The sequence below is a fragment of the Diachasmimorpha longicaudata genome, chromosome 2, assembly GCF_034640455.1.
Source record: "Diachasmimorpha longicaudata isolate KC_UGA_2023 chromosome 2, iyDiaLong2, whole genome shotgun sequence".
Lineage (NCBI taxonomy): Eukaryota > Metazoa > Arthropoda > Insecta > Hymenoptera > Braconidae > Diachasmimorpha > Diachasmimorpha longicaudata.
Window position 1 is genome coordinate 3089160 of NC_087226.1, and position 288358 is coordinate 3377517.

Genomic DNA, 288358 nt, shown 5'->3' on the forward strand with positions numbered 1-288358 from the left:
GCGCGCTATCCCCTCCCTTTTCCTGTCGCTTTTTCATTACATACGATATTCGATTTACACCCGAACGAGCGCAAAGAAGTTTCACTTAAAAAATATATATCTAAAATTTAATCTACACGACAACACCTTAACTGTGAAATTTCTATAGTTACGTACGGCGAATATACTCGTGATTAGAATGGTAATATATTGCTTAGATATATTGATATAAGTACAATACGAGTGCCCTGTAAGGGGCGAAAGATCAACATTTGCAATCAATTGAAAATTTCAACGTCACCAGACGAGGGGTGAGATCGAGATACGCGGTAGCGTATCGGCCAAGTATACAGGGTGTCCGAGATAAAATTGTACACCCAAATAACTATTGAATGTGGGTAGTAATCGAAAAATCTTTCAAATAGAAGTTGTAGGGCTCCAAGTGAGAAAAATAATGAGATATGTTTTGAGCATTTAAGTCTTCATGTTTTTATGCTACAAGCATAAGTTCATTCTTTTCATATGGGATCAAAAATTTTCTTCTAACCAAAGTTGTTGTACTCGATGAGATGAATCTAATGATGTCACACATAATGTGTTTTTTATGCTTTCTGCGCTCAAAAATACTAAAAATGGAACTTGTCAACGATATTCCAAATTCAGACACGATAAACAGAAAGTGGCCTTTAATAAGAACCAGTAAACACCAAAGTGTAAATACCAGAGCTATCTCATGTACCTTAGTGTTTATTGTTTCTTAGTTAGTACGAATCGGGTCAATATTGAGTTCAGATTATTTTTGAGTGATTTCGCGTATCATGGTTTATTCCGCAAATGAAGTTGTGGATATTCTACTGGTTTTGGGAGATTGCCGAGGTGCATATCGCGCGGCCGCTCGATTGTATCGACAACGGTACCGAAACCGATTACGTCATCCCTCAGCTTCATGCATTCGGATTATCGAGAGAAATTGTCGAAGAGGAAGAGTTCTGCAACGACGACAACGACAACAACGGATGAATCCTGACAATCCTCGTACGCTTACCGTTTTGGGCATGGTTCACATGAACCCTCACATCTCTTTAAGAGAAATTGAGAGAGATTCAGGTATTCCACGAAGCACAGCTCACGATATTTTGAAATCGAACCGTTACCATCCATATCATATCAGATTGATACAAGCGCTGTCTGCACAAGATAGACAGAATCGTGTTGCTTTTTGACACTGGGCCATAGGGATCTTGAACGAAAGTCCCGAGGTTTTCCAAAATGTCCTTTTCAGTGATGAAGCGACGTTTAAAAGTACTGACGCATTAAACCGTCATAATCTCCATTATTGGTCTATGGAAAATCCTCACTGGACTCAGCACATTGACCACCAGCATCAGTGGAGTGTAAATGTGTTGTAATGTCCAGATTATTTTTAACAATTCCGCGACATAATTAATTTAAATATCAAATGATCAAAATTAAGTCAATGAACCACCGCCACAGCAAGTTCACAGAAACCCACCACTGAACTCGGGAGAATGTGCAACGCTGCATTTCGCAAAGGCCATCGCCACCCAAAACTCGCCAACTGGCAATTTTTTTAGCAAACCGAGCCAAGTCAATGAACTTAAATCAAAGTAGTGGCAATCACGCCACCTCTCCCACTCCAATCAAAATTCCCAACTTCCAAGGAAGAAATAGCAGAGCCATCCCAAAAAATAACCAGTCTGGAAAAACCCGCTCACGGAAGAGCTACTATTTCCTGGCGGAAATACTATTGAAATCGGTCCGATTTTAGCTAAAGTTTCGGAGTTAATCTTTAATTAAACATTCGGAGTGTTCCTGAATAAAAGTAGGGAACATTAGTTAGCAATTATTCGGGGATATTGCATCCTTAAGCCGAGAATAAATATTTTCCTGCATATTAACGGGACTGGTGGTAACCTTTGGTGAATGGTGGGTGGACTCAACCATAATTATACTTGTTAATTAAAAACTATAGAGCCTGGACTCAAGTCAATAAATAAAAAATCTACCAACAACTAAGTGAAAGACAGGTATTCCACCTAAGTATCTGTGATAGTGTACTCTTGGTCATCTGGCAGAGAAGAAAGGTGGAATCACCCCAAGAATTCGCAACCCAGAATTAGCAATCGGTCGCAGTGAGTAACTGTAAAATTGTAAAATTCATAAAGATCCAACAATGATTGTAAGGGTCCTTTAACTGTAACGGTTTCCATCTCAAACAATGTATAATCATTCAAATGTCAATAAATACGTAAAGTTGGACAATACTACATTTCTTTTAATTAAAGCAATTGGAAAATTACAAATTATAAAATCCTCCGCAGGTAAGAACAAAAAGAAAAACCAGCGTCGTCCAATAATTTAATCAACAAATTCTAGCTTGGGAGCAAGGGCAAATGTCCTTCGACGCAAAATATCTCCGGACATAACAGTGTGGTGTGGCATTGTTGATGGGCAAGTGATTGGGCCGTATTTTTTGAACGGAACAGTCACCGGTCAACGCTATTTACAGTTTTTACAAGATGACCGCCCAGTTTTATTGGAACATGTACACCTTGACGCAAGACTAAGAATGTGGTTCCAACAAGACGGTGCGCCACCGCATTTTGCACTTTGTGTACGGAATTATCTCAATGTTCTGTTCCCTCGTCGTTGGATCGGCAGAGGTGGTCCTGTTCTTTGGCCTCCGCGATCACCTGATCTAACTCCACTTGATTTTTATTTATGGGGCTACATTAAAGATGTAGTCTACAAAAATCGACCAACGACTGCTGAAGACATGAAAACACGTATCAGAGGCGCTATTGCCAACATTCCTCAACAAACGCTTCAAAATGTTGTGCAGAGTTTCCGACGTCGACTTGAGTTGTATATTGAAGTGAATGGTGGGAACATTGAGCACTTGTTATAACGTCTTTTTGCAGAACAATCCATTGGCGCCTTTTTGTTTCTCCTTTATTTTTCTGTTTATCGTGTCTGAATTTGGAATATCGTTGACAAGTTCCATTTTTAGTATTTTTGAGCTCAGAAACATAAAAAACACATTATGTGTGACATCATTAGATACATCTCATCGAGTACAACAACTTTTGTTACAAGAAAATTTTTGATCCCTTATGAAAAAAATGAACTTATGCTTGTAGCATAAAAACATGAAGACTTAAATGCTCAAAACATATCTCATTATTTCTCCCACTTGGAGCCCTACAACTTCTATTCGAAAGATTTTTCGATTACTACCCACATTCAATAGTTATTTGGGTGTACAATTTGATCTCGGACACCATGTATATTTCGAAACCTCCAACAAAACAGGCCGAGTGCTCCCAAGTATCTATACACGACCCAGCTACCCCTTCCACTACCTCCAAAACTAATTTCCGTCACTGAGTGAAAACGCGGCAATTTACAGCAAAAATACACTTGGTTACAATATCTAAACCGCGTATGCTATATTCATTTACGTTAATTTTCTCCCAATTAAATGCGCAATTAAAAAGATCCGCGCATTGCAACGGATTTTTTTACATATTTTCCGCGGTGCGATTATCTCAGAAACTGAAGCTGTCAGATTTTTGTTTAAAAGCTGACAGCATTTGTTTCCTACGGACGCTTTGCGGTCGGTTCGCAATCAGCGTCGCGCGCGAGAAATGAGAGGTTGGCAAAAGTGCGCTGAGAAGAGATAACCTTCCCCTAGCAATTTAAATGCGGTTCGCGCTTTTTTCGATCAGTTCCGGAATAGAAAAGGGGTTTATTTTCAGTGATAAATGAAAAAATAGAAATGCATAATTTGGCATCTCATGGCGGTAGACACCTAACCCTTTTTCTATTTGTTTCTCTTTGTTTATTTATCCTTGGAAATAAACAGTTTTTCTGAAAAAACGCTCTTTACTGCACCTTAAAGTATAAAATGTATTTTAACAATATACTTTTCCAAAACCAGAGATGTTTGACAAATAATTAAGGAAAATGCCTTGGAGAACTATGAAATAACGATTAATTGTTGATTATCCATACATGTGTTTTGAGAAAAAATAATGGATTATTTCACGTAGCCATTATTTTTGGGGGTAAAATGCAAGTGGCAAGTGCCCCAAAAAGAGACAAGAAGATATATAACTCCTAATATCCCGAAAAAATTCAAATCAAATCGATTTTATAAAATCATCGGCCTTTATTGTGCATTGCATTCAATTCGTGACCTCAAACAGGCTTAATTTGAAATTTTGAAAATTTTATTCTAGGTCTAATTTTTATTTCCAAAAAAAAGCATAACTCAGCAAATTAAAGGATCAATTTCTCTTAAATTTTGATATATTAATCGACAACCTGGAAAATAAATAAATACACTTGACTTTGACTTTATTGCCGTTAGACGGTCCTCATAAGTCTAGAGGTGTAATCAGCCTTTCGGCCCTTTTACACCCTGCCTTTAGGCAGCCGTCCAGTCGCTGGTCTCGAGTATCTGTGCCCTACGCGCTAACTCGTAGAGCCCCTTGATAGCGTCCCTGTCGACATGTATATTTGTGCATGCAGACTCAAAAACGGCCCATCTGACTTCATCGAGCCCACTGCATCTTGTGCATAGGTGAAGCGGATCCTCCTCCGTCCACCCGCATCTTTTGCATAGGAGGTCAGTCCCTTTGCCTATCCTCGATACGTACAGAGCCAGGGGCCAGTGTCCAGTGATAAGCCCCACTATAGCTTGGAGCTTAGCCCTATTTAGGCCCAAGAGAGCTTCTGCAATCTTCCTAGTGGGTCCTTCCAAGAGGGATTTTGCGTGTCTGGCGCCCGTTTCCGAGCCCCACCTAACCACAATCATCCTGTCCCCACGTTACTTGATTAGGTCCTTCACACAGTCAGTTTGCACGCCTACGCGCTCCACTTCCCCCTGAGAGGCCTTTCGGCATCCGTTCTTAGCTAGCTCATCGGCTTTCTCATTGCCTCTGATGCCAGCGTGGCCCGGAATCCGAGCCACCCCTAGCCGATTGTGTACGGCGATTGGCTTCATCAGCTCTACGCATTCACCCACTAGTTTTGAGCAACACTCGTATTTGAGTATTGCCCTCAGCGCGCGTCTGCTGTCTGAGTAGATGAAGATCTTTTTGTCCTTGTACCCTCTCTCCAGGATCATCCTCGCGCAGGTCCTCAGGGCAGCCAGCTCTGGAGCACGACTGCGTGCGTGCGAGTCCAGCCCGATGGCCTTCGCTATTGGCCCCTCAGACCAGGCCCCGCCCCTGCTCGTCCGCTCACCCGGGAACCATCCGTATACTAGACTTGCGCCTGGGGCGGCCTCCAATCCACGTCCTTTCCTGACGGGGTTTCCCCCCAATTTAAGGTTGACAGAGAAATTCCTGTCAAAGTGCCATCTGGGTCTGCAGGCGTCAGCACCGCGCGATAGTAGCCCTTCCAGCTCTCTGTCTGCGCGGAGGATATTAGCATGCCCAATCCTGGCTCCCTTCCACGGTCCCTGTAGCCGCAGTCTTGCAGCCGATTTTGTCGCCTCGTCGCTTATGATTAGGTGTGGCGGTTGCATGAAAAGCCTCCAGTGCTGAGCTCGGGGTCGTCCGAAGGGCCCCAGTTATGCCCAGCATCTCAAGCCTGCCTACTCTGTCCACCGCTTTCTGAAAACCGCGGGCATCCCCCTTGGCATTCCGGGGATAATTGTTTAGATGTTAATTATCTCATGATGCAGGAGGCCTGCAGTATTTTGTTAAGAGATCTTGTTTGAGGAGTGACTATGTTTTTTGCCGGTATTTAGGAGAAGTGGAACAATTGGTGGTAGAAAATAATGTTTTAACACAAATGGTCCACTGAACCTATTGCTGATGTACTTTTATTAGGCGTGAGCCTTGTGTCCTGATTATACAAACTATTCCTCGTGGAAATTTATAACGTTGCGTATCTCAACAATAATCCGTTGAATTATTAACACTCCGATGAATTTACAAAATAAGGTTTTAATAGATGATGTACTCAAAAAAACCCGATGAACTTATACGTTCCTTATAACAGGTCTAAACGCCCGACTCTAGATTCTCGATAGGGACGTTAGATACAATTGATAGATAACAACTGCTCTGATTGAGTTTCCGTAACGAACTGAATGCTTTGAGGTTATTCTGCGTGAACTGGCCCCGAATCTCAATGCCCTCAAGGTCGCCAGAATTTTCTCGAATGTTCTGATGGTAAACCTGGCGATTTTCTGTTTACGTTTCAAACAGATATCTTTTATTGTAAATTTAATTTACAACAAGAAAGGTCTCGTGACAAAATGTTGTAAAGACCCTCTTACCAAGATAATTGACAATAAAGAATTCATGTCAACATTCGCAGGGGATGGCTCGCGATTTTCGCGGAATCCAGAGCAATAAACGCGTTTTCTTGATTATTAACTGAACAAATGGATTTACGGCCTTTTGTCACAAGACATTTGTTGCAGAGAATCAAATTTTCTACAACAAATGTCTCATGGTGGGATCCCGTAAATCCATTTGTTTATTTAATAATTGGAGTTCAAAGTTAAATAAAAATCCGCGATTAATTAAGACACGAAGACATTTTCGCGATTTTTACACAGGATAATTAATAATGAAAATTGGATTCCCGGGAATGGAACGTCCGCCCGAGGAGAAGGGGAAGCACGCACACTGCTTACCCGCGGCACACGGACGGAGAGCCGCGCAATGCTCGCGCCCCATTGGCCGTTCTTTTCACCGCCATATCTCTGCAGGGGTGCGTCCGAGCGAAAAGTGGAAAAGGACTTTTCTGCTCAGAATCACCCGCAAAACATGCCTGGTCAGAATCGACCCACTTAATATGAGCACCCTGTATACATTGTATTGAATTAATCAACGACGTGTTATGTATCTGTAAACGAACGTTTATAATATATGTAGTGTAGAAACCAACTCCGCTACACCCCTGCGGGCAGCACCTCCCCACCACAGCCCTTACCGCACTGTCCCCAACGGTAGAGTGGACAACTCTGGTTCTGAGCATGGCGGCTATCCATTTGGTGACCGACACCTCGATCCCAAATGCTGCCGCCGCTTTCTCCATCATATCAAAATAAGTATTGTCGAATGCTCCATCTATGTCCATAAAGACACCGAGGGTGTCCTCCTTCCTTTCCTTTGCGTTTTCTATTATGCCTACCAAGTGGTGCAATGCAGTCTCAGTTGATCTGTCAGCTTAGTATGCATGTTGTGAGGGGCATATCTGGTTAGCTCTCAGTGCCCCCTCCTTAATGTGCCTGTCGACCAGTCTTTCCAGCGTCTTCAGCGGGAAGGCGCTTAGACTGATCGGTCTGTAGGCTTTTGCATTGTCATAGCTGCATTTACCCGGCTTAAGGATAAAATAACTCTGACTTCCCGCCACCTGCTGGGTACATAGCCCAATGCTAGGCAGGCCCTCAGTGCCGGTAGCAGTCTGCGCAGGAGCAACGGACCCCCTCTTCGCAAGAGGGCCGGATATATTCCATCCGGATCGGGGCTATTGTACGTTTCGAAGGAGTCCACCGCCCACCGCAGCCTATCCAGCGTTACTATTCCTGCGGCTAGCTCCCAGTCGGGATCGCCGCTTCCTGTTCGCGTCCAATCTGCCTCAGAGCACGCCCCTGGGTGCTCTATAATAGAGTCCGGAAAGTGCGCGCAAACCAGATGCTCAGGACTTTTCGCGGTTCTGTAATGGTGTCCCCGCTTGTCAGCGTGATTCCACCCAGCCTTTGTGCAGGGCCCCCCAAAAAACCCTGCGAAGGCTGGAGACCCTTGAGGGTACCTCCAGTTCCTCATAGTGTGTTTTCCAGGTGAGCCCCTGTGATTGCTTAATGAGCCTCTTACACTCCCTCTGCGCATTTCTGTACAGAGTCCAGTCATCAGCTCTCTTGAATCTGTACGCTCAGTTCCAGAGTCTCCTGGACTGGCTTCTCAGCCTGTCCAGTTCTCGACTCCACCAAGGCACTTTGTTCCCTTGCCTGCATGGTTTAGCCGGGCATGCCATCTCGAAGGACTCGGTCAGGGCGACGTGGATTCTCTCCACCTCGTCCTTCAACCTGTCCTCGCTGCAGGGCCTTACGCGTCCTACCCTGAGCCTTTTTTCCAGGTTTCTCTCAAAGGAGTCCCAGTCGGTGGCCCTTGGGTTTCTGCGCAAGGAATCCTGCTGTAGACTGGCACAGCCCTCAATGCGAAATCTAATGCGTCGATGGTCGGGGAGTGTGTCCTCCCGGTGCACTCTCCAGTCCATACAACGTCCCGCCAGTCGGCGGGTGCACATGGTTATGTCAACGATGCATTGACAGCGCGAGGTGACAAATGTAGATCTAGAGCCCCTGTTAAGGATCTCCAGGTCCACATCTGCCATAAATTCCAAAAGAGCAGTGCCCCTGTCACTGCACCACTCACTGCCCCACACCACGTTCTGCGCATTTGCGTCGCATCCTATGATGAGTGGCAGCCTTTTAGTTCTGCAGTGGCTCACCAGATCACGCAGTTCCTTAGTAGGTGGTGGTGTCGGTGAGTCATGCGCAAAGTGGGCCGAACAGAACACAATGTCCTCCGTCCCTGCCTCCCTCTGAAGCCTCATGACAGCCGCCACCAGGTCTCTATGGCAGAAAGTAGCCATTTCCCTGGCTCCGCACGCTCTTTTGACAGAAATGGAGGCCCTGGGGCCCCGGTCGCCTCGGGCATAGAATAGCTCCTCCTCGCCTCCCGATAAGCCTTTAACAGAGACTCCGTGATGCCAGGGCTCCTGTATAAGGCATATGTCTGTGTGCTCAGCGTGTACTCAGCAGGGCAGTCGCAGCCTTGCAGTTCTGCTAGTTAATCTGGGAGCAGTGGAGTATCAGTGAGACTAAGCCGTCTCCCCGCAACGCGTCCTCTGCTCCTCCCCGCCTCGCCAGCCCGGCCATTGGTATGCCCTTAGGCAGGGTCGCCTGTAGGCCCTCTTGCCTACCCCTGGCAACATGAGCCCGGCCGTGCCCAGTTGAGGGTCCCTTGAGACCCCCTCCCGGTTCCCGCCGAGCCCCCCCCCCTCACCAGAGGCGGCCTTCCTCTGCGGCCCCTTGCGCGTCCACTCGGCGGAGGCCGTGCGACAGCAAGGGGGGGGTCCCTTTGTACGAGGTAGCCCTCCACGCCCTCTCACGCCTCACCCTCGCGGCCGCCTTCCCCGACAGCTTCGGGGGCCTCCTCCGGACCGTCTAGTCCAATTGGCACTCTCTTCCGCCCGCCCTTGTCGCCTGCGGCTCCTGACCCACTTTGGTCAGTGCCCGAGTTCCCGGAGTTCCGCCGGGCGCGAGGTGCTCCTCCTCCCCCCGCTCTCCACTGGGTCTCGTAAAAACGAGCGCGGCCGAGGCAGTAGAAGGGGGCCATCCCCAACCCCTTCACGACCTCTAGGGACTTGGGGTCCACGCCCACCGCCAAGTTCATCCCCCCGACCCCGCTGCTGCAGCCATAGACCCACCACTTTCCAGTGGTGAGGGTCCGGTTCTGCTTGCCTAGTCTTTCCAGGGCCACAGCCGCTCCCACGGGTTTTCCCGGGAGAAAGGCCGTCACCCTGGTCGGCTTAGGGAGCGCTTCCTCATACAATAGGATAAGTGAGGCCCCTTCTCAGAGTGCCAGGGTGGGCACCACGGCCTTCAGCCAGTCCTTCGACCGGCCATCCGTGCATACCACACACAGCACTCCTTCCTCATACCGGTGGCCCTCGAAATTCGGGAGCTGACCGTCGAGGTCAGTCCCGAATAGTGCTGCCACCAGCGCCTCTTGGACCTGGTTGGCCTGCTCCTCCGTCAGGGACAGCTCTGAGTAGCCAACTGGCACTATGGCCCCCTGCCTCTACCCATTGCCGCGTCCCTGAAGGATGCTGCCCCCAGTCCTTCCACCGCCCGCACCCTTTTCGCGGGCATGGCCACATCCGGGGGAGTGGAGCCAGAGGACCTGGGTCTCTTGGATCCTGTCCCCTGTTCCTCCACCCCTTTCGTGGCGGTCTTTTCCTGCGGGGATTGTAGATCCCGCGAGGCCTCGGCTTTCAGCCGAGCCTGGTTGGCCCTGCGTTTCTCCGCGCCTGTCCGCCCTTTCCTTGTCCTTACCTGGGTGGGGTCAGCGACAGCGGGCCCACCTATGATAGATCCCCGTGAGGTATGGCTCCCTCTCTACCTCCATCAGCGCTTGTTCCCCTTCTGGGGCCCTAGCGCCGACCGTCTCCTCCTCTACCCTGAAAGCTTCTGCTGTTCCCTCTGGGCGGGCACCGTCATCGGCGTTAAAATTTTCATTATAATTGGGCTCCATATGTGTCCCGCGAGAATCCTAGGAAAATAAAGTCCACCCCCGCAGAGCCTGGATACAGGGGTAAGGCATAAATACCATGGGGTGCTGCCTGGTTCTCCAAGGGTATCGTTAAAGACACTGTTCCCCAGTGCCATTCAGCCCTCGGCACGATAACTTCTACCTTGGCTTGGGGAGTCTGGTCCGCGGCGATACCTTGGTTCTTCCTGACGGGTCTTTACTCCCGTAGGTCGACATTATAGCTATCGCTAGCCGGGTTCCGAAGTAGGCCCCAGGTTCCTGGATTCAGGTGCTGTTACCCAGCCTCCTGTCTCCGTCCCTGAGGTACCACCCATTCCCAGGCTTTTCCCCTAGCCGCCACCTGCGGACGCGCTCAGTCGGGGACTCAACCGTCTAGTTCGTCTCGTCTATAGAGCACGTCAGGGGTGAGAAATCCCCCCAGAAATAAAAACAAAAAATGTTTTTGTAAAAAAATACGCCAAGCATATATTGCGATAATATTCACTTGAAACAAAAAATTGGAAAAAGAACTTGAAACAACAATTACTTAAAAGTTGAAGCCACAATTATGGAAATTTGAAAAAAATACACAAATAAAAAAAGACGCCAAGCTCATTGAATTTACCAGTTGAGAAAGTTGGTGATGATAGGAGTCCATAAACCGTTTTGAGTTCTCTATGAATGTCTTGACTCAGACGAGTCCCATAATATTCTACAAAGGACATCACAGTCAAATCGAATACTCGACTCAAATCGAAAGGGGTAAACAATCCATTGTGAATAAAAAAATTATTCGGCAATCTGCTCAGGACCAACGTACTTGGCATGGTTTTTTCGAAACTCACCACTTTCTCTATAGAACTAGCTACAACAGAGTACTTTCCTCTATTACACGAACTGTCGTTCAGTCTGGAAGTTCTAGGGGAATCAACAAAGCGAAAAATTGAACCGAAAGTTCCATCTGGCTGTCATGAAAAAGTTTATGAGTTTGATAATCTTGACGAGAGACACAAACTATCGTAGGTCCACAGTTGATGCATAGGGACGAAAGATTCTTACGAGAAAGTTCTCAGTCAACAGTGCCAATCATATCCGCATATCCAAATAGGCTAGGTCTTCAGGAAAAACCGCGCGAAGTACGTTGATCCTGACCATATTGCCGAATAAATTTTTGATTCACAATGGATTGTTTACCCCTTTCGATTTGAGTCGAGTATTCGATTTGACTGTGATGTCCTTCGTAGGATATTATGGGACTCGTCGAAGTCAAGACATTCATAGAGAACTCAAAACGGTTTATGGACTCCTATCATCATCAGCTTTCTCAACTGGTAAATTCAATGAGCTCGGCGTCTTTTTTTATTTGTGTTTTTTTTTTACATTTCCATAATTGTGGCTCTAATTTTTAAATAATTGTTGTTTCAAGTTCTTTTTCCAGTTTTTTTTTCAAGTGAATAACATCGAAATATCTGCTTGGCGCATTTTGTTACAAAAACAATTTTTGTTTTTGTTTTTGGGGTTCAAGTATACATAGATTGAATCTTTCTTCGGTTTTGTTTGTATGGGAGCTGTCAAGATAATTATCGTGTAATTCCTCATCGTCTGTTCCTCCATTTTCCCGACTTAGTTCCCCACCATTTGCGTTATACGATAAATTTTTCGTTCTTCGCATCTGGCCCTCATAGAACGATTTTCAAAAGATTAAAAATTGCTAATGCCATGCAATCACTAAATCCCTAGTCCCCACAGTCCATCGTCAGCATCCTAGGAGACTTTGACCGAACTCGAACATTAAGAGTCCCAATATTTTCGTCTTCATCAGTCCGATAAATTCCACAGTGCCGAGTCAATCACACCATTTTTCTTCAGATTTCCTTAGCACATAAAAGCTGCTACTTTGTTATTTTTAGTTAGTTACAATTTACCACGGAAACATTCCATACAGTCCACTGTAGTATTGTGTATACTGTATAATCCATTATTCATTAAATGTATTCGTTGATTGATTAAGACGTTTTGTGTTTCGAGTCTTAATTTAATAAATACACTTCAATATTCGGATAAAGCATACCACGACGCTCGGAGGTATCTTCAATGTTACATTACCATCTATCAACAATGACTTCAACATTGCAAATGTCCTGCACTATACATCTGAAAATTTTCCTCAGCGACCGGATTCCACACAGAAGTAATTTAAAAAGGTAATAAAAAAGAAATTTTAGCCATTATGATTCCATCGACTATTATATTGTGAGATTTTCAAAGTACAGGGATTGTTCAAAATTCCGCGGTCAAACGACAGGATGACCAACAGGATGACTACGGCCAATCACCTTTGACCATCGTAACGAGAGGTCACGATCGATCTCGGGATCGTTACGATGGTCAGTATACCATCAGCTAGCAATCGGTAAAGACACGTCTATTTTACGGAATTCCAACGGGGAATTATTGGCCAGGATCCGGATAACCAACGGGGTTAGAACCGGGAATTATCTATACGGAAATACAGTCCATTATAATAACGAATAACTTTTAACATCGTTGACTGCAAATTGTGTATTAAGTTTTTATACAATAAACTCGGTCCTTCAACACATACGCAGTGCACCGTTATTCGCCTCTCCGGAACTTCCTCACCCACCATCCCATCCGCCCCAAAACATCCCCGGAACCTCAAAAAATTAAGAGGGATTTTTCGATTGATAGATCTTTTATATAATATATTTATTCGGACCCTGTACGTGTGCGCGTGATTGTTTTATATGCTCAGTATTTTGGCATTTGAAGCAATACAGCATTGAATTGTAAAATCCCAAAGCCAATCTCCTAGGACATGTTGTAAAGGAAATGTTGGCGGCATGCGTCCTTCACTTAGGCCATGCCATAAAGTTCCGTTTAAGACCAAGAGTCAGGTAATACCATAACCTGACCATTAACTACTTTAGTTTGGGTTGGTTCATACAACCAATTTCATGAGAAAATGTAAACCTTAATATGGGTCCCTCTTGCCAGAAGAAGTAGGCGACACCCTGAGTGACTTTGTAAAATTAGTTGTAAAGTCAGTTACACTCGAACATTCGAAAGAAGAAGTAGTCGCTTCTAACCCATTGTTGAATCAAAAACTTGGTTCAATAAACTTGAGATTTTATACAAGTGCAGTATTCTCTGTATTATTTTAAGGGGCATCAAATTAATTTTGCGTGCGCAACATATACACGATTTCAACGAGTGAGTGAAACCTTCGTGTTATACGCTTACACACTTCTAAAGAATATTTGTTTAGTTGAGGAACGTTGTTTTGGGTGGTCGGGCGTCGGAAAAATTGGGATTGGTGTAGTGAGATGCAATTGAAGACACTCGACACTAAGTTATAAAAACTTCGTATGTTTATTGTCACTAATTGTAAAAAACTATACAAGTTTCACAAAGTTCGTTGGGTTTCACCCGTGTGAAATCCTGGATCGCTGATATTCTAATTGTAGTTGAGAGACGTTGATAAAGGCGAAATTATAGAATTACGTTGACCGGTACGTTGGAGATACGTTGAAAGACTGATTTGGGGGGGGTCTCAAGTTGGTGACCGAGACCGATGACCAGTGACCCGATGAACTCCGGAAGTATCCGAAATTCATCGATCACTTGTCGATGAGTTGGGGGGCGTTTTTTAGCTATAGTTTAAACATCCCGCCCGCATTCATCAGGCGTGATGAATCCTCTGTTGATGGTAATCTCTAGTTGTCATCTTGTTGGTCTGCTGGTGTTGGGTCCGTTGGTAGCAAGCAAAGTTTTGCTATCGGTCTGGTGTATTGATGTCGTTGAACCCGAATGTTCTGTGTTGATGGTGATCCATCTGGATTCGTTGGGACTTCTGGTGTTGCTGTGAGCAGTTCTGCGACTCTCACTAGGCCATCAGCCCCTGGCCTTACCGCAATGACTCGCGCCAGTGGCCAACGTGCTGGAGGGAGATCATCATTGATCATCAGGACCATATCTCCCACCTTGATGTTGCGTTGCTGTTGATTCCACTTGTAGATGGAGTGGTAACGTTGAAGACACTCCCTGGACCATCTCGACCAGAATTGTTGTATTTTCTGGGTCACCAGATTCCATCGTGTGAGTTTGTTGATATTTGTGTTGAGTTGAGATGGCTCCGGGAGTAGTTGAAGAGGTTCTCCGATGAGGAAATGCCCTGGTGTAAGAGCCTGAAGGTCATCTGGGTCATCTCTCATCGGAACAATAGGCCTTGAGTTGAGACAGGCCTCGATTTGTATCAGGATCGTGTTGAGCTCTTCGTATGTTAACGTTGTTGTTCCTAATACTCGTCGTAGATGATACTTCGTTGACTTTACAGCGGCCTCCCACTTGCCTCCGAAGTGAGGAGCATTTGGTGGGATGAATTTCCACTGGGTTCCGTTGGAAGCAAGAGCAGCTCTAATTTGTTGGTTATCTGGAGATTCTTGGTTGTATAGTCTGTTGAGTTCGTTGGCTGCTCCTTCGAATGTCGTTGCATTGTCACTATACATGATAGCTGGAATGCCTCGCCTTCCAGTAAATCTTTTGTATGCTGCGATAAATGCATCCGTTGTTTGTCTGTTGACCAGTTCAAGGTGAACAGCTGAGGTTGTGAAACACACAAAAACCGCTATATGAACCGTTGATGGTTGCGCGTTCGTTGGTCTCCACTTCAGGATTGGAAGTGGCCCTGCATAGTCCACTCCAGTATGCAGGAATGGTCTTGAAGGCGTTGCTCTGGCTGTTGGAAGTTGACCCATTAACTGTTGGGCTCTTGTTGCCCTGAATCTGGTGCAGACAGCACAGCGCAGAATTGCTGCGTGCACTGACTTTCTGCCACCAACGATCCAGTATCGTTGTCTGATGTGAGCCATGGTGAGTTGAACTCCTCCGTGGAGTGTTTTCTGGTGAGCTTCGTTGATGATGAGCGTTGTCAGGCGAGATTGTCGTGGTAAGATAATTGGATGAGTCTCGTCTGGATCAAGCAATGAGTTCTTTAGTCGTCCACCAAGCCTGAGAATTCCTTGATCATCAATTCTCGGGGTGAGCTTGGCCAGTGGATGTTGGCGAGGTAGTTGAATATCTCTGTTCAAGTTCTGAAACACAGATTCAAAGTATTGGTGTTGTGTTACCTTAACCCAGAATGTCCTCGCTTCGTTGAGTTCTATCGTTGTTAATACTGATGAATCGGGCGTTGGTTGTCGTCGAAGTCGTTGGATGGCTCGATTCATCGTTGCGGTGACTTGTAATACTTTTGATAAGGTAGAATATCTGTTGAGGAACTCTGTCAGTGGATGCTGCCTAGCTTCAGCAGCTACTGGGTGAGCTGTTGCTGGTCTCTCTTCAAGAGAGACTTCCGTTGGAGCACTGGTTGTATGTTGTGGCCAGGCTGACGGCGGTTTTGCTAGCCAGTCAGGCCCTTTCCACCAAAGGTGATGTTCGTTGAGTTGACTCGGTGAAATGCCACGTGAAGCACAGTCAGCAGGGTTGTAAATCCCACCAACATGTCTCCATACGGCTGTTGGTAACTCTTCCTGGATTTTCGTTACTCTATTGTGAACGAATTCCTTCCATCTCGATGGATGGCTGTTGATCCATGCCAAAGCTACAGAAGAATCAGACCAAAGGTATGTCTCTCCGTTGATTTCCAATGTGCGTTGTGCCCAGCTGACAATTTTTGTTAGCAGAAGGGCCGCGGTTAGCTCCAGGCGTGGAATCGTCAGCTTTTTCAGTGGTGCAACTCTTGTTTTTGCACACACCAAGCTGATTGTTGGTGTTTCGTTGTCTCGTTGAACTCGTAGATAAACGACTGCTCCCATGGCAGCTGTTGATGCGTCGGCAAATCCATGTATTTGTACGCTGGTAGTCGTTGGAGATAGATTTAGCCATCTTGGGATGGACAGTTGATTTAGTTGCGTGAGTTCCTCCCTGAACTCTTTCCACCTTCGAACATAGTCGAGTGGAAGTTGATCATCCCAAGCGAGTTTAAGCAGCCATAGTTCTTGGATGAGTATTTTTCCTCGAACAATGACTGGTGCGATGAATCCAAGAGGATCGAAAATTTGAGCTATTTCCGATAGCAGTACCCTCTTGGTGAAGCTCGTTGAGTTGAATGTTCTAGATTTATATTGAAATAAATCTGTTGCTGGATGCCAGCACAATCCGAGCGTTTTGATGACTGCTTCCTCGAATTGCACTGTACCTGCCGGTCCCGTTGACAAGTTGAGCTGTTGGAGTATCTCTGGGCGATTACTGGTCCACTTTTGAAGTGGAAATCCGCCCGCCTGGCAGATCTGTTGAAGTTGAATTATCATTTCTTTGAATTCTCCCTCAGAGTCCGCTCCACCGTAAATGTCGTCGACATAACGACCTTTAGTTAGCGGTAGCACTGCTGCAGGGAATCGTTGACCTTCATCGTTGACGAGTTGTTGAAGAACTCTCAAAGAGAGCCATGGAGAGCATTTCTGTCCATATGTGACCGTTGTTAGTTGGTATGTCACAAGTTGTTGATTTTCGTCTATCCAAAGAATGCGTTGAAGATTCCAATCGTCAGGGTGTACGTTGATTTGTCGAAACATCTTAACGATGTCGGTGCCGAAGACGAGTCGATGTCGTCTCAACCATGTTAGTACATCCATTGCATCCACTTGAAGCTTTCCGCCCGCGTGGAGGATGTCGTTGAGTGAGATACCCGTTGATGTCTTGTTGGAGCCGTTGAAGACTACTCGAAGCTTCGTAGTTAGTGAATCTTCCCTCAGAACCCCATGATGTGGCAGGTAGTAGTTTGTTGCTGGTTCTGATATTTGTTGTATACGTCGCATGTGATCAAGTGCTTCGTATTCGTTGATAAAGTCATAGTAGAGTTTGCTGTAGTCAGGATTAGCGTTTAGTCTTCGTTTCACCGACTGGAGCTGACGAAGCGCTTTATTCCTCGATTCTCCGAGCGCTGCTGTTGATGTGCGAAGTGGCAATCGCACAATGTAGCGCCCAGACGTGTCTCGTTGATGAGTGCGTTGAAAGTGTTCTTCACACTCTAATTCGTCTGGTGTGAGCTCGTTGGTTGGATTTGTTGAGATTGGTGGTTCTTCCTGGACCCAGAATCTTTGTAGAAGCTCCGTTAATTGTTCGTTGGAAGATCCCCTTGCCGCGGATAAGGAGGTCCTCGTTGAAGACGTTGTGTTGCATAATGGACCGGATAAGATCCATCCGAATGTTGTTAGTTGGCCAACTAATTGATCATCGTTGGATTTTTTAATCCCGTTGCCGATGATTTTCCCGTAGTTGTCAGCTCCGATAATTATGTTGATAGGTCCAGGTGTTGAATAGTTCTCATCTGCCAGTTGAAGCTGCTGCAGTGATCCGATTGATGCAGATGAGCATGAGAACGTTGGTAACCGTGAGGTTAGCTTTTGCAGGATGTGGGCGTTGATCTCAACTTGTTGAAATGGCTGTTTCGTTGATTGGAGCGTGATTGCCACAATCCCTCTCGTTGAACATGCGTGTTTTCCACCAATTCCGATGAGTTCAATCGTTGAATGTCGTCGTTGTAGTTGAAGCTGATGAACCAGGCTTTCCGAAATAAATGAAAGCTCTGAGCCTTGGTCGATGAGGATTCTGGCGATCGTGTAGAATCCGCTTTTGGAGAATGCCCTGGCTTTAGCCGTAGCCAAGAGCACTAGTCGCTGATCCGTTGATTTGTGGGAGAACTTAGCGTCCTCTGCGTTGACCGACTTCCGTTGAGTCGATTCTTTGACTTGACTCAGGGGGGCGTAAATCCTCTTGTTAGCCGTTGAATCTGTTGAATCCTCGTTGGATCTAGTTGACTGAGTTGATGTTGGACGACCTGTTGAAAACGAGTGAGGATCAATGATCTGAGTGATGAATGAAAATTATAATAAATCAAACACTCAAACCTGATTCCTCCCTCGTTGATTGTTGCTCTGGACCGCTGTTGATTGTCGATGTCGGTGGTCTCTCTCTGTCTGTTGGGTCCATGTGCAACAGCGTGTGGTGCCTGTGTTGACATTTCATGCAAGATTTAGTGCACTTGCATCTCGTCACCAGGTGTGTACCGAAGCAGTTGTAGCATAGTCGTGTTGTTGACAGATGCTCTAGTTTTCTCTGCGCTGAGAGGCTGAGAAATGATGGACACTTTCCAATGAAGTGCTTGGCGTTACAGTACCCACAGCAATCAGCAGGCTTAATATGCTGAGGTTCCTTTCGTTGAACTGTTGCTTCGGCGGCATGATAAACGCGTGCTCGAGGTGGTGATTTTCCACGTTGAATTTTCTCTTTTGGTCGTTGATGAACCGTTGGTTCGTGTTGATCATCTGGAGTCATGCCTCTTGCTGTTGACTCCAGGAAGTTGACTAACTCCTGCAGAGGTATGAAATTCGTTGATGTTCCCAGCCTCTGTTCCCACGTGGTGCGAGTATCAGCCTCCATTGATCGTTTGAGCAAGTGAAAAACGAATTGATCGCCCAAATCCTCTTTGGGAATCCCGGCGGTGCTGATAAGGTGGTCCACTGTCTCACGAGCAATGTGTGCGTTGGTTATCATGGCCTTGGCGTCTCCCTTAGCCATTGGCCGCAAGTTGAGCACCCTGTTGAAGAGGTGTCCGGCGATGAGACGTGGATTTTCATAATGCCGTTGAAGTTTGTCCCATGCCTTCTCGTAGTTGATGTCCGTAGCAGTGAAGGACGAGATTAGCTCAGCTGGGGGTCCCTTAAGAGCCTCCTTCAGCCTCACCAGCTTTTCTGCAGGCGACATGTCTGGTTTTCTCCCAACCAGATTCTGGAACAGATCAGAAAACTCTTTCCACTGGGAAAATTTACCTTGAAATGTTGGGAGATCGATTCTTTTCAGTTGACTGGTCGTTGTTCTACCCGCGGATAATTTCTCCTTCGTTGATATCTCCCCTTTAAGTTTCCAGATCCTCTTTAGCGTCTGACGTTTCAATTCTCCTGTTCTGAGAAATGCTTTTCCCGTCATCCAGCTGTGATCTGGGGGTAGATTAGCAATCAATGCCTGCGATCGCTCAGCAAATTCGATCCAGGCGTCCTTTAAATATTCCTCATGGCCGTTGAGTTCCTCCAGCGTTGTATCTGAGGCTCTTAATTCCCTCAGTTCCTCATCAATTGCGTTGAATTCTAGTATTCTGTCTTGCAAAAACTCTAGTTGATTGGCGGTACCTGTTGAGAGCTGCGTTGGTGTACTTGAAGTTGATGGCATCGTTGCAATTTCAGACTTCCTCGTTTTAATATTTGAGATGTTGACTGAAGGAAAAGTTTCCACTGCAGTTGCCCAGTCTTCATGCTCCTGTGTGGTTGGAGCTTGCGTCTCTGGAGGGTTAACGACGATCGGAGGTACGGGGTTGATCCCGACGTTGATTTCAATGGGTTGGGTTGGCTCGTACTCTCTATCATCTGCCATGTTGGTAACTGATAACTACGTTACCGACCGTTGAGCTGTACCGACCGCTGCGTTGACGTTGAGTGGGGTGCGATCTCACTCGTTGAGCACAGTCCCAGTAAGTGGGGGACTGCTGGCGAAGTTGAGCGAAGTGGGCCGAGCATTCCCGAATTGTCGCACGCGCGGTCAGGGAAATTTGAGACCCGATGGAATGTAAACACTGAATACAAAGGGTCGAGGGCAATAAATTCTTATTGTTCTCACGTTGGGATTATCGTTGGAATGTTGTTGGGTTTATCGTTGGAATGTTCCAGAATATTCCACGGGTCGTTGATTTCACTATAGGACTTGGCGTCCTTTTTGGTTTCGTTGAAATTTCACTGCACTTTCACAATTCTTCACTGTTTTTTACCGCACCATCCGGCTCGAAGGACCAATGTTTAGTTGAGGAACGTTGTTTTGGGTGGTCGGGCGTCGGAAAAATTGGGATTGGTGTAGTGAGATGCAATTGAAGACACACGACACTAAGTTATAAAAACTTCGTATGTTTATTGTCACTAATTGTAAAAAACTATACAAGTTTCACAAAGTTCGTTGGGTTTCACCCGTGTGAAATCCTGGATCGCTGATATTCTAATTGTAGTTGAGAGACGTTGATAAAGGCGAAATTATAGAATTACGTTGACCGGTACGTTGGAGATACGTTGAAAGACTGATTTGGGGGGGGTCTCAAGTTGGTGACCGAGACCGATGACCAGTGACCCGATGAACTCCGGAAGTATCCGAAATTCATCGATCACTTGTCGATGAGTTGGGGGGCGTTTTTTAGCTATAGTTTAAACAATATTGATAGATAGATTTCTATGCTATATATAAAACGCTTTTTAAAATGCGAAAACCGAAAATGTTTCCCCGGATATAGGAATAGTTCCATCAGACCGTTCTCAAAATAAAATACATTTTTCGAGAGGGCAACAATGTAAGTCTTGTTGCAACCACCATCGCGTGTACGCCATGCAACTCTACGTAGGCCTTCATTATTTTTCCAATATCTAAGGTACGCGCTTGCCCTCCACACATGCCACATTACGAATGCATTACAATATAATAGACGCATAAATAAACCATCAGCTTTGCCCAGAAATGGATATCAATGATTAATATCCTCCATTAATGAATAATAGCAGACATTCGACCGATTTAGATTATTCATAATCGCAATATCACATGAAGAAGCTGTCATTTAATAGTGATCGTGTCACCGATAGAAGAACTTCTAATGGCGTATAAAGTATTTTCTTTAGATAGATCTTACATCGAAAACAACTTGAAAATACTTACAATTCTGGGTGAGACAGCCGATAATTCCACATTGTCAATGTATTTTATAAATTTTTGTACTATCACTTCCATTTTGGATAACAGGTTTATGGAATCCGTATAATGGTACACAAAAGTGGTTGTATCATATTTATACAATACTCATTCCTTTGTTTCTGCTGCCCATTCGATCCATGGGATTCCTCCGACAAGGTGTCATTATGCATCACGATTTCATCCGATCGACGTTATCTCTACTTGTTGGTTTAGCCTATGTTTATGGCTGGGTGAAAATTCTCAATTTCATTTTGAATCGCGCCAACATCGAGCTCATCATTAATCTACTTAATCAGGAGAGATGGCTACCATGTTCAAAAGAGACTGGCAAGTTGTTCACTAAATGTCTACACTGTGAGAAAAATATAATTTTGCCAACCATATTGTTATGTCCGAAAGATTTCTCAGATGGCAAGATCCTGAAATCATGATTTCATCTTTACCACTGAAGTTATTTGTTGGGATTTGTCGCAACCAGGTTTCCACACTTTCTTTAGATAACAGAAAAAATAGAATGCAATAAAATGTTTTCTACCACGTTTTACCGAATTTCAATGAGCAATTTGTTTATTCTTCACTCTTATCTTATTTTCTCGTCTCTATTGGGGGTCAAATGATTCAATTTCTTTATTTTTTTGAAAATATTATTGAAGCAATCAACGCCTTTATTTTTAAATAAAAGACTTCTTCAATCATCTGTTTTGTATTTTTACAATGGCAGAGGGCTTTTCAATGATGAATTAATTTGAGGGATTTTCCATGCGCCACAGAAATTCAAATCTCATATTACAATATTGCTTAAAATTACTTAGTTTCTTTTTCCTCGTAGCGGTTATTAACACCAAAACTGGATAACGTTGATTCTGACATTTGTTAACTTCTCCTTCTTGATTAGATTGAAATTCACAATTTTTTGAGTCCGTTTTTATTTTACTTGTCCGAAACGTTATTTATACCCCCACTCATACCATAAGTCGTTTGGAGTCACGAAAGCTTCATTGGTTTGTACGCGTAATTTTTAAGTCAAAATTTGCATTTCGTCTTTCTGAAATACTAGAAAATCCCAAATTCCCGTTAATTCTGGAGTGATTTGGACAACTCGAACTTCCGGTGTAAACTCAATCGATCAATTTTCGAATCGCAATCGTCTGCACTCAAGATACAACTCGAAATCGAGCTCACTGATTTCACTTGGGACTAATACCTAAATTTGGTTTAAGTAATTTATTTCAAAGATCTTGCCGTCAGAGATTGGAGGAACGTATCGTCCCGCAATATCTCCACGACTGAATTTAATCGGTGCTCATGGAAGTTTTTATTGTCTAGCATTAGGCGTTGGTTTATGGGGTGGGGGTGGGTGATTTGACAATTTGACGTGGAACAATTGCTCACGTGATTAAAATTTCGTTGCTTCATCTCGTGAGTATTGCGGATTCTTAGACTCTTTTTGGCGATTCGCAGTGGCCTGAAGAATTTAGCGCGAGGTCGAAAATTTGTGCATTGATGGTTTCGACATCGCGCTTCACATTGTAAATTAATTATTCTCTACAGTTTGAGTGAGAAATAATTCGGACATAATAATATATTCTTGTGACAAGAAGTTTTAAAAAGGAATTTCTAGCATTTCGTTGTCCGGAACAAACGTGATTGGCAAAATTAGATTTTTTTCTATGTGTTATTTGACTTTCGCTCAGTTATAATTCGGTTGCAGAAACTAGTTGTGTTTTCGAATAAGTTTAATGACTTTTTTTGGAAGAAATCAAATAACAATAATAAGTTGAATCAGAATAAATGGGTTCTATTGCAATTTTGCATTCAATAAATGTCCAATGAGCTAAGTCGATCGAGCTCTCATTTGGTTGAACGAGTCGATTAAGCTGATAATTTGATTAATTGACGAGGACAGTTGAGCTTTTAGCCAAAATTTGGCAAATGGTTGGTTGACGCTTGCACTTCACTGGATTTTATTTTCATTGAAAAATGTCGAGTGGTTGATAAAAAAAATCAAAAACATTGAAATTGCTTTTACCGACATGTTGAAAAAAATATACATCTCAGGACTGAGCCGAAGAATCAAAAATATTTTAGGGAATTTTTTAAAGGGAAATGTCAGGACTATCTATGAAAAAAACTTCATCAGGAAATGACGAAAATATGATCCACGTGACAACAACCTTAAGACTGTTGATAAGGCATGAATATCTACGTACCATTAAGACTTAGGGACAAAAGATGCGAGCGTGGAAATTCCTTACCTCATAAAGATGTCACAGTACGATGTGAATACCATTAAATACGTAGTTTCATAAAAGTTTATTTTCAGCTCAATACAGAAACAAGGTTGTTACTCGTGCAATACGAGTAACTACCATATTTACACTAGCATGGATATATGAGATATTTATCTGTTTACCATTTTTCTACGTGGATGAATGTATAAAGAGTAATACCACGTACGAGGATCTAGCAATACGGTACGTATACAATTAGAATTTCATAAGTGCATACTAGTATATTTCGTAACGAGTGCGGAAAACTAGGTTTTTGGCATGTGGGATATTGCTACCATGGACTGAAGGCAACATGAAAAAATATACTTAAAATAAATATCATTCTATACTTGAAATAAGTACAATAATATATGAAAAAAATATTATTTTCGTTACTGAGGCGCGGAAAGCGCTTTCTACCCGACTGGTTCGAGGATGATAGGTTAAATATTATAAGACGGGACTCCACCTAGGTACATTACAGCTCCTACGAGTATACAGGGTGTCGAGCAGGTAGGGGCGAACTCTAAACAGGCATGTTTTGGGGGTGATTCTGAGCAGAAAAGTCCTTTTCTACTTTTCGATCGGACTCACCCCTGCAGAGATATGGGGGTGAAAAGAACGGCCAATGGGGCGCGAGCATTGCGCGGCTCTCCGTCCGTGTGCCGCGGGTAAGCAGTGTGCGTGCTTCCCCTTCTCCTCGGGCGGACGTTCCATTCCGCTAGTGAGTAAGAGAGAGACAGGGGGAAAGATATTTCATGACAATCCTTTCAGGGGGGGGGGGGGCGCTAGGATGATTAAAAACCGATTATTATTTACCTTAGTATTATTTATTAAAAGACAACATTCTGAAAACCGCGGGCATCCCCCTTGGCGTTCCAAAGCTAATTATTTAAATGTTAATTATCTCATTATGCAATAGCCTTACAGTGTTTTGTCAAGAGATCTTTTTTATTGTAAATTTAATTTACAACAAGAAAGGTCTCTTGACAAAATGCTGTAAAAGAGCCTATTATCGAGATAATTAATGATAAACAATCGCGGGGAAATTTCAGAGGGGATAGCTCGCGATTTTCGCGGAATCTGGAGCAATAACCGCGTTATCTTGATTATCACGTAAACAAATGGATTTACGGCCTTTTGTCACAAGACATTTTTTGCAGAGAATAAAATTATCTACAATAAATGTCTCCTGGTGGAATCCCGTAAATCCATTTGTTTATTGAATAATTGGATTTGAATTTTAAACAATAATCCGCGATTAATTTTCAAACTAAGATATCTACGCGATTTTTCCATAAGATCATTAATGCCAATTATCTTGTAAACAAATGGGTTTACAACATTTTGTCAAGACGGCTTTTTTGCCAGAAATGCAATTTTAAACATTAATGATCTTATCGAAAAATCGCGTAGATGTCTTAATTTGATAATTAATCGCGGATTATTGTTTAAAATTCAAATCCAATTATTCAATAAACAAATGGATTTACGGGATTCCACCAGGAGACATTTATTGTAGATAATTTTATTCTCTGCAAAAAATGTCTTGTGACAAAAGGCCGTAAATCCATTTGTTTACGTGATAATCAAGATAACGCGGTTATTGCTCCAGATTCCGCGAAAATCGCGAGCTATCCCCTCTGAAATTTCCCCGCGATTGTTTATCATTAATTATCTCGATAATAGGCTCTTTTACAGCATTTTGTCAAGAGACCTTTCTGGTTGTAAATTAAATTTACAATAAAAAAGATCTCTTGACAAAACACTGTAAGGCTATTGCATAATGAGATAATTAACATTTAAATAATTAGCTTTGGAACGCCAAGGGGGATGCCCGCGGTTTTCAGAATGTTGTCTTTTAATAAATAATACTAAGGTAAATAATAATCGGTTTTTAATCATCCTAGCGCCCCCCCCCCCCCCTGAAAGGATTGTCATGAAATATCTTTCCCCCTGTCTCTCTCTTACTCACTAGCGGAATGGAACGTCCGCCCGAGGAGAAGGGGAAGCACGCACACTGCTTACCCGCGGCACACGGACGGAGAGCCGCGCAATGCTCGCGCCCCATTGGCCGTTCTTTTCACCCCCATATCTCTGCAGGGGTGAGTCCGATCGAAAAGTAGAAAAGGACTTTTCTGCTCAGAATCACCCCCAAAACATGCCTGTTTAGAGTTCGCCCCTACCTGCTCGACACCCTGTATGTAGGTGCTTACCTACCCTCTGCTAAACGCGATCTACTATGCCTCTAACGGAGACTGTCGAACTTGAATATATATAGTCAAGTATATTTTCGATGACAACAATGAGAACAGAATCATTTTCTCACGAGACTATTGTTTCAGTGCCTAGATCAAACCGTTTATCTTCAATCCGTGTCCTCAATGCTTTAAAAAAGGTCGCACGATGGCTCCACTGGATTTTATGTCGTGATGACCAGCAGAATCTTGACCGCTTATTACGTTCGATCCCTCCCCCATGTTTTGAATGTCGCCATTCCACAATAATTGCGTTACTCTTAATTTTGTTTCATTGATCAGTGAATTTGGTGAAATAGGTCGCGTTAGTTAGTAACAGACCAGTCAGAAATCGATGAAGCAGAGTTATTTGGTAGATGCTAACTGTAACATGAGTAGTCGACCAAGAGTGAATAAATAAAAAAGAGTACAAGTTTAATGAGTTATTGAGATTATGGTGCATGAAGGCATTTCGGAAAATCCTCCATGGATTATCCTTTTAGTGATATTTTATTCGAAATTTAGCCATCATCTATAACTGGTTGAGGACACATATTAAGAATAAACGTTTCTGTGTTAGTTGATCCACTCATAGTAAATAATTAAATGATGGGAAAATCAATTGGACATCGATTTTACCATTGAAAATTTAATCTACTTGCAGTAAGTAGAATAATATACTTATCTTCAGTATCTTCTACAATTATTTTACGCATATATCATATTTATTTCAAGTATAAAATATATATAAAAGTGAATAAATAAATAAAATATACTTGATTTAAGTATTGTTTCTCTTTCCGTTTAGTGATATCCCAAAAAACAAAAAATTACTTTCGTTACTAGTATTCGACTGTTTTTTTTATTCATCGCAATGTGAAGAAAAATATTACTTTCTTACTCTGCTGGAAGATATTACTTTCCCACGCCGCATCGTGGAAAATTAAATATAATTGGCTTTGCAGTTTCGCCATGAATAAAAATGTCATCGGAGGAATGAATCTGCGGATAATATCGATACTTGACTGTTTATTTGCAATTCTCATCGCCTCCACGATTGTATCGAATGATTGTTTTTGCTTGTGCCAGATGTATCACATTACCAATCAACTCAGGTTACTGAATTTTCGCCTGAGCCAATGCTGTTCCATCGATATTGATTTTCCGAAAATAGAAACCTCGAAAAAATCGAATACCTTTAACTTTGAGTGTGGCTCCATATATTCACAGAAATCTGATTTGACTTCAGTTGGAGAGTTCATCTGTTGTATTCAGCATTATCAAAATATCGTACGGTAATTGCGGGGCTCGACCAATTACTACACATAAATCTACTAATCACCTATTACAGAATGGTGAAAATAATTAACAAAGTTTACGGGCCTATTCTGTTGCCACAGTTGATGACAAGTCTCATGACAATATCCTTCGCTGCTATTCACATATTTGTGGTAAATTATATTGATTAGCTGATAAAATATTAAATTGTTGAGAACGATTTTTGGTTGAATTTTTTATATCTGCTGATTAGGTCATAGTGAAAATTTTTCCTCATCAAATTTGCGCTAATGGGATTACTATCATGGACTATTCTTTTTAGATGGTTAACATGAAATTAAGCTGGTAATTTTTGATAATTCACTTGCTCAATTTTGATGTTGAATATATTTGTGGAAAAGAAAAATTTCCGAGATCAACTGCTATTCTATTTTAAACATTCTCCATAACGTGAGCTATCTGGAACGGATATTAGCATTTATTACGTACGAGACTGACTGCAAGATTCGCATACCGTACTTGAATTTGCCCGCCTCGGAAATGACCAATGTATGGCGAACCTGCCCATTAGAAAGACAAAAATCAGCGATATTTTTAAGACTTATGTAACAAAAATTATTTTGTATTTTAAAAACAAAGTGATTTTTATATTTTTAGCTTATGATTCATTTCTAATTTAAATTAAATTGGAGGCTTCAACTTCAAGATCGTGAACTATCAAAATGAGAGAATTACAGTAATTTGAAGTTTTGTATTATTGATAATCTACATAGACTGAGCCATTCATGTTTCTATTTTTTTGTTTGTTTTAATCTTCATTAAATAGTTTTTATCTTGTCCATCTTAAAGTTACGATGATTCACATAAAATCCTTGAACAAGTGTTTTCGAACTGGACGCACTGCACGATACGTTCAGTCTGAGAAAAGGTTTTCGTTCAGAGTGTGTACTGTCACTGCGTACCAGTTCCAGTGCTATTAAAGTAGTTTTAACATACTACAAACAGCCGATCACCGTCGAGACGGAAAAGCAACATCTTACCTCCTAACAATAGGCTGAAAAAAGCCTTAAAGTGGACATTAGTAAGGGCAAAGTTCTTATGCATGAAGTTAGCCGATGGTCTCTATTACTAACCAAATGTATATCCTCGTACTTTCGTGAAAAGTAACTGTTCCACTGAAATAAATTAATCCCTTTGTGAATAGCTTGATTTGTCAATATTTACAAACAAGCATTTCCAAATTAGTGAGTTTCAATTTTAAAATTTATCTGGCGTTATTGAAATCCAGCCTTGTTAAAAGCAACTGCACTTCGTTCTCATGCAATGATTTATTTTATCAGTTCTTCACCAATATTTGAAAAAGATACGTTATTAATAGACTGATGCATCATTCAGACAAAAACAGTCACCTTCGAGGAACCTGGTTCTGCACTATTCATCATAGCGGTTACCATCAGCTGCCTATTCCAATTGTCGGCCTACTGTTGGGGAGGAGATGGCATAATTAGAGAAAGTAGCCGTACCAGTACAGCGGTTTATACATGTATTTGGTATGAACAAGATCCAAATTTTCAAACCAATTTAAAAATTTTCTTCTTCATGTGTCGGAATACACTTGTTGTCAATGCCTACGGACTTTTTTATCTTTCATTGGTCACATTGAAAAATGTAAATAAGATTCAAATATGATGGTTGTTATTTCACTTATCACAGAGTGCCTCATAACAAAATGGAGAAACTAATCAACATAAGATTTCAATATTTATAAAACCGAAGAATTCTTTGAAATTCTTTGATTACAACAATTTATGATGTTCAAGGCATCGCATCTCAAAATTATAAATAGCGTCCCAATCGTTTTGATGCTTATCACCGAGATTACCAGATAAATAGATTTTGTCAACCAAATCGGAGAAGTCAAGGGCCACACGAAAGGAAATTTTAGGTGCAAATCAGACCTCCAAGGGGGAGACGAGGAATGAAGGTTAGTTTTGTCACAAAAATGAGCCTCTAAATTTCATTTTTCCAAGAAAACGTAACCTAAAAAGTTGTTGATTGTTATTTTGCTCCACGTTTCCTCCTCTAAAGGTATAATTTTTATCAAAAGTTATCTTCCTTGCAGATATTTTTGCGTTGCTATGGATTCTAAATCCCCTTCGGGTATACCAAGAATATTGGAGATTTTCTGCTGGTGGCTAGAAGTGTATATTGGAGACGACGAAACAAAGATTAATAGACGGATTGCGGAAGATAAACGGTGTTTGGAATACAGCTACTCACCACAACCTGTCCTGGCTGAACATTGCAAGGACACTGGGTTCAATGCATTATGACGAAGGCACAATGTCGGTCAGAATCTAAGGATATTTCGACGGGAAATCCCGAGAATGCTGAGACGCCAAGAAATATCGGAGGAACATCAACAGCGACAGATGATGTCAAGTGAATCCTATTTACAAGTCCTGCCTTCCAGATTCTTAATACACCAGTTGATTAATTAACCAATTTGATGGGCTGAATCGACCCGACTTGATCATCCCCACTACCCCTGAAGAAGGTATATAAGGACAACTTCCTGCGAGTGGAACTGGGATTTGAGAACTCTTTGTTATGCGGCTGCCGGTTAACGATGGGCCATGCGCAAAATTGTGCTGCTACTACTCGCGGGGTGAGAGTTGGAGAAATCCAGATCCGCCAGCGAGCTGCCTACCCTTGCCTACAATAGTAGGCAGATATGTAGGACCTCACATCTGTGAAAACTGCCCCTCAATGGTTCATTTTCCAAAACCATAAACGGTCTATTATTGTCAAAAATATCTACACGGAAAGAATTTGTAGATAAAAATTAGCTCTCCAGGGGGTGCAACGAGGAATGAAGGGTACTTTTCTTGAAAAATAGTCTCCTAAGTCTAATTTTTTCAACAAAGCGACCTAAAAAGTGGTCGATTGTCGTTTCAGTCCACGTTTCGTTTTCTAGAGTTCTAATTTGTTCTCCAAAATTTCTTTCCGTGTAATGGCATTCAGGACTCGGCGATGTGCCATTTTCAATGGTTTGGTTTCCATGATTGTAATAACAATGACAATACTTCATAACGGAACACACAAAATTCAATATATTTTCAAGATCTTTTGTGGATATTGGGACTCTTGGAAGAGAGGTGTCATTTTGAATGATTTGGCCACCATAAGGTACCGAGGCACACTGACGTAAGTCGACGGAACATCCTTACCTTATCACGTGCATTTCGCAAAAGTCAGGACATTGATGCTCAACATCGTTGCTCCTACCTCTGAAGATCATCAATCTGCAGTTATGCAAATAACCGTTCAAGATTATCGTTTTCGGAATTGACTCTCCGAGAACACTCCAAGGTCGATCCCAACGCTCCTTCGACCCCCGGCACCTCCTCAACAGAGGATGTTTTCAAGCTAATTCTCATTCATACCACCAACCAGGACAGAATGACCTGCGCGGAAGATGAAAACCGCAATGTTTACAACAGATCGGCGCAATGCTGAAATCAAATGCGGCATTCATCCGGAAACCAATTATACCATTGAGCATGGCTGCGAAGGCCTCATAATTCAAACTTACAATAAATTGAGATATTCAATCTGGAAAAAACCACGAAGATATGTTTGCGTTTTTGTAAAATCTGAAATTATATTGGTAGTAAGCCAATATTTTTCACACATTATTATGAGGCACCCTGTCCATGCACATATCACATTTACCTTTATTATTTGCATCACTCACTTCCCCGGTCAGATAGAATTATTGAGCGATACTGAGAAAATACAGCAGGAAATTTTGTATTGGTTGTATTGCCTATATTGACAATATTTTCACCTTTCTTTACTTTTATATTTCACCTTTCTAAATTAGAAATAGTAGTCTCCAGTTACAGGCATCTTCATCTTGTATTTTTTTCTACGCCACTATCTAAATATTCACTCTTTTCTTATTGGTATACAGGTACTGGTCAAATCCTATTCAGCTATGGCCCTCATAAGTAAAGCTAATCCATAATCAATGTATTCAATGGAAATGAGTTTACATTGTCATAAAAATCATTTGAAAATGTAAATAATGATGAAAAATTATTAGAATAACATCAGTAAGTCAGTGATTTGGTTCAAAGATTACTTAATAGAAAGCAGACGGATACAGGTCATCATCCTGATGAAAAGCGCACAGCATCGAAGAACAAGTTTGTGATAATAAAGGTATATGTTGCGGCAATATTGTGATAAGCTCACGGAACCCTCCATTCACCTCACGCTCATCAAAATCCAAAATCGATAAAACTCACAGATCCAGACAACTCCTAGCCCATGGCGCAACTCAAAACCATATGATACAATCCAAGTACATTCCGATACCACTCCATACCTGTCATCAATACCTTTTATATTATATCCACATCGAATATCCCCTACATTGGATGACTGACGGCGCTCCTCAAGTCAATGGTAATACGGGGATAATTTATGTCTTAGCAATTACCTAAGTCCAGCGGACGAAAATTAATTTCTGCATTTTATACACTTGCAGATCAAGTTTGTCAGCTGTGTAATTCAGGCATTATCAATGGAATGAAATATTGCATGTGACATTGGTGATGTTCCGCTCTATTTCTCTGGAATATGTCAATGTGGCTATTGTTCGTCGTTAAAATTGCATTATATATTTTGTTTGCTGTCAATCTTAGTGTTTTGCAAAATAAATGAAAATCGACATAAGGATGGAAAAGAAGAAATTGCACTACCATCCGTTCAGGAGAAAATTACCCCTAACACTGACATCAAGAAACGGAGGTTTGAATGCTTGAAATGATTTTATTGCGTGACAAACACCCGAAATAGATTTATTATTTAGTATTTTTCCGTTCCCTTTTTGTAGCACAACCTAAATTTCTACCTCGAGCAAATTCCCTATTAAATGCATAAAAAACTTGAAAATTTCAGGCGCATCTTTTAGAGTATAATAAACCTATAAAATTCTTTTGAATGTTTTCGGAATATTGTACATTTTATCTTTCAGCACATTTTCTCTTTCAGAATTTACATCGTCTTATTAAAATAATTCTCAATTCCCTGCACCTATAAGGAATCGTTCTAACCTCTTTATTAACGGTAAACTCTGCGCGTGAAATTACTTTATAGATTTGTGGCGCGAGCCAAAATAAAGTAGTCTCATCAGTTGGGTCTCGAATATTCCAAAGCCGGAATTCGAGACAAATATCACTTGTCCTTGTACCTTACCGAATGTTAGGACAATTCTCGAACCTTCGATAAACGAAGGTATATAAACTGACACACTACCCGACAAATAGTCAGTCTAATATATTTCTCCGATGTAAACATATCTAGCTAATAAACCAATCTTTAAATACGACACCGAGTAATAATATAATCCCAGCACACGAACCCCCACAACTGGTGACGACGTGATAATGTGAATAGTTTTGACCGCGTTTACATTAATAATTAATTTATTACGGTAACGTCGCAACTATTCCTCGAAGCTTCGAGTGCATTACGATTGTGCACTTTGTGAGTGGTTTGCGTGCCGCGTACGCTAACGTGTTGTATCGTTCACACGCTCGGTTAGAGTTTAGTGAATTTTTCGGTGCATTGCCGAGCACCCAAGGACGTCGTGCTGCACTGAATATTTTTCCATAGACCTTAACAATTGTTGAAGAAACAAAATGCCTGGTAATGCCGGGAGGCGCGAAGCTGACAGTGGAGTCCCACTCCAACGCGTCGCGATACGATGTCCCGTCTTCAACGCTGAGCGTCCAGCGTTGTGGTTCGCGCAGCTCGAGGGACAGTTTCATCTCTCCGGAATAAACGATGAAGTAACGAGGTATTACTATGCCTCATCGCATCTTGACCCCAGGACCGCTGCAGAGGTGCAGGATATCCTCCTAAATGTGCCTGCTGAGACACCGTACACACGTTTGAAGGAGGCGCTAGTCGAACGCCTCACGCTCTCCCGAGATGCACGACTCCAGCAGCTGCTCGACCGAGAGGTATTAGGGGACAGAAAGCCCTCGCAATTTTTGCGTCATTTCAGGAGCCTCGATGACACGGTTCCTGACAACATTTTACGCACCAAGTGGCTTAGTCGACTGCCAACGACGACGCAGTCAATCCTAGCATCACAAGCGGATATGGCAATAGACAGACTTGCAACACTCGCTAACAAACTGCACGAGATCGCACTACCGGCACCCCACGTTAATGCCGTCCAGGATCCACTGCCTTCAGCTCTCGAAACACGATTTTCTCGACTCGAGGCCACAATCAGCGAGCTAACATCGCCCCTAAAGGGGCAAAGCGTCGGACGTTGTCACCCCCACTCACGTGACGTGTCCCGCCCGCGATCACGTTCTCGAGCAGCCTCACCAGCACCCGCACAACAGCCTATGCTGGTATCATCGAAAGTACCACGACAGAGCTAAACGTTGCAAAACACCTTGCTCGTGGTAGGGAAACGCTCCCGCGGGTCGTTAGCGGCGGTTAACGTCCCTTCTTTCAAATCAAGCCGCCTCTTCGTTAGGGATCGCGCCACCCAAGCTCAATACTTGGTGGATACCGGCGCCGACCTGTGTACATATCCGAAATCTCTCGCTCCAGGAACAAATAAACAAGCTAACTATACGCTTATTGCAGCTAACGGCTCCACAATCAACACGTATGGCTGTATTACCCTATCGCTCAACCTCGGTCTTAGGAGGGATTTCACATGGCGCTTCGTAGGCGGACACGACCAAACCAATCATCGGTGCCGATTTTTTGGCGCATTTTGGCGTTTTGCCCGACCTGAAAAACGGCTGCCTTATCGACTCGACAACTGGATTGACGACCTCATGCAGAGTGTCGCTATCTAACATCGTCTCAGAGATTAAGGTTACGCCCGTCGATCCTTCATGGTCGGACCTCCTCGGGAAGTTTCCGAATTTAACGAAACCGGAAAGAATATGTCTTCCAACCAAACATTCGACCCTTCACCACATTGCCACCACACCCGGACCTCCAGTATCCAGCAAATCACGGCGCCTCGCTCCCGACAAACTCAAAATCGCCAAGGTGGAGTTCGAAAAAATGATGCAACTGGGAATACCTCAACGTTCGAAGAGCCCCTGGTCATCTCCGCTCCATTTAGTACCCAAAAAGTCAGGCGAATGACGACCGTGTGGAAATTATAGACAATTGAACGCACGAACAATTCCGGATCGATATCCCGTTCGGGTTCTAGAGGATTTCACAGCTAATCTCGCTGGGAAAACAATTTTCTCGACCATTGACCTCGTACGCGCCTTTAATCAAATACCTGTGGCCACTGACGATGTAAACAAGACAGCAATCATCACACCGTTTGGCCGTTTTGAATTCCCGTTTATGACTTTCGGGCTTCGAAATGCTGCACAAACATTTCAACGATTTATCGACGAGGTCATCCGAGGCCTGGACGATTTTGCCTTCCCGTATATTGACGACATCTTAATTGCTTCCAATGACATCGAGGAACATCGCAAACACCTCCACACTCTCTTCCAACGGCTTTCGAGATACGGTGTTGTAATTAACACCGCCAAGTGTCGTTTTGGTCAACCGGAAGTGGATTTTCTCGGCCATCGCATCTCGGCGCAGGGCATCTTACCGCTTCCGTCGAAAGTAGAAGCGATCGTCAATTTTCCCCGGCCAACATCCATTTGTAAATTGCGTGAGTTCCTAGGCATGATCAATTTTTATCGCAAATTTCTTAAAGATACCGCAAGTTTTCTGGCTCCTCTCCATGAATACACTCAGGGTGCTAACGTCAAAGGCTCACATCCCGTCACCTGGACACCTGAGGGAAATGCCGCTTTCGCTGCTTGCAAGGAGGAGCTCCGAAAAGCAACGTTGCTAGTTTACCCGGACACGTCACTCCCGTGGGCCAGCTTCGCCGATGCTTCCGAATACGCCATCGGAGCAGTACTGCAGCAACGACGAGGACAGCACTGGGAACCACTGGCATTTTACAGCCGAAAACTGCAACCCGCGCTGAGAAAACACTGCCCTTATGATCGAGAGCTCCACGCAATTTACGCCGCCGTGCGGAAGTTCCGCTACATCTTTGAAGCGAGACACGTCACGATCTTGACAGATCATAAGCCGCTGCTTCACGCCTTCGCCCAGGATCCCGATAGAGCTACGCCGTGGCAGTTCCACCGCCTGGATTTTATCAGCCAATTCACGACCGACATCCAGCACGTGGCCGGTAAAGACAACGTTGTCGCCGATGCGCTGTCTCGTATTGGGGCAATCTCTGCTGCCGTCTCCACGAACGAGCTTGCCGAGGCTCAACTCGCTGACAAAGAGCTCCAACAACGTCTTCAGGGCCAACATCACAACGCCCTTTCGTCCCTGTGCTGTTGAGAAGAAGAATTTTCGACGCGCTTCACAGTGTTAGCCATCCTGGGGCACGAGCCTCAACAAAACTGGTAACGCAGCGCTACGTCTGGCCTGACATCAACCGTGACTGCCGTCTATGGGCCCGCGCGTGCATCGCATGCCAGCGAAATAAGGTATCCCGTCATGTCTCATCTCCTATTCAAGATTTTCCAGGACGCACTCGGCGTTTCGAGCACATACACGTGGACATCGTTGGACCGTATGTCCCATCCAGAGGGTATCACAGTTGCCTGACCATCATAGACCGTTTCACGAGGTTTCCAGAGGCGTTCCCTATTGAAAACACCGGAGCCGAGTGTGTCGCACGAACGCTCTTTTCCGGATGGATCCGCCGCTACGGAGTGCCGCTTAGAATTACAACCGACCAGAGGACACAGTTTGAGAGCCAGCTGTTCAACGCTCTCGCATGCCTTCTCGGTAGCAGACATATTCACACCACCACGTTCCATCCTAAATCAAATGGAATGGTGAAACGTCTGCACCGTCATCTAAAGGACGCCATCCGATGTCACGAAAGCGATTCGTGGGTGGACATGCTGCGTATCGTCCTCCTCGGAATTCGCGCCGCCTGGAAAGAAGACCTCGGCGCAACTCCTGCCGACCTTGTCTTCAGTGAACCACTCCGGCTACCGGGAGAATTCCTCGCTCCTTCACCACCTCGCGGGCTACCACCTGCCCATATCGCTGATCGTCTGAAAACCCACTTCGCCGACCTCGCTCCTCAACACGTCGCACGTCATGGTCAGAGGAAAATTTTTGTCTTCAAGGAGCTCGCAAACTGCTCACATGTCCTCGTTCGTCGCGACGCTCCTCATCATGCTTTCACGTCCCCATACGAGGGGCCTCACCAAGTAATATCGAGACACGATAAACATTTCGTCGTACGAATTAGAGGCGAAAATACCGTTGTCTCCATCGACCGTCTAAAACCCGTTTTCTCGCTCCCAGAGGACGAACAGAACAACGACGATGAAGCTAACGACGATTCCGACGACAGCAACATAACGCCGACCGCATCACCTCCACCGGAATCACCACAACCGGGAACATCACAACGTTCGTCATCGTATCGCCCATCTGACACCGATTCATCGACGTCATCAATTCAAAAGCGTGTCAGATTCGCTAAACGACATCAGCTGTTCTCGACAAATCGATATTATTGATTTTCCTTTGAATTTATTTTGTTTTCCTTTTTTTTTCACAGAAGGGGAGTACTTGTGGCGCGAGCCAAAATAAAGTAGTCTCATCAGTTGGGTCTCGAATATTCCAAAGCCGGAATTCGAGACAAATATCACTTGTCCTTGTACCTTACCGAATGTTAGGACAATTCTCGAACCTTCGATAAACGAAGGTATATAAACTGACACACTACCCGACAAATAGTCAGTCTAATATATTTCTCCGATATAAACATATCTAGCTAATAAGCCAATCTTTAAATACGACACCGAGTAATAATATAATCCCAGCACACGAACCCCCACAGATTCTTTCCCCCAATTGCTATATCGTCACCTGTAATAATCATTTTTCAACTTAGTACAAATTCTTTATTAGCAAGATTATTGCTTTTCTCGAGCCTGAGACATATCAAAATTCATTTTCTACTTCCATAATTTTTCATCCAGACAGTATTGTCGCCACCATCATAGCAGAAACATTGAAAGATCAGAATTATACGAGCGTCTCGCTCGAAGATGATTACATACGTCGTTAGCCTCGGATGAGGTAAACTTCTCAACGTTTTAGAGATTTGAATTCAAAATTCCTACCCGCCACTGTCCGTAGCGCCATCCTGTGTTGAGTCATATTTTGGAGATTTGAAATTATCCTCATTTGAAGATGATTACAGGTTATAATTTGTTGGGAGGGTGTGGGTGTAATCATATTCGAACAAGACGCTCGTATAATTCTGATCGGTCGAGCCCGCCGAAGACGGATGACGACCGATCTTTCAATTATACTTCGGGTGTCGTTCTCGATGATTACATTGTTATGTCCGGAGACGTTGTCAGCGTCGGAGGACAACTGTTATGTAATTGAGTTATTTGCGGAAAACAAGAACTAGAAATTTTGATATAAAAATATGGAATAGCTAAATTGAAAATATGGAATGAAGCTAAGTATTTTTATATTTGAGATTTTGTTTGGACGACGCTAGGTTTAGTTTTTTCGTTCTTACCTTAATTATGTTGTTAATCTAAATGAAAAGGGGAATAAAGGAATTAGGAATAATCAAATGATTCCGAGTAAATTTTATTCTCAAAAATGATATTCTCTATTACGAACCTTTTTGAATTACAATTAACAATAATTTATTCTTATCTAGAATTTTATGTAAATTTTATTTGACAAGAAAGTATTAACGGTAAAATATTTATCCCCGAATAGGTTCTTAGAGAGTTGATTAGCCCATTAATTTGGAATTGGAGAAGAATATAATTATTTTTATGAGACTCACAGTTCAAGTGTGTAAATGTATACTATCCCTTATGTATTGGGGATGTGTGGATCCGTCGGTGACACAATCGTCTTTCTTCACCAGAATCAGAATGGCCTCTGATCCTATCATGAATACTTCTTATTCATGCCACGTTCACCCACTCGCTTATAATTAATGCACAATGTTTTTGGATAAGTTTTTGAGAATGTCCACAACCACGGCAACTGATTAATTAGTCCTCTTAAAATGTAAGAAACACTCCTACTTTCGATTGAAGGATGCAGTATCCCTGTATACTTCCGACCGTTTAGCCATTTATTATGATTAAATAGACTACCACGCACTATATCGACTCTATCGCGAATTATAATATGGGAGGCCCGAAAGAAACAGATCGATTCCGGAAAGTGATTTCCACCAAGTCAAATTATCGCTCCAACGGTTGCTTCTAGACTGGTTTCGATTTTTGATTTTGGGGAGCGGATCGGTTCGTGGTGGTTGCACGAATTGATTTCTAATTGGTGGAAATTATGGCGTGGTTTTCCCACTACCAATTCTTAAAGGGGATCGACCTGTCAAGTCAGCGGTTTTGGCAGTCAGCAGTTTTGACAGTGCATGATTTCCGCGGTGGAGTTCAATGCTCTGGTATGTGTCATACTTTTTGTTGGGGTGAATGCACTTGCCGAAATGGCGAAACCGATTTTTGGTTGACGTTGTGTTTATTGTTTGAGGAATGTATTTCCTGGCGGTTAGTATCTATGGGGAATGCGGGAGAAACTATTGATAATGGGTTTTGGATATCACAACATCTGTAGATGTTTAGAGACTGGATAATTTCATTTCATTTACGTTATTCTTTATTATCATTCTAATATTTATGTTATCACATTAAAATTCTTTTTTTTTGGTTCATAAACTATAAAATATTTACTTTCTAAGTACTGATAACGCGAAGGTCTCCTTCGGAGGCTCTATAGGTTGATTATAAAATCTAGCAAAAACTCCTGACCTCTCAGACCATCCTGCTGTCCTTCGAATTATACCAAAATTTACACCTTGTTTGAGAGCTTTCGATACAGCTGCATGACGTGTACGATAAGCGCTGAATATTCCAGTGTAAAATGCCTGCTCTACTGATTAGTTTTTTAATCCAGTGTCCTATGGTCTGAGATGTCACAGCCTTATGAGGCTTCTTGGTTGAAATAAATAAGCCTTTGTTAACACCCCTTAACTCTATGGTTAGCTCTAAATAACTTATGACATGAGAGGCTACATAGAGTCTGTTGTTCCCTTGGAAAAATGGAATCACTAAATCTGGTTGGGCTTGCCTCGTTTTGACGTTTTGATACGCTCTGCAATTTTCACGCTAATATGCTCTTCTGACAGTACTATATTCTCAATATTGATCTTCTCTAGGGTTTGAAGCCTGTGGCTTGTTGTGAGTGGTATAAGAGTATCTGTCTCTTGCGAAAGCATCATCAAATTACTAGAATCAGTCATTTTCTCAATGAAATCTAGTACTACTGAAGGATCCCAGGTACTTGAATATCTAGCTCGACCCGGACGTGCTTTATGAACACCCTTAAAAAATCATGATAGAGATTCGTTTTTGGCAATATTAGCATTGGAAACAAGAGAGATTGCCGAAAGAGCTGAATTAAGTGAGCTATAACTGCTTCCTTCATAGAATTTTTTAGTCAAAAATTTTATGATCATTGGTATCTCGGCTTTAAATGTGTCGCATCTCATGGTTTGTGAAAATTTCCACCATTGATCCAGGTGTCCCTCACATTGTTTGAGTGTTGATCCTTCGATTGAATTGATCAAAAACTGCCGATTCCTGAGGCATCCCTTTATTTAGATACGCTGGCCGGATAATTTGACGACCACCAGGGAAAGGTTCGTGGCTAGCGGATGTACCATTCTTCTGTTAGGAGAGAGAAGTAATTGTTTATCTGTGTGGGGTTGAACAGGTGATGGAAGAAATTCACGCCAGCGTATTAGTTCAACGTTTATTATTATTCCTCCACGATACAGAGTAGAGAGTTGGCCTTAGGGTTAGCTTCTCCTCTCGTTGGATGGTGCGTGTCCACTGTAGGTTGGAGAGCGAGTGTCGATTTTCGGGAAAGTGCGAGCTTTTAAGGGAAGGCGTAGGAGAGGGGATGCCTCGGGATCTCTGGTGTAGGATTGTGAATGCGACGGTTCTGGGGTGTTCCCCAGTCTTTAATGATGGGTTTCTGTGTTATTTCCCAGATGTAAATGACAAGGGTTTGGGGTGTTCCCCAAATTAATGATGGGAATGGCGCTGGTCAGGTAGGTAATTAGCCTACGAGAGTCAGGTTCAGGGCTAGAGGTGTTTGGGGGATCTCCCATCGAGTTGATAGGGTGTGCTGGCGACACAGTCACCACATCTCGATCGAAAATGAGTGGTTTTTCACAAGCCAATCTCATGAGCAAAGGGTACAATGGTTAGGCCAGAGGGGTGCAACCACTGTACCTTGTGTTTCATCTACGATAATTTTCTTGCGAATTTGAGTCAATAGAGCGAACAGAGGGATTGCATAAAATTCTTCTCTTGACCAATTAATCGTGAAAGGGCCAATATGTTGAGCTTCAGGGTCTGGAGCCCTCGAACAGAAATCTTTACATTTTTTATTTCTGGATGTAAAGAGATCCATAGAAAAAGGGCCAAATTTTTCATTTATTATATGAAAAGCTTGCGAAGAAATTTTCCATTCTGTGTCAATATTTTTGACACGAGAAGCACTGTCTGCTTCTGAATTTTCAGCTGAGAGGATATAAGAGGCAAAAATCCAAATTCTCCTAGTCTCACACCAGTGCCAAATTTCTTTAGCCAGTTCTGTGAGATGAGGAAAACGAACCCCACCAGTCTTGTTCACGTATGCTATCGCAGTTGTATTGTGAATTTCACAATTGCATGAGTCTCGGGCAAATCTTTTCAAGGCTAGGAAGCAAGCAAGAAGCTCAAGATAATTTATGTGATGTTTTTCATCTTTAAGGGTCTAGAAACCACCAGTTTTTATACGTTTTGAAAAGACGCCCCACCCACTAAGAGATGAATCTGAAAATATTTCCATCTTGTAAGACATCGTTCTGATTGAATGAATTCCTAATACTAAATTTCTTTTCCACCAAATCAAATCATCGCTCACTGGTTTACTCAACTTCATCATTGCTTCATAATTGTTATTATTAATTAGTAAGTGCAGATATTGAAGTCTCTCTAAGCTCTTACAGTGTACTCTGCCATATGCTACAGCTGGACAGCATGCTGTGAGTACACCTAATAAATGAACAAATTTACAAATAGAGACCATCGGTCCTAGGCTAATCTGGTCAAGAAGTTCCGATATTTGTTCTTTTTTTATAATAGGTAATTCAATTGTGTAATCCTCCGAATTTAAGATAAATCCAAGATATTTACATCGTTTACTGGGCTCAATTGAACTCTTCTCGTAGTTCATCACCAAACCTAGCGATTCTAATAAAGTGATGGTTTTTGATACATTTACCCGGTAAAGTCCCGATTTTTACCAAATAATAAGAGGTCATTCAAGTTGTTGCGTCGCAACATAATTAAAGAGATATGATTTATTTACGCATTTTTTATAATCTAAAAATATTTTACTTTACTACTTAACTACTTTAGACCTCTGGCTAGGTGTTGTGTTGCGCCTTTTGGGTAGTAGTTTTATTCCGAAAGGGGGCAGGTAAGTTGCCCGTGGAGTGCTAAACCACTCTACTCGCAGGAAGCGGGAAAAAGGAAAAATAATCAGAGAAACTAGACTCGATTAATATTTTAAACTTTACTTGATACTTGTAGTTTATAATTTGTCGTGCGCTCTTTCGAGGATCGGAGACAAGTGAACGAGCTGTTTTTCAATAAGTTTTCTCTAATGCTAGTATCCAAAATTCCCTTAAGACTAGGTTACACCCCTAAACTAAAGCGGAGAGCCAATCAGGTAATAATGCGTGGGTGGAGGGGGTCGCACGCCCTCAACTGTTCCTCTTCAGGCCCAACCCCTACGACCCCTACCCAGTCTACGTCATCGGAGACGCTGGGCCTAGGTGAGAGAAGTGGAAGAGAAGTAATTCGGGAGGGGAAGAAGTGAACCTTAAGGAGAATGAGAGGGGTCGAAAGGTTCGAGCACTTAACGAAAAGAAATAAAGGGGAAGGGGGTTTTCCCAAGGGATTTAGACTTGTTTTATGGAAACAGTTTTGGAGGGTCTTGGGTTGGCCGCCCACGTGTTTAAACAATTAAAGAAATGAACGCGAGGCACTTTTACATTTATGGCACAAATATTATAAAAGTAAAACTGTTGCTTTATGATAGGGTTTGGGATTTCAAAATGTCTGGAAGAGATGGAGGTAAACGAAATGGGTTTATGATGGAATTGGAATATTTCGGAGTGTGTGAGAAAATTTAAGATAAACGAATCGATTTATTATGGGAGTAAAATATTGTTGAGGGATTTTTTCGGGAATGTGCGCTTGGTCATTGTGAGTAATTGCCAGGGTTTCTCCCGCTTAATAATTATGTTAATGCTACAGGTTTTTCTAATATTATTATTTATAATATTACTAAGTTTGTTAACTTGTACTAGCTTCTAACGGCAGTTCTCAATCTCACAGTGGGACCAGAGCGCCACTAGGGAGTTACTAGGAAGTTACTAGAGAGATGAGGGTTGTACACAACACCTCCCCCCTTATTTAAAAAGTGTTTCCAATGGAAACATCTTTTATCAATCCTTTATTAATATTAATCTATAGATATATACAGCTAGAGAAGAAATTTTAAATCTAAATTTTTGTTTGTGGGAAGTTTGATATTGACTTATGGCCTGATCCCTTACGTCCCACCTTAGTTACATTCTTATTTTACTTACATACTATGAGTTACATTAAACGGTTTCAATCTTGAGTGAGCCCTATGTGATAATGTTACTACAAAGAAATTTGTTTTTATCGCTAATCTTAATCATCTAATCTAATACAGGCAGGTTTAAGCTTGTTGGTGTGAACTATTTTAGTTTTTCTATTGTCTAAGGCAATTTCGGCATTGCAATCAGCATGCAATCTGATAATTTTATAGGGGCCCATCCAATGAGGATCGAATTTCTCGTTTCGGGGTTCTTTCATTAGAAACACGAGGTCATCTATTTGAAAGTCACGCTGATTGGCTCTCTTATCGTAATATTCTTTACTTTTCTCTTTTGCGGTTTTCAAATTTTCAACGGCAGTAGCTTGAGTGGTAATAATTTTTTGGAGCAAATTGTCAAGATGGTCCACGAAAGTGCGTTCCACCCGTTGCTGTGCGAATTCAGAAGGAATCACTGCCTTGACACCGAAAACGAGTTCATGGGGGGTGAATTTAGTGCTTGCATGGACCGAAGTATTGTAGGAGAACATTCCAAATCTGATCCAATCGTCCCAGTCGTTTTTAGTGCAATATTGCTTGAGATACTCTACAAAAACCCGATGAGCTCGTTCGATAGAACCTTGAGATTGCGCACGATACGCAGTGGAGGATATTTTTTGGATTTTTAAGATTTTACAAAACGTTTTCATTATGTTGCTCATAAAATTCGATCCTTGATCGGTTTGAATAGTTCGCGGACACCCGAATTGGCAGATAAAATGCTCGGCAAAGGCAACGGCTACAACAGGTGCCCCTGTACTAGGTAAGGGAATGGCAACAGAATACTTTGTCAAATTATCTTGTATCGTCAATAAGTATTTATTGCCTTTTGGGGTCTCTGGGAGCGGTCCTACTATGTCCATTTGAACTTTTTCGAAAGCGGTCTTGGGGGTATCGGTTATTTTTATGGGTTGATGTGTTTTGGCGGAGCGGATTTTAAATCTTTGGCAGGTAGGGCAGCTGCGAATAAAATCGGCAATGTGTTCTCGCATTTTAGGCCAATAAAAATCTTCGCGCAAACGGTTATATAATTTGTGGACGCCTTGATGGCCTCCAACAACAGATTCGTGATATTCCTCAATTATCGCATTTCGTTCGGTATTTGGAGGGGTTTTGACTTCGCTGGTGCAAATGATTGTAGTATATCTTGGGTCAGAGAAGACCTCCTTTAGAAGGTTTTCTACAGTTGACCAATCGATAGGGGTTAAATCAGTGTTAGTTTTAGGGATGCAAACAGTTTTAATTTTCAGGTTTTCCATGAGGTGTTTTAGTGATTCTAAAGCAGATTTCAAGTGGGGGATGCTAGTTTCATCATCAGAAGTACATTTAACGATAAGATGGAAAGTATATGGAGGGTCATTGGGGAAGGTCAGAGCGTTTCCGAGATTGAATTGACACGTCTTGAGTTGTTCAATTGAAAATTTTCTTCGTGTCAAGAGCCCAAGGCCAACGTCTGATTTAATATTACAATCAAGGGGAATGAAATGTGCAAGATGCTCTTTACGGAGGTACAAATGGTCTTTACTGTATTAGATGTTGGGAACAGGAGGCAGAACGTCTACCGTTAATATTTTCATTGATTTTGCTTGTCTATTTCCATTTTTACGGTTGTCATCGTCAGAATCTATCATTGTAGAGGTCATACCTATGGGGGGTCGCACACATTTTTTAGTTTCGTCATTCTCTGTTAACCTTTTTCTTTCACCAGGGTACCGGCTGCAGGCACTTTCCTGGTCCGCGGGTGCCTTGGTTTTCGGCATACTCCCACTAACGACCAGGGTAGACACTACACCGGTGACGCCTTTTACCAAGTTGAACAACCTTTGGGACCATGACCGCCACCCCGTGGCTGTTTCAAGCTTATCACGGGGGTCACTCGGTATGTGTCCGTGAAGGGTGTGTGTGTTTCCTTTCTCTACGGATTTGTACGATCCCCCTTCCTCGTATCCGGGAGACAGGTCTCCTTCGGAACCCGAGGGTGCTACACTTCCCTGGCGTTTTTTTAGTCTCATGTGTACTACACGCTTGGGGATGTGGTTCCTTCGGTCCTGAGTTCAGTTTCGTGGGACTCAAAGACGTCTCGTCTGTAATTTCTATTGATCTATTTGTCGTATTCGAGTCATTCTCGTTAGATTTAAGTTCTCTGTCTATGACCTCATTAACTCTATCATGCACTGCTTTCCCGCGCGCCAGGAAAACAGTACCGATCATCATTTCGTTTGAATAGTCATTAAATCGGGCTTGTTTATCCTTGTCTATTTGTGAATTTAGAACTGGTGTTTTGTCAACGTAGACGGGCACCCTTTTTAAATTCCTTAGACATAAAATTTTTTTTAGATTAGATTCATTTATTAATTGAGTGGTGGAAATCATAGCAGGGGGTAGGTCAGGATCTATGGGGTTCCGAGAAAGAGCATCTGCGTTAGAATTTATTTTTCCTGGTTTGTACACAATAGAGTAATCATACTCGTTTAATCTAATTCGCCACCTCATCAATTTAGAAGTGGGGTCCTTAGCATTGTGTAACCAAACGAGGGGGCGATGATCTGTGATAAGAGTGAAACGATTGCCATAGAGATAAGGACGGAAGTGTTCTACTGCGAATAGAATGGCTAATAACTCCTTCTCAGTAGTAGAATAATTAAATTCTGTATCACTGAGGGTTCTAGAAGCGTACGCAATTGGAAGATCTTTTCCAATAATGCCCTGGCTGAGTACAGCCCCAATGGCGTAATTGGAGGCATCTGTAGTAACAAGGAAAGGTTGTGAAAAGTTGGGGTACTGCAGGAGGGGTTGTGAACATATGATATCTCTGAGGGTTTCGAAAGAGGATTGAGCCGGTGTAGTCCAGAAGAATGGGGTGGTCAGTTTGGTCAAGTGGGTTAGTGGTTTTGCAATTTTTGCGAAATCAGGGATTAATCTACGATAGTAACCAATCAACCCGAGAAACTGTTTAATTTGTTTTTTGGTCTTAGGTACTGGGAATTCTCTCACGGCTTTAGTTTTTATAGGATCGGGTTTAACACCATCCTTTGTGATTACGTGCCCGAGATATGCCACTTCATGATCAAGGAAATGACATTTGTCCGGTTGAAGAGTCAGACCTGCGCTCTGTAACCGTCCCAACAACGTTCTCAGCTTTTTCGAGTGTTCTTCGAGAGAGCTGGCGTATATGACTATATCATCCATATACACGAACAGTTCAATCCCTTGTAACCCCGAAAAGACTTGGTCCATGAGCCTTTGAAACGTCGCGGGGGCGTTTTTCAGACCGAAGGGCATTTTCCGGAACTCATAATGACCATGAGGTGTGGAAAAAGCTATTTTTGCCTGGGCTTCTGGAGCCATGGGGACCTGGTGAAATCCTGAAGCCAGGTCGAGTGTCGAGAAATACTTTGCCCCCCCCCCAAATTGGTCTAAAATGTCGGTGATGTTAGGAAGCGGATATGAGTCGCTAACCGTTTTCTCATTGAGCCCGCGATAATCTATAACCATTCGCCATCGCGCTTGCCCGGAGGAATCGGCCTTTTTTGGCACAATCCAAACAGGGGAGTTGTAAGGGGAATTGGAGGGTTTAATTATTTTTTTTTCCAAAAGGTCGTTTACCTGTTTTTGAATTTCTTGTTTATGAACCTGAGGAAATCGATACTGTTTTGTGTTTATAGGTACTTCGTCTGTCGTGATTATTTTATGTTGAGCCGCGTTTGTGGACCCCAATTTATCTCCGGGCAAGGTAAACTGATAAGGGAACAATTGAATATCGGCCAGAATGCTTGTTTTTTCCGCATCGTTTAAATTATGTAATTTAAGACTCTCCGTTAACTTGACGAATCTAGCAGCGTTAGCTTTAGGTTTTTCTGATTCAGGATTCGCGGTTCGGGCTGAGCGAGGAGCCGGTGGAATTACTTGAAAATCTTCTAGCTCAATGGGAGGAAGAGTGACGCTTACAGGGGTAATATTACTGTTTATCATAAACAATTTAGCAGTACCGTCTTTAACTGAAACTAAAGATTCTCCTAAAAATATTCCGGGGCCAGCGTCAATACTTGCGATATATCCCATTTCTTTCTCTTTGTTTTTAACTGGTATCGTGATAAGGGTTTTTGAACGGGGAGGCAAGCGGAATGTTGCGTGTGGACAAAAGGCAACGGAGTTATTTCCTAATTGTAAATGTCCGGGGATTTCATCGCCGAATTTTAAGTTAGCTTTATGTTTATTGAGAAATGAAATTCCGAGAATACCGGCTTGATCAATAGGGAAATCATCAGAAACGACTTGAAATTGGGTATGCAAATTGTTAATTCTCAAAGTGATTTCGCCGAGTGTATTAATCATCCCTGAACCAATCCCGGTAAGACCGTAAACAATGGAACAATTGATATTTAATAAAGTCCCTAAAGCGCTCCTTTTTATTAAATTTAACTGAGAGCCTGTATCAATTAGAAGATAAGCGCGACCGTCATTGAAATACACACTTTCGAGGCTATCAACGGGTAATTCGGAGGGATCTCTTATTCGGGATGTGTAGCAGAAACGGTGGTATTGGCGTGGGCAATAAGGGGTTTACCTGGCTCGTGCCTGGGCGCAGGCCCCCTTTGGAGTTTAAAGGAGCGGTCTGTTCTGGTCTACTATAGGGGTTATAGTGAGGATTAAAACGCGGTCTTCCCCCCAATTTAGACCTACATACGCTTTCATCGTGACCCAACTTCTGGCACCACTCGCACTTGGCCTTCGCTCGCTGGGGACATCTAATCGCGATATGGCCTTGTTGTTGGCAATTGTAACAAACGCGATAATCGTTGAATCCTTGGGAGTCGCGGGTGTTTGGAGATGCCGGTGTGCTGTGAGGTTTGGGAAATGCCTGAGGATGACGAGGATTAGGGAATGTGTGCGTGTTGTGTGAATAGGGTCCCTGATACGAGTTTTCGTCATTATGGATAGTAAATGTCCGTGCTTCGCGAATGGATGATTTGATAGGTGCAGCCCGGTCACCTTCCATCTCGCGTTCAAGATGGGCAGCGCTGTCAATAGCGTCATCGAGGGATTCTGGGTTTCGATCCGTAATTACTGTCCCATGAAAAACGTTGCACAATCCGCGTATGAACCCTCTAATTGCAGCCCTATTTAACATTGAATCTACCCCAACAACTTGATGTTCATTAAATTTTTCCTTAGCGGCCTCTTTTCCCCGATTCAATATTTCGCTAACACGCGCTCCAAAGAATTCAGCGTCTTCATTATCTCCCTGACGTACATTTTTTAATTCATCTTGGACACGATCAACATTGAAATTACGCGCAAATGCACCCTTCAACGTTTTAATTAAGCCTTTGAGATTAGTCGGTTTACCCCGATTGGTAATGAGTTTTTCCGCGTAACCCTCGATCTTGTTTTTTATAAGGGATAATAGATTTCCCCGATCAGCAGGACGGACACTATTATTCGCGAGTTCACATTGCCGAACAAATTTTGTGAGAGTACAGGATTTTCCATCGAATTTGGGGACTAAATCGGCGGCAAGTTTCAACGCCAAATATGAAGGGGCGTCAGTAACTGCGGTCAAAGTTCGTTCTTGTACTATCAGGGGAATCATAGAATCCGCGGCAGAATGCAAAGAAGAATTATCGTTAATTGAGTGTTCGCGAAAAGGAGTAATTTGAGTTGAAGAATTTGCAACTACGTTCGAGTTTATTTCTTGCGTTTGAGTTCCAAACGATATTCCTGTTAATGCAGGAGAAGGATCGCGAACAAGGGGAGCATTACTACCACTCGTGTTATTTGATTTTGTGCTACTTGGCCTACCTCTCCTACTAGAATCGAACCCCTCATCATTAATGAACAATTTAATGAGCAATCGAATGACGTTGGTTTCATCCGTTGATGTCAATTAGAGCGGACAATATCAATTTGTAAATTTTTAAAAATGGATTGCCCGCTCTAATTTTTTAATTTTTAAAAATGAATATTGCCCGCTCTAAGTGAGATCAAGCGATGAAACCAATGGCATTTGATTGCTCATGAAATCTCTGATGACTGACGATGGTTTCGTTTCTTAATCCGAATTACGAGGGGGAGGGATTAATTTTGAAAAATGCAGCTTGACGCGCATTAGTTAGTTCTCGGCGGCGGCAAGCGAGAATACGCAATAACCCCCCACGATTCAAAAATTAATTTCTCCCCCTCTAGTTGTGTGCGGGGTAGCAACCGTAATGATCAATTCAAAGGAAAAATAGAGTCTTCCAGTTTGATCCTTCCCTACGGTTATAAGTCGCAGGTATACACCTTGGTGCGGCAACACTGTCTCCTGCACTACTACTCACTAAAAGTAATTCGCCAGCAGCGATGTTCTTGTTTATGTGAAGGGAATAAATAATCTAATCTAATAATTAAAGATTTTCTAATTATTTGTGAACATCAAATTATGTGATTGAGATTATTTCTTCCCTTTACATAACCAACAACATCGCTGCTTGGGAATTACTTTTGGGGAGTGGTAGTGCAGGAGACAGTGTTGCCGCACCAAGGTGTATACCTGCGACTTACAACCATAGGGAAGGATCAAAGTGGAAGACTCTATTTTTCCTTTGAGTTGATCATTACGGTTACTACCCCGCACACAACTAGGGGGGGTGAAATTAATTTTTGTATCGTGGGAAGTTATTTGATATTCTCGCTTGACGCCGCCTAGAACTGATGCGCGTCAAGCTGCATTTTTGAAAATTAATCCCCTCCCCGTAATTCGGATTAAGAAACGAAACCACCATCATTAATGAAGAATTTAATGAGCAATAGAATGACGTTGGTTTCATTTCTTCATCTCAAGTAGAAGGGGAGAAATGAATTTTTGAATCGTGGGAGTCTATTAGGAATTCTCGCTTGCCGTCGCCGGGAACTGATGCGCGTTAAGTTGCATTTCTAAAAATTAATAATAATTAATCCCTGATAATTAATCCCCCCCCTAATGAGGGAAAAGCTTCGCTCAACGCCGTTCGGATATTCAGAACGCCTGCCCAGCCGTTTAATTTCCCCTATTTCCTTGTATTCCCCCACCCCACACTATCCGGGTTACCGACTTTTCCCTCTGCTCCGGTTTTGCAGGCGTAACGTTCGGTACCTTACCAACAAACGTGCCTGCAAAATTAGTTCCGGCGCTACCGCTAGGACATTTCGTGGTTGATCTCCTAGGACTGGCCCTGCTGATCTCCCCTATGGTCTCTGGTTTGACTGACGCCAGTTTCTCCACGTTACCGACATGCTTTCACCCCCGAGGAGACGGGGCGCCACGAGTCCTACTGGGGTATCTGCATATCGGCCAAGCGGGGGGCTCCGTTCGTACTTGTTCAACTGTACAAATGATGAACTGTACACAGAATTTTCAGACGGTGAGTGCACCACTGTGCAGGGATTCAACTGTCGAGAGAAAAAGCTAGGCTGTACATGTGGATCCAGCGCCACATGTACAGCCTAGCTTTTTATAATTTTAGAATTTTCAAACGGTGCTCTCACCGTTTGAAAATTCTCTGTACAGTTGATCATTTGTACACTTGAATAAGTACAAACGGAGCCCCCCGGCTTGGCCGATATGCAGATACCCCAGTAGGACTCGTGGCGCCCCGTCTCCTCGGGGGTGAAAGCATGTCGGTAACGTGGAGAAACTGGCGTCAGTCAAACCCCCAGAACTGAGCCTCTACTTTGGTCTATCCTCTTTGGTTGCGCCTTTTGGGTAGTAGTTTTATTCCGAAAGGGGGCAGGTAAGTTGCCCGTGGAGTGCTAAACCACTCTGCTCGCAGGAAGCGGGAAAAAGGAAAAATAATCAGAGAAACTAGACTCGGTTAATATTTTAAACTTTACTTGATACTTGTAGTTTATAATTTGTCGTGCGCTCTTTCGAGGATCGGAGACAAGTGAACGAGCTGTTTTTCAATAAGTTTTCTCTAATGCTAGTATCCAAAATTCCCTTAAGACTAGGTTACACCCCTAAACTAAAGCGGAGAGCCAATCAGGTAATAATGCGTGGGTGGAGGGGGTCGCACGCCCTCAACTGTTCCTCTTCAGGCCCAACCCCTACGACCCCTACCCAGTCTACGTCATCGGAGACGCTGGGCCTAGGTGAGAGAAGTGGAAGAGAAGTAATTCGGGAGGGGAAGAAGTGAACCTTAAGGAGAATGAGAGGGGTCGAAAGGTTCGAGCACTTAACGAAAAGAAATAAAGGGGAAGGGGGTTTTCCCAAGGGATTTAGACTTGTTTTATGGAAACAGTTTTGGAGGGTCTTGGGTTGACCGCCCACGTGTTTAAACAATTAAAGAAATGAACGCGAGGCACTTTTACATTTATGGCACAAATATTATAAAAGTAAAACTGTTGCTTTATGATAGGGTTTGGGATTTCAAAATGTCTGGAAGAGATGGAGGTAAACGAAATGGGTTTATGATGGAATTGGAATATTTCGGAGTGTGTGGGAAAATTTAAGATAAACGAATCGATTTATTATGGGAGTAAAATATTGTTGAGGGATTTTTTCGGGAATGTGCGCTTGGTCATTGTGAGTAATTGCCAGGGTTTCTCCCGCTTAATAATTATGTTAATGCTACAGGTTTTTCTAATATTATTATTTATAATATTACTAAGTTTGTTAACTTGTACTAGCTTCTAACGGCAGTTCTCAATCTCACTGTGGGACCAGAGCGCCACTAGGGAGTTACTAGGAAGTTACTAGAGAGATGAGGGTTGTACACAACATAGGCAAAAATTAAATCTTCAAAAATCCAGAAAAATCACGTCCAGGGAAAATGTGTAGAAAACTTTTTTTTTATATATATTGCAGGGAATCTTCTCAACCTGGGGAATTTCCATTTTTTCCACTACTTTCTCCGAACACAGCCTTGCAACCCGAGCGAGTGGTCAACACGTGTTGACCACTCGCCCTCCGAGTGTACCGAGACGCTTCCTTTTTTTTGCATGTACATATTCTCCTTACTCAGAACCACCGATAAGAATTGGAGATTTCCACGCCCTTCCTTCCCATTTTTAGAAGGGAAAGGGCAAAATGTATTCCAAAAGTATTCCAAAGAATTTGTCTAGTTTAGTTCACACCCACGGGTCTACATATTCACATCGCGAGATATTCCCAGGTCCTAGCCAAAGTGTCGAGTCAATTCGAAATATCTTTGTAAGACTAGTGTACAATAGGATAAGTGTTGTGACATTAACCAGTAGTTAAAGTGGCTCAATATATTCATTCTTTAAAAAACAAACATTTACTAATTAAAATAAAAACCCCAAACTAGCTAAGTGAACATACGCTAGCTTAGCAGTTCTCGTGCTTCCGTAGTGAGACTCCAGGCAGTCATATCGGACGTTACAAACCCGATAAGTTCCAACATAGCTGCACGACGGAACGAGACACAAGTATATAACCAATAATGGACCCTGTGATCGCACCAATCACAACCGGTGTCATAAATGTCGTAAAGACAAATGGATTGGTTACAAGACCAAAGGGTAAGCAATAAAAATTGATATAATTTATCTTTGAATCTGAATCGCAAGTATTTTTTGCTATTCTCATCAACTGCGATTAAAAAATACGCGTCCTTCAGATCTAAAAAGCTCGTGTAAGTTCCTGTACACATTAGGTCTCTGGCTGTCCTCAGGTCTTCCATCGTAAAATGGGTATGAAGAATGAGTTTTTTAATCTTTTTAAATTTATAATAAATCTATATGACCCGCCGGATTTTGGTACTAGGAAATATCAAGAAATGAATTCTCCCTCTGTTAGCTCGCATTCCTCAATATCTCCTTTCGCAATTAATTTGTTGATTTCTTTCTTGATCATGATTAACTATTGAGAATTTTTAATGTTAGGTGAAGGTTGTGACAATTGTGTCGGTGATCGCTTAAAAGGGGTTTTATAGCCTTCGAGTGTTTCTGAGATGAATTTGTCTCCATTCCTCTATGAAATGTGATAGACGCCCTGCCATCTCGAGACGTTGACTGTGGAGTCGAGCGAGCTGTTGCTGGGCGAGTCGATTGTCTTGGTCTGAATTTCAATCAAAGAAGGCCCTCTTGATATTGGCCCACCTGTCTCCTTGCCGCTGGGTTCTTCCAGTTTCCCGAAGTAGATGATTTAGACTGCGTCCTTGCCTTCTCCACTGCTTTGTTCCGGTACAAGCTTTCTCAATGGCCTTGGCTTCCTTCACCTGATCTGCGAATTTTGTCCATAAAGCCACTTCTCATCAGGCTTGGTCGCGTCGATTGTGCATTTGACTGACTTACTGAGAAGAGGAGTAATAAAAGATCGTCGAGTCATCGAATGTTTGTGGAATATATCTGCCAACATCTTTCCCGCGTCACAGAGACAGCCAACGAATTGTGTATAATCGATTCCCCCTTCAGAGTCTTCCAGAATCATTGACACTGCTGCTGCCAGGGCGACAATGGTAGTGCCAATGTCATTTTGTGTGTTCACAAAATGTTTATCAGGTTTTTTCAGTGATATCTGTCAGAGCTGGCTGTACTTCTGGTTGACACCGGGAGCCTCAGCGAATAGAGAACCCGATTTGGGATACTTCTCACTGATGCTAATTTTGATTTTTTCAGGTAAACCGACCGACATGAAAGTTCTCCAAGCTTTCTTCACCTACTCTTGCAATTTGAGGTCTGCTGCGGCTTCTGTCTTCTTTCCAATCATCTGAAGAATTTCGACGTCAAGCTGCTCTCTTTCACCACACTCGGTTTTCTCATGGCCTTGGGCAGCATCTGAGCGTTCTACATGTACGATCTCTCGATCTTCGACGATGTTAATACAATTCTGATCATTTTCTTTCGATTGAACGCCTGAAAACTTAAATTCGATGTGGAGGAGGTATCGTAAGGAAATTTTCCTTTCTTAAAGTCGTGTGGACCTTCAACTTCGAGTATATCAAATACAAGATTAGGGCAATTTCGTATGGAAAGAACCCCACGAATCTTCCTAACTCAAAATTATTGAGGATTCATAATGGCCTGTTGCCCGCAGCATTCGTATGGAACGTCTGCGGAGAACAGCTTCGTGTGGAAGTTTATTCTTAAGGGTTTTAATCCAACCTACCGTCTAGAGTGACAATTTTCTTTCTCGGATTATTTAACCCATTATGCTGAGTATTGTTCGTTCCTTTATTCTCAGCAAGAGATGTGATGAGAGAAGTGAGGTTAGAGATCTGCTGTTCCATTGTCTCTAGCCTTCCATCGGTTCTCGAATTCGTTCTCTTACGGTCCCTTGATCTAGACCTTGACTTCTTTCTTTTTCTGTCATTCGACAAGATGAATTTTAATAACGCGTTGTTCTCCGTAGCTGTGACGTCTACCGCACAACGAAACAGAATGACTCAACACAGGATGGCGCTACGAACAGTAACGGGTAGGCATTTTGAATTCAAATTTCTAAAACGTTGTGAAGTTTCACCGAGGCTAACCCGAGGCTCATACGAGGCTAACAACATATGTAATCATCGAAAACGAGACGCGAAGTATAATCTCAACGGAGATCTTTTCCTTCCTTACTATATCTGTGCATTGTAGTTCTCCTTTTGTTTACAAAATATATTTGAAATTTTGTATTAAAGGTATTGTGTATAATTTAAGTGAATTCTCTTTCTCTTTAAAAGAACATTCAGACAACTACATAAGGAAAACCTCGAGGTGCAGTGCATATTCGCAATATCATTTGTTCCGTATTAGAAACATATGCTTGAAACTGCGGGGGGTCGAGTGTTTCGGGCGCGAAATATTTAATGTACATCCATTGCTCCTGCCCTTGAGAAAATTGACGGGATTCATCCGGTCACACCTTTCTATCCACTTTTCCAGCACATAGAGGACCCACGTAATTTCTTTAACTTTGCTTGCAACCCAACAGTCAGTTTACAAGGTTTATGACTCTGGCCCTTTTTTTGGGCTTTACACTTAAGTACTACGGTGGGCCTTTCCTGAGACGTGACATTTCTGAAAATACCCAGATTTGTCCACTCCACGCGGACTTGGTTGACATCCAAGTCATAAACCGTCAACTAACCAACCATAGTCTCAAGAATTTCTCTTGGTCAACCAGAAGAATCCTGATACCACCACTTAGCCTGAGGGAAGAACTCTGGAACAAGCTTTTGACCTGGGGGGAACGAAGGACAGGGGTAGTAGTTTTTGAACTTCGAGGGAGCTCACGTTAAGAGAAAAGACATTGCGACCCTTCGTGGTTTCCATTAATATCGAGATCGATTTGTGTTTAACTGTAATAATAATTCGAAAAATAAACAAGTGATTCACCCAAGTCGTTGATTGTTTGAGTTAATTTAATTAATAACTCAACTGTGTCGTCTTCTACAGAGTTAGACGAAACATCATTCGATGCAGGACGGATTCCCAGAATTTACAGCTCTAGGAAATTCAAAATTGAATGTGGTATTCTAACGAAGATAAAGCAGATTTATTACGACGCCGTGCACGGCCGGAGCCGACAGACTTCGTTCGCGATCATAAAAAGTAGTGATTCCATTTCTCCAAGTTTTAACAGGGTTCACCGGTATACTCACATCGGCATAATTGTTTCTTTGAAAAAAAAAGATGAGGAGCCCGGGGTTGTACGTAAAATTGATGTGGTGGGAGTAGGTTGTCAAGGCGAAATTTATGTTGATATCAGTATCTATCTCGAATCTGGCATAAATTACAAAAATCATTAACAATGAAACGACATCATGATTTTTTAATCCGATTGAAATAACGCTGCAACAAACATGTTTACATGACAATTATTTTCGGTAATAGCATTGTACTAAAATATTTTTACATAATAACTATTCAAATTTTGTTCTGTACGTGATGATTGGTACTTGAAAACTGTTGTCTACCAAACGGCACTTTTTACGAAAGAAATTAGAATACCTTATCTACGACTGAAATTTTCAACACTCTATGTATAAGATAGTTCGTGGATTTTTATAATAATATCATCATAGTGAAGTATCACATACTCGGTCGCTACATGATTTAATAACTATACGCATTAACAGGGTATGTAAAGGTATGCTTAAGTTACATTCGGAGTCTTTACTGCTTGAATTCACTGCCTGAACTCATTTCCCTACCGAAACAAATTCCAGACTAGAACATTTTCGATCATCGAACTAATTTCAATTAATTCATCAGGATCAAAAATTCTGCTCTTCTATTTTCTATTATCTAGGGTCTCTCCATTTTCCTCCGTCATTTTTTCTAGTTCAATTTCTTCGTCAAATATTTTCACATCCTTTACGAAGTACCAGACTCCAATATCAAATAACGTTCCAATAGTAACGAAACCTGAAAGATAAGCAGAATTAGAGAGAGTCATGATGTCTTATTGAATAACAGTTTGTGATACTATTAGTAAGAAAAACGACACGTCTATTGACCAGCAGAAAATTTCACTCAGTCATTTGTACTTTTGAAAAATCAACTTAAGGAACTTCCACAGCAATTTTATGACAATAAGGAAATTAACTAGTGAATTGAAATTTTGAAAATATATTTTTCAAGTGATCATAATGATCCTCACGAAGTTTCAAAGGGATGTACCACGTAGATCTTTCAGGAAAAAATATCAAGGATGTGTAATCAGCCTAGAGTCTTAAAATCCTAGTTTCTCTAAAATCAGTAAAAAATAATCGTCAATGGAATAAATATCCAAATATTCCGTAAATAGAATGAATTATGTTTCAGGAATATATCCTTGTAATTTTATAATCCCTTACCACGCGGCTTACTTGTGATAATTGACAATATATGAGACGGTCTGAATTTTCCACTCAGTGAGAGGGATTTGCCGGAAACGTAGGAGATTAGTGTGCGTACGCGTGCAGAGGGCACTACGTGAGCGGGTCATTCAAGCTCCCAAAACTGATACGGCATGTTATTTATCTCCTAGTATTTATGGTATCAAACATTGTGTCCATTATTTTAGATGCTTTCATTTCATAAACTGATTTCTGCTAAATAGTTTGCCACACATCTACAACTTGACATTTTTAAAATCGTATGTTGTTTACTTCGGCTGATCCCACCGACACGAGGAGTACTTTTGAATAATTACGACCTACCAACTGCGCCGCATAAAATGCGTGGTTGTCAAACGTGTTGTGAAAATTTTGTTTATGAAAAAGTCAATTTAAATATAAAAATACATCCTAATTGCTCAACCTAAAATTGTACACAAAATGTCACTGAATTCACGAAATTTCAGTGTACCTGTAAATTTTCTATTACTTAATTTTTTCCTTAATGTTACAACGGGCTATTGACCTCCCCACCCCCACCCCTATACCAACGAAACTTACTTTAGAAATTCTTTACGCCACGTTACCACAACAATATTATATCAAACATATGATTTATCATTACCTATTTTCGATATAACATATTTTTAATATGTTATTTCATTTCACATGACTCTTTTAATATTCATATAATTTATAAATATAAATTTAAAATATTTTTTAAATTAAATTCACTAAATTTAATTTGGAATATCATTAAAGAAATCCTTAAACAAAAAAATTAACCAAAGTCAATAAATAGAATAAAACAACATACAATTATTATATTGAGATACGCGGTAGCGTATCGGCCAAGACAATTTTCGATGCTTTCCGAATGTCCGAAAATCAGACCGAGAACTGCCGCGTATATATACACGACACAACGACCCCCTCCACTATTCCCAAATAATAGTAATGCAATAAAATGCAACTGCCCAAGACTACGGGAGAATGGACCTTACTTTCATAATATAAATCGCGTATAATGTCCCCATTTCCGTCCGTCTTTCTTGTTTCTGATTAATATTTTAAGAGATACGTTCATTAACATTGTGTAACATTTTCTATTTTCGTGATTGAGATTATTTTCATAATTTTTTTGTTTCGATATTGGCATCATTACGTGACGTCTTTAGAGAATCAGAAAATAATGGTTCCATTGATACTCCACCGTTGGGCAAATTTGCTCTGATCGAGCGGTGCGCATGCGCGTTGAGTGATACCAGTGACCAGACGATGACAAAACTTATCCCCTCTCTCTCAGATTCGATATGTCGCAAGATCTTATTAATGATTTTGTCAACGATCCAGACTTGGACACATTTTAGTAAATAAAACCAGCATTTAAATATTCTTTTGTGTAGGAAAAAATTATTTAGAATCACCGACTTTTGTGTTTATTAAAGTTCTCTCGAGATTTCCATCAGATGTATCGAAATTTACATCGTTGGGCCACGCGAAATTTTCGAGGTTATGGAACGCACCACTTTTGACACTTTTATCCAAATAAATGTTGACACAATTGTTGTATCTTCCGTAACTTCAGAAATGTTTGGGGGATGCTTCATCGATAATTTTCTCAGCTAGGAAAATTATTTTTTGGACATTCCAAGTAAATTTAATGATCAAGCTGTGTAATCTCAACTCTTGAAAAATTTATTCATTGATATGTTTGAATCTGGAGGAGATAAAGAAATTTTGAAGAGAACTTTTTTGTAGATCTCATCGTCCTCTATAAAAAGGGTCATTTTTACAATTGCTCTATCTTTTCTAGATTCCGAGATATCAATGAATAAATGTCTCAAGAGTTGAGATTACGCAATTCGATTATCAAATTTACTCGATTTCTCATTTTGTTTCTTGGCAGAAATTTCTAGCGCCAAACGTAATTGAACAACGAATTATTCTACAGATCCATTAGATCTATTGAAAATTCGATCTTCCGTCCATCGGACATTTTCGAGGTCATGAAAGGTACAACTTCTCAAACATTTACTCGAATGAATGTTGAAAAAGTTGTGCTATCTTCTATGATTTTGAAAATGTCAGAGGAGATTTTTCATTGGTACTTACGTCAGCTAGAAACAATTTTTTAAAATATTTATTACTAAAATCTCTCCTGACAGGTCCTTTTGTAGATCCAGATTAAAATATTATTGATTAAAGAACAAACTCAAATAAGATAATATCTTAATCGATGAAGTACATTACCAGTCGTAACAGACTAGAGCTTCACACTTCGGAGTGAGATCGGAACGAGACTTCTTCACTCAGATTTGAAAAAAACTTGTGGAATGATACAAAAACAAACAAAAAGCCTTTTGTTTTAAGAAAACTCGCCAAGTCAATTTATCGATTGTTCTCTTCCTACGGAATAGAAATCTCGGGAAAGGAGATTTGTTCGGAAACAAATAAATGTAAAAATAAACAAAATCAAGAAACGAGCACCAAATCAGAAATGCTTAGGAAAAAAAACAGTAGATGCATAATGGAAGACTTGGCGCGGTTCTTTTGATTATCGCAGATAACTGCTGATCAGTATTCGATCCATTGAATCGCAACCTTACTCACTGAGTCGCGTTGTCTTGATCCCCTCAACCGCGCCAAGTCTTTTATTATACCTCTACTGTTTTTTTTTCGTAAGCATTTCTGACTCGGTGCTCGTTTCTTGATTTTGTTTATTTTTACATTTATTTGTTTCCGAACAGATCTCCTTTCCCGAGATTTCTATTCCGTAGGAAGAGAACAATCGATAAATTGACTTGGCGAGTTTTCTTAAAACAAAAGGCTTTTTGTTTGTTTTTGTATCATAATATATTTACTACATGGCTAGAATAATGCAAAACAGTCTCCAAATAATGCTACACTGGATTTTTCAAAAGGGAATTGATTGATTAATAGATAATTGAATAAAGTAAATGAAAAAACTCACTTGCTGCCGTAAAGTTGAGCAGATACCTAAGGGTTTCTCCATCGTACAACCAACAATTTCCCGTTCCTGAGCACGTTTTTCCCCAAACAAGGCACGTTTTATCTGTAAGTACATATATAATACTCACTAGAAACGATTTTCGCCCACTACCACCGATTACAAAATTAAGCCAACTTTAGCTATGAAAATCATGCAATAGAGTTCAAACTACGCAATGTAAGTTGTGTGCTAATAGATTAATTACCCAGGATAAACCCAAAGAGAATAGGCGACGGTATGAAAGCAAATAAGCTCATGATGGTTAAACCGAAGCCCATGGCCACTGCTTTGTCCTTCTCGTCAACGCATCTCACAGACACTAGAAAATTTGAAGCCCGTCCTGTAGCGCCACTGAACTTGAGAAGACACACAACTGCCAAGAACAGATAGAACTTGTGTTGGCAGTCTACTGGACAGGGTCCAGATGTTGCCGATCCAATATAGTTGGCCACATTCGGATGTTTGTCAGCTGTTATCGTCCAATTACTTTCTGTCAGGACATCAACTCTATCAGATGGTGCTCTAGTATACCTCGATTTAATGCAAGCACAATCAGAGTAGGTTTTGGTGCCGTCAGGATTCATCTAAAATTGGAGAAAATCGTCAATCAATCGGCTTCAAGCCAAATCCATCAGAAAAAGTTTGATTGTGGAATGGGCGTAGCAAAGTTGAATATTGATTAAATAATTTCAGAATAAGAATGAACAGAAGCAAATAAATGTGAACAATTCCTCTGCAAAACGGCCCCGGATATATTGTTTAAACAAATCATATTTACGATTTTAACGTTGTTCCTGAATACATCGATAAACATCATTCGAAGCAAAAAAAATTAATTCACCGGGTTTTTAATTCAGTATGTTAATTGTTCGTTGGAAGACGATAAAAGTGTGATGTACGCGATTTCACGCCGCAATGGTAGTCGTTTTATTTCACTAAAATATTCCTCGACTAGATCCACTTTTGTTGAATAGCCCTTGAAATTACAAATTATAGTTGAGTTTAGAAACAATAAGATTGATTGAGCGATGTTGAACGACGTTGAGACTGTTAATGCACAATTTATGCAACAAGACGTTGAATTAGCGTAATATGGTGAGATAATAAAGGTTGTTGTACTGTCACGCTAAACTGTTGGAAGGGCCCCTTTATCTGCTGACCCAATGAACCCCAGAAAGATCCGATATCGATCGAGTCATTGGTGCAAAATTGGTTCGGTTTCAAACAACACACAATTATCCCTCAGAAAATCACCAGATAAACGTTTCTACATTTTTTTTTCACTTTGATGATCGTTTTGAAAATACAAGCCGGCAAAGGCTTGCATTCCACCTTGTGTCCCTTTTCTACCCATGGTCCCCCTGTATATCTTTTTGGAAGGCAGGGGAGCGAACAGATGTTTAAATCACAATAATAATAATAATGGCAATAGTAATATATTGATGGATAAAAATTGTTGTGAAAATGCATACTTTTCGAATAACAGTCAATTTGCATTTAATTTTGTTTACCGTAGGAAAGACAAGGGGACGGGAATGATTGAATGAAGTATGGTGGCATGTAGTATAGACTTTTGCAAATAATTTGTTTATCATTCCATCCGATTTCGGATCTGAAATTATTTGAGTATCATTTACAGATGATTTTTGCATGGTGAGGTACCAAGCCAGTGGGCAGTTCGCCTACACTGTCACAATATACGTGTCTTTAAGCGCTAGTACCTCCGGTTCGAGTGGTACAATAAAAAAAATGTTCAGATCCTTTTTGTTCGTAATTTTATAAAGAATAGTTTTGTCTCGTTTGTTGTCTGATATCAATGTTTATCATGATATGGGATAAAAACTATAAAATGGCGAATTCCAATTATTGGGAGGAGGAATTTTTGTCTTTCTCATCCTCAACATTAATATTAGCGATATAAACAAAAACGTTTATAGGAATTTTTTGACTCAAAAAAACCTCGACACCTGGACTAACTCGTGATTTAAACGAAACGTTTGCATTTCGCACGTAAAATATGCATATACCTTGAAAAGGAGTAAAGAATTATCGTGAGAGAGCATAATCAGAAGACAGCGAGTTCGGATCCCGGTCTCGACTCAATTTTTTTCTTTAAATTTTTTTTTCTAAAATTCTATCGAGAATAATCCTGCTTCTCTTCCTACTTAATCGAACATTCTATCGAAAAATCTCCGATGACGTTCCAAGATGTCAACCACTTTATAAACTTTCCGTCTTATATGTGAAAAAAATGAATTGATATTACTCTCACAATCTATGAATTTCAAATCAGTAACAGTGGCTGATGCTCAAAAAAATCCACCTACCGTTAGAGTTTTACATCCAGCATGGCAGGCAGATATGTAGGTTCTACCGTCCTCCGAACATACAGGATTATATGTAACATAATCACAATTACAATTATCAGTGCACGAAGAATGTCCTCCAGGACCACCTGCCATTATCACCTGATTGTCATTGGCAGAGCACCTTAAGAATGCGTAGGATATCATCCCCATCACCGAAATGGCACCAACGATGATGTTCCAAGCTGCTAAATATCTGGCTTTGGGTTTGTACTTTGATATGACAAGACCCGAAATCAGTATTCCAATAGCTGTAAAAATCAGGCCAACTGTGCCCGTTATCAGAGAGGAGACTGAGGCCGATTGTCTGTATTGAGTTTCGATGTATTTGGGCATAAACACCCAGTACGGCATGTAACCCAAAAAGTAGAAAACTGTAGCGACATTGTTACACATCAACGTACTGTTGGTCAATAACCTCTTGAAGGTTTGCATCATGTCACCTAAGGAGGCTGGAACTTCTGATCGATTCTGCTCAAGATCCTCAGAATTCTTGTTTCCTTTTTCGTCTTGATTGCTTGTGGTTGACTTGCTGCGCTCAAGAGCCAGAATTTTTCGAGCAGCTGCTCGAGGAAGGGTCTTCGGAAAGAGAGCGAGAATACTTGCGAAAATGAAAAGAAGAATCGCCAGGATTATCCAGCCCATCCACCAGGCTCCCAACCACCTGTTGGACGACAATAATTTTTTAATAAAACTTTGGCAATAATTAGTCAAGGTCATACAGTTTGGTGTCTTTTATTTTTACTGTTCGTATACCCTTTCGGTTTTTCACTATTTGGTTCCATATCACCCCCAACCCTCTGTGTCGCATTCGCCAAAGGACGAGAGAATACCTCGTCCTGAGGAAAAAACCTGCCCAAGTACAGTCATCCCATTGATGAGATTATCACTCGACAGTGAAACTGTGAGATTAGAGAGCTGCAAATTTTGACGGTCATCGCCGGGAATCGAACCCGGGTACATAGCATACTAGTCTATCACTGTAACCACACCGCCATTATCGACGATTTACAGCTTGTTAATTGTTCAAACATGAATATCGCTCGCTACAATCCTTCAAAGTCTGGATAATTATCTTCCCAAAGAAGATTGAACACTTTAATTGATTTTGAAAGGGAAAATAGCTCTACACTCAGGACGGATTTTACCGACTAGTTACGCTGCTGTTGAATATCTTCACTTGCCAAATTTTCCAACTAATTGCATGAGAAAAATTCGAAAAACTCGTTCGTAGTTAGTAGCGTCTGAATTAAATTCCTGAAAGTACTGCTATTTTTCAAACATTTTTTTATTCATTATTCCCTTGATGGTACAACTGTTTTCTATGTTTTACATCGACTCCTACCATCCTATCTCACTGCCTTCACGCCTTCTCGCTCGGCCTTTTGCCTTGCCTTCTTGCCTCTCCTTCCCCTGCTGTGCTATGGAAACAACTTTTTCCGAACTGTACTGCATTTACGCAAAGGTCGGGGAAAACCATGGAAAACCCTACCGTATAGTCGGCTGATAGTGCAGGGCCCTAAGGTACCCTTCTGTCACACAGATTTGAAGGGTACACTGGGTCTTCACACTCGTGCCTTGCGCGCAGTAATTTTGTTGAGTGAGCGTGTAGTGAGACCTGAGCGGTGGCTCATCCAAGTGGGTGGCGAAAAACATTACCGCGGATAAAATAGCCCCCGAAAAAAAAAACGGTGTAAAAGTGGTGAATAATCACATATAATACCACAAGTGGTTCAAAATTATCGAATATTTCCCGATAGATTCGTTGCAAACAAATGAAGGAGTCAAGTTTTTCAGGCTAAGACTCGTGCTTCGCACTCGTGATTTTTCCTGAAAAACTTGACGACTTCATTTGTATGCAGGGAACCTAGAGGGAAATATTCTATAATTTTGAAGCTCGAGTGGTATTCAGGGGATTGTTTTTCCTATCCAAATTTCGGCTAAGAGAATTGTGCCATGACATGAAAAGAGGTTTATTTCGTTAAGTGTCGTTTGTTTATCAAAATTATCAAAAAATTATCGCATATAATACCACAAGAGCTCCGAAATTATCGGATATTTCCCGATAGGTTCGTTGCAAACAAATGAACGTGTCAAGTTTTCCAGTTTAAAAATCACGAGCGCGAAGCGCGAGTGATTTTTCTGGAAAACTTGACGAGCTTATTTGTTTGTAGGGAACCTTGAGGGAAATATCAGATAATTTCGAAGTTCGAGTGGTATTCGGGGGATTATTTTTTGCATCCAAATCTTGGCCGATAGAATTGCACCATGAGACATAATTTTCAACGAATTGCCATTAATCTGTCAGATACAATTGAGGGTTACTTCAACATTTGTTTTTTTTTATATATATCAACATGCAAAATTTCCAGTGAAATTTCCAAGAATATCCGCTGAAATACCGTGTTGACTATACAAAATAACGTCGAATGGTGCAATCCTATTGGCCAAGATTTGGATGGGAAAAATAATCGCTGAAATTCGATGTAGGCTACACAAAATATCAACAAATGGTGCAATTCTATTGGCTGAAATTTGGGTGGGAAAAATAATCTAGTAAACTATAGCCTTTTTTCGGAAATGTTCATTGGAAATCAAAATATTTGTGAAATAAGTGAAAAATTAAGATTTATCTTGGGGATATTTTTTCCGGGATTCATCTAAGTACTAACCGAGCTAATCACTGCTTAGCCCCGAGGCCGGCAGCAGCAACTCCCCACCCGCCCAAACATTACCGTCTATTTTTAAAATCGCTTTCCTTCTTATAAACAAATAATAGACCTGGGTTTTCAAAGGGTAGAGTATCATTCACCAAATGTTAACAGATTCCTTGATTGCTTTACGTGTAATGTTAAAAAATTCAGACGTTAATCTTGGATTACACCGAAAATGTTGATTTTCCCATAAAACCCTGCGTTAAGTTCCGATCTTTCAACTTTTTTTCAAACAAAGAATAATGAAATTAAGGAAAAAATTACGATTCAGTTATGACCTAGAAGGGCAGAACTACTTTAACTGAAATGGAGTTAAATTAGCACCAAATTCTATACTATCACTGTTTATGATCCAAAAACTTTGAAAAAATCCGTGTTATCATTTTCTAGATTATTCTCTACCAAATATTGTAAATATCGCGCTTGTGACGTAAGTTTCCGTGTTGATCTTAGAACAAATAACTGCAGTGTTTTTTTAGACACGAATGATTTATCTAACAGATGGATCCGCTTGTGTATCATTGTAGCAGTCAGTTGATGCTTCGTCTTATCTGATGAACTTTATTTTGATTGATTGGATTACGCGCATTCATTAATCGTCTTCATCTCTTCCATTGTCTACATGCGACTTTCCTAAAGCACCATCACTCAAAAAAGTATATCAAATATTGTAACCGTTCCAGTCCTTCAAACTGATCGAATACTCTAGGTCACTATCAAAGATTCTACCAAGACCCCAAAAACGACTTTAAAACAGACGCTGCTCATTCAATCTATTGTAATTTACATGATTCTATATCTTCAATCAAATTTAATTTTGTTAATAAAACTACTCGATGAAAAAAGTTCTGAGTTTAATCTCCTTCTAATATAGTTCTAGCGTTAGAAGAACAGTGTTCATAAAAACATCCCCTACGGTTCGTACCTAATTATCCGAATTATTTATCGGCTGTAGTTACCAACGGACTCCTAATCGGAGATCGAAGAATCGGTTGAGGCGCAAAAAGACTTTTATCAAGTGTTAATGATAATTAACAAGATCAAATATTAATAACACAAAATCTTGCAGAAACGAGTGCAGAATGAGTGAGCGATATTGATTCTAAAACCAGAATGATTTTCATTTTCCCATTTCGATGGAAAAATTTGGGGACAAGACCAACAATGTTTAGATTGATGGACAATAATCTTCCATATAATTATTCCTACTGATTTCAATAAGAGTCCACTGTACGTCTACCGACACTGGCGGGCGACGTGGTTCGACACTCGCCTAGTTCGAGTTCAAATCGCAGCGGATGCGAATTTTTCGCAAACTGAGGCTTCGATCAGCGGGAGACTGTCGGTAAGGTAGTCGCCTCGGTCATCATGGTTTTTTCCTGTGGTTTTCCATGCCAACTGGTATGTTCAATGGGAGCGTGAATGCCGTGTAGTGTAGAATCCACAGCCGCGCGCATGGGGTATGTTAATGCCAATTAGTCGAAAAAGGGGAGAAAGGGCCGGAACAAAAATCAACATCTAAGGTGATATCTCCGATAACGATTCGCTAGTTTCGAAAGGTGAATGATCGCAAAGATTTACCAATTTCAAGCGACACAATTTATCGGAAAATGTCTAGACTATTATCGTCCGTCATCACAGCGTCAACATTAATTCATTAATCTCTATTTATCCAGTGATATTTAATATCTCATTTCTGTCGATGAAAAATACAATGAGTGGAAATAATCGTGAAAGTGATTATATTGTTATGTAAACCGATATGATTACCTTGGATCAGTTGTTTTGATTGTTGGCGTCAGGGTTGGACTGATGTAGAATTTCAATGCAAATGATGCTAATCCATAACCAATTGCTGGTCCCAACATTCTCAGGAAGTAGGAAAAACTGATTAATGCCGGGGTCTTTGATTTCTGAATGTTGTCGTCCATGTAGGAGACACCAAGGGTGTAGTAGAGAGATCCACCTATTCCGGCGACTAGTTGGGCAATAAATAGAAATACCTGAGGGGCAAAGTTACCGTCCTCTTCGTGACAGTCAATTCCACGATGCTCCTTGGCTAAACACAGAAATTTTCGATCTCTGTCTTGCCCTGGCAGAAGCCCGGTCGAGTTTGATGCATCCGTGAGACTTATTCCACCGTATTCCTTCGTTAATTGCAAAGCGTCTTCACCCGGTCCATAAAGAAAATGGGGGAGCATTGTTAGGCAGCAAAATAGCACTACCTGAAATAATCATGAAAGATCAAAATTTTTCTGTTACATTAACGAAAAGAATTCAGGATGTCCGGAAAGTCATGGTGTAACGACTCACGCCTTACAACAACTCGAATTGGTTAAATCTAACATTTAGTAATCCGACTAGTTCTCTCTGCGGCGAGGGTTCTATACCCAGTCGCTCCAATCTTCTTCGCAAAAGATTGCACGACGCCAGTCGTCTCCGGCCCTCATACGTGGGGCCAGGACTGATAGGAGGATCTTGTCAGGAGACATGGGACTGATTATTATTGAGTTCGCTACGGCGCTTCTACACTACAACACAACCAGCGAACTACTGCAATGGGACATATCGACGTCATGAGAGAAATATATTTGGAAACAGAACCCAAGTGAGTTGCAAATTTCCGAGTGGGAATTGGTCAAGTTTCAGGCGTTCATCAGGAATTAATATCGGAACTTGACGAGGCATGTAGACCTGTACTTTGGATTTTCTACTAGGGATGTCTGATGTTTTCACTAATCGATTATCGAGTGCCATATGATCGATTATGACTGTCAAATAGACAATTACCAGCAACATGTCTCGTCGCCGACATTGATTATTTTCACATATCGATGAAAAAAACGATCGATTCTTGAAGTGCGAAATTTGAGACTACGGAATTTTCATCTCGCAATATATTTTGCACACGTCTGCATTACATAGACTATAAAATTGCAAAAAATATGATATGCGAGATATATACAAATATATGGGTCAAAATAGAAATCAGGCAAAATATATTTTGCATACTTTCCAATCATGGCATTACATTTTTGAGGTATCTATGAGATTTATATATTCACATCTATATGAATCCACCAAAAATGATGTGCCCCACATATACGCTACATATATGCCATATAAGTGAATTATGTTGTATATTTTTTGATAATATGCTCACGTATAATCTTTGCTTATACACTGTTCTGTACGTGCACGCATGCACAGACATTTTCTTCAGCTAGAAAACAACGCGCGCTTTGCGTGCCTTGATAAAGAGATTAGCAATACGCAATTATTTACTTTCAAGCTTTGTTTAATATGAATTATACTAAATATGAAATTCAAACATCTTCCAGCCTTATCGAGGACCGAATCGAATTATCTTTCAATTAATAGGTGTATCATGGGGTAAAATAAATTATTTGAATGAAGAAGCTATGAGAAAACTGAGAAGATTATTCGTCTATGATTACGGTTGAATTTCTGGTTGAAATAATACGAGGCAAAAATTTAATCTTATATTTTTCCTTCTATGTTTATACTCAATATTAACAGACATTTTTACTGTCGAGAGTTTTTAGAACTATAGGCTATGATATTTATATTTTCGTTTTGAGCCTAAAGAGACTCGGACAAATAAGACCTATTATGGTGACGTTACTTGGGGTTCAGGGTGTTGTAACTCTTTGTTACTTATATCAGTTCCTCTAATGAATTGATGACGAGCGGATGTGCCTTCTGAGCGATTAAAGAATAAAGTATTTAAAGAAAAGTATTTCACAGTTTCGTCATTCAAAATATCCCATTTCTAATAATAACAAAAGTTTAAAATATAGAATAATAGAAAAAAATATAGTTAAAAAAATGAAATATATAAGATAAATTATATAATATATAAAATAAAATATATTGTTATATCCAGCGAAGAATAAAGACGACACAGGTTGGTAAATGTTTGGGGCGGTTTATTAATTACAAGAAGTATGACGATGTGTCATGTAAGAGCTCTGAAGAGAAACACACCAAGACAAATGTTAATCCAAAAGACAGTCGTTCTTCTGACCAAGTTCAGGTCATAGACAAATGAATGATATTCGAAGGGGGACACGTAACAATATTATATATATATACATATAATCTTTTTAGTCTACAATATTTAATTTTTCAATCATAAATAATATTTCTCCTATTATTTTTTTTATTGGGTGGTGCCAGATGGTACGACAGTTTTGGTCTTTCACGTACTCGTCCCAGTACCTGGGTGGTACCTCAGCCTAATTCCCTACCCGCGCTTGCCACTGAGCTAACTTACATCTAACTTTACATGTGCTGGGTTCGTTTTCCGACGATGGAAAAATCCTTCATCACCGGGACTCGAACCTGCGCTCCTGGGACGCTTTGTTCATGAGGCCAGCACGCTGACAACGTACCCAAAGACATCATCTTAATACTTCTAATATTATATTATTTGCGATTATATTATGTCATATTATTGTAAATTCAATATTATATTTTTTCCTAATACATTGATTACAACATAATGTAAAGGATAATTTTTTCATGTATATTTAATTTTAAAAATGGATCGGTTACGCTACACTTTGCAGTACTATTTTTGGTAGAGGGCCCAACCGGTGAAGCCTTTACTGATCATGAAAGGTGCAGATTGAATAAAATTACGAATTGAAATGTTCGAGGTGAAAACAATGCATTCCTATGGGAATGTTAATGTAGAATCCCTGGGCAAACGACGTTCACGGATATTTTTTACGGTCTATATCTCATTTAGATAAACGAAAAATTTTCGGCTAATTAGATATTTGTTAATGATTCCCAGTGCTTTTCTATTCAAAATATTTTCATCGTGATTGCTTCCATGGAATCTTCACTTGGTATGTGAAGATTATATAAGGTTAGATTCTAAGAAAAATTCAAGGCAAACGAAAATGAATGGGAACATAACAAAATCAACCGGATAAAACAATTACTTTGTGTGATTATTAATTTGAACGGAGGAAACAGTAGAATCGGGACTGTACGAAATTCTTACTAAGAATACTCTTGCACTAGTTCGTTATTTTCTGTGCCATAATTATTTTTCCAAATAAATTATCAATATTGAAACTCATCCGAGTGAGTAAATAAATTACACCTATGAAAGAAATAAATGGGCCGAAGAGAAAGTAACAAAGGTATTAATTAGAAAAAGAAAGACGAATGAATGAACAATAAAAGCGAAGGTCTTGCTTTAGAGAATGTGTTTTGCTGTATGAGAAGAATTAATATTTAATAAAATCCATTGAAAAGAGGAAATTTAAACAATCAGACCGAATGTTACCGAATTATTTGGAACGTAATTTATTCTCATGAATAAATAATTATCAATAGAACCCTTATATTCATACCTATTTGTTTAACTTTCAAAAATTATACTTGAGGAGATTACCGGAAAGAACAATTTCAAGAAAATTCCTAAAAAATTAAAAATTTTCAATAATGATCATAAAAATCAAATCAACCAATGTAGTTCGTAGTAGTCGCACTCTTCGTTTAACTTCGGCTTAATAGCATTAAGACGAACAAATAAAGTTATGATTTAATTCGTTTGAAAGGTCGTCTTTAAAGAACCCTTGAAATTAGAATTTTTTTTAAATCCAATTTATCCAAATTTCCTCAACTAATCCAATTGCCAAATTCAATATTTTTTATAATTATTATGGAATAGCCCTCTCTTTAATTGATTAAAAAACAAAGAAATTCAATGAATGAACAGCCCTTCAATTGATGGCATTAAAAAAAGACTCCACAATATCTATATTCACAAAAAAAAATTGATTCCATCCATTCATACAAGAACAATCCATGACAAATTTTCCCCACACACTTACGCACATGAAAAAACACAGACGGATGAGATTTAAAAATTGTTGCTTGGAATTTGTTGGATCGCATTAGGTTAAGAAAACGTAGATAATTAAAAATATAAATTTTAAAGATTGTAAAGACCATATTTCAGAACACGGAGATAACAGACGGAATCAACCTGTCATGACAAGATCCAGAATAAACCACACAAAATTCACCCACAACTTCGTTATGTGGAAAGAAAACCCACCAAAATATCGGACCTGTAAGGAAAATAAATCGGTAAAAAAATTACGTATAGAATCACTTAACTCCTTCATTGAATTATCAGCAATATCAAAGGAAAACAAGATTATAAATGAAATTATGAAACAATTGAAGAGACTAAAACACCAAAATCTCATATAAAAAATTAAGATACGGTATTAAAAAAGATTAATTTTCATGAACCATTCATGTTGACCATCAATTTTGATGACCACAATACTGATGACGATTATAATTTATTATATACAAATATTCGGTATAGACGAATTAGGATTCGGCTAAATTTTGTGTAGCCGTAGCAAATGAATAGGCATTTATCTCGTGCAAGAAGCACGAGTAGCAGTCAAAAGTATGAGAAAGGAAGTATTTAAAGTCATTTTTTCAAAAAATCGCTTAAAAACCTCCTTTCATACATTGTTAAATTATTGAGTTTCGTGAGAGCTAAAAAAGGAGGGAAAATCTTCAAGCGAGATCAATTCATTAAACATTTCAGATTTCACCGAAAATTCTGTAAAATTCCAGAATTTAAATAGCATGAAGACGAGTCCCTTCCCATCCCAGAGTCCCTTCAAAGTTCCGAGAGACTTTAAATGTTGAATTTTCTCCAGATTTTCTAGGGGGAAATAATTAGAGACGAAAGATAGATGAAAATTATGTACATTCGAATCTCATTTTATTTTGATAATCATCCGAGCAAATCATAAAAATAAAGGGCTCTAGTGTTTTGGGTTATTTTAAGAATGCTAGTCCTCTCCCTAAGGATCTCCTGAAACTCTTTCTTCATACCTTATCAAATTATTGGGAGTTTCGTGAGAGATAAAAAAATGAGAGAAAAGCATTTGTCGTCAACTTCAAGTAAAAATCATGAAATTACAGATTTCACCGAAAATTTTGTGAAATCCCCGAATTTTCCAATTTCTCATTAGTTTTCCGGAAAGAATGTTATCGGAATTTGTCGATACCACCCACTTTTCCAAACATCTCTGACTTCCCAATACTGAAAAAAGTTGACTTTCACACTAAAACATACATTTAACATTAACATAAAAAAAAATGAATTACATTTTTTCGACACCTGCGCAAAACAATTCAGACTACAATTTTTAATAGTCTACTCTCTAAAATATATATACCACTATAATTCTCATAAAACCGTCAAAAACCTCGTCGTCGGTAACCAGTGGCCCTGCCCCAATTTGCAAAAGTGTAACTTAATAATTTAGTATTAGATCGACAGGGTAAATAAATCTCATGTACAGACTTCAACATTTTAAATAAGAAGAAAAAAAAGAAACAACTTTATCGTCCTTACAGTAAGAAAAAACTCCATTCAGAAAGAAAAAACAAAGCAAAAAATAAAACTCACAGTATAAATTCCGAAAGCTATCCATCGTGGTCTGTGTCCTCTCCCAGCATAATACGACAGTACGACGGACACCAGTAGCTGGGAAATATCATTTCCAACCATAATGACACCTGCACATGAACCCATCCATTCAAAAACCCTTCAGTGGGTGTCATCAATCTCATCACCAATTCACACTTACCAGTGGTTTTCGAAGGTATCTTGAATCTTTTCTCCAAAGTAGTGATGGTACCATTAAAATACGCATAACTCGCCGAAAAAATACATCCAAGAACACCGTACAGAAACACATACGCCTTTTTATTGGCAAATTTTTGTAGTTTTGGACCACTAAAGCACCAGATACCGCAGGAAGTGTCTTCCGTTATTGGCAACTCCCTGAAAACATCATCAACCCCTCTGACCGATGGGGTGTGTAACGTTGGACGTTCTATATCAACACTTTTCGATGGATCCAACAGTAATTTCATTTCAGCGCTATTGCCCTCCAAGTTCATGTTACTCTTCGTGTTATTCATATTCCTATCAATTTTTATTTGTCCCCGAAAGAAAAATTCGATCAAAAAATTATTCCTATTTTAATTTCCTTATTTTTTCATCTCACGGATGAAATCCTCGGTGCGATCATTCTCCTTTTTTATTCCCCACATATTTTCATAATATTATAATTTTTATGAACAATTTTAACACTCAAGTCATTTCAAAATAAATTCACCGGTGGATTTAAAAAAAAATTTTTTATATGTTTATGCTACTCAAATGACTTTTCTTTTATCGAATGAGGTACTATCTTCTCGTATGTAATAACTCGACTATCAAGAATACACAACGTATAACGTAAATTCTAATGGAATCCCCACCGTTCTATCAACCCCACGTACGTGGCCCGATGATTCGTGGGCTTTTGATGCACATGGGAGGGATAAAGATGGCACGAGTGATACTGGATATTGTGGGAATTGATAAAGACATTCTATGATTTTTTTTTGCATGTTTTGTTAATCTATTTTCGGGTGCGAATGTCGAGTTTTTTTTTTCAGGTGAGATAATGAGAGATAAAGTTACAAAAATCTTCCGTTTCTCGGTGGTATTTTTTTTTTTTTTGATAACAGTTTGGAACAGTGGAGTATTTCAATGGATCGAGGGAGTTTTTTAATGTTATTCTCATGTCATGTTTGGATGTTTTATTCGAGTTGACTGGTGCACAGGGACCTAAACTGGGTTCTGTGTCGCAGGAGGCTATCCAAGCTATCGTAGACAAACCGTCTTGACTATGAGCTCACATTGTGAGGCTATTATGATTTATTAGAATGAAGGCCTCTGTGGTGGATGTAGTAATACGCACCAGCATATCATACATATTATACAGAATGTGATGACATGAATGGAGAGTATACCGTGAATTGAAAAATACTCGATATAAAAATCATCTGTCACTCGTAGAAGACTTTTGCAATGAATGTTTTGAATGGGAGCACAGTTGGAAGAAAGTTATGCAATAATGAGACAGGTAATGGTGATATGAAATTTTATGAAAAAGATTTTAGCATTTAGGGAATAATAAAAGATGATTGAGAAGAATCTTTTCATACGAGGAGAATAGAGTTAGATGAACTCAATTTTAATTGTGCAGCGAGAAAGAAAGTTGTTGCTTTTAGTAAATAATTTTTGGGATCAAATCGATTTTAGAAAATACCATTTTGGAGCCATTTCAACGCTTCAAATATGGCGGGACGATTTTTGTTTGCGAGAAATCCGAAATGTTTGAATGAACCCAAAATTGAATTATGCGAAATACATTTTATTTTTCCCTAATCTCTTCCCTCCACAACAGCTCCAATATCGAAATGATTTTCGACTTTATCCAGCGTATAACTAATAATTTCAAAGTCAATCTCAAATCTCACTCAAACTCCTTGAGAAACGACCTCAATCCACGTAAAATCTGCAGATCGTTGACTCGCCGCGCATAAAACATTGCAATCATCAAGTTATAGAATTTTTCATTGTGACATTTTCCCTACTTTTACCCCTTACTTCATTGTTAATAATTTCCTATTATTAAAATAAAAGAAAACCAGCATTACAAATGTAAGTTAGAGCCCATAAGCTGATATTTCGGCGATAAAATACCTAACCTGTATATAATTGTTTATATATCTTGTCATACTACTATTTTATGTTAAATAAAAGACTTTCGAATAAAATAAAATAGATTTTGTTGACAAAGTACAAGTCGATTAAAATTTTGTTTGCTATTCGCCTGAGAGATTTAAGGGGGGAGCCTGCTTTAGAGGCTTCAAAAAATCTATATTTTCAAGGATTTTTTTGGAAAGGAAAGAAATGTCTGATTGAAATGAAACTTTTAGGATTTATTCTTATATATTTCAAGAGTCTTCTCAAATTTTTCTATTATTATACATTATATATTTTTCATGTTTGAAGAAATTTACGGAGGCGCCTCGAGTGTGCAATGTCTGTGTGGCGAGCAAGATGCAGGTCGCAATTTTCATGTGAAACAAAAAAACAAAAGAAATTTTTAATTTTCAATAGTGTAATTCTTGGGTTAACCACTAAAATTCAACAAAAAGTGAAATTTCAACAATTTTTCGCAGATTGAAAAAAAAGTGCATTTAAAGAAAAAAAGAATTTACTTTAAGTCGTTTAAAAACCAGATTAATATTAACTTTCTTAAGATATGTCCGGTTCACTCGAAAGAGAATTTAATTCCAAATACAACGCATTTTGATTCGTTTCGATAGGAGGTTTACTTTTTTTCCCATCTTGCCCCGCAATTTAAAAAAATCATAAAAATGGAAATCCGAGAAATCGCGTGTCAAAGTTTTCGTGATGCTCGTATACCTGCTCAACGCTTGCTCACTATTTCGTCTGTATCTCCGGAAATAATCCGAATTTTGTTCTGAAATTTTGGGGACATATTCTTGGATTGTTTAGGAAGTGATTTACGCAAAAAAAAAAATCGATTTTTTGAAGCCTCTAAAGCAGGCTCCCCCCTTAACTAAAAGAGAGGGTAGTTTATGGCAAAATTGACAAATTTGTCTTACATTCCAATGAAGATTATCTGCGGGAACGTGAATGATCGCTCATTATTACGTTTCCTTTTTCGGGACCTGAAAATTATTTTTACTCCAGGCGTTCAATAAAGTTTCTGAAAAATTGCGAGATCAAATCGGATTTTTTTATGTTAAGGTATCTCTTTTGATAAGATATATCGCATGGAATCATAATATTGTACCTGTCTAGCGATTCTTTGCTAATAATTGGAATTTTGGAAAAAATGAAAATTTAATGCGATCTCGCCAAAATCGAGATTTTAAGGGGTTACTCTCATGTGAACGCATACATTTTACCACTTTTTAGGAAATTTTTGTACAAAAAAAATCTTTTTTTCGTTTTTTACATTTTTAACATATATATTTTTTAAAGTCAAAGTAGTCCCCAACAAAAAAAGGTAGTTCACTGGTCATGGTGATAGCGGCTGTTCATGTTGTCTGAGATAAAAAAATCGAATGGATTATTATTCAGTAGATCTGCGGCTATCGTCCCTACCAAATACAATCAATTTCATTAAGAAAAAAAAAATATCGAACTTCAAAAAAAATCACAGAAATCTTGTTCTTTTTCGTTAAAAATCGTTTAAAAAAAATATGAAAATATTTTCGAAAATAAACAATTCTGGTAGGGACGATAACTATAAATGAGTAGAAGAACATATGTAAATTTTAAAGCAATCCGTTGAATACTTTTTGTTCTAGGACCATGACAGTTTCAGAAAATGATGATTCGAGAAAAATGCGTTTAAAGTTTAGAGGCTGGTAGACAGTCGCTTACGACACGTCAGCGACTATGAGCTATAACTTATCAAATACTATGAATTTCGGTCTGAATTTTTCACAGCATGTTTTCAATATGTTTTACTGTCAAAATGTAAAAAAAATCGATTTTTCGAAGTGATCACATGAGAGTAACCCCTTAACTGGAAATTTGGACAGTAGCTACCACTCATGCAGTAAGAGAGGTAACGAGTGAAAATCAGAGAAACATTCATTCCAATACTACCATAACAATATTTTCGTGGATCAATGTAAAATCATTTTTTTCGATTTATTGTTAACAATTTCGAAAAGTCTATTGTCTCAAAATACTACAAATACCTTCAAAATGAAAAATATTAATCCCTTTCTAAAAAATATTTCTTTGCGACTGTCAAAAAAAAAAATATATTTTGTTTCACTCATTATCTTCACTGAGAGAAAATAGTAGATTTCCTTTTAACTCGTGTGATTGGAAGCTCTCGGCTTCGCCTCCGACCATCAACTTCACACTCGTTACCACCCCGTCGTACTCATATCGAAATATACTATTTGCCAATTAAATATTCTAGCATTGTTACAGTCAAGCATATCCGAGCAAACCATTCTCATATTAAAGCCGCCTTGTATAGAATTTGCATCATTAATGATCGCAACATGTCCATGTGGTGCAAAATCAGAAGATTTTGGTCATATTTTAGGAAACTGCCAACAATATCACCTTCGCAAAACAAAATTGTCTATCAAACTGAGAGCCAAGAATTGTTTCCCTCCTTAAACTATAAAAAAATTCGCGGAGGCTAAAGTCTTCAACTATATAGAACAAATATATATTATCTTATAGAGTGCAAACTAAATGTATAACATGGCCTGATATGTTAAACTAAGATAATCTACCCAAGATGCAGAATGGAGATAGTCTAAATAAACCAAATCTTGGGTTCTAGCATGTTAAACAATAATATTAAAAAATAACTAAATAAAAAAATTAAATATTCTTCTGACAAGAATTTGAAGCGGCCTTTGCAATAGAAATTTCGGCCTTGGTGTGTCCAAGACAAAGGTGATTGGTGTTGCGTCAAAATATGTATAATCGTAGACATGTGCATGTAATCTTTTAACCATTTCGTTGTGATTGAAACCTTTGGCTAGGCACAGATAAGATGGTCATATTCGGAGGAATTTCGACAAAGATCTTTTTTTTTAAAGGGAAATTCTTGACTAGGGAAATTCTCCATTTTTTTACTCTTTCCCCCAGATGCATCGTTTCATCTATACGCACTTACCCTCGGTACCCTGCCTAGTAGATAATAATTGGGCAATTCCTTCTCTCCTTTTCCATTTTTCTGAGAGAAAAAGAGAAGCTGCCTTCTCTCAGAAACCTTAGAGTTTAGTTCAATTATACTAGTGACTCGTGTATATTAGAATAAGTGCTTGTTTTATGAAACAGTGGTTAAAGTGGCTCAACGCATTATTCATTCAAAGGAAGACCTGTATCCATTTTTATCACCAAAAACCCCCAAACTAGCCAAATGAAAATACGGTAGCTTGGCACCTTTCGTGTCCTTGTAGTGAGACTATTAAAAGTCATATCGGTCCTTACAAACCCGATAAGTTCCAGCATAATTACGGTACAGACCGAGATCGGCAATTGGCAAATATATATTCTTCTCCCAGTGTATTCAATTTTAATGTGGCTAGAGAGGAGCGTACATAGATCGCTAGATATAATGGATTTATGGTTTGGTCGTTCAGGCTCATATTTAGCTAACGATACATCTCAATGGTTAAATTGTATATTCCGGGAAAGGCAGATTTGCAAGATGCTGTCATCTGCTCTTCTGACAAGACTTAGTTACCTAGGCGCACTGTTCAACCTTGCAAATTTAAATCATATTTGTACCTGTCGACAAAAATTTCTGAAGAAAAAACATTGTTTTATCAAATCTTATGCCACTCATTCTACGTACTAAAGATATGTAATAGATATTCCAATCATTCTAAATATTTGAATTGAACATACATTGTTGCATGATAACACAATCTGAAAAAAGCAAACACTTCAGTGGAAATCATCAAGGCCCCAGAAGCTGCACCTGAAAATTTCATTGAACTCGAAATCCAGGAATGACTTGTCAAAATAATTAATGCACACTCTGCACTGCAAGACAAGGAAAATTTCAGAAAACAAAAATAATCTTCGATAACAAGATCGTAAATTCATCGCTTTACATCGTCAATCAGATCTTAGATGCGAGAAAGAATATACCGGGATAACCTTCAAATGAATAGCCTCAGACTGAAAATATTCGGCTGTAGCCAATTATCAGACAATTGAGTAATTGAAATTTTTAAATAATTTTTTTTAATGACGATTGCATGAAATTACATCATGTAGCCTTTCATCTTGACCATTTCATCTTCGAAAAAGTTATGCTCGAAAATTCAATTAGTTAGTAAAAATCACTCAAACAACTCTAACAATTGGATAAACCTATTGATCGATTATTTAAAGCCCAAATGCATAGTCAATTCCTCAGTGTGCTCTTGATTAGCAAGGAAAAATACAGTTTGTACCTCGTTGTCTGCATTTTGGAAGAGAACCAGACTAATTCTGAATATAATTTTTTGAGAAAAATCTATTGGAAAAAGGATAAATAAAAGGGACTGAACCAAAAATCCAACACTACAACAGCAGCATAGGGTATTTGAGGAATTAAAATGATCAAATTTCATTTAATCAATATTTACAGTCGATAAATGTGAAACCTTTGAAATTGTTACATACGGTAATTATTGAAATTTACATTTTGAAATTCTTTATCAAAAATTAATCTTCACTTCGATTGAATAAGTCTTTGTACGGTTTATATTTCTTTTATTCTCTTGTTTCGATTTCAGATCGAAAAACATTTTTATGGGTGGAAATCCTGAGAAGTTTGTGGTATGGTGTCACACGAAATGAAATTTTGGATAAAAATTAGATCTCTAGAGGGCGAAACGTAGGACGAAATAACAATTATCCACTTTTTAGCTCAAGTTGTGTTGGAAAAATTAGACTGAGGCTAATCTTTGTGATAAAACTAACCTCTGTCCCTCGTTTCACCCCTTAGAAATCTAATTTTTCCCCCAAACTTCTTTTCGTACACATGTAAGACTGAAAATTTATATAATTTTCCACATTTTGTGACGTCAAAGGAATTGTTGGATAGGATTTTAGGGTAGGTACGAAGGGGAACGGAATAATTCTCGCATGTAATACCACAAGAGCTCCGAAATTATCGGATATTTCCCGATAGGTTCGTTGCAAACAAATGAACGTGTCAAGTTTCCCAGTTTAAAAATCACGAGCGCGAAGGGCGAGTGATTTTTCTGGAAAACTTGACGAGCTTATTTGTTTGCAGGGAACCTTGAGGGAAATATCAGATAATTTCGAAGTTCGAGTGGTATTCGGGGGATTATTTTTCCTATCCAAATTTCGGCCAAGAGAATTGTGCCATGACATGAAAAGAGGTTTATTTGGTTAAGTGTCGTTTGTTTACCAAAATATTCAAAAAATTATCGCTGATATTCGAGGTAGGCTATACAAAATATCAACAAATGGTGCAATTCTATTGGCTGAAATTTGGATGGGAAAAATAATCAAGAAAAAACTGTCTCGGGATGAAACGGAATGGTGAAATCTCGAGGATAAAGAAATTTGGGGAAACCCTCTCCCCTGACTAAATTAACAATACAATGCGCGATTATGGTACTTCATAGAAACTGAAATAAAAAATACAAACTTTCAGTCCGATCGATATAATAATTACTTTTAAAATATAGTAAATAGTAAAACCTTTACTATTGTGATTTTTTCAAAATATTTGATTCCATACGCGTAATGTTGACCAACTGAAATATAAGTAGACAACAATTTTTAGAATAATGACAAAATACTCAGCAATTATCCAAGTGGATTTTGATTAACAGTTCTACAGAAAAAAAAATATCCGCCAAATAAAAATCAGTTTCTCGAAAATTAACGTGTTAAACTCGATGAAAAATGAGTCAGTCCATTTTATCTTTCATAATTTTTATGACGGAAATTTATGAACCGAGACGATGATACTGTACGTCAGACTTACGAGACGACAGAATACTCCAGTGACATAACGAAAAATTACTCATGTCAACGCACAGAGTCGAGTTAAGACACGTATGCGAGGTGAAAGAAGTAATGCCATTCGTGTGGGAATGGTGTGATGCATGAATGAAAAACCCACTTGATTTATGAAATGTATATAGGCACCTCGTGGGCTATTACCCCCAAGAGTTATCTGAGCATTTTAACACGTGCATTGAGTACATTCGAACATACTTTTTTCATAATATTGATATACATTGAAATCCCTCTCCCCACGGAAATGTCAAAATTCTAAACGACCCTATTAGAAAGCCCGGGGGTGCATTGTCTACTCTTGTTATTATTGGGGACTCACCTCATGACCCTCACGACTCACCTCACTTTAGGGCATCGAAAAATATTTTACTATTTCACCTTAAGGGGGGAGCCTGCTTTAGAGGCTTCAAAAAATCGATTTTTTTTTGCGTAAATCACTTCCTAAACTATCCAAGAATATGTCTCCAAAATTTCAGAACAAAATTCGGATTATTTCCGGAGATACAGATGAAATAGTGAGCAAGCGTTGAGCAGGTATACGAGCATCACGAAAACTTTGACACGCCATTTCTCGGATTTCCATTTTTATGATTTTTTCAAATTGCAGGGCAAGATAGGAAAAAAAGTAAACGTCCTATCGAAACGAATCAAAATGCGGTGAATTTGGAATTAAATTCTCTTCCAGGTGAACCTAACATATCTTAAGAAAGTTAAGATTAATCCGGATTTTAAACGATTTAAAGTAAATTTTTTTTTCTAAAAATGCATTGTTTTTCAATCTGCGAAAAATTGTTGAATTTTTCACTTTTTGTTGAATTTTCTTGGTTCACCTAGGAATTACACTATTGAAAATTGAAAATTTCTTTTGTTTTTTTGTTTCACATGAAAATTGCGACCTGCATCTTGTCCGACACACAGAAATTGCACACTCGAGGCGCCTCCGTAAATTTCTTCAAACATGAAAAATATCTAATGTATAATAACAAAAAAATTTTAGAAGACTCTTGAAATATATAAGAATAAATCCTACAAGTTTCATTTCAATCAGATTTCTTTCCTTTCCAAAAAAATCCTTGAAAATATAGATTTTTTGAAGCCTCTAACGCAGGCTCCCCCCTTAAGAGAAGGACACAGTACGATATGACATCGTATTACGCTGTCATTACATCTACATTTTCAATGAGATTAATTTACGCTAAGTGCGCATACACTTTGCAGCCTAATAATAGCCTAAAATTTATAATATTATTCTGTAATACCTCGGTAGGAATTGCCAAGCAGTGACAACAACTTTGCAAATTGTCAAACTTGCTTGACTCTAGACTGCCGGCCTGGCATCTTCTACGATGGGTGTAGCTCCAACGGATGATGGTGATGTCAATCTAGGGCGAACGTTAGTTCAATAGGTACCCGAACGCCCGTTAGTGCGCCTAGTTCATAACCCAGGTTCATGCTTGTTGCCAGACTTGGATTTTTCTAGAGTGGATCGGTCAATGGTCGTACCAATGGAGTCATACAATTATGGAGAATTGATTGGCGTCTTTTATTGTTCATTATTATTAAAAAAATCAACAAGTACCTTACGCTAATGGTTGATTAACTGCGAGCTGATTAATTAAATCGACTTTACCTGCACGCGTTAATGTATGCAATGCGAAATTTGTATCTATAACGTTTAAGTGTTGGATAGCAGATTTTGATAACAATATTATAAATGAAAAATAAAATAAATATGTGTTCATTTAAATTTCTAGTCTATTTAATTGCAAGGCCAGGTTCACATCACGTTTTAGTTTAGATTAGATTGAATTAGGCCTGGTTTATACTGGTCGGCCTATGTTGGGCCTCACCCTTGGACCAACCTAAACTTCCCAAGCTTGATCCAATGTTTCACTCCAAGCCGATGCCACACTGAGCCCAAGCTATGACGCCAAGTCTGCAAACAGGCTTGACTTATCTTGGTGCAAACCTGGCCCAGGCTTCCTCCAATTGTTAACTCCTACCTCTGTAGGGATAACAATCCCATCTCTTTTAAAAAATACAAATTATAATTAATGTACCATCGTGAAGTAAGTGAGGCATGAAAATTGAAATTCAACCGCACTCCTCAGCAAAGAAGATTGACTGAAGTAGGGGGTCAGTTTCTGAGGATTTGAGTGACGCCAGCGGCATCGTAGTACCTCACGCCAGAAGAGGAAGATCGCGACACGCAATGCGGGGGTGTCTGCTCTTCAGCCGACTCAACAAATCCTCAATAACAATCCTGCTGTCAAAGGGACTAGTGAAAAATGGAGATGCAGTCCTCTGCGTCATCGAAATACTTTTTTTCCATGGAAATTAGATAACATTAGGATGAGAGAATTAAGGAGGTTGGGAAGGCATCATTCCAAACCCTACTACCCGCTTCGAGTTTACCATTATTTTTTTAACTTTTTGACAGAATAATCGAATGATTTATTGATTTGCGGTTTCAAAGAAACTCTGAAAATGAGAATTCTCTGTCGTAAGATAGGGATTATGAATTATTTGCAATTAAAAACGGACACACATCCCAGCATTGCGTGTGGCGACCTTCCTCTTCTGGGGTGAGATACTACGATGCCGCTACCCATGTGGGGTTTGCCGACATACACAACGCGGCGAATAATCGGTCCAATATCAACTTTCGGCCGTTCGCACGTATGAAAAACTCGGTTGGAGGTGTTTTATAGGACATTTCTATCGGTGATTCTATAGGAATTCTATATGTCTATCGGATATGCTATTCGAACAATTCTATACACAGTTCGTGTATAGAAATTCCTATAGAATCACCGTATAGAACACCTCTGTCGAATTTTTTATACGTGCGTGGTCACCTCATAGGCGTAACGACGCACGCCGATATATTCAAGATATTTATTGCGACAGTGAACGTAAGTGAGCTAAAAAAATCCAATGTCAAGTGCCCACAGAATGAAAAAATTTCGTTCTTTGAGACAAACACGAAATTCTCAGGAAAGTAGTGTTGACTTGGAGTTGAACGACAGCAATTCTAACCTCCAAAACGTGCGACTGGACGAGGATAGCACAGAGATAGAAGTGATGAAAACTAAAAAACCACCTGTTCTAGCTAAAGACAAAGTTAATGAAGCTCTGAGAAATACAATTTCGATACGTGAGAACGTTGTGACGAAAGTAACTGCCAAAGCAACTGTTGAGTCTCCAAGAGTTCAAGGCGGAGCTAAACCAAAAGAAGTCACCTTGTCTTCTCTATCCTCGACACCTAAAGGAAAGTACAATCGAGTTCGTGTAATTAGTAGTTCCGATGACACCTCTCAGGAAGATGATACATCTCCTCAGAGAAATGATATTCCTCTTCAGAGAGACTCGAGAGCATCCAATCAAAGTCCAGAAATGATTTTAGGTTTGAAATACATTTTTTGTATGTGTTCACATTTTATTTCCTCTTTATAATTAAATCTCTTTGTACTTTGCTAGATAGTGACGCTCTAAATTCTTCACTGCAGTCAAATGAAAAGAGGAATGTACGAAGCTACAGTAGAAATAGTGGTGATTATTTTTTTCATCCTAATTTCAACCAATCAAATGGTGGCATTTCCCGTCACGTGGTACAAGTAAGAGAGTTTTACTTCGGATATTTTTCGGATATTTCCCTGTTTGTTGCTAAGCAATGAAAATATCCGATAAACAATTTGTACGCGTTTCAAACCCCAAAACTGTCATTACAAAAAATCAAGTTCAAAGACTTTACCTCGACATGAGCAGATTTGGACGGGAATCCTTGGAGATTATTGATCAAAAAATTTAAAAAAATGTTCCTAATAATACAGTGAAGACAAAAGCCACAATTTGGAAATAATTCTCTGCATTTTGTGCAGACAAAAAATATAGACTGGAGAATACTATATGACATACTATATGACGTGAAATGCCACACATTTAATTGTTTGCAATTGGAATGTGTTAGAGATTTGATGATTTTAACCGGGTAGGGTGGATTGGAAGCGGAAGTGGAGAGATGATTTTCCAACTCGGGATGGTGACAAAAAACACGTTGATTATGCCGTAAGGCGATCCAATATAATTTAACCCAAATGTACACTATTTACACGTGATAACTTTCCAATAATGATGATGATGATAATTATACAATATTCGATGATAATTAACCAAAATTGATATAAGAAAAGATGAATCAATCCGATAAAAGCCACGATACAAAAACCTGATGAGATCCCGATATTTGATGCGATTTAGTTGATGGATGAACACGAAGTGAGGTATGTGGTCAGAGTAACCCCTCATGGCACCCGAGCCCACTCCCGAAATATTCCGATGGTGTCCGATCGACCCAGTGCCCTGGATCAGCCTTAATTTTATACATTCCGCCCGCCTTCATCGTCGGATGATGATGAATGATACTCTTGTTGGTCTTCCTCCTCGGTGCTGATTGGTAGCGGAACCACCTTGTTGATGTGTCTGGTGTAGGTATTTGCACCTCCTGCCCCAGTGGTGATATCTACCACCCTTGTGAGATTGTCATCACTTGGATGAACCCTTGATACTCGTCCTAGAGGCCACTTTGTTGGTGGATACCTCTCGTCAATGATGAGAACTAGTGTTCCGACCTTGATGTCATCCGTTGATCTTTTCCATTTGTAGATAGTTTGATAATGATGCATACACTCCCTTGACCACCTGTCCCAGAATTGTTGAGCGATCCTTGCGATCATTTTCCACCTTGTGAGACCTTCCATTTTCTGATTGATGAGTGATGGCTCTGGAACAGCGTTGATGGGCTCCCCAATGATGAAGTGTCCAGGTGTGAGGGCTCTGCAGTCATCAGGATCGTCTGATAGAGCGCAGAGAGGCCTCGAGTTAAGTTGTGCCTCGATTTGGATGATGAGTGTATTGAGTTCCTCGTACGTGAGTACCAAATTCCCTGTGAGCCTTTTTAGATGAAATTTCACAGATTTCACCGCAGCTTCCCATTTCCCACCCATGTGGGGTGATTGCGGTGGGATGAAGATCCATTTTGTGCCGTTTGATGCCAGTTCGTTGATGATGTGATGAATTTCCTTCCTTGATTCGTCTAAAAGCTTGCCCAGCTCATTGTTTGCTCCCATGAATGTTTTAGCATTATCACTGCTAAGTGTAGCACAGATACCTCTCCTTCCAGTGAATCGTTTGTAGGTCTCGATGAATGCCGGTGATGTTAAATCTGTGAGTAGTTCAAGGTAAATTGCTGATGTGGCAAGACACACAAAAACTGCAATGTACCCATGATATTGTCGAGCTCCTGATCCTCTCCATCTGCTGATTTTGATAGGACCTGCGTAGTCCACCCCTGCGTGATTGAATGGCCGTGCTGATGTGATTCTTCTTGGAGGCAGCTGTCCCATAAGCTGCTGTCCCCTGATGGCTCGATGTCGTGCGCAGATGACGCACTTGCGAATATGCGATTTTACAGGATGACGACCCCCGATGATCCAATATTTGTGTCTGATGTGAGCCAACGTCGCCTGTACTCCTCCATGAAGAGTTTTCCGATGAGCCTCCTCGATGACCAGTGATGTAAGCCTTGATTGTCTTGGTAGAATTGATGGGTTCCTGGCTTCTGGCTGAAGATTTGATCGTTTCAGCCGCCCGCCTAGGCGAATGGTCTGATTCTCATCCAGATAAGGAATCAACCGTGCCATTGGATGATTATTTGCGATGTCTTGTCCATTGATGAGGCGATTGATGACTTGTCCAAAACTCTCCTGTTGTGTATAGTTGACCCAAAAGATTCTGGTCTCCTCCAGTTCTTCTGGCAAGAGATCTAATTCTCTTGGGACTGGCTCCCCTCTCATGTTGTTGATGACTCTCAGGACTCTCGCCGAGATCCTGAGCAACCTGTCGAGTGTAGAGTACCTCTCCAAGAAATCTTGAGGTCTCTCCAGATTTAGTGCCACCGGATGTGCAGAGACTGGCCTTTCCTCCAGTGCTGCTTCTGCCGTAGATTCGATTGATGTTGATGATGATGATGGCCAGTTTTCCATTGATAATTTCAGCCATGATGGACCATTCCACCACAGCTGATGATTTACAAGTTGATCTGGTGATAATCCCCGTGATGCACAGTCTGCTGGGTTCTCGACTCCCCTGATATGTTTCCATTCAGCTGCTGGTAATGAGTTCTGGATTTTGATCACTCGATTCTGAACAAAATCCTTCCACCTTGATGGGTGTCCCTTGATCCATGTGAGCGCCACCGTCGAGTCAGACCAAAGAAAGAGTTGTAGATTCTCTTTCTCCAGCATCTTCCTGATGTAGATTACCAGATTGGTTAAGATGACAGCAGCTGTCAATTCCAAGCGAGGAATTGTCATTTTCTTAAGTGGTGCGACCTTGGTTTTTGCACTCACCAAGATGACTGATGGCTCAGATTGATGATTGTCCACTCTGATGTATACTGCGGCACCCATTGCCTGATTCGATGCGTCAGCAAACCCATGAAGTTGGATGTTCCTTGAAGTCGATGATGTTTGAAGCCACCGTGGGATTGATATTTGATCCAGATTTGAGAATTCTTCCCTGAATTCTTTCCAACGTTTGATGTGACTCAAGGGCAGTGGATCATCCCAACCAATTTTGAGAAGCCACAGCTCTTGGATGAAGATTTTAGCCCTGATGATGACCGGTCCGATGAGTCCCAGAGGATCGTAAATCTGGGCGATCTCTGAGAGGATTGTCCTTTTGTTGATTTTTTCCGTTGATGGCTTCCTTGATTTATAGATGAAGCTGTCTGAATGAGGGTTCCAGCACAGTCCCAATACTTTGACCGTTTTGTCCTCGAATTCTACCGCCGATGTTGATTTTGTTGATAATTGAAGATCCTGTAGGATTCCTTGATGATTCGAGATCCATTTTTGCAGTGGCATGCCGCCCGCCATGCAAATATTGATGAGCTGATTGATGAGTTCCTTGAGTTGTTCCTCGGAATCAGCTCCCCCATAGATGTCATCGACATATCTCCCTTTGGATAGAGAGACAGCCGCCAGTGGATATTGATGTCCCTCATCCTCCACGAGTTGTTGAAGAACTCGTAGAGCCAACCATGGTGCACACGTTTACCCATACGTCACCGTTGTCAATTGGTATGTGATGATTTTCCCCTCCTCATCCTTCCATAGGATTCTTTGAAGATCCCAGTCTTCTTGATGAACCTTGATTTGACGGAACATCTTCACAATGTCCGTTCCGACGATTAATCGAAAAGTTCTCAACCAGATGAGAACGTCTGAGCCTTCCGTTTGCAGTTTTCCTCCTGCATGAAGTATGTCATTGAGTGACACTCCTGATGTTGTCTTGCTGGAACCGTTGAAGACCACCCTGAGTTTTGTGGTGATGCTGTCTTCCCTTAAGACACCGTGATGAGGCAGATAGTAGCTCACTGATGGTTCTGATTCCTCTGAGACACGTCTCATGTGTCCCAGATCCTCATATTCCCTGATGAAGTCCTTGTAGAGTTTCCCATACTCTTGATTTGATTCCAGTTTCTTCGCCGTTCGGTTTAACAATTGTAGAGCATGTCTCCTAGACTCTCCCAATGCTGATAGTGATGTTTTGAGTGGGAGGCGTACTACGTACCGTCCCTCACTGTCTCTTGAATGTGTGTTCCTGAAGTGTAATTCACACTCCTGATCGTCTTGATTGAGAAGAATTTCCTTAGATGATGAAAGTTCCTCCTGGACCCAGAATTTCTTAAGAAGATCCAACAGCTGCTCAGTCGGAGACTCTCGTACTGCAGTTAGAGAAGACTTCGGCTTGCAGTCTGTACAGCAGACCGTCCCAGAAACTATCCAGCCAAAGATGGTTTGTTGCGCAACAAGTTGATTATCCGGAGATTTGATAACCTCATGCCTAATGATTAGACCATAATGATCAGCCCCGATGATGATGTCGATAGGACCAGGTTTAAGATAGTTGTTATCCGCCAATTGAAGATGTTGAAGATGATTTGCCTCTTCCTTTGCGCAGTGAATTGATGGTAATGTTGATGTGAGCTTGGCCAGGATGTGGGCAGTGATTTCGATTTGATTTTGATCGTTGAACCGAGATTGAAGTTTGACCTTTACTGCTCCACGAGTCAACCCTGACTCCAAGCCTCCTATTCCAAAGACCCTGAGATGTGATGATGATCGACGAAGACGAAGAAGTTGTACCATTTGATCAGTGATGAATGTGACCTCTGATCCCTGATCAATCAGAAGCCTGACCATATGATGAGAACCTGTTGATGTTGATGCAAGTGCTTTAGCTGTTGCCAACAGCACAACCCGTTGACTCGCTGAATTCGATGATGATTGATGTGTGACCTTGATGCCAGAGGACGACCCTGATGTCTCTGATTTCGCCAATGATGTTGCTGATATTTGAAGATGACCAATTGAGCTCTCAATTGATCCCGATGCCTTTGATGTTGATTCACTCCCCTGTGAGATCTCTGAAGAGTTGAGAGAGTCGTAAACTCTCTCTGTCTCCGTTGAACTCGGTGATGATGATGTTGATGATGAACCTTGATGTCAGAGGACGACCCCGATGTTTCTGATTTCGCCAATGATGTTGCTGATATTTGAAGATGACCAATTGAGCTCTCAATTGATCCCGATGCCTTTGATGTTGATTCACTCCCCTGTGAGATCTCTGAAGAGTTGAGAGAGTCGTAAATTCTCTCTGTCTCCGTTGAACTCGGTGATGATGATGTTGATGATGAACCTAGGGATGGAGACAACCAGATGAGGGGCGTATCATTTGCCAATATAGTGTAATAAAAATGATACTTAACCTCTCGATCCGGATGCTCCGTGATCTCCCTGGTTTTCCTCGATTGCTGTCCTGATCATCCTCACTCTGACTATGCTCCGCGTCAGACATGATAATCCTGATTTATTTTTGAATTAACTAAATTCGTTGATGAGGAGCCCCGTTGTTTACTTTCCGATGATCCTAACCGCCTTGTGATGAGGGAAAACCCGGTTGATGAGAACCGCTTTCCACAGATATGAAACCACGCCGATCAGAAACCCAATTTGACCTTCTGTTGATGAGAACCCCTGATAATATTTTTCGATTTACTGTGATATTCGTGTTTACAAGATGAAAACTGTCCAGTTGTTCGAAACTCGAGCACACGTCGAAATCAAAACAACATTCCTCTGTTGCGATCGCTTTCCCTCACTCCCGATCGATGACGTCACCACGTCTCCGAGTCCCAATGTTAATGTTTAAATTAAACTCCACTTCACTTAAACACTTCCAGATCCGGCTCGAAGGACCATTTTGTTAGAGATTTGATGATTTTAACCGGGTAGGGTGGATTGGAAGCGGAAGTGGAGAGATGATTTTCCAACTCGGGATGGTGACAAAAAACACGTTGATTATGCCGTAAGGCGATCCAATATAATTTAACCCAAATGTACACTATTTACACGTGATAACTTTCCAATAATGATGATGATGATAATTATACAATATTCGATGATAATTAACCAAAATTGATATAAGAAAAGATGAATCAATCCGATAAAAGCCACGATACAAAAACCTGATGAGATCCCGATATTTGATGCGATTTAGTTGATGGATGAACACGAAGTGAGGTATGTGGTCAGAGTAACCCCTCATGGCACCCGAGCCCACTCCCGAAATATTCCGATGGTGTCCGATCGACCCAGTGCCCTGGATCAGCCTTAATTTTATACAGAATGAAAAAAATAATCCAGCCAAATACCCCTCGACCTTCAAAATTAATCGGATATTTCCCTCCAGTTTCCCTGCGTAGCACCGATCGGGATAAGATTCGCAGAGACTCGCGCTTCGCGCTCGGGTTTTTTAACCTGCGAACCTTATCCCTCTCGTTGCTACGCAACGAAACTCTCGGGAAATATCCGATAATTTTGAAGGTCTTGGGGTATTACTACTGAGAATTTGAGAAAAATAATCACTCAAGATTTTTCCAATCACTTTTCCGTATTCTGTGAAATATTGAACTATTTAAAATTAATATTCATAAAATCGTTTTTCTTAGGAAAGTGTATACATATTTAATTCGAAATCTGATCAGTTGTAACTAAATTCAATGGAAAATTTTTAAAGTTAACTGAATAACCCCTTAATGAAAAGTTTAAATTTAAGAGTAGAAAATGTACATTGGCACAGGAGTGTATATCTTCATTGAATCATAACATTTATTTCGCAGTTTCGAACATGAGCATTGATTCGGAAGAATCCTTGAGAAAATCTGTCTCCGAAACTCCAAAGTGATCAAAGAAAAAACAAGGTAATTTATCCATTTTTTTCATTCATTAACCGAAATATCTCAGTAGGTGAATAGCTATAATATTAGTTTTTATGTCAAGTTCCAAAGGAATGCTTGGACATTGAGTATATGGATAAACAATTCAAGGTGGCCCTAAAGCTCCGGGCCCTGAATTTGGGTGTGTTGGTAGCGATGCATTGAAGTGATTCTGACCTTTTGGAGCGACACAATGAACTTCCCGATTTGCCTATTCCGCATAGGAATTCAATAGGGAAATAATAATATTTGGTTTCTGTAAAAATAGAAATTGATTTCGCCAGAAAAATCCAAGTCTAATATTTCAAGTCGAATCGACATAAATGATTAGACAAGAGTTAATTTCGCCAAAATTGTAATCTTATTCATAATCAGTGAGCTCGAAAATATAGATTTTAACAAAATATTTAATAAGTGAAAGACAAATTTGGAGGTTTTCCAAAAAAAATGAAGAATCCACTGGACCGATCTGTGCCAAAATCTAATCAGCACGACGTTACGGAAAGACCTATCAATAGTGTCATTGATCATTGTGACCGTATCATTAGTTATGGAGAAATCGTTAGGAAAAATTTGGATATATACATGGGTACACACATGAACACACATATAGAGATATCTCTATGAAAATGGTTTATAATGATTGTAGAGACCTTGAAATGTAAAGATATGATGGAAAATTGAGATTCACTTTCCCAGTGCTTATTATAATTTCCCTACATCGAGAAGTTAAAAAGGAACTTTCATAGAATTTTTAGTTGACCGTCAATTTTCAGGGCTGTGACACTGAATGCGATTTAGGGCGAAAAAATAGACATAGAATAGAGAAATAGAATTGTCATAAAATTTCCCATTTTACTGAAAGTTCTCTTAAATACCAGAATTTTAAATAGCAAAAAGATGACATTGCCCAATCTAGTGAAATTTTCGATAGAATGTAAATATTCAGGGGTGAATTGCACAAAATTTTCAGTAATGTTTGGAATCCCATGTTCTTCTCCCTAATTCCCATACAGTGTCAATGTTCTAGAAATTCACGTCCATATGTAGCCAAATTTTCTGGTTTCCAGGTAATCTTCTGGGAAAAATAAAATTAGAATTTACGGTCATCTGAAATTTCAAAAATCTAAGTTTGAACTAGTGAATAGTGTCAATGAGTGATGTTTGTGTATGAAATTCGGGGGCGATTTGTTCGATAATTATTAATATAACGCAATTCAGAGAAAAAAGTATTGCATAATCTCATAATTTCCTCTTTTCCCATTTACTGAAATTCTGTAAAGTTTCAAACATATTCACCATCCGAATCAAACAAATCCGCATTTTCTTCCCTCTCCGACTCCAATATTTGACGCCTTCAAAAAATCTCGACTCCTCAACTTCCTCTATTCCGCCATTTTTCAAGGCATGTTCAGTAGAAGGACTTCCCCTTAGGCTCAGTTCTAAATGAGGTCCCTTCCACCTTTGAACACCCTAAAAATTAAGAGCCTCACGCCACGAATAAATATTTTTGTGAACAGGATCTCGCTTCTTTATTTTCCCTAATTGATAGTTAACTTGATGTTTCTTCGGAATATAACAAAAGCAAAGCATAAAAAATGATACATTACAACAGCGTCGATGATTCTTGGATAAGGAAGGCTCGACTAATTTTGGAAAATCACAATGACACTTGACTCCGTTATTGCTCTGTTCAGGAGTATTAGTAGTTGATAAAATATTTTCAAAGGGGTGTTGAAGACAAATGTCTCCAGGGCACTTCAACTTCCGTTTCTGTTTACCGAAAATTCTTCTTTTCAATTCCAAAACACCTATAGTCACATACATTTTATAAATATTCCACTCCCGATCCCCTCCCCCCCTTTCCATCGCTTTCAAGGATGGCTATCCCTGAGAGTAAATAATATTTTTCATTGCATTAATCAAGAAAATTATCTCGAGACAAGAAAAGAAAATAAGGTAGAGATTAGAAATTTTATTCTTTGACCTGTTGATTTTTTTATACTGCTCTTTTTCCGAGAAGTTACTTTGGAGATTTATTAAGGAGACGGAAATACATTGCGGGATAACAGGTGAGCTACAATTTTTTTTCAGGCTCAACAATGATTGTTTTTGTTTGGCGAGTTATTACTGTATCCTCTTGAATGAATACTTTACGCTGGTCCTCTTCATCAGTGCCATATAGATTGAGATCTCTGCCTAAGTAGCATACGAATATGTCGAAGAGAACTCCGAGGAATGTGAAACCTAATTTAAACAGAAAAATATGAATTATTTATTGCCTTTCTCATTAGTCAATCGTCTTTGGCATAGTATGTTTATAATAAATGAGGTACCAAATCAGTAGTGAGATAGTAAAACTTATGACGATAAGTCGACTCACAACAACAATCTTAAGTATGCGAATGTAATCTCGTGAGGGGGTCTAGAATATCCGGTGGAAAATACTCAGTCAAAAATATCGCGTCCGCAATATCCACTTTTAAATGATCCATTTGCCAAGACATCTCAAATAAAATGTTCATGAACATGAGAGGCCAGTCCCAATATAGCCAAGGACTTTCGTTTAATTGTGGTAGCATTCAACCCTCTATTATATCCAATGATTCTTAATCGATTTCTGAGTTTATTTGTGAAGATTACTGATATTCCGCTTTTAGTCATTTGATACCTTGATTTAATTGTGACTGGAACAGTCACGAACTTAATTCGCGTTATAGCGCTACACGTCAATCTTGTTGTGGAATAAAGATATCACAGAAAAACTATTATTATTGTTTGAAAGCACCACAGAAAAACAGAATTATAATATTATTCGTCTTTGTTATAAACTATTGACATATTGTATAAAGTGATGGACAAATAGAAATTTCTACCCGCAACATTTTAATGGGTAAGGAATTTCAATTCGTTTAAGATGGTCACGTAATTATATCATGATCATGATCATTATGTGATGGATGATGTACTCCTCCTATCGCAGTCAGAGATGATGTTTTAATCATATAAATTAGGTTTCACTATTTCGATTAGAATTTAGAAGAACCTCTTAATTACTTATGGGAATTCAATTATAATTTACATGAAGACATTCGTTTTTCCCTGTATTAAAGAAGGATTCTTTGCAGAATCATTTAGGTTCTTGGGGGTTTCATTTGAGAATTGAAGGAGGCTTCATTTTCATTCCTTCGTAATTAAAATGAAGCCCCCTTCAGTTCTTCACTTAACTCGATCTCTACCTAAATTAGAGTTCAATTTCAATAAGTAATCAAAAACTACTCCTAATTTATCCGAAAAAGTGAACACCGATTCATACAAGCACAACAACACCTCTGATTTAGAAAAGATGAATCTTTTATACAAGTCAGCATATTTTCTTAATTACTCAAAGAAAAATGTTTAACTGCTTTTACATTTAGTATCTTCAAGTAAGTCAACTAAATGTATTGATATAAATTTAAAGTCTTCATTTGGCACAAGACCACCGGGCGAGTTCAGTACTCAAAACCAGTGATACGCCATCAGATGCAACTCAAGTGTATTCTTCTTCTCCACATTACAAATTACGGTCACATAACAATGATAATATCATAACGCTGCTTTTGCGTGGTATTTTTATTCCAAAACAAGCCTCATTTTCGGTGTTGCAGAGCTAATTGTTCATAAACACAAGCGTTACTGTGGCTCTATTTATGTTTGAGAAAAAATCATCGAAATGAAAATCGAAACAATTGCCAAACCTCTTGCTATTCTAACAATGAGGAAGTTAATGCATTTGTTCACTCTGATACAATACCAATAGGATTAGTATTCTCGTCATTTCTATCTCTTTTTTGGTCAATTTCTTTTGTATTCGGACATTTCCGCAGTTGATTTTCTGATCTAGGAGATTTCTGGACATTTTAGTTGTAGATATTTTAAAGGCATTGATCAATGCCTCAAAAATTAATGAATTCATTAGTCCAACAGTCCAAATTAGTTTCACAATTCAGGATTGCTTTTCCTTTTTAAATATTTTGGATTGTACATTTAGTCTTTCAATGAAGCCAATGCTAACTATCCTCCAGGTGGTTTCCTCTTCATTGAGAATACTTACACATAGCAGTAGCATTGAGAGCCCACCGGAATTTGTCCTTATCGTAATGCCAGCAATTCCCATTGCTTCCACAACTGTCCTCCCATATAAGACAAGTCTGATCAATGATAGCTCCGTACAAAATCGGTCCAGGAATTAACGCAAATAAAGAAACGAACATCAAAGTAACTCCTTGAGCAACACTCTTATCCCTCTTCTCCACGCATCGATAATTCACAAGAACATTTCCAATTTTACCAGTGGACAGTAAAAACTGATTGATCATGCTCGTAACAGCAAAGATCATGTGAGTCTTCACACAGTCCGCCAGACAAGGTCCAAGGGTCACTGTAGTTTCTGGAAGTGTCACTGAGTAACTCTGATTTTCATTGGGCTCTTGGTGGTCCGGTAGACAGCTGCAATTACCAAAGGTTCGAGAATCTATAGAGCTCGTGCAACCTGCATGACAGGCTGAGAAGAAGGTCGTCATTGAAGTCCGATGACAAACTGGTGAATATTTAACCCTCTCGCAGTTGCAACCAATATTGCAAGCTGTTGTAAAGTTCATTCTGAAATCATTTTCGAGAATTAGTGAATTATTTCAACAGCAAAGGGGTAAAATGGTTCAAGTTGTAAAAGCCAAATTTTAGAGGAGAACCGAAAAACTGATTGTGGCCGTCCTGTTCTGAATTTATTCACAGTCAATGATGATTTTGAGTACTTGTTGAATGATTTTACTTCGCAACCACTTTCATCTTCTGCTGACAATTATTTATTTGATTTAAGTAAATTAGCTCGGAAATGTGTGCAGAATCATAGGGTCAAGTCAACTTAGCTCTCATTATCTTCAACTTCAATGAAGTTATGTCAACTTAAACCGTTAGTCAAGATAAAATGTATTGTAATTCAAGAATTCACACTCGGAGGATGTTTATAAAATTTCTTCTATTATGAACAATCGATGTAGTGATATTTTTACATGAAGACAAAAACTAGGGGGAACCGCAGTGTGAATAGGATAATAAACATGTTGTTGGACTAATGCGAAAAGATTCCTTTCGAGAGATGAAAGATAAAGGATTTAATTTGAATCTTTATCTCTGAAATCTGCGACCATGGAATCCTTATCAGACGAAAAAAATGTCTGGGTCAGGTATGGGGGGTCTCATCAGTGACCAGATTTTGATGAAAAGCCCGGCTGCCCTCGTCAAGGGAGGGAAGGAGATTTAATAAATTCTTATTCTTATCCTGCTACTTGATCAACCCAATAAGAGCTTGTGATGAGACCACATAACCTCATTTGCTTCTCCCCCCCCCGCGCTCCCTCATCACCGTCACTTTCGCCCCGTACAGCTCACCGTTGGAGAACCTCTTCCCGCGTGAGTCCTCCCCCCTCCATCGCTCCCTTGTTCGCCACACTCGCCATCGACTGCGGAGCGTCTATTCACCATCGTTCATCGCTGGAGAACCCCTTTCCGGGTGAGTCTTCCCCCCACCGCAACACTCGTCGCCGACTGTGGAGAGTACCATGCGGATGTCATCACCCCTCAACCCCCCAAAGATGCCAACTAGTATCAACCGGTGGATTACCAGTTACACCCCGATAACGTCACCCGGAAATCGACGATTACCGGCCGACGATCCCCGAATACATCGCGGAGAGCCTCAACTGCCCGAACAACGGACACTCGAATCGTAGCTGTCCTAGGGTGTGGAGACTATTGAAAGATAAATTATCAGTTGAGAATATCGGAAGTGCAACTCAGAATAAAAGGGACCCAGAGAAGCCCACCAGGAGGAGAGGTTCCACTGGACGTAACCCCTGAATCCTTGTGTACCCTTTGGAAGGGTTAAAATTCCCAGGAAACCCGGAAAGGTGACGACCCGCCTAGAACTGTGAAGAACATCCGTCAAGGCCAACCCTGAGTGAGTATTCTTCTTTTGCCTCTTCCCCAGAAGACATCTTTCCCCCATTATTACAAGAAACCTCCCTTCCAACAGTGACCCCCCCGTAACTCTTATTTCATTTATATTATTTATAATCATTGGATCCCCTAAATTCTACCCCTTTTATTCAAATACTAGGGCCTTCCGCCCTTTTCTTATAGACAGTGGTCCAACAAGTGACCCGCCTTACCCCAACCCTCGATAATATTCGAAGGCATAATTTAGCAACTGTGTGAGTTCCCCTATAGCTCATTTAATAAACTGTTTCTTTGTAATCTTCCTTTGTCCCTTTTTTATTTAATGACCTGCCCTCTAATTCTTATTCAATATTAGGAGAAAGGGCACAAATTGGCGCCCGATGTGGGGCAGGCGCTGTATATCGGCCACTCTTAAATCCCCCCCCCCCCCGTAATTTTCACCCTTGTAGCTCACCGTTAGAGGAGTCCGGAATTTATTAAAATTGCAAATTTAATTATTAGAATCATCTAAATTATATCCGCCCCTCCCCCCATTCGTCATTTCAACCCCTGTCCCGGTGACATCATCTCGCTTTCCAATTTCCAAATCATTGGAATGTAAGACAGTCTGCGGATCAAATCTCGAAGAATACATTTCGTCCGAATAATTTTATATTAAAATTTCATCGACTTAGTATTTTGGGGTTCGTCCCGCATACCATCGAAAGAATTTTGCTCGCGTGACCGTTTGTTTACATCGAAGTGTAAACAAGCCCTCAACTCGAGCTGTCGAGGATTATCCCATTCCCTATCCGTCCTTCTCGAATATTCTTTTTCGAATATTTTCATTCCCTCATTCTCCCTTCATACATCCATTCCTTTTTACCCGTCCATCCTAATCTGAAAATAATACTGAATTTCGATTTCTCCACAATTATGAAATTTTCCTCCTTGTTCATAATTCGACTTTTTCAACCCCCACCCTTACAATTATGAAAGAAACGTTCCTTTTTACTTATACTGCCCCTAATTTTTTTTCGAATTATCAAAATCGGTTAATAATTCGAGAACCGATCGGGAAACCGTTGCTTATTTTTCTTGTTTTTTGTTGATTAGGCGTTTCAATGAATTATTTTTCCAAACATATTATAATATTCTCCCCCTATTTCGATATTAATTTCTATTGCTTTAATTTTTTAATTATAATTTCCTTTAATTTAATGCCATGGACCCCACAGACTCCTCAACCAAGGGAACCCCCTTGTATTCCGAGGTAGCCGCAGTCACCACCTCCCCCGCTACCATCGTGAGCACCACCACGGTCACTTATGCTCATTCTTCCTCTCCCCCTTGCACATTGTGCTCACGGTATCGCCGCTGGCGCTAGTATTTACGTCACTACCGCCACTTCCCTGGATACTTACTCTGGAGTAGTCCCCTCTTTACCTCACCCTCTTGCCCCCGGGAGCCGGGCCCCGCGGACTTATCTCAACTCAGACGCGAACTAGAGGAACGATATGACGGGCTTCAACCTCGCGATCGTATGATTTTATTAGACTCGCCGGGGCTCTCCACATTGGGGACATATGAGACCTTGAAAGATCGGTTGGTCAGAGCGGAGATTCGACGTAAGTTTGGATCCGATGCCGCCCCTTGGCACACGGCGAATGATTCTATGACGGTTCCCTTCACTACCATCGGGTTCCAGTTCACCCCGGAGGTAGATGATTCCATCCGCGATAGGACTCGCGAATATCTACGGACAGGACAAAGCACGGGCGCTTACCAGGACCCTCTCCCTCTAGGATAGACCCACAGTTCCTCCCTCCACGAGTCCTCCCAGATGGACTATCACTCCCCTAGGCGAGTTACCTTTAATCTTCCCGTCACCACGTCCACCCATATCACCCCTGTCAACACCTACCAAGGTATCCCACTTCCGTACACCAACCCCCAACCCCCTCCTATTCAACACAATTCCCAGTCATCCCCCTCCTTTCCCAGAGGATTTCTGCCTCAGTCCACTCCTCGTTCCAAAATTTCCCGTCCCTGGACTTCTGGCCATTCTCCTATTTTTCCCTCTGGAAATTTCCCTCCCGAATTTCATATCCCTGTTACCACAGTTACCTCTTCATTCCCCCCCTACCGCTCACTCCACATACCAGGTAGATGAGCCGGTGTTTCCTCCTCGAACAGACCCTCCCCCTGACACACAGAACCCGATGCCCTACCGCATACCTTCCCGTACCATGACTTTCCCTAAACCTGACTAACCCCGACTACATTACCTACGAAAACTTCCTGACCCTCACCTATGACAATCCCTCGGAAAATCGGTATGTCGCCCGCATTAAGCTAGGTGGGATGACATTAAGGACACTGATCGACTCCGGCGCGAAACGATCATTTTTGACCACGGAAATTAGACCCCACCTGAGAGACTATGCCGTAGACATCAGCGAGGATGTGACCCTGGGAAGCGGTGAGACCAGGCCCCTCGAGGGATGCGTCGCGATGCGCGTGATCTCCGGGCTTCGAATTAGTATTATCCCCTTCCGATTCACGAATGCTCTCGTATACGACTGCGTACTCAGGATGGACGCCCTCCAAGAATTAGGGTTTAACCTGGAGTGCCAAAGAAATCACGGAGATGACCCTCCCAGACCCCTCATTACCCTGACCGCTCAACCTCTCACAATATGGTATCCCGCAGATGGAGACGGGCCCCCACCCAAATCACTGAACCTCGACAGACCCCCTCCATGCAGCAATTCCTTGATATGGTAGGGTGGTATTATCGATTTCTGCCCCGTTTGCCCGACGACAAATTGCCCCTCCTCGGACTCTTACACAAAGACCAATTTTGGAACTGGACTGACGAACACCAGACCGCATTCGAGATTCTAAAACATTCGCTCACGACTACCCCCGTCCTAGCCCGACCCAATTTTGATAAGCAATTCACCCTTCAGACTGACGCCAGCGACGGAGCCATCGGAGCTGTGTTAACACAGGAATCCGAATTTGGCTCAGATCATAACAATAGTAAATCCTCCCATCGTTCAGATCATCCCATCTACTTTGCCAGTCGCGTGCTTACCCCAGCCGAATGGAATTATACTGTCACGGAACGGGAATATCTGGCTGTGTTATGAGGCATCAGGAGATCACGCTAGTTTGAAATGGATTGTGAATTTTAAAAATGCTACAGGTCAAGTCGGACGTCTTCACCCGATATGTCCAACTCAAACCCCTCCGGAAGGCCACGGCCAAGAACATCTGGAGAATCCTATGCGAGACAGTGATCCTGCGCCGGGTAAAACCTCAATTTTTCCTCAGCGATAACGATGCTGAATTTGTTGGAAAGGATGTTACCAAGCCCGTAGCTTAATTAGGAATCACCCACATCACCACCCATCCTTATCACGCTCAGTCGAACCCTGTCGAACGAGTCAACCGGTTCCTCAAACCTATGCTCGGGATATACACGCGCGAAGATCATCGGAATTGGGATCAATTCCTCCCCGAATTTGCTTTCGCCCAAAATACGTCAACTCACTCGTCACACCCGCGTCCTTAATATGGATCGCATCTCCCCCCCCCCCAGTCCTCTCGCCGTAACCAACCCCAAACCACACGAACCCTTGGCCGCGTCACCCCCGGAACCGTGGCAATAACGCGTCGAACGTATGATTTATTTTTACGATCTTGATCGGAAATATATGGGTGAAGCCTTTGCAAAACAGGCTGAGCGATATAACTAAGGACGAAAAGACCTCGCTTTCGCTGTCGCAGACGTTGTCCTCCAGAAACACCGTCCCCTTTCACATGCAGCTACCCATTTCACCGCCAAATTAGCTTCCAAATACGATGGCCCTTACATCATCCTCAATGTAATTTCCCCCGTAATGTATGATTTGGAAGACCCCCACGGTAAGCACGTCTCCAAAATACACATTTCTAATCTTAGACACTTTTTTACCCACCCCCTTTCAGATACTCTGGACGACACCCAGGATGAGGAGGATTCCTCCTTTCGGGCGAGGACCGTATCAGGCTCCCGTGGGAGAGACGACGCCCCGGACGCCCTCACCAACACCGGAGTGGTGGGCCACGCAGGCCATGCTGATCCAAGCCCGCCAGGAGACGGCCCGTTATCGGGCCTACGGACATCCCCCCATCCAGGACCAAACGCCGGCGCTATCAACCCCGGAGAGTTCGACGACGGATCTGGAGCTTCCCCGGTCCTTTCCTAAGAATTCCCCAATTAATGTCCCTCTATATCCCCAAAACCCTCAAATCTCCCCGAGACCTCTTCGCCGCCACTCCCCAGAACCTCCCCCAGCATCTCCCCCTATGTTAAACGCGCCCCTGGATTTCCACACCTCCCCCCATCCCCAAACACTCCCTCCTTCTCTTCACCGTTGCCGTCAGTGCAACGGGGACCAACAGGCAACTATCTGCCCGATCGGGGCCCGCCGTTGTTACTTCTGTGGCCGATGGGAAGACGATGTTCGAACGTACCCCGAGTGCCGTCATCTCCCCTAAGGTAGAACAGATCCTTCCGCACACTTTGTACAGCCCCAAACTCTTCATACGGAAATAAACACTATACATAATTCACTCTTTTGATTTTTTTATTGCTCCCTTCGTACATTTAATCTCTTTTATTACCATAATCACGCCGCGGGAAATTCAGCCGCGGGGAAATCCTGCTGGCTCAAGGGGAACGTAGGGGTACCAGTGGAATAAATAAATAACGAATAGCCACATTGATAAGTCGCTCATTAACCGTTCACTAGCCTTTCTTCCAGCTCGCTGCTCCTGGAGTCGACGTTGGAACAAAATTAAGGTTTGCTATCGTTCAACATGGGGTTGTGAAAACCCCATGTATTCTCACCCCCGGGACGGCTGTGACGAGACCACATAACCTCATTTGGTTCTTTCCCCCCCCCTCCCGCCCCATCATATCCATCACTTTCACCTCGTACTGCAAACCGTTAGAGAACCTCTTCCCGCGTGAGTCCTCCCCCCTGCCCCGCTCCCTTACTCGCCACACTCGCCATCGACTGCGGAGAGTCTATTCACTATCGCTCATCGCTGGAGAACCCCTTGACGGCTGAGTCATCGTCCCGCCCGCGGGCCCTTACTCGGAACACTCGTCACCGACTGTGGAGAGTATATGCACCATGCGGATGTCATCACCCCTCAACCCCCCGAAGATGCCATCTAGTATCAACCGGTGAATTACCGGTTACACCCGGAGAGCCTCAATTCCCCGAACAGCGGACACTCGAATTGTAGCTGTCCTAGTGTGTGGAGACTATTGAAAGATAAATTATCAGTTGAGAATATCGGAAGTGCAACCCAGAATAAAAGGGACCCAGAGAAGCCCGCCAGAAGGAGAGGTTCCACTGAACGTAACCCCTGAATCCTTGTCTACCCGTTGGAAGGGTTAAAATCCCCAGGAAACCCGGAAAGGAGACGACCCGCCTAGAACTGTGGAGAACATCGGTCAAGGTCAACCCTAAGTTAGTACCCTTCTTTTGCCTCTTCCCCAGCAGACATCTTTCTTCCCATTATTACAAGAAACCTCCCTTCCAACGGTGACCCCCCGTAACTCTTATTTCATTTATATTCTTTATAATCATTGGATCCCCTAAATTCTACCTCTTTTATTTAAATACTAGAGCCGTCCTCCCTTTTTTTTTATATACAGTGGTCCGACAAGTGACCTGCCTTACCCCAACCCTAGATAATATTCAAAGGCATAAGGATGGTCGTGGGTAACGGGTGCGTGGGACAGACGCTCTGGGGTTTTTAGCAATTTAGAACGGGGTTTCTGGATTTGTGAAAAGTGAACAGTGGTTTTACTGATTACTGGAAAGTGCTAGCACCAGGGGAACTGTTATCTCGATTGGAAATTGGGTACCGCGGATGTTTTGGCGGATTCAGAGCCGGGCCGAGAATTGACGGTTAGGATGGTGCTGGAGGGAGATAGCGAAGATGGAGAGAGAGAACGCGACTACGGACGGGAGAAGTCGGATGGCGGGGCGTCGGAGTTGAAGGCAACGCCGGACGAGGGCAGCAGCGGGGAAGTTCGGGACGGGGATGTCTCCAAGGGTAAGCTGCGGAGTGAGGGAGAGGACATAGCTGGCGGGAAGCCAAAACGGAGGAGGGGCAGGCCCCGAAGAAGACAGCAGTCAAGGGCAAAATAATGAACTATCTTGTAAAAGGTGGCGAATCGGAACATTTTGCCTTTGCTAGGGGTCGGAAGGTCGCCCACACGCCCCCCAGAGAGTGGGGGGGCCGCAGTGTTTCGGTTTCATCGAAGGACACGAGGGAAATAGATGGGGAAGAGGAAGAGCTCAGCGACAACCCGGATGAGGTGGAGGAGAAGCCAGAGGAGGAAAACTCTAACCGTGGCAGGGTAGTCAGGGAAGGGGATTTAGTGCAGAGAGGAGAGGATACCGATCATGGCGCGGAGACAGCGCGGGAGGCGGTGCACTTGGAAAGTGAAGAAAAAGGGAGGGAGGCCGGTGGTGGAACTGAGAAACCGAAGACTGGTAAAACTGACGGTGAGGGGAGGAGGGGGCCTGCAACAGAGATACCACTGAAGAGCAGAAGTGAGGCTGGTTCCAACACTGATCCAGTGGGCTTGCAGGAGTGTTGTCACCAGTGTGGCCGAGAACTGAGGGGGGATACGGAGGGAAGCCAGCCGGAGGAGACTGCAAAGACTCTCAGGGTCCTGGAGAGCAAACTAGCCAAGGGCCGCGGACAGGGGGGGACGGATGGCAGACTGTACTTAGCATTGCCGGGAATCCTGGGGGATATTTTTTCTGCGGTGGGGGAGATCAAAGAAGAGATGCAGAAAGTGGGGAGCTTGGTGGCGGAGGGCTTTGACGAGTTGAAAGAGCAGATGACGATGCTGACGTTCAGGCTGGAGAGGGCCGAGCGAAGTAGAGAGCCCGCTCGGAAACTGAAACAGCACGAAACTGAAACTCTGGAGGGCCTGCCAACGGAAATAGAGGACAAGGGTGAGCAGGAGGAGGAGGAGCCGAACGCTCTCAAAACCAACCCAGAGGGTTCGCTGAATGAAGGAATAGACCACAGCTCTACGCACGACACAACACTCACCAGCCCAGGCGACAGGGAAATACCTACAGGGGAAGCTGGCAGATTTTTGAGGGAAGGGCCGGTGCAGGAGCCCATGGAAAGTCTGTCTTGAAGGCAGGGGGCGCCCGACAGGATGGGCAAGGGCGTGTGGCAGTACGAGCGAAAAGTAAGGAAGAGCAGAGAGAGGAACATCATTGTCAGAGGACTAGGGACTACTGAGGGCTCGGAGGGGCTGGGTTTTGCGGCCCTAGTGAAATCCACCTGTAAAACAGAGATCGCACTGAAATCGGAGGGAATTTTGGCCTCAGGTGAATTCCTTCTAGAGTTCAAGAGTCGCGAGAACAAAAAGATCTTTATCATGACGCGGAAGGTTCATGAGAACCTGGAGAAGGTGGGTGTATCGATCAGGGACGATCTCACCCTGAGGCAGGAGGAGGTGAACGGGTACCTGGAGAAATTGGCCGTACGGGCCAGGGACATGGGGAAGAGAGCCTTCGTCAACCACTTCGACCAGACACTGTTGGTGAATGGTACCAAGCTGCAATGGAGGGAGGATACTGGTGAACTCAGCAGGGATAGAGAGCCGAGAAGGAGGACAGAAGGTTCAATATCGGGAGCGGGTAGTAACAATAGTGAGGAAAGACTGGATGAAACTGACCAAAGTAATGTTAGCAATAAGGAGAGAGAGGGGGCGGGAAACTAGATAGTGGGAAGGGGACAGCAGGGGACTCATCAAGGCTACTTACTGGAATGTGCAGGGGCTAAAAGAGGGGAAAATCAGAAGGATTTGGAAAGATATTGCCAAATATGATGTGATAATACTGTTGGAAACGCATGTAGTGCAAAAAAAACAAGAAGGCCTGATGAAAAATCTCGAAAGTGTTGCAAATAATTTTAAGTGGGTACATCAGGAAGCTGTCAAAAGACATAAGAAGGGGAGGGGAATGGGAGGGATTCTGGTGGGTACCAAAAGGAGCTTAGGGGCGGGAATAATAGTCAGTCAGTGGCTCAATGGAGCAGTGATATCAGGGTTAAAGCTTTGGGGGGGAATAGAAAGTGTAGAATTATTGCTGGATATAATAATGTTGGTATTGGTAAAATTCTAGAAGAAATTAGAGGTAAGATTGAGGAGGGAAGGGAAAATCAGAAGCAATTCTGATAATGGGGGACTTTAATGTTAAAATTGGAGGGCTGCAAGCGGGGGATGGGGAAGACATGTTTGTAAGAAGATCCAGGGACACTAAGGTGAACCGAGAGGGAAGAAAGCTGGTAGAGTTCTGCATTGAAAAAGGGCTCGTGGTGGCCAATGGAGCCATTAAGGGGGACTGGGAGGGAGCAATTACATTCGTGGGGAATCAATATGAGTCAGTGGACTCGGTAGTTGACTTAGTGTTACATGAAGGGGACCCAAATGTGCTGGATGAGATTAACATATGGCCCATAATTGACTCTGACCATCTCGGGGTGACAGTCACTTTACTTGGACCAGGGGTTCCAAAGGGGTGAATAAAAGGGGACGCAGGGGGGGAGCTTCATGGGACAGAGGGGCCCGCGGCGGGGGGAATCAAGCTAGTCTGGACTCCGGGAGAAAAAGAGGCTTACCCACGGCTCTTGACGAGGAAAGAAGTATTAGCTGGGGAGGGGGGGAATGTAGACTCACGTTGGGACCGCTTGAAGGCAGTCGTCCTGGAGGCAGCGGGGGAAATTGGTATGACTAGGAGCTTAAAACGAAGGAAAAAGAGAGATGAATTCGCTTGGTTGGGGGAGGAATATAAGTTGCAGAGGGCCAGGGTTAATAAAGCGCTCAGGAAATATTTAAGGGGGTACGGAGAAGCGGAAAGAGCTTGCTTCAAGGAGGAGAGGGGAAAACTGAAAAAGATGGCTAAGGCTAGGCTGACAGAAATAGCGCAAGAGAAGAAAAACCGGGTTAAAGCGAGTAAAAATTTGGGAGAGCTATGGGAAGCTTTGGGTGCATGTAGGGCAAGAGCGGAGCGAAAGGGGGAGAATATTACGAAGGAAAAATGGGTGGATCAGATGTCCAAGGTGCTTGGGGGTAGAGATGAGGACAGGGAGTGGGAAAAGTGGGAAGAATGGGTCGAGATAGAAGATCTGGATAAGGATATAAGTGAATGGGAATTTAGCGGGACCTTAAATGCGCTCAAGAATAAAAAAGCAGCGGGGGAAGACAGGATCACGAGGGAATTCCTGAAGCATCTACCGGAGAACTGGAGGAAGGAACTTTGGGAGGTGATTCAGGAGTGCTGGAAATCCAGCACGATAAGGGAGGGGTGGAACGTCGCCAGAATTTTCCCTATTTATAAGGGGGGGATGAAAATGATGCGGGCAACTACAGGGGGGTTTCATTGCTGGATTTAGGGTATAAACTGTTAGCCAGCATTATGGCGAACAGGCTCAGCGCGTATCTTGAGAGGGAGGGGAAAATGAACGACAGTCAGGGGGCTTTTAGGGGAAAAAAGGGGAACCAGGGAACAAATATTTATTCCGAATACGATGATAGGGAATAGGATAAAGTATAAGGGGGGGAAGTTGTATACCGCCTTCATTGACTTGAAGGCGGCTTTTGACACGGTGGACCGGGATCTTCTTCTGGAACAATTATGGAGGGGGGGGGGATACGGGCTAGATTTTATGATATGGTTAAGACGATTTACAGAACCTCGGAAAACGAAGTAATCACGGGTACAGGGCTAACTCAGAGGTTCCCCACGGAAAGGGGGGTTATGCAGGGCTGTCCTTTGAGCCCAATATTGTTCAACTTATTTATAGGTGATATTGATGCCGAATGGGAAAAGAGGGGTTTGGGGGGCACGGTGGTAGGGAAGGAGAAAGTATTCTGCTTAAAATACGCCGACGACATAGCGGTAGTCGCGGAGGATGCGGGGGAACTCCGGAACATGTTGGACGCGGCCGAAAAATATTTCGGAAGGAATAAGTTGGAGATAAACGTTAGTAAAACTAAAATTGTAGTTTTCAGGGGGGGCGGTAGGAGAAAGAGGGGGGAATCTTAGAAAATTTACTGGAGAGAAGTGGAAATAGTAAATAGCTTCAAGTATTTGGGATACTGGTTCACGCCAAGGAACGCGTATGGAGAACACCTCCGGAAGATGGCGGGAAAAGCTAAGAAAGTGGTTAATGCTGCGTGGGGGGGTGATGGCTAGGGCAGGCTTGGACTCCTTGGCGGGTTGTCTGTATGTTCTGAATGTTCTGGGGAAGTCCGGGGCGATGTATGGGTCGGAAAGATGGGGGCTAACGCGAAGGGATTTAATGGAGAGAGTCCCAGGCAGGGTAGTGAAAATGGGGATGGGCGTGTCAAGGGTTACTCCGGACAACTTATGGAGAGATGTGAGTGGGAGGAGGGGGCTGTTACTGGAAACGAGAAGGAGGGTACTTGATTTCCTGGGGGGAGTAAGTAGATTAGACGGGGATAGACTAGTGAAAAGCTGTCTCCGCGAGAAACTTAGGGCACTGGGCAACTTTAACCCATCGATATGGGGGAGGGAGCTGGGTGATGCCTTAAAAAACTGGGGAGGGGAAGAACTCCGGAGGATCCTGAGAGCTGGGGAGCTGGAGGGTAAGGACTACAGAAAAAAACTCGCCGAGTATCTGGAGAGGGGGGCGGCTGAGGAAGTGAGGAGGGACGAAGATAAAATTAAGAAATCTTCCTTTAACCCTCTCTACAAGTTATTGTCGAGACCAGACGGGGAGGACGGGTACTGGGTGAAGAAAGGGGCGACGTGGGGGGATAAAACCATGTGGGCTCGTATGCGGTGTGGGAATATCGGAAGAGCTGGGAATAAGGGATACGAGGATACCAGCTGTAAGTTGTGTGGGTCGGGGGTTCAAGACCTGGAACACACCCTCCAATGCGAGGTGATTAAGGGAGGGGTTCTGAAAGAACAGTGGGATAACTGGAGGGAACTGGGATGGGAAGGGTCAATGGTGGAGCTTTTGGAAGGGGAACCCATCTCAAAACTCTGTAAATTCGTCAGAGAGTGGGAAAAGTTAATGAGAAAGAGGGAAGTGGAGGGAGAGACCCGCGGTTGACCTCTTTCGATGGAGGAGGGTCTTCCGCTCCGATTAATTGGGTGGGCCAAAATTTTCTTAAAAAATTTTTAGAAGGGGGAAGCAACCGCAATCGCACGCTGGAAGCGTCGAATTCTGGAAGTACTTCCTAACAACCGAATAGAGGGCGGGTCGCAGCCCCGTGGACCTTCGGTTTTCTCTTGGGGGGACTGGGTCGCCCCGGACAGAGCAATTCAGTGCCCTTAAGTCTTAAAGTCCCTGGATCTTAATAGCGGAGAAAGGCTCATTGACTACAGCAAATATATTATAAGTATAAATATATTAATTGTATGGTCTAATGTTTTTATGTTCTTATGTTCATTCTGTGTTTTTGTTTTGTGTCATATTTTGTCATACGACTGTTGTGGGGTTGCGGGAAGGGAACAAAATGTAAAAACCCGAGAGTGTATACATGTGAAAATAAATATATATATTCAAAGGCATAATTTAGCAACTGTATGAGTTCCCCTATAATTCATTTCATGAACTATTTCTTTGTAATCTGCCTTTGTCTCTTTTTTAATTAATGACCTGCCTTCTAATTATTATTTAATATTAGGAGGAACGTCACAAGTTAGGTCCACATTCCTCTATGGAAATTTATTTGGTGCAAATTTGTCACTTACGCCATTCTATTTATTCCCAAAAAAAGCACTCAAAAAATTATGGGGGCTTTTTTGGCTTAAATTTTGCAAATTTTCAATATTCCATTTTCTTACAGGACAGAAATAAAACATGAAATAGCAAAAAAAGTTGAGGATCTCCAAGAAAAACGCTTCTTCTGATAATTCAGATAAAGTTGCTTCCATCAAATTTCTAACATTAAAAAAAATGCGCAATAAAGCTGCAGAAGTGTTTAAGGGAATCGTCCAGACGCTGACGGAATCATAAATAGAAATTCAATAGTAATTCTCAACGAAGTCTCCGTTTTTCCTATTTTTTCCTCTTTATTCTAAGCCTCAAATCGTTTCCGTAATACATGGATTACGAGTTGAAGACTTGACTAACATAAAATGATTAATTTGAAAAAAATCAGCTTAAACCGATTTACCATTTCGCTTGTGATTTATCACTTCGACACAATGTTTCATAAAGAAACTATATCTTTTCCATAATTCTAAAGACAAGTTTACATTCGTTAACGAAATTTCTACGTAATTGAGTGAATTAGCGAATCGAATGAAACTTACGTTGCAGACGCCGAATCAATCCCTTCTGTTGGCATAACAGGACAGCTGTTGAAAATCCAGACGATCTGAACGAGAACACAGACGAATCCACCCACAACATTCCAACTCAATAGTCTGGTCGGTCTAGGTCGCACTTTGCTTATGAAGAATCCTGAACCAATGAATCCTAGCACCATACCAGTCAGGGCAATCGGTCCTGTAAGCATGAGATTTCGTATAAATAAATTGAAATTAAACTCTTTTACGACCTATCACAACTCCAATTGACCAAATTAGTTGAACCAAAATGGAACTCTCTCATAATTAGATTGTTATTCAGGACATCCTGGTCAATACCCACAGAAAAAGACTAAACTGTAATTACATTATGGTTATTGTCGCGCAACAGTCTCTGTAAAAAGTTTATGCGCCGTAACACGGTGAATGGATTTATTTTTTTTGTCTGCATTCAATGATGCGGCTTCTACTCCAGACGTCCTTTATTTAAAAAACTGTCAAGTCGTCGATTTGAAAAAAAATTAATTTGTGACGCTGTATTGAAAAAAAAACCGCGATAAGTTACCCACATAAAAAAATGCAATTTCAAGTTCAAAACGGACGGATTACAAACTAAAACTGATCATTATGCAGTTAATTATTGGAATTATTCACCATAAAAATTTAAAGAAAACTGTTCAGTGAATATTTTACTTGACAACAACCTTAAGGTAGTTTTTTACGCGTTCGCAAGCATCAATTCTTCTCAAACCGGCACAATTTTAATTATTATTAAACAAAGACGGAGCCGAGGCATTCTGTTACGTACATTTGTGTACTATGTTTACAATTTTCTGTTCACAGTTTTCTAAATATTTTTCTTCATTTTTTGCATGTGTTTCGACATTGAAAAAACTAACCATTTTGATGAATGAATTGAATTTTGAGATTTCTATGCAAATTCAATAATATTATCAACAATTTGATATTTCAACGAATTAATTAAGTAACTCAATATAAAAATCAACGCTATAAATAGAGATAAATCAGCAAATACAACAAATCTTTCACTGGACCACGCAAAAAATCGCGATTGATTAGATGGGCTCCAATCATTAAGTAAATTTTGCAAACCATAAATTACGCTTAATAAACTAAAAGTACAATTCACTTTACGTCTTTCTACGTCTAATCCTCTCTAACATTTGTCTTGTGCCAGACAATCAAGCAATCAACTAACTAAATCATTCGTTTTGAATTTTGTGACCACATTTCTATTGCTACAGCTATTTTCATCATATAATTATCAGAAACTGAAAATAGTCATGTCAAACGAACTTGTACGGAACACCTGTTATAACGGTGCCTCCCGCGGCGGAAGTGTTGAATTGGACCTCCAGATATTTGGCCATGTAAGTGATGTAAGGAAGAAATCCAAAAATGCTGAATACTGCACTCAAATTGTTGCATAAGAGAATTTTGTTAGAGAAGACTCTCTTCAGAGTGACACAAAAATCACTCAGAGTCGGAACATGAGTTTCCTCTTCAACAGTTGTTGTATGAATTTCAATTTTTTCGGTCGTTTGAATGATTTTTGATGCATCGACGATACCTTGAACCCGATCAGTTATTCTCAGTGGGACTTCATTTTCAGGCTAAAGCAGACAAAAAAGTCAATTATTTCATACACGGAGAGAAATATTCACATATAATACCACAAGTGGTTCAAAATTATCGAATATTTCCCGATAGATTCGTAGCAAACAAATGAAGGAGTCAAGTTTTTCAGGCTAAAAAATCACGAGTGCGAAGCACGAGTGATTTTTCCTGAAAAACTTGACGACTTCATTTGTATGCAGGGAACCTAGAGGGAAATATTCTATAATTTTGAAGCTCGAGTGGTATTCAGGGGATTATTTTTCCTATCCAAATTTCGGCCAAGAGAATTGTGCCATGACATGAAAAGAGGTTTATTTGGTTAAGTGTCGTTTGTTTACCAAAATATTCAAAAAATTATCGCTGATATTCGAGGTAGGCTATACAAAATATCAACAAATGGTGCAATTCTATTGGCTGAAATTTGGGTGGGAAAAATAATCAGTAGTAATACCCCAAGACCTTCAAAATTATCGGATATTTCCCGAGAGTTTCGTTGCGTAGCAACGAGAGGGATATGGTTCGCAGGTTAAAAAACCCGAGCGCGAAGCGCGAGGGTTTTTCTGCGAATCTTATCCCGATCGGTGCTACGCAGGGAAACTGGAGGGAAATATCCGATTAATTTTGAAGGTCGAGGGGTATTTGGCTGGATTATTTTTTTCATTCCAATTGTAAACAATTAAATGTGTGGCATTTCACGTCATATAGTATGTCATATAGTATTCTCCAGTCTATATTTTTTGTCTGCACAAAATGCAGAGAATTATTTCCAAATTGTGGCTTTTGTCTTCACTGTATTATTAGGAACATTTTTAAAAATTTTTTGATCAATAATCTCCAAGGATTCCCGTCCAAATCTGCTCATGTCGAGGTAAAGTCTTTGAACTTGATTTTTTGTAATGACAGTTTTGGGGTTTGAAACGCGTACAAATTGTTTATCGGATATTTTCATTGCTTAGCAACAAACAGGGAAATATCCGAAAAATATCCGAAGTAAAACTCTCTTACTTGTACCACGTGACGGGAAATGCCACCATTTGATTGGTTGAAATTGGGATGAAAAAAATAATCAAGAAAAATGACGAATCTTTCCCATAAATCCAAAGAGAAATGCGGTTATAGGGAATTTTACGGAACTGTCACAGAACTTTTCCTCGAATTTTGATGATTTCACGTAAAATTTCCCAGTCGATTCCGTAATCGAGCCGCGCATTGCGAGTTCCGTAATTTTCCCAGAATATTTCTCTCCGATGGGCTGAATTACAAATGGATCTGCTGATTATTTACAATTGGATTTGGATAAAACAAATAGGATGTTGAAATTGAAAGAAAATTTCTTTATTGTTTATTCGACAAATCGACTAATTTTTCACCTGATGTAAACTAATTATTCAAGGACACTTGAATAAGTTGAATTTCATGAATGTTAACATACTAAACCGACCATCGATGAACTTTTATGTCATGTTTTGCTTTCTGAGGAGAATAAACCATCAGGTTTGAATACATAAGAAAAATTAACTTCAGAGTTAAAAATCGGACGAACAAAAGTAACAGTAACAATACCTTTATTGTTCTTTTATGAATTACCTTATTATTATTGATATTATCCTTTTTCTGCTTCTTGGGAAGATGCCTGGGGAACATTGCGATCAACACCGCGAATACTGCGAGTAGCATACCCAGGATGATCCACCCAAGCCACCACGCACCCAGCCATCTTGGATCCTTGTCATTTATCACTGGATGAAGATTTGGAACTATGTACAATTTCATGCATACATATGCCAAGATAAAACCGAGTGCTGGTCCTGTGGTTCGAAGGGCAAATGTGATTCCTAGAAAAATGTATAAATTTCATTTTGGTTCGGACGAGACATATGACATTCACCAAATTGAAGTGAATAATTCAGTAATGAATTGTTTGAACTGTTGTTAAGGTTGTTGAGTTTATTTTGACACTATATTATAGTTTCACTTGATTCATTGTATTATGTATGGATAGCTAGAATATAGGCCTGCATATTTTCGATTGTTACTACCCTTAATTATAGAAATTTATAATCTGTCTGTAATTATTTCTGGAAAACAAACAGGTCAACCGATTTAATTTTTTTGGCTCTACTCAACGGCGAGGCTCCTATTTCCTGGAGAAAATAATAATACTATTTACTGTCAGTCTCTTAAAACATGGAACATTTCATACATTAGTCAAAAATCAGACATCGATGGCACTTAAGTCAAATTGTTTAATGTCCCAAAGATTCAATTGAAGAAACTGGAAAGAAACTTACTGAAATTAAGATCAATAATTTTTGGCGTTGGTTGGAGTATCTTCGTGGGCAATCTCACAATGTTGCGCTGGGATTTTGTTTAAAATTTGATATTTATGACGAATTAAACTGATGTTGATTAAAATTGTGTGGTTTTAGTTTTGTGCTGAATTCTACAAATTGAGGGGGGGACCCTGCTTTAGATGCTTCAAAAAATCTATATTTTCAAGGATTTTTTTGGAAGGGAAAGAAATGTCTGATTGAAATGAAACTCTTAGGATTTATTCTTATATATTTGAAGAGTCTTCTCAAATTTTTTTATTATTATACATTAGATATTCTTCATGTTTGAAGAAATTTACTGAGGCACCACGAGTGTGCAATTTCTGTGTGCCAGGCAAGATGCAGGTCGCAATTTTCATGTGAAACAAAAAAACAAAAGAAATTTTTAATTTTCAATAGTGTAATTCCTAGGTGAACCAAGAAAATTCAACAAAAAGTGAAAAATTCAACAATTTTTCGCAGATTGAAAAAAAATGCATTTTTAGAAAAAAAAAATTTACTTTAAATCGTTTAAAACCGGATTAATGTTAACTTTCTTAAGATATGTTAGATTCACCTTGAAGAGAATTTAATTCCAAATTCAACGCATTTTGATTCGTTTCGATAGGACGTTTACTTTTTTTCCTATCTTGCCCAGCAATTTGAAAAAATCATAAAAATGGAAATCCGAGAAATCGCGTGTGAAAGTTTTCGTGATGCTCGTATACCTGCTCAACGCTTGCTCACTATTTCGTCTGTATCTCCGGAAATAATGCGAATTTTGTTCTGAAATTTTGGAGACATATTCTTGGATAGTTTAGGAAGTGATTTACGCAAAAAAAAATCGATTTTTTGAAGCCTCTAAAGCAGGCTCTCCCCTTAAGTTGAATTGTCGAGATGGGATTGTGTTGAGTTTCTGTGTTGAATTTGGTGAGGGAATCATTAGCGTGTGTTATTTAGATATGCAATCGATAAATGATCGAAACATTGTAGAAATGTTGTTTCAAGAACATCAATGGGACGAGGTTCATACCTAGGAGCATTGGAGTGCTGGACTTCTTCGTGTTGTCGTCCAGATACGTCTGCCCCAGTCCGAAATACAGAGTTGTCCCAATACCTAACACAAATTGAGACGCAAAGACAAGAATTCTGGGAGTGATTCCAGCATCTCCCATGTCATCTTCATCACACACCTCAGGCTCTCGCTCGCCTGGACAGAGGGAGAGATACTCGGTCGAAATGGTGACGTTTTGGGGCAGATTCTTGTCCAAGTGCTCCTGTGTGAGGGCAAGTGCCGCCTTGCCAGGACCATAGAGTAGGTGAGGAATCGCTAGGATCAGACAGGAGAGAGCACTAAATCCAACTCCAGCTGCCAGCCACCTTGGACGGTGCCCGGCGCCACCATAATACATGAGAATCAGAGATAGGATTTGTGAGATCTCATTGCCAGATAAAATAATTCCTGAAAAACAAGGAAAGAAGTTCAATGAGATCATACTGCTACCAAAACTCATGGGCAAATGGAAATGTTCATATACACACAAAAGGAAATTTTAGATAAAAATTAGAACCCCAGGGGAGCAAAGTGGGGGACGAACGTTAGTTTTATCATAAAAATTAGCCTCCTAAGTGTAATTTTTCCAACACAACTTGACCTAAAATGTGATTGATTCTCATTACGTCCCACGTTTCACCCTCTAAACGTCTAATTTCTATCCGAAGTTTCCGTCCGTCGGGAAGCAAAAGTCACAGAAAAATTACGGTGCCGGGCACTTGAATCGAGGTGCAAAATTCTGGATTACAGAAATGTGTTTTATTCACAGATAGAAATTGCTAAAAATACTGGAAATTTTATAATATTTTGTAATTAATGATATGGGGCTTTGTAAAATTTACGAAACAGCACTATACAATTTGCAAGTCTATCATTTTTTCTTTGAGTTTAAAGGAAATCTTCATAGAAATCCTTTAAAAATTTCTATCTAGATCAGTTGATTTTATTGCGCTTTCCTTGATTTTTTACTGTGCTACTAGGCAATTTTTCGTTAACTCATTGTGATTGGTTAACGGTGAGCGTCAAATATATCCGATTATTGCCAACATTCATCTCCGTGACGAGAACTGTTGCGTCAGCTGTTTAACGTCGATCTCCTCGACGTTCAACAATGCCTATATCAAGAAAGCAGAAGCACATAAATGAAGTTCGTACGAGTCGAAATCGCGTAAGGTCTTTCCCATTGGCCGATTAAATGAATGAAGTTTCGCCTTAGTCGAAAAGGCGAAAACGTTCGTGTTCCTAAAAGCATCCATTGTGAATCAAGTTACCTCTCTCATCATATTAATACTAACGACTTTCACATTCGGTCTTTTACGGTGTGATCGCCCTTCATCAGTCTATGAAAGCACAAACACATAAATTAATTTAAATTAACCACAGAAGTCATCGACTAACTTCATGTGTAAGACTTTCTCCTAATTGGTCAATGTGTTTGAGGCGGGAAATCAAAATAGGGCGCGCGAAGCGCGCATTCGGTCTCGTAACAGATTATAGGCGAGATTGCTAACGCTTATGGAACGGATACCACCGCAAAATTGGGGGGGCTCCGTTTGTACTTGTTCAACTGTACAGAGAATTTTCAAACGGTGAGAGCACCACTGTGCAGGGATTCAACTGTCGAGACAAAAAGCTAAGCTTTATATATGGCGCTGAGTCTACATGTACAGCCTAGCTTTTTGTCTCGACAGTTGAATCCCTGCACAGTGGTGCTCTCACCGTTTGAAAATTCTCTGTACAGTTGAGAAAGTACAAACGGATCCCCCCCGCAAAATTTAGGTAGCGGTGGCGCATGAACTACGATGGTGAACGTGCCTCTCGGTAAGATATTATTACGGAGAACGCGGCTAGCTGGACTGGGTGGCTTTTGGGTGTAGGAGGCCCAAGAGCAGAAAAAATGCGAAAACTGTCAAAGCGGGTTTTAGAATATTCCCGGAGCCCTAGAATTATCGCAAATCATCAAACAAACCGAATACCGTTGGCCAAATTGCGCTAGCTATATTATTTTCAAAGATATTCCTTTAATTAATTAATATCCCATAAATGATGATTGGCAGACTAATGACAATGGACAATATATGACCTACAAACAGTTTTCAATCCAATGACGAGGTTACTTTTGACCTTCAATGGAAAAATAAAAAATGGGGTGCTAACTTTTGCTTGAAAAAGTTTTTGATTAATAAAACAATAAATATTGACTATCAAAGCGAATTGATCGAATATCAATGGTCTTCAATGGACCTTCAAAGGGCCCGAATGGAGAAACTGATCAATTTTTACATATGTGGAATTAACTACCTGGGGCCCGCGCGGCGACCGTTTGGGACTGAAATGGTTCGTTGCGCGTGCGCTATGGCGCTTCGGGTGTTTTCCGTTTTGGGGATGGAGCCGAGTCTACATCCGAGGCAGTATCTATAGTACATTCGAAGTGAAAGCCACGCTTTCTTGTTGATTTCCGTATCCAATTAATATCACTTAAACGGTCGTCTTCACGATTCTATTTATATTTTTCCGTTAACATATTGTTATATTAAATTAAACATCAACTTAACATAACCTCCTGGGTAACCCCCTGGATACCACTACGTGGGAGTTAACCTCACGATTATCTAGTGATATCACGTATCAACGTTAGATTCCAAATTTAAGATTTGGATCTAACAAACCCTAACTTTGATTATCTTAATCGTAATTTAAAGTTAAAAGTGTGTGTGTATCAGTTGTGTGGGCTGCAGCCAAACTAGTGTTAAACAATTATTCATAAGTTATTTACTCTCAGTTGGTGTATCAGTTATTTAAATACATTTTGGGTTTTTTATGCCATAACGGCTTTTTCCCAAACAAAAATTTGTGTGAATTTATTGCCGTTATTTAACCCTTTTATAAAACATTTCTAAGAAAAAATTGATTGCAACTGTCATACCACCTAGGGTATGACAATATAGTCAGATCATTTCATGGTGCCTCCTGTGAGGTTAGAACTCACGAATCTTTAGTCAACAATTAACTGAGAGTAATTAACATAAAAACAAGTAAAACTACAATAACATTGCGGAACATCACTCTCAGCCTGCGGGATCGACAGCCTGGCGGATCATTACCAGCGATTAACCTCCAAAGATAAGTCAAACATTTTTACAAACTCAGTGTTAGTACAAATCGATTTTATTATTTATTAAGTAATTTCCTAACAATTAAACAATTTTATAAAATCGAACAGTCAAGATGATCACCGCGGAGCAAATGCAGCGCGTAGAGATTTTACTGCAGAAAATAAGCTCCTTCAGAGCGAAAGTAGAAAAGCTCGAGCGATATTTAGAAAAGAGTCAAGTCGACGGGACCAACGCTAAGTTGAGGCTCGATAATTTAACTTCGTTGTACAACGGGATGCAGAGGTACAACGAAGAATTAGAATTGTTACAACCGGACCATCCACAGCTTGTCGCCTTTCTCGGGTTTGAAACGCGATATTTTAATGTCGCCAGCGCGGTAACGAAAATTCCAAATCGGGATCAGACCGCGCTTAATAACACGCTGAAACGGATCGTGGCCGCGGAACATTTAGATGCGATTCTGGATCTCCCAAAAATTACGAAATCGTCCGCGGATGAATTACAAACTCTTTTAGACACGGCTCGCCAACACCTCCACATTCTAGACGGTCTAGGCGCTAGGTCAAGTGATGATTTTATCGTTAGAATCATCGAGCGTTGCCTTCCTCCGGTAACTCGAAGCAAGTGGCAGGACAAACTAGAAATGGATGAACTTCCCAAACTTGATAACCTTTGGAAGTTCATTCAATCCGAGATTTTTAAACATCAAGCCTCTGATTCTTCCAATTGTTCAAAACCGGAAAATCACCCAACTAATCAAAAGAGAAGAGCAGGAAAGGCTCGCCATCAACCTGCGAAAAGGTTGGCGAAAGGCGACGCACACATTTTCGTCACTTCCCCGACACCCGAATCGACTCCGTCAAACAATCAGGTAGTTTGCCCATTCTGTCACGAATCTCATCGGCTTTTTAAATGCCACAGATTTATTGCGTTATCAGTAAAAGAACGCGGGAATATCGTTAAAAATCTTCAAGCTTGCCGCAATTGCTTGTGGAAACATCCTCTCCCGTGTCGTAGCCTACAAAATTGCAGGGTGTGTCAACAGAAGCACCACACGTTACTTCACGCAGATCAGTCCGAACGACAACCATCCAACTCCTCACCGTCAAGACCTTCCGGTGCGAATCCGATATGACGGAAACCAAGTAGTCGCTCCGCGCTCGCGTTCCCGATAAAGTCGCAACTGATGACGACAGCGGTAGTCGAACTCCAAGATCGACAGAGTCGTCGGGTTGTGGCGCGCGTACTGTTAGATTCCTGCTCTACGGTGAATTTAATCACGGAGTGATTTGCTCAATTATTAAAGTTGCGTACCCATCCGTGTTCGATCAACATTGGAGCAGTAGACGGTCTGTGTACCATGTCAACTCGTTATGTCAGGGTTGTTCTAAATTCTCGTTATAATAACTTCGCGCAACCATTGAGTTGTTTGTTGGTACCACAGATCGCCGGTGCAGTGCCTCGGGACGCGTTTGCGCGAAATCAATTCAAAATTCCAAAGAACATTCAGCTAGCCGATCCACAATTCCATTTGCCAAAGCCCATAGATTTACTAGTGACAGCTAACACCACCCTATCGGTTCTCTCAATCGGTCAGATCAAAATCATGGATGATGAATCAACGCTAGTTTTACAAAAGACGCGGTTAGGCTGGATTGCCGCCGGAGGCTCGGGAAATTCGAACCCAAATACAACTGTATCGTGTAACGTCGTGAAATTAGATAAACTCACCGAGAGATTCTGGCTGATCGAAGATTTCGATCATGAACCTTTAAAATCACGCGACGAAGTTTCATGGGAACAACATTTTGCCGCCAACACTCAACGCGATAGTACCGGTAGATACGTTGTGCGTCTCCCCTTTAGAGATTCGAAATTTCCTGAACGTTCTCTTTTGCCAATTCCAGATAACCGCCTATCTATTTACAACTTTATTATCAAAGCCAAACAAGACTTCTGGAGTAAGTGGTACAAGGAGTGCCTTCATGAGATGCAGAGCCGACAAAAATGGCATGATTCTACCGCGCAATTGAAAGCCGGAGCAGTTGTTCTTCTCATTGAAGATGTAGTAGCGTGTTCCCGATGGCCGCTGGGTGTGATCCTCGAGGTGTTCCCTGGGAGTGATGGCATCGCGAGAGTAGCATCAGTGAAGACGGCCAACGGAGTCTACAAACGAAATATTACGCGACTCTGTCTGTTGTCAGTTGTCGGAATCAAATCTTTTCGTACGGATTTTAATCCGGCTTATATTGCTCCATGATTAATCATTATTAAGTCGTATCGGAACTTCCGCCGGGAGACTGTTTAATCCCAATGCCGTTCATTGGAAACCACATAGTTTTTCTTTACATGAAGGGTATTGCGACGGAAGTCGGAACATCCCTCTCTGTTTTAACGAACGAAGGTTCGGCCCTCTTCGCCTCGGCCGGGCGCACACGATTTTCTACGGCGCGCGCGCGGCGACCGTTTGGGACTCAAATGGTCTACATCCGAGTCAGTATCTATAGTACATTCGAAGTGAAAGCCACGCTTTCTTGTTGATTTCCGTATCCAATAAATATCAATTAATATCATTGCAATCGCAAACTGAAACAGATAATTGGAGATAATCATAGACGAAACGGTCGTCTTCACGATTCTACTTATATTTTTCCGTTAGCATATTGTTATATTAAACTAAACATCAACTTAATATAACCTCCTGGGTAGCCCCCTGGATACCACCACGTGAGAGTTAACCTCACGATTATCTAGTGATATCACGTATCACGGTTAGATTCCAAATTTAAGATTTGGATCTAACAAACCTTAACTTTGATTATCTTAATCGCAATTTAAAGTTAAAAGTGTATATGTGTCAGTTGTGTGGGCTGCAGCCAAACTAGTGTTAAACAATTATTCATAAGTTAGTAACTCTCAGTTGGTGTATCAGTTATTTAAATACATTTTGGGTTTTTTATGCCGTAACGGCTTTTTCCCAAACAAAAATTTGTGTGAATTTATTGCCGTTATTTAACCCTTTTATAAAACATTTCTCAGAAAAAATCTATTGCAACTGTCTACCACCTAGGGTATGACAGTATAGTCAGATCATTTCAGACACCTTGGCTAGGACTTACTAATGTTTCGCGATGTGAATGATATGACTGGGGGGTGTGAACTTAACTCTAAGATTTTTGGGAGAAGGCAACTAGTCTTTTTCTCTCAGAAAAATGGGAGAGGAGGAGAAAAGGAATTCCCCAATTATCATCTGCTAGGCAGGGTACTGGAAGTGAGTGCCTATAGATAAAAAAAGGGAAAATGCCTAGGTGTGCGTGGAGGGCGAATGGTGCACACGTGTTGACCACTCGCTCGGGCTGAAACAGTGCCTCTGGAGAAAAGAGTGAAAAAATGGGGAATATCTCCAGTCAAGAATATCTTTATTGAAATTTCCCCGAATGTGAATATCTCATCTTTGTTTACCCAAAGGCTTCAATCGCGACGAAATTGTTGAAAGATTGCATGCATATTTCTACGAATATGTTGCGTCGCAACATCCTGAGCCTATGAGAAGTCATGCCGATTGAAAATCTTATGATTTTCCAAGTACAAAATTCACCCTTTGTTTAATGAGGGACCTGGATCGGAGGGGATCATGCGGATGGGGAGCGAGCAGACCCAGAAAAAATAACGCGCTCAGCACGTTTCACCACAAGTCACTTTTTATTGTATAAACACCTTCCTCACTGCACAATGTTGAATATAACAAATACTGTTGAGCGGTTCCACGTATAATAATTAATAATAATTGAGCGGTCGAAAATAATTAACGGCCCGATATGAGCAACACCGACGAAACCGTTAACGAGCGGGTCGAATGTTCGAGAGAGTTCGAACGAAATAACTGAGCTCTTGAAAACACGTGTTTTGATTGCATGTCGGAGTTGTTTACATCACGACGATTGGCCACAACTGAATTGAAATTGGTTTTGAAGGATATGTATTGAGTGATATCTCCCCAAAATGTAGCCAGTTTTGGATCTGGTAGTTTACCTCTGGTGGACCCTGAAGGTGCCGATGAACTATGGGCATTGGCGCGCCTTGGAGATTGTGAGCTTATTCTGGACATAGCCGAGCGAACGTCTTAAAATTACTTCTGTTTCCTGAAGAACTTCAAGATAATCCGCTTCAAGTATAAACCGATTTACTTCATCAGCGTCAGCAATCTCCCCTATAATATCTGTCAAGAGACTTTGAATTTTTACGCAGCTGATATAGAAGTTTTCCTCAGCCGATAAAGAAATCTTACTATGCGGCATACTAATTTTTCTCAGGCCTGCAGTTTGCGCCGAGATTGTAAGGTAACACTGTAATTTTTATCAGAATCGCACTATAAAAATTCACAGATTCTTCTCTCCGTGTACTAATTACACGAAAATTATTAAAAAATGTAGAAGGAACAAAGATAACGTGAGTAAAAGATGTTCAATGAATTTTTTCTAATTAGCTTTATTTATGCATTTATTTCGATAACTCTTAGCCCTTTGTTTTTTTAGATTTTCTTTTTACCGATAAATATTCTCATAATTTCCCGCGTTATGGAGAATCGTCAAGATTTCCTCGTTAGATAATTCATCTTCAGAAATGAAGAAATTAGAGATTGTCTTGAACTGTTATGGAAAATCATTTTTACCCCAATGGAGTACTCCATATGAGGATCGTGATCAGCAGTCAGGGGAGTTCTCGTCGATGGCGGTTCGATTGGTTGATTTATTCTTGATCAATGATCGACTACCAATTGACCATCGACCATTAATCGAGTAATCATCGGCTAACAATCGATCGCCAGGCGAATTCATGGACTTACAGAAATTCTGGAATAAATCTTCTGAAAATATAGAGGAATAAGAGGCTGAAGGTGAAAATTTTCTGGCATTCTCAACTCGAACTAAGTAAGTAATTAATTTCTATATGACCCACGACGGTGGCCGAATTGATTAAATCCCTCGGCCGGACGCCAGGACCCGGGCGGCGCCGGCCCGACTCTGCCCTCGGGCATTGGAGTTTAAGGGGTTACTCTCATGTGATCACTTCGAAAAATCGATTTTTTTTTTATATATTTTGACAGTAAAACCTATTGAAAACATGCTGTGAAAAATTCAAACCGAAATTCATAGTATTTGATAAGTTACAGCTCATAGTCGCCGACGTGTCGTAAGCGACTGTCTACCAGGCTTTAAACTTTAAACGCGTTTTTCTCGAATCATCATTTTCTGAAACGGTCAAGGTCCTACAAGAAAAAGTATTCAACCGATTGCTTTAAAATTTACATATGTTCTTCTACTCATTTATAGTTATCGTCCCTACCACAATTGTTTATTTTCGAAAATATTTTCATATTTTTTTTAAACGATTTTTAACGAAAAAGAACAAGATTTTCGTGATTTTTTTTGAAGTTCGATATTTTTTTTTTTTAATGAAATTGATTATGTTTGGTAGGGACGATAGCCGCAGATCTACTGAATAATAATCCATTCGATTTCTTTATCTCAGACAACATGGACAGCCGCTATCACCATGACCAGTGAACTACCTTTTTTTGTTGGGGACTGCTTTGACTTTAAAAAAATATATGTTCAAAATGTAAAAAACGGAAAAAAAAATTTTTTTTGTATATTTCAAAATACAAATCAAAATATATTAAAAAATTAAAATGATGGAATTTTGTTGTCGCATAAAAAAAAATTTCCTAAAAAGTGGTAAAATGTAGGCGTTCACATGAGAGTAACCCCTTAAACTTGTGGAAACCGTCGAAGGGAAGTCCAGACACTGCGGAACATCACGAGATATTATTTTCCGATGAATCTTGGTTGATGGACGTCGTGCCAGTCAACGTTTTCTATTGTTTTCCGTGCTCATCAGGAGAGTCCGTACATGGCGTACAACGCCTGGAGTAAATGCGACACGGTTTGAGAGGAAGTCGGTCCATAATGCCGCAAAATACAATGTAAAAACCCGAGTAGTGTTTTATGTCGAATAAATAAATAAATTCCTATATGAACGTTTCCAGAAAATTATGAATTTTCAATGACTAAATACTGGGAAATTTCAGAAGAAAAGTGCTAATTAGTCTAAATCAATATCAACAATTACAATTCCAACTCGTGCCAGTCAATAACAACAATTACCGAAAAAAAAATTAATTAAAAATCCGCCGTTTTTATTCATTTAGTCTTATCTATTTTTATTGAGAATAAAGTTGATTTACCGGTCGTCTGACTGGGTATTTTGAAGCGTTTTTCTAATGTAGTTAGTGTGACGATCATATATACAAAGGCCATCGCCTGCACCAGACCGAGAAACCCATACACCAGGATGAACGTGTGTGGCGTCGCTCGTTTCTGCAGCCAATTCGGATAAATACCACATAATCCACAGTTTGTCACTGATTGCTCGGTCATTACTTGTACTGCAGCTCTCGGCTTCTGCAGTTTTTTTTCAATATTTGCAGATTATCCTTGAAAAAAAAACAGAAATATTATGAGTTTTATCAACTGCACGTAATAACAAAGAAAATATTAATTTGTTTGTTAACGGTTTTTCAATAATAGGTGATGTGCTGGTAGCAATCAATGACGCGATACATAAATCTTTACGTAACCCCAGTGCTGACAGATTTTCAAATTTTTATTTTATTTTGTAAATCTCCAAATTTGTTATTCATTCATTAAATTTTCGTTGCAATCTTTGTTTTCAGGTTCGCCGATTTTGAATATGATAACGATTTCGGGAAAATTAACTCTCGTCTGTTTATTAATAACAATTTAAATGTTTAAAGTTCAATTTCGTGGAGAAATGAATTTTTATTTTCATAGAGTGCAATATTATTATTTTGATGCCACTCTTTTCTATCGATTCCGATTGAATCCCTATGTGCGATAGAATTGGGAAGTTCATAGTGTCGGCCGAACAGGTCACATCCACTTCGACGCACCCAAATTCGGGAGCGAGCGACCAACAATAAGAAGAGTAGACAAAGCACTCGCACTTCATTTTTACTAGAGGAGGATGGGGCAAAACAGGATGGTGTAGAATCAATTAGCATTACGTGTAATTGTATGCTAGGTATGAGACGTATAAACAATTGTGTGGACAATTTTTTTTGAGAGAATTTTGAAGACTTGAAAAAAATAATTTCTAAAGATTGTTTTATCAGTTAATAATTAAGCACAGTGACCGACAGTAATGGTTGGGCAAGTAAAGTGTTTCTCCTGGGGACATGGAAGCTGAGCAACATTTCGATGGGTTAGTACTGAATGGGTGACCATCAATGTATCCTTCTAGTCAGTGTGACAGAAGGGTACACTAGGACCCTGCTCGATCAGCCAAGTGCACGGTGGGGCAATTATTTAAACATTCCAGGAGATACCAAAATAGGGGCCCAACAGGTTCACCAACGACAATTTTCACACGGAGAGAAAAGTCTGCAAAGAATTAGTGTACCGGGCACTAGAATCGAGGTGCAACATGCTATCACGCTGGAATGTGTTTTATTCACAGATAGAAATAGCTAACAATACTAGAAATTTTATAATGTTTTCTAATTAATGATATGTGGCTTCGTCAAATTTACGAAACAGCACCATACAATTTGAAGGTCTATCATTTTTCATTTTAGTTTAAATGAAAAATTGATGGAAATCCTTTAAAAATTTCTATCTAGATCAGTTGATTTTACTGCGCTTTCCTTGATTTATTACAGAAAACATTCCTATTAATACCGTAAATTTTCTAATAAATTTTGTAATTAATGATAAGCGGCTTCATCAAATTTACTAACAGCACTATAAAATTTGAAGGTCTATCATTTTTTATTTGCGGTTATATGAAAAATTGATAGAAATTATGTAAAAAATTTTATCTAGGCCAGCTTAATTTATTGGGCCTTCCTACATTTTTTTACTTCGCCGAACAGCAATTTTTCCGTAACTCACATTGGGATTGGTTAACGCTGAACGGCAAATATAGCCGATTATTGCCGATGTTGGACTTCGTTACAGGAAATATTGCATGAAACTTTGAATTTTCACGAGGTCGGTATAGAAGTTTCCCTAAGCCGTTAAGGAAATTTTACTATACGGGATAGTAATTTTTCTCAGGCCTGCAGTTTACGCCGAGATTGTAAGCAGGCAGTACGGTAATTTTTATGAGAATCACACATAAAAATTGTCAGATTTTCCTCGCCGACCACCCTCTTTAAAAATCATCAAAGTTATTATTATAGAAAGTAAAAAGAAAAATTAGTAAAAATCACATTTTATGTGACCTAATAATTAAGAAAGAGACGGCGGTTCTCCTATCTAAATTTATTTTACGATGTCTTCTTTACGCGCTTGTTTTTCCTTCAAATAACTCAATGGTAAATATGAACTAAATTAAATTTAGACATATCATTTGCCGCTGTTATTTTTTTCTGACCCTCTAACAGAAAAATTACTCAATTTATTTGAGCTGTAAGCAACTGCTATCACATTAAAATACTATGAGGACATAATATTGAAATACGAAACTAAACACGAGAACCATCAATTATGCCAACGCTTGAAAAGGAAAAAATTCATAGATCATGAAATAACAATTTTTTTATATGCCTATTTCGTGTTGTATATAGTTGTATATAACTGTAAATAATGTCTATAATTTTGAAATAAAACATGGCTAAAAAACTGTAAGGGTGGGATCTTCCAGGGTTTCCTTCAGCCCGGTGGTCAATGCAGTTAGGGGAAAAGTGAGCCCGCAGGAGATGGGAACAAAATGTAAAGCCCCGAGAAGGTGTACATGTGGAAATAAAAGAAAAATAAATACAGTGTTCAAAGGATTGTAAGAATAGGCACGTGATACAAGGCTATGCGTGTGTAAATATATAGCACCGATTGTATGAACAATGATCAGCACGACTGTCTTGCAGGATTTATTCGATAGAACTAACTACAGTGATTCATTTGTATATGTGTTCCTGTGTGTGTGTGTGTATGTCTGACTATTATGTCTCATGGTTGCAATGTCTTTACTACATGTGAGCTGTTCTATCTTGATTAGATTCCATGATATTTGACAGAAATTATTCGTTTGCTTTTTATCTCATTGAGGCATGACTTTATGTAACTGAGTCCACTCGTCAACTGAACAATACGCGTTTCATTTCACCCCACCCTCTTCTCCCCTGAATCATGATTTTTCCGCTGAAATTTGACGAGAAAAAAATCGAAATTTTCCTTCATAATCAGTTTTTCGTACTATTCCGTATGGGCCCACTGTCCACTATGCCTCACCAGGCTCTATATGTGATTAATTCTCTTTTTCTTATTTTTTTGCTTATAATTATATACTTTTCGGTAAATAGAGAAAAATATTCAGTAAAAATTACGGAATGCTCCGAAATAATTTCGTTATCGTTCCGTAAAGTTTTCCTTAATCCAACTGAACAAAAAATCGTCTACTAAATATATTTTCATCCTACCGGTAAATCTGGTGATCACTGTATAAATACTCATAAAATATACTAATGTGAAATATATTTTTGGCGAGAGAAATTTTCTTTCTTGATTGACTTCGCTCTAGAATTATAGAATAAATGCAATTTTGTTTAGAGAGAAATTGTTCTGTCTTTATAATAAAAAATGATGGAGAAAATTCAGGTGATGCTGAAATTCACAGGCCACTGAAGGACGGCTCAATATTGGCCGTTAGACGACTTAATATCGACGGTACGGTGTAAAGGGAACGAGTAGGGAGGAATTAAAAATATGTGTGATTATTTTTCCCACCCAAATTTCAGCCAATAGAATTGCACCATTTGTTGATATTTTGTATAGCCTACCTCGAATATCAGCGATAATTTTTTGAATATTTTGGTAAACAAACGACACTTAACCAAATAAACCTCTTTTCATGTCATGGCACAATTCTCTTGGCCGAAATTTGGATAGGAAAAATAATCCCCTGAATACCACTCGAGCTTCAAAATTATAGAATATTTCCCTCTAGGTTCCCTGCATACAAATGAAGTCGTCAAGTTTTTCAGGAAAAATCACTCGTGCTTCGCACTCGTGATTTTTTAGCCTGAAAAACTTGACTCCTTCATTTGTTTGCAACGAATCTATCGGGAAATATTCGATAATTTTGAACCACTTGTGGTATTATATGTGATTATTTTTCCCATCCAAATCTTGGCCAATAGGATTGCACCATTCGACGTTATTTTGTATAGTCAACACGGTATTTCAGCGGATATTCTTGGAAATTTCACTGGAAATTTTGCATGTTGATATATATAAAAAAAAACAAATGTTGAAGTAACCCTCAATTGTATCTGACAGATTAAATGGCAATTCGTTGAAAATTATGTCTCATGGTGCAATTCTATCGGCCAAGATTTGGATGCAAAAAATAATCCCCCGAATACCACTCGAACTTCGAAATTATCTGATATTTCCCTCAAGGTTCCCTGCAAACAAATAAGCTCGTCAAGTTTTCCAGAAAAATCACTCGCGCTTCGCGCTCGTGATTTTTAAACTGGAAAACTTGACACGTTCATTTGTTTGCAACGAACCTATCGGGAAATATCCGATAATTTCGGAGCTCTTGTGGTATTACATGCGATAATTTACCAGAAAAATACTGACAATAGGATAACTCAATTCAAACTCACAAAGGAGGCGATAAAATATGATCATCTTCTCAAATTCAATAGTCATTCGTAATAATAAGGGCAAAAAATTGAATAATCAGTGACGCAGCAGAGTATGACTCATCAGGAGTAGAATCTAAGGAAATTGAAAGTAATGAATGATAACTCGTCGCACTAATTTTTTAAAACCAATCTGATGAGATTATTCGTACAAAAATGAATTGAGTAAAATTGAAATACGCGTTAAACAAATCACTCCATGAGAGGAAGAGAACTGAGAGCCCTTTGGTCGATGCTACATTGGAAAAAAAATAAAACATTTGGATATTGGTCAGGGTCAAATGCCCATGACCAGAGTATGTGGTTGTTCACTATATGATAAACGAAGACAAAAGTTCAATAAAATTTACCCGTTAAATTCGGTAACTCTGCATAAAAGTAAAATTTTTATTCGAAGAAAAATGGTTTCCCGACTTATTTCCGCGGGGAAATTACCATTAGAAAAAAACCACAACGAATTTCTCATAACAAAAATAAGATCACGAAAAATGATCACGAAACACGTAAAAAATGATTTTTCTTAAATATCCATTTACGTGAGGAAAGTATTGACTTTTTTAATCCTTTATTTCTGAAATCAAGTAATTTCTGGACAATTATGATTAGGTTTAAATAAAGTCAATTATATTATTCTACAATATGATTCTGTTGATTATAATCGCTGTTGATTATTATTGCAGGAGTTCACTCCTGCAATAATTATGAGCATTAAATAATTTATCGAAATGCTTTCCCCGAGAAATTCAGAAATTTAGAACAACTAAATAATTATTAATGCAGCTCACTCAAGGTCATATAGAAAATATTCATTCTCTAGAGCAATATGATTATCATCATTTAAATCTAACTCATACAATTGTATTCATTCAACAAAAGGAATGCACTTTTCAAAAAATAAATATTTCTTTGAAGCAAATACATATTGGTGATAATAATTGTTTTCTTCGTGAACAAAAAACAAAACAAAAATTCTCACGACATAAATATCCTGCGCCAAAAATTTCTCCAACACAAGTTATTTACAAATAAATCGAATTGTACGCGATCTTTTACGACGCCAAAGTTTGCAGACGTAATTGATAAAAAGTTTGCCAAATTTATTTGTAAATATTGAAAAGGCTGTAATTGATAACTTTGACTCGATTTAGACATGAGGATAACAAATGTGAAATAGTTAGTATGACATTAATGACAGGGTAATGACATTGTAAATACGAGCTACATCACTCTAAAAAAAATAGCTGCTAAGAAACTTGACAGGACATTTTTGTCACAAATTTGTATTAAAAAATACTAAAAAAATCATTGTCATCTTTTTCTGTTAATATGGTATGTACCTTGCCAGTACATTTGATCTTATTGCACTCAGTACATTTCAAATTATAGTCTTCTTATCTGAGTGCAAGTAACACACAAAAGTGTTCAACATCAGTTGTTCACCACTTTCAGCAAATTTAATGAATTTCAATGGCACGACGCTGAGTTTATTGTTCCACTGTCAGACATGAAGTGCATGAAGGTGCGGCAGGCAATATTCTTAAATGCATTCAAATAGAATAACGCCAATAATTTAACGAAATTGAATTGCTCGAATCCATGGACTACAAAAAATTTTGCAGATGCTGTTGATCTCACGTACATAGAAGAGATATGTCAATATCTAAAAGCTTTTAATTTGAAGATTTAAAATACTTAAACTGGTAAACTGAAGTTATGAACAGAAAATGTACAACAAAAATAGTGTAAATAATCTAACTCTTCGGGTAGAGTACTTTAAACAAATAAAAAAATAGAATAACGACAATTGCCAAAGCAAAATATAAACTATAAACTGAATATATATTTGAGTCCCCTAATAATTAATCATCTGGTGGCCATCTCATGAAAAAATTATTAACAAACAATTTTGCAATGTAATTTTCTTGTTGGAAATTATGTCGCAGAGGAATTGTTTGACAGAAAAATTATCGGAAAGAAATTACTGCACGAAAACTATGTCTCGGGAAATAAGTCGGGCCGTTCAGTTTGTTAGTTTGTCCGTCAATTCGTAGAGTACAAACAGTACTTCCTTGTACCATAAGAGTGAAGAAATTAAAATTAAAAGTTATTTGACTGCGTTTTCGTAATTGTTGCCCCACCAATTTCCATTAGAAGTTTTTTTCGCATTTTTGGTCGACAAAAAATATTCTGGGGCAGCAGTACTAGTTCAACCTTAAACAGAAGTATTGTGGGAGTGAGGGAATAATACAAAAATAAATGTGGATGTGTGTAGTCGTATGTAACAATGATCTACTTTGATGCTGGTTAGCTGCGGAAACGAGCAGTTGAACACAAAAGACACGCTACCTATATTCATCCACTCCACTCTACAAACGCGACATTACGGTTAACAATATTAAAATTGTCTTGTCCTCTACCTTGAATACTGAGTACCATCATGATTTCTAACAGTTTCAAGATTCATCTTCGAAATATCTCAGTGAAAAGCTACGATTTCCTTCAGATTTAATTTATTTATTTAAATCGAAGTAATTAGTAATATATTTTTGTAATTTCTTACTAACGATTAGCAATATTGAAATTGTTTTGTCCTCTATTTTGAATACTGAGTAGCATCATGACATCTAACAGTATTCAGGTTCATCATCTTCGAAATATCTCGGCCCAAAACTACGAATCCTTTCAAATATCTAAATTAATGTAATTAGCGATGTACTTTTTTAATTTTTTACTGTCGACTAACAATATTGAAATTAATTTGTCATCTACCTTAAATACTGAGCATAATTATGATTCCTAATAGTTTCAAGATTCCTCATCTTTGAAATATCTGGGTCAAAAATAACGGTTTCCTTCAAATTTAATCTATTTGTTTAAATCAACGTAATTAGTGATGTACTTTCTTTGTAATTCCTTACTAATTTGTAAAAATACTGGAATCGTCTCGTCCTTGACTTTGAATACCGAGTATCATCATGATTTCTAACAATTTCAAAATTCATTATCTTTAAAAGATTTTGGTTAGAAAATACGATTTCCTTCAAATGTTTAAGTTAATGTAATCAATGGTCTTGTTAGTTCTTATGAACGATTTACAACGCATTTAGATACGACAAAATTGACTGAATAGTATTCAACATTCCTTTTAATTAATTTTAGTATTATAACCATACAAGAAATCCCAATAATAGCCTTCGGGTAATACACTAATTGGACTAAACGATCCAGTAACAACTTTGACAATCATCAAGGAATTTTCAAACCAATTAAACAAATTAAAAATTATGTGTATGTTCTTGATAATTTTCATTATTTCTCCACATTTATAATAGTGTAATTATTTCAGGTTCAATCTTGTGATTATCTCAGATTGTAATTATACTTAAATTTGGAAAAGTTGAAAAAAAATCGTTGTGACATGGTAACATTGAGTGCTTTGAAAAATTAATTAACATACAGAAGATCCTTCAAGTATTGAACTAAGCAAAAAAATTATTTTTCGTAAGAATTGTTGTTCTTAATAAAAGAAAAAATATTTTTGAAAGGTTTTCTTCCAGAAGAGATATTTTCAGAAAGTCAAGGTTCAGTTCCAAATGTTATAGTAATTGTAGTTATGCTGATCCATTTAATTATTGTACTCTGTAGGACCTTGGCGCAAAACTCCTAAATAATTTGACATTTTTCAAAATTTGTCAAATTTATATTTGACTTTTGAAAAGATGTTGGAAGTAATATATTTTTGACAGAAATAATTTTGTCTCTCAGTGTGGGTTATATTTGGACAGTTTCTAACTTGAGAATGGTCAAGTACTTTGGTTATTTCACCCCCAATGAAATGCTTTTGGAGCTATTAGGTCTGTCATTTGGACCCTAGACGTGAACAGAAATCCCCAACAATTTTACTAGAAATCACGACAAATTTTACCTTAAAATACTAGATATTTTTGCACCACCAACCATTGATTTTTTTTTTCTACTACTCATCGTACTAACATTTTTATGAAAAATTGATTTACAGAGAATTGTTTCTCTTCATGAATTCACCCTGAAATTGTCATTTTACACTGATTGTAGTATTAAAAATTGACAGATATCATGATAACGTTTTAATACATAATAATACAATAATCGAGGCATAATGATTGGAATTTATATATAATGATTCCCTATTTAAAATTTACAGATATGGTGGCGGAACTGAACTGTTAGAGAGCATTTAAAAGATAATTATGATGATGAAGCTAATTAATAACGATAAAAGTTGATCACATGCGCTCCACATCGATTCCTCCGTAAATATATTAATTGACAGGAGGCTATCAGATAAGTATTTTACAGGAAACACAATTAACATCTGCACACTAGTTTTCGAGTTACGATAATCCAACATTTTCCATTGTTGAATTTTTTTTAGGTTTTTCGATCTGCTAATTTTCATTGGAAAGGATTAGACAAGTGAGCTACTTCCCAAAAATTATGATTTTATAGTTTATCTATGTGCGCCTGTGTAAGTTCGTATGTGTGTGCATATACATAACTTGTGCGACTTATGGACATATGACTTCTGGTGATATGTCCAAAGCTATCGTTATTACTCGATCAATTAGCGCTTCAATTAATGAAATTTTGAGACTAAATTGAGGTTCATTCATTGAGCGGTTCCGCAAATATATTGATTTAAAAAAAATCATTTTGACCGATATCTCCTTAACCGTTTGACCAATTCCATTCTTTTTTTTAACTATTCGTCGCAACGGCGCCTATATAACTGATTCGAGAGAAAACTATTTCACACTCACGCAATTCAGTTTTATTCTCATTTTTTCATTCTTTCAAAATATAATCGAGATAAAAATTTAAAATTTTTAAGCTTTTAAATCTCAAGATAACCAAGTTTGGTATTAGAGATGAACAAAATCAGATCATTGGCTTTTGAGATATTCCACTTCATATATAAAATTTGGTTCTTCAATATCTCAAAAACTACCGGTCCGATTTCTTTTTTTTTTAATTTTCGTCGTAATATCGCCGATATAGATCCAATTAAACATGACCCCCCCCCTCCGCGCCCTTTGAAAAGGTCAGAGATATCCTCATTTTTCTATTTTTCAGTAAAAATTTACTTTTGAATATTGTAATGCGGCTAAAAGTCCGAGCAAATATCTGAACCAACAGATAGTATTTCAAGTTGTCAAGTCATACTTCATAACTACGTGTAATTTGTTTATTAATATTATAGTTTATGAGAAGATAAATTTCTCATAAACATCATATCCATTCGGACCCCTTCGTCCAATATAATTAGTAGAAATTGACATTAGAAAAAAAACGATATGTAAAGGATAATTGTCAAATGATTACCGTCACAAGTCTCCGTCGCACTATTTATTTTTTTAAACTGTCACAAATTATTAATGTTAATTACCGCAAACACACACTGATGTTTCATCAGATCTGCGCTTAAGATCAGCTTCTAGCACAATTATTTCTTCCCGTTCCCCAATATTCTATTCCATTTCTTCTATTTCTATTCTATTTACCCACAGTTAGAAAATAACAAAATCGGTAATAAACAAGGAAGCAAAAAAAAATAGAACGTCAACACTCGTAAATTTTGCAGTTCCATGGATTCATTGTCGGTTACATCACAGAATTCCACTAGAAACGAAACAGTAGTTACTCAACAAAATAAAAAAAAAAACAAACGACCATTCAGGAAATTTACCGCGCGACATTTACTCAACTTCATCTGTTCAAGGAATCGAATAATAAATTCTGAGATGATTTGCAGATTTTTTGATTCATAAATCTTTCAGCAATGATTTAATCACAGTTACACTTACATTGATTACAGATAGCAAGTGAGTTTTTGCGTTACAAAGTGCAACGGAAGTCTCTGTGTACAACGTCTAAACATCGACGATGCACAGGACAATTCACCTTTGCATAATGAATTTATTATATGTGGGTTGACAGCGTATGTACAATTGCTTGATGAGCGGTAATAGTTAACAAATAATCCCAGATGCGATACAAGGCAGTCGCATTAATTTTATTTGCCTCACGATAAAATATCGGCGACACAATATTTGGGACTAAACTTTTAATCAAATACGGAAAACAAAAATTAATTCTTTTGAAATGTTCACGACAGAATATTGACGACTTAGAAGTATTAGGAAATATATTAATAAATAAATGAAGGATAAACAATGAGTAGAAATATTATTAAATATCAATTTACACAAAAAAATTGCAATTTCAAATTTATCGCGCGCTATTGTATTGGAATTAATAAAGTTCTTCAAATGTCCGTTGATAATTATAGTCATGATAATATTATGGATTTTTTACGTTCCGTTGCTTTGAAATTTTTTTTAGTATTGACATTTATTTATTTTTGCCAATAAACAAATGGATAGCTGGAAATTTTTTGTGTAGTTGTAGATGTGTTAACGTTGTCTATTTTCAATTTATAGATTTGAATGACTGACTTTAGATATTCTTTGTTTTCTATATTTGTACTTTTAATATTTTGTCAAAAGTATTAGTAAATATTTTGACGGATGAATCAATGGTGAAGAATAAATCAAAATATTATTAAATATCAATTTACACAAAAAAATGTCATTTTCCAATTTATCAAGCGCTATTTTATTGAAATTGATGAAGTTTTTCAAGTGTCAGTTAATAATTATAATCACGATAATATTATGCATTTGGGGTTTCCCTCTACTTCTGTGCAAATGCAGTACAGTTGGGGAAAAAAGTCGGTCCCATGGCAGCGCAGGGGAAGGGAACAAAATGTAAAAACCCGAGAGGGTATACATGTGAAAAATAAATAATATTATGCATTTGTTACGCTCCGTTGCTTTGCAATATTTTTTGGAACTAATGTTTATTCAATTTCTTCAATGAACGAATGGACATTTAGAAATTTACGTGATATTTATAGATTTATTAATGTTATATATCTTAAATTCATAGATTGACATGGCGAAATCGAGATATTCTGTTTTATGGTTTTCCCTATTTTGTTTTAATAAAAATTGTTGTTTTAATATTTGTTTTGGGTTCAATATTATGTGGAACGGTATTTTCTTATAGCACCAGTTATGCGATAGCATAAAAAGTGACACAGCTTTCCAAATGGAGGTTCAGATATCTCTCGATTGATTACGAAAAATTTAGAAAATAAACGTGATGATGATAAAATGAAATGGAAAAAATATTTAATATTTATCCATTCCGATGATTAGATTTCTGGTCTGATTAAACCCTGTGATGGCTCTTATCTTGTCACTCGATTAAACCATTCAATCGGACAAATCAAACAAATGAAAATGTTCTTCGAAAGTCAAAATAATTTTCTTGCATTGTTGTCTTTTTTTTCACTTATCATAAACAATTGTATTCTGATAACGATAACTTTTCTTAAAAGTTATGATGTAAATGTAGATCATATCAGTAGCGAAGTGGAACAAGAAGATAACTCACTTTTGACTATTGGCCGGTTTTTGGTGAATATCTCGGAATCTAAGAGAGATAGCGCAATTTGTATTCATACCGTTTTTATAGAGTAGATTGAGTACTACAATAAATGTTATGATAAAAAATGAGCTATCTCTCTTAGATTCGGGGATATTACTTAAAAAATCAACTCAGAGATGGGTCCCCTTATCTCATTTTACGACTTCGCTACTGATATTGCGGTATCGGCAATGGGGATTCGAGTTTTTCCTATGTTTATTTACTGACAATTGGAATAGTTGGAATGTGAATACGAAACTGCGATCTGATTTTCCTAATTCACCGTATACTGAGTTTTTTTGATAAAATTAGTGGAACATTCATTAATTTGTAACTTCAGTGATTTTTTGTTTTTTTTTGTGACGTCTTATGTAAAATAAATTTAGCAGTATGCGAGAAAACCGCATAAAGTGTATAAAAATAAATAAAATAAAAGAATAGTTGAGAGCATCAGGCCCAATATTAGAAATCACAGACTTAAAGTTATAAAATTATTATTTTTTTATCATGTCTTTCGACGACCCCATTCAACTGAAGAAATCGAGATATTATTTACGAATTATCATCTGTCTTTTAATTTATCAGCAATAGTCAAATAAATTCAAAAGTATGAGAAAAAACACTTAATGAATAAATAAAATAAAAAAATAGTTCAGGGCATAAGTGTCAGACTCTAGTGATGATAAACTTAAAATTACGAACTAATTTGTTTTTGTATTCAATGCTGAGGTGGCCCTTATCGTATCTATTGATTAACCCGTTCGACTGGAGAAATCGAGATATGGTTTATGAATTGTCATCTTTCTTTTGTCTTATCACCAACAATTCTCTTTTGCCAACGGATAATTTCGAAACTGACATTAATATAAATTACACTTCAATTCCAGAAATGTGAAGTCGAATTTTTCGTACACAGGGGAGATCGGGGGATGACGGAGTACCTAAGAAAAGAGATGGCTCATTCGCATCTTCAATATATTGGATTGGGGAGAGAATGGAATAACAACCCTTAGCAACCCAAAAAAATTAAAAATGAATTTTTCGCGTTTTTTAGTTTTATTGTTCGAAAAATGATAAAAACGGAGTCTTCAATCAATACAGAGGGTCGAATGTATTGATACTTTAATTTGGAGCATAATGAAGTACTACACGAAATGAAAAAAGAATTTATATACTTGGAATGTTTTTTAATGTCTATATTGTGTTTAATCATTTTCGAGATTCAACCTTGATTTATTGGTAATTTATTTTATTAGGAAAATGCAAAACTATACTAAATTCAAACCAAAATTTTTGATAATTGTGAATTTATCTGACAAACAAGTGATTTTAAGAGAAAATATCAAAAGACCTTTTTTGTTGCTGATGAAATTTATCAGAAAAAGGTTTTATAACATTTTTTTATCAAACCTCTCGTTTTGGAGATAGATACTGAACTATAGAAAAAGTTAATTTTGACTTATTACAGTTTGCCACGACCCTGATTTGATAAATTTTATTTATCTTATTTTCTCGTTATTCATCTTTATATTTCCCATTTTTTAAAGTGTGCTTTGCTCAATTTTTTTAAGTCTTGTAATACGTAAAAAAAACATTTTTCAAAATTTCCAATATAGTCGGGGAACCCCATCGTGCCTCCACTCATTCAAAATTCAAATCCTTCAAATGCAACTGCCAAATATTTTTGAGGTCTAAAATGTCTCATTCACATTCTGCTACTTCCTTTATTCCCAAAATTGATCGATCAACAATTCATCTCAAACCTCACCGAACATTCAATTTATTCTCTGACATTTGGGCCCTCAAAAACCTACAAAAAGTGAATAAAATCCATACACGTGAGAGAATTGAACTCACACAGCTTCCGTCCATGGTAAACTAATTCAGTAGCAAATTGGTAAAACGAGATAAATTGACTAATCTCTATGTCGAATTTTTGAGCAATAACTCCGAATCTACAAGGGACAGCAGATTTTGTGTAATAACATTAATTATAGTACTCAAGTTACCCCACAAAAAAGGTTCTGGCGAAAATGCCCCTATCTCCGCAAAATTTTGAGAGATTCATCAAAAACCGGTGACGAGTCGAAACTGACTTATCTCGTTATACCACTTCGCTACTGAATCGTAAGACTAATAGCACCAAATTGACAGTTACAGACCCATTAAATCGCCGCCTTTCACGACGAAAAAATTCGCAGAAGCCGCTGACACAAAATAAATCAGATATATCTGCAAATATTTGAAAGACTATAATTTACAAATGTAAATCAAATTAAACCGCAACGTGAAAAATGTAAAATGGCTAGTGCAACATTATTAACAGTGTAAATAATTCATAACACGAATTCCATCACTTTAAATAAATGAATAAAAATTTTTTTTCAATGCTTCCATTCAGCGGAAAACAAAGCAAATCAACACTAAAATTCCCCTCCAACTTCCCTCACAATAATTAAGATGATTGAAATGATTTCTTACCAAAAATTTTGAACAATCGAGAGGGCACTCCAAATATTCCGCTAATAAACACTAAAAATATACTAACGTGAATGTACTACAACTCTGAGTATTTAAAACGCTCCACGCGCATCCGCGCCACTGATTTTTCACGGCCAGCGCAGGGAGCGTACGATCTCACAAGTAATCGTAGGATAAACTAGATTTTGTGTTGAGCACACAGCTAACATCGCGATACTCTCCTCCACCTGCTTGTCACTCATAGTCAATCGGTTTATGCTACTCTGAGCCCACTTTTCATCATGTACCCCCCTCTCAATTTCCAGCGCAGTTCCTGTGGTATCACATGGTATGCGGCCAGTTCTGTGTCCTCCTGACCGATTCACATGATGCTTCGTAGTGAAGATAACGGCGCTCAATTGGATTGTAGAGCTTCAAGGCATACAAAGAGATGAAATAATATATTTCGGTACGAGGATAGAAAAGTCGTTATTTACTCGTGGAAGAGTTCAATTGTTGGAATGCGTTGGAATGCAAAACCGAATGCGTGTTGTAGTGATAAAAAACTTGGTTCCACGTCTAAATATCCAGTCGAAAATACCCAAACAAAAATCTCCAATGAAAAATGTCCAAAACAATAATATCCAAAACACAAATATCCAAATGCTATCAAATCCAATACAAAAATTAGACAAATTTATTTTGAACTCCAACCCACCTTCTTGGATCTACAAACAGATCCAATGTTCGCGGATATATTTGCTAATGGGTTTTTTACAATCGGATATTTTCGAATTGGATATTTTTAACTGGATATTTTGGACTGGATATTTTCGACCGGATATTTAGACGTGCTCCCAAAAACTTGGTTCAAAATTTCAAAATTAAATGGGTTCGAAATGAGTATTAGATGACTGTCAATGAATGGGGATTCGACGTAACGGACTTTCGAGATATCGATTAGCTGGGCGTTTGTCCTGTTTATGATACGATGAGACCGGACGCGAGCTGAAATTATGAGGAGCGTGATTGAGAATTTGGAAATTAAACGAATTATGAATTGAAATTACCCGCGTCACAGGACTGAACCAGTGAGGAAGGCGCGGCACAGACTTGCGAGGTATCGATAGTCTCGATGTTTGTTCTTTTTGTCGTAGGAGTAGTGCCACGCCGGCCGTGGCATTGATGTCGGTTTTGCCTTTGACTTCTTCACTAATAGATCATATCAATTGTCAAATAATCCATTATGACGATAAATTAGTCGATTGGCTTCATCAATGCGCCTCATTCGATATATGGCCATTTTTTTACACTTACTAGCGCCACCGAGGGAGCGGCGCTGATGTCTGTTGCGTTATTGCTTTTTCACTAATCGATTATCGATTATTAAATCATCGATTATGACTTCGACATGAACCGATTTCTGGATGGATACCGCGTTTTATTTCACTGTTTTGATATTTTCGATAAAGAAAATGTTTGAGAATGCAACCAATGAATATTCATGAGTATATAAATATTAATGACTATCGACGAATTTCTCTACCGATTCGTTTGCAAGACGCTCTCAAAATTGAGAAAGAAATTAATGCAGAGGAGAACTTTTAGATTCCATATTTATAGAAATGAAATATAGTTGAAAACAAAATGATGAACAATTCACATGATCGCTACAATAAGTAGCAATAAACAAAAACTCTTCAATGAGTCACAAATGACGTATAAATCCACAAATTTCATTTCATTCTCATCGATTTTTAAAAGTCAATAACAAATATCGAAGTTATTACTTTCGCCCCGTTTCACAATGTTTTCTAACATTCGCAATTACAACTACAACATCGAAGAAACCAATTAGAAGGTACAAAACCAACAGACGCTGCTATTCCTTCATTCTACATTATTGCTCCCTAAATATTTACAAAAATATTTCTGTTCAGAGAATATAAACTATAATTATAACTTAATCGACTACAGATTTTTCAAAAGGTTCTGACCATGTTAGTTCAACTTCACCCTAGTCTTTTACTTCTCGTATCGTATTTGGTTGTTCCAACTCGTTACGATTATTTATTTATCAATATTTAAAAAACAAATCCTTGAAAAGCTATTTTATAAAAATTTTATTCTGTACAATTTGCATTCGAGAGATGTTTGGCTGTCAATCCAGTTCTAAAAGTTCTACTAGAACTAATCTAACAGGTCTCCTCTCCTCTCGCCTATTAAAAGTCCAAAAATACAATCCAATTGCATTAATTAAATTACTGAGTGCCATCAGGTCTCGATCGTCCTGCCACCTTTGGCATCTTTTTATTAGTCGAATCCTCTAGCTCACGCGGCTTGTAATAATGCGGTGCTACTTCCAACAGCCATTTACTCTCGATTTCCGTCACTGATCTCATAAACTCTTTGGTGGTAAACACAAGCTCGTGGTAGAGCAGCCACCTCGGTAACTCTTGGAACAGTGAACTATTGGGATGAATGGAGACTGTCTGATTGTGCTTTGCCGTTTTATAGTGTCCACCTTTTGATAGTCTTGCTACGTGATAAAAGTAGCCAGCGGTTATCGCTTTTCTGATGTTTATGGTATCTGTAATTCCAGAGATGAGTTCCATTTCAACTCGTGCCATCAGACCAACTAGCTGTTCACGGACGTCTCTAGCTCGTTTCATTGATCTGAAAAACGAAAAGTTAAATGAAAAGGACGAACCTGAAGGAATCGATGTTACATTGAAAAATATGCATAATCCGAGGAAATTCTTGAAATTACAAAATCTATGGTACACCAGATTTGCATAATTTTTTTATCATAGTTTCGAGATGTGAGTAATGAGGATAATGTTGACTTTGTGAATATATAACATTGTTAACGTTTCACTTGCTCGGAGTCTGAGTTATCCTGACCAAGTGATGTTATATAAATAATCAATTATTTAATGTAGATCTCTCTGTAGGTCAGTGTGTTACCGACCGGATACGCTACTTTTGACTACTTTCAGTTGCCATTTTCCGACTAATGACATGAGTCAAATTCTAAAAAATTGGTACATTGTCGGTATTATTTCCATTAAATTTCGGAAGGAGTTGATTTTTTTAAACAATTTCTTCTTGTAAACAAGTAATAGAGCTTGCATCCCAAACAGCGATTCATATTTTACGAAGTGTCAAAAAATTCCCCGATTTTTTTTACGTTTAATGATCAAAAATTCAGATTTTAATCTTTGATTACCATGAAAACATTAGTTTTTCCACAAAACACTGTGTGCAGTTCTGATTTTCAAACTTTTTTTTTGGCACCTAAGAATGCTCAAATACTGTGTACACAACCGGTAAAATACGGACCTGAGAGTGGAGCTACTTTAAAGGACCATCCGATTAACAACCAAAGCCAGACACATTTACAATCTAAAATTAAGTAGCCATCTAACTTACTATCAGAGTAAAATTTTCAATCCCATTATTTTTGAAATCGAAATGTTTATTTTTCGAAAAACGAATTCTTATGCCCTGAATAACGACCTTACACAGAGCCTAACAATTTGTGTTTTCCAAAATAACCATTTCTCCCTGCAAAATAATCGGATTAAAATTTTTACTCTGATGGTAACTTACCACTTAACATCAAAGAAAGAAATAAAAAATAAATTGTACTATTGAATCCTGTCTAAAAATTGGCCTGTCAATATCATACGCATCCAAACATTACCTGTGTTGTATGAAATTCTCGTAGCACCAATGGGTGCTGAAATCACTCTGCTGCCATTGATTGTAAACATTAAGTAACGTTAGATGATCTCCCCCAGGTACATGAAAATTCTTCCGGGCTGTATCGGCGTGAATGATTTTATCCTTGGGTCGATAAAAAATAGCTCCATTCACAGACAACATCGCGGCGATAGTGGCGACTTCCTCAGAACACCGATACTTTTCACTCGCCAGCAACATCTTCGCCATCATGGGATCCAAGGGGAATTCAGCCATCCTTCGCCCCAGTTTCGTGAGTTCTCCTTTGTGATTCAATGCGCCAAGAGCATACAGTTGTTCCAGAGCGAGAACAAGTGTTTCGTGTGGCGGAGGATCCAGAAAATCAAAGTGGACAAGGTCATTGATACCCAGAGCTTTGAGAGTTAGCACAACATTTCCAAGATTAATTCTCTGAATTTCAGGTACAGTATTGTCTTCAAGTTCATGCTGATAAGCCCAAGCAGTGTAAAGCCTGAAACACTTTCCAGGTGCAACTCTTCCAGCTCTTCCAGCTCTCTGGTTGGCTGATGCTTTACTGATAGGCACAACCATGAGACTCTCCATTCCCGTTCTTGAGTTAAAATTATTTTGCTTCGCAAATCCAGGATCAATGACATAAACAATATTATCAATAGTCAATGATGTCTCTGCAATATTCGTCGCAAGAACGACTTTTCTAGCTCCAGGGGGTGTTGGTGCAAATATTTTTGCCTGCATATCACTGGGTAAATTAGCGTATACAGGAAGAATCATCAGTTCCGCCAATTTAGTTCCCAGTCGTCTGACCCTCTCCTGCAGCATCTCCTGACACGTTTCAATTTCATCCTGACCCGTTAGAAACACCAGAATATCACCTCGAGGTTGAGTGGCGTGAATTTGAAGTATCGAAACAACACAAGCATCAATGTAATCAGCCTCAGGTGCTTTAGTATAATAAATATCCACTGGAAATCGACGGCCAGGAATTTGAAAAATCGGTGCACCATCGAAAAATGCACTGAATTTGCTCACATCTAGGGTTGCCGATGATATCAAGAGCTTCAAATCCTTTCGAAAACGAGTGATGTCTTTAACGAGACCGAAGAGAATATCTGTATGTAGGGTACGCTCGTGAGCTTCGTCAATTATCATAACACTATAAGATCCGAGATCTGGTTCACTCAAAAATTCTCTGTGCAATGTACCATCAGTCATGTATTTTATCCTCGTTCGATGTGACGTACAGTCCTCAAATCTGATGGCATAGCCCACCTCATTTCCAAGTTTCACTGACATTTCGTGAGCCACTCGAGCAGCAACGGACATGGCAGCCACTCGTCTTGGTGATGTACATCCAATGACCTTGTCGTTCTTGCTGAAGCCAGCCTCGTAGAGATATTGAGGTATTTGTGTCGTTTTACCTGAGCCAGTCTCTCCTTCAATTATCAGAACCTGATGATCTCTCACCGCTTGAACCAAATCTCGTTTGAATGGATAGATAGGTAGACTTTTTTGCGTTTCTTCGATTGTCGTCAGAACTTTTGTCTTCTCAACCACTGGTTGACTTTCACGACGCTCATCAGTAACTCCGGGGATTCCCAGTGCCTGAACAAATTCCACCTCGTCCTCCAGTAACAATTCGTACTCTTGTTTTTCTTGTTTATTCTTCACTCCAAATTTAAATTGCGCTGATGTCATCTGATGTGACTCCCATTTGCTCTGTTCTGATTGCGGTGGTTCAATGTCTATTGGCTCTGATTCAATCTCACCCTTTCCCTTCTCCAATGGCATGTGATACCTCTGGACTCTCTCGAGTTCTCTCGCTTTCTCATGTTCAATTGCCAATTGCAAGAGTTGCTTTTTGTGGGCTCTTTCTTTTCTCTCACGTTCGGTTAGAATTTCTTCATTGAAGAGGTACTCGTCGTCCAATATGTCAGCCTCCAGCTCAGTAACTTTGTCTTCTTTTCGTTTTTCCAGGTATTGACGACGTGATTCAACTCGAAGTTTTGGCAGGAGTTTCTCTCTGGAGTCAGTCTCCATGATTTTTAACCTTTTTGCTGCCTCCACTGTTCCAGATCCCGTTGGCATCGCCAGCTTTCGCACTTTTGATTCATCTTTTTCTTTCAGACGTTTTGCAAATTCATCTCGGGCTTGGATATCTCGCTTGCGACGCTCCTCCTCGCTGTCACTACTGTCATCATTTGATAACTCTTTCTTTCTGTATCTCCCCATTTTGAGGGGATTTTGAAACCGTGGCCAGTGGTTTACTTAATCTGTAATGTTAGTAAAATTTTTAATGAGGAGGAGAGAATGGAAAGCTGAGAACATCTGTCATTTATTAAATTTTTTCAGAATATCTAAGTACTTTTATTGACTAAAAATTTCATTATTTAAATTTTCCAAATGAGTCATTCCATAAGAAGTCCAAAATTAAAGGAACGCGATTTTGCCGATTGTCTTCACGATTTTTTTCTGAGGAATATATTCGACTACAGTATCATAAAATTTTGAGAGCGACGTGTTGTGTTCAGCCAGTTATAATTTTTTGAAAATTTCAACTTTTTCCAATTAGTAACCGATCTAAAGATCCATTTGCCAAAAAGTACAAAATAAAACGTCAGTGAATATGGATGGCCGGTTCCAAATATCCAAAGGCATTCATTCATTTAATTTTGATTGATCAATTTCTTAGTTTATTTGTTGATGTGTCGATTTAATTGCCATTCGATGTTTGTTCTTTATGTATTTTGGTTATAGGTTAGGTTGATTTCAATTGCTTGAAAATACATATATGATTGATCTGAAGGCAAAATATATTTTTGTCATTAATACTATGAAATGTAGAAACATTTTAATGCAGTGAATATTATTTACTCACTTAATTGATGAAACGATAACCTCACAATGTAGTGACACTGTTCCAAACAAACGGCCATTCGACGAAATGTTATTTGTGGACTTTGGTTTTATTCTTCATACGTTTATGAGTCCTGTGCTTGTCATTGCAGAAAATTGTTTATCACAAGGAATAATAACTTCAGTGAACGTTTTTCGGTGAAAAATTCTGCGAAGACGAAGCAGTGAATGCCACAATATCAACAACTGATCTGCAGTACCGGAAGCAGAATCTCTAAGTATTTCGCACGGTGGGTACATGCAGCCGGCAAGCTCTACCTTACCGACAACAAATAAAAACAATGATATGTAGAAGAAAAACAATTAAGTCATTATTTGAAAGAGTACTCAGTAAAGATTCGGTTTATGATATTCTGTCATAAATTTGTTTTTTAATTTTTTAAAATTTGAATTGTTGCGGATACTGAGCCATTTATAAAACGGGAGTTTCATGTTAACTCTAATAACTAATTATTTATGTCGATAGTTTATCTCAAAAAACACTGTAGATTTTCAAACATTTTTTACTGTTATTGAATTATTTTTTCAACGGCTTAAAAGGTAAAGACAACCGCCATTGCAAAGAAAAACATTTTTTAATTCGCAAAATTGCGCAAAACTATTTTTTTTTTCAATTCTTTTCCAAAATAGAGAAATTAATATTTAGGCTTATTATGGATGGCACTTTCATGGTTGTGAAGGAATGAAAAGTTTTTGATATTTTTCCTTTTTGTAACGCCCTTAATTCGAATCTGAAGATGATTTGTACGTATCATGATTTAACAGTTATTTGTTGGATTTTTCATGAAATAAATAAAAAACAAAAATTAATCTCATTCTCTTCTGAGTGTTTATACTTTAAATTGAAGAACATTTTTATGGGTTGGAATTCTGAGAAGTGTGAGGTATGGTGTTTAGGTTTGATTTTAAGTATGTAGAAAAAATGGAATGAATAGGACTCTTTGAGAGTCTGTGACTAAAAGGTCCAGGGTGTTGTTTCCCTTTGTAAATCTAGTTAGTTCTTCTAAGGAATAGGTACGAGGCGGATGTGTCTTACGAGCACAATTATTTGAGTTACAGAATAAAGAAAAGAAATAGTTGAAATTACTTACAGAATTATTATTTCTCATAACCCATTTCCACTAGGTTATGGATCCAGAGGACGCAAAGCGCGAATTAGTTTTATATATTTAGTGGCAATTAGTGAAATATAATTAATTAGTGCAGGTTTTATAAGTGACAGTTCGCTCAGAGATTAATAAAACTAATAGGGATGGCGGAAGTTAATATTGAGAGAGAGTTTAAACCATTCAATGGTGAGAAGTACAGTGTGTGGAAATTTCGAGTCCGTGAATTACTCACTGGACTAAATGTGATTAAAGTGATTGATTCAACGCCTGAGCTACCGATCTCAAGAAAGTGGGAAAAGGCTGAACGTGTCGCACGGCAGGCGGTCGTTCAGCATCTTACTGATGCGTATCTGAGTTTTGCCAAACCTGGCCTTACAGCGAAGGAAATTATTAAAAGTTTAGACCAGATTTATGAACGACAAAGTTTCTCACGTCAACATTCTGTCCGTACGAGACTCCACGCATTGAAGTTTGAAGGAGATAAACAAATGCTTAGTCATTTTGCTGAATTTGATGATTTAATCACAGAATTTATTGATGCCGGTGGAAGACTAGATGAGGTTGGCAAAGTGTCTCTATTGCTTTGGACAATGCCAGAGGCTTATGAGGGAGTCTTTACTACTCTAGAGAAAATAAGTGAAGATCAGCTGACTCTTGCATACGTAAAAACAATATTTTTAGACTACGAAATAAAAATCGAAGCTGAAAGCAGTGATACTAGTGCTGAGGTGTTACGGGCTGTAAGTGCGAAACCGAGAGACAATAAAAGACAACACTTTGGGAAAGGGAATTCGATACCACGAAATTTCCTCCATGCGGTACACAGGTCAAATCCTAAAAACCGGAATTTTAAGGGAAAATGTTTTTATTGCGGTTTGCCCGGACACATGCGCAGCACCTGCAAACACTTCTTGAGGGCACAGCTTGAAGACAAGAAAAGGAAAGAGAAAAGAGGAGGCTCATAGACCAAAAACACCCCAGAGCAAGAGAAACAGAAACAGTAAATACTGTTCAAGCCACTCAACACATCCAATCAGGTAAAGATGGTTATTGTTTTACGATGGACAGTTGCCCAAAGCAAGTTGAGGGTGACAAGCAAATTGTTTTTATTTTGGACTCAGGAAAATGATAGGAAGAGTACAACTGGTTTTGTATTCACAATTTACAATTAGTTGGAATACGCGGAAACAGCTATCTGTAGCAGCTTCATCGACTGAAGCAGAGTACATGCCACCTTACCAAACAGTTAAAGAAGCATTGTGGTTGAGATCGTTGGCAAATAGTATGAAAATTAATATTGAAGGGCCGATTGTTATATTCAAAGATAACATGGGCTGTATTAGCATTGCAAATAATCCAACGAACCACAAGTGAACAAAACATATCCATATTAAATATCATTTATCAAGAGAGAGAATTTCAGAAGGTCTAATTGAATTAAAACATGTGTCAACAGGTAATCGGCTGGCCGACATTATGACGAACGTACGCCCAAGCATCAAATTTTTCGAACTGAGAAGACAAACGTGATTGAAATAGCATTAAGGATGTAATTAGATGATAAATGATTAGTAGTAGTTTAATCAAAGTTTTTTCTGGGTTTTTCCTTTGATTCTGTGCAAAGAATGTTGGACCACAGTAAGGTTGCTCGAGTATAAAATACGAGGAAGACACATGAATAGTTTATTAAGTTCTATCGCTTATGTTTATTAAAAATGTGTTTAATGGAATGTATGTTAAGTTATCCTTTAATACTTAGTGAAAACTATTTTAAATTAGCATGAAAGTGTTGAAGGAATGAGATTAATTTTTGAGGGGCCTGTTAGATTTTTCATGAAATAAATAGAAAACCAAAATCAATCTTATTCTCTTCTGAGTGTTTATACTTTAAATTGAAAAACATTTTTATGGATTGGAATTCTGAGAAGTGTGAGGTATGGTGTTTGGGTTTGATTTTAAGTATGTAGACAAAGTGGAATAAATAGGACTCTTTGAGAGCATGTGACTAAAAGGTCCAGGGTGTTGTTTCCCTTTGCAAATCTAGTTAGTTCCTCTAAGTAATCGGTACAGAGCGAATGTAACTTCTGACCACAATTATGTGAGTTAAATAACAAAAAAAAATAAATAGTTGAAATTACTTACAGAATTATTATTTCAAAAAACCCATTTCCAATATTATTCCAGTCAATTTTCCATCGGAATGGTTGGAGACATCGAAAAAAATATGAGACGAAAAATCTTCCTCGATAAAATCGGCGGAATTATCGTTCTATAACTTTTTCACGTATCTGCTGTACTGGTGAAATTATTTCTATATTTACGCGGACTTAAGTAGAAGTAATGACTTTTTTTTAAACAGAAACGATCAAATTGAGGAAAAAATTACGAGTCCAAATGTGATCGAGTTTTATAAACAATTTCAGTAGTTTTCGATAATCTTTGAATTTACTGAAAGGCCAGAGCTACTTTAAACGCTCCTCATTTGGGAGCCATAGACGTACGGAAGTATCGAATAACGAGGTAGAAATTAGAAATGACATATTCATAGTTGTCCCACGAACCCACATTTTTTAAATCAATAAATCTATTTTTGCATCAACATTTTTTCATCGGACCGCACTCTTTACATAGCTCTGACAAAATAGTATATTTTAATAGCAATAGGAAAATGCTTTTTTGGTCGGAAATAAGATTGCAACTGCTGCAGTTTCTGATTAGTTGAGACCAGTGGTGGAACTGAAAGGCGGATTTAAAAAAAGGACCAGCAAATCCGATTGAGACTTCTTTTACTTTGAATTGCGGATATTTATTAATAACTATCAATGAATTTGTTCGAAATAAACGGTAAATAATTAATTAAAACCACAGTTTTAAAGAAATCAATTTTCAGTCAATTTCTGATCAACGTTTTACACGTGGAGGAGTTTCTCATCACGAAGTGAACCAGTTTTTGATCACGACAACAAGACGGTTTAACATTCACATAGAAACTGTTGTTTCATTTTCTCAGCTGATAGCGGATCACTGATAACTAAAATACTGTTCATCTTAGAAAATTAAGAAATTTAGGCATCACTGCTTTGTTGATACATAATTTATATCAATCATTATTGTCACTGTAGATCAATATGATCATCAAAGCAAGAGACTACTATATGAATATTCAAATTAAATAACACTGATTAACAACTGCAGCAGGTTAAAAAATTTTAACAGTTTCTGATTACCCCCTTTTATGTTTTGGAATACTGATTGGCGTTGGTTCTTTAATATTGCGAGACATTTACTATTAATTAAAGCTGTGATACCAACTATTATTACACTGATTCGTCGCTCACATGATGACCTACCCGCAGCTACCTTAAAGGAAATAGTGAACATTAATGAATATTTTTCTCTTAGAGACAATATATGAATTTATTTATTTGTTTTTGTTATAACCTAAGGTGTCTCAATAATTACTTTACCATTACATTAAACGTTATAACAGAGAATAAAGTATATTACAACCGATTATCGACGACTGATTACGCTATTCATTTGCTCTTCAAAAATAATTTCAAATTCTAAGCTTCATTAATTCTCCACTTGTCAAATAATCATTTCGTCTTTCAGTTTTCCTTAATTAATTGAGTTCGTTCTTCATAATTATAAATTATTAATATGTCGGACGTACTAATTAAGTATCTAAAGATAGTAATGATTGAATAATAATTGATAAAAATAATTATATATTAATAGTCTATGAGTCAATGAACATGAATGAAACATCTCAATAAAAATGATATAAATGATAATGAGATGATAATGATTGTGATAAAAATTGCAATAATGATGAAATAATCGTTACAATGTAAAGAATAATGACGATAATATTAATTGTTCTACATTATGCTCAGTAAATTTATGAATTATCTTAACTATAATTATATGTTTATTTTTTTTTTAATTTTTCTCAACATTGACACTAACGTCTTCATAGCTTTATACAAGAAAGTCGTCGTTTTAAAGTCGATCATCTAGTCATTTTAACAGTTTTCCATCTGAAACAATCTGCGACAGTTTACAAACTGAAATTAAATCGTAAGAAAAATTGAAACTTCTGATTTTTTATTTTCCATAATTCTAGGACACGAGTGAAAATATTTCAATTTAAATGTCACATTATTTTTTTCTTAAATAAACAATGCCTTACTCGAGACTATAGAACCTTTCACTTTTTCATCAAATTTTGATTTCAGACTTTTCGATGATTTCAACGATCTCATTACGTTACTTAGGTGAAAATTTCAATCAATTTACTAATTAATTCTAGACAGTCACGTTGTCATGTTTAATATCATTCTCAACTCTTAACGAATTTACCTAAGAGTAAAAAAAATGACAGTAATTATTTACTGTTCTTTCAACATTAAAGAAAAGTTGTTGTCAACTTTTCACTGCTTTTTTAAAATTCATTTACAGGAGAATAGGACAAAAATATTTCTTCCCTTCTCTGAACGACGACTCTCACTGACTAGCTTTCAATCTTATTTACTTTTATCTCATATTTTATTTGTGCATTATTGAGCGATTTTTCACATGCAAAAATCACTCAATCAACAAGATTTTTTCATATAAAATAAACACTGAGGATTTTTCATTGTCATTAAAAGACTTTTGATTCGATTAGTCGAGAGGTTTGCGATAAGGCCTCAGGAGCAAGACACATTGGTAGCTCTAAGGCCACATTATCTGATTAATTTAATTGAATGAATGAAAGAAATTGAAAAGTTTATTTGTGATTTACTATTTCCACTGATGATCGATCAATCATCTGTGTCTTTTTTATTTCCTTTGTAATTCAGTTGAATAGAAAACACTGTCGACTATCTACAATTAAATCGACCTACAACTATGATGTACATTATTTTTTTCACCATTTTTAATGGATTTTAGTTTTTATAAATTTTTGAATTAATTTACACTGTCGAGTGGTTAAATAATATCAAGTAATGTCTGAGATATTATCGACATAAATAAGTATAGTTGTATTATAAGAAAATTTAAACACTCTTTGGAGGAAATTGGCAAACTCATTTAAAGAATAAGCCAATGAAAAAAAATCTCTCGGTATTTATCCACGTTATTTTGGCTTCTGAGGGAAGATTAAGGAAGAAAGAGGTTCGAGTGAGTAATGAAAGAGTTTTTCATCTGACGGTGAGAAAATGGATCTTCCAAAAATAAACGGAAATTTCGAAAAATCACTATCATTTCAGAAATTCAGTAGCGAAGTATTACAACGATAAAATTTTGACTACTGGCAATTTCAGAATGAAACTGTCGATATCCAGAAGAGACAGAAATACTTCGGCAGAATTTTTTTTGAAAAGCGAATTTACGTTCACAAAAAAAAGGAATTAGTAATTTTTTTGTCATCTCACTTCGATTTAAAATTTAAAATTGTTCACGAAAATTGAGCTGAACACCAGATCGACCCAAACTGAATTCAATATTTTACTGTCTTTATTTATATTTGTTATCGTCCATAAGGACTATTCCTTAACATTTTTCTTCTTTCTCATGGTTTGGTGGTTTTTCTTTCGTTAATATCTTACTAATTTAGACCCGAGAGGGTTCTATTGAAGTCTCGCTTCCTGGGGTGTTGTTTGGTATGGCAAACCCGGGAATGCACCACCCGTCGTCGTTGCACCCTGCAATGCTCCTGCACCTGGTAGGGTTGCGTACGTATATGGTGTTACGTAACTGGCGGCTGCTGCGTTCGCTAAAATATTACAATAATATGGTATTAATATTATTTTTATTTCATTCATGCTGAAGTCAATTTCATTCCAAGAAAAACGTAACAATAATTTGACATTTATGGGGTGAATAGGCAGGTAAAGGGAAGCAGTGGGGTAAAATGGGGATAATTTTGACATCGTGGTGGCTACTTTACCTCGATGTTCCATTTTACCTTATGCTCCTAATTGAGGATAGGATTGTGGGATCGGGGGAAATCAGAAAAAGTGGCAGAAACTTTAATTAAAATTGTTAAACAGATTACTTAAGAAAACATAGGATATTTATCAGGAAAGTAGCTCGAGGGGATCATTTGGGGACAAAAGTCGCAGGGATGTTTTAGCTGCGATGACGTTGTCATAAGTTCTAAACCAAAAACCATAAAATCTCATCAAAGGCTAATTCTATGTTTAAGGTAGCTCTACCCTCAGGTCGGCATTTGATCGACCGAGTACACTGCTTTTGATTATTTAAAGTTATCAAATTTTTCAACTAATTCCGTCAGTAAAATTCGAGAAAATTCATAAATAGACAGTATTATCTAAATTAAATTTTGGAAAGTGGATTATTATTTAAGAATATCATTACGGTGGGTTATTTTTACAAACAATTCCCTGTTTTTTTTTACATCTAATGTTTCAAAATTAAGCTCTTTAGTCTGGCACCTTAAATAGTCAGTTTAGATGTTTCCAAATAGCTATTGATAATGTGCAGACATTATAAATTTAAGTTTTTCAAAATTATATCGCTGGTGTACAGGGAAAAAATTTGATTGATCCTCATTGGGTGAAGATCTTTAATCTTTGACAACTAAGCTAAGTTCTCATTTCTTAATTGTGTTCATGAAAAATGGAAACAATAAGTAAATTAAGGAAAAAGGTACGATTTCAAATGTCAACGAGTTTTCTAAAAATTGTGTACAACTGTCGATGATCTGTCAATTTATTAAAAAGGTAGAGCTACTTTCATGTGCTTCAAAATTCGCTGAATAATCCCGATATTGAACTGTTTATTTAACACTTCAATAGAGAAGTGGTAAAGCAATTACGTCATTTTCGAGTTTTGACCAATTTTTCATGAATATCTCGAAATTTAGGAAAGATCAAAATTTTTATCATAATCTTGTTCGGTGTGGAACTGAGGATTGTCTTTTAAGGTCTTCGCAAAATCTAATTTTTGATAATTTGCTGGATAAATGTCTGGCTGATAATAAAACGCGTGGAATTAGCGTCAAGCGTTGATGATTTATTTAAGTGAATCATCATTGATTAAATTCAACTATGTATAATAGTTGAATTTCTAATCGATATCATTGAGTTTCTCAAATATTAAACTGAGTTTAACTGCACTATACAGGTCACTGGATAATTAATTTAATGATTGACTCGATGGTGATTTCGATACGATATGATACTACTAATGATACAGACTTTTCGACACTAGACATTTTTTTTCTTTTTTTTCTTAAATACGGAGGGAATTCTCGCTGATTGCTGATGGACAACTAATCTGGTGAGCTTATAGCGGGTTTCCGATCGTTGACCGTTGACCCGAAGGGCCTCGATAATTGATGAGGATTTTCGATTGCCCAGACGTGGAAACTTCGAAAAACTGTAATCACATTTCAAACAAATATTTTTTGTGGAGGGAATTGAGTGCTACAATCAATGTCATTACGAAAAACCGCTCTCTCCCTTAGACCAACAGATAAGTTGACTTATCTCTTTTTACCACTTGACTGGTGATTTTTCAATCGAAAATTATCAGTCAAAAAGTGTTGAGAGGTTTTCCCCTGTACACCAAAAAAAATTCTCTCAATATATACTTAGTATACAACCAAAGGGGTGTTAGTGGTATACAAAAGTCTAGCTGTTGCCTCTTTGGCTGTATCATGACGACGTCACCACTTTTTCAGGAAATTAAGTTCCTGAATGCCTTGGGATATTGTTCATTAGTGATGTCAGATGAAAAAATATGATGGAAAAGTAGCCACTCACAAGGAGCAATAGAGAATTTTGCTCAAAGGGATATAGAGACAGTAAAGAAATACGGAAGTCATTAATTGATAGTTAAATTGTGATGTCCTTCAATGAAATGATATGACTTTCTAATTGAATTTCTCGACGTAAGAAACAACGACTTCTACACCGAAAAACGATTCCGGTTCGCGATCTATTGAGCAGATAATTACAAGCGAACCGAAGGGAAATAAATTGGAGAATCACTTCTGATAATTCACGGTTTTTTGAGTTGACATTCTTTGAGTCCAGTTTTTGAGAAATACCTCCGAAAGTCAGAGAGATAGCGAAATTTTTGCAATAGCCTTTGTTGTACTTAATTCACTCCACAAAAAAGGTTATTATAAAAATTTCGTTATCTCGCCTTGATTTTGAGATGTTCATCAACAACTGATCAATAGTCAAAAAAGGCTTATCACGTTTTTCCATTTCCCTGCTGATAAATTTTCTATAAATACTTTACAATTTTTGAATGCCCCCAAATGGTATCTGTTAATAAGACTATGTTCGCACTATTTTAAATCACTTTAAGGAAAAAATCACAAGAAAAATCGTTTTTTCCAGCAAAATTTTTTTAGTTCCTCTTAAAGTTTCTCGAGATTCTCTCATCATCCAAATAATTAACCTGTGACACCAGAGACATCTTCACCCCCAATAAATGAAAATTAACGCCTCGAATTAATTTTTAGAATAAAAAAAAAATAATGAACGAATAAATGAGCATTCAGTGTTAGTAAACGCGCTGGCATTCCAGAATGATTAATGACGAAAATGAGGGTTAATCACATTGAATATTTAATCGATAAACTGATAATTGAAATTTTGTTAAGTGGTTAATTTGAAATGTTTTAATCGCGTCTAAATTCCCTACTTGCGCTGTTTTAAAGACGTACCGGCCGCGGCAGCGCTGGTGTATGGATAGGCGGCCGCCTCGGCGAAGTTGTAGGATGACGTACCCGGATACGTGGCTGCAGCAGCAGCAGCAGCTGCAGCTGCCGCTGCTGCATTCTGATATTCATAGAATTGTGATGCTGCTGCAACAGCCGCTGCATGACTCAATTGTGTCGTTGGTAATTGTACAAGTCCACCTGGTGCTGCTGCTGCTGTTAAGTACGGTGATTGATACATGTAACCAGGTGGAACACTAAAATAAAAAATCATATGTTAGTTGTTGTATTTAATATTACAATTGCAGTTAAATTTTTATTTTCAGTCATAAATTCACTAGTAAAAATTCTACGTAAATTCAACGCTCATCAGTTCCCAATGCGACAACAAAGGCGCCGAGGCATTTTTACACAGAGAAAAAAGTTGAAGAAAAATTAACAAAAAAGTTATGTAATCGTTATTCGGTACAGATGGCTGACCAAGAAAGTTTGTTTGTAATTTTTTTTTAATGAAGTTAAATGCGGACAGATCAAAATCGTAGCAGACGTTTTGAGGAGAGTTTGCTGGGTGTTGAGGCTTTTGAAATTATAGTCCAGACGTTAGAGATGGAAAAATATTGATCGAATATTTCCTGTAGAAAGTTTTGTTGTTTTTATTGATAGCTTTATTGCTAACTAATAGAAAGGTGAAAAAAAAATTGTTGTGAAACTGTGTACTTTTCGAATAACAGTCAATTTGCATTTAAATTTATTTAGCATAAGAACGGCGATGGGACGCGAATGATTGAATGAAGTATGGTGGCATGTAGTAGAGACTTTTACAAATAACTTTCCCATCATTTCACTTGATTTCGTGTCTGAACTTCCTTAAATATTGTTTACAGATGATTTTTGTCTGGTGGGGGTACCAGTACCAGAGGAGTGAGCGGAAAAAATGTCCAGACCTTCTTTGTTCGTAATTTCACGAGGAATAATTTTGTATTCATGATTTTTTTTCTCTATTACCAATATTTATCGAGATATGGAATAAAACCGATAAAATGGCGAATTGCAATTGTTTAAACAACACGTCCAGAGTGAATTTGGGCTTACGCTTTTCGTCTTCGCTTCCTTAAAATTAATATAAGCAATGGAAACAGAAAAACCGTCTGTGGGGATTTTTCGAGTCAAAACACCCCTGACGTCTGGACTATTTAGGACTTACAAGGGGAGTGCAATTTATCATTTCATGGACACGTGTACTGAGAAAAAAATTTGCAACATTTGGTAAATGTGTAATTTTGCAGTAAAATCGATTTCGTACGATCCTATTGAGATTTCACTAAAAGCCTTCAAATTCGGTGCCAAAGAAAAATATTTGCGCCAAATGCGAAGCGTTGGAGAAAAAAAATAAAATGGAATTGAATGAAATCGATTTTGTTACAAAATCAAAAATATTTAGTAAATGCTGGATATTTTCTTCAGTGTGACAACCTTTGGCATTGGTTTAGAGTCATTATTTTTTTGCACAATGGAGAATACGGCATGCAAAGAGCTTAATGACCTCAACCATTAAAAAAATCATTTAAAAATCAATCAATCGAATAGCGCAAATATTTCATATCAGGACTTTATAACAAAGTAAAATGAAATATGCTAAGATATAATATAGTTTTCTATATGGTATAGTACAATATAATAAAGTGTCTTGATAATATTCTTCTTTAAATTCTATAAAAATTTGAATAATTTGCAAAATTAAATCGCCTCAATAATCATTGGCAAAAACAATTCCAACATTTGTTTGATCATAAATCATCATAATTTGACATGACTAGGGAACGTTCAATGAGATGCGCGCTCTTCCCCTGGTCCTATGTAAAATCATTTTCTTTGACAAAAATAGTTTTTCTCTCTGAGTAGAGTGAAAACTATTGTGATTTTCTAGTACTCTTTATTCAACCTTTCTCTCCGTGTATTCATGTGTTTAGGGTGGATAGGGATAAAGCAGTTCTGAAGACAAACAGAAACATTTTATTGGCAATTCTTTAATCTCCATTGCATTTTTGTGGGAGCTAATTGTTGTTTTTTTCATAAAAAAGTTTTCCACTAGTTTGTAGTTCTATTAATGAAGGGTAATCAATGAAAGAACGATAAAACCATTCCAGTTCATTTGAAGTAGCTCTACCCTTTTAGTAAATTTAAATATTGTCGAAAACCACACAAAATTTTTGAAAAACTCGATCACATTTCTGTTGTCGCCAAAGACAAAAATCTTAATTTTTGGCCATTTCACGTAAAAAAAATTATAATTTTGTAAAGTTGTGTCACTTCGTACAACATAACCCGCAGATAAGAAACAAATTTTATTATTTGTTTATAAGACAGAAATGTTTACAAGAATATTAATACCTTTCGAAAATTAATTTAGATAGCATTAACTATGTATGAACTTTTTGGAATTTTTGCTCACGCAATTGGCTGGGAAATTTAGCAATTGAAAATATTCAAGACACCGTAGTCGGTCGGTAAACTACCGACCTGAGGGTAGAACTAGTTAAAGGTTGAGCTCAGTTTTCCAGGATCATCTTCGGATCTAAGTAAGAAACCGAAATTGTTAGAATTCTAATTTTATCTGAAAATCTACTGAAACCATTTTTATCGTTTCGTTACTGAGATGATTACACTATTGGAAACAATTGTAATTTCATGGACAGTTAAATGATTATGGCCTTAAATATGATTTAGAGAAAGAAATCGTAAAATTCAAAATGTCCCTGTGAAATCAATGAAGTTCCAAATTTTGGAGTATCACTAGGATAAGAATTCTTCCCTTGGCTAGAATTTTTATTGAAAATATAAATTTTCAGGATCAAATTGAAGTTAATTTTGAATTGATTGAAACTTAAAAAACGTATTTACGCCATTTTACCCTGTTCTGTGGCCTTTTTTAAACGGTTTTATTTTTAGAAGATAATTACAGAGATTTCTGGCATTTTCATTGATTTGTCCATCAGATTGTGAATTTTCAATGATGAAATTCATTTATATTTCCAAATAGTGAACTAGAATTATCATAAAAAAATTCACAATCTTATATTTGTTCTTAAATAATAATTTTTAATTAAATATTTTGGACTGTGAGGATGCAAAGTGTGTGGAGAACTTGAAGAGTTCGAGGCGACGAAAAAACTTGATAATCCGCTCGTAATCTCGTTGAATTCATCTGATGAAAGCTCATGGCTCGAAATCGGTTATTCTGTGATAGATTTCCATTGATAGGAAAGCAACAATTTACGTAGGTTAATGTTAACTCCATGTTTACGGAATGCTGGTTCACAACATTCAACGCGACCCAATTCTTTTATCGTGAATTGATTCGGTTGAATATTCTCCTTTCAGTGAAATCCATGTTGTGGAAATGAAATTCAACCGAATAAAAAAGACATGAGAAAAAATATTACAAGAATAATTGTAAAATGTCCAATCAATCAGAATCATCATCTTGATAAATCGTAATAAGTTAAGATAAGTTATGACCAAAGCAAAAAGGATCATCATATAATTATGGTGATCATTATATGATGGATCATGTACTATGTTTTTATTATATGAATTAGGTTTCATTGTTTCCATTAGCTTAGATGAATTTTTCAATTGCTCATGCTAATTAAATTGTATTTATCTGAAGACATTCGTTTTTCCCCTGTATTTAAGAAGGATTCTTTCCCAAATCATTTCCTTTCTTGGGGGCTTCATTTTGATTACGAAGAAATGAAAATCCTCACGTAAATATTATCCCTACCTAAATTAGAATAACATTCCAATAAGCGATTAAAAGCTACTCTTAATTTAATCGAAAAAGTGGAAATCGATTACTACAAACAGAACAACAGCTCTGATTTCAAAACAATGAGTCCTTCCTATAAGTCTGCATTAAATTCGAATAATGAATTTAAAATGATGAGAAGGTGCGATGATGAACAATCCTTTAACACAGCCTCTTATCTACTTGAATGAAAAATATTTGACTCCTTTTAGATTTAGTATCTTCAGATAAGTCAACTAAATAGACTGATGTGTATTTGAAGTCTTCATTTGATACAAGACCACCGAGTGAATTAAGTTTACTCAAAATGAGTGGTGCGCCATCAGGTGTAACTCAAATATATTCTTCTTCCTCAGATTACAAATTATGATCACATAACAATCATAATATCAGAAGTCCGTTTTTCCATGATATTGTTATTCCCTAACAAGAAGGATTTTAACAGAAACCCTCTTATTCATTCAGAAATAAAATAATAGATTCTATTAAAATCATTCAACTTATGAATAGGAAAAATTCTTCAGTAGTTATAAACTAAAAGGAAAAATAAAACTGAAACAAAAATAGACGAAAACCATTGACCACATATTATTCCGACATCCTGTTAAGCAAAGAACTATTTCATACAAAAAAGAATCGATAACGAACACTGTCCAGTCTACCCAAAGGAATCAATATTTCCGTAGTCCTGTGGCCTCGAACTCACATGACAGTAGAACTAGCTCATCCCCCACCACAATCACTCCCTATCTATCTGGCAAATTGTAAGTTCCCACACTCCAATTCCAATGAAAAATAATCACCTTATCATTTGTCCATTCCTCCCATAATTTTCTCCTGATCATCAACAAATCCATCGTCTATCAACATTCAACGTCATCGAGACTCCAGAATCAACTTCCTAACTATGACAGCAGTCTCCAGAAAGGAAAACCATTGCAAATGTGCGTAAAATTGAAATTTTTCAGAAAATATTTTTTTTTGTTTTTCATAGGAAAAAAAAATTCCAAACGTTCGTGTTCATGGTTGAGGAAAATGGGGGGGAGGGTTACTGCAGAAGTTATCTACTGTGAGTATCTCCACAGGCCAGTGCATTATGGATGGAGACTCTCGCGTGCCAGTGTCATTTGGAGCTCATTGTGCCCACCTGCCTTCAACCCTAAACCACCCACCCCCCATTACCTTCAGTGACCAACTGTAACTGGCAAACGACCCTTTCCCCCACCCCTATGTTGATATCGCTTCCTCAATTTACACACTTTTTTTATTCATTTAAATTTTAGGTTTTTTGCCTCCGAATGGAAGTTTTGAGATTGTTTTTTTTACAATTTTTTCATTTTCAGTGTAAATATCTAAAAGTCGATAGTTATTAAATAGTTTGCGATGAAAGTGAATGGTTTTTTAAGCTATCTAAATAATTTTTCTCAAGGTTTTTGGACTGTAAAATTTTTTACGTTTTAGTTCATTTGAATTTGAGGTTTTTTGCTTCCAAATGGAAGTTTTGAAGTTGTTGTTTTAGGAATTTCCTAACTTTAAACGTAAATATTGGGAAATGCATAGTTATTAAATGATTAAATATGAAAGTCAATAGTTTTTTAACGCTTTTCAACTGATTTTTCTTAAGGCAGTTACCCTGTAAAGTTTTTTACGTTTTCGTTCATTTAAATTTCAGGTTTTTTGTTTCCAAATGGGAGTTACCTAATTGTTATTTTTTACGATTCCCTAATTTTCGGGGGAAATATCTTGGAGTGTATAGTTATTAAATAGTTAAATATGAAAGTGACTGGTTTTCCACATTTTTTAGTGCCTACGCACGGAAAAAGTAAAACTTCTCACTGATCTTCCAAGAAAGGCGGAATTTCGTATAAGAGAAAAATAGCGAGAGGGAAAGAATAAGAATGTGATGGAGTTACCAACACTTTTTTCAATTAACATTTATGAAATTTTTAATTATGCAAACTCCAAATCAATTATTATTACTGGGCTCTGGCAGATTAATATCTATAATAATCACAATTGGACTTTGATAATTAAAATGCGATGTGAAATGTCTTACGTCTATTTCCTCTATATTTCTTGCGAATACCGTATAGTCAGGTGCCTGTGATTTACTGTCTTTCTCTCTTAATTGACCGCATCGTTAAACGTTTAACGCAACCTTTTCTGATGAAAGGGAAGTTTGTTCGGCTTTCTAAATTGAACTCTTCGCAATCATTCCAGAATTGTTTTAATTAATGAAAGTGTTGAAATCTGTACATAAGATTTATTTACACTGTCAGTGTAATACTAAACTATTAACTTACATTTTAAATATTGATAAATTATTTCGATATACTTAAAGTCTGCTCCATTTGCAAATTGGTTGGTTGTATAAGGAAAATCGTAGACAGACTTTGGAAATTTAGGAAGTGCCACATAATGTGATCAAAATCTTGAGATTTTCCTCAGCCTGAGAAGCTCGAGTCATTGATAATTCCGACCCGGTGTAGGGATACTCCCCTAGATGATAATGGTTTGCTCTAATACGATTGACTCTGACAATAGATTCTCTGGATAATTTACATTGCTTGCACCAGGGGTGTGGTAATTGTCTAAAGTATAATTCCAAGTATTTGCCCAGGTGAGGATGTCCAAGCTTGGACAATAGGCTCAAGCTTGGCCCAACCTCGGTTACCAAGCCTCGGGATTCCTAGTTTTGACCAGGGTTGAACCTGTGGTAATTCCTAGGTAAAACAAGTTTGGCGATTCCCTGTGAATTAAAGCTTGGCTACCAAGGTAATTCCTATCTTGATCCAAGCTTGAGTCTCCGAGCTTGAATTGACAAGTTTGAACCAAGCTCAGGCCAATATATTGTAGAAAAAATTCAATAGTTTATATGATATAAAGAGATGAATCCATAGTTTTTATAAATAAATATGTTATTTATTTATTTTATTTTCTTTAATTTTTTGCAAGTTCGAGAATTTCCAACTGGTTATCGTCGAAGGGCTTTGAGCCAAAACCGGAAAAGTGTTAACAAAATTCGTGGAAAAAAAATAAAGTTGATCGTGATGGTCAAAGAAAAAAAACTAAGTCACAATTTAAATTGGAAGAATTATCAACTTTTGACAGTTTTGTTTGGCTATACTAATGCTTTGGGGGGGGGGGGGGGATTTTTGCACAGCGAGCTGAACATATTTTTTTTCTAGTCAAACTTGGAAGTCGAGCTTGGGTGAAGGCTGATGACCAAATTAGGCTGAAGCTTGATCTCAGATTGGGTGACGCTTGGATCAAGGTTAGTCCAAGTCTGGACGCCGAACTTGATTCAAGCTTGGATCAAACTTGGGATCCAAGCTCGGACGAGCGTTACAAACCAAGGGCTAGCCAAGATTGTTCCAACCTTGGAAACCAAGATCGAACCAACCTAGCCTAGTCTCGGTCCAAGCTTGGACCAAGCTTGGACCAATGGTGAATTCCCACCTGGGTGGCGCCTTTTTTCTTAAGGTTCGTCGTCTGTGCTAGAATCATATTTGTTGTCTTAGAATATTCCTCAGTTATAAAATGATTTCAGTAATCTGTATAGGGAAGGGCAGATCTGTCCGACAAATTGTCTACTGGGTATCGCAGATTTATGGTAACAATATTTCAGTGACAATTCCTCCGCATGTGGAATAATCTCAAATCAATTGATTTGAATAAAGTCGTTGAGCGAGGCGTGATGATCCTCATGCGCGCATCAATATGGGGGAAATGCTAGTAAATCATTTTACGGTGCGGTCACGAAGACCAACAATGCAGGGGGTTGCATATGGTGTATTGTAGCCCAAGTACTTCCGTGACGGAAACGACTAACCACCCCCCTTACTTCCGACACAAAGTGGCTGGCAAGTCGATTGCGATCAGTGCACCCTCACCTTCTTTCCCTCCTCCACGTCACTCTGCAGCTTTGCCGTGGAGTTCTCAAGTGTTGGGAAATATGTGAAAAAAAAATGGAGATGTCGCAGTTTCCCTGTGCAACATTGAAGGATCCGATAGGAGGAAAGGCACTTCGGAGGTGGAAATCGTATTTAGGGGTGAAACGGAAAATCTGGGCGCCGGCGCAGGGTGGATTATCCGGTAGGATCATTCGCCAATCCGTACGCGGAATTTTCAGCCAATGGAGATAGTCTAGGGCGGGGTAAAGTGACATTTGCGGAAATGCAGATGAAATCAATTGGGACGTTGAATGAAGATGAAAAATCAATGAAATTTCATTTAAATTCGTCCGGTAGTGGATTTTGTGCTGAAATGTGCGGGGAACGTTGGGAGAATTTTGGAAAGAAACCATTTTTGTAGTCTTTGATTCACTCGATGAAATTATAAATTAATTCCTTCTACAAAATTATATATTATGCAAACATTATTCACAGATTGTCCTCGCAAAATTATCTATTAACGAGCGCATGACAATATTTTTTGCGGATTGAGGGGGGAAAGAGGGGACTTTTCTTGTTAGTTTTGAGGTAAGAGAATAGTGCTTCCTTTATGAAAAATAACTCTTCACGTAAGTTGACATGAACCGCCCAGGTGATAAATCCACATCCTGATGATGGAAATAAGGTAGATCCAGGATTGGGGATCGAGTCAGGAAGACTCAGTATGGAAGCAATCTTGATTCCATCGTTCAATCCTATATTGATCCAACTTGAGCTGTATTCATGCTCCTTCGAATGTCAACCCAATCTTGAAAGAGTCTTGTTTTTTCAGGCTGGAGGGACCAGGATAGAATGAAGCTTGATATCATTGTCGAATCCGCGACTGATTCACACTCATACGTAAATCTTCTATTCAGCTCATATAATTATTAGGTTCATAAATTATGTACCTCAATGTACCTAATTATATTTCCCTAAAATACTTCAGGGCGTTATCAATAAATTAATTAATTATTGGGCAATTCGAAGGGTTGATGGAGACTGAAATTCCAACCTGAACACTTAGTGAATTTTTGGAGTTCATCCAAGCTTGGTTCAACCTTGAGAATCTAGGCTCGATTCACCTTCGTCAATTCTCAATCAAGTTGGATCCAATCTTCATTCCGTCGTCCATTCAAATCGTTTTATTCGTTAGGGGAAAATTACCGTCAGCGTTCAATAAAATTAGTCAACTGCTTGGCTTTAGTTATCTAGCTGTTCAGGAAAAAATAACCAACGATATTTTTTCCCAAACGGTCGAGTAACTTTAATCAAAAATACGACAAGTTGTATTTAGCGATTGGATAATATTCCACGAATGGCTAGAACTTGATTATCACTGAATAGTTCATTAATTCATTTTCATTTACTTTATTGAATCCATTTTTACCGAATTTTTCTCTCCGTCCACTCAAGAATTAGGTGAAGAGACGTCGAGATGAGGTTGAAATAAATGGGAAAAATTAATTTGTTAAAGTTAATCAATGAATTCGTAAAATTTAAATTGGAAAATTTTGAAGGAAAATAGTGTGGAATTTTGTGAGAAGTGTAGTATATTTCCAGCTCGAGCCGTAGAAAATATTCACCCTCCCCCACGTGCTTGCTATCGTCACTTTCAGCCCGAAAAGCAATTCTGTCGAGGGAGAGGGCGATCTGTTTTCGAAGGCTCGAGCACGGAATTCCCGACTACTACACTCGTACACTATCCTGCACTATATTTTGATCTCTGCATGTTGTATATTTCTACCGTCAACGAAAAAAAAATTCTTGCAATAAAAAATAATTTTTCTATTGAACTAAAATTTATTGGATTAATTAATGACCTATGCAGTAGTAATTAAAGTTCTAAAAAATTCTCCAAGGAGCTGTTGTATGAGGAGATTAATGATGATTAATACTGATATTCATGAGAATGATTAGTGATGTACTTTTAAAACTGTGATTTTCCAAGTTTACAATTATTGTACAACTATTTTATGACGACAAATCTTTCGGCACCAGAAATCATTTGTTCGAAGTTATAATAAATTTCTTCATATTCAGAATTGGATTACGAATTAATTTCGTGAAGGATTTAGAGATATTCATAGGAACTGAACAGTACGAGTGACTGTTACTGAACAAAATGAGTTTGATCTTCGATTTTGAAAATATTATCAACTGAGGGTATAATTTTGTATTTTTAATTAATGAAAAGAACAATTGAAAGCATTGAAATAGAGAAAATGTTATTCTCACCTCAAAAAATTTCTATTTAACTTTTAAAAATCTGTCTATTTAAACCTATCCCTCCCCCCCTCTATTAGTCTATTTTTGTTTGTTTATTTTGTTTTTTAATAAATAAAAGTCGAATGAAACAGAAGCTACTTTGAAAATACCGAATCGCTTATTTATACATTCATTAATACCATCACCCTCTGTCAATTTTCGTTATTACCCAGTTTTTAATGAATATCGCTAAATATACGAGAAATAGAAAAATAATCATAGAAATCTTTTTTATGTAACGAAATAAGAGCTTCAATAAATGTCATAATAAAAAGTCCACTATCTCCCTCACATCCAGAGATATCACCTGATCAACTGATCTCATTTCACCACTTCGGCACTAAGCTGTCTCTCGACCTTTAATTACCAAAAATTCTATCCCCATCGTCTACCAAAAATAACTCAATTCCTCCTTTCGCAATTGAACCTTTTTCCACTTGTACCATGTGACCCAAATAACAAAGTCCATTTCTAAACGTCTAAACTAGCCAATTTAATCTAATCCTTAGGTGTCTCCAAAGTGACGAGACTAGACAGGTGTATCCTACCACTCAGAACTCGTCTTTGAAAATAGAATTTCTATATTTCAGTCTGTCATTGTGTCGACGTAGAATTCAAAAATATGAGAAACAGGAGTTGAAAAACCACAAGTACCCTTAAATCTTTCTGACACGTAGGGAAAATAGTGGGATCTGAGGCGGTGAGGGGGCAGGGGGCGAGAGGCCAAAGTAGTTAGTGGATGGCAATCTAAAAACACGTAGAATCCTCGTGAATGTGTGGGCGTTAACTAAGTCTTTTCGTCTTCGTAGCTTTTATTATTCATCTTGGTTTGTTCGCGTCAACTGGCGACATGGTACGACAGGTGGATCTAAATAAAGACTGGAGCATTGCCAGAGGTTTAGGGAGAAATCAACATGGCAACTAGTGAGTCTTCCACGCGTAGTTATCTGCCAGGCACTTGCGACACTGTATGCCAGTATGTTTTTTTTTTTCGTCTCAAATGACGAGACGGAATAGCTCAATTTTTTTTTTGAAATTTTGGGAATTTAGCCGGCTGCAGGGGGAGCAAGTTTAGGGGATCAGAGAAGTCTTTGGAAGACTGAAGGACGAATTTCATCTAATTTGGGATATTTAATCTTGGAGGATAATCATTTAGTTGCTTAGGAGGGCAATTCTATAATTATCCTGTTAATTATATAATTATCTGGTTGTGCTTCCGGATGGAGGCATCGTTTTTAATTGAAATGTTATTACCCTTGGAGTATTACCCTTCTATCTTACACTTCTTATTACCTTCGTTTTTTATTAAACAAATGATGTGTAAAATAGTACTTTCCTTTTTAGATGAAGAATTTTGCAACCCAGAATCTCAAACAAAAAGTTGCGTTGCGAAACTGCTTTTTTATTTTTCCTCTTACACAGAACAATTTTAAACAAATATTGAACAAGTATGAATAATGAAATTTCAAATATGTTCGTTTGGAGAAGGTTGAAAAAACATTAAAAAAATAATTATTATTTAGTATTTTAATGGTAGTTGTAGTATTTTAATGCAATAAATTCCCCGGAATGGATAACAAAATGAAATTGATGAATTTCTATTGATTCAAGAAAATATTATTTTGGCAACTTACATTTCTTAAATATTTCTTTCGTTATTTTTTTTCAGTGTAACGCAAGCTCAAAGCACTTGGTGCAGTACAGGATGCAGAATATAAATCTCTGAGTGTCGCGGAGATCAAAGTATTCGGTTTACACGAGACGTTTATAATGATACGGAAAATCCCTCCACGTATGTTAGCCCTGTATTGTCTTTTTAAGCTCTTCAGACTCGGCGTTTTCTACATTAAGAATGTGTAGTAACAATAATCGATAAATTCCTTCAATAGTGTAATGTAAATTCACTAATACTGCATCTGTTTCTATAAGAGCAAAAATAAAAAAGGAACTTGTTCTATTTTTTGTTATATAAAAGGGGTTTTATATTTTTACTATTTTTTCTATTCTTTTTTTCCAAATTTTCAGGGCAAACCACTAGACAAAACTTTTTCCTGGCGCATTTTTTACAAAAACTTATGTTTATTTTTTTTCATCATCATTATATTATCATTGTATTGTCGCATTATGAAAAATGCTATTTTTCAAATGAAGTGACAATTGACCCATTGACAATGTATTCATTTTCCCGCAGAACTAAAATCAATAACAACTTCAGAAAACCTCTTTATTCATATATAATCGTTTAATGGATATGAAATTTTCTCTTACTCAGAATTCTCCCGGTCAATTCTCTACTCTATAATCAATTTGTGCACCCACTCTTCGTAATTACGAAAAGTGCAAGTCATTATTTATTTGTCGACTGTCACCCTGAATTGTGTCAAACAGATCAATTTTTCGAGTTCTCCCTTGGACTGGGAATAATCGCAAAGTGGACGGAAAAAATGAGATAATTCTATTCTATTACCTATTGAATATTTGCTCAAATGAATATGAAAAAAATCCATTAATCATGTTAAACTATTTCCCATCATATGATCAAAAAAATTAATTAAATGCGATAATCTCACTGAACGAATTCGAATGTTCACTTCTAAATAAAAAATGTCGCCTCGAACTCATCGGTAAAAATTCAATAATTCTCTGGAATTAATCAATACCCATTGATCCATCTATTTTCCGTTGATTAAAATTAACCAAGAATGTTTTTAGTTCTCCAAATACTGGCAAAAATTTAAAAATGAAGTGAACCAGACGTCCAACTCCATTTTCATTATTTGTTGTCAAAATTTTTAGGTAAATCTAAAAAAATCAACAACAATGTTATTACATATGCCCAACCATGATTTCTTCAGAGCAATAAAAATGGAAATGTACTGGCAATATTCTCTAAATGAACTGAAACTTTTCTATGAAGAAAAATGTTGCCTCGAACTAGTCCACAAAAGTTCAATTATCAATTGGAATCAATCGAACAACTGATTCAATGCCAGCCTATCTCGTTGGTCAAATAATGAAGAAAAAAACAGTGAATAAATATCTGTTTCTCAAATCCACGTACAACACCCAAAAAATAAACCATTGGAAAAACAAATTTATGGAAAAATAGTGAAGAAAAACCACAACAGCAATGCACAACAACACAATCACACCAATAGCGACACCAAAAGTGTAGTGTAAGCTCTCACCACACACGCAAGAGAGTTAATATTCAATATTTTTCGTCATAAACTTCCGTAATTGGATAATCATTGTAACTGTTGTCTCATATTTTTTATTCATGGGTTAGTTAGAGAGGAAGAGAGAGCTAGATAGAGAGAGAGAGAGAGAGCTCCTATCGATTGACATTTCGAAACCCTCCGGGTGGAATAATTTCACCCACGAACCGAGGACTAATGCTAACGTCTCTATTATTTATTACATTTTTCCTTCCATCGGCGAGGGTCCTTGGGGACGTTTTCCACTTGAATATTCCGTTAGGAATTTTTTAACTACTCCAGGAAATATATTTTATGATAATTGTTGTTGGCTGAGGAGCAATGGATGACGTACGGATGGGCATTGGATTTTGTTTCGATGGAAATATAATTTGGAGTAGTCCATGTGCCCTTAAACCACCTCTGCCCTTTCATTGCTTCTGGTTTCGAAAACAAAAAATTTCAATTGGACATTAACGCAGTGTCTCATGGGAAAAGTGATATTTCGGTTGTAGTCAACGATTGAAATCTGAATTTTGATCATTGGACATAAAAAAAAAAATAGAAAATGTTTTGACGATTCGTAAGAGGTAGTTCACCGTTTGAGAAACAAGTTTTACAAGTTTATTACATGTCTATAAGAAGGAAATGTTTTAAAAAAATATCAGTACGTTCGGAAATTTAATTTTGATAGATAATACTGATTAAGGAGGATTTTTAAAAAATTTACCGGACAAGAGGGTAGAGTTACTTTAACGTGATCAACGCCTTCGGCCCAAACTCCGATGGTTGTAAACTAGATAAAATGGTTTATCAATTTTTTTCAGTTTTTTTCAGGCACTTTATGAGAGGCCAGGTTTGTTGTCATTTCCGTGCTCACATAAAATAGGCGACGAATTTTTTCGTCTTTTTTCTGGCGATTTCTTTTAAAAAAACTCCAAAAAATTTGCGGACTCGTTTTTTAAATTGAATTTATTCTTTTTCATTGATTGAGGGGACCAAAAAACGCTTTCCCAAAGGTCAAAGTGGAGAACCTAATTAGACTTATTTACGAAGAGATCGCAAGCGATTGTGGAAAAAATTATTTGATTAGGTAAAATTTGAATACATGACAATTACAAATAATGGATCCACGTTCAAACTCAGAAGAACTTTCGAACTTTTGTTTGTTATTCAGCACGAATTTATAAAATCAAAGTAGAAATAAAATGCTAGTAATGAGATATCCATCTCCGCGTTGGGTGATAAATTTTATTTCAGTCCAATTTGATCATTAAAATTTTTGGAAAAAAAGTTCAAGCCTCAAAAGGCATTTTTTCGCTCTGATCTTCTCTTCCTCGCCCGGAGATTGGTACTGGCCCTAACTCAAACTCGAAAAAGTAAAAATTCCGACGGAAAATATTGTCTCGGGCTCGTACCCTAGGGATTTTTACTCGCGTGGCCAAAAATCCCTGACACTTGTCCTGAAATAGGGTAAGTACGAGTATTTCTGATCATGGAATCGCATTTTTGCTCATTTTGTGGGATTTGTAGAAATTTATGGCAGTTTTTTTTACCAACCGGGAGCAAAAATGGCGCTTCTACTCCAACTCTCAATCAAAACCATGACTAATTTGCTCGAAAGACCACCAAAATAAATCGTAAAATGCCATGGACTTGACGACCTGTCATAGTTAACAAATCTTGCTCAATAAAGCCATCATTCTGTCACTATATAAAGGAACAAAAATTAAATTTTTCCAAACGATTGCGATAAAAGAACACCTCAGTCGCGAAGAGGTGAAACGAGATATGTGTCAACTCATCCTTGAGTTGAGTTTTTCAGTAATATCTCCGAATCTAAGAGAAATAGCGTAACTATTGTAATCACATTTATTGTGACGCTTAATTTGCTTCACAAAAAAGGTGCCATCTCCCCTAGATTTCGAGATATCCACCAAAAAACGGTCGATAATCAAAAATAACGTATCTCGCTTCACCACTTCGCTACTGAACTCTCCCATGCTTGAAAATTATAAACGATATTGAGCAATTTTTTGGTGGATGAGGGGGGGGGGGTGATAGATTGCAGGGTAAATTGGACAGCTTGAGTGATAATGGCCCTTATGTTCTACAAATTTTCTCGGGATAACCGAGAAAAATTCATTACAAACCTCACATTTTTTCTCCGATATAAACTAAAGAAGTACTGAAAAACGAATTTGCTACGCGATTACTTCATATATTCTGTAATTTTTCTCTAACTTTTTTCTCTGCGCATCGTTGGAGACGTTAGCAAATTCATTTGCATGGAAATAGCAGATTAATCGAAGTTTTTCTGCTCACGATTTTGCTACAGAATGATAATTCCATAAACATCTTCAACCAGTCTTCACAAACAAAAACTATTAATATCGAACAGAAAGGTGCAATCGGTGGTAAATAAAAACTGAAGGTAAATTTTAAACAGTTCATTGATCAGACGATCGATATTCGTCATGATCATAAAACAAATAAAAATAAAAACACGGAAAATAGTGGCGGAAAAATGAATCATGAAAGTCAGTGAAAGATAATAACAACCATTAATTGATTATTTCTCACGTCAACGATATTAATCCGTGAATTATAACTACTACTCTAACGCTTAATTAACGAAATAGTCTATTTCGATTCGAGTGCACAAGAGCTGAAAATATTGTTCATGATTGATGCCCTAGGGATTTTTACTCGTGTGGGTTGTCAGCTCTCGCCTTCGGCTTGCGACTAAATATCCCCATGACTGTCAACTATACCATGTTAAATATACCATTGTGTCACTGCTGCTACCTTCAGCCCGTGTCGAAAAGTCCTTTTCGTTTATTAGTAAAAGAAAAATGGCACAGTTCGCCACTTGCCGAATGTAACATCACTAACAAAAAGTATAGTTCAGATACACACTTATATCGAAATATACCATTTCATCATGCTGTGCAGAAAAGTTACATTTTTTCACAGCCAGATGAAAAATCTATTTCACTGATAAAAGAAAAAAAAAATAGTGTGAATAGTAGAGACCAAAACTTAAAATGAAATAAAAACCAAAATGAAAAACCAAAGAGAAAAAAAAAACATCGGTAAACAAACAAGTGTCAAAGAAAATCTTCCAACAATGTCAACCAATCCTCACGTAATTAAATTAAAAAGACAAAAAAAACGTAGAATTAAAAAAATCACACCCCAACAAAATTCGGTCATCCTCGCAAAGAAAATTAAAAAAAAATTACGTGTATTATTAAAAATACTGAATAGTAATGTTTGAATATGTACTCATGAATTTTTCGGGTTTCTCGAGGATCCCTCCCTATCCCCCGCATATATCGTTCAATTATCAATTTTTTTTCTCGTTTGTCTTTTTCTTTTCATTCTCAATATTTTGTTCTTTTCTTTCTCCTTCCTCCTCCATCAACCCCATTCCCTCTCACTCCTCGATGTGCCTTCTCGTAAGTTCACCGAGATGCTGAAATATTATTTTCAATTTCTTGTAAACATTGTTTTTCTTGTTGTTTTTTTCTTGTCTTAATATTGAAATTTTCTTGAATGGATATTTATTTATTCAAAAAACAGCTACGAAGAAAGAACAAACCGCGCACTGCTACTCTATTTTTATATATTTATATTTGTTTCTACTTCGACGTTATCGATTGTTTACAAAATTCCGGATATTTAATTCCACTGGGTTTTCTATTTAAAGCGTCATGTGAAATAAAAAGAAATATAACTATTCTGCAACGAATACGATTTAACTTAAATCGTTGACTTTTGGAAAAGTCTCAACTGAATTGTGAGTTATCATTTTATTTCACGTGGCTGGGAATTTTATGTCGCGGGCTTTCGAACGTCGAATAATAATCCCATAATTGCAATTGATAAAGACACTCACCTATACTGGCCGGGAAGAACTGTGGGATATCCAGCTCGAATTCCAGCTGCGAATGGAAAAGCTGAAAAATAAAAATACGAGATACAGATTAATATGAGCGGGAATTCGCTTTCCTCAGGGCGTAGTGAATATATTTTTGCTAAATGAGTCATTTGTAGCTAGAAAAGCAACTACCCCAGTAGGAATCGCCAAGAATTGATAACAGGGGTAACTTTCGTTGATTCTAGCCTGCCAAGCCTGGCATTTCCTGGGGTATATCTGGCTTCAACCGATGGTGATGCCAATCTAGGGCTAACGTTATTTCGATAGGTCACACCGAAGCCCAGTAGTAAGCCTACTTCACAGCCTGTTTCAAGCTCGTTGTCACACTTGGAACTTTCTAAAGTAGGTCTGGCTTCAATCAATGGTCATACCAATGGAGTCATAAAATTATGGAAAATTGATTGGAATCCATTATTTTTTATTTTTATTTTAAACACCAACAATTCTTATGTTATCAGCCAACAAGTGTTGTGTTAGAGGTTGATTAATTAAGTAGACATCACCTGCACAACGTAATGTTTGCAATAAGAAGTCTTTATCCATTATGTTTAAGTATCTGATAGTAGATTTTTATAACAATGTTATAAATAGAAAATAAACTAAATATGTGTGAATTTAGACTTCCTGTCGATTGAATTCCAAGGTCTGGTTGACATCGGGTTTGGTTTGGACGAGACATAGTCGCGCGCCACCACGCGCGATTTGGTTAATCTTAATTGTTGTGATATTTTTTATTTAAGTCACATTTGCGGTGAGCGCACCTTATTTTAACTACTGTATGAGTAGAGCAGTTGAATTATATGGATATAACAAGTCAATGTAATATTTAAATTCAAAATAATTATACCAAAATGATCCTGAAGTAATCGCGTATGACGTTGAACACGTCATCATTTCGTAAACATGGATCTTTAAAAATTGCTGATATATTCACAGCTGATCTATTTCCCACTTGTAGGCAACATGCAAAATTTTAAATGTCTTGAAGCTGTAAGACGACTTGGAAAAGACAGGAGTTTCGATAAGATATAGATATTTACATTTGATGAATAACTTGTTTCATTTCCATTTTCTAACTAAGTTTTTATTTTCTACTAATTAACTCATCCTTTGACTTGATTTACTTGATACTTGTGTACTTGTGAAATTCAAATTTTGCCGCTGTGAATGTATCTACCAATCACGAATAAGTGTTACGGAATTTCGATATGTTCGATTCGATTCGAGATTTGAGGTGTATGTCCTTTTTACAAAAGGATTAAATTGGACCAGGCCTGCTTTGCACTGATGGGCCTATGTTGGCCCTCACCCCTAGACCAAACTGAACTTCCCAAACTTGGTCCAATGTTTTATTCCCAACATATGCCACGCTAGGCTCGAATTATGTCGTCAGTCTAGAAACAATCTTGGCTTGCCATGGTCTAATTGTTAATCCCGACCTGAGTAGTTGCATCAGTGGAAGTCTAATCTTCCATTCACAGATTTTCGCGAAGAGTTTGAGATTGAATGTTTCGATAAAACTTGAATACTGGCTACTGACATTGTTCAAACCAAGAATGGATTATTCCAGATATCCTTAAAGTAGTTTTACCCGTTGAGTAAATACAAAGGCTATTGCAAACTACACAAAACTAGATTGAGAAAATTGGAAATTTTCGACTCAACGAATACCATTTTTGAACTTTCATTCGAAAGCCCAAGACTAGCTTTTAATGCTCACAATATTTCACTTCAGAAGCCCCTTTAAAAAAGTAAAAACACATAAATGAAGTTCGCCATAATCGAAACGCATAAGAGTAACGTCATTGGTCGATACAATCGCCATCTGTTCATACTTGACGCGGGAAATTCAAACACGACCTTCACAGCGTGCAATCAGTCTCGTATGTAAAACTGGAATGCGTGAAAAGTGTTTGCAGTACGCATTGACGATTGCCTGACGAGTCACCTCTGATTCCTTCTATTGATAAAATTTATTGATTCTCCTCAGGCCATAGAAAATAGAATATTGTTTACAAACCTCGAGAAAATATTGTTAGTCATGTTTTGCTACTCTCATTTATTAATTCGTTGATGATTTCGTTTAATTATGTATCTCGCCAGGGGGGAAATATGATCAATTATGTCAAAATACTCAGCCCCGGACCTCTCTATAAACGAGACGAAGGGGAGGGTTTGAGTCACCTACTGAGCGCGTCTCCAGGTGGCGGATAGGAGGGGACCGGAGTATGAGTGGCACCTTGGGACCGGAGACAGGAGGCTGGAAAGAGCACCTGAATCTGGATTTCCGGGGTACACTTCGGATACCGGTCTGCGATGACTATAACGTCGACCTACGGAGGTGAAAACCCGTTAGGAAGACCCAAAGCATCGCCGCGGACCAGACTCCCCAAGCTAAGGTGGAAGTTATCGTGCCGAGGGCTGAATGACACTGGGGAACAGTGTCTCAAACGATACCCTTGGGGAACCAGGCAGCACCCCATTGTATGCATGCCTTACCTCCGCATCCAGGCTCTGCGGGGGTGGACCTTCTTTTCCTGTCTACTCGTGGGATCAACATGGACCCATTAAATAATAATAAAAATTTTAACGCCGATGACGGTGCCCTCTCTGAGGGAACGGCAGAGGCTTACAGGTCGGAGGAGAGTACGATCTGCGCTAAGGCTCCGGAAGGGGAACAAGCGCAGATACAAATGGAAGTGGAAGGGGAGCCAGCCTCAGAGGGGCCTACCAGTGGTGGGCCCGCTGTCGCTGACCCTACCCTGGTGAAGAGGAGGAAGGGTAGGACGGGTGCGGAGAAGCGCCGGGCCCGCCAGGCTAGGCTGAAAGCCGAGGCCTCGCGGGATCAGCAATCTCCGCAGAAAGGGACCGCGACGGAGGAGAAGGAGGAACAGGGGACAGGGCCCAAGAGGCCCAGGTCCTCAGGATCCACTCCCCCCGAAGTGGCCATGCCCAAGAAGAAGGCGCGGGCAATGGAAGGACTGGGGGCAACCTCTTTCAGAGAGGCGGCGAAGGGTGGAGGCAGGGTGGCCGTGGTGCCAACTGGCCATCCGGAGCTGTCCCTGACAAGGGAACAGGCCAACCTAGTCCAGGAGGCGCTAGTGGCGGCGTTGTTTGGGACTGACCAAGATGATCAGCTCCCGAGCTTCGACGGCCACTGGTATGACGATGGCGTGCTGTGGGTGGCATGCGCGGACAGTCGATCAAGAGAGTGGTTGACTACCGTGGTGCCCACCCTGGCACCCTGGGAAGGGGCCTCCCTTATCCTGGTGGATAAGGAAGCGCTCCAGAAGCTGATCAGGGTTACGGCCTTTCTCCCGGGAAAACCCGTGGGAGCGGCCATGGCTCTTGAGAGGCTGAGGATGCAGAACCGGGCCCTCACCACAGGCAAGTGGAGGGTGTGGGACTGCCGGAGCGGGGAGGAGGGGCTCAACATGGTGTTGGGAGTAGACCCCAAGTCCCTAGAGGCCCTGAAGGGTTTGGGGATGGCCCCATTCTACTGCCTCGGCCGGGCTCGTTTCTACGAGACCCAGCGGAGAGCGGCGGGGGGAAAGGCGCCCCAGACGCAGCCAGGCCCAGGGAAAGTGGTCGCTGACCAAGGGGGGTCAGTGACCGCAGGGGAGGGGAGAGGGCAGGAGGGAGCGCCAAAGAGTCCGGGTGGACAGGAGAGTGCCCCAGTAGCTGCCAGGGAAGGCGCCCGCGAGGGAGGAGGAAAGGAGTGCGAGGAAGGCTCTCTCTTACAGAGGGACCCCCTTGCCCCTGCAAGGCCTCCGCTGAGCGGACGGACCAAGGGCCGAAGAGGTAGGCCGCCTCTGGTGAGAGGGGGCGCGGCGGGAACTGGGAGAGGGTCTCAAGGGACCCTCAACTGGGCCCTGCCGGGCTCATCCCACTCAGGGCAGGTCAGGGCGCCACCAGGCGACCCTGCCTAACGGCCCACCAATGGCCAGGGGGATAAGGGGGGAAGGAGCAGAGGGCAATAGGCAGGGAGACGGCATAGGCTCTCTGCTAGTCCACTGCTCCCAGATTAACTTGCAGCACTGCAAGGCTGCGACTGCCCTGCTGAGTCGCAGCCTAGCAGTAGAGCATACAGACATATGCCTTATACAAGAGCCCTGGCAACACGGAGGCTCGGTAAAAGGCCTATCTGGAGGCGAGGTGGAGCTATTCTATGCTCAGGGCGACCTGGGCCCCAGGGCCTGCATTGCTGTCAAAAGAGCGTGCGGAGCCAGGGGAATGGCCAACTTCTGCCACAGAGACTTGGTGGCGGTTGTCGTGAGACTTCGGGGGGAGGCCGGTGCGGAGGACATAGTTTTCTGCTCGGCTTACTTCCCACATGACTCGCCGACACCACCACCTACCAATGAGCTGCGTGATCTGGTGAATCACTGCAGAGCTAGAAAGTTGCCACTCATCATAGGTTGTGACGCAAACGCGCAGAACGTGGTGTGGGGCAGCGAAAGATGTAATGACAGGGGCACTGCTCTCCTGGAATTTATGGCAGACGTTGACCTAGAGATCCTAAACAGGGGCTCGAGGCCCACGTTCGTCACTTCTCGCTGTCAATGTATCATTGACGTAACCATGTGCACCCGCTGGCTGGCGAGGCGATGCAGGGACTGGAGGGTGGACCGGGAGGACACACTCTCTGACCATCGACGCATCAGATTTAGCATAGAGGGCTGTGCCCAACCGCAGCAGGACCGCCTGCGCAGAAACCCAAGGGCCACCGACTGGGACTCCTTCGAGAGGAACCTGGAGGAAAGGCTCGGGGTTGGACGCGTTAGGCCCTGCAGGGAGGACCGGTTAGAGGACGAGGTGGAAAGAATCCACGTTGCCCTAACTGAGTCTTTTGAGACGGCATGCCCGGCTAGACGTTGCAGGAAGGGTAATAAAGTGCCTTGGTGGAGCCGTGAGTTGGACAGGCTGAGAAGCCAGTCCAGGAGGCTCGGAAACCGAGCGCACAAATCGAAGAGGGCCGAAGACTGGACTCTGTACAGAAATGTGCAGAGAGAGTACAAGAGGCTCATAAAACGATCAAAGGAGCTCACCTGGAGGACATACTGTGAGGAACTGGAGGCGCTTTCAGGCATCTCCAGGCTTCGCAGGGTCTTCTCGGGGGGCCCTTCACAACGGCTGGGTGGAATCACGCTGGAAAGCGGAGAGACCATCACAGAACCGCGAGAGGTCCTTGAGCATCTGGTTCGCGCGCACTTCCCGGACTCTATTATAGAGCTTCCAGGAGAGTGCCTGGAAGTGGACTGGAAGCGAACAGGAAGCGGCGATCCCGACTGGGAGCTAGCCGCACGAATAGTAACGCTGGACAGGCTGCAATGGGCGGTGGACTCCTTCGAAATGTACAAGAGTCCAGGTCCGGATGGGATACATCCGGCCCTCTTGCGAAGAGGGGGGCCATTACTCCTGCGCAGACTGATACCGGCATTCAGGGCCTGCCTAGCATTGGGCTATGTGCCAGGCAGGTGGCGGGAAGTCAGGGTTGTCTTTATCCCCAAACCGGGTAAATGCAGCTACGACAACGCGAAAGCCTACAGACCGATCAGCCTGAGCTCCTTCTTACTGAAGACGCTGGAAAGGCTGGTCGATAGGCACATTAAGGAGGGGGCACTGAGGATTAATCAGATATGCCCCTCACAACATGCTTACCAAGCTGGCAGATCGACTGAGACTGCGCTGCACCACTTGGTAGGCACAATAGAAAATGCGAAGGAAAGGGGGGAGGACACCCTTGGCGTCTTTATCGACATCGAAGGGGCCTTCGACAATACCGCCTTTGATACAATGGAGAAAGCTGCGGCAGCGTTTGGGATCGAGAATTCGATCATCAAATGGATAGCCGCCATGCTCCGAACAAGAGTTGTCCACTCCACCCTTGGGGACAGTGAGGTAAGGGCTGCGGTAGGGTGGGGCTGCCCGCAGGGGGGGGTTATCTCTCCTCTGCTATGGCTCCTCGTAGTTGACGGCCTCCTCACTGGACTCGAGGAACTGGGGGTAAGGACAGTCGCATATGCAGATGATGTGGCACTGCTGGTAACTAGCAGGAACACGAGCATGCTGCACAGCAAGATGCAAAAGGCGCTGGACTATGTTCAGCAATGGTGCACATCGAAGGGCCTAAGGGTAAACCCAGGCAAAACGGAGATGGTGCACTTCACACGTAGAAGGAGGGGTGCTGTTAAGGCTCCCTCCATTTACAACACAATGCTGAAATTCTCGAGTGAGGTCAAATACCTAGGTATTTGGCTCGACGAGAAGCTCAGCTGGAAAAAGCACATCGCCATGCAGACTAGCAAGGTCACCATGACTTACTGGGCATGTAGGCGAATGTTTGGAAGCACATGGGGTCTAAGGCCGAAGATGGTCAAATGGATCTACACGGCCATTATGACCCCACAGCTAACATACGCAGCCGCAGTGTGGTGGACAGCCTTGAACAAGGCCTGCCACAGGAAAGCGGTGGACAAAATAGGCAGGCTTGCGATGCTGGGCATAACAGGGGCCCTCAGAACGACCCCCAGCTCAGCGTTGGAGGCTCTGCTCTTTATGCAACCTCCACACCTAATTATAAGGGAAGAGGCAACAAGAGCGGCCGCAAGACTGCGGCTACAGGGAACATGGAAGGGAGCTAGGAATGGGCATGCTAGTGTCCTCCGCGCGGACAGAGAGCTGGAAGGGCTACTGTCGCGCGGTGCTGACGCCTGCAGACCCCGATGGCACTTTCGCAGAAAGTTCTCGGTCAATCTTGGATGGGGGGAAACCCCGTCAGGAAAGGATGCGGACTGGGTGCCGCCCCGTGGACTAGTCTGGTATACGGACGGATCACGGGTGAGCGGACGGGCAGGTGCGGGGGTCTGGTCAGAGGGGCCCGCAATAGCGAGGACCATTGGGCTGGACTCACACGCAACCGTGCTCCAGACCGAGCTAGCTGCCCTAAGAGCCTGCGCCAGGATGATCCTGGAGAGGGGGGACAAGGGCAAAAAGATCTTCATCTACTCAGATAGCAAGCGCGCGCTGAGAGCAATACTCAGGTATGAGTGTTGTTCTAAGCTGGTGAGTGAATGCGTCGAGCTGATGGAGGAAATTGCCGTAAATAATCGGCTCGAGGTGGCCTGGATTCCGGGACACGCTGGCATCAAAGGCAACGAAAAAGCCGATGAGCTAGCAAAGAACGGTAGTTGCAGGGGCTTTCAGGGGGAGGTGGAGCACGTAGGCGTGCACACCGATTTTGTGAAGGACCTGGTCAAGGAACGTGCGGATAGGAGGATCGTGGAGAGATGGGACTCGGAGACGGGTGCCAAGCACACGAAATCCCTCCTAGGAGAACCCACTAGGAAGTTGGCAGAGACCCTGTTGGGCCTAAACAGGGTTAAGCTCCGTACTATGGTGGGGCTTATCACTGGACACTGGCCCCTGGCTCTGTACTTATCAAGGATAGGCAAGGGGACTGACCCCCTATGCAAAAGATGCGGGCTGACAGAGGAGGATCCTCTTCACCTATGCACAAGATGCAGCGGACTCGATGAAGCCAGATGGAATGTCTTCGGGTCTACTTGCATAGATATACGTGTCGACAGGGACGGGATCAAGGGGCTCTATGAGTTAGCTCGTAGGGCACAAATACTCGATACCAGCGACTAGACGGCTGCCTGAGGGCAGGGTGTAAAATGGCCGAGAGGCTGATTGCACCTCCGGACAGGACCGTCTAAATATGATAAGTGATAAGTGATATGTCAAAATAAATAGTTATTTTGTTTGAGGTAAATAGTGTACTCCGTTGTTTGAAGAAATGTTCGAAGTTCTGTCCTTCAGTTTTTATTTGTCATGAAAAATAGCCAACAATGTGGCAATAGTATTTCGTTAAACCAATCATCAAGATCATCAATATCCGATAGACAAAAGAACTAACAATTTGCTGTCTACAAATTTCTTAGTGCCATTATTTCAGACTAGGAAGGCCGAACAGCGCTGAAAATATTTTGGCATTGGTCCCATCTATTTAGATACGCATTTGGGAATGATACGAATTTCGTCTCAGGGGACATTCGAAATGACTTCGAGAGCAAATACGCCTTCATCGACTATTTTTTGTGCATTTCGCGCTAGACGAATGGCGTTTTCCTCACTGATGCCCATTTTGAGGGTTTTTCAGCTTATTTTTACGATTATTTTTCCCATCCAAATCTTGGCCAATAGGATTGCACCATTCGACGTTATTTTGTATAGCCAACACGGTATTTCAGCGGAAATTCTTGGAAATTTCACTGGAAATTTTGCATGTTGCTATAAATAAAAAAAACAAATGTTGATGTAACCCTCAATTGTATCTGACAGATTAAATGGCAATTCGTTGAAAATTATGTCTCATGGTGCAATTCTATCGGCCAAGATTTGGATGCAAAAAATAATCCCCCGAATACCACTCGAACTTCGAAATTATCTGATATTTCCCTCAAGGTTCCCTACAAACAAATAAGCTTGTCAAGTTTTTCAGAAAAATCACTCGCGCTTCGCGCTCGTGATTTTTTAAATGGAAAACTTGACACGTTCATTTGTTTGCAACGAACCTATCGGGAAATATCCGATAATTTCGGAGCTCTTGTGGTATTATATGCGATAATTTTACATGAGATGGGGTTTTGCTGTCTCGACGGCGATCAGCTGTCCGCAGTACGTTAAAATCAGTTTAATCGTACTAGCACTGGTGCGCGGTGACAGTGCGCAGGTTGAATTATACCCTTTTCTCAGACTAAACACAACGTGAAGTGAGTCGAGTTATAAAAAAACTTGTTCAAATCTCTTATGTAATTCATCATATATTTAAGATGGAAAAGCTAAAAACCATAATCTAATGAAGAATTAAACAAACAAAAAAGTTGTAATATGAATAATTCAGTCAGCTTTAAGTTACCAATAATAGAAAAAACTGCAAATTACGATGTGAATCTTCAGTTTTACGATCTCGAAGTTAAAACCTCTAATTTAATTTAAAGTCGAAATGAATCATAAACTGAAAATATAGCACTCAGGGCATTTTAACTTTTGTGTGTTTTTACTGTGCTGAATTTATTTTGGTTCTAAATTACAAAATAATGTTGGTTACATAAATTTAAAAATATTGTTGAATTTGTTTTTTAATGGGGTGAGGAGTTTTCGCCCTAACAGTTTAAGATAAGTCGGAGGGTTTAAAACTTAACAATTATGAGCTTTTGGTACTTAATGATTTGATAAAGAGTTGAAAGTATTACACAATGATAATTTGTATCATTCAATTAATAAAGTTCGAGCGTTATAACAGACCATAAAAATTTTACAATTCACGACTGGGAGAAAAATTATTCTATTATGAATTCGTATTCAATAATAATCTAATAGAATAATAGTGTAATTGATATAGCCCACTAAATACCCGAACTGGACAATCACTTCACTGTTGATGGAAAAGTATCCATCCCATAGAGAAAAATGTCCTGAATAACATATGAAAATAATCAAAAATAGATCGTTGCAGTATTTGCAACAAATTTCGTGAAAAATCTGAAACCTTGAATGTTGGTTATCGGAGACTTGGTTTCCCCGGGTACAAAATTCATTCTTTCTAAGTTCTATTTTCTCATTTAAGGGGTTACTCTCATATGATCACTTCGAAAAATCGATTTTTTTTTTATATTTTGACAGTAAAACCTATTGAAAACATGCTGTGAAAAATTCAGACCAAAATTCATAGTATTTGATAAGTTACAGCTCATAGTCGCCGACGTGTTGTAAGCGACTGTCTACCAGGCTTTAAACTTTAAACGCATTTTTCTCGAATCATCATTTTCTGAAACGGTCAAGGTCCTACAAGAAAAAGTATTCAACCGATTGCTTTAAAATTTACATATGTTCTTCTACTCCTTTATAGTTATCGTCCCTACCAGAATTGTTTATTTTCGACAATATTTTCATATTTTTTTAAAACGATTTTTAACGAAAAAGAACCAGATTTTCGTGATTTTTTTTGAAGTTCGATATTTTTTTTTTTTTTTTAATGAAATTGATTATATTTGGTAGGGACGATAGCCGCAGATCTACTGAATAATAATCCATTCGATTTTTTTATCTCAGACAACATGAACAGCCGCTATCACCATGACCAGTGAACTACCTTTTTTTGTTGGGGACTGCTTTGACTTAAAAAAAATATATGTTCAAAATGCAAAAACGAAAAAAAAAATTTTTTTCGTACATTTCAAAATACAAATAAAAATATATTAAAAAATCAACATGATTGAAGTTTGTTGTCGCATAAAAAAAAATTTCATAAAAAGTGGTAAAATATAGGCGTTCACATGAGAGTAACCCCTTAAGTAAGGGCAGTTTAGAGCCACATTCTCCGAGATTTCCCTTGGTTATAAAATCAAGAGAAATGTCCACAGTTCCCCCTCAGTTTTTATAACATTTCGATATTTCCAAAATATATCTGCTGACCAGAAGGGGTCATAAAAAGAAAAAAGGAAATATCTCAGGGAGTGGAAATTATATTCCCCTCTCCGGGGCAACTGCGTCTAACTTGTAATACCTCTTCAGCCTCTTGTAGATATTCAGAATTAAAATCATTACTGAAAGTTAACAAATGTGTTTGCTTATTTAATACCATAATCCAATATTGGAGAATCGAAAAATCGGTTATAAACAAGGCTTTTAGTTGCAAGCAAAAAAATAAATAATTAATAACCGAAAACCGTTAGGAAATGTCCTTTCAATATGTTCTAGGGGTTATAGCGATTGCAGTTTTGTCGAAGGTCTGCAGTAATTGCAGTTGTATGCCTGTCGCGCTTGTCAGAAGGATCGGGAATTTCTATGAATCCATTCGCTAGTTTACTATCCATCGCATTGATAGAAGTAATAAAGAGAAGCTGATGACGCAAAAAGACCGATCACATAGTCTAAAAGGCTAGGCTCGAACCCCTGCTTGTTTATTCGTCTGAATACGTCAATTGATGGTCAAAATAAAGAATTTATTATCGAGGCGAGAAATTCTGATGTGTCATATGATACTTATAATAATTTATCGACTATTTTGTCTCTTCCCTATAAATATGAAAAGAAAAACTGTTCGAGCGATTCAATTGCAGATTGAAACTGACAGCTTGAATTATTTTGTATTTCTGAAGTCTCTTTTCTCATTTTTTAAGTATAGACTTCGTCTTCTGGTGCAGTTCTATCGACTGACATTTGAACGACAAAAAATCATCGCCCCAATACAATTCGAACTTCGAAATTAATTAATCACGAGAACGAATGCGCGCTCCGCGCGCCCTATTTTGATTTCCCGCCTCAAAGACATTGACCAATTAGGAGAAAGTCTTACACATGAAGTTAGTCGATGACTTCTGTAGTTAATTTAATTTAATTTATGTGCTTGTGCTTTCATAGACTGATAAAGGGCGATCACACGGTAAAAGAACGAATGTGAAAGTCGTTGGTATAAATATGATGAGAGAGGTAACTTGATTCACAATGGATGCTCTTACGAAAACGAACGTTTTCGCCTTTTCGACTAAGGCGAAACTTCATTCATTTAATCGGCCAATGGGAAAGACCTTACGCGATTTCGACTCGGACCAACTTCATTTATGGGCTTCTGCTTTTATAAATAGGATAAATAGGAATAGTTTAGATCACCCGATACATAATCGGAAAGTCCCGGGTTCGAATCCCGGTCTGGACTATCCGTATTTTGCAGTAAAATTTTCTTGTAAAATTAGATCGAGTATAATCCTGATTACTGCCGTACTTCATCCAAAATCCTATCCAATGACTTTCTGTCACGTCACAGGATGTGGAACACTATACATACATATAAAATTCCCGTCACAGATGTGAAAAAATGAATATTTTCCTCTACTTTGCGCACAAGCAATCGATTTTGTCAAGTTTTGTTGAAAAATTATTTGCATTTGGCGGTCGAGATTTTTTTAACTGGAGGACTCGACACGTTCATTTATTTACAAACAATCGATTGGGAAATATCCGGTAATTTTGATCCTCTCGTGGTATTATGAGTGATTATTTTTCCCACCCAAATTTCAGCCAATAGAATTGCACCATTTGTTGATATTTTGTATAGCCTACCTCGAATATCAGCGATTATTTTTCCCATCCAAATCTTGGCCAATAGGATTGCACCATTCGACGTTATTTTATATAGTCAACACGGTATTTCAGCGGAAATTCTTGGAAATTTCACTGGAAATTTTGCATGTTGATATATATAAAAAAAACAAATGTTGAAGTAACCCTCAATTGTATCTGACAGATTAAATGGCAATTCGTTGAAAATTATGTTTCATGGTGCAATTCTATCGGCCAAGATTTCGATGCAAAAAATAATCCCCCGAATACCACTCGAACTTCGAAATTATCTGATATTTCCCTCAAGGTTCCCTACAAGCAAATAAGCTTGTTAAGTTTTCCAGAAAAATCACTCGCGCTTCGCGCTCGTGATTTTTAAACTGGAAAACTTGACACGTTCATTTGTTTGCAACGAACCTATCGGGAAATATCCGATAATTTCGGAGCTCTTGTGGTATTATATGCGATAATTTTTTGATAATTTTGATAAACAAACGACACCTAACCAAATAAACCTCTTTTCATGTCATGGCACAATTCTCTTGGCCGAAATTTGGATAGGAAAAATAATCCCCTGAATACCACTCGAGCTTCAAAATTATAGAATATTTCCCTCTAGGTTCCCTATTCGATAATTTTGAAGCACTTGTGGTATTATATGTGACTATTTGAGTTTCAAAATTTCGGATAATTGCATGATTGTTGAATATGTGGACGTACATACTTGTCAGCATGACCCTTCGCACCGTAACTAAATTATCCTGACCAAATAGGAATTGAGTTTTTTAAGAAACGGTAAACTCTGCATGAATCAAACCCAAAGTCGACTCTGAAGCGCACCAAAGTCGTAAATTCTGTGTGATCAATCAGATGATACAATTAATCTGATCATTTAATGAACTATACAGTCCAAACACCAATGAATTATTGATGGGACTTATCTCTTTAATCGTATAATTAAAATAATACCAAATACCCCTCGCGATGTCTATAACATGTGCATTTTGTTGGTTTCACACAACACCATTGGCACTGTATCACTGTGTTATCATAACGATAGTTCCAGCAGGTTGTAAATAGCGATATGAGTAGCAGAACATTGGGTTATTTCGTTAATATTCATACTCGTGGGAATAATGGCTATTGAAAGCGAAGGAATTTCCGGTATGAAATATCCATTTTTTTACGAGAAAAAAGTAAAACTTTTCTGATAAAATTATATCGAGAAAGAACATAGTTCCCTTCCCACCAAATTCGGTGGTCCGGACTATCCATATTTTTTGAAGAAAAAAAACGTAAAAAAGTAAAAACAAAAAATTTTTTTTTCAACCTATTGAAAGTGCATGGTATGTGTGGACAAAAATTAACCGCCTGGCTATAGCTCTGCTTAGTCCATATCAGTATTTTATAGTTTTTCTCCAAACAGTATCAAAATTTTTAGAATAGTTTTAATAAACAGAAAAGGAAAAGAAAAAAATGAGAGAATAAGGGCCTTTTATTGAATGGGTCCAGAGTGTAAAAACTTTCGTCACTAAGGGTTAGTTCGTCTGGAGACATAAGAAAAAGATATACCTCCTGCCTGCGATAATAAGAATCAAAGTTTATCGCCAAATCGTTTGATATTATTTAATAAATCCCTATCCATGAGCCAATAAAATTATATCTAGGACGAATCAAGTTCCCTTCCTACCAAATCCCAAATCCCATCCAACAATTACATGTGACGTCACAAAAGCTGGACTCACACTAAAAAAGTTTTACATCTTATTTATATTGTGATGTTCCCGTCTCATGTTAAAAAATAATCATTTTGGTTCAATTTTCGTAAAGCAAAGAACCGTGGAAGGTCTAGGAGACCATGAAGAACTATTAGCAACGAATGATGAGATGAGTATCTAGAAAAAATTGATAGATAAGTAAAGGGTGACTCACTGGCTTGGAGATTGCCTCTTGGTTTTGCTCCCAATATCGCCAGATTTACATTTGCTTTTCTTCCATCTATTATTGGATTTGGATCCTTGCAGGCTCGCTCAGCTGCCGGTCTGTCTCCCATGATTACCTGGAACATAACACATACAGGAGATTTATAGGAATGAGAAAAATCCAGAGATATTTGGTCTTCAAAGGAAACTGAGTTTTCCAGTTGACTGGAATAAATTTACATGATAATTCTCTGAAACAAATTCGTCTTTCCACACAGGACACAAACACATCAGAAAATTTAAATAAAAGACGAAGCAAAAATAGGTGCCCCTAAGGCGAAATAGCGAAATTGCTCAGCTGGGTGAGAGAATCTGTAAGGGATAGGTTCGAGTTCGATTTTAGACAGTTATAATGATGAGGCGTATTCTTGAATTGAGAGAGAGATAAGAAATTTTAATTTTTTCGTAAGATTTTTGAACGGGAATTGAAGAAAAGTGTATTCCGGAACAGGTAAAAGAAATTAAAAATGCTTGAGTTCAAAATAAGTTGAGTATTTATTATTATTATGAGAGCAAAGGGTTTGGTATTTGTTTTCATTTTCATTTCGATGATTTCCACCCAAATATAAATAGAACCACGATAACGCTCGCGTGTATGAATAATTTGCGCTGCAGCCCTGATAATCAATCTGGTTTTGGACTAAAAATATCATAGAAAAATATCATAGAGTAGCGATATTAGCCTTTTTAAGTGATCCTAATTCGTGATGTGAGCAAGAAGAATATGAAGCATCACAAATGAAGATTTTAAATTCGCATCAATACATTTAGATGACTTACATGAAGATACTAAATGTAAGAGCAGTCAAACATTTTTCTTTTGAATGAATAAGAGGCTATTCTAAAGGATTGTTTATCATCGCACCTTCTCATCATTGTAAATTCATTATTAGAATTTACTGCTGACTTGTATATAGGACTCATCTTTTTGAAATCAGAGCTATTGTTGTCCTTGTATGCATCGGTTTCTACTTTTTCGATGAAATTAGCAGTAGCTGTTAATTGCTTATTGGGCTTTAAGTCTAATTTAAGTAGAGATAGATTTACGTGAAGATTTTCATTCCTCCATAATTAAAATGAAGCCAAGAAAGTCAATGATTCTGGAAAGAATATTTCTTCAATGTAGAGAAAAAACGAGTCTCTCTCAAGAAAAAAAAAGTATATTTACAACCCCCTCGCGTTTAATATCCTCATGTACATTGGAATTGAATTTTCATAAGCAACTGAAAGTTTTTTCTGAGTTAATCGAAACAGTGGAACCTCATTCATATAATAAAAACATCACCTCTGACTGAGAAAGGAGAAGTTCATGATCCGTCATATAAAGATCACCCTAATTGTATGATGGTCATGTGATTATCTTGAAGAAATCAAAAGTTCTTATCTACAAAAGTTGTGATTTATGAAATTTTGATTTGTCCAGGATTTCATACAATATATCAATATTTTATAGCAAACATGGATAATAGTTTCAAAAAGTACTAAAAATAATTTTTCTGTGATTTTTTAATTCCATAATAGAATTGACTTACAGCGCTAATTAATCTTAAAGAACCCTTCCCTCACTGCTTAAGCATCAAAATTGGGATCTGTGATGCAAGCTGTTCTATAACCCAAAAGCCCAACTATGAATTACAAAAACTCAACCGAAAATCATTTTGACAACACATACACTCACAGAAAAAGGGACTTTTGTTGGCATTTTTTTTTCAGAGAAAAGTCTCAATGACTAGAACTCGTTTGAGAATGTGAGATGCATAAGACGCATATATTTGCTTGAATCAAATAAAACAGTTCTTGCAGTCAAGTCATATGAAATCACCACAAGAATGACACAGTTGATTTTCTTGTAACCCAATATGATCTTCACATAAGAAATTTTTCACTTTCCTGAATTGACCAAAAGTTTGTACTCATTAAATAAATCCTTCGATGAGGAAATTAATTATTATTCATTGGAATGATCAAAATCTATGAATTAAGCTTCTGATACGCCAGATTGACCGAAGTTTGTAGCATCCAAATTAGGGCGTGATCGCCATAATCTGTGACTCCATTATTATAAATGAATATATTGTGCTGAGGAAGAAATATAAACTTCTCCCAACTTGACGATATCTCATTCCAATCTCAAAGTTTTTTCCACACAAGAATCTCCTCTCTGATTCACCATATAAATTTTTCCATTCAATTATAATTTACTTGAAAAAACGTAGAAACATGTTGATTACTATAACCACATATTTAATCATAATAATAATTTTGGTTTTTAAGTGCGTAAACGAATTTCTGGAGACAATAAAAGTTGTAGTGCACAAGAAATCAAATACTCTTGTTATTCCGATTAATTAAAGGAATTTCAATTCCAAAGAAGTTCTACTTTTCTCAATCAAGTCTATCTCACAGAAGATATAACTGGTGTTCATCATAGAATTACTTTCCATTAAAATTTTTTTTGATAATTAATTTTTTCTTTCAGTGCAGATGAAAAAAACTTCACAAAAACATTTTTTTCCTCATCAAAAGTCTGGTAAATCATTAAAGCGCATGTTCACCAATTAAACAAAAGCCCAAAGCAGTTGAACTTCAAGCATCAAAGCCATCAGATGCAAAATATAATTGTCATCCACAAATATAAATAAAAAAGGAGGATAGAATAAAAAATTAGAGTAAAAAACAAGTATTGGTCTGATGAGTTTGAAATTAAAGGGTAGAAATAAACCACTGCACACTTACAAATCCATATCCCCTACTTTTGCCAGTCTGTCTGTCAGTGATGACAACAGCCTCTTCGATGTCTCCATACACATTGAAATGCTCCCTCAGGCTCTTATCTGTCGTGTGATAAGGTAATCCACCAACAAACAACTTTGTCCAGGTGGTGTCTTTCTGCTGTGGTGTTACACCGGCAAGTGCACCCAGACTAGATACCAACTCCTCAGGACCAGTTGGACCTGCACCAACAGCACTCAGTCCTGTGGCACCTGGCATCAGCATTTTCTTATTTGTTAGAGAAATAATTGAATCAACGGATAGTTCCAGTGTTCCAGGGGTCTTCCTAGTCCGCAGTGATGTATTCAATTTATCACAGACTTCATCTGAATATTCACCTGAAATAAACATCAAATACACTATTTTTAGTTACAAAAATTTGAGTCAAATCCATTTTATTGTAAATAAAAATTAAAGAATGGTATTAACACCATTGATCATTTCGATATTATATTTAATATCAAAATTCATATTAAATTTAAAATTGAAATGATCAATTGCGTCAATATTTCGAAAGAGCAGATCATAGCTAGAAGAGAACAAGAAACTCAATTTCAAAACGACAACTTTAATGTCAAATAAATTTAACGGGTTGAAATTAACGATATTGGATATATGTCTTTATATGTTTCTAGTCTTTTATCATTATTTTGTCAATTTTTTTAGGGGAGACGGTGACGTAAAACGGACATCTTTTTATTTAAAGTCGTTCTATTTTTAGTAAATCTAAAGCTTATCACAATTAGAACCGTAATTTTTCCCTGAATTTAATTATCATTCCTGTTTTTCAAAAAAGAAGTTAAACACTCAGAACTAAACACAGTGTCTCATGGGAAAATCAACATTCCCGATTACACGTAAAAAACTCAAGGAATTTTTGACACTTGGTGGAAGATAATCCACCGTTTGAGAAATAAATTTGATTACTTGTTTAGAAGAGAGAAGCGTTTTAAAAAATATCCAGACTTTTCACCAGTTAATTTAAATAATACTGACAATGCCTGCATTTTTTCGAATTTTACTCATGCAATTAATTGGACAATTTGGCAACTGCAATGTTCAAAAAGAGTGTATCTTGTTAGTAAAATACCGACCTGAGGGTAGAGTCACTTTATAATAGAATAATTATATGGAGCAGCAAATACGTTGAGGACAATTATTTAATTGTTATCAGGGTGAATAGCTAATTCATGACTCCAGAGACATTAAATTTTTCAGCCCCTTACCAACCGAATAAAGCTAATATAAAAAATTACTAACTTGCCAATTATCAAAAATCTGATTCATTAATTTATAGGAATTGTAATTTATGTTTGCATAAAATTACATTATTATTCAAATTAATTATTATTAATATTGATGAATTGTAATTATAATTAATTATTTAATTATTAATTGTGCAAATCAATGAAATCCCTCATCTTTTATTCAACAGATCTTATGAATTTTTTTCGTTGTTCTATGGTTTGTTCCCGTAATTTTATTAAAAATATTGACTGACGAATGAGATGCCTCTTCTTCCCAACTTCACACTGAAGCGAGTATTTTGAATTTCACTTTCCGTTTGAATAAAAATTCCTTTCATATCAATTTTTTGTCCCTGATTTTTAATTTAAGTTTCAATGGAGAACAGGAGGGGCTGTAGTGGAAGTTGTGGAGGGGGTTTGTATTCATTGAATTATTTCAATACAGATGCAAATGCATATTTTCAACAACTGGTGGTCTCAAGACTGCCAGGTGTTTCGGGGTAGTTGGGAGAGGTTTTCCCCGCTCACCAACAAGCGAACCTGCTTCGACCAGTTATGCATTAGACAAATAGGGGAGGCTGAAGCGAGTATATTTATTTCCCAACTGTCAAACTTTTTTTTTCTGGAATTTACTCTGCTGCTCTTTAATTCTAGTATCGCACACATATGTTGCGGAGTGAACCCATGTGCGCTCATACAAAACGGCCAAATATTGGGCAAAACATCGGCACCGTTGTTGGCCAAATACTCGTACCAATGATAAGCTGAGTATCGGTTAGAATACATTTTGCTATTGTTTATAGACATTTGTTCGAATAATTTCGAATTCTTCAATCTCTCCTTTGAATCGTGTGTAAAATAATTGAAAAAATACTGAGATGAGGCCGTTCGCTGCGATCGATAAGCATTTTCAGGGAATGCTGGCAATGATGGGGATGTTAGCAATAACAATGAAAAAAAAAATTATCAGTTATCACCCTGCCTCAAAGAGAGTCCGCTCCCTCCCTTTCCCACCCTCTCGAGAATGTGCATTCATGAGTAAAAATGGTATGTTTTATTTCACTGGAGTTCTCGGACTTTCAAGGACGACATGCAAATGGTGGTACGAAGTTCGGGGGGACTCGACGGCGCACGAGATGCGGTTCGGGGGGAGTCGGCGTCGTACGAAGCGCAGTTCGGGGATCGTCGGCGTAACACGAGCCACAGTTCGGGAGGACTCGGCTTCGGTGCATAATCGGAAGGTCCCGGGTGCGAATCCCGGTCAGTACTGTCCATTTTTGCAGTAAGACTTTCGTGTAAAATTATATGGAAAAAAATCCTGGTTCTCTTCGTACCTAATCTAAAATCCTATTCAATAATTTGCCGTGACGTCACAAGATGTGGAACGCTGTATAAATTTATCGTCTACATGTAACACGCCAAATGATTTGATGTTTGAACTGTGTTTCTGGTGAGTTTGTTTGTGTTGAGTGTGTCTGTGTCTATCTTGTCTTTTGTTGAAATGTTTTGGGTTGGATTAATGCGTTCAATTTGCTTTGTGAAATAAAGGCAAGATACCACAAAATTATGGAAATTAACTTCATTTGCCAATTACAAAAGTAACTAATAAAATGTGCGCACAATATCGCCATTTTTCTCAGAAAATTTTGATAAAAATTACTAAAGATTTCACAAAAATTGCGTAGTAGTTCCGTAAAATTTTTCTCCACTAGATGTCGCTCCGGCATTAAGGATAAGATATGTAATTTTTAACGAATATGTTTCTCTGTCTATTGTTTTTAAATGCAGTGAAAGAATAATTCATTCCTATTAACCTATTTACCTAATTACCTATTAACCAATGAGAGTCAAATGTAACAAATAAGTATACGATTAATAATTGACGAATGGCTCCCTTGACAGACGAATCTCAAATCAAACAAACTTGATCAAATACACATCCGTTAACTATTACCGAATGAAAGTTTAGTGGAACTAAATGGACCCTAACCCACAACCAAAACCCATTAATTTCTTGTAATTAACCCCTTCTATCACTATCTCTCTGTTTCGAGAATTTATTGAGAACTGAGAGCTGAGACATGAGAATTTTATCATAAAACTATCAATGATCGAGTTGAATACCGCAATTTTTCTTCTTATCATATATCTAAACATTTTTTAGTGTTGTTCACAAGAGAATAAAAAATGGGATGATTGGACCTTTCCACTTTTTAAAATTCTCCCTTGTTCATCGTTAATACATAAATTTTTTCAAGCTATCAATTAAATTAAGGACAACTGCTATTACCAACATGTGTTTGTTCAAACACATTTAATTTCCTTGAACTGACCATCACTAACTCGAGGAAACAGAAAAATAAAAAATACCCATGAGTGAAAATCATCAGGAAAATATCAAGGACAATGAGCTGCACAAAACTCGCCGAAGAATTAGAAATAAAACAATTGTTTACACAATTGTGAATTATTGCCGGGTCGGCCATGCGCAATACCCCTTGTGCCTGTGTGTCCCAAGGGCAGCGCATCGTTAAAATGTGTCTATTTAGGAATTTGAACTGGAAATAATTTTGAAGCTGCGCTTTCCTAAGAATCTTAATCGATAGGAACAAAAAGTCTCAAAGTTTCAATATTTTCACAAGTCAATTCGATTTTCAAGGTCTACGAAATCTTCAAAAAAAATTATTTTCTCAATATATTTCTAGGTCACGAAAAGGATCTTCAAAGGTCTTTCGAAGATATTTTGAACAATTGTCCCAACGTTGATGACGCGGAAAATCTGACTTTGTGTTTAAATTGAGGTAAAAAAATTTTGGTTTAAGGGGTTATTCTCATGTGAACGCCTATATTTTACCACTTTTTCGGAATTTTTTTTTTATGCGACAACAAACTTCAATCATGTTGATTTTTCAATATATTTTTATTTGTATTTTGAAATAGACGAAAAAATTTTTTTTTTTCGTTTTTTACATTTTTAACATATATTTTTTTTAAGTCAAAGTAGTCCCCAACAAAAAAAAGGTAGTTCACTGGTCAAGGTGATAGCGGATGTTCATGTTGTCTGACATAAAAAAATCGCATGGATTATTATTCAGTAGATCTGTGGCTATCGTCCCTACCAAATTTAATCAATTTCATTAAAAACAAAAAAAAATATCGAACTTCAAAAAAAAAATCACGAAAATCTCGTTCTTTTTCGTTACAAATCGTTTAAAAAAAATATGAAGATATTGTCGAAAATAAACAATTGTGGTAGGGACGATAACTATAAATGAGTAGAAGAACATATGTAAATTTTAAAGTAATCGGTTGAATACTTTTTCTTGTAGGACCTTGACCGTTTCCGAAAATGATCTTTCGAGAAAAACGCGTTTAAAGTTGAAAGCCTGGTAGACAATCGCTTACGACACGTCGGCGACTATGAGCTGTTGTAACTTATCAAATACTATGAATTTCGGTCTGAATTTTTCACAGCATGTTTTCAGTAGGTTTTACTGTCAAAATATAAAAAAAAAATCGATTTTTTGAAGTGCTCACATGAGAATAACCCCTTAAACACGAGAGCAGAAATAAAAGCCTTCGGTCCGCACTTGGGAACAAATCCACAACTGCACAGAAAATTCATACTCTTGGGTCCCTAATAAAATCGGGGAAGGTGTGTTTTTCATGGACTTATCACAAATTAAAAAACAAACTTTGCAGACCTGATAAAATGTGAATTAAATCTATTTTGCAAAAAACGGTTTAAAAGTTCCCGAGTGGAAATTCAACTCAAGTTCAAATCAGAGTGGGATCACACCAGACCTAACAATGGATCAAGAAGTAATCAAATAATGGGGTCAGGTGCTGACCAATCGTGTAACAGCGTTTTTCGTCAGAATTTTATCAGATCATTTGATCCAGTTTGGATGATGCGTAATAGGCCCGAAACGACCCAGAATGTACATATCCACTTCTGATGTGAACGACTGATCCATGAATCGATCCCACATTAGATTCCAATCAAATTAGAGTCAGGTGATAGGTGAAAAAGGGATAGACTGCGTATATTTCACAAAGTTTATTCCGCACTTGGATTACTATCATGAAATATTATCAATCCACATTTTAAACAATTTTATCTTAATAAATCAACTGCTCATTTCAAAATACAATTATCCATGAATATCAATTTCGACAGAAAGAATGAAAAAATAATTAAATTGAATAGAAACTTTGCTGCAATGTTATGCTACTCACTGCTGTCATAGAAATTTAGATCATAGTACTTTCAGAATATTTGACGTCTGAGTAGAGGCAGAGATGGATGAGAATGATTTTAGCCTGGCTGACCTCAGACTGAGACCATCTCCACTCCACCAGATTCTGATCAGAATCTCCTCAGCTCTGCTGTCATTATTATCGTCCGAAAACCATAACCTGGCAAGGTTGTTTTCATAATACCGCATTGAGTGTCATTATTATCGACCAATTTTACTGGATCAAAACCTGATTAATTTCTGATGAGAACCGACCTGATCAGATGAAACCTAACAAGAGTCAGATCAATTTCTGATCCTAACTCACGGTACCTGACCCGAATTACCACTCGGGATATAATTATTATATACAGAAGTCTCACTTTGATTTTTATCACATGGACGGCCACTCGGAACTCTTTGGGGCCACTCGTTGCTCATTTATCATCTTAGATCATTCCCCGCGTAATTAAAATTACGAAAAAATACAATTTAACCAATCAATGTTGTATAATTTTACACAATAAACTTTGTTTGCCTGAATAATTTTTTTCTATTGTCACCCGTTTTCGGACCACGCGCACTCGTCTGCGCGTCCGCGTCTTCTTTAACAACCAATATAACGTATATTTTTAAACAAAAAATATTTTTCGTTTGACACTTTGTTCCATAACTGGTACTATTTATCAATAACGTCTTCATCAATAATTACGTCGTTATAAATAAATAAAATGAAGCACATTGGGTACGAACCGCGGTCAAGCTCGTGATAAACGTTGTCCCGAGCCTACAATCGAACAATAAAACTTCTGGAAAAATTTTCTAATTTAATGAACTATCTACGAAATTCCCATTTTTCCCCAACTGTGACTTTCTCATTGACAAAGATATTTCTGATTGAAATATGACGTAGTAAATGACGTGTCGTCAGACGCTACCGCGTGTCGTCCGTCATCCCCTCCATCGCATACCACGTGTCCACAAATTTACCGATTGCGTGAATGCTCGTAATGTAGTCGCGTAGATAATTGGAATACACAATAATTACCTTGAACCAAATGTGGTGGATTTACCGAGATGAGAATTATAATACATTTTTTCAAAACATAATTTTTTTGAATTGATCGGTCAATCAATTTTTATTGTATGACGTGTGGTACAAGTGATTCATCCGGAGGACTAACCCTTTCTCACGTTGAGGGAAACGTGAAACGTTTTGCCCAGCCTCAGGTCGTCGTCTTCGACGGATAATGGAATGGGTTATTACGTGGAAACTCATTAAGAGGGGAAAATCACTGCAACCCAGGTGAGAAATGCACATCCTGATGATGGAAATAAGGTAGATCTAGGATTGGAGATCGAGTCAGGGAGACCCAGCGTGGAAGCAATCTTGATTCCATTGTTCAATCCAATATTGATCCAACTTGAGCTATATTCATGCTCCTTCGAATGTCAATCCAATCTTGAACGAGTCTTGTTCTTTCAGGCTAGAGGGACCAGGATAGAATGAAGCTTGATATCATTGGCGAATCCGCGACTGATTCACACTCATACGTAAATCTTCCATTCAGCTCATATAATTATTAGGTTCATAAATTACGTACCTCAATGTACCTAATTATATTTCCCTAAAATACTTCAGGGCGTTATCAATAAATTAATTGATTATTGGGCAATTCGAAGGGTTGATGGAGACTGAAACTCCAACCTGGACACGTAGTGAATTTTCAGAATTCATCCAAGCTTGGTTCAACCTTGAGAATCTAGGCTCGATCCACCTTCGTCAATTCTCAATCAAGGTTGATCCAATTTTTATTCTGTCATCCATTCAAAGCTGGGAACGGAGGGCTACTATGTTACGATTGATTACAGATAATCATAGAAGAGGTGAATAATGCCGGGAGAGAAATTATCAAAATGGCTGGAATATATAAATTAAGAATGGAGCAAGCAGAGAAGGTGTAAAACACATGTCTCGTAGCACCAAAGAAAATAAAATATTATTATTGTCATTATTATTTGAGAATAAGTCTCAATTTGTTAGTTAATTTTCTGGTCTGCCACAGAAGAAGTACGAATAAGATACGTAATTTTTCCGGAACCAGTAAAATTGAGCTAAAAGTTACAGAATTATTGCGGCGCTAAATTAAAAAATTCTTAGACGTTGAGAACTCTTTACGAAACTGGCGGGTAATTTCTGCGTTCCGTGATACGTAAATTTTCTTGAACGAACGGGCTATCCCCTCCTCGTTACTCATCGGGCATTGTCGGGCCGTCTAGGTGGAGGGGAAAAAACAAATCGTTGGCTTTGTTGAAGGGTAATGATATGAGATATCGCAATAAAGTTGAAGTTAGAGCAAAAATGCATTTTTAAATATAGTTATGGTTTTTTCATGTATGGTACTGTTTGCCACTTGTTCATTTTCTTCCAATAAACAAATCCTTGTTGACCCCCCACCCTGAGTCCCATAACTCACTGCGGACGGATGACTCATTTTGACGGAACTCTACGTAAAGTTACCGTGACGGAAACGTGAAATTTCAATTCTCACTCATAGTTTTCGTTGCATTTGAATTCGTTCCCGAATTGCGTCGGGAATAGTATATATTGTGGACCAAGGGCGGAAAGTCATGTTTTCCCGCCGAAATTGCATATGCTATTTGTCAACACGTCTGCAAAAGAAAGTTTGTATTTTGCCGGCTGAAAAGCAGAAAGAATGTGAATGTTTTCCGCCTGAGGATGAAAATTCAGGAGTTAATTCCGACTTTCCACCCAAGGGGATGGGGTCAAACTATATTTTTCCGTTTTAGACGGTTACACACATCTTTTTCTGATTCTCCAATCAAAACTCCAAGCTCTACTTATGGAAGAACAACTGGGAGAAATCAGAGATTCCAGATGTTAATGTGAAGCCTATCCCGATTATGGAAGTCATCGTTCCTAAAACCGCGGTGGCAGATGTTTTTGTTGACCCTAAAGTAAACAATGAAGATACGAATGATGATAAAGCTGGCGAGGATGAGAGTGGAAAGCAATCGATAGCTTCTGCTTCTGAACTTATGAAGATTCTTGGAGAGGATAATAATTCTATGATAGGTTTTTCCTATTTTTTTATCATATTAGGTGTGTGAATAAGTCGTTCCCGTTTTTTGTAAGAGATGCCGCCACCAATACTGTGCAAGTATTCAATGGTTACATATGTCATAATCAAAGCTTATTCATCTGTCAACAATTCCACACTAACACATTAGTTGAAATTTTTTCGCATCATAAATTTTTGATATCGTGAAAATGTCGAAATTTGAGTCGAGTCGACGTCATTTGCGGGAAGTTTCACTTTATTGGTTCAATTTGAAGAAATCTGCTGCCGAGGCGCATCGATTGCTTCAGGAAGCTTATGGAGAAGGTTGTGTCGATGATTCAAGTGTTCGCGGATGGTTTCGACGCTTCAAAAGTGGTGATTTCGACGTGGAAGACAAGGAGCGTTCCGGGCGGCCGCAAATCTTTGAAGATCAAGAATTGGCGACTTTGCTTGATGAAGATTCGTGTCAAACGCAAGAAGACGATGGCCAATACTTTCAATAATTCATTTGTAACCATTTTTTCACAATAAAGGCTCAAAATTTGAAAAAAACGGGAAAGACTTATTCACACTCCTAATAACAAAAACCGATGACAAAAGTCCTTTCGTCACATTTCCTCCATTAAACAATCTTGAAAGAAATCTTACAATAATATTAAATAATATTCAATTCACATAACACCTAATACTATTAAATAATTCTAAACGCATTTTTTTTCCAATATTCAATACTTCATAATTATCCTCGCAATAATCTAATCACCAGATAATCAAGTCCCTGCCAGTCCATCACATCTTCCACATAACTCATCGATCAAATCTTTTCCAACCCCAATTGTCCACCAAAGATGTCCCAAAAATTCCAAAAATAATCTATCTGTTGTCCCTCCTCTGAAAAGATATCACATTAACCCATTCAATACTCCAAAAAATTTATAGAATATAAATTGCCAATGGCCTTGGCCCACGTAAAGGTAAGAGTAAGCGTAATAGGGAGGGGATTCCCTTTATTTCCATCCCTTCTTTTTCCCATCCCCCGCCCCACATTTGTGAGAAACTTGGGCGATGGGTGAAGGGGGGGGACAACAAAGTTGTAGGGGCCCCACAACAGAAAGGAAAAATGTGTGATGGCAGCTGGGGTGCCCTATGCCGTTGCAGTAACCGGTGCACAAACGTACCACCATTATTATTATGAAAACCGATCATTGTGTGCTCGGGGGGGTTATACGGTAGTCTCATAGTCCTTGCGGAATTTCAGGTAGAACACATGGGGCCTCCATGGTGCAGCTAAACCCGACCCATCGAACAAAAACCCGAGGGGATCATGGAGGGGTGCATCAACGGATGACGAATGACGAGTGCAGTGGAGGAAAACGTTTTCCGAGGGAGATCGCCTCTGGAAAATTCGTTGGGTATCAATTTTCAGGAGCGTGAGACTGAAGGCGATTTAGGGGGTGAGAAATAAAATGTCAGATTTCAGGAAAAAATTCTGGGGAATGTGAGAATTTTAAATAATGTGAGGGCGTAATTGCAGAGTCTATTGGAATTCGCGGGGTATTTAAATAGTCAGGGGAGAATGGCAGTGAATTTTCGCGCTGTCAGTGTCACTGTTCTGAAAATTTAGGTACATATGGAGCAGAATTTTCTGGTTTCCAATTCATTGAAAAGGGCAAAGACAATTTGATCTTATTACAGATTTATTATAAGGTAAATTTATTGTGCTATGAGGTCACTTTTTTTTGGAGAGACCGTCTGTGGGATCTTACGACGAAACTCCAGCTGAATGTTTATTTAATCAAGATACCGACAGGGAGAGAAAAATTCATGAAAAATTACGTGCCTCTTCTATAATCTGTCAGTCAAAACTGGATTAAAAAAAAATTACGGAATAGTTACGCATTTTTCACTGAAAGTTCACTGAAAAAGTGCGTGACTGTTCCATAATTTTTACCGAATATTGTTTTGACTGGTAGATTATGTAAAAAGCCCGTAATTTTTCAAGAATTTTTCGCTCCGTGCAGAAGTGTATCGGCCAAGTAATCATTCAGTGATGAATTGTAAAAAATTCAGGGGCATATGTACCAGAATTTTCTGATTTCCAATTTATTGAAAAGGGCAGAAAAATTCGATCTTATTACAGACCCATATAAATTAATTATGAAATCACATTCCTTGGAGAAACTGTCTATGTGGTTTCGTGACGAAACTCCAGATGAATGTTTAGTAATTAGTATAAACAAATGATTAAGCCTGGAAAGGTGCAAATCATGGTGTCGATGCTATGGTCTTTGTGACTTTGGCGTCTCTTGTTCAGTTAAGCGAGTGCTCTCCAAGTGAGAGCACATCTTAATAATAAATAATTTAATTGGTATTATATGAAAGTGTCACCTATGTATTAACCTGGCTTCCAATAAAGTCAATACTATTAATTTTTAGGGAATGATGGAATTCAAATTTATGGTCATCAGTCAGGTATCCAGACATTTGTGAATTTCCAATAACGGAATAAGTTGAGCGTTCAATGGAAGTGAAATGGGTTAAAAATTTTCAGGAAGTGTACCGGAAAATTCAGACGAAAAGTTTCAACAGTGAAGAGGAGTCTACACACCGAGAACTATTCAACTAAAATTATCTAAACGGTTAAGTAATTCTGAAGCAGTGGATCATTCACAGAAAAATTGTCGAATGAATTCAAATTTTTTATGACATTAGAAAAAGACTTCGATACCCTCCGAAAAAATTAATTGTCTAAATAATTAAAGTGATAGTGTACTCCATTATTGCCAAATCGTTTGGACACTTTTATTGAATTTTTCTCTCCCTATATTGATTAAGAAATATTACGGAAATGGAAATTTTGCAGAATATGATTTAAGTGGAAAGTCAGTCAAATCTGTGATTTTTTTTAACGTTCCTTTGTAGAGACAGAAAATACCAAAATTTATATGAATTTCAATTGTAACTAATAATCATTTCATGAACTTAAAAATTGAAAAATTCTTTGGATGGACTCAATGTTTCGTGTTTAAAATACTTGATGAGCGTGAAGGCAAATGATTGCTAAGTGTTTTTTATATAATAATACGAGTTAACGAAAAAATCTAATAGAAACAGAGAAGTATTTCAGCCCAATGAAGGCGATTATCTTTATTATATAATGAATTTAGAAGTGAAAATAGATATTCAGTGGGAAATTTTCCTGAATTTTTCGAAAATTTCTCCAAAAGTCGTGGACGTCCGAGGAGTTTAAAAGGAGCAAAAATTATTTACGAAAGAAAGAACTACCCAAAGTCCTTAGATAGTCTTAAATAGCGAAATTATTGTTATGATATTTTTTGTAGCCCTCAATTTTCTCCGCAAAAAAGGTAATGGCTAATATTTTGCTATCTTTGGTATTTAACTCAAAAAAACCAAGTAAACTTGAACCGTTTGACTATTTCTGTTTTACGGTTTCGCTATCGTAATTTTCATATTTCAAAAAAAAGAATGTCCTTTACTTCCGCAGTAAAGTAAAAAAACATTTTTTTACGTCCTCAACTACACAACCGAACCCACTTTTTCAAAAAAATTTCCGAGGTTTTCTGAGGTTATATCAAAGAAATTCGACGATCAGCGTTGAAGTTTATTAATAAACATCAGAAGCTACGCATGTGCCTCTGAACTCCTTGAAATCGTGATAGAGTACTTGAGAAGTGGGATAACGTTAATACATAGTGAAGTAAATGGAAAATGTTCTTCATTTAATTGCAAAAATTCCTCAAAAATTTTATGGTGGCTCTGGGCTCCCCTGAATTTTCCATTTCGAATTGATGACCCCTAAGTTAACGATCCGTTGAGTCACTTCTTTTTTTGTGTGAGACCTTTCCCCCTCAATATTCATTGTACATTGTCAACATAATTTGTTCCTAAAAATTACGAATAACAATCCCTTTATGAACAATCAAGATCAAAAATTATTTTTAAAAAATATTCATTTACTTGAGGGCACCATTAATTTTTTCAAAATGATATTTCTTTAATTAAGTAATTATACAGCTTGGATTCAATAATTCCCAAGACTGCCTGATTAGGTTGCAATTACGACAATCTTCTTGCTCTTGAGGACGACTATGTTACACAGAACCTTAAATGAACTTCGTTAATGAGTTTTTTTTTTGAAGTTTCTGATTTTCCAGAAGGAAAAAAATTTACGGAATTTTTCAATGTTCACAATTATTTAAAGAGTTCACCCAGGATTACCACTAATATAATCACCTTCTAGAACAACATGCTTGACATATTTCAAACCTAATCAGCATCGCCTAATGATGACTTCACTCAACATGCCACATTAAAAAAATAAAAACCTCTCTGAAGTAAATGGACATTTGGCAAAAATAGTTTTCTTAGTGTTGACTCTCTTGGTTTTTCCATTTTGAACTGGTCACCCCTGAATGATGAGAGGTTACGACCCGTTGAGTCACTTGTTTTTTTTGTGAGACCCTAATCCCCAATATTCCTTGTAAAATCACAAATAACAACCCCTTTATTAATAATCGAGATAAAAAACTATTTTTTCCAAATATTCATTTACTTGAAAGAACCATTTATTTTCTTAGAATTATATTCCTTTGATTGAGTAATCCCTAGGACGGCCTGATTGGGTCTTAATTACGACAATCTTTTTGCTCTTGGCGATGGCTATGGTACACAAAATCTTAAATGAACTTCGTTCATAACTTTTCTTTTTTCGAAATTTCTGATTTTCCAGAGGGAAAAAATTCGCACAATTTTTTCAATGTTCACAATTATTTAAGGAATTCACTCAGGATTATAATTCGCATAATCATCTACCAGAACAACATAATTGACATACTTCAAACTTAATCAGGATCGCCTAGTGATCCCTTGATTCAAGTAATACGACATTGAAACAATTAAAACTCGTCTGAAGTAAATGAATATTTAACAAAAACAATTTTTTCCTCAGTCCAAATAGTAATAAACGACTACTTGTCCATGCAGAAAAAAAATCTACTGTCATTGTCCTTAATAGGAAGATCCTTTCAAAGAAAATGACTTGAAATTTTCACATTTTCACCAAAAACAAATTCAATTTCCCAACTTACCAAATATCACTGTTTCCAATCACAATGACTCAGCTGTGGTAAATTAAGTCCACACAAAATCCAATGACTTGCGAATAAATAAAATCCCAGAGGCACTTTTCTCGTTATTTTTATTTCTCTATTTCGTTTTATTAGCGGAACAAATTTAGCTTCAGGCACAGACCTTACGTTTCACGCGCCAGACTCAAAAACGAATTCTTATATCGTCCAAATAATCCGTTACTTTCACTTGTCCAATTGATCGACGTAAATCAATAAATAAAAATTAAGTGTAAAATTTACAACTAATCGCACGGATTTTTGTTGATGATAACGGATCCGTTAATAAAAAAAAACACCCGTCACGAACAAAGATCCACGTGCGAATGCCGTTGAACACTCGCAGCTGCAGGGCCGACAGCGCCTGGTTCGTCAGTGCCTCCTGGGGCGGCGATTCTCATTGGCCAGAATCTAGAGGTCTCTTTCACTCCCACCCCAGTGTACAGTTTTACCCCTCTAGCCCTGTGCTCTCTTTCGTAAAATTTTTTTTATTTCACTCGGCCCTTTTTTTTTAAATTCCCACTGGTCTTTTCCCCAACTCCAGCGCAGTCTACGCAAGGGCCGATCTGAGGGGGCCTCAGTCCCATTTACGGATGCTTTATTACATTGTTCAATCAATTTTCGTCGATAAAGATATCCCCGGTGTTTATTTGTTTACAGTATGTGGACATTTTCAGGGTTTTTGAGAATTCTTTCCTATTTTTCCGTCCAAGTTTTCGAGGGAGCTAGGATTTTTATGGGGAAAATCGATTGGTTGTAAATTATTTGGGAAAAATATTTATGGTTTTTCCTTGAATGGTGTTAACACGTGTCTACACGCGTTAAACAAATTTATACAACTTATTAGAACTGCAGGGGAAAATTAGAAATTTATTTTATTTTATTTAAGTTGAAAATAAAAATATTTCTGGTTTTCAAAAATAATAATAATATTTTTTTCCTCACCATCTCCCGGATTTCCTTCGTAAAGGATTTTTTTGTTTCCATTTCTAAATTTGTTCGAACGGTTCAATATCGACATTCAAAGTGAGACCTAAATAGTTTGAATAATAAAATCGTTGTATAAATGTTTGAGAAAGTGCTGGAAATTTTCACCACTACAAATTTTAATAAATTTATTTATTTTCTGGTTACCCAGTGCATAACAGAGAAAGAGAAAAATGCGTGAGGGTTTTCGAAAATTCTGAATTTTCAATTTTTTCCCTTGGAATTTCGTAGAAGTAGTATAATAATGTGATGCGGCCTGTAGATTATTTCACAGCCATAAACTACTTTGTTTTTATTTTGCGTGGTCATTCCTTGTATTTAAAAAAAAACTTGTAGTGGTTAGAATAAAGTATAGTTCATTGATGTGTCATCACAAATTGAAAAAATCAAAATTCAATCTCTGGGGATTAAAAAATTGATACATAACAGTAAAAGTGTTTTTTTTCGTTAATAAATTCAATATGGCAATCCAAAATTCCGAACAATGCATAACAATAATTCTGTCATTGAAAACGAAATTGTAATTAATTTTATTGTGTTGTTGACCTTCTGACACCTCCTAAATTTATTATCAAAATTTTATAATAATTAAATCCGTCTAAGGAATATTGTATCGTCCTATGTTTGGCAAATTATTTATTGGCGCCATCTTAAATAAAAAATCCGGATCTCCAAAAATTTATATTGTTCATTTTTTTAAAGTGTTGTAACCCCAGAATTGAGTATTTGATGGTGTTGTTACTCTGCCTTTTATGTTTTTCATTTAAAATTGAAATAAAAAATGTTCAATTTAAAATATTATGTATTTTAAATTCTTTAATTACAAGTTTATAGGTATTTACACATTTCTTCGATATATGTGCGGTCAGCAGCATCTACAAATTTATGTTGGCCATTTAAACCAAAATTTCAAAGTCAATTTGTATGGATTGCATCTTACACTTACGTCGCAACGTAAAATCTATAAACTACCTCTTACTGGCCCCGTCTCTGGTTTCTCATTTCTATTCTTGCCAAACGGTAACACTCGTCTCGTACCATCCAGACATACCCCTCCACACCCGTTGAAATTTGGTTGCCAATATTCACTGTGATAAAAACCTTCCCAAGGTTTTTCAGTACAAAAATTAACAGTACAAAATTTCCACCAGATACATTGCAAATCTAATTCGATAACATTGATGGCTAACACTTTTTACCAGTAAAATTTTCATTTAATTATTAGTTATCAATTTATTGCGACTGAAAATAACAGACCATAAATGATAAATACAAATTGCTTGAAAAATTATAAAATGAGTTTATTTTTTTTTTATTCCCTAAGAATTGGTCTCTGGCATTTTCACATTATGAAATCGCAAATCATGTCAGAGAATAACCTGTAGACCAATTCGACGGAGTCGATGTGTTCAAGGGCTTCAGCCAACCAGAGACGACTTCCTCGCAACCTCTGATGAAGAACTCCCGCGCTACACTGTGACGTCAGGATGGAACAACTTCGGTTAAGGTGAGTCTGCCCTTTTGGTAAATTCAATGATTATTGGAAACTACACAAAATTGTTAGAAAACTCGATCACTTTGAAATCGTAATTTTTTCCTCAATTTAATTATCGTTTCTGTTGTTCCACAAAAATTAAAAAAAATTGTGACTTAACAAAGATTGAAATCTGAATGATTTGAATGATAAATGATTGATCCCTAGGAGTACTAAAAAACAAGGATTGTTTTGGCACTTCGTGAAAAGCAATCCACTGTTTGGGAAACAAGATCTATTGATTGTTGATAAGAAGGAAACGTTTAAAAAAATATAAATGATTTTCAAATTTTAATTTAGATAATACTGACTGTTTATGATTTTTTTCGAATTTTACTGATGCAATTCGTTGGCCAATTTGGCAACTGCAAGATAATGAAAAGCGGCCGATCCGGTCGGTAAACTACCGACCTGAGGAAGAGCCACTTTAAAAAAAACCGATATTACTAATTAATTTTGATGAATGATCAACATATTTTCAATGTTATTTGCCTTTGAATACTCTCTGTACTTACCAGGCAGGAATCACAGGGTTTGAAGAACCAGTCGAAGCTTGGGCCATGATTCAGCCAACAGTTGAATCGCTATTGAATCTATTGTGGAGTTTGAGCCTTACCAATGAGAGTGGGTCCGAGCAGGAGCAGAGAATATTCGCTAGGACTGGGCCAAAGGGTTTAAGTTATGATCTAAGGTTGTTCTGACGTGTCTACAATTAGTGAAAAAGAAAATATAAAATATAATTTTGCCAATCAAATTTATTACTGACAACCAAATGTCTGAAAAACTCAGGTGACATTTTTGTCAATAAAATATTCGATTGACAGAACAATATTTTTTTTGCCTAAAAACGGTCTAAAATTGTTAATTTCAGACCGAATCGCAATGACTTTTCAAGTAAACAAATCAGAGATTTTCCCCGCTGAATGCATTGCGCATGCGTAGTTGAGCGATAACCAGCGGTAAACTCTAATGTCAATTATCTTTTAGTTTTCAAGCCAATTCAAACACTAACATCGTGACCCGGCTGCCGACTTCTGATCAAGTCATGTCCTATTCTGATGACCACGAAAGTCCCCAACATTATCGTTCCAAGGCTCGACCAGGCTATCGTGAGCCGGGGGCCAGCCAGAGCTGGGCCGACCTTGGGCCAAGCATGGGCCAGTTATAAACGCCTACCTGGTCTATAAAAAATTCATAACTATAGAAAACAATATTTATTTTTCTATCCCACTGTCACCCCCATTCAAAACCCATAAAACAGAATAATTTTATCCTTCTGAATAGACCACAACCGAAAAATTAAAAAAGTCCGTGGGCCCGTGTGTTGTTAATTCCGTGTATCTCGATACGCTCGGCAGGAATATCAGCTGTTGGAATTATCGTTTCGGGCATACATCCGATGGCAGCTGTTCAACGAACCGAGAAAAGAAAAGCCCAACGTTATGTTTAGTTATTCGCTCTAAGATCACCTCAATCGAGTTCCCCCAATTTTATTTACCCCAATTTTCCTCGTAAATCATCGAAAATAAATAAATTCCGACAAATAAAAAATCCGTTTGGGCCCTTTTCCCGCCAAAAATTGGATTCACAATTTATTTATCAGTCACGAGTGAAAAAAAACAGCCATAAAATAGTAGCAAGGGAATATGGGAGCTATGAAAATGCGGTGAATATCAAGTTTTCGTGTTTAAATTGTCATAGAATAACCCGAAGATACCCCCCGACAGTTAGTTCAAGCAGAGAAGAGTCGCTCGGAGACCCCATAGGTTTGTGGCACGCGCTGCCAGCTGCCCCACAGCTGTCTCCAGGCATACACCAACTCTCCTGTCATTCTTTCTCTCTCTCTTTCTCTCTTCTTTTTTCCCTCCCCATTTCAACGACACGTTTCACTCGTACACTTGGCCCATACACATGCGCCCCTCTTTCTCTTTCCACATCCCTGTAATATACCGGCAGCGACTGGCTATTGTGTATACCACGTGTAACACTTGAAAAGTTTTCACGCGAAAAAAAAATTTGTTTTTTCTTTCATTTTTTTCTCGTCATTAGGGCATTTCGATTTACTGAAAAGAGCAAAAACAATTCGATCTTATTGCAGATGTATTATTAGTTGAATTCATTGTACTGTGAGATGACGCTGTCTGAAGAGACCATCTGGGTGATCTTACGACGAAACTCCAGCTGAATGTCTATGAAATCGAGATACGCGGCAGTGTATCGGCCAAGTAACCATTCTGAACCATTTTCAACATCATTTCACATGTCATAATATAAGTAAATGACTACGCCTGGAAAAAAAGAAATAGTGTCGATGGAGTCTATGAACATTTTCCGAGAGAATTTGAATATTCAGTGTCAGTGTCACTGTTCTAAAAATTCAGGTAGATGTGTACCAGAATTTTCTGGTTTCCGATTTATTAAAAAGGGCAATAATAATTCAATCTTATTACAGATCTATTATAAGCCGAATTTATAATACTATGAGGTCAGTCTTTCTGAAGAGACCGTCTGTGTGGTCATACGATGAAGCTGCAGCTTAAGGGGTTATTCTCATGTGAACGCCTATATTTTACCACTTTTTCGGAATTTTTTTTTGATGCGACAACAAACTTCAATCATGTTGATTTTTCAATATATTTTTATTTGTATTTTGAAATATACGAAAAAAATTTTTTTCCCCGTTTTTTACATTTTTAACATATATTTTTTTTAAGTCAAAGTAGTCCCCAACAAAAAAAGGTAGTTCACTGGTCAAGGTGATAGCGGCTGTTCATGTTGTCTGACATAAAAAAATCGAATGGATTATTATTCAGTAGATCTGTGGCTATCGTCCCTATCAAATATAATCAATGTTATTAAAAACAAAAAAAAATATCGAACTTCAAAAAAAAAATCACGAAAATCTCCTTCTTTTTCGTTACAAATCGTTTAAAAAAAATATGAAGATATTGTCGAAAATAAACAATTGTGGTAGGGACGATAACTATAAATGAGTAGAAGAACATATGTAAATTTTAAAGCAATCGGTTGAATACTTTTTCTTGTAGGACCTTGACCGTTTCAGAAAATGATGATTTGAGAAAAACGCGTTTAAAGTTTAAAGCCTGGTAGACAATCGCTTACGACACGTCGGCGACTATGAGCTGTAACTTATCAAATACTATGAATTTCGGTCTGAATTTTTCACAGCATGTTTTCAATAGGTTTTACTGTCAAAATATATAAAAAAAAAAATCGATTTTTTGAAGTGCTCACATGAGAATAACCCCTTAATGTTTATTAATTGGAGATACGCGGGAGTGTATCGGCCAAGTAACCATTTTAAACCATTTTGAATATCTCCTCACTTCTCATAATATAATCAGACTCAGGTCAGAAAGAAAGAAAGTATGGTGTCGATTTTTTTTTTTTTTTGGTCTTCGTGGCTTTGACGCATCTTATTTCGACGACTGCTGGCGTACCGAAATCATATCTTAATAAAATATAATTACATTACTGTTATATAAAAGTGTCATTTATTTATTAAACTGGCTCACTACAAAATCAATACGATTTGAGTCAGACGAAGGAATCTGCAGTCAGAGATTGTGAGGGCATTGATTTTTATGGGGGTGGACGATGAGCTGAGGGAACGAGGGGTGATGATGAAAGGGATCAATACATTTTTCATTGATTAGGTATTGGTGCAGTTGTGTAAGAATCGAAAAGTGAATATTTCTTTCTTTGGGGTCTTGGTAAGACTGCTAAAAATTTTTGACTGAATTTTTCGAGACAAATTTGGGTCATTTGCATCATGCCAGTAGTGGACTGAATATTCAGAACATTTTGTGATTGAAAAACTGTGAATTGCGGAGCAAAATTGAATAGGAACTGTTAAGTTCTGGCGAGTGCAGTCGTCAATTTAGACAAGTAACATTGAAGCCGATTATTACGAAAAGGCTTTCATTCTATTGTTCATCAGTTTTTGATACATGAGTTGTCTGGAGTTATGGGACAGCGGACATTGCCATATTATATGATCTATAGTTCCCTCTTCAGGATCACGTTTGCAGGTTGATGATGTAATTATACCCATTCTTTCAAGTGATTGAGCAGGATGTGAGTGTGTTCACTCATAAGAATATTTCCCTCGACAATTTTTTCCCCGTAAACCAAGATACATAGAAATATTTAAAATAATTATTTCACTTGCTCTTTCCTATTTTCGTGACCATTCTAAAGGTCACCAAAAGGTGTTATTCAATGACTTTGCCTTAAAATCCCGGAAATCTCTGAATCAGATGACTATTACACCAACATACAAACCGTAGATTCTTCATTTAGTAATAATAATATTTTGACGTTGTTGTGACAAAAGAACTTTTTAACTTGTTTGAAGCTCTGATTAAACCAATAATTTCGTTAAAACAAAATCTTTAGAAAATTCAATCACATTTTCACGCGTAATTTTTTCTTCATTTTGATTATGAGTTCTGTTTTTCAAAAAAAAGTTAATAAATGAGGACATTACACAGTGTCTTATGGGAAAATCCACATTTCAATTTCTAGCCAAAGATTAAAATCTTAATTTTTTTCTCATTGGATGTAAAAAAATCAAAGAACCGTTTGGCACTTCCTAAAAGAAATCCGTCTCTTGGCCAAAAAGTTTTCTTATTTATTTATGAGAAGAAAATGTTTTAAAAAATATCAATACTTTCTAAATTTAATTCCAATAATACTGACTACGTATGAATTTTTTGGAATTTTACCCAGGCAATCTGAAAATATTAAAAGCAGCATATCCGCTCAGTAATATATCGACTTGAGGGTAGCGCTACTTTAAATAGTTTGGTGTATCGATGGGAAATTAACGAAAACGATACGTGCAATTGTAAAAAAATACGAGTACTCCTGTCCGGCGTTTCTTTTGAATTTGCGGTTTTCATTCCATCCGGCTCGTGCGCTCCAAAACACCACAGGAAATATTCCCCCGTTTCTGAAGTGTCCTAGAAGCTGAGCGTCCGGGAGCCTATTGGGTTTCGGGTTACACCGGCGGGAGGGAAAGAACGAAAAAAAAAAGGAGAGAGCAAGAAAACACATTTTTGACATAAAATAGAAGAGACAAAGAATGAAAAGAGAAGGGAGGGGCGTGAAAATTCCAGTAACGAGGAGGCAAAGTTGTTGGAGTCCCTATTGGAGAGATGAAAAAAAAAAAAACGAACAAGTTAAAATTCAAGGGCCGGAAATACGAGGGCAGTCAACCCCAACTTCTGGCTACATTGAATTTTTTTTAAAGGGACGAGATTAAATTTTACGATCAGATATTCCCTCCATTTTCCAGTGACACCTGAGAAATATGCAAATGTATATTTTATCGTGATGATTTGAGTTTAAGTTATGCTTTTTATTCAGTCCTTCGACATTTTTTATTCGATCATTTGGTCGGCCTCGTTTTTGTTTGGAGATACCTCTGGATAAATAAGAGAATGATTCACGTTGGAAAATATTCATGAATTCGATAAATGGTAATGAACACATTGGGGGAACTTGACAGAGGAAAATGGTGGAGGGATGACTGAATAAATCGAGTAATCGTCGCAACGAAGAGACAAATTTTTAGAGAGACTGAATTAAATCACGTGCACTAGGCCCTACAGCACCAGAGAATTCGTACTTGCAAGGCAGAAATGCAAGATTTCCATCACGTGCTATGACATTGTTTAAAGTACCACCGGGAGCGTTCAAAATTAATAGCTATAATTTAATGATATTCAACTGCTCGAAACCATCGACTATGAAAAAATTTGGCAGATGCCGCCCATCAAAAGTACATCGAAGATATGTAAATGTCTAAAAGCTTGGAATTAAAAAATGTGATGTACTCAATATTTTAAACTAAAATAATGTACATAAAATGTAAAATGAGGATAGGGTAAATAACTCAATTCTGGGATTCCAGCACTTTAAACAAATAAAACAAAAGGAAATAAAATTTGTAAATACGACAGATTCTAAATACACAGGAGAAAGCTACAAAGATCTAAAAGACTGTAAAATCTAAATAATTTAAATAATGTGTAATAAGATGATGTAATCGAATTAATATAAGTTAACATATAAACGAGTACGTGTTTCAGCCCTTTAAAACAATTTAAAAAAGTAATCATCCAATGGATTGCATTTTAACGAAAAAACAAATCCGCAGCTTTAAGATTCTTAAAGTAGCTTAACCCTTTTAGTAAATTCAAAAATTCTCGAAAACTGCAAAGAATTTTTAGAAAATTCGGTCACATTGGGAATGTTCATTTTTTTGCAATTGAATTACCGCTTCTATTTAAAAAAAAAAGTTGAATAATCAGAACTTAATGCTGTGTCTTATGAGAAAATCACCATTTCGGTTGTAGTCAAAAATTGAAATCTAATTTTTGATCATTGGACGTAAAAAAATGAAGGAATGGTTTCACACTTTGAATAAGGTAATCCATCTTTTGGGGAGTAAGTTCCATTATTTGTTTATAAGAAGGAATTATTTAAAAGCTATAAGCATTTTCCGAATATTAATTCAAGTTTTGCTTAACGATTAATTCTCGTACTTCAAAATTTCTCATGATTTTCTCGGTGAAATTTATCCAAAATTTCTCTCCGCGTTGTAAAGTAATTGTTGTGTATTAGGAATAGATCGGAGTATGAATCTCGTCTCTAGATCGTCCAGTGACGTTAGAGACAGTATTCTGTAAATAGATGAGCCCCAGGTTCCCTCCAATGTGGTCCGAAAATAAAGTGTACTTTTCCATGGAATTAACAACGTTTCTCATTGGCACACTGACTGACAGAATTAGTCAACTTTGCATGTTCACGTGTATCTTCAATAAAAAAAATTTATTCAGCAATTTTGTATCTTCTAAATCTACTAAAGGCTCTCGAAATCTACAAATTGAAGTCTTTCATCTGTAATGCACTGAACTTTGTCGTAGTATTCATTCAAATTAATTTAATTATTTTTAACAGTTTGGGATCAAAGTTTTGAGAATACGTATATGTATAAGATTAAGCTCTTATAAAATTTTTGGATTAATTAATTAGTTTTTTTTTCAATGAGTTATGAATTTTCAAAAATTTTTACTTGTTTCACTTAATTGTTGTCTTTTTAGGAAAAGATAAAATAATTGAATTTGAACGTTAGGAATCGAATTTTCGTTTTCTCTCATTTAAAGGTAATCAAACAAATTTCAAAATGAGCGCAATTAAACTCAATTTATTCGATTTTTAAAGCCATTAGTGCAAAATTATTTAATTTCGCTAAATCTTCAATTATTCGAAACCTACATTTTTTCGACTTGAAATTTTGGGGAATTTGAGGACATGATTTTCTCCATAAGATTTATCCTTTTCAAAAGTAGTTCGTGAACTCACCACAAGAATTCCATTCTTGGAAGAAATTAATAACCTTTTGGTCAAGTAATGCCAGCAAATGCAGAGGTAGAAAAAATTCTCACTGTTTTTAATGAAAATATTCTAAATTCTTCGGGCAATTTGCTTCGTAAATTCAGGAGAATTCTGAAGTTCACATTTCATAAAGTTTTGAAATACCTGGCATCTGCGTAAGTCATCGAACAATTGTGCAAACAGAACATAAACGTGTTGCTGAAGTCTCATTGTTGAATGATAACATGAAAATACGCACTAGACTGTTGGAGAAAAAATAACATTTTACGATCGTTCGACTCAGAATTATCCGAGAGGTATTGAATGTGATGGAATAAAGAATTATGATATTTTGAATTTCATATTGAATTACTTGTGACTTCGTGCCAAATTGAATAAAAAATTACATGAAAACGAGACTTCTTCAGAAATTATTTGATGTTTCAATAGAAATCTGAATGTTTAGTCCCTAATTGCATTGCATTTTAAGGTAATTGGAAATCGAACAGTACAATTGCAATTTTTTTCGATTTTTAATCAAGGTCACTGAATTGAATTTTTTTTTTTAATTAATTTTTCATAGGACGTTGAATTTTTAATGTAACAATTTCTTGACATTTCAATGGGACTAAAAAATATTTTTTCATATACTTTTATAAATATTTATGTATTTTTATATTTATTGATCTATTTTTATACATATTTATATATTCATACATATATTTATATAATTGTATATCTCTTCTTACTATATGATGGAAATTTCAATGTTGCCAGCTCTGTAAGTGCGGGATATTTAAAACGAAAATTCAACCCCTATCAATTCCCACAAATAATTCTCTGTATTTAATCTCTACACTTTTATCTGTTTTCAGTTATTAATTTTATAATTATACATGCACATTCAAAAAGTCGTGATTGTTATTTATATCACTATTAAAAGTTTCAACTCGTTCAAAATCTACGAGAGCCCGCCAATTGTAGCAGTTGAGGGGATTCACAGAATTATTACACTAAAAACTTGAAAATGCATCTTGACGGCACAGGTCAATATTCAAATCCAGGTAAAGAGGGTCTCTATCCTGGCGTAAAGCAATAAACGATCGGGAAAGCGAAATTTCTATACCGAAGAGCAGATGTCTAGTGAAAAAAATTAACTAAATGACGGTTGTGGGAACACCCACAATAATTACCGGACTCGAAAAATATATTTCGAATATTCGATGTTTATAATTTGAGTCCGGATTGGATGATTAGGGTTGTTGGAAAATTTAAAGGCAGCTCTTCGGTCTATCTTCAACGAGACATAGCCGCGCGCGATTTGGTTAATCTTAATTGTTGTGATATTTTTTATTTAAGTCACATTTGCGGTGAGCGCACCTTATTTTAACTACTGTATGAGTAGAGCAGTTGAATTATATGGATATAAAAAGTCAATGTAATATTTAAATTCAAAATAATTATACCAAAATGATCCTGAAGTAATCGCGTATGACGTTGAACACGTCATCATTTCGTAAACATGGATCTTTAAAAATTGCTGATATATTCACAGCTGATCTATTTCCCACTTGTAGGCAACATGCAAAATTTTAAATGTCTTGAAGTTGTAAGACGACTTGGAAAATACAGGAGTTTCGATAAGATATAGATATTTACATTTGATGAATAACTTGTTTCATTTCCATTTTCTAACTAAGTTTTTATTTTCTACTAATTAACTCATCCTTTGACTTGATTTACTTGATACTTGTGTACTTGTGAAATTCAAATTTTGCCGCTGTGAATGTATCTACCAATCACGAATAAGTGTTACGGAATTTCGATATGTTCGATTCGATTCGAGATTTGAGGTGTATGTCCTTTTTACAAAAGGAAAATCACTGGACAAGGTTTATAACGTGTTTGAAAAAGTCTCCAAAAAGGACCTATTTATGATCTGCGAACTTGAGCGCAGTGCAATCCTTACCACATGTGAAATTCAAAGGAAACTCTGTCCTCTGGAGTCATAAACTTTCTCTTGTTTTTTCTATCAGTAAAGGTTTTTTAAATAGTCAGAATTTAGTCTCTGGAGAACGGTCCTCTAGGTCAGTCATGCCTTCCTCGCGCCAATAATAAAGACATAAAGTTAAAGAAATTTATTATGTTGCTACATTTATTTATCTACTTTTACCCATGTCCCAATAAGGGCCCATGGGATGGGAAGTGAGGAAGTTCGGTGGTGAGTGTTCGCTAATTAAAACGTGGCTCAGATGATATTCCCATTTACTAAAAACACGTAAGTGAGCGATTACACGCGATAAGTAAATAATTTAGATTGATGTAATGGATTCTATTTTTTGTTAAGGTTCCATAAGTTTCATTTAAATTCCCAATGGCTTGTCGATGAAATTCTGAATGCGATATTTTACCGCAATGAGGATACTGTGTCCAAACCAGATGATCTTCGATGGCCCACTGACCACCGCAATGAAGACGAAATCCTTCGTGACCCCTCGTTATGAGGATCAAAGATGATTGGCAGGCGCGGGGGACATTTCCCCAAATTGTCCGCCAGATTTTGAACATTCATTAGATGAATATCATTTATGATAAAAAAAAATCTCTAGAAAGCGCTCTGTTTAGTCGAGTAAGGAAAAGTTCTTAAAAAAATGTATCTGCAGGGAAATTCCCTCATAAAAAAAACGAAATAATTAATTCAGAGCCAGTATTATTTGAATTAATATTCACAACGAAGTAACAATTTTCAAAGGATTTTTTTCGTATAAATAAATAATAGAATATGTTTTCGAAATGGTGAATTATCTTTTATGAGGAGAGAAAAATCAGTGAATTTTTATAGTGTGATTCCGATCAAAATTACTGTTAGGTTGTACGATCTCGGCGGAAAAACTGCAGGCTTGAGAAAAATTACTATCCCGCCGAGTAAAATTTCTTGATCGACTTAAGAAAACTTCTATATCGGCCTCGTAAACATTCAAACTTTAATGGGCGACGAGGAAGTGGACTTTAAGGGGTTATTCTCATGTGAGCACTTCAAAAAATCGATTTTTTTTTTTATATTTTGACAGTAAAACCTATTGAAAACATGCTGTGAAAAATTCAGACCGAAATTCATAGTATTTGATAAGTTACAGCTCATAGTCGCCGACGTGTCGTAAGCGATTGTCTACCAGGCTTTCAACTTTAAACGCGTTTTTCTCGAATCATCATTTTCTGAAACGGTCAAGGTCCTACAAGGAAAAGTATTCAACCGATTGCTTTAAAATTTACATATGTTCTTCTACTCATTTATAGTTATCGTCCCTACCACAATTGTTTATTTTCGACAATATCTTCATATTTTTTTTAAACGATTTGTAACGAAAAAGAAGGAGATTTTCGTGATTTTTTTTTTGAAGTTCGATATTTTTTTTTGTTTTTAATGAAATTGATTATATTTGGTAGGGACGATAGCCACAGATCTACTGAATAATAATCCATTCGATTTTTCTATGTCAGACAACATGTACAGCCGCTATCACCTTGACCAGTGAACTACCTTTTTTTGTTGGGGACTACTTTGACTTTAAAAAAATATATGTTAAAAATGTAAAAAACGAAAAAAAAATTTTTTTTCGTACATTTCAAAATACAAATAAAAATATATTGAAAAATCAACATGATTGAAGTTTGTTGTCGCATAAAAAAAAAATTCCGAAAAAGTGGTAAAATATAGGCGTTCACATGAGAATAACCCCTTAAACGGTTGATGCATCAGCAAGTCGGCAATAATCGGCTATATTCGTCTCTCATCCTTACCCAATCACAATGAGTTAACGAGAAGTTGATGTGCCGGACAGGAAAAAATGAATCAAGGTACAATAAAATAAACTGATTCAGACAGGAATTTTGAAAGAATTTCTATCAATTTTCCACTTAAATTCAAATAAAAAATGGTAGGCCTTCAAATTTTATAATGCTGTTTCGTAAATTTTACGACGCCATACATTGTTAATTAGAAAATGTATTACAAAATTTATGGTATTGATAGGAATTTTCGTGTAAATCAAGCAGATTCCTATATTCTAGTATTTTACACCTCGATTCTAGTGTCCGGCAGAGTAATTTTTCGACTTTTCTCCCCACGTACGAAATGTCAAAAAACTTCTTGATTTTTTTCCCGTCTAATGATTTAAAAAATTAGATTTCCATTGTTGACTATAACAAAAATGTTGATTTTCTCATAAACCACTGTACTGAGTTCTGATTTTTTAAGTTTTTTTGAAAAAAAAAACGGTCACTTAATTGAGGAAAAAATTACGATTCCAGTTGTGATTGGGTTTTCGAAGAATTTTCTGTAGTTTTCGATAATCTTTAGATTTACTAAAAGAGTAAAACTACTTTTAGTTTTACTTAGAGAGGGTCACGTGATCATAATTGGTAAACATAAACAAACTGTTCAAATAATGGTTTTATTGGAATTCAACATAATTACCAGTCTACAGAAACAATAAACAAACAGCAATTGGATTTGGTAACTATCAAATAATTATTTTGGCTGGAATCTTTAACCGCAGTTTGAGGTTATGTATCGATTTTCAAACAATTCCAACCGGGCCTTAAATTACAGAACAAGTGCTAGACAAATAGTGATCGTTTGTGCGTTTGGGTGTGAAAATGCACTGAAAGTGGTAGAAATTTCAGCTCTAATTTCCTAATTTATCCGATATTCTACAAAAAATTATCCCAACGGATGTGAATAATTTCGCAATATTGTGCGTAAATTACCTGAACACTATAAAATGTTCTCTTACCAAAAGCGTTCACTTCCCTTCATTCATAGCACCTTCAGTCGAATGAAAAAAAGTAAATTTCCTCTCATATCACTAATTTCACTCTCCACGAAAATAATTCTCGAATTTCCAGACGTTTATTTTACTGAAGGATAAAGACCTCAAAAAACCTCTACCAAAATCGTCATTAAAAAAAAATTAAATTATCCTGTAGTGCATGATAATTTCATATCGCAAAATGTGTCCTAACCTAACCTAATTTCTATCGAAACTTTACTTGAATGAGACAAAATTGGGGGGGGGTCTGTGCAGTAATTCCCATGGAATAAATTACTTATCCTTTTTTTACAGGAACGAATCCTCCCAAATCTTTACTATCCCTTAACGAGAATTTCCTAGAGTTCGGAAAATGACTATAATAAGGGTGGGAATCACTGATGCCATTGAATCCACCATTATAAGTCGGATAAGACTCGTAATAGTCAGGATGATGCTCCTGGAAGGCAACAGGTGCGTAAATTGGAGGTGAAGCCGGGTAAATTTCCGACAGGGGCGGATATGGAGGGTAGACTGTTTGAATTGTAGGACTGTAGGTAACCGACGTTAGGTCAACTCCAGAGATGTTCTGTGACTGACCTCCATAGTACCATCCACTAGGGTCTTGCCAAGTTGATGATGGGATTGGTGTCGTGGTCATGTCGGTGGTAACTTCGGTGGTAGGGGGAGCTGGATCGGTGACATTATCTCCACCGGGGGGTTTTCGAGTTGGGTCTTGTCGACTTACTTGTTTCAGAAGGATTTCATTGCTGTTTGCCTGGTAAATTGTCCAACAATCATTCATGAATTTTCGAATATTATTCTATACCTGACGGTCTACACCTCATGATCGATTTGCTTATCAACCCACATCGTAAAATGATCATCAGGTTCACCACATGTGCTTTATTTAAATGCTTATGACCTTATTTATAACGTTACGTAATCTTCCAGTCAAAACTACATTCGGTGAAATTACGGAACAGTCACGCACTTTTTCAGTGAATTTGCAGGAAAAAGTGCAAAACGTTGGGTAAAATATTGTTGAGGGGAATAGTCCTATGGGTCAATAGACTCAGAGCTGACCATTATGGTCTTGATCAGTCACTTGAGCGAATCGGTCTGGTCGCATCGCCAAACTGCAAATGTGGTCATGAAGAAGAAACCATAAATCATGTCCTGTGGTAATCGTAATGCTCCCTGTACAATGATTATAGACAGATTATGTATCAGAAGCTCGATAAGAATAGAATGTTTCCGCCATATCAAATATGGGAGTTTCTAATCAGACAAGATTAAACCGTTTTGGTAATAATCAATGAATTCTTCTGCATATGTACCTTAAAAATATGAAGATGGCCAATTATTGTTAACTTAGACTCAAGACCATGATGGTAAACAACTCATATCTGTACACACTAGTTCTAGAAGATGAAAAATATGTATGCAGATTCAACTATGTTTGTTCAAAAATGCTTAAATAAAAAAAAAGGTTGGAACGTTCAGTGAAAAAATGCGTAACTGTTCCGTAATTGTTACTGAATACTGTTTTCACTCACCGATTACGGAAGTAATTTTTCAAGAATTTTTCTCTCCATGTAAACCTTAAGTGGACTTACCATCAGAGTGAAATTTTCAATTCTATTATTTTCTAGGGTGAAATGTTTATTATTCGGAAATTTGTTTACAAGTAAACGAAAAGACACTTTTTGACGCGGGCTGAACGTAGCGGCAGTGACAAAAATGTACTATAAAAATTAGGGAGGAGCCAGTAGACAGTGGGGAACGTTGAATGAAATTATAGTTTTACTGGATCTTCCGTAATTTTTACCGGTTCTTCTTTATCGCTTCTGAATTACGGAATTTTGACGCGATTTTTAGCGAACTTTTTCTCTTCGTGTGACATAATTTTTTTTCTTAGTGTAATACAAACGAAAATCTTTGTATGTGAGGTAAATCGTAAGTGGCTTTTTGCGATGAAAATTCAATAGTGAAAGTGAGAACCGACGACAATGACCGAGTACGTTAAGGTGGTATAAAGTATAAGAACTAAAATCAGAGCTTATCTGATGGAGAAAAGAAATCTGATAAATAATTATAATGAGAATTTCAACATTATATCATAGTTTCGTAGTAAGAAAATCACTAATATTATAATTTTCAATTATAAAATCTTCCCATTTAGCGTATTATCAAAGTGATTTTTTTTTCTCCACAAATTTGCTTAAGGGGTTACATGGGTTTCAAGGTTTCAAAAAATCGATTTTTTTTTGTCTTATTAAATTCTATAACATCTCTAGAATATTGTCCTAAATTTTCAAGTTGATCCGAGTAATAGTTTCGAAGATACAGCCCTGAAAAGACGGACGCCCGAGGTCAGGTAATTCAAAGTGTCTAGAGCCGTTTAAAGTGTCTAGAGCCTAGATAAGCCAGGGTTCGTCATCGACAGGAGCAAAAGGATGCCCTGGACATTGCAGCTGCAGCAGGTTCTCTACTTTATGGCCCAGGAATCGACGATTCAATGTAAGTTGAAAAAAAGATTTTTTTTCCCACTTTTATTGTCTCCAAAACTTTAAACGCGTTTTTCTCAAAACTATATTTTCAAAGTCGGTTGTCAAGATTTCTCGCGAACTACTCAACCGATCTTAATGAAATTTTACACAAGTCTTCGAGATATCATTTACAAGGTCTTGAACGAAGGATTTTTTTTTTTTAATTACAACTATTTAAAAATAAAAAAATTTCGAGAAATTTTCATCAAAATTTGCATTTTTTTATAAAAATGTCTGCCAAAAATCGAATTTTCATTTTTTTTTTCCTTCGTCCAATACCTAGTTTATTGTCTTTACTAAAACACGAATTTCCTTTCATTTCAGATAATCCTGAAAGAAGTTCTGCTGACAACGCGGAGGCACCTTTTTTCCGAGGGACTGCCGGAAATGGCGTCGTAATGGCCGCCATCTTGATATTTTTTTTTGAAAATTTCACAAAATGTTTATTAAATATGTATCTTTTAAATAATAAAAAGTTTCATCTAAATATTTCATTTTTTATATGCAAAAAAAATTATTGAAAAAAGGCCGTTTTTTGCCCGAGGAAACCCATGTAACCCCTTAATCACCGTTTTTTCAACACAATATTAAATTCTATTCTTCTATAATTAATGAATCTCGTATGGGGTTTGGCACGCGGAGCCAAGAGGGGGAAGGGTGACCTCCTAGGGTGACTAAAAATGAAGAAAATAAGAGCCTGATAATTAACTATCGAAAGATTCCCCAAAGTCTACTTAAGAAGGCACAAGCACATGGATTACTTTAGCCAAATCGCGGAAGACATTTTCCTAATTGGTCAATGCCATCGTCATATGGTGAACTTTTCGGCAGGAAATTCAAATACTCAACCTTCGTAAAATAAAAACCAAATAAAATTAAATATCTTACAATTTCTTCAGCAATGGAAGCCTTCACAATGTCCTGTAGGGTCGTGCGATTAACAACCACGTAATCATCATTAGCAGCGTCAACCTGAACCACCTCCTCCGAGGACTGGCTCAGCTGCTCCTCATCTTCTCGTACCTTTTCATCAAGCTGGCCCTTCAGTTCTTTAATGGCGTCTTGCACAGACCTCAGTGTCTTGTTCAAAAGCGCGTTAGTCCGCATTGCAATAATATAAGCATAATTGAGGTTGGAAATGCTGGAGGGGGAAATGTTCGGGAGTGGAAGGAATTCAGATGAACCAAAGCTGAGATCTAAATCATTTGGAGGTGCCTCTGTCGTTGTTGCTAATTTTGAGATACGGTTGAAGTTGCCTGGTAGATTGAGAGTGGAATCGAGTGCTGCTGCTCCAGCGATGCTGCCCAACCCCAAGCCAGTCCAGAAGGACAGACCTGAAAAATTTCTGGATTTCCTTGTCGAGTTTTGGCGAGTTTCATTTTTCAGTAGAATTATTGGTTTTGGAATTGGAAGTGTCACGGGAGCTGTGGTTTCATTCAGCTGCCAAAATCCATTGTCATCAGTTCCTTCGACGTCTGTAAATGTGATTTTTGTTACATAAACTGTTCAAATATTGTTGATTTTGTTTTTTCGTGTGGGGGGGGGGGGGGGGCTGGGACATCTTGGTCTGGACTATCCATTTTTCCAGTAATTTTTTCTTGTAGAATTGTATCGAGAATTATTCTGACTCCCTACCTACAATTTTTGATTAAAACTGTTCAATTAATCTACTGGATTTAAAGTAGAAGTTAATAAAAAAATACTGCAATTTTGCACACATTTCCTTGAAATTGATGTGTAGCAGAGCTTACTCATATATCAGTTGTCTGACATTAAGAGTTTTCAATTTTGTCTTTTGGAGCTTTCACTGAATGGCGGTCTGGAAAAATTTGGCCTATTAATTTTTTTAATTTTATTTTTTTTAGGAAACTACTTGAGGTTTCTTCTTATTAATCAAATACTATTATTATGACTATTATTAAATTGATTCATTTTGAATCTGATGTCGCCCTACGAATGGAAAATAATTCGAGTCATTTGGTTTTTTATAATTTTCTCAATTCCAATTTGGAAATGGTCTTCGAATTACATAATTTATTCACGATATACAACGACGACTAAATTATTTCTATCATTTTTTTTGTCCACCAGACGATTTGGAATAACAATTTCACCTGATTAATAAATGTAACAATTAATAATTACCATTTTGAAGGCTCTGCATGAGCACATAAACTAAAATTGTCACTATAATTTTTGACATCGTGTCTTGTCGCTGGTCAATATGCAACTGAGGATATTTTTTAAGGTACGAACAATCTTCTCTCCATTTTATGCGGGTGTTTTTTATTATTCATACCCACATGTTTCTGTTTAGATGAAAGTGCCTTTTTTTGATAGAAGCATAGTTTCACGGATTATCCGAGTGGGTCATTGTGTTGCTGTCGTCAAGTCAATGTACATTGATAATATTCTCTCTCATAAACTTTTCGTTTTCTAGCAGAAAATAGATCAATCGTGAGAGAAGGTCATCTGGTTTCGATAGTATTATTCAATGACGGATTGATTTTTTATTAAGAAGCATAAAAAAACTATTGACATATTTTTTTTTAGGTCATGCCCTTTTCGGTTGTAGAAAAATTTCTTTTTTTCACATTATCGTATCATTTGTTTTTATAGCTAAACCCCACTTTTAGATATTTTTCTTTTCCCTCCATTTGATTGTTTATAAAATATTCTGAAAAGCTATGGAGATCACCTCAAGGATTTTTTTATTTGTCATTAAAAAAAACAGATACAACGGTTGTGACTTTCCCGTCATTGGATAATCAAAACCATTAACGCATTATAGTCGACTTTCTAACAGGACAAAAAAGCATATATAGAATTTCTTCTGATAATTCTAACTTTATAAACTGTTGATGAAAATATATTTTGTAAGTTTATTGCTTGCCTTTTTAATGAAGCAGTTCTACTTTGTGGCATGTCAAACACGCAAGATATATTTCTTATTTTGCTATTTTTTATTCCCATTTTCTTTTGTACAATTAAATTTTTTCCTTGAGCAAATTCCTCAATAAATCTACAAAAACTTAAAATGTTGAGGTGCATTCCCTAGAGTCCAATAAAATCATAGAATTCTTTCGAATGTTTTCGGAATATTGCTCATTATATTTTTCATTATCTTTTCCTTTAAGAAGTTCCATCGTTTTTGCTAAAATAACCTTCAATGTCCCCCACCTATAAGGAACCGCTCTAATCGTTTTATTGACGGTAACCTCTGCGCGTAGAATTACTTATAGATTCTTTTCCCCAAATATTTAATTGTCCACTGTAATTATCATTTTCCAGCCTACTACAAAGGTGTTTATTAGCAGGATTATTGCCTTCTTTTCCTCGACCCTCAAATATTTCAAATTCATTTTTTCACTCCTATAATTTTTCATCGTCAGTAGTGTCGCGATCATCATTGTAGGGACATCTCGACGGAGATCCGTTCCCTTCTTTCCGTGTTATAGTCCACCTTTCTTTTTTGTAAATATATGTATGTGAAACTTCGAATAAAAAATATTGTGTGTCAATTATATCAATTCCTACTTTCTTCAACATTAACACATAAAACAACTACACAAAGAAAACCTCGCGTGTAGTGTATATTCGAAAATATCGCTCTGTAGAGGACAGATTCCTAGAATTTACAACTCTAAGAAATTCAAAATTGAATGTGATATTCGAACGAATATAAAACATACTTTTTGTTTCAACAAGTTTTTATTCAGCACACACAGACGACCGCAGTTAAAAATCTTACCTACTATCAGAAAAACTTCCAAAAGATTTGAAATTTTGTCAAATAGTAGGTATGAGTTGATGCTAACTCTGGATATAGGCTTAACTCGACAAGTCAAGTCATTTTTGAGACATCCTGATTTGTTTATAATTCGTTTTTTCGAAAAATTTCCAAAACTAAGCAAGGTATCAAAGTTTTTCTTTCTTCAAGTTGTTCATTATCATTGAATATATTAGAATCGGCCAAAAACTGGGAAGTGAAGACTGAAAGAAAACATACTTACTGTCACTTTTCTGTTTTTGAAAAAAAAAATTGTTTGCCCTCACTCACTTGCACAAAAATTGACCTATTAACTTAAAATTCGGATGAAATCTTCCTTTAGTCACTGTAACGCACTGAATTGAAACTGAGCTTAATTGAACGATTAGTTTCAGAGATATTCAATTTTCAGTGTAAAATGAGTATGTGGAATATCTCAAAATTGAAAGGACCAAATTCGATTTTTATATGAAACTTTTAGTCCTTATGTCCTCTGTCATAATTCATTGAATAAAATTGGAGAAAAGAATAAAAATAAACAAATGAATATTTTGTCATAAAAAGTTGGATGTTTTTGTTCGTTTTGCTGTTTAGACCTATACAATAGGTTCTCGAAGTGGCCACCTCCAGCGAGGATGCAGAGTCGGGCCCGTTGAAGCAAATTGGCCCTCATTCGCTCCAGTTCCTCAGGAGTCATAGTTGCAACTGCAGCGTGCAGCAGTGCAACCATTTCCTCCTGATTCGCGGCGTGATGAGCGTGTACGCGCGACTCCAGAGTATCCCACAAGAAAAAATCGAGTGGGGTAAGATCTGGAGAACGCGGGGGCCACGCAACGGGTGGTTGGCGTTGTCTTGCCCTGTCCCGGTCGTTCCGGTTCCCGATCCAACGCTGGGGAAACCATTGGTTCAGTAGCTGAACCACTGGAACGCAGGTATGGGCTGGTGCTCCGTCTTGCTGAAACCATACATCTCTGGAAGTCGGACCATCACCAAGTATCGCTGGAAGCCGCTCCTGCAGGAACCCCAAATAGTTCCCACCCTGCAAAAAAAAAGGTAATTATTGACAGAAACCTATGATATCGGGTTAGACATCGAAGTCCAACAAGAAAAGCAGTATTGACAATGGGGCATACTTACGTCGAGACGTCCTGGAAGATGATGAATGTGGACTTCATCGCCAAGGATTCCTCCCCAGATATTTAACGTTTCCCAGCGATACTGGAACTTGGAACTTCTTGCGAGTCGGGGGTTTTCAACCGCCCAATGATGCTCATTGTGCTGGTTGCCATCCCCTTCTTCGCTAAAAGTTTCTCGTCCGTCCATAAAATGTTCCTGATGAAGTTTAACTCTTCACTTCTGTCGAGGAGCTATCGACAGAAGGCCAAACGCTTCGGGAGATCTTCCGGCTTCAAGTCCTGGACCGGGGTAAATTTCCAGGGGCGAAAGCCTTCTTCCTCTAAAACTCTCTGTACCCTGCTCAGTCCAATTCCCAATGAAGCCGCGATGGTGCTAATCGATTGTTGTGGATCCTCCTCCACGGCCTCCAGGATCGCCTCCTCCACGCGAACCCCAGCAGCATCTCTTGGACGCCCTTCTCCCCCATATCCCAGGAGAATATTTCCCTCTCGAAGACGTTGGAGGGTGTCTCGGAAAGTACGTGGATCAGGTACCACTCGTTGAGGGTACTGTTCCGCGTACAACCGTGCTGCTTTGACGCCATTACCCCCCGCAACACCGTAACTAGTCACCATATCGGCATATTCCGCAGCGGTGTACTTCGCCATTACAATTTCGATATGAATAAATTTGACCACACTGCACTTTTTTATCACGAATGGAAGAACACTAGTTCGAGTATAGAGCAAGAAAACGTAAAATCCAACTCTGTCTTCAAAGAGGTTTTTCGGGATACTGACGCTTTGGAAAAATTGGTGGAGAAATTTCCTCTGTTAACTATAAAATAATAATTTTTATTGCTGAAAATGGCCTGTTCCTCTCCTTTGGCCGGTTCCTCTCGTTCCATTGTTCCAACGTCAGCAGATGGGCAATTTGGACTTAAACCTCTCACATTTGAGCTACAATCCATATCAGTGGTGGGAAAACCCTTTTTTTTTTGGTCACGCCAAAGAATCAAGTCGTAAAGCTGTGCGACACAGCGTCTCTTCCACATCGGCCTTTACAACAGCTAGGAAGCCAAATCACTTAATAAACTCATATTTGAAAGGGTTCCTAGCTATTTGCTGCTTTTTTTGCGTTTATTGCCCCCAATTCCGGGAAAATCGCGAGCCATCCCCTGGGAATTTCGACGTCGATTGTTTATTATTAATTATCTTGATAAGAGGCTCTTTTACAGAATTTTGTCAAGAGACCTTTCTCGTTGTCAATTAAATTTACAATAAAAAAGATCTTTTGACAAAATACTGTAGGCCTATTGCATAATGAGATAATTAACATTTAAACAATTAGCTGCGGAATGCCAAGGGGGATGCCCGCGGTTTTCAGAATTTTTCCACCAAAAAAGATGTTTTGCCAATTATCTTGTAAACAAATGGGTTTACAATATTTTGTCAAGACGATTTTTTTGCGAGGAATCCAATTTTAAACATTAATTATCTTATGTGAAAATCGCGAAAATATCTTGGTTTATTAATTACTCGCGGTTTTTTGTTTAAATTTGAAATCCAATTATTAAATAAACAAATGGATTTACGGGATCCCACCATGAGACATTTGTTGTAGAAAATTTGATTCTCTGCAAAAAATGTCTTGTGACAAGAGGCCGTAAATCCATTTGTTTACTTGATAATCAAGAAAACGCGTTTATTGCTCCCGGTTCCGCGAAAATCGCGAGCCACCCCCTGGGAATTTCGACATCTATTTCGCCAATTTTAAACATTAATTATCTAATCTAATCACCCCCCCCTCCCCCCGAAAGGATTGTCTTGAAATTGTCAATGAGTGAGAGAGAAATATCTTTGCCCCTCTCTCTTTCGCTCAGTAGCGGAATGGAACGTTCGTCCGTGGAGAAGGGGAAGCACGCACACCGCTTACCCGCGGCACACGGACGTAGAGCCGCGCAATGCTCGCGCCCCATTGGCCGTCCTTTTCACCCCCATATCTCGGTAGTGGTGCGTTTGAGCGAAAAGTGGAAAAGGACTTTTCAGTTCAAAATCACCCCCAAAACATGCCGATGCCCCATCAGCAGCAAGCTATAATAGACCCTGTATACATTCTTAATAGATATAAATTTATGGGAAAAAGACAATTGTAGAAACTATTCGAAAGCTTGCCATCAATTGATTGATGGCAAATAAAATATACCAATAATTTAGAATTTTTCTTTTTTATATTTCTTTTGTTTTCGAAATTCATCAAACCCTGGTTTTTCCTTGTAACCTCATTATCTTTTGATACCGGTAGAACTTGTTTCAAAAACCGGAAATGGTAGTGCCACAGTGCGCGCGCAGCTATGACAATTGCGCAAGCGTCTGGGCATTTTTGTCGCTTCCTGTACCATTATTTGCGGATGTACCTATTTTAGTCCCATCCTTTTTTTTTTCATTTTACCTTCTGTGAAGTCTAGCTTAGACGTGTAATGTTGTCAGCAGTACCTGAACCTAACTTGATATCACACACATAATCAAAACAAAAAACAGTATTCTATTGGTTACGAAAATGAGCGAAGATTTGGACGAACGAGTGAATGAATCCCAGCAAAAGTTACATTCTGAGCCTCTGAAGTTCTCATCTCCAGAGATGCAGGAAGCGAGGGCATTCTTGAGAAAGAGATTTCTTGGATTTATCACCGGAATTATAGGCAAGAGGACCATCACTTTCTTTTAGACTTGAAGTATTCCTGCCCGACCGTCGGTAATTTACGGACTCGATACGCGGTAGCTGCATCTTTTGAGTTGCCAAATTTTCCAAGTAATTGCATGAGCAAAATTCGAAGATAATCATATATTGTCAGTATCACAGAAAAACAAAATTACCATATTATCCGTGTTTGTTATAGAATATTGATATTTTATATGAAATGGACCCATACAAATGTCAAAATCAGCATTTTAGTGGATAAAAAATTCCAATTCGTTCAAGACGGTCACATAACCATCATATAATTATGGTGATTGTTATGTTCACTCCTTTTCGCGGTCAGAGATGATGTTTTTATTATAGGAATTAGGTTTCACTTTTTCAATTAACTTCTAATGTGTATAAAATCATTCGGGTTTTCTCCACATTAAATAAGGATGTCTTCTAGATTCATTTCCTTTCCTGGAGGCTTAATTTTAATTACGAAGGAATGCAAATCATCACATAAATCGATCTCTACCTAAATTAGTAGTCAATTCCAATAAGCAATTAAAACCTACTAATTTGATCGAACAAGTCGAAATCGATTGATACAAGGACAACAACAGCTTTGATTTCGAGAAGATGAGTTCTTTGCACAAGTCAGCATTAAGACTTTTAATTATTCAAAGAGAAATGTTTGACTGCCCTTACATTTAGTATCTTCAGATAAGTCAACTAAAGATACTGATGTGAATTTAAAGTCTTTATTTGATACAAAACGACCGAGTGAGTTATTTACTCAGAATTAGTGGTGTGCCATCAGGTGCATATTATGAGCATTCCTCTTTTCCACATTATAAGTTGCGATCACATAACAGAGATAATATCATAAATCCGTTTTTCTATGATATTTTTATTCCATAACAAGACTGACTTTCATCGCTGTAGCGCTAATTGTTCATAAATGTGAGCAGTATTGTAGCTCGATTTATGTTTAAAGAAAAGTTATCGAAATGATAATCGAAACAAACCCCGTGATCATTTACCAACAATCTTATAATCGCCCAAAACTATGTACTTTTTATTGAAAATCCAAAACCAATACACAATTGATGATTTGTTCTTACACTTAAATAATAATAATGCATTGTTTTGTCTTCAGGTGAAAGAGTGGATTTTAATCTTTACGAGGATTCAAAAGTTTCCGGACAATTTCGTGGCTGTGACGTAGACTGTCTAGATATTCACGTGCGAAATCTGGACACACGCCTGGGAAGAATTCCCGAAGCAATTATTCGTTCATCTGACGTTATTTCATTCGAAGTGGAATGCATTAAAAATACAGACTGACAATTTTGATAAATTTCATTTAATTAATCAGTACAAAATGATAAATTATTTTTCTCAAACCTTAAACTATATGCACAGATAATTATTCCCTAAGATCGTCGCATATTCAGCATGGTATTTATTTCTGATATAATTCGTCTCAGATTGTCAATTATGTCCTTCAGGTGGCGATTCTTAGCTATGACTTGCTGTAAATAAAAAAAATTGAATTATACAATGAGATCACTGCACACATTAAGAAATGGATTGCAAATTTCTATCAATTAAATTTGTAGAAGACAACGGAGCAATAGGAACAATCAGGGTAACATGGATTTCTCAAACTCTTTTTACAAAATGCAATTTTCTTAGAATTGTCTCATTCGGCAATATGACCACTGAACGCATCCATATATAATAGATAAAAATGTAGCCTCAGTAAATTTTTACGGATAATTTATTTATATTATTTTCTTTAGTGCTTCTTATCAAATTCCGCAAGTAAAAAGATATTCAAACGTATGATATAAAGTCGGAAATCAGAAAAATTCCTCCTACTTAGCTTTCCCGATATTTATGATGTTAGGGCGAATTTCAAAAGGTCAAGAAATGAACGTTTTGTCGCGAAAATCTTCGATAGCATAGAACCATTGCAATAGGAAAAATTATTTCTTATCGAAACATGAAACGCATCTTCAACTTTGTACCCTTTGTACCCTAGGATATTCTGCGCATTTACAGACCTCATGCGCTCGAATCCAATAATAATTGTGGTTCATGGCCATTTTTGAATGACAAAAAAGACGTAAAACCGCGATTCTGACCCTTAAGAATTAATGGAATGCAAAATGTGAGTGTTGAAATGTCGTTTGCTACTTGAAATTATGAAAATTAATGTATTTTACCTCCATAGCCTCTTTACTCTCCATACAGGCCAGCCTGTAGGCCTCAGATGTCTTCTTCTCCTCAGATTTCATATCCCACTCTTCCTTCAAAGGTATTAAACTCTCAATATGGGTGTACTCCATTCCCTGGAGCTGGCAATTCTCGTTGCACTTCTCATAAATCAATTTCAACCTTCGAAATAACAGTCTGATCATTCTCAGTTGGTCTTGGATTTTAAGCTTCTTGTCTGTAGCAGCTGTAGAGGCCTGGGATGTGGCTGAATAAATAAATAACTGTATATAATTCATTGGTGTCACGACGAAATAGTTGTAAGTTAAAAAATTTGATGAAAATACCGAGAATAAAAATTAATAGTTTAAACGTGTCTACGACTAAATATTGACAACCTAAAAGTATTAGGAAATATGTTAACAAGCACACGAACAATAAATAATAAATAGGAATATTATTACGTAGAAATTTGCACAAAAAACTGGATATTGATCAGAAATCTAATTTATCACTGGCTTTTTTGTTTCATATTTTAAAATCATTGAATTCAATTTTTGTGTTTATGTTGAATTGATACAAGTTTTAAGTAATTCTTTATAATTAACATTTATTTATTTATTTGAATGAGCAAATAAATATTTGAATATTTAAATGTTTGTTGTATTTGTAAATTTACTAGAGTTATATATTTTTAATTTGTGCCATTGCACTAGCGTAATTAGATATTTTCATTTTATCTATCTGTATTTATTATATTTTTTCGTGTGGAATTTTTGTTTTTGTTTTTTTGTTATCACATCGATTTGTAACTTTACAAAATTTCTACCAAGAAACCTATTGTTCCCTCTATGAAACGATTTGTTAAGTTTTTTTACATTCTGAGATTGTAATGTTTGAGTTAGTGATAAAAGTATTGAAATGTAGGAACGTAAAAATCGAAAAAAATGTACGTTAAAAAATTGCACACCTGGCAAAATATAAAAGTTCAAGACAAATGGCTGAACCATATTTATTTCCATTTTTATGTTCTGGAGGTGAAGCATTTTATTGTCTTCTTTTTTAGATAATCTTACAACCATATTTTCAGGTCTTTACATTAAACGAAACACTCGACCTGAACATAAAACTGAATAATTCAACCGTAAATCCACACGTAAGAAAACTTTGAATTTTATGGATGAAAAAAGTGATAATGAGATTTCAAATTTTTCTCAAACTGGAAATAAAGTCTTCTAATAATTTAACGGTAAAAAGATGGGAACTTTACCATTTTTCGGAATTTGTACGTGAAAATGAATATTCGGTCTTCGAATTTCTTTAATTGTCGGGTAAGTTTAGCAAGACTACTGAAATACCTCAACTTTTTCAGAAATTCTCCAAGAAATTCTGGAATTTATCAAGAGATTTTTTAAATTTTTCTTCCAATATAATCAATTTTTCTGAAATAGATCAAAGCTGACAGCTTTTATGAAATTTTTCAGTACAATTGTTTTTTAGTGAAAAAATAATTTGAAATTTGGTGGAAGTGTCACTGCTTTGAAATGTTCAAAACAGAATTCTAATGGAAAATTCGAAATTGTGCATTATAAACTTTATGGGCTTTTTCGTATAATTATTTTGTATAGAAATATTTACAAAGAATATGTTGATGAAAAATGGCCAATGGATTTCGTTTCCTCTATTCCATATATACGATTAACACTTCATTTCCAGGAATGTTGTGATCACTAATTAATCATTCGACGTTAAACTATTTGAAAAAATCCGAAAAAAAATATTAAAAGGTGTCAAAAATTGCAATGTATCAAATTCGCTCCATCAAATTTAATATTTTGCACGAACATTGCCATAAAAAAACCCAAATAAAGGAAGTAGAATTTCGATAATTATTCGAAGTTGGATCAATTTTGTGAAAATATTTATCGACTTGTCTGAATCACAAAGAATATGTCACTTTATCAAATAAAATCGGCAAATAGAAGTCGTTCCATCAAATTTAACATTTTTCATAAATATGCCTATAAAAAGGCGTGGAAAAGCGAGTAGAATTTCGATAAAAATATTAGAAAACTGAATAAATGTTCTAAAAATTTTCATTGATTTTTCTTAGCCAGAAAGTCAACAAAATACTTGTTTTATCAATCTTCATATCGCCAGAGTTTTCACCTATTTAACATGCTACTTTGGATTTTGAAAAAACCTACCAATGGGTGCCTGAAGCACTTTCAGGGTCTGGAATACTTCCAAAGCTCTACTGACAATATCCTGAACAGTCTCTTGTCCAAATTTGCATAAACTGACAGTATTGAACTCCCTATTTTGTTGCTGTTGTGGTTGCTGAGGCCCAGGCTGTGTTTGTGGTGTCTGTCCTTGCTGCTGTTGTCCATTCTGTTGTTGGGCATTTGGTGCTACTGGTGTCTGTGGAGTTTGCAGTTGATTGACACTAGAATTCGCTTGCCCGATTTGATTCGTGGCCTGTTGCTGCTGTTGCTGCTGCAATTGCATTTGCTGCTGCTGTTGTTGTTGCTGCTGCAGTTGCATGTGTTGAGCTTGTTGTGCTTGCATTTGCTGCAATTGCTGTTGCATCGTCACTGACTGCTGAGCAGCGAGTTGTTGTTGTTGTTGGGCCATCACTTGTTGAGCATTCCACAGGTTCATTTGATTTCCACTGACTCCGAACTGCTGGGGATTCACCATTCCTGCAGGATTATTTAGTTAGTTTATTGATAGCAGTCAGTGTTGGGAAGAACAGCATTTTATCAATAGCAGGTATCTGCACTTTATATTTTCCACGTATTGTGTCCCGAAGTATCAAAATATTTTGTATTTTATACACGCAAATTGATTAAGTATTTGAAAAAAACAATGTTCTTAGAGGAATTTAAATGCCATCGTTCTTAATTATTTAAGATTCTAATAAACGAAAAGATGAATTGAGGAACGCAGAGCCAACCTAGAAATCAAATTAGAGCAAATTATGACGTAATAATTATTGACCAAGATAGTAACTATTTGGCTGCAAACGTTATAAATTATTAAACTATTTAATATTTTACTAATTTTCGTAGTAAGTGGTGGAGATAAAATGGTCTAGCAGAGTTCAAAATTCTGAAAAAAAATTCCTTTATCAATTAATCAGTTAATTTATCATTCATGCAAAATTTTACTGTAAATATTCATAATTTTGTCGCCCATAGCAATTGCCAGAAGGTTGAAATTATCTACAAAATATTATTGTATTTTTCATATGATTAGGTTAAATGTTCTGCATGAAAGATTCGTCCAATTATTCTCTTGACTTACCTGTATGTTGTGGATTCATCTTATTCCTCGATTAAAAAATATTCCAGAATCAGTAAACACAATATTCCAATTGACTATTAACCAATAAAACCACTTGCACTTTTAAAAAATGAATGATTTAACGGCGTAAAACATATGAACGTTCCGAGCAATTTTGAGGTTAGGAGACGATTCACTCTCGTGTAGAACAACAAAATGCATGAGTCGCCATCTGTCGGAGGTGATCTGACTCCATTTGTGATCGTCACGAAAAAAAAAACATCTCCCCAACAACGACTGAATACTAGCCATTCCAATTTTATTTGTAAACAGTTACTCCGAGTAAAATGGACGCGTGTGATCGATTGAAAAATTGGGAGGATTTAGACGTAACGAGAGAAGAAATTGAGGATTTAACAAAGTGCTTGAAACAGGATGATTTTCGTAAATTATTGATTGAATATGCTGAGGAGGTGACGAATCCAGAGAATCGTAAATTATATGAGAAAGAAATTGGCGAATTGGAGAGAGAACGTGGCATCGATGTTAAATTTATTAATCCAGAGCCGGGTTACGTCATTAAATCTAGTGTCAATGGTGATAAAAAATGTTTTATCAATATATCAAAGAGTGATATTGTTGGTAAACCAACTAGTCAACCATCGTATGAGGATGGTAATCGTGGACTCCAGTGGTCCATTCCATTTACACTTGCACCGCCTCGTGATGATGTTGATAAAAAGAAAAACTATTGCACTGTATTTGATGTTGTTTTTCATCCTGACACGTTATATTTGGCTACTAAAAATTCAAGATTCAGGGAGGTTGTTAATGCTACAGCTATGGACGGAATCGAAAAGAATTTTGAGGTGAGATTTGTTAATTCTTTTAGTGAATTGGGGGCCTTTGGGGCTTTGGCACCGGTTGGACTCCCGGCTTTACCGACGTCTTATGTCGGTTGCTAGAAGTTTCTGTCGCACAAATGCTCAATGATGGTGCATGGACAATAGTTCATCATATTTTTCCTCTTCATATTTTTACAGTCGCTCATCTATTGTATGGTATTTATTTTTGCATTCCTATGCATATAAATCTATTTTTTTTTTTTAATTTAATTTTTTTTCTTTGGCAGTTTCACGTCAAATGCTAAATAAAAAAAAGTCGTGTTTCCGATTGTCTTCGCAATTTTTATTTGAAAAGAAGTATAGGAGAGGAAGTTGTCATATTTTTGAAACAATTCAATTTTTTTACGGCGATCGATGAATTTTTGTCAATTTTCGTTTCGTTCAGCTAATTTTTTTTCTTTTTAGAAAGAGATAGAAGGCAAGGATTCTTCATGAATTTATTGGTTATCAAATAAGTGAGGATTTTTAAGTGATTTCTGCTTAACTGTGATAGGTTTTTTGCAGGTCGAGAAGAAAATTTGATTCTACGATAACGACTTCAAAAATTGATTAAGTTGAATTTAACTGCATTGTTTCTGGAGCTTTTTGATTACCTTCGAATGTATAAAAAAGGAAATTAGATTCCTAATGTTTCACTTTAAATATTTCACAATTTTCGACAAGAGAAACAATTTAAGTGGATGAAATGAAAATTTTTGAAAATTCATAATTTGCGGAAGAAAAATCTAATTACTCTCAAAATCCCTAAAAAGGTCTGTATAATTTTTAGGAAGCCTTGTTCTCCTGTACTTCTCAGAAAAAAATCGCGAAGGCAATCAGAAAGATGAAATTTTTTTCATTTCATATTTGATGTAAAATTGCTCCACATGACATTGCAATTTGCAGATTGGACGTATATTTTTTCGTATCAAAATAGAATTTTATTGTTTCAACGGTTCAATTCTTCAGTTCCACAGTGAGTTCCCAATAGAGCGTGGACCATGAAATATTCCTTTGCAAATGGCTCATTATTCCATTCAAAATGTCTTATTGCATGTGATTCCATTGATTTGGACTACAATGAGTTTTCAGATCAACGAAAGGTGATACATTCAAAGAACCATTAAAATTAGATGAAATATTCAGGGAATGCGAACCACTATACGATAGATTCGACCCCTCATTTGATTGAAGCATGAGGGTCATGTTTGGAGCCCTCGGAATGAACGATTGGAGCATACAGTTTAATCACGCAGTCCTCTTAAAGTGCTGACATAGTTGGGTACATTAATGAATTATTACGTTGGCACGATTGAACAAGACCGAGTGGTTGAGTTAAAGAATAACCCTTTTATTTCATATCAATGTATAAATTAATTAAATTCAATGGCTAAAATATGAAAAAAAAAATAAAAGTAATACTTGCGGAATATGTAGAAATATCATATAAGCTTAACTATTATGATGAAGATACTTTTGACTTTCCTTTCTGGCACTGTAAATACTATTACGTTTATAACATTTTCTTATAAAAATTCAATTTTCTGTTCCTACTCTTTTTTTCTCACCATTTCGTAGAAAGTGATGTTCGCCTCAAATTGCAGAGCTTTGCACGACAGAATAAATCTTCAAATACTTGAGACGTACTTTATTAGCTATTAAAATATTGAAGTAACGTTTCAAATATTTAATCTGCGGTGTAAAAACGAAATTTACACGAAAAATATGAGAAGAATGAAATTCATATACAAAGTCGGCGAACAGTTAAAATTATCACGCAAGTTTTCCGCGATATCATGTTTATGGGAGATATTCAATGTCGAACAGATCTGTTTTTTTAATGATTGGAATTTTCACAATCGGAGCATTTCAAAATCTTTTTAAGATATCAATATAATTCAGAGTTGCAAATATTTTAAAAATTGAGGAATCAATTTCTGGGATAGGCCATGTTAGTAATTAGTATAAAAATAAATACTGCATAAAATATAAACGTTGATCAAGAATTTTGAAATTCTAATGAATTTCAAATTTTAATTACTGAATTTCCACTTGGGATACTTCCGAATGAGTTCACAGTAATTACATTTAAAATGGAGACTATCCCGTGATGAAGAAAATAGGAAAGATGAAAATGTCGAAAATATCAGTGAATGAATAAAATCGTTGATGAATGAATTATGTGTACCAATGAAAGAATTGATATAACAAAAAGTATTCAACACGTTTAGAGACCTTTTTGAAAGCTAAATATTATGTTTAACTTTTTTTTCAATAGATTAATGTTTCAGAAGCCAAATAGGAAGCTCTTGATGTTAGACTAGATGATAGTTCTTGATGTTAGAATAACGATTTTGATGTTTTTTCATGACTTTAGAATATAGAATTATAGTACCCCAGATGGTGATATTCTTAAAAGCGAAGATCTCACTCATTTTGTTTATTCACTGGTACAAGAACGACGATTCGATTAATTTACGATTAATTAGCACTCTAGCGTGGCCATTCAATCTTGTCATTGAACAAAAATATCACAGAATAATGGAATATGATATTATCCTTGTTTGTTATAAAATATTGACATAGTGTACGAAATGATGGACAGATAGAAATTTGAAAAATCAACATTTTCAATGGCTAATAAATTCCGATTCGTTGAAGATCCCACTTGATCATCGTATAATGATGGTAATCATTATATGATGGATCATGTGCTCCTCTCTTCGCAGTCAGCAATGATGTTTATATAAAAAATAAAAATGAAGTTCCACTCTTCCGATTAACTTGGAAGAACCTTTTCATCACGAAGGAATGAAAATCTTCGTAATTAAAAGGAAAAATGGAAATCGTATGCTACAAGGAGAACAACAGCTCTAATTTCAAAAAGATGAGTCCTTTGCACAAGTCAGCATTAAATTCTAATAATTGATTTCAAATGATGAGAAGGTTCGATGATAAGCAATCCTTTAAAATAGTATCTTAATCCCTCAAAAAGAAATGTTTAACTGCTCTTATATTTAGTATCTTCAGGTAAGTCAACTAAATATGCCGATGTAAATTTAAAGTCTTCATTTGACAGGAGATCACCGAGTGAGTTAAGCTTACTCAAAATCAGTGGTGCGCCAGCAGGTGCAACTCAAGTGCGTTCTTCTTCTCCACAAGATAAATTACAATCACATAACAAGGAAAATACCGCAACTCTGTTTTTCTATGATATGTTTATTTCATGACGAAATTGTTTTTCCGCGCTGCAGCATTAATTGTTTATAAACGCGAGCATTTTAGCTTTATGTTTTAAAGAAAATCGTCGAAATAAACTCGAAACGAATGCAAAATCTCTTGTTCTTTTAATGACATGGAAATTGATTACTGTGAATTTTCATATAAATTGAAATGGTAACTAATGCCAACATATCTGCCCTTTTAATAATAATCTATATGCCATTCACTGGTGCAGTGCCCTTAAGAAAAAATCGAGATCTATTTCCAAGAGGATGTGATTTGATCTAAATCACTTCTAATATTTTTGCCCCCCTTCCCCTCGCTCCCGCGAAAATCTCTTCCTTTGATTTTTCTCAACCTTCTATCATGTGTTTTCAGGTAAAACTAGACAGGAACAATCTTAAATACCCGAAGATGAACTTCAAAGGTATCACTCAGTCTACAGTAATTCGGAAAAAATTGGACAAACTGCCATCCAATGATACCCCCCAAACTCATTTGGACATCGAACCTGAGATCTACCAGAAAATTATGTCAAGTTACGACGAGAACCGCGAAAAATACGCCAAAAAATTTGAGGTCAAGCCCTCGCGTCCCAGTCCCCCAACAACCTATCTAAACACCTCTAACTCCCTCCAGAAAGACTGCCAATCAACCCCCTTCACCACCCCAAAATTTTTAATAAAACACCAAACAGATCTCGACATTCAGGATTTTCAAACGTCTAAAAATTCAAAACTTAACGCAACAATTCCCAAAAAACTCGTCATAATAATTGATCTCCCTCTCCTGACATCTTCCAATGATGCAACATTAGATGTTCAGGAGCGTTTACTGACAGTGACAAGTGATAAGCCAGCGAAATATCGCTTAGAACTTCCCCTGTCGTATCGCGTTGACCCAGATAATGGAAACGCAAAGTTTGACCCTAAAAAGCGTAAATTAACAGTGACACTACCAGTGATTCGAGAGCTGAAGAGCATTGACGCCATCGATGATAGCGGAGTTGAGAGTGATCATGGTGGTCTCCTGGAGTCCAATGCCAATAAAGTCGAGAGTTCTGATAAATTGGGAGAAAACATCACAGAACTGATAACTCAAAATGGAGATGTTGATAAACTGTGTGGGACTAATGGAGAGACTGAAGACTCAGTTGTTATTGGGGATGCATTCCTCAGGGTTGATATCAAATATTCACTGCCACAATTCACGTGTAATATCTACGATAACACGTTAGCCATCACTGTTCACGTTAAGAATGTTGATGCTAATTCGATAAAGCACAAATTTTTGGTCAATCGATCGGGAATTCATATCGCCTTTTCGTCCGTTGGGGCAGGATTTTTTCCAATGTACTATGCACTTTGTTTCAAAATTCGTGATGATGTTCTTGTTGATGATACTGTGGGCGTTGAGCCCTGGGACAATAATGTGGTGTTCACTGTGGCTTTGAAGAATGTTGATGATGTGGAATGTTATCATGTGGGAGTTGATGAGGAGTTTATGGAGCGAAAAGATCTGCCCCATGTTGTTAATTTAGTTAAAAAAATTGAATCTCTTGAGTGCGATGATGTGAATATCAATGGACATCGGAAGATCGAAGTTATTCCCGAGAGGGATGAGATTGTCGTGAATATTAACACTCAGCATGGGGATTCAGATGATGAAGAGAATTTTGAGAGTAGAGAGAAAAACTTTAATCTTCAGAAATATAGATCTGTTTCGGAGAGCAGTGGAGATGAAATTTGTAGTAGCAGTGGTAGCAGGTGCAGGGGAATTTTGAAACACAGGAGAAGTAATTTTTCAAGATCTGTTTCGGAATCTAGTATTGATGATACAGCTGGTCTTGCTTCTTCAATAGATTTCAATTATGATTCGGTGCAGGACTTGAATTCTGAGTCTGACTGCTGCAGTTTGAAGAAGACTGTACGGTTTAATGATGTTGTCTCACGTCAATTATATAGGTAATCAATTTTGTAAACGTAATTTCTCGAGAAAATGATAATTATTTTTGTTGGATACGATAATCGTGTACTTTGATTGGTGAATATGTGGAAGTTGGGAGATTGTCATGAAAATTCTGAACGTAATAGTTCAGTAATTTTATTTTTTAATGTTAAAAATTAGAAGCGATAGTTCGATGTTTTTTAATGCATACAAGCAGAAATGTTTTTCTATTGTTGTAGTCTAATACAGGAGCTTTCAGTTCGATTGCATGTCTTTCCGAATTAGACAACCATTTTTTTTATTACACTTATTCTTAGTAAAAAATAATAAAAATAGAACTTAAATTTAATGACAAATTACACTATATCAAGCTCGTATCAATTGGAGAAAGGATAATCTTCAGGACATGTAATTCAATCAATTCAATCAGGTAGCAAATGGAAAAAGAATGTTTAGAGGAGCTCTAGCTTTTAAATAAATTGAAAGATTTTCGAAAACAATACAAAATTTTTAGAAAACTTGATCGCACTTGGTTTCACAATTTTTCCTCAATTTAATTGCCGTTTTTGTTGAAAACAAAGACACGTTAAATTGTCGAAACTTAACACCGTGTTCTATGGGGAAATCAACATGTTCAGTGTAGTCAAATATTAAAATCTGAATTTTTGATGCTTAAACGTAAAAAAATGAAGCACTTTTTTGACACTTCGTAAAAGATAATCCATCGTTTTGGGAGCAAGTTTTATTATTCCATTATTTCTATTGTATTATTTGTTCTATTACTTGTTTGAGAGAAAATTAATATTAATAGACCACCGTCTCAAATACAGCCCGAAAAAAACAAGTATGAGAATACGTCTGATTTAATTACTGATATTACATTATCTTTTTCTTGTTTGCTCTCACTAAAAGAAATGGAATTTTCAACATGTACATTTTCAATAATTGTCAATATTAAATTATTTCTCTCCTTCAATTGTCGATAGAAAGAAGACTATATGTGTAACAATAAATAATTATAATTTAAAAATTGGGGCTAATTTTTACAAATCTACAAATAAAAAGAGATGAAATATCGCATAGTCGTAAATACGTGTTATCCAATACATGTCATGATTTCTTTTTCAATCTTTTGTTACGTAATTTATTTGACAAATTTGATAAGGAATTATAAAATTAGAAGAATCTATTCCTGAAAGATAGCGGATTCTATGTGTAGAGAGTATTTGAATTTGTATTCCATTGTCGATGGTTTTTTAGTGATTTTAGAAAAACTGAGGCCAGAAAACTTTATGTTGATGATACATATTTGATATTCTCTCCTGAAAGATCTGTGTAATCTCTCGTTTTGGAAGTTCGAGAGGGCAATTATTACCATTTAAAGAATATCTTTTCAAAATTTAGACTCTCGTTCAGTTCCTTCTATGCCCAAACAATTCCGGCGGTAGTTCGTTAAGTCGTTTTAGCCCGTTCGTATCGAAATAACTTTCATTCATTTTACTTTAAACGTATGATAAAAACGTAAAATAATAATAATATTGTCTCTCTTTGCAGGTCCAATTCAAGTATTTTAGGTCGAAGAAAAAAGAATCAACGTAAGCTGCGGAAGAAGAAACAGGCGTTCGAGCGTAGAATGAGTGAAAGTGAAAATTCAGAAACTGAGGATCGTGATAAATACAAAATAGGGACTAAACAGGATGATAATAATAAGAATAATGAAAATGTTAAGCCGATACTTAATCGTGATAAGTTATCAGTTCCAATGATTTCAAATAACGAGGGTAAAAAATCAAACGATAATGTTAACACATCACCAAGAGTCGAGTTCAAAAATGATCTGATATTTGATCTTGACATGTAGATTATAAATCTACAACATAATCACTCAATTTATTAGTGATTAATCACAGAGTAATGAGAATGTTCAATCGATTTAACATGAAAACATTCCGAGATAATCAACGAATTGTTCTCAATAATTTTTCATCGGTTTAACCGAATATATTTGTAGGTAGTTTTGTGAGAATTTTACTTAGTGTGGAGTGAAATAAAATTAGGGTAGAGAAATAATCGATTAGAAATTTATTTAGGATACAAACATGTCTTCGATAAAAATTTGTATATTGCATAATATTCATACAGTGTGATAATAGATTAAAAATTACCAGTAATTCAATTGTGAATTTTAAAGAGAAAAATGTGATACGTTTTGAATTAGCGCCGTAAAATCATTGTACTATCAAGATTTTTTAGTAACAACGCTGGGGCGTTAATCATTGAGTCCAGGATGATATTATTGAATTGGGTACTTGGGATTATGGAATAAGGTGAACGGCATGAATTTAGCATGATAAATATTTTTCCCTCCAGTAGGGTCTCATTGTTTATACAATTTTAAATGATATTCATTTATATGATTTTATGTGATCGCATGAATTGTTATAAATTCATCTTATTCCATTGCACCAGGCTTTCATTCACCTGCACGATTTTTTAAAATAAATAAGACATGTTTGTTTGTATTAATGAAAAGTGTATTCATGAAGAAATAAAATTGAAAGTTATAAATTATGTTTTATTTCTCTATACTTAACAATAGTTAAGTGCATCATTAATTTTTACGAATTCGGCAGCGCATTTTTTCAACAGAATTACTTTGAAATTTTGCTCAATTATCTTTAAAACGTTAGTTGCATCGATTATGGGATTCAATTTTGATGTTCAAAATTTTCCACAATTAAAAGTTTAGGTAGGAAAGTAATATTTAAAAAATGAGACTATCATTTGACTTGTAGTGATAATTTTATTGACAATATGAATAAATTAATATATTAGTATCATTATTCTTATAAATTATAAGATTATTATTAACTTTTTAAAATACTTTTTATTTCGATGAATGTATGTTTATCACGTAGTCGCGTCCTAAATGTTTAACGTTTCTTTGACCCCTATTATTTGACTGCCCTCCATGATATCTTCCATCCCTCCTGCGTTTCCCGTTGGTCCTACGCTGAGCCCGCCACTTTTGGTGAATTTTCCTCCCGTTCGGTTCTTCCTTGTGATGTTGCATTCCTGTGGAAATGTGAATGAAAAGAAAACATTAAACAAAAGGCTTTGAAATTAAATATTTATTAAAATTGTGAGGAAACTGGGAGACCGGGGTTCGATTACCGACTGGGTTAAAGCGCAATTTTTTTCTTTGTAGTTCTAATTTTCGATGAATTTTTTCTTTGTCATTCATCACTTTTTTTCAGAAATCCTCAAGTCGCTACTCATACTGGGATTGCATAGCGCATCGGAAACTTATGTATTTCTCCTTCATTATCGACTAATCGCTAATGTAGAAAAATGGTTGGACGGACTTATTTCTGTTGTTTCCCTGTATCTAGACTATATGAAATTTCGCAGTTTAATTCTTACTTAATTCATTAATGTACAAAAAAAGCTCCATATAATTTTCTCCATTTTTATGATTTTCCCTAGCTCTCTGGCGATGGCTACTTGATACTTATTCGTTTGGGCATCGACTTAATCCCTTGGTAAATGGCTTGTTGATCGTTAATCGATGCCTAGGTGTTGATCAATCAATCGATAATCGAGTGCTAGCCGATAAGCAGTAGATTGCTACTCGATTATCTGTCCATGGTCGATCGCCAGCCAATAGTTGATCGCTATTCGATTTCTAGTTGACCCTCAGTCTATGAATTGAACAGGCATCAACTAGTATTTGACTGGGTGCACAACTTTATCTCGTTATCAAATGATCTATTGAGGCTCGCTGACATACAATTAACAGCAAGAATCCAATTTTTATTCAACTTTCGATTTCTTGAGGGAGATAAAAGTTGATTTGTCCAAAAATAATTTTCCCTCCAAAAAACCTTGATTCTTTATACGTATTTGGGCTTTTATCGTGAGTTATGTCATTGTTTTTTGTTGTTAAAGCCCAACGAACCAACTTCCATCCAACCTACACCCTCTCTCGACAACCGACTCCCTGAGCAGCGCGGAGATTCAAGGTCTTCCTTTGGATTCGTCGAGCAAAGACCTACGTTTTCGTGGTTGGATTCGGTTTGCGTTTGGATTTTTATGGAGTATCCGCATTGTCGAGATTCTGGTTTGTCGTTCCCCGGTAAAACGGACGGCTGAATTGTTACTCGCGAATTTAGGGGAAAGGGGTATTTAACGGCTTTCCTCGACCTCGAGGGAAAATTTCGTTACAGTATCGAAAAGTGTTTACGCAGTCCTATATGTTGACGATCTCGTATTAGTTATACAAAATATAAAGAATGAATAATTTAAAAGAATTTTTGATAAATAAATTTAGTGTGGTAGATCCTAAAGAAATCAAACTCTTTTTAGGAATAAAAATCACCCGAGCAGGTGATTAGATTACTCTATATCAGAGTACCTATATTGAAACAGTTTTAAATAATTTTAATATGCTCGAATGCAATTCAATGAATACTCCAATGGAAAGTAATATAAACTGTAACAGACATTTGGGGATGTCTGTTGGGAACCCCAAAGACGGGAGGAAGACCACCAAATCCCGAGACGACGAGTAGAATAAAAGCGTGAGTGAGAGGGAAGAGAGAGAGAATATTTTTATTTTTTTTTGTACTATTCCACCCCGGTGTGGCTAAACCCGGAAAATTGGGATTTTTAGATTTTCCCCTCCACCCACGGGTGGTCAATTAAGGAATTTGTTCGCCTTTTACCGACCCAAGTATGAGTTTTGTGGGCCCATTAAAATTAGCGCGAAGAAGGGCCAAATTACGAGTCATCCGATAGTTTTGTATGGGATTCACCTTCCGTTAATTCTACGGGCATTTGAATAAGCCCGGCTGACATACCGGAGCTCCAAAAAGCGGATTTGAGGGGGATTAATTACCTACGTTTTAGTTTCTTTTTTGGTGGAAGGTCGCTCGAAGCAGGTATAGCCCCTGCCTTCGACGAATTGCCAGGCTGTTTAGGGTTTGCGTCATTAGTTTTCGTTTTTTTTAATACATTTATTTAACCCCCTTAGATCCCGGAGAGTCAAACCCGCAGGAAGCGCCAAAACCCCAGAAACCCTAGTGAGCAATCACGTCCCTAGAGCCCGGTCGGTAAAAGGGAGAATCAGGACCAAAGAGGATAGACCAAAGTAGAGGCTCAGTTCTGGGGGCAAAGAGGATAGACCAAAGTAGAGGCTCAGTCAAAGAGGATAGACCAAAGTAGAGGCTCAGTTCTGGGGGTTTTACTGACGCCAGTTTCTCCACGTTACCGACACGATTTCACCCCCGAGGAGACGGGGCGCCACGAGTCCTACTGGGGTATCTGCATATCGGCCAAGCGGGGGGGCTCCGTATGTACTTATTCAACTGTACAAATGATCAACTGTACACAGAATTTTCAGACAGTGAGAGCACCACTGTGCAGGGATTCAACTGTCGAGACAAAAAGCTAGGCTGTACATGTGGACCCAGCGCCACATGTACAGCTTAGCTTTTTAGAATTTTAGAATTTTCAAACGGTGCTCTCACCGTTTGAAAATTCTGTGTACAGTTGATCATTTGTACAGTTGAACAAGTACGAACGGAGCCCCCCCGCTTGGCCGATATGCAGATACCCCAGTAGGACTCGTGGCGCCCCGTCTCCTCGGGGGTGAAATCGTGTCGGTAACGTGGAGAAACTGGCGTCAGTCAAACCCCCAGAACTGAGCCTCTACTTTGGTCTATCCTCTTTGGGTGACACTACGCGGTGCCCCTCGGAAAATTTCGGGAGGGCCTCGGGAAATAGGGCGGAGCCTCCCGGTCCGTCCAAATCAGATCACATCGACGTGATCGATCAGTCGGGGTCCGTTAATCGAAGGGATAAGTTGAAAAGTTTGACCCGTTTACAATAAAGTTTTGTTGAGTCCAAAATGAAGGGAAAAGGCAAGCGTAGACGCCTAGATTTAAGGGTGAGTTAATTGTTTTATTTATTTGCTTTGGGTTAAACCCAAAGCGCCCTTTCTCCACTTGCGGGTGGTTTACGATCAGGGTTAATAATCATTTCCTCAAATTGTAACGATTTACCCGTCAATAGGGTACGAGTGTTCTCCAGGTTTTACCTGGCCTAAAAATCCTTTTGGAGAGTTTAATTAGTGTTTCTTTTTGGGTAATTCCAAGCCGTAATGAGTGAATAAAAGAAAGGATGAAATAATGGTTGCAGTATTGCGTAGTAGTGTAAAGGATAGAGCGGGGTGGCGATTGCATCATCCCCTCGTTCGATCTCCCGATCGAAATTCCGCCGGAACTTCTAATGGTTCCCGGTCGGCCAGGAATGATGCGAAATCTCTCACATTTTGTGACAATCGAATTTTTCGTGAAATCTTCAACTAATGTACAAATAACGAAAAGAGTTATCCTCTCCGAAACGGTAAAATTCAGGCATTCAGACATTCAGGAGGAATGGAGTAATTATTACAAGGAATTACCACTTGTTCAAACGATCAACTTCCCATGCGAAGTGCGAATCAAAGAACCTATTGAGCTGCAACTCTACGGATTTTGCGATGCTAGTCAAGTAGCATATGGAGCCTGGGTCTATCTAAGATCAAAGGACAAAGGCGGGAATATTATTGTCAGCCTTTTGTGTGCTAAGTCTAGGGTTGCTCCACTCAAAAGGCAAACAATTTCATGGTTAGAATCGTGGGGTGCCTCACTCCTAACGACTCTGGTTGACAATTTGAAAACATGCATTCACCACCGAATTGACCGAATCTGTTATTGAACGGACTCTACTGTCGTTCTACACTAGTTAAATACTTCTTCAAATAAATTACCTGTATTTGTGAGCGACAGAGTCATGAATATTCAGGAAAAAATACACATCAGTAATTGGAAGCACATGAGGACTCATGAGAATCCAGTAGATCTGGTGTCTCGAGGACAGGTTCCCTCAGAGTTCATAAAACCATCACTTCGGCTGACGGGAGCATCCTGGCTGGCATCTGAGGAAAACACCTGGCCTGATTTACAACTCGAATTCTCATCACCAGCGCCCGAAGAAAAGAAGCCGAAACCCAGACCAGCCAAGGTATGCCTCGCCATTTCGCATAGCATTAAAGGGAAAATCTCACGACAAGGCAACGCTCTTGCCTTGGTATTCATCAATGAAAAAACTTCAACGGATAATCGCACATTGCCTCAGACTGAAAAATCGCAAAACTGGTCCAATGGCAGCTGAAGAATTGGAGGCTGCTCTTCAGGCAATCATTTATTGGGTACAACAAGAAACTTTCGCCCCGGTAATCAAAGCATTACGTCAAGATGTTAAATCTTCAACTCAGCAATCAGAATTGGCAAAATTCAACAAGCTCAGTCCCTTTCTGGATGAACGAGGACTCTTACGTTTGAACTCATCCATTTTTTCCTACTTGCGAGCTCTCATCCATTAATTTTGTACATCTCTGTGTTGAGAAGAATATAGTTTCATTTTAATAGCAGTGTTTGTGTCAGTTGATTATTTTGCATAGACAGTTCGCCTTTCTGCTGCTCGTGCAGAAAAATAGTTTTCTAGCCGACAGTTTTGTTCAACAGGGAAAAATCTAAAACTCTGCAAGAGGAACATTTGCGTGCGCCACTTTTGGGTACTGGTGGGGGTTACTGGACCCAACCCTTGGGAGTTCAACTTGAAATAAGTTAGTTCTAATATAAACTTTGTACTAGCAGCTTCTCTCCGTTAGTCTCTTCCTTTCGTTTTCATGACCTTGATAAGGACCAGCCACAAGAATAACTCTTATATAAGAATCCAATTTTACATTTAGTTTTTACCAAATAAAAGTGTTAGTGTGTTCTCCTAAGCAATTGTCTTATTAATTTATTATTGAATTACGCAATAATTCAATTGACCTGAACCTGGAGAAATCGACTTCGATGGAGTGTGTTGTATACCCCGAAATTCTAACATTAGAAACACATTTTTCTCTTCTTAAAACCTAATTGGTGTTAAAAGTAATTAGCGCATGTGGCGCTGGGTCCACATGTACAGCCTAGCTTTTTGTCTCGACAGTTGAATCCCTGCAGTGGTGCTCTCACCGTTTGAAAATTCTCTGTACAGTTGATCATTTGTACAGTTGAACAAGTACAAACGGATCCCCCCAGAAATACCTTAATCTGGCAATACTGGAAAACAATCGCATATGTTACGTACCGAGCGGGTTGATCTGGGGAAAAATAGGCGGCAGGTAAGTCGTCCGTGGGGTGCTGAATCACCCTGCTGTACAAGTGCGGGAAGGTTTGAATTGAATTACTGATCACGTTTTACACAGTTGAATTTATTGAACTTTGGACTTGGGAAGGTTCTCCAAGAAAATCTTAAGTTGGTGTTTATTCCAGTACAACATTGACTCTACTGCTTTTCTTACAAGTCTTAAAACAATCTTAGTCTAGTTTATTCTACAACATATCAAAAAGAGAAAAGCTGGGGGGCCAATCAACCACAACGTTTTAGTTAGGGGGTTGGACTTTTCATCCCCACTTGGAAATTTTCTGAGAAAAGAAAACGGAGAGAGAGACCAGCTTTTATGATTCTACCTTTTACGATTTGTCGAGTTTGAAGGGTTTCCATTGACCATTAAGTTTCACGAATGTTTAAAAAAATGGGAAAGTTGTTCCCCAAAGATTTTACAGTGTAGGGTTACAATTAGTCATGCTATTCTGAAATTTCTCGTAAATTATTGCTTTTTCCTCGTTTTGCTGGAATTTACTCTTCCTATTTTTCTCTCCTCTCACACATGTCCAGCATTCCATCTACTTTCATTCTATTTGAGTATTTGTTCCAACTATTGTCATTCAATTGTCCATTATTCGAATAATATTTAAATTGGGCCTTACGCGCCGAAATCTAGAAAAAGAATGGAGGAATCTGGGGAATTCTAGTCGCAACTGGCTGATTCTGCGACACATGACTGATGAATTCCGAATACTTGCACCCAAGAGAATAGACTAATGTAGAGGCTCTAATTCTGTGGGTTCGTGACCCCACGCGAACGCTAGTAATTACCCCGGCGGTAAGAGGCGTCGCCGTTGATTGTGGCGGTTGGATGAAACGCCCGAAAATTCGCCTGTTCATTAAAAAATTGTCAATCTGTTCGTAATGAATATTAACGAATAAGACTTGACCTGATTGAGAAAAATTTAATTCTCCTCTCGACCGCGTTGGTCTTTATGTCTTAATACTTATTGGGAAGAGAAATGTCTTTTTTTCTATTTATGGGGAAATTTCCAGGCGTCTCGTAGCGCCGAGATATCATTGGGGTTGCATCCACTGTCTGAATTTCCTCGGGAACTTCAGTTTTTATTTACTGAAATGATGGGATGACACTTGACTTTATCGAGGACTCTTTTATTTGCCTTCGAACAGCGTTAGTTTCAATCCATTATATTTACTAGGAACGGAGAGACAAGTTTGTATTGAACGGGCGAATTTTCGGATGCTTCATGCATCCGCCAGAATCGACGGTGGCGCGTCTCATCGACGGGGTGATTACTAATGTTGGCGTGGAGTTGCCTCACTCCGGAGATTTGAATCTCTACTTTAGTTTATTCTTTTTGATTTAATCTCTTATTTTAAATAGCCCATTCATAATTTTTTTCAGGTTTATTTTAAGGGGCTCTCGCCTTGTAGTAAATTCAAAGATTCTCGAAAACTTCACAATATTTTTGTTATTTATATATTATTATTTATTTAGTTTCTGTTTTTCAATACGAAATTTAAAAATCAAAACTTAACAATGTTTCATGGGAAACTCAACGTTTTCGTTGTAGTCGAAGATTAAAACCAGAATTTCTTATCATTACATATTAAAAAATCAAGAAATTTATCGACACTTCGTCAACGATTATCCACCATTTAACAAACAAGTTCTATTATTTGCCTCTAAGAAGGAAATGATTAAAAAACTCAAAACTTTCTGAAATTAAATATATCTGATACTGACTGTGTATGATTACGGTCAAAATACACTCCCGCAACTGGAAAATTTCCAAAAATTCTCAAAAAGCTCAAACAGGATACTTTCAATCCTCAGAACCTCCGGAATTATTTTAATAAAATCTGAGACGACATCCGAACTTAATTCTACACCGCCAAAAAACCCCAAAACCTATTTCAGAATAAATTGGTCTGTGTAATTCCTCTTCAAACCTTCACTTACCATTTGGATCCAGCCAATTTGATGTGCAATTATCCCCCAAATTGACGACCCATTTCCATATACCACCCCCCCCCCCTCCTATTGAAAACCGATCGCCTATCGACCCCCTGCAATAGGGTCAAAATGCATCATTGAAAATTGATGTGTTTGCACTGAAAATCGTTATCTATACTCCCCCATCCTAAACAAGATCAATAGCCTTTCTCGAACCCAAGTGCCTATTAAAATACGTTTTTATCGATTTTCTACCCCCTAGAAGTCCTGAGTACGCTCTCGACTCGAATGTCTTCGATATTGACGTAGCGTCACTTATATCCCCCAACTTTTCAACCCCTTCTTCTATCTCCACCATCACCATTTCCAATCCTCAATTGCCGCCTCCTCCAGATACTTCTTTCACTTTACGGCCCGGCAATGGCGGGGGGGATGAAAACTCGAGTTTGGCCATCTCCAATGCAATCTCACCATAGACAACCCTACTATCTCCTACTGGTCTCGTTACCATTCTGAGACGCATAAATTGGCCAGGTTCAAGCGCAGAAAACTGTATATCTCTCACCCGCCGTTATGCTACGTTTCATTTCATACAGTTATACTCCTTTTCCAACATTCATTAGCTAGTCTTGTAGTAAGAGTAAGATGCCAGGGTGAATGCTGCCAGTGAAGATACCTACTTCTATTTATGAAGCAATTTGCTTCCTTCAGACTGGAGCAAAGTTACCTCCCACCGATGCTCCCACCCCACCCCCAACTCTACTAATAAGCTTTGCATCATTACGGTCTCGCTTCGACTACCGTTCAAATATACGAAATTGAAAATAACTTTTCAAACAGTTAAATATACAAGAAAAAATCACGGGAGTTATTAATTTTCTCGAGAAGAGAGTTTTACCACTTCTTGAGGACGATAATATGATATGCGCGTGTCACGTCCCAATGTTATTGTAAAAAATTTCAGACAAATATATGACACGATCAAAATACACTTCCCCCCCCCCCCTCCCCACCGCCACCCACTCACCTAATCCAAAATTCTATCCAAAAATTTGGTATAACATCACAAGATATGGAATATTACATAAATTTCCAGTTTTACATGGGAAAAAGGATTGTCGTAAGACGGATGGCGGAGCTTGATACGTTCAATCACAGCGTTTCTCTCCAGATTTCATTAGCACATAAAAGCTGCTAGTTTGTCATTTTTAGTTAGTTACAATTTACCACTGAAACATCCCATACAGTCCACCGTATTATCGTGTATACTGTACAATCAATTATTCATTAAATATATTCGTTATTTGGTTAAGAGGTTTCGTGTTTTGTCCGGACAAAGCACACCGCGGCGCTTGCAAGTATCTTCAATGTTACAAAAATAAAATCAAAATAAACTCCAAGAATACGTTACAAAAGAACAAGTAGAAATTAGAGATTGGCTAATGTTTACTCAATCGTTAATTGAGACCTGAAATGACCCTGAGAGAAGGTCTGTTGATAAATTTTTCACCTGAGGCTGAAGTGAATGACGAGCTCAACCTTCTTTCAGGCTGTCGACCCTCAACCTCGCTAAGCCTCGCGTACGTTTGATTCCATCGCCATCCTTTTTCGTGTCTGTCTGGGACCCTGGTCCATCTTACTAACGAAGAAGATATTTTTAAATTATTGAATTTCTACAATCGATTATTTGTTGATAGATTGGTAATAATAACCGATGTATATGGACGTCATATTTTGTCAAATCTTTATAATGTTCAGAGCCTACAACGCGCGCTTTCTAATGCTCGTTCCTTCTGTGTAAAGAAGAACCACCGAGCATTTCGAATGAGGTCTTCAACAGCAACTCGAATAAGAATCGATGATCCAAACGTCGAACTCGAAAGTTAAATGAGCATGAGCTCCCGTCGATTCACCTGCAGATGGCGTAGCTATGGTAATGGCCATTAAATTGAAACCACATTCTTAATTAGAAGGAAAATACAATACTTATAAACCAACAAATCTATTATCTTAAGCATACATGGAGGATTATAAATCGTAACTTCAACCCTTCACGTGTCTGAAATAGAACCGATGAAGGAAAAAACAGAAAAGGACCATAAAAGGGCACCAACGTCGCGGCCGCCTCGGGGCCAGTGAAAATAAATTTGATGCACAAATTGGGCGATGAATATTGTTCTATACCCTCCTGATCTCCTCATTTCCCATCTCCAGAGAACCTTCAAATCCTCAAACGTATTACGCATCCTAACCAAATGAGTCCGCCACATCCTCTTTAATTTCCAATGCTCAGATGGATCCCAGATATCTGGCGCTTTCAAAGCTCCCACTCCTCAATTTCTCCTTTTCTGCCATTTTTGACGACTCACCTTCGCCGTAGGAATATAGGAACTCTCCCTTAGCCTCAGTTCCAAATCATCCTTCTACCTTTCAACACCTCTAAAAATTCTCAGACTCCAAAGAGTCTCAGTTCTAAAATAAATGATCTTGTGAACAGTATCTCCCTTCTTCAGTCCCCCTAATTTAAAACTACTATTATTTCCTTGGAGTATAAACACATTAAAATACTTTTTGCATAAACACACTGAGATGCAAATGCCATCACCCAACAGCAGGTATATCCACAGGATCATTGACGACATGATTACAAACTTATATGGGTCCAATGTCATTCGTGTCCGATTATTCCCATTCCAATGGCTCCCCGAGGAGCATAACCAATATTTAACAGCTATTAGTGCCAAAGAGAATTTACCCCACGGCGTCCACAGCTACTCCCTCTACCCACCCACCACTGCTCCGCTCCCTTTTTCATTCTCCACTCACTGTATGTATGTCTCCATCCCCGTCGTTATCCCAGCAGTCTCCATCCCTTCCTGTATCCTGTAACTCTGCAACACAAATTACATGGCATATCTGTTATTGATTTACTGGCAGCAGGTGTCCCGACGAAATGTTTCACCCCTTCCGTCATCCCTCTAGTATGGAAACGTATGTATAAGCTTGTGGTGTATGCGGACATCCATCTAGTTAGGATACAACTCTAGAGAGACGCATTTCAAATTGCAATCTCGATCCTTCGTCATCACCAGCATTTCGATATTCTCAATAACAGCGTCATCGATGTCCAGATCGATAGTATTGTATGATGTGTGGTGAAAGAAACAGGGATATGGAATCGTTTTGAGAGACAAACAATTAAAAATTTGTTGTTCGATGTCATACTACAGCCAAAAGCCGTTCATGTTGTGGCGAAAAACAAAACATTTTCTTCACTTGTCAATTTTGTTATTAAATCTACAAATATCGTGTAATCGTTATATTATAAAAATCATATTTCACAGGAATAATTATAGACAAGTCTATTGGAATCAACGGAAACAGCAATTTGAGAATAATGTTATTTAAAATATCATTATTGCCAAAATCATTGAAAATTACAATTTTCCAATGTTTTGAGCTGAATTGAGATTTTAGCTATTGAGAGCTTTCAACTCATATTTCCTGTAACGTTAACAAAGAAATAAATGAAGCTTAAAATATACATTTTATGCATTAAGTTAAACATTCAATAAAATTGATTATAATTATAAAAATGTAATTACGAAATTGATCTATACTAACAAGTATAACACTTGACAAAATCATGATTGAAAGTGTCTGAGGCGTCGAAAGAAGTACTAAAGTAGAGAAGGTGGTTGTAGGAGATTCGTAAAATAAAAATTGAAAAAAATGACCAGTAAACTGCCTCTCGCCTACGGACACATAGTTAGAAGGTAATTAACGAATTTTGAGATGAATCTAATCTCAATCATTTGGGAATAGTTTAGGAAAGTTTAGGAATACATTCGCATAGTTTAGGAACTAATAGTTTATTTATAATTAATGACTCTTTTATTGGCGTATAGTTAGCAGGTGGAGCAGATGATAAGTTCGAATCTTAATCGGATTTGCATAGATCGATGTAACATAATTTGGGAAGTCTAAAAAACATTAATTCAGAGTTTAGGAATTAACTGTTATTATTTAATTAATGGTTTTCTAATTGTGACTGGGGGGCAGGCTGCGCATGCGCATACGCCCTTGTGGCCGAGGGTATACAGGGTCCCCTTTAGCCTCCTGCTGGTGGTGCACCGGCATGTTTTGGGGGTAATTTTGAACCGAAAAGTCCTTTTCCACTTTTCGCTCGGACGCACCCCTATCGAGACATTGGGGTGAAAAGCACGGCCAATGGGGCGCGAGAGAGAGGGGGAAAGATATTTCTCTCTCACTCATTGGCAATTTCAAGAGAATCCTTGGGGGGGGGGGTCTAATCATCACCCCCCCCCCACCGAAACCCAGAAAACGACTATCTTATGTAAAAATCGCGAAAATGTATAAGTTTATTAATAAATTGAGGATTTTGGTTAAAATTTTAAATCCAATTATTAAATAAACTAATGGATTTACGGGATGCCACCAGAAGACATTTGTTGTAGAAAATTTGATTCTCTGCAAAAAATGTCTTGTGACAAAAGGCCGTAAATCCATTTGTTTACTTGATAATCAAGAAAACACGTTTATTGCTCCGGATTCCGCGAAAATCGCGAGCCATCCCCTGGGAATTTCGACATCTATTTCGACAATTTTAAACATTAATTATCTAATCTAATCACCTCCCCCCCCTCCAAAGGATTGTTTTAAAATTGCCAATGAGTGAGAGAGAAATATCTTTCCCCCTCTCTCTCGCGCCCCATTGGCCGTGCTTTTCACCCCAATATCTCGATAGGGGTGCGTCCGAGCGAAAAGTGGAAAAGGACTTTTCGGTTCAAAATTACCCCCAAAACATGCCGGTGCACCACCAGCAGGAGGCTAAAGGGGACCCTGTATACCCTCGGCCACAAGGGCGTATGCGCATGCGCAGCCTGCCCCCCAGTCACAATTAGAAAACCATTAATTAAATAATAACAGTTAATTCCTAAACTCTGAATTAATGTTTTTTAGACTTCCCAAATTATGTTACATCGATCTATGCAAATCCGATTAAGATTCGAACTTATCATCTGCTCCACCTGCTAACTATACGCCAATAAAAGAGTCATTAATTATAAATAAACTATTAGTTCCTAAACTATGCGAATGTATTCCTAAACTTTCCTAAACTATTCCCAAATGATTGAGATTAGATTCATCTCAAAATTCGTTAATTACCTTCTAACTATGTGTCCGTCTCTCGCCTCCGGTTCGTTTTCTATGAAAAATTATTCACCATAGACTATATGTTTGATATTCCAGAATATCTTTTATGTATGTCGCACATTAAATTCTAATCTGTCATGGGAACCTTGAAGATCCCTGTGTACGCCGATACTTACATGGTCGGTAGGACGTGATTTATGGAGTTTCACCACCTTTTGTAATACTTCAACATCCGGAAAAAAACGTTTGCACTCGCTCCACGAATTTGAGAATAACATGAAAGTTGGGAGCAATCCCGAGGGTGGCATTTACTCGCTCCAGCGTATCGGTGTATTCGTTCGTATCCAGATACGACGACGTTGAATAGAAAAAATTTGCAGATCCACTAGACAATTCTTTTCCATTAATCCATCTCCATTAATTCTATCCATCCGTTTGGAATATTTAATATAAAATATTTTATATCGCTCTCCACTCGTTCTATTCGCAACACCCGGTTCCCAAAAAATTATCGACATAGCCGACAGATCCACCCTGAGAAAAATGACACCCGGACAACCTGCTCCACAATCCCTTAAACTCAGTCCTATATTTTTTATTATTATTTCCACATGTACACCCTCTAGAGTCTTTACATCTTGTTACCATCCCTGGTGGTGTCATGGGACCGACTTTTTCCCCAAATGTATCGCATCTCGCGAGGAAAACCATGGAAGACCCCAACCGTACCGTCGGCCGACCGTGCAGGCTCCTAGTGTACCCGTCGATCACACTGACTAGAAGGATACAGAAAGGTCTCTTACACCCGTACTTCACGCTCAGCAAATGTTTTTCAGCGAGCAATGCGCCTAAGGAGTCACCCATCCAAGTACTAACCCAACGAAACGTCGTCTAGGTTGAATTTTCGAGGGGGTAACAACCCCAGTCCCGTTTTTTCAACCATTTTTTTAAATTATTCAAATATACCGTTAATATTTAAAGTATTTGCAAATCTTAAAAACTAGCATCAAAAAACAGTTGTTCATGAAAATGATTCTTTAAGTGAATAGACTTTCGTCTGGTGAGACTTTCTAGCTCAATTACTGTTGTGATGGATGCGCATGCAACCGTGCTCCAGACAGAGCTGGCTGCGCTGAGGACCTGCGCCAGGATAATCCAGGAGAGAGGGGACAAGGGCAAAAAGATCTTCATCTACTTAGACTGCAGACGCGCGCTGAGGGCAATACTCAAATACGAGTCTTGCTCAAAACTAGTGGGTGAATGCGTAGAGCTGATGGAGGAAATCGCCCTACACAATTGGTTAGAGGTGGCTTGGATTCCAGGCCATGCTGGCATCAGAAGCAATGAGAAAGCCGATGAGCTGGCTAAGAACGGATGCAGAAGAGCCTCTCAGGGGGAAGTGGAGCGCGTAGGCGTACACACTGACTTTGCGAAGGACCTAGTCAAGGAACGTGTGGACAGGAGGATTGAGGTTAGGTGGGGCTCGGAAACGGGCGCTAGACACGCAAAATTCCTCTTGAAAAGACCCACTAGGAAGGTTGCAGAAGCTCTATTGGGCCTGAACAGGGCTAAGCTCCGAGCTATAGTGGGGCTTATTACTGGACACTGGCCCCTGGTTCTGTCCCTATCGAGAATAGGCAAAGGGACTGACCCCCTATGCAAAAGATGCGGGTTGACGGAGGAGGATCCTCTTCACCTATGCACAAAATGCACCGGGCTCGATGAAGTCAGATGGGACGTTTTTGGGTCTGTATGCACAGATATACATGTCGACAGGGACGGTATCAAGGGGCTCTACGAGTTAGCGCGTAGGACACAGATACTCGAGACCAGCGACTAGACGGCTGCCTAAAGGCAGGCTGTAAAATGGCCGGAAGGCCGATTACACCTCTAGACTGATGAGGACCGTCTAACGGCAATAAAAGTCAATAAAAGTCACTGTTGTGAATTCCGAGGCGATTTTTTTATATGAATTTAGATTGGTAACAAGGTATATTTCTTGATGAGAATTGTACATTATCGGTTGCATTATATATATTTGTGCCTGTATTATAATGAGGTCCTTAAAGAAAAAGATAGAGGTGCTTGAATGTTATACAGACGGTGCAGCAATATTTGCTTGAAGTTTCCGAATGAATATGATTATTAAAACATAATAATCACCTATTGTTAAACATCGGTTGTGAGTCACTAAAATATGATATGTGTTATCTGCTGATGTATGATATCAGTTTAATGTCTGTGATATTACAATTTTTATTAGCGCTACAGGGCTTGTATGATAAGGTTTAATTTTTATTTCCTCCTCCTCCTCCCCCTCCCTCGCCACTCAGGGATTTGAACATCTTATATACATTCGTGTAGTAATGATTCAAATTCAAAAATAATGATGAAGAATGACGAGCCGTTAATTGTAGTATCAGATTAATAACGGACTTCACTAACATGCGGAACTTCTCTTTGATGTTATCGGTCCTTTCTTTTTACAGTTAAGCATTTGCTTGTAACTCTTTCTATTCTCTCCCCCAACGAGCCATTAAATTTGACCCAAGATTTTCAGGTGAATGGTGACTCACCCAGACCACAATGAGAAATCGCATCTCAAGGATTATATTATGAGACAAACCAGCGGTAGTGAGATCGATGATTCTCATCCCCCTGTCTTTCCTTCTTTCTCTCCATTTCCTCGCACTTCTCTCTCACTCCTTCCCATCACGATGGCGTGGGGATAATCTTTGGACGTCAATCCTTTCGACGTGACTTGAATTAACGATCACAATTAACGCCACCATCGTTCGTTATCTACCGCTTGCCATAACTACCCCCTCCGGTCTGCAAACGCTAAACCAAAACTGTCACGACTATCCAATTCTACCCGTCCCCGTCATTCACACAAGAGGTGGATATTCGTTCTGATCATTTTGTATTTATCCATTTCACACGGATTACCATCCACTGCTGCATCGAAGATAAAATGTCGGCTAATGAAATCTTTTGAACTCTATAAGGCGGACCATTTAACCTGTCGCTCTCATTACTTTTCCATATCGATATATTGTCTCAATAGAGGGAGAAAAGAGCGACGATGATACGATAGTTCAGTTACTTCTTTAATTGAAATGCTGAAATTGAAAAGTGGAAGGTGTGACACTGAGATCATCAAACAATTCTTCGACTGGTGGAATATTCAAATGAGGAAACTGGTTTTTGTCGTAATGGAGATAGACTGAATGTGAAAAATGTCGGAGCCATTTGTGGCAGTTGTAACAAATCAAGGGTGGGGGTATTGTATTTATATTTTATTCGATTCGATGTACTTTATCTCAATCGATCAAAATATTTATAGGACTCCGTAGTGAGCTTCGGAAATAGTACAATTTGTCTGTTTTTTAAAAAAGTGGTGCGTGGAAATTGTCTAGATAAGAGGGTGGAAATTGTTTTTATGTGTGAAAATATTTAATTCTTGGAATATAATTTGTTGTCAGTGCTTGCAATTTCTAATTTATTAGTAAGGTTGATCAACGCTGCAAGTCAACCTCGTTATGGAATAAACATATCACAGAACAAGTACTTTCATTAATGTTTGAAAATATCGCACAGGAACAAAATTATGAAATTATCTGTGTGTATGATAAAATATTGACATATTATATGAAATGATGGGGAAATAGGCTTTTCAAAAATCTAGATTTAGGTTGATAAGAAATTCTGATTTTTTTCAAGATGTTCACATGATTATCATATACTGACGATGATCCTTTTATCACAATTAATGGAATATGGGAGACAGAGAAATAACTTTGAACGCAGTGGATTTAATACGTCAATTTAAGTTTATTGAAAATGGCACGAGGAAGAAATGTCTGTTCACTACGACCTGCCACAGCAGACTGAAAGTGGTCAACGAGACCAAATCAAAAATCGTCATAATGTGACAAAGGATCCCCAGTTCCTTTGCCGCATGACCTCATGGCTTATGTTTATGTCTAGTCCCAACATCTCTCTCTATGTTGATACATTTTTTGAAACCATAGACTCATAGAAATCAATTCGTAGAGGACTGAGGCTATATTCCAACAACAATTGATCCTTATGATGTGATGGGTCCTCTTTTTGCAGTCAGGGTTTTCAATTTCGATTAACTTCGAAGAAATTTTCAATTGTTTATGGGAATTCAGATCTAATTGATATGGGGACATTCGTTTTTTCTCTCTATATTAAAGACGATTTTTTTCCAGAATCGTTTACTTTCTTGGCGGCTTGATTTTAATTATAAAGTAATTAAAATATTCACATAAATCTACTTCTTCTTAAATTAAAGGTGAATTGCAATAAGCAATTAAAAACTACTTCTGATGTAATAAAAAAAATGACTCCTTTATGCAAGTGAGCATTAAATTCTAATAATGAACTTAAAATGATGAGAAGGTGCGGTAATACACAATCCTATAAAATAGCCTCTTAATCATTCAAAGGGAAATGCTTGACTGCTCTGATATTGAGTATCTTTAGGTAAGTCAACTAAATATATAGATGTGAATTTATAGTCTTCATTTGATACAAGACCGCCGAGTGAATTAACTTTACTCAAAATCAGTGGCGCACCATTAAATGAAAAACAAATTAGATGATGTACATAAAAAGGAATACCCGGCCTTTGTTGCCGGATGATATACGCAGATGATTTTTTTTATATGATAATTAATAATTACAGAAAATATCCATCCTTTCATCCTACACATGTTTCGAAGCGCTATTCATTCCTTTCAATTTCCTATTCATGTATCAGTTGGCGCTTCTCAGGCCAAAACCGTATAATAATTTCTTCGAAATAGTTGTAAAACCTCAATTAACAAACATTCCTCCAACTTTCCAAAAATTTCTCGAAAATTTCGTTTTTCTTCATAAAAATTGTCTTAATCCCTGCCAGATGTGCCCCCCTCAGTCCTTCAACTGATCCTAAAAAAGACCAGGGTTTTTTCAGTCCCAAAGACCAATGGAAATTACTTTATCTTCTTCAGTCGAATTTTTTCCCTCCTCTTCAAGCTTTCGACCAATGAATTTTCCACTCTCATCGATAAGTCCTTTAACCTGGTCCCTCTACCCCTTTGCGATTCTCTCCCTACAAAAATCTTACAACCAGCAGTCTTAAGCTAAATGTAAAGGTGTAAATATCAAAATCCAAATGTATCCGGAATTAAAATAAATTGTAACTTATTAAATATTTATTCATGTGTGTCTATAATTATCAACATTTTCGGTAGTTATCGAGACTTCTTCGTCTCGTTAATCCCTCCTTCCAGTATCCACGTTTCCTTCAAAATAATTTTGAATCATCAAACTAGCTAAATTTACAACTTGGCAAGAATCAAATCAAGATTGTTGTTTTGTGGCGAAACAGTCTTAATGACAAATAATGTATTGCTGACATTCAACGATATCAGTACTTCATATAATGCGCAAGTAAATAATGGACCTCCCTGGTTGTTTTGTACATTCCATGAGTGATCAGATATCGCAAACGTCTATCGGCGAATTTTCGAACTCTATTGACAGCATGACCGTAATCACTTAATTCAATAATAAAGAGAAATAGACATGGAATTAGCTCAGTGAGATCAAGTGAATCAACATCGAAGTGTATTGTTAACTCAATGCCATTAGGAGATGAGCAATTCCGTATAGTACACTAAATACCGCCGCTGTCCTCTGGATTCCATATCTCCGGAAAAGGTCCCGGGTTTCGGAGGTTCCTAGATATCACTTGTTGACAGAACAATTGAGATGCGCGGTAGGTAATCGGCCAAGGAAAAGTTTTAACCAATTCAATTTCAAAAAACAAAGTGTTTGAAATATAAAAACTTTTTTGTTATTGAAAAAAAAATCTATGAAAGCTGTTGAAAAAAAAAATAAATAAATTTTTGTAAAACTGCGCGAAGAGCAACGTTGGTATAGTGGTTTACCTTGAAAATTTTTGCAAAATAAATAGTAATTAAAAAAAGCCCCAAACGAAGAATCTGTATGATGACGAAAAATTGTTGAAGGAAAACCAGGTTGTTGTTGCGGATTTTCTCATTTCACTGTTTCTGTCAAATTCCATATAATCAATTTAATTCTCCACTTTCCAATCCCCGGAAATGTCATGCGTCCTTGGACAGAAATATAGAATTTAGTATTAAAATAGACGAAGAGAATCATCCAAAATAATATAGTACGGAATATCTCCGACCAATCTAGATGGTGGGGAGTTCCTCAACGTCTTCATATTGTAGTTTTTGGGAATAGTTGAGGCAGTAGGGCCTAACTATTATTACGGTAGTTTATGGAGGATTAGGATAAGAGCTAAGGCTAAGTCTTGAACGTAGTTTTATTCGTTTATTAAGGTAGAATCTCAGCAACCTCACTAAATGACGCCTGGACCATTAGCTGGTCAACTTCACCACGTTTGGGGAATTTCCCAGCCGGGGAAAATGGCGAACAGGGCCCAATAACAGTGGTGTGAGAAGGGACTAGGTGGGAGGAATCAGAGGTGTAGGCATGATATCTTAAAATTAGTAGACGAGAGGTAATCGCGAGACTTGAACACAGACGGTTCGAGGAAGAGGTTTTGACGAAGTTCTCAGTGGAGGCATTAGACGTTATAGAAGTTCACAATAGAAAATAGATATTTATATTTGTATTTGTATAATTAAAGTGTTTAGTTATTGACACTTTTAGCTGTTTTCTCTTTTTCAAAAGTATCCCCACAATAATGTGTGGTCGATTATTAACTCATTCCTTACAAACTCGGTTCTCATCCCCCCGTGAACATCTACACGAGACTACTTCTTATAAATTGGTCCTGTTTGAGATAGCGACGAGTATGCGGTGCCGATTTGGGATCGGTGGGAAAAATAAAAAGACACGAAACACGTTAGCTGCTGGGAGATGTACTATTTAATTTATTGTAAAACAATTTGAGGCGTACCTCGCGTCTTTCGAGAGAACTTTGTCACAATAGAGTTTATTAATTTCAATGTGCGCACTGCTGGTGATGTACTAATAGAATTCAAATACGCGATTGAAAATTGAGGCTCTCTTTGAGATATTTAATTGAGAAATAACTACAAACACTTGAACGTCTGTTGTTCGTCAACGCTGTAGATGAACTGGGGTTCAGAAACGTCCGTTGAGTAGACGAATCTAAACGTGTGGTAGTTTTTGATCCATCTATAGGATTTTGAGAGAAACTATTTAAATTTTAATAACTAAAAGTGATAATTAGTTATCATCGCAATAGGCTCTAATTGGTGATGTACAACTTGATAATTATGGAGAACACTATTTTTTGATAAGTTGAGTCCGATTCCAATTTGCGAATATTCTATCGAGAATTGCTTATTGCGTATTCACTGTTGATCGTTGAACTATTTGAGACTGACGCGTATATCTGTTTTTGGATCTCTTTATATACCCAAGGGTTGTTTTGATGGGATTAGCAACCCAAGGATTTGGAAGGTTCGGAACGAATTCCTCAGTTTGAATGTTCTCGAATTCTTCGCTGGAGAATTGGCTGAATTTTCTCTTTCTTTTAAACAGGTCCTTCAAGCTAGAGTGAAAAAAAGATTTCTTTCGAAAACAATTTTCGAAGGGAACATAATCGTGTGAAGTGCTGTGGAAATTCATGGGAATATTGTTATACTCGAGTGTGAGGAAAAGCCAACGTCGTGGTAACACGATATTTTGGTGATCACGAATTCTAGCATAGAGAAATCATCCAAGATTGGATATTCACCGAGGGATAAAGGAATTCTATCGCTTGTTTACATTCGACGAACGCAACCCAGCACATGCGACGACGTGACCTCATACCTTGAAACTCAGCGGGGATTCATCGCCGCTCAACAGACCTCACGACGCCTCATCCCCACACCGCCACTCAACTCTACCGAGTCACTCACTAACAAAACAAAGCGAACAAGTGGGATATCTTTTATACACCCTATTATGGACTGTCCGATATATGCCCCACAGCGGGAATGAACTGTGGAAATAATCGAGAATCTTCAATAGCCCCAGGCGACAAAAGCTCTTGTTTCGTCTAGGGAGGCAGCTGCGGCGTTTCCGGGATTTCGTAGAGAGTGTATGTGGCACCTGTCTACGTGTCCATCGGAAATGGCGACCTCGTCGAAGAGTTGGAAGATGAATGGGGGGAATCAACCTCCATTGTCGGACAAGGGGGTCTTGGGCCAGGAATCTGGTCCTCTTCTCCAGGTACGCCTATCGGGATCGGTGGTATGGATGAGAATTAGTTTCAAAACATTCTCTGCTTAGGGGGTGCCCGAGGTCGAGGGAGGCGCTGGGGTTGACCTTCGAGTGTTCCCGAAGAGTGAATTCTGAAAAGGATAACCTTAAATGGTTTTGTTCATAATTTTGAAATGAGGATATCTTCTACAATCGGTAATTATACGGTCGGTTGATTACATCGTTGGTAATCCATCGGCAGGTAATAATCTCGATGACCCTGTTAAATAACGAAAACTAGTCCGGGAACGATTTGTGTATAAATGTTTATTGTAATCAAGATTATTCACATATAACGCTATCACTAATACTATTCTGCTCAGAGAGGATGGACCTGTACAACTAACTTCTCTGTAGTCCACAACATCTCTCATGCGCACCCATAAAGGAGAGTACACATGTAACCTCACTCAAGTCTCATTCTCAACAGACCCATACCTGTCACTGAACTGCCCTGCCGTGCGGAAGCTGACAGTCTCAGGGCTGCTAGACAAATTACAACCATTGAGGAAAGCTCCAGTACGAAACGTCGTCCTCAAACCTAGGAACTTAGAGGAATTCCAGTGTATGGGATAAAAATTGGATAATGGAGGTGTTCAATTCAAATACCAGAAAAGTTCGAATTCAGAACGTCCGAACGAGAAAATGGGGTATAATAATGATAACCCCGACCGAGAATGAAGTGAAAAGACTTAATCAGAGCAAAAATTCACCCAAATGTAACGCTGGCAAAATCCAGAATGCACGACCACATCACTGGATGGAAAGAGCAGGACGGGTGGACCTCGACAGAACAATCACCTACGTAGTAATAACTCGCGGAAACGTAAACCAAGTCAATAGCCACTGCAGCAACCGCTGCAAAGGTTATGTGACAAGAAAAGCCGACTGGGATCTCTTCGCTGAGTGATTGCCGCGAAAATGACCCAATAAACCATATAACGATCTAAAAAGCCAGACCGTGGTCATAGCACAAGTCAAACACCTTAATAAAATCCATATCTATCCAGAATAGTCGAGCCAGAAAGGTTGCCTAGTGGAATCCTGAACTCACAACACTAAAAAAATACCATATAGAAAAAAACTCCAGAGAACCCAAGATCCTACGAAGAGAGCACCAAAATTCGGAGCATACAGAAGGAAGAAACGGATCTATGATACAAAAAGCATTTTTGCGGTACGCACCAACAAATGGAAAGAAGTCATTAGCGTCAATGGTTGCCAAAATCCATGGAGTTTTGCTACAAACTTGAATCACAATTATCTCAAAATCAATATTGCTTCAGATGTGAGAAGTCCGCGGAAGATACCATTGTTGAGGCCAGGAATTTAGTGGGAAACTCAAGTCAAGTCAAACGTGTTATGGTCATCTTCCTTGCCACAAAAGGTGCCTTCGATAATGTTTGGTGGCTCAGCATTTGACATGAACTCAGCAATAGAAACTGCTCCAAAAAGCTATACCTGTTCATCGATAACTACCTCTGCAACACGAATGTAATGATAAGAGGGTTGAGTCGTTATAACCGTGAACAAGGCCTGCCCCCAGGACTCGGTCACTGAACTCACTCTTTAGCATCTAATTTTCGACTCGAATCTGAAAATGCGTAGCGTAGAGATATGAGCTACCAGTTCCAAGAGAAGGGCACCGCAGAAGAGACTCAAAGGAGAAGGGTCAGGCTGCATGGAATGTGAAAGTCCAATGATGCGATGAGAACAAGCCGACGCTTGCTGCACATAAATATGAAATGCTACTCGCAAAGGGAAATTTTTACAAGAAAACATCTCCGAATGTTAGGATGAAGGAAACAAGATTGAAAAGAGTAGAAAAATATAAGTAATTTGGAATTACATTTGGCACAGGTTTGAGTACAGCAGAACACGTGATCAGAATCTTAGAACGGACCAAGGATGTATTCGAAAGACTAGGCAGAGTGGCCAGGAGTGGGGCCAAGAGTAGGGTACAGGACGAAGGGCAATGGGAGCAATATCTAGTGGGTTCTCGTGCCGGGCGCTATATATGTGGTAGAAGGGTGGCAAGATAAAATACCAAAACATGTCAGGATACCACTTGACATGGCCCAGAGATTGGCATTATTAAAAGTCCCCGAACCGTACCATCTCAGCGCAGGCGCTGACAGTTCTCACTGGGAATCTTCCCAGCAGCTTGGTGTGTATTCGCAAAAATGCAAAATATAGTCTAAGGAAAGGGATCAAAATGGAATTTGAGGATTTTGTCTATGGCTACGAGACGTGGGAACCTGACAACAGGCTAGAAAATTGGAACGCAAAAGGCCGGTAATGTTTTGGAGGACATTAACGGTAAAATTAATGACATTTGACAGAGAGCGTGGAAAATTCTGAAACGGGGAGAACTCCATTCAGATATCTTCACATGTAATACCATGGATGAAGTTTCATTGGGTTCTTCCGCACCGATTACCATCCAATTTATGATCATACATCGGAACTTCAAGAACAGACTTCAGAAATAGGGATTCACAAACTCAGGTCTCTGCTTCTGCGACCACGCAGCGACGGACGCTCATGTCCTGAACGATTGTGCCAGATATGCTTTCATTAGAGAAAAATACATAGATAAATTGGGGATGATCACGTTGAATGAAGAAGTGCTGGTTGAAGACGAAAAACCATTCAAAATCTTCCAGGCGTAGGCCGAAAATATGCTTACTGAGACACCCAGGTAAGAAAAACCAAGGCTGACGATCGAAACAGGCCTGTACACGCCTTGCTTAGACAAGCCTGCGTAGCACAAGCCTGAAACAGGCCTGACCTCATCGTCAGAAACGGGCTTGAATCGAGGGCTAGTGATGATCCAATTCTCGAGGGTCATTTCAAGCCTGGCTAGGGCTCTGAACTTTCAGGCTGAAATTATGAAGGCTTTACAAAGGCTGAATCAATCCTCATTTTTCCCTGCTCTTTAGTTATTTATTTTTTATTTATATTGATAAGTATTAACCCTTATGGATTATTTACGACAAGGATGAGCGATGCAAGGTACCTTATTCTCAAGATATGAGTGAAATTTCCTCGATTAAGAGATTGATTTCGAATTACCTTCTAAACAATAAAATAATGTACTTATTTTCCCTCTCTTGAATTCCGATGGTAAATTTTGCTAATAAATAAATTCAATCCCATTGATATCATTACCGTCAATTATCTTTGTAAATGACAGCAGTCATGGACTCAAAATTCCTTCAAAGTGACTTTGCAATTGTTTCACATATTTTGCAGCTGTCCACTATTATAAATATTGGGCCAACATGTGTCAAACGACACTATATGTGAACGAAGGTCAGGCTTAAATCAGCCTTAGAACGAGACTGGCGGAACCCTCGTTAATAAGACTGTGGCGCCTTCATAAATCTTAATTTGGGCTATATTCCAGCCATCGCAATTTGATTTTACTATGCTTCGTTCAGGCCTCTCCACAAGGCTTCAAACAGGCCTCGCATTCCCAGCCTGAATTCGGGTTATCATTTGCAAGGCTAGATGAGGCCTTATCCACGTGTGAATCCCAAGCCTGAGTAAGCATTTGTGAGCCTTGTTTCAAGGCTGGATGAGCCCGGTTTCCATCGTCAATTCCTACCTGGGCAATAGCAATAATAATAACTACATAATCATAATAATACAAGATAAAATGCAGGGAAAAATTATATCGTAAATAAGCAATAGAACACGCAGTGGTTCGGAACCCACATGAAAATGTAGATGTACTCGTGGCCTGTACTGAGGAGGGGAGTTAAAATAATCTCTAAAACCAAAGTAATAGTAGTTAGCAGGACACACAAACTAAAGTAAAAGAGCAAGTCAATAAAGGAGATAAGCAAATGCTGCAACGGCGAGGTACAGCATAGTCTAAGGTGCCATATTATTGACACTTAGGAGCCAACTCTTCCTTTCGGGTCCGGAGCATATGCAGTGCACATTTGTCGAGGCCGCCATGACAGTGTTTTTTTTCGACCATTCAGGGGCAGCTTTCACTGCTGTGAAGTCCTGCCTATCTGGGCACAAGCCATGGTCCACCCCCCCCCCCCTCTCTTGAGGTTCTCGATGGGTACAATATCGATTCTTCGAAAATAATGGTGCCATCATATCGAAGTGTCTTCCATCTTGCTAGTAGATCTGGATTTTTCCAAGACCGAAGAGACCCTGCAGGGATTTCATAAATCTGTCTGAAAAACATAACTGTAGGGTTACTTTTTAAAAAGATAAAAACAGTTTATTTTCTATGAAATAAGTATAATCAATATTAAACACTATGTCTGCACCATGCTTAACACAACACTTGATTCCAACTTAAGTCCTTTCGACTGTGATCACATAATATGAAAGGTCTAATTCCTAACAACCCTATTCGTTTGACTAGGCGTCTATCTTCTCTCAAATTCAACTCTCCTCCTATATTTAATAATTATTCCTTGACATCCCCAATTCCTCCCACTTAGCCTTTTCTGCCACCGCTGTTATAGGGCACTGCTCGCCATTTTCCGTGTTTTGGAAATTGCTCAAACGCAGCGGAGTGGGTCAGCTAATGGTCCAGGCGTCGTTGGTAAGAATATTTGGGTTTTCACTTCAATAAAGTGATAAAATTACATCCAACATTATAGCCTTACATCTTATTCTAATCCTATCTTAATAAAATACCGCTATAGACCTCAAATACCGTAGACATCTGTCTACCATATTTGGCAAGCTACCATTTTACACGGAGGATTTCCCGATATGTTTTCCCCGATGCTATATAACTTTGGACATTTGGTGTCATATTTCAATTGAATGTACCATTCTCCAAATGAACAATATTCCACCAAGAAAAGCGCACTCAGGTTGTAATTGATACTAACTCTGATGACTGAGAAATCCTCCGGGTTAAAATGTTGCGCCATTTATTCCACTAGACTCTGTAATCCGAAAAATATCTGACCGACTGTGACATGACTGGACTAAAATGAGAGACACTATTACTTCCTCTCTTCTCCTATTCTCCTTCCGTCTCAGCAAAGCACAAAATGCGATGGAATTTGAGAAATAGAATTTCCCGAGTCACATAAGAGACATTAGAGATATACTCATCCTCTCTGTACTTAGTTTGTCTGTTGATTCTATCCCTTATCTCATTCGCATGAGTCGTAGAAAATCTTATTGTCTTTGGTTTGTTACGGCTTCCAGGAAGATAGAGGGGGCCGTGAGAGAGGTTATGGTACAACGAAATAGCTACGGCTATACCCTTGGGCAAGCGTCTGCAAGCATTCAGTATTCATCCACGGTGATTCGGCACGTTTTGGGGTTTAACGATTGTTCCACCATTTATGTATAAATGCATACTATGCATATATAAATAAACATACATACGTATGTTGAATATGTATATTCACTTTTGCTGGGGTGTCTTTTCTGCTAGCACATCGCTTTTATACAACACAAACTGTACATGTTAGTGTGTGTATACCATAGCTTTCCACTTCAACAGTTGCCCTCCGAAATGTTTCATCCATTTCGCGTTTCGACCCTGGCGATAATTAGTGATAACAGCTGTGTTTGTGGTTTTCGACGAAAGTAAACAATTAAGTGGGAGATCCAGTATTGAACTATTTGATTTTGCTGAAAGAAAAAAAAATCGCAGCTTACTCTCTGCAATGAAGCCAGTGAAGGGACCTGACCCTTCATGTCATAACGATAAGTTTGGTAGAATTATTTATTTATTGCAAATGGGATGTGTTGACTGGACAAATTAACAAATTGGTACTTTGTGGTTGTTGGAGATAGGGTAATTTTAATACTTCAAAGTTATAATAAGTGGAGTAAATACTTTTATTTATACGCTTGGGAAGGCAGATCTGCTCCAGCACGTTTCCTTAGAGGAACAAACTAAAGTGTTACACGGAATACAAAATTGTGGACCTGATGACTCATACTAGTAGAGGTGCCACTCATGCAACTCTGATTAGACACCGAGGAACAGGGCATACACATCATACCCCAAACTTCTCTGAAATTCTATGCATCTAAATTTTTCGATCTGAAGAGGAAACACGATAATAAAATAAATATAAGCCGTACAAAGGCTTATTCAATCCCACTGAAAATTATTTTTTGAGAAACAGTTCTAAATGTAAACCCCAATAATGTCCTTTGAATAAGATTTTACAATTTTTTTTTGTTTACACTATCATATTAATTAAATTTCAATTATTGTCAGTGCCGATGTATAGGTTAACAACTGATTAAAACATAAATCTATCATTGAGTTCAATTGATTGTGATATTAGATGATGAAATATTTATGCGTTTGTATGTGAAATTTTTGTGTTTAACCTAACCTTGTGACCAAGCCAGAAACAGTTCAGAGCTTACGGCGTACCGAACACGAACTGCTGTGTTCCTGTCGTGCCGGCGTTTATATAGCCGATCTGTGGAGTGGGGGTAGCGTCGTGGGAGGTAGCGCTAGAAAGTAGCATTCTATTCAAGTAGTACTCCAAGTATTATTTTTTATTTATTTCATATACAGGGTGTCCCAAAATTGAACGTCCAGACTTTAAACTTAAGTTGGGGGTGAAATTCTGGATCGAAAAGTCCTGAGCGACATTTTGATCAGACGCACCCTCTTCAACTTATTCAGGGTTGAAGTTGGACGAATCAGGGGCGTGGAATACCCGCTCGCACGACGGTGAGGAAAACGTTCGCGTGCGGTGGTGTCCCCACCATACGGTACTACTCCCCTGCGGCGGCAGAAAGAGATGACTGGCGGCGGTGGGTAAGAGGAAGGGGAGGGAAATGAAAAAAATGAACACCCAAAAAAAAAAATCATCAGCGATTGATCATTTTTTTCTCCTTCGCTGAAAGAAAAAATGAAAATCTCATACAGGGCCAATGGGGCTTTAGAAAATTAAATCGCCGGGTTTTTTTTTCCAGCGCTGTAATTTTCATCGCTGTTTTTTTCTCCTTTTCAATTAGATTAAGAGATGTAATGGGCCTCAATCGATGGGGAATTTATTCCTCCATCGAATGCCCTTGGTTTCATCTCTTGGCATTAATTAGGGGAGGAGTAAATAATTTTTATGTAGCGGACGGGTGGTCATTTTTTTCATCCCCCCCCCCTTCATCTTACCCACCGCCGCCAGTCATCTCTTTCTGCCGCCGCAGGGGAGTAGTTCCGTATGGTGGGGACACCACCACACTCGCATGTTTTCCTCACCGTCGTGCGAGCGGTTATCCCACGCCCCTGATTCGTCCAACTTCAACCCTGAATAAGTTGAAGAGGGTGCGTCTGATCAAAATGTCGCTCAGGACTTTTCGATCCAGAATTTCACCCCCAACTTAAGTTTAAAGTCTGGACGTTCAATTCTGAGACACCCTGTATACCCCACTCGAGATTTTACATTTTATTTGCGGTATCAGCAGCCGGCTTCCTGTCCAACCATATCGCACTTACCCGAGGAGCTATACGCCACGTGCAGACTCTCCTGGTAAGAAAGAAAAAAATCATGGGAAACGTTGGTCGACATGGCGTCCATCAACGAAACATCATCGGGAAATAATATTTCTTGATGATTCGCGGTGTCTGGACTTACGTTTGACAGTTTCCGAAACATTGAAATCTTCAAATGTTCTGAGCCGGACTCGAACCCGCGGTCAACGGGTCCCGTCGTCAGGCCGAGTGATTTAACCAGTTCGGCTACCGTCGTCGTTAAGTACTACTGTAAGTACTAGATATTTTTGTATTTAGTACTTATCACTAATAAAAATACTGAATATCGAAACAATAAATGTTTTGGTCTTTGGTACTCAGAAAAATAAAATACGAAATACCGGGATACTAGTTATTTATTTGAAGGACGCCATATACTAAATCTTCGTAGACTTTATACTTGACAACCTTCCGCATAGGAAAGATCGTTAACATTTACCACATGCGATGGTTCTAAATAATCAACAAGTTTAGATCTAAATACTTGGTATTGAGCATTTTCAACAAGAAAAAAAATTGAATGGCATTGTCATCAATTGAGGAAATGTAGACTTGTGGATTTTTAAGATAATTTCTCATCACGAATGAGTTAATGAGCCACTAAATGGACTTTAATTAATAGAGTAGTGAGTCTTTGAAATTCAATATTTTTACGTTTGACCGTTTCATAGCAATTCATATCATTGTTGAGTAAAATTGAATAAATTAAAGGACAATAGTGAATTTTTAGTCGTCGATTTTAGTTTCATAAATAGATACATTGTGTTGAAACATTCGAAATTAAATAATTTGCTAATAACCCACGGGTGCTTATGATGACAATAGCGTATTAAAATAAATGAATAATTTGCGAATTATCGGACCCGCATTCAACATGATCAAATGTGTTTGCGTATCAACCGAAAATTCTGCAGTTGGTTTTTTTCAAAAAATATTTAAATACGTGTTTAAATATTAAATATTCAAAACCTAAATACTTAGTTGACAACTGCGTACTATGACTCGGTGGAAAGCGGAGAGGGGGTTTGTGAAGAGATGGAGCTCTGGAGAGGGTGCCAGGCACACAAGTTCCCTACTACGGAATCCTATAAAAAGCTAGCCAGCACACTGGTCAACCTGAACAAGACGAAGCTCCGCTCTTTGGTGTGGCTCATCACTGGACACGCCTCTCACTGGTTATCTCGTAAAAATAGGTAAAGGTAGCGACCCCCGATGTCCAAGATACGGGCTGACGGAAGAAGACCCTCACCACTTAACCACAAGATGCAGTGGCCTGGAGGCAACCATTAGGATGTTTTCAGGACGACATGCGTCGGGGAAATCTACGTTGATAGACACGGAATCGATGGGCTCTGTGAATCTGCATGCAAGGGCACAGGTACTGACACCTATCGGCTAGACTGCCTCGTAGAGTAGCATGCAAAATGGCCGAGAGGCTCACTACACGTCCCAAGAGGGGTCGCCTAAAATTTTCTAAAAGTCTAACGACGTAGTCAATAATAAAATATTTGGTATTTAGTTGGGTAATAAATACCAAATACTTTTTTACTTTTTATTTAGAAATGTGTCAAGCACTAAATAATAAATAATTTAGTATTTTAGTTGGCCGTAACTATAAAATATTCAAACACTTAATTGCTTTGCACGAATTACATACAAAATAGTCCGATAAGTCGTTACGTAGTACGTGGAAAATATCAAGTCCAAAATTATTTAAACACTTGGGGTTTATAAAATACCGTTGTACCCAGTACTAGTTAATATATAATTAAGCAGTACTGGGAGCAATTTAATTGAACTTGTGAAAAATGTCATATTTTTCAATTGAAAGGTGAACATCTTTCATACTGCGTTTATATTGCTTGGGTTATCAGCTCGAGTTCTAGCGTTAATTAATTCGCATTACTCGCAGCTGGTGCCGAATGAACGTTCAACCACAAAACTTGATTACATATTATAATACCGCTAACGGCTAACGGAGGAAATGAGGGGGTATATGCTGAGTCATGGCGAGGGAGAAATATATGGTTGTATTGGTGTGAGTGCATTAGGGGTTGAGGATATGGCTGGCCGCACGTCTAATTTCAGCGACAGTAATTAACCATAATAGACAATGAGAAATTGAAAAACGAGGGAAAGGAAAGTAAATTTGACGCGTGAAATGTCTTTCGATTGTTGAAGATTTATTCAATTGTTCAGTATTTTTCAGGAGCTATTTTCATTTTCATTGGGGATTGTTGCACGTCAATGGTTATTTTCGAGGGAGTGAATAATGGAGGGACGTTTGGGGAGCAATGTTCAGTGAATTAAAAATTGATTTTCATTGCATTCTTGAATGATCGCTTTACGTCGTCGTCGTTGAGAACATGAAAAAAATGGGTAAAATTGGGTAAATTGATGGAATTGGCGGAATGGAGTATTAAGTGATAAGTGCCTTTAATACCTTTTTGATAAAGTTAAAGGTAATACCGTTCTGGCGCTCATGCGGCTCCTTTCGCATCGCAATTTAACGTTTGAATTCAAATAGAACTAAAATTATCAATGCAAATGGGAATGACTTTTCTCATTCAATGGAGGTGTACGGAATTAAAAATTAAGGGACACTCGGAGTGGTTCTTCAATGACAGAAAATTAATGCAATTTATTTTTTGAAGTAAAGGTGGTCTGTCAGCAATTTTTACTCTACTGACAGTAATTTTCATTTTTATCACGAATAAATTTTTCTAATGCGGAGATTCGTTGAATAACCCGATTTATATCCTTTCACCGCGCAAGATGTCATTATTTCCTTCCGTATGAAATTGATATGATAATCTTCGAATTATTCTCGTAGTCCGGAAGTTGATGATTAGGGGAGATTAATGAATAATGACCCGATTTAAGCCGTGAGATAATGTTGATATATATTACAAACTTGTATTTACATTATTTGATAATGTTGAGTGCGCGTACGTAGAGAAAAGTATAATTTTCCCAATCATATTTATATTAGAGAAACCAATGTCTGAAAGTTCCATCCGGAAATCCGCTTCAAATTCTTGTCAGGCGAGTATTTTATTGGAAAAATTATATTTTTGTTGAACCTGATATATACCTCTGATTATTTAATAACGACCGTCCGATATCGTCTCAGAGAATGGCCGTTGACTTTAAGGGGGGAGCCTGCTTTAGAGGCTTCAAAAAATCTATATTTTCAAGGATTTTTTTGGAAAGGAAAGAAATGTCTGATTGAAATGAAACTCTTAGGATTTATTCTTATATATTTGAAGAGTCTTCTCAAATTTTTTTATTATTATACATTAGATATTCTTCATGTTTGAAGAAATTTACGGAGGCGCCTTGAGTATGCAATTTCTGTGTGTCGGACAAGATGCAGGTAGCAATTTTCATGTGAAACAAAAAAACAAAAGAAATTTTTAATTTTCAATAGTGTAATTCCTAGGTGAACCACGAAAATTCAACAAAAAATTAAAAATTCAACAATTTTTCGCAGATTGAAAAAAACTGCATTTTTAGAAAAAAAAAATTTACTTTAAATCGTTTAAAAACCGGATTAATGTTAACTTTATTAAGATATGTTAGGTTCACCTGGAAGAGAATTTAATTCCAAATTCAACGCATTTTGATTCGTTTCGATAGGACGTTTACTTTTTTTCCTATCTTGTCCAGCAATTTGAAAAAATCATAAAAATGGAAATCCGAGAAATCGCGTGTCAAAATTTTCGTGATGCTCGTATACCTGCTCAACGCTTGCTTACTATTTCGTCTGTATCACCGGAAATAATCCGAATTTTGCTCTGAAATTTTGGAGACATATTCTTGGATAGTTTAGGAAGTGATTTACGCAAAAAAAAAAATCGATTTTTTGAAGCCTCTAAAGCAGGCTCCCCCCTTAAGTGATTACAGCTGAATTTATGATTGACTGTTTCTGAATGTGATGGCAGGTATACTGACTGGGTGTGGCGCTCGGCGTCTAGCGAAACCCCTTAATTTTGACGATCTGTACCGATCCCTCCCGCCTGCGTGTCCGATCCTATTCCGACTTCAAACATGTTCAGGAGGAACCAAAACCGTAAAAACACAATTTTAGGTTCATATAAACAGTTGAGTTTACCTTTTAAACGGTAGAGTAGAAATGAAAGCAGTGGACGGGGCAGAGGGCAGATGGGAACTATTTATCAAACATGAATTCATCGATCATATTCAATTATGTTATTAAATCGAATATATTTTCTTTATTTCCACATGCACACTCTTTTGGGCCTTTTCACGGAAATAAATTTAAGGTAAAAACCAGACCTCCAGGGGGGAAGGGTGAGGGACGAGAGTTAGTTTTATCAGAAAAATTCGCTTCTCATGTCTAATTTTTCAAAAAAAAACTTGACCTAAAAAGTGGTCGATCGTCATTCGTCCTCGTTTCACTCTCTAGAGGTCTAATCTTTATCCCAAATTTCTTTCTCTTAAGGAATTGACTTTTTCCCCAACTGTACCACATTTTTAGGGGGGTTGAGGGAAACCATGGAAGGCCCCAAGCGCACAGTTGGCCGATGATGTAGGATCCTAGTGTGTCCTTCGTCACAGTCACTAGAAGGATATCTGTGATGTCCTGGGGGTGAATAGAATAGATGGCGCTATTGATCGGCCATTTTAATCCGCGAGTATTTGAATTATTATTTCAAGATGAAATTTCAATGCCGTTGGAAAGTTTTGGAAAAAAATCCAAAAGAACCACCATAAGGGCAAACAATGAACGGGGGATGAATAAATTGACTGTCGTGAGAAAAGCCGTTGCACGAAAACATAAATCTCAAGTTGTTGGTTTTTAATCTAAATTATTACCCTCAAAGCTCTGGATAAAGGCTGTTGTTTGTAAAGCTAAAACGTGAAGACAAAAGTCAAGTCAACAATCACGGTCCCAAGTCGTGAAATTTGAGCACTGCTTATTTTAAAGGATTTCTGGATTACATCTTCGACACATGTCGGATCCATTGTTCATTGTTTTGTTGTACAGGGAGAAATCTAAAACTTTCCAAGAGGAGGACTTGCGTGCGCCACTTTTGGGGACTGGTGGGGGTTACTGGACCCAACCTTGAGGAGTTTAAGTTGAGATAAGTTAGTTCTATTACAAATTTTCTGCTAGCAGCTTCTCTCCGTTAGTCTGTTCAATTAGTTTTCAAGAGCTTAATAAGGATCAGTTATAAGTGTAACTTTTGTATAAGGATCCAATTTACATTTAGTTTTTACCAGATAAAAGTATTAGTGTGCTCTTCTAAGCAGTTGTGTTATTAATTTATTATTGAATTACCCAATAATTTAATTGCCCTCAATCTGGACTAATCGACTTCGATGGAGTCCTCTATAGAGGTTTAGCGGCTGACAGATCCACCTTGAAAGTTTGTCGCTAAATATTTTCAATGGCGCCACTATCCTACTGGTGATATTGATAAGACATAACATATCAAAGAGGATTGACTGAAATAGAGGGTCAGTTCTGGGGGTTTGAGTGACACCAGTGGCTTCGTAGTATCTCACCCCAGAAGAGGCAGGGCGCCACACGCAATGCTGAGATGTCTGCCCATTTTTAATTACAAATAATTCTTAATCCCAATCTTACAACACAGGATTCTCATTTTCAGCTTCTTTGAATTAGATTGTAATTGGAAGCCAGGTTAATAAATGAATAGACGTTTAAGTAAGAGCAATTGAATTATATTTTACTAAGATGTGTGCACACCTCGAGAGCAGTCGCCAAACTACCAAACGATCTCGAAGTCTCAAAAACCGAATCATCGCCATCATGGTTTCTTTCTTTCCATAAACAGAGATTTGTTTATATTATTTAATATACATTCATTAGAGTTTTTGTCGTAAGACCACACAGAGGGTCTCTCAAAGAAATAATGACCTCATAGTATAATAAATATAAATTTATATAGGTCTGTAATATGATCGCATTGTTTCTGTTCCGTTCAATACTTTGAAACCGCGAATCAAGAAACCATTCGATTGTTCTGTCAACAAGTTAACAAAAAATTGTAGAACCGAATCCGGTAGTAGGGTTTGGAATGACGTCTTCCCAATCTCCTTAATTTTGAATGAAGCATTCTCCTATCCTTCTTTCTGCTCATCCTAATGTCATCTAATTCCAAAAAAGCATTTCGGTGACGCAGAGGACTACACCTCCATTTTTAATTAGCCCCTCTGACAGCTCGACTGCTACTGAGGAATTGTTGAGTCGGCTGACGGGCAGACACCCCAGCATTGCGTGTGGCGCCCTGTCTTTTCTGGGGTGAGGTACTACGATCCCGCTGGCATCACTCAAACCCCCAGAACTGAGCTTCTACTTCAGTCAAATCCTCTTTGAAGGATATACTCGATTTCTTACATACGCGCATCTCGCTCACCTATACAAGTACTAATTCAATGAAAGGTTACTTAGCTTGGATGGTCGTCAGAACAACACTTTACTCGCCCAACCATTACTGGTGGTTCATTCCATCAAAAATATTATTCCTGCCTTCTATTTAAATTCTTTCCCTAAATTATCGATTATCTTAAGGTTACTCTCATGTGATCACTTCGAAAAATCGATTTTTTTAATTTTGACAGTAAAACCTATTGAAAACATGCTGTGAAAAATTCAGACCGAAATTCATAGTATTTGATAAGTTACAGCTCATAGTCGCCGACGTGTCGTAAGCGATTGTCTATCAGGCTTTAAACTTTAAACGCGTTTTTCTCGAATCATCATTTTCTGAAACGGTCAAGGTCCTACAAGAAAAAGTATTCAACCGATTGCTTTAAAATTTACATATGTTCTTCTACTCCTTTATAGTTATCGTCCCTACCAGAATTGTTTATTTTCGAAAATATTTTCATATTTTTTAAAACGATTTTTAACGAAAAAGAACAAGATTTTCGTGATTTTTTTTTTGAAGTTCGATATTTTTTTTTTTTCAATGAAATTGATTATATTTGGTAGGGACGATAGCCGCAGATCTATTGAATAATAATCCATTCGATTTTTTAATCTCAGACAACATGAACAGCCGCTATCACCTTGACCAGTGAACTACCTTTTTTTGTTGGGGACTCCTTTGACTTAAAAAAAATATATGTTAAAAATGTAAAAGACGAAAAAAAAATTTTTTTTCGTACATTTCAAAATACAAATAAAAATATATTAAAAAATCAACATGATTGAAGTTTGTTGTCGCATAAAAAAAAATTCCTAAAAAGTGGTAAAATATAGGCGTTCACATGAGAGTAACCCCTTAACACCTGTCGGACGGATTTCTCAACAAGTTGATACCGCATCGTTCTTCACTCGGCAGCTCCATAACTGTATTCTTTATATTATTCTGTTATTTTTTATTACAGTATTGTTAATAAATTAGTCACTCTGAATATTTCTCCAAATCCCCAAAAAATTGCGTTAACGATCGACATAATATCGTTCGTATTTACTATTCATAATATTCTGGGCTACACTTCTCCTGTCTCTCTCTCTCTCTCCCTCTCTTTGTTTATCGAATTTCTGTAATATCTTCACCTCTTTCACCTTCCACTTCGTGCCATTGTCGGCAATAGGTTGTTAGTTACGATAATCTGACGGATCTTTCCGAAAATTATTCAACAAACGTTGAATATTATTAGCGATCATAGAGTTTATGGAGTCGTTACAGCCCTTGAACTGAGCATTCTGTCTAGCCGAATCAGTCTTTTTGGTAGTTTATTTAATGGAATATTCGTGGAAATGAAAAGATCTGTCTCAATAAGAAGCTCAATTTGATTTTTTGGTGGGCTTTTACAAAGCTCCACTGGATGGAAAATTGTATGTGAGCTATCATAAATTCCACTCAATCATTTAGTGGATTTTCACTTGTTGTAACCAGTATAAATAGCCCGACTGAGAGGGGAGATGAAAACAGTATTGTAGTTTGAGTGAGAAAGTACAATGAAAGAAGGATTGATTGTACGCGCTTATTCTGAACCCTAGAGAACTGATACCGTTGTCCGAGGCAATTAGCGAGGATTTACCGCGCACATTGGGAATTTCCGAGGCTTGCCGACCTTTTCCTACGATTGACACGTAATTGCTTCAGGCTTACGTCGAAAAAAATATGGTGGATATACCTATATGTTACTGACTCACCCTATGCAGCCAATCAGAAGATGGAATTTGTGATCTATCTACATTGTATTTTACCCCGGGCTATTTCTCGCTCAACCTTGAGTATTTTGGAGGCATAAATTACAGAACAGGGGGTATTAAATCCGGTTTTTATGAAATTTAGGTCTCAAACAAAGGTAAGACTGACCGAAAAATAACTTGGGATATGTAACAAGGTATAGACGATGTTCGGTAAAAATTTCCAGCGCTGAAAATCCATCTTGCTATGGAATAAAAATATCATTAAAAAACAAGAGTTATGATATTAACCTTTTTATGTGATCGTAATTTGTCATGTAGGGAAGAAGAAGGCATTTGAGTTGCATCTGATGGTGTGCCATTGATTTTGAGTAAAGTTAACTCACTCGGTGATCTCCTATCAAATGAAGACTTTAAATTTACATTAGTATAATTAGTTGACTCACATGGAGAATACTAAATGTAGGAGTCAAACGTGTCTCTTTGACAGATTCAGAGGCTATTCTAAAGGATTGTTTATCATTATACCGTCTGATTATGGCAAATCCATCATTAGAATTTAATGCTGACTTGTATACAGAATTCATCTTTTCGAAATCGTAGCGGTTGTTTTCCTTATATGAATCGCTTTCCGCTTTTCCGATCAAATTAGGAGCAGCTTGTGATTGTTCATTGCAATTGAAATCTAATTATATGGAGATAGACTTATTTGAAGATTTTCATTCCCTTCTAATTAAAATAGAACCCCAAAAACAGCGACTGTATTGGTTGGGAGAGTGGGGTATCGTTCCGGCGGACATCGAAATTAAGCGGCGATTCGCTGAGTTAGTACTTGGATGGGTGACCGCTTAGGAAAACCACCCGCTTGCAAGTGTAGAGAGTCAGTGTGCCCCTCTAGTCAGTGTGACAAAAGGATACATTGGGAACCTGCGCTATCGGCGAGCCGTACGGTAGGGGTTTTGCCATGGTTTCCGTCGACCCTTGGGTAAACGCAGTACAGTAGCAGAAAAAGTCGGTCCCATGGCACCGCAGGAGAAGGAGATGGACGAAGGCAAGGCAAGGGGATGCAAGAAAGCATTGAGACAGGCGGGCAGGAGTCGATGTAAAACGAAAAAGACGTTTGTAACATCAAAGGAAATAACGAATGAAAAAAGTAAAATAAAACCCCCAAGAAGGTAAATGATTCGGGAAAAAATACTTCTTTAATATAAGAACAAGACGAATATCTCCATATAAATTAGAATTGAATTTCCATTTGCAATTAAAAGGTTCTTCAAAGTTAATCGAAACAGTGAAACCTAATTCATACAATAAAAACATCATCTCTGTCTGCAAAAAGAGTAGTACATGATCCATCATATAATGATCGCACGTGTTCTCACAACATGGAACGAGAAATAAACCCGAATCGCATTCGCTCTACGATTATTTGAATTTCCTCCATTAATTATTCCTTTATAGAACCTTTATTAACGTAACAATCAACGTGCATCTACCACCAGTGAAATAAACGCCCACTTAGTTACACCCCATCACTGGATCATAAAAATTATAATATCGATGACGGTAAAGTGTACGAGAAAGAGTGCTCCATCACATCGTAATTTCACGCATATATGCACCAATGGAAAATCGATTGACTGTAGGACATCGGTGAATATACAATGGGTAGAAAATTACAAAATTACCATACTAAGTGACTTTTCGGCATCGGTACAATGCCACTAGGGGAATACTGTTTGTCCCTACGGATCACATACAAACACACTATTCCCTCCCCCTTCAATTCCTGCAGAATAATGACCCCTGGAAGCAAGATCGTATGCCACCAGCATTTGCATCTGCTCTGATCAACCAATAGAAATGGAGACATTCGTCGTTCAGTGGCCACCCACACCTCATTAATGCTGCACTGCCCGACACAACTAGATGAAATCCAAGGGCATACAGCACAAATACTAATTACCATGTGAAATCTCATGAACTCCTGCATCTATTGTCACATCATTTCTCTTTCTCTCTCACACTCCCACGGTCCCCCAATCTGTTTTCATCCACTGTTGTCCAATTTTCGACACATAGACCCCGCAACTAACTCATGCACCCAGTGGAATTGATGAGATCATGCGAAACAATGATCTATCGTGACTAACGCGAAATTCCAAATATATGGACTTCCTCGGTCAATAATCACCAGCGTCACCACATTTGTCGAAGTGACGAACATACTGGTCCCTGTGATTAATTCTGGTTGTTGCAAATAAATTACGAATTTTGACGGTTCTTGGATATTTTTTTTATATTTATTCCTGTATTTAGTTAAAGCATTTAAACCATCAGCCTTACATATTTACAAAATATATATATACATATTTACAAAATATACCTATACATATTTACAGAAGGGATCTTCGCTTTTATATAGGCTTGAATTTTAATGAGACATTAATTTTATTCGTTTCAGCTTCCGAATGTATGCCACGGTTTGATCCAGTGTTGAGCCGACGTTTCACAAACGTTGCAGTGGGCATCTTCAGGGCGATCAGCTCAGATATCTGGGGGTAGTCCTTATATAGCTTCCCTTGTGATTGGGGGTGTCCAGCCAATCACATCTCTTTAATTGATCAGATGGACAATTACAAGATAAATTTGTTATTTTAATTGTACGAATATTTATTCTGCTGAGGAAGATCCTGACATCGTACGGAGGAAACACACGTTCTCCCATGAGTTTTGTCATTAATTCGTCACGTTCTTCAGAGCAATGGGGACATTGTCATAATATGTGATTTAGGTCCTCTTCCGGACAACCCGACGAACCTTCTGGAGAGTCTAGTATGTGTGTCCTAGGTAAGCAGCTGGTCAAACTGTAGTGGCTGGTTCTTGGTTGATTTATCTATGTAATAGTTCTTCGGAGAATATTACACTTGTTGAACCATGCTTTCCTACCTTTTTTATAATATCAACTGAAACATTCCTGGGTTTTATCAGCTTTGACTTACTCGTGTTGTGTTTGATAATATTTTATTTCTTAAAAATTAAATATTTAAACAATGTCTGGCGAAGTCGAGCAAGCAAAATTCTTCTATTTCCCAACTTCGGACATTGGCCTCATCCACAGAATGCGATGAGCAAAGCCCAAATAGTGCGACGTCAACATCGAACCATCCGCACACGGGCATTGACCGCAAACGCATTTCCGACCCTTGTCAAAATTAAAAATCAGTCTTGTCTTAGCATCGCGAACGATCACACCAAGGGGTGAACTCCTTGAAACTTGAAATACCTGATTCCGGAATCAGTCCATAATTCTGTCCGGCGTTTATCTTTTGTTTCAAGTATCGGGAAAAATAATCACAAGTACGCACATCTTCGTAGTGATTATTCCCGCGGTTAGTTTTTGAACCGAATGATCTTGTGCGGTACCGTTTGACGGGTTGCAAAATTACGCGTTACGGCTGCAGTGCAAGATCAAGAGAGAGGACTCATACAAAAACAAACAAATACAAAATATTGCAAGAAAGAAAATTAAAAGAACAGTTATATAAATCCAAAACTAGTGTTCTGATTGGAGTGTGTCAGCAGCTGAAAGAGTGAGTAACCCTAATCAGGCTATTGTGGTAATATTTGGGTTAATTCATTATTCTCTCACTCATATTTCGAGAATATCTTGTAGAAAGATCAAATTCAACTTGATGTGTTACTGTTTAGTCACATAAATAATCATTATTGTTATACTTGTAATTATATGGTCTAAAATACATTCAATATCGTACAGTTCTGTGAGAGTTTATTTGAGTATTGATCATCAATCGCTTCTATGAAACAGATGTGCCCAGCACTTTAAAGGTAAGGATTCACGCTAAACAAAAATAATTATTTTATTGCGCGGCTCCAAAAATTGAAACTGATATTTAAATACAAAATACCATTTCAATTTTCCATATCCAACACTCGATTTTGTCTTCAGTCAAATCCTAAGAGTCCTTCTTAAAAATTTCATTACAATCTGGGAAAGAAATCTTGTATTCTTGATTTGGTTGTAATTTTGTTGCCTCATTTGCCAGGCGATCAATCTCCTATTCTTGGATAATGGAAAGATTCAATATTAATCTTGATGGGGAAATATGAAGATGAAGATATGATTCGTTAACGAGATATTGGAAACCTAAAAATTAGGCTTTTCTTTGAAAAACAGCGATCACGAAGTCCTGACTGAAGGCTAAGAAATGCTAAGCAGGGTCGTGATCCACGCCAGGATCAGCCCTGGTTAAGCCCTGAAATGATAACACCATCCAAGGTCTCCAAAGCACAGCCTGTCTCAAAGCTCCCAGGGAAGTTTCCCGGAGGCCTTGAAAAAAAATGTAAGACTTGAGGTAAGCCTTGATTAGCCTTTGGCTTTGATAACAAGGCAACCATAACGATCGCTACCTAAGGCTTGTTCAAGACTGTATTAAACCCGATTTCAGGCTACATCATTTTTCATTTATCTCACGTGGACCAAAATCCGATACAATTATTTCTTGTGACGTCAGACGATGTGGAACACTATATAAACTTCCCAGCTTACACGTGAAAACCATCTTTCACATATAAGAGGGGAAGTTTATGTACCGTTCCATATCTTGTGACGTCATAGAAAATTGTTAGATAGGATTTTTGGATTAGGTAGGAAAGAAATCAAGATTATTCTCGATATAATTTTACACAAAAATTTTTATTAAAAAAAATGGATAGTCCAACGTCAGCACTTATTAAACAGAAAAATAAAAGTGAAGTAAATATATATTTCGAGAAATTGTAAATTGAACACTGAATGTTTAAAAATGTTAAAAAAATCTCGCATCGAGAATGAAACGAGCAGGGGGTGAACCCCCAAGAGCAATAATAAATATATAATAAATATATGAGTTTATTTTGGATTGAGTATTTTGATCAACTCAATAATCATACCACACAAGTTTTATTCATCTGCTGAATTACAAAATTATTTTCATCCCTCGGGGGTATATTGTTTAGTGGCTTCGCGACGGTCATGTATTTATAATATAATGTATTGCAATCGTATAGACATTCTATGGATCATATTTTTCGTCCATGGAAGAAGAACAGAGTAACAAAACTCAGTTACCTTACCACGAGACCCTAAAGTTAGCAGTGGGTTGCACCAGCCTCAGTCCGGATGATCTTAAGGGGTTACATGGGTTTCACGGTTTCAAAAAATCGATTTTTTTTTGTCTTATTAAATTCTATAACATCTCTAGAATATTGTCCTAAATTTTCAAGTTGATCCGAGTAATAGTTTCGGAGATACAGCCCTGAAAAGACGAACGCTGGAGGTCAGGTAATTCAAAGTGTCTAGAGCCGTTTAAAGTGTCTAGAGCCCAGATAAGCCAGGGTTCGTCATCGACAGGAGCAAAAGGATGCCCTGGACATTGCAGCTGCAGCAGGTTCTCTACTTTATGGCCCAGGAATCGACGATTCAATGTAAGTTGAAAAAAAGATTTTTTTTCCCACTTTTATTGTCTCCAAAACTTTAAACGCGTTTTTCTCAAAACTATATTTTCAAAGTCGGTTGTCAAGATTTCTCGCGAACTACTCAACCGATCTTAATGAAATTTTACACAAGTCTTCGAGATATCATTTACAAGGTCTTGAACGAAGGATTTTTTTTTTTTTTAATTACAACTATTTAAAAATAAAAAAATTTCGAGAAATTTTCATCAAAATTTGCATTTTTTAATAAAAATGTCTGGCAAAAATCGAATTTTAATTTTTTTTTTCCTTCGTCCAATACCTAGTTTGTTGTCTTTACTAAAACACGAATTTTTTCCTTTCATTTCAGATAATCCTGAAAGAAGTTCTGCTGACAACGCGGAGGCACCTTTTTTCCGAGGGACTGCAGGAAATGGCGTCGTAATGGCCGCCATCTTGATTTTTTTTTTTGAAAATTTCATAAAATATTTATTAAATATGTATCTTTTAAATAATAAAAAGTTTCATCTAAATATTTCATTTTTTATATGCAAAAAAAATTATTGAAAAAAGGCCGTTTTTTGTCCGATGAAACCCATGTAACTCCTTAAGCTATTTTTTTTCAACGAAATGTCAATATTTGTGCATCTACTTTCACTCGGAAAGTATATGGGCTACCGATATCCAGTAAAATTCTACGGTCTTGGAGATCTTTACACCGGGAAGACAGAAGGTGTAATTGGGTCCGGTTATTCTTTGCATTAATTAGTAGAGCGCAATAGGAAAAAGTTTTACAGAGTCTGGTACCAACCAATTCCCCAGTGGAAACGAGTGAGATAAATCGAGACAACACGCCGGGAGTACTACCACACCAGCATCGAGCCGGTGGCACTCGTTTCTAAGAGTTTCTGGCCAGTAGGAAAATACGAATACCTGAAAGTGAGATATGAAAACCTCTTCTCTTTATCTGGTACGCGGTCTGAAACCACCACAGACTCTTTTCATTCCACGGCTACTTGTTTTTTCTTTATTTTCTTCTTTACTCGAATCTCCTCTTTTCGCAATTTGTTTTCTCTTTTATTGTTTGCAATGCTATATATTTATTGGCTTATTGCCTGAAAGGACAACAACTAGGTTTTGGGTCAAGTTTTATCGGAAAAATATCAACTTGGGAGACTCATGTTTGTGATAGAAGTGCTCTATTATTATTAATTTATTTTATATAAACTAGGAAAATAACTCGCGTTTTTGCAATTAATTAGCACTAGAGTACTGCAAGTCAATGTTGTTGTGGTAAAAAAATAGTGGAAACCTGGTGATGTAGTATACAAATAAAGACATATTGTATGTCATGCTGGAGGACTAGACATTTCAAAAATCAATATTTTTGTGGGTAAGAAATTCCGATTCGTATAAGATGGTCCCATGATCATCATGTAGTGGTGGTGATCATTATATGATAGATCATGAACTCCTCTTTTCGCAATCAGAGATGATGTTCTTATTATATGTTTCACTGATTTCACTGTTTCGAGTAAGTTTGAAGAACTTTTTCATTGTTTATGCAAATTCAATTCTAATTTATATGAAACTATTAATTTTATCTCTGTATTTAAGAAAGATTCTTTCCGGAATCATTTTCTTTCTTGGAGGCTTCATCTTAATTACGAAGGAATGCAAATCTTCACGTAAATCTGCCTCTACCCAAATAAGAATTAACTTCTAATGGGCAATTAAAAGTTACTCTTAATTTGCTCGAAAAAATGGAAATCTATTCATTTAAACAGAACAATATTTCTGATTTCAAACAGATGAGTTCTTTACACAGTCAGCATTAAATTCTAATAATTGATTTCAATTGATGAGAAGGGGGGATGATAAACAATCCTTTAAAATAGCCTCTTAATCACTCAAAGAGAAATGTTTGACTGCTCTTATATTTGGTATCTTCATGTAAGTCAACTAATTATACTGATGTAAATTTAAAGTCTTCATTTAATAGGTCATCACCGAATGAGTTAAGTTTACTCAAAATCAGTGCTGTACCATCAGGTGCAACTCAAGTGCATTCTTCTTCCCCACAGTACAAAATAATAACGATCACAAAACAAGAATAATATCACTACCTCGTTTTTCTGTGATATTTTTATTCTATAACAAGATTCATTTTTCGTGCTGCAGCAGGGAAAAAGGAAAATCAACAAAATGAAAATCGAGGCGAATGCAAAACATCTCGTTCTTTTATTCATATAAAGAATCCATTAGTCTCAACCTGATTTCACCCAGAATTGATTAGCAACAGTAATGTCAGTCAATCAAATTAATTAAAATCACTCAGAAGGCCCGACCGGATATAAGGTTTATAAACATCGATTATTTCCCTAGTTCGATTGAAAACCCATTGATTCCCGAATCGCGAAATTCGATAATTTTTTAATACCTCATTTTCTTCTTCACTAATATGGACGTATACACAGGGATTAATTAAATAAGAGTGTTTAAATGCCAAGATCGCATTTTTTCACCGATAATTTTTGATTTTTTCCCCACTCCACTTACTCTGTCATATTTACACCTGCAATTGTTGATAATTTCTAAAACCTTCGCATTGACCTCCGACTTGATTTCCATTCGGCAGTAACCTTCATTGTGCATATTCAAAGTTATAAAGAATGATGGTGTTGAAACCACCGTAAGATTAATCCACTTTTTAATACTAAAACAACCCGATTATGAGCAATAAGAAGAACAAGGGGCCAACGAGAAACATAATTTACCAAAACCCGTCAGATGCATTGTTTTTCTGTGGGATGTTCAAAGGCGAAAAAATGAGAAATGACGAATGAGAGAGCCGAGTGAAGAATGGAAATGTGTCAGGAACATTGAAGCACTGGTTTCCGGCTGCATTGGGGGCTTGAGTGGAAAAAAAATCAACGATTTCTTGGCACATGAAACTCTCTCTGACGAGTCCTCCGGCGCTATGACGGCAGTACCACAATACTTCTGCGGGACGACGTTGTGATGCTCATTAGAGCAAGCACAGCTCACCTCGTTAGCTAGAATGTTCGTTTGTATTCACTCCTCTTTTTCACTGGAATTTTCACATGAAACGCTGGATTTTCTCATCCCCCTTTCTCCCGTCACTTTCTGTCTGGAATCTATTCAATCTCAATTTTACCGACATTCTGTTTCACTCGTGTGACCGCTCGTTATCTCTGTCTCTTCAACATATCCTCAAGTGACCAACGATGTTCATTACCAAAGTTTAGGGTTTCAGTGAAGAGTTTTAGTTTTCTCGAGAGGTGAATTTGATTTTCAAAATCACTTGAGGTTGTTCCTGGAGTTCATGTCACTGGACGGGACAATTGTGTTACATAAAAATTAGGATGAGGCCATGTAAATTATGTGGGGAAGACGATTTCATTACCCAGGTAGGAATTAACAATTGGACCAAGCCTGTTTCTAGACTGACGTTATAGCTTGGGCCCAGCGTGGCATATGCTGGGAGTGAAACAGTGTACCAAGTTTGGGAAGCTCAGCCAAGGGTGAGGCCCAGTATCGCCCCACCAGTATAAAGCAGGCCTGATCCAAGCTAATAGAAACCAATCCTGGCGTCAATTAGGCCTAGGAATTGAATAGACTGTACATCAAAGTTAATACATCCTTATTTTAGTTTCCACTTATAACATTGTTATAAAAATCTGCTATCAAACACTCAAACATAATGTATAAAAAACTTCGTATTGCATACATGAAGTCGTGAAGATGATGTATATCTGATTAATCAATTTGAAATTGACGAAGCCTTAACATGAAATAATTATTGAGTTTTTAAATAAAAAAAATAATAATTGCCTTCAATCAAGTTTTCATAATTTTATGACTCCATTGGTATGATCATTAGCTGAAGCCAAACCCAGTGTAGAAAGTTCCAAACCTGGCAACAAGCTTGGACTTTTTATAAACTATGTTTTTATTCATAACAATATATACAAAACTTAAAAACTAGTATAAAAAAAAATTCTATGAACATTACTGTGTTTCTTAATGTAAACTCAAGTCTGTGAGACTCTCTGGTTTATAAATAAATGGATATTATCCTAAATGTATTTGTATTTATTTTTTATGAAGATTGAGCCTTTTTTATGTGCATTATATTTTTCTCTGAATTAAGTACTTAAAAAAGCAACAAGCTTGATGTTTAGCTTCGTGAGAATAATTGTTTTCACCCAAACTGTTGGAAAGTCTAGAGGGAAAATTCAATAAAAACATAATACCGAATCACTTCACTCAAAAATTAATATATTTCCACACTTTACATATATTTGATGAATTTTCAAATAACATAATATAAATTAGAAATTGACTGTAAACGGAGTTGAAATCACGGGAGTTATCTATTTGAGTAGGACCGACGCGATGTGACTATTAGACTATATGAAAATACACGGAAAAAGAGTTGGTACTCTGTGTTGTCAAGTAAAAACTGAGAAAAGTGTTAAGTTATAAATTTAAAGTCTGCCTGGACTGTGCAGAAAAACTTTTAGAATCTTAATTGGTGAAAAAAAAGTACAAGAACATTTTCATTGGTTTACCTACATGAAGAGAGGGTGGAAGAAAAAAGGCGTCGTAAGTCGGGGACCTGTCTGGGTTCGAACTATCCGAGTAAGCGTAATCAAGTAATAAATGATCCGAGCTCTGAAGCAGTTGAATATTGTTCCTGAGATTTTGAAAGAAGAGGAAAGTTGATGACTGTAAAAGGATATAAAATAATTAAATATTTGTCTCGGATTTTTAGAAAAGCACAATAAAGGAATACGAATAATGAAATATTTTCCCGGGCCCGAAGAAATAGGATACGAAAAAAAAGGTTTTTGAATTTTGAGAAATAGCTCAAAGATTAAAATTCTGACCGTAATAACACTTTGGTTTTTAACGGATGGCATATTTAAAAATATAGCTTTCACAATAGCAATATTATAATAGTTTAAACGATTGAAATTTTCGAGACGTCGAGTACTAAAATAATTTCAAGTACAATTTATAAAAACGGTTTTTTTTCTAATTTCAAATTACCCCGATACGATGAACGATTGTGCCATTGAACACTTGAACCAGAATATAAACTGGGGTCACTACCGGGCTTCGGGTTGACCTGTCGAAATAACGTTGGCCCTAGATTAGCATCACCATTGGTTGAAGTCAGAGCCATCTTAGGGAATGCCAGGTTTATTAGTTTAGAGTCAAAGCTTAGCCCTGTTGTCAATCCCAGATAATTGCTACCCAGATAATTATGACATCATTTCATCATGCGTTCCATTTTCTTCTGTTCTTTCTTATTTGTTTAAAGCGCTGGACCCCTAGAGTTGGATTCCTTATAC

At 38.2% G+C, this 288358-nt stretch overlaps 12 protein-coding genes and 2 long non-coding RNA genes across 19 annotated transcripts; 6 read left to right on the forward strand and 8 right to left on the reverse strand.

Moving 5' to 3' along the window:
- Positions 1 to 7896: 7896 nt before the first annotated feature.
- LOC135172991 (uncharacterized) lies at positions 7897 to 8580 on the reverse strand. The gene has a single exon (XM_064139565.1). It carries the CDS (start codon positions 8578 to 8580, stop codon positions 7897 to 7899), a length of 684 nt encoding a protein of 227 aa, XP_063995635.1.
- A 5076-nt stretch (positions 8581 to 13656) lies between these two features.
- Positions 13657 to 19730, reverse strand: LOC135172992 (uncharacterized). Its single transcript, XM_064139566.1, has 2 exons — positions 18212 to 19730; positions 13657 to 18141 (listed from the first exon to the last, which is right to left on the reverse strand). The coding sequence occupies exons 1-2, from the start codon at positions 19728 to 19730 to the stop codon at positions 14018 to 14020; spliced, it is 5643 nt and encodes a 1880-aa protein (XP_063995636.1). The 3' UTR covers positions 13657 to 14017.
- A 1215-nt stretch (positions 19731 to 20945) lies between these two features.
- On the forward strand, positions 20946 to 31410 carry LOC135171604 (odorant receptor 13a-like). Its single transcript, XM_064138235.1, has 7 exons — positions 20946 to 21058; positions 21135 to 21413; positions 23410 to 23560; positions 26559 to 26888; positions 26945 to 27044; positions 28267 to 28539; positions 30848 to 31410. Exons 1-7 carry the CDS (start codon positions 20989 to 20991, stop codon positions 30899 to 30901), a joined length of 1257 nt encoding a protein of 418 aa, XP_063994305.1. The 5' UTR covers positions 20946 to 20988; the 3' UTR covers positions 30902 to 31410.
- LOC135171613 (uncharacterized) lies at positions 31203 to 33347 on the forward strand. The gene is made up of 2 exons (XM_064138244.1): positions 31203 to 31344; positions 31427 to 33347. Exon 2 carries the CDS (start codon positions 32583 to 32585, stop codon positions 33336 to 33338), a length of 756 nt encoding a protein of 251 aa, XP_063994314.1. The 5' UTR covers positions 31203 to 31344; positions 31427 to 32582; the 3' UTR covers positions 33339 to 33347.
- A 22082-nt stretch (positions 33348 to 55429) lies between these two features.
- LOC135170265 (solute carrier organic anion transporter family member 74D) lies at positions 55430 to 72946 on the reverse strand. Its single transcript, XM_064135949.1, has 7 exons — positions 72262 to 72946; positions 72081 to 72190; positions 66368 to 66822; positions 61845 to 62547; positions 59723 to 60101; positions 59479 to 59580; positions 55430 to 56052 (listed from the first exon to the last, which is right to left on the reverse strand). Exons 1-7 carry the CDS (start codon positions 72596 to 72598, stop codon positions 55919 to 55921), a joined length of 2220 nt encoding a protein of 739 aa, XP_063992019.1. The 5' UTR covers positions 72599 to 72946; the 3' UTR covers positions 55430 to 55918.
- Positions 72947 to 82403: 9457 nt separating this feature from the next.
- LOC135159745 (uncharacterized) lies at positions 82404 to 90402 on the forward strand. Its single transcript, XM_064115753.1, has 3 exons — positions 82404 to 83481; positions 83556 to 83627; positions 90322 to 90402. The coding sequence occupies exons 1-3, from the start codon at positions 83013 to 83015 to the stop codon at positions 90384 to 90386; spliced, it is 606 nt and encodes a 201-aa protein (XP_063971823.1). The 5' UTR covers positions 82404 to 83012; the 3' UTR covers positions 90387 to 90402.
- A 1970-nt stretch (positions 90403 to 92372) lies between these two features.
- LOC135159744 (solute carrier organic anion transporter family member 74D) lies at positions 92373 to 137888 on the reverse strand. 3 transcript variants are annotated; one of them, XM_064115750.1, is made up of 8 exons: positions 137643 to 137888; positions 123150 to 123398; positions 113766 to 114194; positions 112008 to 112255; positions 110113 to 110416; positions 108786 to 108981; positions 94514 to 95061; positions 92373 to 92664 (listed from the first exon to the last, which is right to left on the reverse strand). In XM_064115750.1, the coding sequence occupies exons 2-8, from the start codon at positions 123340 to 123342 to the stop codon at positions 92495 to 92497; spliced, it is 2088 nt and encodes a 695-aa protein (XP_063971820.1). In that variant the 5' UTR covers positions 123343 to 123398; positions 137643 to 137888; the 3' UTR covers positions 92373 to 92494. The 3 variants fall into 3 exon arrangements, with proteins under 3 accessions (XP_063971820.1, XP_063971822.1, XP_063971821.1); XM_064115752.1 differs by lacking the exon at positions 137643 to 137888 and adding an exon at positions 133057 to 133276; XM_064115751.1 differs by lacking the exon at positions 137643 to 137888 and adding an exon at positions 132993 to 133276.
- Positions 137889 to 139220: 1332 nt separating this feature from the next.
- Positions 139221 to 144364, reverse strand: L(2)37cb (lethal (2) 37Cb). Its single transcript, XM_064115739.1, has 3 exons — positions 144223 to 144364; positions 141328 to 143617; positions 139221 to 140297 (listed from the first exon to the last, which is right to left on the reverse strand). Exons 2-3 carry the CDS (start codon positions 143574 to 143576, stop codon positions 139883 to 139885), a joined length of 2664 nt encoding a protein of 887 aa, XP_063971809.1. The 5' UTR covers positions 143577 to 143617; positions 144223 to 144364; the 3' UTR covers positions 139221 to 139882.
- Positions 144365 to 145937: 1573 nt separating this feature from the next.
- Positions 145938 to 146940, forward strand: LOC135159739 (uncharacterized). Its single transcript, XR_010298442.1, has 2 exons — positions 145938 to 146406; positions 146826 to 146940. It is a non-coding gene; the product is annotated as an uncharacterized LOC135159739 (long non-coding RNA).
- A 1819-nt stretch (positions 146941 to 148759) lies between these two features.
- On the reverse strand, positions 148760 to 201901 carry LOC135159737 (RNA-binding protein 24-B-like). 4 transcript variants are annotated; one of them, XM_064115742.1, is made up of 6 exons: positions 201763 to 201901; positions 188051 to 188424; positions 185265 to 185391; positions 171162 to 171222; positions 154125 to 154312; positions 148760 to 151133 (listed from the first exon to the last, which is right to left on the reverse strand). In XM_064115742.1, the coding sequence occupies exons 2-6, from the start codon at positions 188309 to 188311 to the stop codon at positions 150988 to 150990; spliced, it is 783 nt and encodes a 260-aa protein (XP_063971812.1). In that variant the 5' UTR covers positions 188312 to 188424; positions 201763 to 201901; the 3' UTR covers positions 148760 to 150987. The 4 variants fall into 4 exon arrangements, with proteins under 4 accessions (XP_063971812.1, XP_063971811.1, XP_063971810.1 ...); XM_064115741.1 differs by having other exon boundaries at positions 154062 to 154312; XM_064115740.1 differs by having other exon boundaries at positions 154040 to 154312.
- On the forward strand, positions 162592 to 201767 carry LOC135159740 (uncharacterized). Its single transcript, XR_010298443.1, has 3 exons — positions 162592 to 162656; positions 197913 to 198108; positions 199091 to 201767. It is a non-coding gene; the product is annotated as an uncharacterized LOC135159740 (long non-coding RNA).
- A 14266-nt stretch (positions 201902 to 216167) lies between the features above and the next one.
- LOC135172817 (uncharacterized) lies at positions 216168 to 221410 on the reverse strand. The gene is made up of 3 exons (XM_064139211.1): positions 221235 to 221410; positions 219978 to 220564; positions 216168 to 217315 (listed from the first exon to the last, which is right to left on the reverse strand). The coding sequence occupies exons 1-3, from the start codon at positions 221290 to 221292 to the stop codon at positions 216836 to 216838; spliced, it is 1125 nt and encodes a 374-aa protein (XP_063995281.1). The 5' UTR covers positions 221293 to 221410; the 3' UTR covers positions 216168 to 216835.
- Positions 221411 to 228009: 6599 nt separating this feature from the next.
- Positions 228010 to 232396, reverse strand: LOC135159846 (mediator of RNA polymerase II transcription subunit 30-like). Its single transcript, XM_064115937.1, has 4 exons — positions 232186 to 232396; positions 231087 to 231581; positions 228891 to 229147; positions 228010 to 228194 (listed from the first exon to the last, which is right to left on the reverse strand). Exons 1-4 carry the CDS (start codon positions 232202 to 232204, stop codon positions 228096 to 228098), a joined length of 870 nt encoding a protein of 289 aa, XP_063972007.1. The 5' UTR covers positions 232205 to 232396; the 3' UTR covers positions 228010 to 228095.
- A 50-nt stretch (positions 232397 to 232446) lies between these two features.
- On the forward strand, positions 232447 to 240785 carry LOC135159845 (protein kintoun). Its single transcript, XM_064115936.1, has 3 exons — positions 232447 to 233033; positions 236649 to 238234; positions 239772 to 240785. Exons 1-3 carry the CDS (start codon positions 232512 to 232514, stop codon positions 240076 to 240078), a joined length of 2415 nt encoding a protein of 804 aa, XP_063972006.1. The 5' UTR covers positions 232447 to 232511; the 3' UTR covers positions 240079 to 240785.
- Positions 240786 to 288358: the final 47573 nt, after the last annotated feature.

Coding starts and splice junctions, on each gene's coding strand:
- LOC135172991 (XM_064139565.1), bottom strand. CDS start 8,580: ATGAGGCTTCAGAGGGAGGCAGGGACGGAGGACATTGTGTTCTGTTCG.
- LOC135172992 (XM_064139566.1), bottom strand. CDS start 19,730: ATGGCAGATGATAGAGAGTACGAGCCAACCCAACCCATTGAAATCAAC. Junction 18,142..18,211: donor ATCAACGAGGGAGGAATCAG/GTTTGAGTGTTT, acceptor CGTTTTCAACAG/GTCGTCCAACATCAACTCAG.
- LOC135171604 (XM_064138235.1), top strand. CDS start 20,989: ATGGCGTATAAAGTATTTTCTTTAGATAGATCTTACATCGAAAACAAC. Junction 21,414..23,409: donor ACCATGTTCAAAAGAGACTG/GCAAGTTGTTCA, acceptor GTTTATTTTCAG/CTCAATACAGAAACAAGGTT. Junction 26,889..26,944: donor CATTATCAAAATATCGTACG/GTAATTGCGGGG, acceptor CACCTATTACAG/AATGGTGAAAATAATTAACA.
- LOC135171613 (XM_064138244.1), top strand. CDS start 32,583: ATGCCTGGTAATGCCGGGAGGCGCGAAGCTGACAGTGGAGTCCCACTC.
- LOC135170265 (XM_064135949.1), bottom strand. CDS start 72,598: ATGAATAACACGAAGAGTAACATGAACTTGGAGGGCAATAGCGCTGAA. Junction 62,548..66,367: donor ATCAAAACAACTGATCCAAG/GTAATCATATCG, acceptor GTCGTCCAACAG/GTGGTTGGGAGCCTGGTGGA. Junction 60,102..61,844: donor CTGGATGTAAAACTCTAACG/GTAGGTGGATTT, acceptor CTCCAATTTTAG/ATGAATCCTGACGGCACCAA.
- LOC135159745 (XM_064115753.1), top strand. CDS start 83,013: ATGTCAAGTGCCCACAGAATGAAAAAATTTCGTTCTTTGAGACAAACA. Junction 83,482..83,555: donor AAGTCCAGAAATGATTTTAG/GTTTGAAATACA, acceptor GTACTTTGCTAG/ATAGTGACGCTCTAAATTCT. Junction 83,628..90,321: donor AAGCTACAGTAGAAATAGTG/GTGATTATTTTT, acceptor TTTATTTCGCAG/TTTCGAACATGAGCATTGAT.
- LOC135159744 (XM_064115750.1), bottom strand. CDS start 123,342: ATGACCGAGCAATCAGTGACAAACTGTGGATTATGTGGTATTTATCCG. Junction 114,195..123,149: donor AATACCCAGTCAGACGACCG/GTAAATCAACTT, acceptor CTTGTTTTTCAG/GAATTATTTTATCTGGCAAT. Junction 95,062..108,785: donor ATTGATTCGGCGTCTGCAAC/GTAAGTTTCATT, acceptor AAATGATTTCAG/AATGAACTTTACAACAGCTT.
- LOC135159737 (XM_064115740.1), bottom strand. CDS start 188,311: ATGCTGATGCCAGGTGCCACAGGACTGAGTGCTGTTGGTGCAGGTCCA. Junction 154,313..171,161: donor GTTCTTCCCGGCCAGTATAG/GTGAGTGTCTTT, acceptor TTTTTATTTTAG/TGTTCCACCTGGTTACATGT. Junction 151,134..154,039: donor ACGTCTTTAAAACAGCGCAA/GTAGGGAATTTA, acceptor GTAATATTTTAG/CGAACGCAGCAGCCGCCAGT.
- LOC135172817 (XM_064139211.1), bottom strand. CDS start 221,292: ATGTCAAAAATTATAGTGACAATTTTAGTTTATGTGCTCATGCAGAGC. Junction 220,565..221,234: donor CATGCAGAGCCTTCAAAATG/GTAATTATTAAT, acceptor TCACATTTACAG/ACGTCGAAGGAACTGATGAC. Junction 217,316..219,977: donor CTTCCATTGCTGAAGAAATT/GTAAGATATTTA, acceptor ACAATTTACCAG/GCAAACAGCAATGAAATCCT.
- LOC135159846 (XM_064115937.1), bottom strand. Junction 229,148..231,086: donor AGTGCTTCAGGCACCCATTG/GTAGGTTTTTTC, acceptor TTATTTATTCAG/CCACATCCCAGGCCTCTACA. Junction 228,195..228,890: donor AGAGTAAAGAGGCTATGGAG/GTAAAATACATT, acceptor TTTTATTTACAG/CAAGTCATAGCTAAGAATCG.
- LOC135159845 (XM_064115936.1), top strand. CDS start 232,512: ATGGACGCGTGTGATCGATTGAAAAATTGGGAGGATTTAGACGTAACG. Junction 233,034..236,648: donor GAATCGAAAAGAATTTTGAG/GTGAGATTTGTT, acceptor ATGTGTTTTCAG/GTAAAACTAGACAGGAACAA. Junction 238,235..239,771: donor GTCTCACGTCAATTATATAG/GTAATCAATTTT, acceptor CTCTCTTTGCAG/GTCCAATTCAAGTATTTTAG.